At 52.3% G+C, this 288,358-nt stretch overlaps 2 protein-coding genes, 2 long non-coding RNA genes and 1 other non-coding gene across 12 annotated transcripts in view; 3 read left to right on the top strand and 2 right to left on the bottom strand.

Annotated features, from left to right (window-relative positions):
• The first annotated feature begins 30,313 nt into the window (after window positions 1-30,313).
• Window positions 30,314-30,386, top strand: Trnas-gcu. Its single transcript has one exon. It is a non-coding gene; the product is annotated as a tRNA-Ser (tRNA).
• A 37,145-nt stretch (window positions 30,387-67,531) lies between these two features.
• LOC122387608 (homeobox protein OTX2-like) lies at window positions 67,532-201,332 on the bottom strand. 7 transcript variants are annotated; one of them, XM_043377951.1, is made up of 7 exons: window positions 201,204-201,332; window positions 162,258-162,386; window positions 78,506-78,654; window positions 73,703-73,881; window positions 70,814-71,104; window positions 70,087-70,281; window positions 67,532-68,418 (listed from the first exon to the last, which is right to left on the bottom strand). In XM_043377951.1, the coding sequence occupies exons 2-7, from the start codon at window positions 162,260-162,262 to the stop codon at window positions 68,305-68,307; spliced, it is 933 nt and encodes a 310-aa protein (XP_043233886.1). In that variant the 5' UTR covers window positions 162,263-162,386; window positions 201,204-201,332; the 3' UTR covers window positions 67,532-68,304. The 7 variants fall into 7 exon arrangements, with proteins under 7 accessions (XP_043233886.1, XP_043233891.1, XP_043233887.1 ...); XM_043377956.1 differs by having other exon boundaries at window positions 73,703-73,863; window positions 201,204-201,331; XM_043377952.1 differs by lacking the exons at window positions 162,258-162,386; window positions 201,204-201,332 and adding an exon at window positions 133,451-134,487.
• Window positions 201,333-229,558: 28,226 nt separating this feature from the next.
• LOC122387607 (vascular endothelial growth factor receptor 1-like) lies at window positions 229,559-273,238 on the bottom strand. Of its 2 annotated transcripts, none has more exons than XM_043377947.1 (26): window positions 272,914-273,238; window positions 257,531-257,670; window positions 250,133-250,210; window positions 249,691-249,799; window positions 249,231-249,361; window positions 247,476-247,629; window positions 247,035-247,192; window positions 245,801-246,002; window positions 245,442-245,594; window positions 244,450-244,599; window positions 243,879-244,048; window positions 243,508-243,676; window positions 243,124-243,297; window positions 242,672-242,824; window positions 242,334-242,467; window positions 241,789-242,058; window positions 241,388-241,538; window positions 240,715-240,939; window positions 238,691-238,792; window positions 238,242-238,311; window positions 236,445-236,635; window positions 235,175-235,437; window positions 234,601-234,758; window positions 234,194-234,353; window positions 233,805-234,009; window positions 229,559-230,985 (listed from the first exon to the last, which is right to left on the bottom strand). In XM_043377947.1, the coding sequence occupies exons 1-26, from the start codon at window positions 272,975-272,977 to the stop codon at window positions 230,624-230,626; spliced, it is 4,296 nt and encodes a 1,431-aa protein (XP_043233882.1). In that variant the 5' UTR covers window positions 272,978-273,238; the 3' UTR covers window positions 229,559-230,623. The 2 variants fall into 2 exon arrangements, with proteins under 2 accessions (XP_043233882.1, XP_043233883.1); XM_043377948.1 differs by lacking the exon at window positions 272,914-273,238 and adding an exon at window positions 258,071-258,455.
• A 3,850-nt stretch (window positions 273,239-277,088) lies between these two features.
• LOC122387597 lies at window positions 277,089-277,682 on the top strand. Its single transcript, XR_006257625.1, has 2 exons — window positions 277,089-277,198; window positions 277,453-277,682. It is a non-coding gene; the product is annotated as an uncharacterized LOC122387597 (long non-coding RNA).
• An 8,811-nt stretch (window positions 277,683-286,493) lies between these two features.
• LOC122387596 overlaps window positions 286,494-288,358 on the top strand; it is an 11,237-nt gene continuing 9,372 nt past the window's right edge. The window contains exon 1 of the long non-coding RNA XR_006257624.1: window positions 286,494-286,797. This is a non-coding gene — a long non-coding RNA (uncharacterized LOC122387596). The remainder of the gene's footprint in view (window positions 286,798-288,358) is intronic.

Below are 288,358 nucleotides of genomic sequence, written 5' to 3'. Positions count from 1 at the left end.
GATGCTGCTCTCTTTGCCCTAAAGTGTTTGAGGATCTTCCGTGGTGTCGAACCGACCGACTTAGTCTGGGAAAGCATAATTTCACGAGTTTTGCTTTTACTTCCTAAGACCACGGCTTCATTTTTTAAGCTCAAACCATGGTGTCATATAAATCCACGAACAATTCTCCGTTTTTCAACGTGCATTGATTTTGCTTAAATGTTGTTAGGGGTCCTCTATTCGAAAAAGAAATCCGTCTAACTTTTTTAAGAAGCCCGGTAGGTACCTACCTTGGCGGTAAGGGGCGGGGGAGGTCCCAACTTGACTGCGCCCTTGCAAATGTCAATCAGTAGTAGGTATCAACCTATTACCCTGGCCAAACATCAAGTAGCGCCTTTCTAAATAGAGAGAGGTTAACACGTGACTATTTTTGCTAGGCCAAGACCGATTGAAGGACCCTGGTTCGAAGGAAGACCCTTGGTTCGAAGAGGTCATGACCCCCGTCCCCCGCCGGTTTCTACGCCTGTAGCGATATGTCAGTGATTGCGAAGAGACGGAAGAGACAAGACAAGAGACGGTCCCACCGACCATCCGATCGGTATCGGGTCAAATCTGGAGTTCCCGCTGCACTGAACGTAAAATGGTTGGATGGAACCTCAAATTGAAAATTATCTAAGCGCCAGCAACTTTGATTGATGACTAGAGTCTGATCAACGATGATTATAGAATCTGAGTAGCGAATTAATTGAAAATGGGCTCAAAAATAAATTTGAAAGGGGGAAATTCCCCCTTCCCTCCCTAGCCGTTCACGCACAATTTGAAAGGGGGAGCGGAATTTTCGAAGGGGGGAAATTCCCCCTTTCCCCCCTTTAAAAGTTACCCTGCCTATACCGAGAGAGCGACCCCCTCGCCGTTTCGCCCCTGACTGAGCTAGAGCCTCGCGAAAAAACGAGCGTGTGCGACGTGTTTTTCATGCTCAGACGCATCGAATAATAAACTTTTTGTTAGAGAGGTGTTGACCTCAGGGCTCAGGTCAAGGCCAGAGAGCTTCTCAGGTCACAGAGCTCGTCGCGTTGCATATCGTGCGATACCTACTGCCGATAGGGTAGGGTGGGGGCAATTCGAGCAGGTGGGGCAATCTGAGCATAGTATGAACAACACAAAATTACAGAAAATCCATAAGCGGCACTACAATAGGGGAGAACCGTCCAAAACACCCCCCTTAACCCGCGCATGACTGGGGTATTTTCCATAACGCGAGTGACTGGGGGGGTCTCTCCAGAGCCCCCCCCCCCTCCTATCTCCGAAACTACTGGGCCGATCGTGAAAATTCAAACGGCGTCTGATAGCCCTGGAAAAACTGTCGAACGAAACCTATTTTCATTGACCTCGAGGTCACCGATGACGTCACAGGTCAGGTCAAAGTAAAAATTATCGACATTTTTGCTAGTTCACAATTTAGGCTCTGACCGCCGGAACGTCGGTCCGATCAGACTCATTTTTGGTTTACGCACTCCTTGACGGATGCCTTAGATACCCTGAGGGTACCGAACTTTTACTTCGAATTTTTAAGGTCAAGGCCAGGTCATCCTAGGTCACGAGAATTGTATATCATGTATCGGTCACGTGACGCATGTTTTATGGTCCATTTTACTCGTAGATTTAGAAAATAGTGTCGTCTGTGTCATTTGAGGTCATTGTCAGCTGAATTTACCGGAGGTCAGGTCACTTTCAGGTCAGAAAAGGTCAAATTTTGAAAATGAAATTTTTCAACAAAAAAGGTGCCTATCAGATGCAGTTTGAGCTCAGGAACACGATGGTGCCATTTATATTGCTGTACGACGTCAAAAACGTACTGAAAAATGGATTTGAAAAAAAACATAAAATTGTAAAATTTTGACAATAATGCGAATAACTTGGCTATTTTTGAAGACATTGGGCTAAACCTTGCAAAGGTAGTTCATCAGTGTGTGTTCTATCACATATATTCTTGTTTTTGCGAAAAGTCGAAGACTTTTTGAAAAAATCAAGAAATATATTTTTTGTAATTGTAAATACATATTTTTCAAAATTTTCAAAACTTCGAAAATTCGAGATAGCAGTTTGATAGCTACGTGTATTTGTAGTCCACTCATGCAAAGAAAATGGATCTAGCCTTAAAACTGAGCTCTTGAGAGCGTTTGCCGTAATTCAGTATTTTGCATGAAAATCGGCCGACATGACGTCACTCTGACGTCATTTCCGGCCAAACTATGGTAGCTAGAAAGTTGAAATTTTAACACAAGGTGTCAAATTAATGCCTCTGAGGGTGCCGCAAGTTTCGTGTTGATCCGTCAAATGGTTCAGAAAATATTGCTGAAAAACGGGAGGGGGGGCTCTGTAGAGCCCCCCAGTCATGCGCGGGTTAAGGGAAACGGTGTGTCACCGCTAAACTGGTTATTTCACCATGCGTCATTAGGCATTTTGTTAAGGTTTTATATTCCGACTAGGTATTGAACAAAATAATAGGTACCTACGCAAGGCACTCGAATGTTGCATTCCGGCAAGAATAATCTTTTGCAAGACCTCTGCTCTGCAAACTTACATTATGGGTGTTGTAAGACGCCCCACTTTGGTTGTCACCTGTTAATGAGCTTCCTTTGCATAAATACTGCATTTACCTAATATTTCGCTTTCAGCCATACCTACTTTTCTACTGTTAGTAGAAACATGGGTGGAGCTTTTCGATCCCTACTGGTTGACCTGACCTGACTGCTTTAACCCTTGCCGGCACAGGCCATTTTGCGTCCTTCGACGGCACAAGGGGGGGGGGGGTTGGTACGACCCCCCTCGCGTTTGGCCCCTGATCGAGCTAGAGCTTCGCGGAAAAAAAACGAGCGTGTTGCCCGTCACGAGAGGAAGCCGATGATATCCAATTTTAAGGTCCTAGGTCATCGGGTGACCTTCCAGGTCAGGTCAGTGACCCGAAAATCGGAAAAATCGGGACCTGTTAGAAAGTCGTAAAGTGTGGCTGCTATGGGGTTTCCGGGGTGCTGATCACGAATATCGTGTTAGTTTTGATCAGAGATGATGTCTTCAAGCATTCAGGCCAGGTCGGGTCAGGTCAGGTCAGGTCAACCGGTAGGGGTCGTGACGGGTATTCGTAATAATTGTCAACCGCCTCTGACAGCTTCGTAACATGTTACGAAGGCACCAAAACTACTTCGTTAATGTTCAAATGGTTGCTAAATTCGAAATCAGCTCCAAAAACTACCCTAGAAACATGTAAAACTCGAAAAAGTGAACCGAGGTCACCAAAGGTCAATGACCTGACCTGACCTTCAGGTGACCTTGACACCCACCCTAATGCATGGGAGCAACATCAAATCACATGTTTGAACGTTTGAAACCACGAAAAGCTTGCAAACGCGCGGCTAATGCGAGCCGACATACGCCGAATCGCGATTCCGGCCAAACATGGTCTCGGAAAAGAGGTCACAGGTCAAAGGTCATTGGGGTCAGGGTCATGACATTTTCAGGGTAGGTGTAACATTGATCAATGCGAGGGTACTGAAAGTTTCGTCGCGATCGGCCGCTTTTTACGCGAGATATTCGCGAAAAACCTTAAGGGGGGTTGCATCAACCCCCCCTGTGCCGGCATCATCTGTGATCAAAACTAATAGGTACCTACGATATTCGTGATGAGCACCCCGAAAACCACATAGCAGCCACACTGTACGACTTTCTAATAGGTCCCGATTTTCCCGACTTTTGGGTCATTGACCTGACCTGGAAGGTCAACCGATGACCTAGGACCTTAACCCGCGCTCCACTGGTGTCTGCGTATAACGCGCCCTACTGGGGGGGGGGGGCTCTTTATAGCCCCCCCCCCCCTCCTAACTCCAAAACTACTGGGCCGATCGTCAAAATTCAAACGGCGTCTGATAGCCCCGACAAAACTGTCGAACGAAACCTAATTTCATTGACCTCGATGTCACCAATGACGTCACAGGTCAGGTCAAAGTAAAAATTATTAGCATTTTGGCTTTTTCACCTTTTGGGCTCTGGCCGGCGTCTTACAAGTCAGGTCAGGCTCATTTTTGGTTTACACACTCGTGAACAGATGCTTGTTTAGACACCCTGAGGGTACCGAACTTGTACTTTGATTTTCAGGTCAGGGTCAGGTCATCACAGGTCACGGAAATATTAGGTACCTATGTATATCATACGTCGGTCACGTGACACATGTTTTATGGTCCATTTAGGCCATAGATTTCGAATTTGATGTCGTTTGTGTTATTCGAAGTCATTTTGAGTTGAATTTAGCTTAGGTCAGGTCACCTTCAGGTCAAAAAAGGTCAAATTTTGAAGTTAAAATTTCTCAACAAAAAGGTGTTTATTGGATGCAGTTTGAGCTCAGGAATACGATGGTGCTATTTATATTGGTGTAGGATGTCAAATACGTACTGAAAAATTGATTTGAAAAATTTAGGTATAATTAGCCGTTTTCACGACGGAACTTTCGCAGAGGAACCTATTTGGTACCTGAAAAGTACCTACTCTTTGAGGCCTTAACATCCCTCAAACTGAAATATTTTATGTTCAAAATAATTTTAGAAGTTTAAATCCAGGCATTCTTTGCCCTCAAATCACTTATTTATTTACAAACACAGCAATTTTCGGTTCTAGTAGCCCTCCTTTCGACTATGAGGTATCAACTCAGCGTGGCAACTTGCTCCCTCTTTTACATAGCATTTAGACATTTCCCTAGCTGGCTTAGAGATATCACAAAATTGGCCAGTGACCTTTTGCAACTACACAAGTGACTGTATTCAATGCTACGAAGAGCACTTTCTCGGAATTCAGGCATAATACATCAATAAATTGCAATAAAAATGCTATTTTCGGCTCGAAAAAAGGGTACTATTTCATGCGTACAAAGACTATTTGCAAGCACCATATCTGCTGCCATATCTCCCTGCACCCCTTCGTAAACACTTTGCCATATTAGCTAAATAAAGCTATATAAATCACAATATATGCAGATATTCTTTACAAAAACAAAATATAAAGCGATATATAATATAAACAAAAGTAAGATATAAAAGGCTCTAAAGAAAAACATCTTAGGAAACAAGTATTTGGCCCACCACTAATATCGAGTACTGCTGTCTCTCGGCAGACAGCTCTGCACTCTGATTGGCGGAAATCAAGGCTAACTAGTGCTGGGCAATGAAGTTATGACCAAGTACAGCATGCTTAGGAACGATGATGACGTAGTTGGGGGTGGTAGATTTAGCGTGAAGACCCACCAAGAGATGATTTCCTGTCTTTCTTATTACTATTGGCAAAAATAGCGAAGTTGGGTTTATCAACAACAAAATTAAGGGTTCTTTTCTGAAAATATAAAAGCATTAATCAGACTTTTCTAAAAACATGAAAATATGATTTCTAAGTGGATCACTTGAGCCGCCACAAAATAGCTTGAACGCCGTGGCTCCCTAATGACGTCATTTTCTGATTAGCAAATCAGCGCCGAGCAAGGCTTACTCTGATTGGTCAGAGAAATATCGAGAGTTTTATGTTGAGGGGACCGATGTGCGCCATGGGTTAGGAATTTTTCACGGCGGTGGTAAAATCCTCTGGCTTATGCTCTGGCTTGTCTAGCAGTGCCATCTATAATAGAAGTCTTCAACTAGCAGTTTGGCACTTATGATCGCCTAGATGACGCTACCAATCGGTTTAGGTATTTGTTTGACTTGAATGAGCGCAACGTGATTAAAGGTAATTAGGTACTGACTCTCGAATCTGCTTAGAAAGTCATTTAGAGCGTGTGATACTTGCTACCAAATATCTTACGTATTGTATTGACAATTGCTGACAACTCCACATCACTCATTGTGGCTATTCTGTGTCACAAGTCAAGAGATAAAACGATCAACGGGAAATATGGTTGAGGGGTAAAAGCAGGCACACCGTCAAACAACACTCATACGTCAGAAAATGCTAACCCCGTCCACCCTCCCCACCCCTATTGCACACCACCGACTTGACTGCTCGCTTAAAGCGTGCCGGGTTCAGCTCCAATGTGCTCGCAGGCAGTTCGTTCAGGAGTGATGCGGCACGGTAGGTAAAAGACCGCTGGCCGGCGGCTGTACGCATGAGTGGAGGCCGCAGCCGCAGGTCCTGCCGGGTACCACGATCACAGCGCTGACGTGAGTCCACAAATGTCACAAACTGGGATGAGATGTCCGTGGGCTCCCCGCACACAATCGCCTTCTGAGCCACAGTCATGGTGGACACGTCACACATCAGTCGAGGGGAGATAAAACCAAGCTCCTCCCGCGCGCGAGACACATGGTCATACTTCCGCAGGCCAGTGACGACTCTGGTGGCGAAGTTAACCACGCTCATCAGTCTAGCGTCATTCTTGGAAGTGCCACAGCCATAAATCGCAATACAGTACCTCACGCGCGAGAGGACCAGGCCGTCAACCACCGTGCGCATCACATGCCGCGGGAGGAGATGCCTCAGGTGGCGGAGACCGATCAGGAGGCCAACACACTGACGGACAACAGCACTGACGTGGTCGTCCCAAGTCAGGTGACGGTCGAAAAGCACGCCAAGGTTTTTAACGGACGGGCTCTCCTGAACGGTCTCCCCACCGACCCGTACGCTGACAGGGGATAGGCCGCGGGTGTTCTGACGAGTGCCAAGGAGTAGGATTTCGGTTTTGGATGCATTTAGCTTGAGTCCATGGGCATGGAACCATGATGACAGGGCTTGGAGAGTGGTTTCCATGCGATGGATAAGGGAAGGAAGGTTGCGTTTGGAGTCGGATATCAGGATTTGGGTATCGTCAGCGTACTGGGTCACATGAGCGTCCGGCGCGTGAAGGCTGAGGTCGTTGGAGAGGATGGTGAACAGGAGAGGACCTAAGGATGAGCCTTGGAAGACTCCCATGGTGTTAGGAAGGGGAGATGAGACCACCCTGTCACCGGAGGAGGTAGCGATGGAGACGGATTGGGTATGGCCGGAGAGATAGGCGGAAAACCAGGTAGGATCAATGTTGTACTGCTGAAGTTTGGTAAGGAGCAGAGGATGGGGTATAACGTCAAAACACTTACTGAGGTCCAAAAGGCATAGGAGTGACAGCTGACTGCGGTCCATGTTGTGAAGGATGCGGTTAGTGACAGTGAGAAGGGCGGTCTCGGTGGAATGATTGGGACGGAAGCCGTGTTGGGAAGTGGAGAGGAGGTGATTGTCGGACATGTAGGCAAACAGCTGCCGCTGCACCACACGCTCGACAATCTTGGCCATGACAGGAACGATGGAAATAGGACGGTAATTGGGAATAAGGGCAGGATCGCCAGACTTGAAAATAGGATGCACCAGGGAGTGTTTCCAGGCCGCGGGGATATCGCAGGAGGTAAGGCAGGTGTTGATAATGTGGAGTAGGATGGGACCGATGACGTCAAAAGATAGGATAAGGATACGGACACATATGCCATCAGACCCGCACGCACCGGAACGCTTCATGGAGAACATCACCTCCCGCAGCTCGGCCAGAGTCACACCAGACACACGGTACCCACACGCACCTACTCGCGGCAGCCGGCACGGGACAACGGGCGGCGGCCCGAGGTCCGTCAGGCCGGCCGCCACACGAGGTCCAACGTTAACAAAAAACGAGTTCATTTCATCCGGTGTGGCAGAGGGGAGACGGGGAGAGGCACTCCGCTTTCCGGCGATGACTGGGCGGACAGCACGGTACAGAGAACTGCTCCCCCAGTCTCGCAGTCTGACCTCTATGTCCGCACGACAGTCACGCCGGACAGCAGACCTCACTCTCCGGTCAAGGTCACGAAAAGCCGGTGACCTCCCCTCGCGGCGCAGCACACCCCGCCGCTCTGACATGAGCTGTAGTGTCGCAGCGGTAACGGCCGGCGCGGTGGGGTTCCGGATCGTCATAGACCGGAAAGGAGCGTGCGCGTCAATAACAGGTAAGAAACGATCGGTAAAATAGGACCACATACAAGCGACAGAAACACTGCTAAAAATACCAGACCAGTCTACACGGTGCAAATCTTTAAGCAGGTCAGGACGACATAGACGTTTTAGCGATCGCGACCGAATACGAGCAGGTTTACTACGACACTTCGGAATAGATAAAAGTAGACGAACGTAGTTGTGGGGGCTAAAAGAACACGGATAAACTGCCACGCGCCGGACAAGGTCATCAGAGTTAGAAAACACAACGTCTAAAAGCGATCCGGAGGAGAATGTGGGCTGATCAACAAACTGATGAAGGTGAAAAGACTGAAACATATCACAGATACGGTCTTTACTGGGGTTCGGGTCGGTGTCTAAAAGATTACAGTTCAGGTCTCCCATGACAATAATGGAGCCGGAATGGTGGAGAAGCACTCGCTGGTATTGCAGCTCCAACTCGTCGGGTCGGCCCGGAGTGCGGCGGCTGTCCGGCGCGGCGGCCGGTAAGTACTCAGTTTCTGCTTGGTGTTTCCATGCCTTTTGAATCGATCAAGAAAATGTCACTGCTCAGAGGTTGAAGGTAAGCGGGAAAAGGGGTGTAACATATTTGATCTTTCTATAAATGAATGCAGAATATGAATAAATGCAATCCACTAAATATAAGCTGCAAGGAGTGCATCGAACATAACAATCAGCTTTATTTTCATCGCTTTCATGGAAACAACTCAGGGGTGGAGATCTGTCAAAATTTCAGCGGGGGTCCAGGCCGGGCAGATGGAGGCGGGCTGGATGCAGTACCATTGACTTACATAGCAGTAATTCGTTTTCAGGGGGTCCTGACCCCCCACCCCCGACCCCCCTGAGATCTCCACCTCTGAAACAACTTAGTCTTATGCTAAAATGTTGGGTAAAAACTTTGCAATATTCAACTCATATGATGCCCAAATGTACGACATACAATTCATTTGAAGCCCATGCGTCGTGTATTATCAAAACTACATAACATGAAGAGCGTCATAAACTTGGCAGGCTTTTTCTATTTGGTGGCCAGCACTCCATTGCCACATTTCTGGATTTTGTATTTGCTGCGCAGCATTTGTCGACATGGCGGAGGCCGAACACCTGAAAGTAGATCGAGCTGGCATGTGAATCTGGCAACTCCTATGTAAACGGGGCTTTTGCTCCCTCGGGTATCTAATTCCGGAATTCTTAAAAACAAGGAAAGTATATATCGAGTTCTCTTTTATACCTATTCAGTTATGTTTTAATGGTGATTAAAATATGGCAAATTTTTTAATTACATTTCATGTAAGAAAACACGCAAAACAATGAAACAAAAATAACTACGGGGGATAATTACCTTCAGGTATCTAATTCCGACCAATCAGCACCTCAGTAGGATATGACGTCATACAAGAATGGTGTTGAAGGCCGTTTGCAGTCCCGGCCGGTAGGTCACGTGACCGCCGGGGGCCTCGGGTCACGCGGCGGTCGGGAGTCGGACGCGGGGCGTGGTCGCGGGCGGACGCGCGGGGCATCATGCTTTGCTTTGCTTGCTTTGTCAACTTAATATAACTTACGATCGCATACGTGTGAAACCCAAACACTGCTCGGTGCCCTTAGAAATTGAGTTTTGGAAAGCTCAAGTCCCTATAGCTCCTCAGGTCGGCTGTCGGCAACAGTTGAAGCCTCATCTGAACCCATGTGAAAAAGCGAGGGTAAGGAACCTTGTGTTGCTTTTTCTTTTACCGTCATAATTATCTCAAACCACCACAATTTTGGGTTGCCACATTGTCTGGTTCACTACATTCGTGTAAAACTTGGGTGAACGCTGGTGGCTCAAAGAAAGGTGAAGATATTTCTTAAAGTGCATAATCCGTGAAATATCCCGGCTTTACAAATCTACACTTTTTATTTTCTCCACGATACATTTGTCAAAATTGTTAAAATTTAGGTAATCTACATTTGTTAAAATCGGGGCTTTGGTTTTGTGTAAACTAGATTATAAAGTTTACTATAGTTTTGTGTAAAACCTGGTGGCTGAAGAAAATAGTGATTTTGCTAAAATGATGTGCGGAAATTTGTTGCTTTCCAAATCAAATTACTTATACCTATATTTCATTCAAAATTAGGAGGCATTATTACTGTTTTTTCTTGTAACATGAACTGAGTTTGGGTACAGTGCTCCGGAAACGTTGTGAAACTTTAAGCTAGCTAGAGCAGTTTCCATAAAAATTGTTTATATAGTTGACATGGCTTGTTGACAACTGTTTTGCTGTTTCTAAAAAAAGTGGAAAATATTTTCCTGCATTAAGCAGACAAGGCATGTTATTCTCATAAGCTATCGAATGTGTGTGCGTGTGTTTTTTTTTTAAGCTGTCAATTGTAACTTCAGTTACTTCACTTTAGAACATATTGCCCAGAATGCGTCACTGATCATGGGCTGGTATGTCATATCATATGTAGCAAATACATAAATGAGAATGGTGTGTCATGAATTTTTGTGCATGCTTCTGGATCATCTGTAATTACATCAAAGGCTCGGCTCAAGAGTGTCCTGCCGACCAGCTTATGCCCAACCCTTTCTGTCCGCAGAACGTCTTCCGTCGCCTGCGACTCCCGCATGCCGTTTGCGCCCCGGCCGTCCGTACCGGTCTTCGCGCTGCGAGCCGCGCTGCTGGAGTTCGCGGCGGCGTCGTGGAGCTCCCATCGGGACGGCGTGTGATGCCCGCATCGAGCTTATAAGCCGTGAGCTTCGATTGGCGGCTCACGCGGTCACCAGCTGTATGTACAGCCTCGGCCCCGACGACCCCGCTAATGGCCGAGACCGGCATACCCCCGGCATGGGTCCGCTGTCCGGCGCAGCGCTGGCCGCCCGCATGTTACGTTTGGCTGTATCGCTGCCCAGAGGGTGCGCGCTCCACGCTGCGGTAGAGGTACACGTTGCGACCCGACTGAGGACCGCAACTGGATGGTGAGACGTCGGCCTATGCGCCCTGGCCGGGGCAGGCGTGACCGACGTCACAGTGGAGGAACGCCCAAACAAGACCAGCCCACCGTCGGAGCAGCATGGAAATATCATGTTCTGCCTGGACGTCGGACCCGCCTGACCTGCACACGTGCGGAGAGGGGCGCTGGAGGCTACTCTGGGCAACACCTGACAACGGCGGCAATGGAGGCGGTTGGGAACAGCTGCAGCAATGGTGATGGCGGTGATGGCGACATGATGGTTTGGGACTTCATCTCAGCGCGGCCGCCGCCCAGGCGCCGCTGCGCCCGGCTGCTCAGCCACCTACCGGATGGCGGGGTGGCCCTTACGGCCCTCACGCCCGTTCGGTCTGCGGCCACGTTCTGGGGTGGCGGTCGCGGGGTTAGCGGCGTTGGACTTCGTTCTTTATCCAGACTGCACCGTACCCATCTGAACGGATGGATCTGCCAAGAAAGATGACATCCAAGGCGGCTATGAGGCGATCACAAAGCTTCAACAAGAGCTTCTCCTTCATGGGACCGGCCGGCCGTTAAGTCGCAACACCGGCTGCCGAGTGCCAACAGCTGCGTGCGCTGGCGCCGACGCGTTGTGGGCCGCGCCGCTGACGCCCAAGCTGCGATATCAACCATCTATGAATAAGTGGCAGCGGTGGCGGCTTGTCAGTTGTTAACGTGCCTTTGGAGACGTTGTGAATAGCCCGCGTTGGAGTCGCATGGTTGGCAACACCACGCAAGCTAAAATGGGCTTCCTTGATGAACCTACTTCATTGTAGCCTTTGTAATTTTGGATGTTTTGCTGTAAGTATTATTTTCTACGCATATACTATATAGGCACTCACGTGCTTTGAATCGCGCAATGCAATTGAACCATGGTAAAGACAATGATAAATGAACTGAGAGCTGACATGCCCCATGCTTTGTGTGTGTGTGTGTGTTTTTTTTGCGAGTCGATAAAAGTGGTTTTGGATACTGGATGAGTTTTTAGGGGTGTGGTGAGGGGGTATGTAATTCCACAGACCTTTTGTCAGATTCACTAATGCAGTAGGTCTGTGCGGTATTTAGTTATCAGAGCACTCTTTGAAAGTCGTGAATAGGGCCACTGAGTACCTATAGCCGTGATATCCCCCCACAAAAACTTCTTTTAAATAACCGGGGATAGGTACATGAGCAGAGTAAATGCTATTACGAACGCCTATCACAATGCTGAGCGAATATAAAAATCCATAGATGGAGAATTGTGCCGCGTTACGGGTGCTCGGGCGCAGCCAATCCACCGTTACCCCAGCGGTGACCTTGGCCCGCGTCGTCTGTCTCGGCTCCAAAGCCAAACCGGCGTGGAATTGGGAGCGCTCGAGCACTCATGGTCCAGCGCAATTCTCCACCTAAATCCATTCCTGATACACATTTGCTTGCTCATAGTCATGTAACCCCGGTAAATTCACCCAACTTTCATATTGGTCGCTCCATAGACAGATGGCCACAGAGATCAACGTAAAAGGCCATTGTTGCATTCATTTAGTGGAGATCATTAAAGAGCCGTGATAGGCCACAAGTCGCGTGACATCAAACGTGAAACAACCAATGACGTCGGCCTGCAAAACCCAATGGAAGCGGCTAGCAGCGTGCAATAAAACAGGGCGCTGCTTTCTAAATGTCTGTCGTGCGCCATAAATGAATATATTCTTTGTAGCGTGGCAACTCAGTATCTTTTTTTAACTATTGTACTAGTATTTAATAATTTCATAATTTTATAATTGTGCTTACGCTTTATGTTGATATTAGTGATAAATCCTTAGATAAAGTAAATCGATGTGATATTTAATAGAAAAATAGCAAACTAACGCACCATTCATTCGAAAGCTGGGAAACCTACTAAAAAGAACTACTAAAATTCCTGAGGAACCAAAGGATCAAACAGGCATCAAATAGATGCCTGCTATTCCGTCGTGAAAACGGCCATTGTGAATTTTTTGCAATAATGCATATAACTTGGCCATTTTTGAAGATATTTAGCTAGAACTTGCTAGAGTATTTCATAAGCATGTGTTCTATCACACATATTCCGATTTTTTCGAAAAAAATTGTGAAAATGTAAAAATACCTATAAATATTGAATTTTAATATTTTTTTTTCTTCAAAATTTCTACATTTTGAGAATCCGAGATAGCAGTTTGATAGCGCAGTCTATTCTAAGTTCTCTCATGCAAAGAAATTGGATCTAGCTTAAAAACTGAGCTCTTGGGAGCGATTGCCGTGGTTCAATGTTTTGCGTCGAAATCGGCCGAACATGACGTCACTCTGACGTTCTTTTCCGGCCGACCTATGGTTGCTACGAACTTCATATTTTGACACAAGGTATCAAATTGATGCAGCCGAAGGTACTGAAAGCTTGGCGTCAATACGTCAAGCGATTTGGAAGTAATTGCAGAAAAACGGTAGGGGGGCTATGAATAGCCCCCCCCCCCAGTGGGGCGCGGGTTAAAATTGGGTATAATCGGTTTCATCTCGTGACGCGCAACTCGTTTTTTCCTCGAAGCTCTACCTCGATCAGGGGCCAAACGCGAAGGGGGGGGGATCGTACCCCCCCCCCCCCCTCTTGTGCCGTCGAAGGACGCAAAATGGCCTGTGCCGGCGAGGGTCAAGTTGTGTAAAGCGGACAAGATACCCAAAGTGTGTTTAAATATAAATATGCAAAAATGATCAATAACATGGCAGAAATGTAAAACTTTTATTGTAAAATAGGCCAAATATGAGAATGAGCTTTCGCTTTACAGCATCATCAGATTCATTATTTTATGACATTTAAAAATTCTAGCTACACACAAAGTCTACCACGCGCTCAATGTTAGGTGGGAATATCGCAATGCAGATACATACATTCTTGACACGGACAATTTCAAACATAAATCTTATAGCACATAAGTAGAAGTTAACAAAGGCAAGAATAGGTTAAAGAATCGAGAGACACGAAAGATATCGTTCACATCTAGATATCTAATAGGTAGAGGAGTACTGGGCCGACAAGGCTATCACAGGGCTAGCCACAGGGCTATCACAGGGCTAGCCATTCTCATATTTGGCCTATTTTACAATAAAAGTTTTACATTTCTGCCATGTTATTGATCATTTTTGCATATTTATATCTATTCATCATGGCAAAAAGCACCATCTCACATATTAAAAGTGTGTTTAAATTGTAATTTAACGTTTACGCATTTGCGACCCTTCTGGGCGCAACTATAGGGGTTTGAGGTTGCGACAGAGGCACGACATTGAGCTGACAAACTCGATGAGCCAGTACAATGGATGCCTTTTCACAACCACGTAGGTACCTACCTACAAATACAACAAACAATCATGTCGAGTGCCCTGTGCCGGTAAGTATCTAGCCACAGTTGTTAACTGGTCTACCGTCTAGTTGTGCAAGAAAATCACTATTTTTCATTCTGGACTCATGCAAAATTACCTCCGGTCAATGACATGGAAGAAAGGGCCTAATTTTATTTAAATGCATACAATGAATTCATTGATGATCGTTTTGAAATTCCCGTTTCATTCATATTCGCTCAAGAGTCAAGAGAAGAGTGTGGGGTCGCAGATCGGGAAGGGTCACTAATAGCCGTTTTCACGACGGGCTATCCGGCGAGTGCACCTAATTTGACCAAATCTGCACCTAATCTTTTTTACAGCAAATATCTTTATTTTTTAATTTATTTCAGTGTTTTAACCCTCGCCCTGGCCTGGCGGCTGGCAGGGCATTTTTCATAACACGGCCTGGCAGGGGGGGGGGGGGGTCGATGCGACCCCCCTCGCGATTGGCTCTTATGACACCTAGAAACACCAAATTTGGTAGGTAGGTGGGCCCCCTGGAGTTCTCGCCCCTGTGCAAATTTGGTTGCTCTAGGTCAATATTAAGGGTTTTTTTGGGGGGGGGGGGTATAAATGTAACAATGTCGCTAAAAACAGGTCAAAAGTTTTTCGCTAATAACTTTTGATCTAACTAAGATAGAGCAAAAAGAAAAGCACCAGGGAACTCAGCACGTCAAGGCGCGTCGAATGATATTTTATTGCTTACTTAAGTGTACTTAAAGTTTTTTTTAATTATTAAGTAAACTTTAATTAATTAATTAACTTCAAGTTAACCGAATTGCATCATATCGCATATCATTCGATTCGGCTGATCACCAGGAACACAATGACACCATTTTTTAAGCTCTAGCGTCATCATGTGACATGTACTAAGTTATTGGCAAAAACGCCATTTTACCTCAGTTGACCTCATTTGACCTGACCCATGGATAAGTACACCAAACAAAGAAGCACCAAGTGACCTGCTGTTAAGTACTGTATTTTCAAAGCACAAGAGTGATAGAACAAAGCGGATATCTCCAGTATTTTCCGAATTTAGTATTTCCCCATAGGCTTAACATTACGACGTAATGGCCTCTAACTGAACTCAGGTCAGTGACATCAAAAAACACGAACCATATGTTATACAACTCGGTGAACTTAGCACATCCTGGAAGTTTGAAGGAAATCAGTCCAAAACTGTGAGTTGGACAGGTGCAAAAAGAAAATTGAAATTTGACCATGACCTTGTTCCGGTTTTTCTGACCTGGTGCCCAAGGTCACCCGGACCTGAAATTTTCAGGTCATATGTAAAAAGGCTGCCCCATAGGTTGTGCCAAATTTGGCGGCGCTGTGCGCCGCCGTTTTTGCGCTATTTTCAAAAAACCTAAGGGGGGTCGCATCGACCCCCCCTGCCAGGGCGAGGGTTAATCGATGATGCTCTCTGATAATATGACAAATCAGGCATATTATCAATTGCCTGATTTGCAATTAGTGCAACCCTAGCTGATAGCTCTTAAGAGACACACTGAACCTGATTTGACCAAATCTCCACCTAATCTGCACCAGATGTGCACCAAATATGTACCAGATGGCTGTCGTGAAAACGGCTAGGTAATGGGAACATTTACGCTACTGTAGTAGGTATATGTAGGTACACACAGTATTCACCATACCCGTGGGCGGTGGGACTGAGAGGTCATCAACATCTCGTTGAGTTTGATTCAACCAGGAATAATTCACACAGTCGTTATTCAGTCGATGCTGTACAAATGCTGCAAAACAAGCACGCCCTTTATTCACAGCGCTATTTGATCCAGACAGTGTTGGAGAGGATGGGCAGGCAGATGTCGAGCTCCCGGCGCACCGACTCCACACACGAGGGGTGCGGCTTGAAGGAGAGCAGGCGATAGCCGAGCGCCTCCAGGCGCGTCAGCATCTTCAGGTAGCCCCTGGCCACGGCCGGGCTGAACGACGAGCGCGCCGCGTCCTCGCCGAGGACGGCGTTCTCGTCGAGCACGACGGTGAGGGCCACCTGGTCGGCGGAGACCTTGGCGCCGGGCCGCAGCAGGTCCCAGAGCACGTCGGCGTCTCTGCCGGGCACCGAGACGTCTAGCAGGTCCAGGTGGGAGCCGCCCAGCTGCTGGAGCTGGCGGCGCAGCGAGAAGCGGCGCGCCGTCGCCGCGCTCTCCGTGTACAGCGTGCGGTGGCCGCTGGCGGCGCAGCCGAACTCGGCCAGCTGCCGGGTCAGCGCCCCCGGGTCGCCGTTGAAGCGGCCGCGCTGCACGGAGAGTACGCGGCACGGCCGGCCGGTAGCCCCCAGGTAGCCGGTGCCGATACAGACGCGCCGCTGGCCGTACAGGTGCATGTCGAACCGGATGTCGGCGTCTCGGCCGCTGGCTGGCTCGCGGTAGTTGCACTCGCAGTTGCCGCCGAAGGTGAGGATGCGGGGGCAGGAGGCGGAGACGTGCGCGGCACTGAGCAGGGCGGCCAGCTGGTGCAGCGCCGCCGCGTCGGCCGCCGGGGGCCGGTCACTGGCCGCCGGGGACCGGTCACTGGCCACAGTCGCTGTCACCCTGCCGGCAGTCAGGCAATGAGCTGCGTGAGACAGATCGCATAGCACCTGAGGGTGAGATGAACATTACGAGAGACGTGTGAGATAGTTCGTTCCTATGAAAGTTCCTTGCATCTGACTTAGCTATCTCCTAGTCCCTGGCTATATTTACGTTCCCTAGCCCTCGCACCCTCCCCTCCCCCCTCCCCCACGAGCCCCTTGCGGACACAGCTATTGCTTATTTACAGCCTGCAAGGCAATGGTGGGTGAAGTAAGAGGACAGCCTTGTAATGGCAATGAAATGATAAGGTAGGTAGGTATATACACTTAACTTTTACCGTGCGGTACAAATAAGAAGAAATAATATCCATTAGCAATAAAAACTTATCGGCACACATGAAACCAAATATCATGACGGATGATACAATTTTTTGGACATTCAGTTAGGGCATTTATCCCAAGTTGGTTGGTCAAAGGTCACTTACCGATATCCGGCCGCCAGCAGAGAGACGAGGACCACGGAGATGAGCGGTGTCCCCATTGTGGGTTCAGATCAGCACACCGGCCGACTGCGACTGCTGCTGCCGGCTGCCACACCGACCGGTCACTGCACTGCACTGCACTGCTGGCTGTCACACCGACCGGTCACTGCACTGCTCTACAGACCGTCCTGGCCGGTCATTGCACTGCCCTACAGACTGTCCTGGCCGGTCACTGCACTGCTCTACAGACTGTCCTGGCCGGTCGCCGCAGACCACAACTGTAGCGTTCTGTAGTCAGGTTCGGGCACTGGGTGGCCGCGGACCGCGGACTGGTGATCGGACTGCGTGACCGCTGCATCTGAACACTGCCGAACGGAGCGGGAGGCTGCGAGGGGCTAACGGCAAAACGGCCCTCCGCGCCGGTCACTGCACTGCGGCCCGCGGCGGCACGGAGATGAGCCCGGTCAGCAGTCCGCTCAGTCCACAGGGACGCTGGTCTGACTGGTGGTGCGCCGACCCCGTCCATCGCTGTGCCGTCCTTACCTCCTCTCCTCTCCATCCTGCCAGGGCCGGGGCCGGGAAGCCGTGCTGGCCGACCGGCTGGGCCGGGGAGCCGTGCTGCATGCTGTGCCGGCCGGCCGCCCGCGCCGGTGCGGGGTTACTCCGTTTTAGTGTCGGACGCTCCGCGCCCCGGGGCAGAGGCGCGGAGATAACCGGCGAGAGACGTTGGGCCGGGCTGCAGCGGCGGTCATTGCACCCCGCTCCTGGCGTTAGATGCTCCAAAGCGGCTGATGAACAAGGTGACAAGGTCATGTTCATTGCTCGATCTCTTTAACAGGTCGTCAGTTGACGGGAATTATAGGTTGTCCCACTTATCAAATAGGTTTAGTGGTATACAGGGCCTTGGGTTAGGTGACACACCCTATCCCTGTGCTCCCATGTTCGGCATACACGAAACTCCATTACATGATAAGTGACAAGCTGCAAGCGAGACTTTACAAGTCTTTGGAAATCACTAAGAAAGTGGTGCGAACATTTTGAGGTCAGACCAAGAGGTCAAATCGCCAGAGGTCACATAGGTCGAATTTTCGGGCAGGGTCGCGTCAGGCGGGTTGTGCAAGAACAATTAACCCGGCAGGCGGTGGGCCTCCCGGCCACCTTCCGCGCGGTGGGGGGGGGGCATTTTTTTGCCCCCCCCCGTATCTCCGAAACTACTGGACGGATCCGGAAAATTCAAACGGCGTTCGATAGCCCTGTCAAATTTGTCGTAGCAACCAAATTTCATTGACCTCGAGGTCACCGATGACGTCACAGGTCACGTCAAAGATAACATGTTTCACCGTTCACGGGTCTTCTAGGGAAAGCGCTATAACACCGAGTAAAACGAATTTTGTCGAAAATCAGCGATAGGGCGTCAGTTGTCTAGTACATATGTTGCTATTAGAGGTCACTGGTCATACCAGGTCAGGTCACAGGTCAGGTCACCAAGGGTCACCACATGAACCCAACTTTACTAAGGTTGTGCGATGCATGTTTTATGGCCAATTTTTCATTTCTAACTCAATGGTGTTGGTTATAAGACCATCAGGTACGGTTTAGGTCACTTTCTGGTGGAGCTCAGGTCAAGGTCAGGTCAAAAAAGGTCAAATTTCAAAGTTGTTAGTTTTGCATAAAATGGTTATTAATTCGATGCAGCTCGTCACGGGGAGTCTAATGATGGTCATTGCTTTGCGCTACTAGGTCTAGAATTGCTAAAAATTGAGTTTGAAAATTTGACGTCATCAATTTTGAACAGTTTTTTCGCTATAACTTGGCCAAAAAAAGAGATATCGATCTCAAATTTGGTATGTAGATAGAAGGCGGTAGGGACTATCACATATATTCCGTTTTTTGAAAATCAAATTTTTTTTTGGATTTTTTGGCTGTTATATTAAAAAAATCTATTTTCTTATTTTTTGGGGTCAAAATCCAAAAGTTTTAAAAATCCGAGATAGCAGTTTTATAGTTCTCTTAATTTTACACCTTTTATGTCTGAAACATTTTTCTGTATCTCTAAAGCTGTAGGCCTGACAGCTCTTCCCGCGAACCCTTTTTTTAGTCGAAAATGGCAGAAATGACGTCACTCTGACGTCATTAGCGGCACTCTGGCACTGAGCCCTCAGGGCTGAGGGTATTGCAAAGTTGCTTTTATCTAAGACATTCACTTATGACGTCATAGGTCAGTGCCCTGACATGACCTGAGAATTCGGTTGATGTGAGAAGATCCGGCTTGAGCCTTGAACCGAAGGTCAGATACCTACGCAAAATTTTAACTCTCTGTTACCAGCTTGGTCCGAGCTATCGCAAAAAAGGCACCCGCCTCCATCGGTCGGCGAGGATTGTTATGTTGCGATGAGGACTATGTTAATGTATCTATAAATAACAGCGCTAAACCAACCAGGTGCCGTCCTACAACTAAGGGCTGCTAGCAGTGCACAGTAACAAGCCGAGTTCAATAAATTCATTGAAAGATGAATGAAGATGGCAATGCAAATTTAAAACCCATGAAGGGGTGAGCTCCACTGTTGCGGTGTAGCTTATCATGCTAAATTAACCATTAAAAGTCAAACAATCCTATACTTCCTATAACAATAGTGGCTTATGTAATTCGTTGGACACCCCAGCCTTTTAGCGGCGCGGTCAGTACCGCGACTGCAGAGCGATGGACCGGAAGCAGACGGGGGCGGCGGCAGGCGGGGGCGGCGACCGTCCACCCTGTCCGCCGGACCGACGCACGGCGCGCGCCAGCATAAACATTTGTCGTCGCGGCCACACAGCTGTAATTGCAGAGCCGCCGGCTACAGGGAACGTCCATTTGCCGCGCACTGGATTACCGTGCGGCGCGGCGGCGCGGCGGCGCGGGCGCCATCGATCCCGTCTCGGGCCGGCCGGCAGGGCCGAGTCCAGTCCGTGGTCCAACCTGTCGCAGACGACACTTATTGGTGATGTCAGTTACGAAAAATCGTGATACCGATACCAAACCAAAAATACCAACAATATCCATGCAGAAATACCAAAACCGAACCGACTTGTAAATATGAGGAAAATACCAACTTCTTACCAAATTCTCAGCCTCTTTTACATTTTTTCCTACCTACTCGTGGTTTAATAATTTTATCCCGTACAGCCGATATCTTTCGGGCGATTAAAGGTAAAAATTACATTTATATGAAAAATACGACATATTTCAGACTAGACGAAATGTCTACTAGACGTTTAATATGTACTTAACTTTATTGTCTATTATCCCATATTTACAGCCTAATTACAAATTTTATTTTGCTTTGAGAACAGTTACGTTATTTCAATTTTCAAGTATAGCATAGTGGTGGCGAATGAATTTGCAAATATAGAATTCAGCTGTATCATGATTAATGATTATGCATATGCTTTTATTTTATGCATTATTTTGGACAGGATAAGCCTATCTATCTAATTCTGCTGCCTGTTAGCAATTTCAATCTACCTAAACATTTCTCAAACAAATGGCGATCAGACTACAATGTAACCAATCTTGAAATTGATAGATACCTAACTGAAAACGGTATTGGTACCTCATGTTCAGCAGACATGTAAGAAAAGAAGAGTTTATAGTCATTGTACCTAATTTGTTCTAAATGTAATGCTTCAATATTAGATATTGAATAGCCGTTTTTACGACGGCCATCTGGTACACATTTGGTGCATATTTGGTGCAGATTAGGTGCATATTTGGTCAAATTAGGTTCAGTGTTTCTCTTAGTAGCTATGAGATAGGGTTGCGCTAATTGCTCATGTGCCTGCTTTGTCATATTATCAGATAGTATCATCGATTAAAACACTGAAATAAATTCACAATACGAAGATATTTGCTGTAACAGAAATTAGGTGCAGATTTGGTCAAATCAGGTGCATTCGCCGGATAGCCCGTCGTGAAAACGGCTAATATCACATTATGCCTTTGACCATAGCTATTTAGGTCGAAAGAGTCTTACGAGCCCACATTTTTTTTTTACATGAACGCGATTTCCGGCAGAAGTCCCAAAATACAAGGATAATCCTTTCCACAAGTCGTTAATTTGCCATCACAAATCACTTCTCGGTACCAGATGTCCTTGTGACCCGGGCGAGTCGAATTTGTAATTGTTGCGGCCCGGCACACGCCGCTGCTACTCTCTTTCAGCGGGCGGCGCGGGGTGCCTTTTCCGCCGTGCCCGGTAGCCCCAATCCTGTTGCTGGCGGCGGTATATCACGGAAACAGTGGCCGCCAGCGGCGCCAATTGGCCTCAAAGCCGGCGGTCGTCATCCGTCAGGATTGTCGCCGTCATGCGCGGCGGCCGCCGCTGCCGTCGGCGGCGGCAGCGCGCCTCGCCGCTATCGTTTTCCATGGCGGAGCGCGGCGCCGGCCGCCGCCGCGCCGCCGACGTATAAGCGGATTACGGCGTCGATTCGACGGCGTCGAATTGGGAGCCGGCGAGTGAGTTTTGTCTGCAGCGGTGCCCGGGAGATAAAGCCGCCGGCTCGCGAAATGGCGTTTCGATCTGGGCCCGCTCCGGCAGAGTGCAGCGGCGCCGGGCGGCGGGCGCTGACGCAGCTGCCCGGCTGATTGCTTTATGATGGCTCCCAGGCACTGGCCGAGCCGATAAAGTGCCCACTGTTTTCGTTTCACGTTCTGATTGAGGCCTCGGCTCAGAAAGCGTAGCAGCTCAGTGATCCTGCTCGCAAAATAAAGAGACTTCAATGTGCTTGGTTAGCATTACCACTATTAAAAAAGATTGATTGTACACAAACCACTTCAAATTAAATGTCAAAACAGTTCCATTCCTTCACCCTTGACTGGACCCTGTAGCCCCAACCACACTGGCCTACCCTGGCCGTGCCTTTGCCCGCCTTTCCTCGTGCCTGGAAGCTGTGAGCGCTCTCTGTGAGGGCGGTACAATGCGCCAGTGTCCGGGGAGCCACACCTGTCCCACCTCCCCCGCCGCCGTCTGCCGGGGGACTCGGAGGACCTTTTGACGGCTCCAGCTCCCACGGGTGAAGGCAGAGGCCGTTAGCTCGTCCGCGCCGGGGCTTCCGGTCTGCGCGGTCCGTGGGAGCGGCGCGCCCACAAAGGTCGAGACGAATTATTTATACCGCCGACCGGCCCTTTAAATCAAGCCATAACTCAAAGAATGCACGGCGTCTGGGTGTCTGCCGGCCTGTCAGCGGCGGCCGGGGGTTTCCGGCGGCCTCTTGTGGGTCTGAGCGGTGACTGGCGACAGACTGACGGCCGGTTTTATATCAGAGCGCCGGCGCCGTCTGCGCGGCTGGCCGCAGCCGGCGGGTCGTCTCCGTTCCACACCTGGCAGAGGCCGTAACGTGGTACGGGGAGAAGAGACGCACGCTCAGACTCATAGCACCGCACCGGCGCGGAGAAGAGACGTCTCCTGGGCACCTTCTTCCCATCTTACGCGCGTCGTCTGCCCGTCTTCTGCGCATCTTACTCCCGTCTTCTGTCCGTCTCCTTCCCGTCTTCCGTCCGCCTTCTGTCCGCAAAGTCCCGCAGGAAACGTCTTTCAGTCCCGTCTACATTAGGCTTTAGACGGTTTAGACGGGAGACGTCTAAGGCATCCCGCCTTAGACATTTTTCCTAACATCTATCCCAGCCACTGGGTAACGGACCGAAAACTTACCATAAAAACCTATACACCTACCTGCAGTTGCGACCAGTGCACAGTGGGCCGGGCGGCCGCCAGGAGCGCTGGAAATTATTTGCGCTCGAGTTATCGTTCAACTGACTGTGAAAACATTTCATTTACAACGTTTAGCGAGATACCACACCAATAAGATGTAAATTCAAGACTTCTAATACCATGCATGCATGCATGTTGCAATTTGCATACACTGCACTTAGTTTACTGAGGAGTTCAAAAGGCGTCATTCCTGGTAAGATTTTAACACACTTCCCGGCACTCACAGTTTCTCCATTAATGACCGACACATGAATTGGTCAAGGATACAATCTTCTCTCTCTCTCTCTCTCTCTCTCTCTCTCTCTCTCTCTCTCTCTCTCTCTCTCTCTCTCTCTCTCTCTCTCTCTGTCTCTCTGTCTCTCTGTCTCTCTGTCTCTCTGTCTCTCTGTCTCTCTGTCTCTCTGTCTCTCTGTCTCTCTGTCTCTCTGTCTCTCTGTCTCTCTGTCTCTCTGTCTCTCTGTCTCTCTGTCTCTGTCTCTCTGTCTCTCTGTCTCTCTGTCTCTCTGTCTCTCTGTCTCTCTGTCTCTCTGTCTCTCTGTCTCTCTGTCTCTCTGTCTCTCTGTCTCTCTGTCTCTCTGTCTCTCTGTCTCTCTGTCTCCCTGTCTCCCTGTCTCCCTGTCTCCCTGTCTCTCTCTCTCTCTCTCTCTCTCTCTCTCTCTCTCTCTCTCTCTCTCTCTCTCTCTCTCTCTCTCTCTATCTGAGGGTCGAGGCTTCGCATCGGAGGGTCGAGGCTTCGCATCGACCCTCCCCTGCCTGTTGTAGGATATAGAACCCCTCATATTGAAGGATATATTTCTTAAACTAGCAGGGAAAAGCATACAAAATCGACTACGGTTGGAAAGTGTAACACTAGCCCAATCTTTTTATACCGTCAAAATTAGGTGCCCGAAGTTACATTTTTATAAACGTATAATTTAATACATCTTTAATATTTCCTCTAATATTTTTGAAACCTGCTGCAAGCTTACTATATATAGGATCAAGTGAGTGATCCCAATGAATTCGGTTATGAATACGATCACAATATGCCCCTGTAGAAGGTATTGTAAAGTTCAGAGCGCTGGGCATCCCCGTTTTTGCACTGTCGCGAAAATAAGGTTTCGCATCGACCCTCCCCTGCCTGTTGTAGGATATAGAAACCCTCATATTGAAGGCTATATTTCTTAAACTAGCAGGGAAAAGCAGAAAAAATCGACTACGGTTGGAAAGTACAACACTAGCCCAATCTTACTATGCCGTCATAATTAGGTGCCCGAAATCACATGTTTGAAAGAAATGTAACTCAATGTATCCTTAGTATTTCCTCTAATATTTTTGAAAAATGCTGCAAGCTCACTTTTTATAGGATCAAGTGAGTGATCCCAATGAATTCGTTTATGAATACGATCACAACATGCCCCTGTAGAAGCTATTGTAAAGTTCAGCGCGCTGGGCAACCCCGTTTTTGCACTGTCGCGAAAATAAGGTTTCGCATCGACCCTCCCCTGCCTGTTGTAGGATATAGAACCCCTCATATTGAAGGCTATATTTCTTAAACTAGCAGGGAAAAGCAGAAGAAATCGACTACGGTTGGAAACTACAACACCAGCGCAATCTTATTATGCCGTCAGAATTAGGTGCACGAAATCACATGTTTGAAAAAAATATAATTCAATGTATCCTTAATATGTCCTCTGATATTTTTGAAACATGCTGCAAGCTTACTATATATAGGATCAAGTGAGTGATCCCAATGAATTCGGTTATGAATACGATCACAATATGCCCCTGTAGAAACTATTGTAAAGTTCAGCGCGCTGCGCATCCCCGTTTTTGCACTATCGCGAAAATAAGGCTTCGCATCGACCCTCCCCTGCCTGTTGTAGGATATAGAACCTCTCATATTGAAGGCTATATTTCTTAAACTAGCAGGGAAAAGAATACAAAATCGACTACGGTTGGAAAGTGCAACACTAGCCCAATCTTTTTATACCGTCAAAATTAGGTGCCCGAAGTTACATTTTTATAAACGTACAATTTAATACATCTTTAATATTTCCTCTAATATTTTTGAAACATGCTGCAAGCTGCAAGCTGCAAGCTTACTATATATAGGATCAAGTGAGTGATCCCAATGAATTTGGTTATGAATACGATCACAATATGCCCCTGTAGAAGCTATTGTAAAGTTCAGCGCGATGCGCATCCCCGTTTTTGCACCATCGCGAATATAAGGCTTCGCATCGACCCTCCCCTGCCTATTGTAGGATATATGAATGAAGCAATTTGCAATTTTCAGGGCTCAAACGATAGAAAATTGAATTTTCTACAAGATGGCTATCTCGGATTTTCAAAATTTTGAGTTTTAGGGGTCCAAAATGTCAAACCAAGTTTTGAGAAAAATTTGATTTTTTCAAAAATTTGAATTTTTCAAAAAAAATGAGACAAGTTGTCCTCGGGCATCAAAAGAAGAATCAGCATGCAAAATTTCAAGTCCGTAGCTCAATATTTGGTTGCTATAGAGGGCGCAAAAAGTAACAAAATATCCAATTTAATTTTTCAAACTCAAATTTTTGGTACTTATAGGGGTCGTAGAGCAAAACAAAAGACATTTTTGGAATCCTGAGATAAAACTGCATCAGATAGCATGTTTTGAATTCAAAATTTTGAATTTTGAAAATTTCGAATTTTTAACCCCTTTTTTCACTTTTCCACCATTTTGCGGGGGTCAAATCTCCAAATTCTTGCCACCATCGTGTTCTACGTCCAAAACTACCCCAAAAACATGTGTCACACGGTATTTAAATGTTATTTTGAAAATTCGACTTTGTGTGACCTTTGGTGACCTGACCTTGACCTTGACCTGTGCTCCAATTCGTTTTAGACACAATGAGACTTTTCTTACATCTTTTGGGCACATGCCAAGAAATTTTGAGCTCGCTGCTGTCGGTAGTTCGGTCTCTGGGGCCCAAAATGAAAACCCCTATTTTTTACCTTTGACCTGACCTTGACCTCAAGTTTGACCTGAGAACCAATTTTAACCCGCGCCCCACTGGGGTCTGCGTATAACACGCCCTACTGGGGGGGGGCTATTCATAGCCCCCCCACCTAACTCCGAAACTACTGGGCCGATCGTCAAAATTCAAACGGCGTCTGATAGCCCCGGAAAAACTGTCGAGCGAAACCTAATTTCATTGACCTCGAGGTCACCGATGACGTCACAGGTCAGGTCAAAGTAAAAATTATCAGCATTTTGGCTTCTTCACGTTTTGGGCTCTGGCCGCCGTCTTAAAAGTCAGATCAGGCTCATTTTTGGTTCACACACTCGTGAACAGATGCTCTAGATACCCTGAGGGTACCAAACTTGTACTTTGATTTTCAGGTCAAGGTCAGGTCATCACAGGTCACGAAAATATTATGTCATGCGTCGGTCACGTGACACATGTTTTATGGTCCATTTAGGCCAAAGATTTCGAATTTGATGTCGTCTGTGTCATTCGAGGTCATTTTGAGTCGAATTTAGCTTAGGTCAGGTCACTTTCAGGTCAAAAAAGGTCAAATTTTGAAGTTATAATTTTTCAACAGAAAAGGTATCTATTGGATGCAGTTTGAGCTCAGGAACACGATGGTGCTATTTATATTAGCGTACGTTGTCAAATACGTGGTGAAAAATTGATTTGAAAAATTAGTATTTGTGAATTTTTTGCAATAATGCGTATAACTTGGCTATTTTTGAAGATATTTAGTTAAAACTTGCTAGAGTTAGTCATAATAACGCGTTCTATCACATATATTCCGGTTTTTTTCGAAAAGTCAAAAACTTTTTGAAAAAAATGTAAAAATGTAAATTTTGAATTTTATTATGTAAAATTTTCGAAATTTTCAAAATTTCGAAAATCCGAGATAGCAGTTTGATAGCGCAGTCTATTCTGAGTCCTCTCATGCAAAGAAATTGGATCTAGCTTAAAAACTGAGCCCTTGGGAGCGATTGCCGTAGTTCAATGTTTTGCGTCGAAATCGGCCGAACATGACGTCACTCTGACGTCATTTCCGGCCGACCTATGGTAGCTACGAAGTTCAAATTTTAACACAAGGTGTCAAATTGATGCAGCCGAAGGTACTGAAAGTTTGGCGTCGATACGTCAAGCGGTTTGGAAGTTATTGCAGAAAAACTGGAGGGGGGGCTATAAATAGCCCCCCCCCCAGTGGGGCGCGGGTTAAGTATTCATCAGATGCGTCTTGTTTAGAGCTTTCGTTTGCCGCCTCGCCTGTCCCGCTGCGACTAACCGTTCTCGAGTTATGGGCTGGGGACGTCTGACGGCCCCCCCCCCCCCCAGCAAGTGGTGTTATGAAAATACCCCAGCAAATGCCGGGTTAAAACAAGTTTTAAATGCTAATCGAACACATCTTGTTGAGACCTTTCGATCGCTGCCATGCGCATCTCGCTGCGACCATTTGTTCGCAAGTTATAGGCTAAGGACGTTCACTACCCCTCTCCCAACCAGATGGTATAAAAATACCCCAGCAAATGCCAGTATAGCTCCTAAACTAGCAGCGAAAAGCAGAAAAAATCGACAACGGTTCGAAAGTACAACACTTGCCCAATCTTATTATGCCGTCAGAATTAGGTGCCAAAAATAACGTTTTTATATAAGTCTAATTGAATATAAGCTTATGTAGATGTCTGCAACATGTTGCAAACTCACTATTTAGAGTGCAATCAGATGAGTGAGCCCAATGAAATTGGTTATGAACATGATCACAATAACCGTGTGCATCATGTGCAGTCGTTTATTTTCACCAATAAGATGTTCATTCATGAGAAAAGAGCAATTCAAAATCTAGTCGAAATCGTTCAGATAGCCGCTTCATTCCCTAACCGTCAGTTAGACTGTGTTCGGAGCTGAATATTGGCCGTGACATCGGTCTCATACTTATTCACGGCACGGCATCGTATCCTATGATCAATTTCGAGTCTGTGGGTATTAATTTTTTGCACCCTGAGCACGTTTCATTTTTCGGCATTTCTAGCGCTCCTGGCGGCCGGCCGGCCTACTGCATGCAGTGTCTGTTAGTAGGCGGACCTGTCGCTAGATGGCACGGCGTGTGTGTTCAGAGAGCACGACACGGCCAACCTGCGCGGCGCGGCGGCCGCGGACACTATACCATATCGGTGCTGTGGCAGCACACCACCACGGCACAAACTAGCCATTACGGCTATCCGCCGGCAATGCAAAAGGAGGGCCAATAGACTTGTCCAGGCCACCCTTATAACCGGTACATGCCCAGCGGCTTCCTTGCCTAGCTTCCCGAGCAATGAATTCAACTGTTTTCAAGACGTAGAAGCAGCCCCATGCACGTGTGCACGTGCATTAACCTTCGCCCCAGTGGGGGGGGGGGGGGCATATGTTACCACCCTGTCGCGTTTTTTGCGTGTGAATAAAAAACCGCGGCGCGTAGCGCCGCGCCGCTTGGAGTAGCTTTTGGTACATCAATTTTGGACAATGTGTGAAATTTTTGACCCCAGGTCATGTCAGGTCAGGTCACCAGGTCAAGTTAACTGACCAAGCCTAAAAAAGTTTGCAATCATGCCCAGCCTGCAGTGTTTGTCAGAAAGGTTTTAAACTTGGTGGATTGCATGCTGTTATGGGCGACTACAATTTGTACATATATGTCGGATTTTTTATATCCGTGACCTAAGGTCAGGTCAGTGGCGTGACCTTTCCATTACAAGTCAATGGAGAAAAATGAAAATGCCTCTAGATCCGTGTGTACGCATAGGAACAGTCCAAATATTTCAGAATCACAATGATTTAGTCCACTCGTGATGACCAAGGTGTCATTTTTGCTGATAGCCTCTAGAAAGGTCATCCGGGGTCATTTGAGGTTACAAACCGTTTTTTGCCAATAACTCACGATTGGAAAGAGATAGAACGCTGCGGATGGTCTCATTGTGTTTGTCTTGTTGAGACGCATCGACTGATATGCAACATGACCCTTTCCGGTCAGGTCATGACCTTGACCTGAGGTCAAATTTTCAAGTTGACCTTTCAAGGTCAAATTATAGTTCATTCGACGCGTCTCGGCGAGGGGAACACGATTCTGGCAATAGAAATGTCGTGGCTTTTTGTAGTCGAAAGTTATTGTCGAAAAACACTTCTCGTAAAAAACAGCTATTTTTGGAGTTTTTGCCCTCTGGAGGCTAAACCGTTGACCTGAGGTTAATATTGATAATGACCTTTTCAAAAGAAGAGTTCAAAAGCTATCGATTGCTTTTCCATGCGTTTTTCTAGCTACCATAGTTCCTGAGATAGCGGCATGTTTTCTGAAAAATATAATGACAATTGGCAAATGTTGACCTTTGATGACCTCTGGTGACCCCAATATTGCTCTAAGGTAAAAAATGACCGAAATACTTTCAAACGTACGCATTGAGAGCTATCGACTGCTTTTTACTGCGTCTTTCTAGCCCTCTTAGTTTTTGAGTTAGAGGTGGGTGGTAACATATGCCCCCCCCCCCCACTAGGGCGAAGTTGGCTGAGACCGCCACTGGGGCGCGGGTTAACAGGATAGTCCTGATACTGGACAATATAAAGGCATTATTGGCCGGTGGCCTCTTACCGAAAGCCAAAGTTTCAGCGCCGCCGGTCCAGTCAATGCGGCGTTATTGTTAGCGGTAAAAAAGGAAAGGTACACCATTTAATTACATATTGTGGATAAAAGAACAAATGCAATGCAGAGTAAACTATGTCCGTGAGATGATGTTTTTCGTACTCCAGCGTAGATGGGTAGCCATACGGCTGCCACGGTTGACAGTGATGACATCAGCCATCTTTTGCAAGCTCGTTAAAGATTTGGGTTATACGGGGATTCGAACCCCGGAGCTTTGGATTAGCGCTCCAATGCTCTACCTCTGAGCTATATAGACCAAGTACTTTAACGAGCTTTCTGCCAAGTTCTATGCGGATCATTCTTAGGTGTTGTTTTTATCCGCTGGGACTGAGAGCGTGAGATGATGTTTTTCGTACTCCAGCGTAGATGGGTAGCCATACGGCTGCCACGGTTGACAGTGATGACAACCGTGGCTGGCAAAAGATGGCAAAAGATGGCTGTTGTCATCACTGTCAACCGTGGCAGCCGTATGGCTACCCATCTACGCTGGAGTACGAAAAACATCATCTCACGCTATCAGTCCCAGCGGATAAAAACAACACCTAAGAATGATCCGCATAAAAATTGGCAGAAAGCTCGTTAAAGCACTTGGTCTATATAGCTCAGGGGTAGAGCATTGGAGCGCTAATCCAAAGGTCCGGGGTTCAAATCCCCGTATAGCCTAAATCTTTAACGAGCTTGCAAAAGATGGCTGATGTCATCACTGTCAACCGTGGCAGCCGTATGGCTACCCATCTACGCTGGAGTACGAAAAACATCATCTCACGCTCTCAGTCCCAGCGGATAAAAACAACACCTAAGAGTAAACTATGTCCAAAAACGAATTACAGAGAACTTGAGATAATGTTACATGGTATGGTTATAAGATTGTAAAATACCCCTAAATCTTCATACTAAGTAAAGGTGTTTGTTTCACGATACATGAACCTTTGAAGGAATAGATAGTTAACCTTCCACAAGAAATTGTTGACAAAATGTTTAGCAGAGCAATGTTGGCCTCACTGACTTTACCAAACTTCTTAGCTGTCCAATACCTGCATTAAATGCCGGTATGCAAGGCGTCTGCTAACCCATCAGATTTGATTTTCGGGAAGATGCGGATAATTTTGAGCGAAACAAATACAGTAAATAAGCAATATACGAGTATGTACAAAATAGACAGCACTTTACCCCCGAAATTGGATAAGTTACGACACATGAAATTCCCGGTGAAGGCCGATTGAGGCAGCCGATCGCGATCCGCTTCTCTCTGGCCCGTGTTTGCCGACCAGCTCCGTTTCACCAGTGAATGGGGAGCAGAGTGGCGCCGTATTGTCCAATTGAAAAACCCTGTCAGGTCCTCGGACCTCGATCTGCCCCGGCTCGGGAGACAGCTCCGAGCCTGCCTCGCTCTGAAGGATTCTATCAGGCTTACCAGCGGTCCTCTCAAGGCCCACCTTTGTTCACTCGACCGGCGTCCACAGCGCGAGCGGGCCGGGGCGGCCCGACCTGGTACGCCCACGTGCCTCCGCAGCTCTGTGCAGGTGTGTGCCCGTCCAGGGCTCCGGACGACCCGCTGACACTTGGGGAAAATTATTATGAGCGCTAGTTTTTCACATCAATATATGTATCATTGCCACGTTACTGAAATTGTATACCGGACGGTAGAGGTCTGGGTGTTCGCAGCACCTCATTGCTTAACGCGGACTAGGACTTCTTCAAGCAGTCCATTCACATCGGATACATTTTTAATGTTTGAAAAGTTGCAACAGCTTAAGGAGAGTACGAAAGTTACAGGTTTGCTCTGAAAATCAGAAACCCTCTTTCCGACGGCTAAACATGACTGGAACCTGCAATTGCTATCTTCGAGCATTATCGAATTTTCTGACCAACTACATACTACCAAAGTACCTACAGGTTTTCGCGATGACTATATTTTTTTGATAAGATTTGCTTTACGGATGCATTAGCCTGGGTATAGAAACGTTTATTTTGATTTGTATTATTTCAGTAGATGCGCATGTTTTTATTGAACTTATAGAGTAAGATGGTGATGGATGCGGGGTGTTCGAGCCTTTTGTATGTTAGACCGTTATTGAACTCAACCCTACCCGTACCCTGCTCCTTATACTCTACCCTACCCTGCTCCTGCTCTACCCTTATCCTACTCCTACACCTCCCTACCCCTATCCTACCCCTACCCCTATCCAGTGGCGTAGCCAGAAATCAGCGAAAGGGGGGGCCATGGTGCTCGAGGGGGCGACTTTTTCCCTTGAGAGGGGCGCCATTGTGAGCTAGTGACAGGGGGTCAGTCTAAAATCTAACGTCATATATTCATGCATGCTTTACTAGGTGTTACTACGGAACCGGCACGAGTATCAGAACCAGGTTTCGCTGATTTTTCATAAAATCCAATTAATGCAATTTGCAGCCCAGTGTTTTTTATCAAAAGCCTTTATCTTTATGCATATTTAGCACGATATAGGAAACGAGCTCAGGCTACGGACATGTTATTCCCAAAATACACACCCATTCGAATTCGAAACGGTAAAACATGCGTTGATCGATAGGCACAATCTTTATTCTTTGCAAAAAAAAGCATACAGGTTCACTCACTGAACCAAAGTGACCTGTGGACTGCAGCCTCTGGTCGACCGGGGTGGCCGTGCTTAGAATCTCAGACACTCATGACTGCATGAGTGCCAGATGGGTGAGGCGTGAAACTGTCCCATATAGTGGCACGAAGGTTAAGAATGTCTTCGGCCGGCGTAGTATAGAAGACGACTTTTGATGATGTGAGTGTGCATGGTCGACTTTGAATAAGTGCCATAGAAACCTGCTGATCTCACCGAACATTCGCCTTGCGTAATCCTCAGACAAAATATCTTCATTGAGGGCCAGGTCAATTTTGCAACCTCTCTATAAGTACCTATAAGTTACCGATTACCTATAAGTTAACCCGCGCCGTGCTGGTGGCTTGTGCTTTCCGTGTCGTGCTGGGGGGGGGGGGGTGTTTTCACGTCCCCCCTCTAACTCGGCTCCTGGGCCACGTATAGTGACACGCGGTAAGGGAAAATCGAAAGAGCGTCAAAAATAATGACGGAAAGACTTCGTTTCAATTTTTAGGTCAGGTCAAAGGTCAGGTCACCAGAGGTCATCAAAGGTAAAATTTAGTCCATTTCAACAATTTTGGAAACTGCCAACGGCTAACTCGGGAACCAATAGAGCTACAGCGCCGCGGAAAAGCGCATTCGATAGCCCTTTTACAGTCTTTTCTGAATATTGCTCTCGGATTTGATCTCAGGCCAATGGTTTAGCCTCCAGAGGGCAAAAATTCCAAAAATAACAGTTTTTATGAAAAGCGTTTTTCTGCAATAACATTTGGTTCAAGACAGTGACGATATTTATTTTGCCTGCCTCGTGTTCCTTTCGTCGAGACGCGTCGAATGAACTATACGTTGACCTTTAAAGGTTATTTTAAAAATTTGACCGCAGGTCAAGGTCATGACCTGACCGGAAAGGGTCATTCTGCAGATCAGTCGATCCGTATCGTCGAGCTGACCACATCTGACGTGTTTTCACCGCTCTAGCACGTCTCTATCAAAAGTTGAAGCCAGAAAAACGTTTATGGTGATAAAATAGGTAACCGTTTATGACCTGAGATGACCTCAAGGGCACATAAAAGGACACAGGTGCATTTTTACGATTAAGTGTGTTATGTTTACCTATGAACCGATGTTTAAGAGGGTTTTAAACGACATTCGTCCAAAAGAGGCGCATTTCACTTTTCTCCCACTGACTTGAGGTCCCAAAATTGACCTGACCTTAGGTCACAGAAATAAAAAGTCCGAGATGAACATTTTATGCATATTGTTAGTCTTATCAATCTCTGAAAGTTTCAAAAGTGATCGTTCAGTCGGTGTAGCTATAGCGGGTCTTTTATTTTTTTTAAGGTAAGGTCACTTGACGTGCCCTAGTGACCTGACCTTGAACGAGCCTCATCTGAAATTTAACAAGCTGTGTGGAAAAGATGTATGAACAGGTGTACCAAAGACAACGCAGGCGCTGCGCGACGCCGTTTTTTTGAGATATTCGCGAGAAAAACCTAAGGGGGGCGTAACCCCCCCCCCCCTCCAGCACGGCGCGGATTAATGGGAGACAATTGAAATGCTCTTCTTCTGAACAAAAACAACCTCAACCATCGGGATGCAGGTAAATAGGACACATTTAATCGGTAAACGTCACTCGTGATGTGACCACTTTTATGTTACTGAGGTCATCTCAGGTCATGAAAGGTCTCCAGTAGATTTTGGACAATAACTTTTGATAGAGATATGGTAGAGCAATGAAACACCCTATATAATTATTTTCCTTCTCGAAAATATGGATCGACTAATATGCAATATGACCTTTACCGGTTAGGTTATGACCTTTACCTTAGGTCAAATTCTCAAATGCCCTTTTAATGTCAAATTCTAGTTCATTTGACTCGTCTGTCTCGAAAAATGGAACACGATGCTGGTTGAACTAATCTCGTGCAGGTCTGAGTCAAAAGGTATTACAGATAAACGTCCTCCGCGAAAACGTATATTTTGAGGCTAAAACGTTTACCTTAGGTCAAATCTGAGATAATCAATAAGACAGAGCATAAAAAGAGCTATCGAATATGCGCTTTGCTGCGGCGCTGTAGCTCAATCTCTTTCTGAATCCTGACTTATGCACCGCTTTGTCGAAAAATGTCAACATCGGCGAAATTTGATTTTCGGTTGTCGCTGGTGACCTGACCTTCGACCAGTTCGACCTAACCTTAAAATGATCTAAGTAGTTTTGTAATAGTTTTTGACGCTCTTTCGAACGCCGCCTACTCCGTGTCTCGACGTGGCCCACAAGCTGAGTTAGAAGTGGGTGTTCAAACACCCCCAGTAGGTTCAATAAAAAAACGCTTACGCTGGGGGCGGCACCGCACTGCTAGGCGCTGTCGGCATCGCAATAATGGGCGGCACAGCGCTGAGGGGCGCCACTTGCATTGAGGGCCATGGCATTGTACGGTGAAGGGGTAGCGTCGCGTTGAGGGGCGGTATCGCAACGAGGGTGGCACTTACTTAAGGCTGCCTAATAAGGAACGCTTGGCACATCCGAGCCCAGCTCGGCGCCGCCTAGCTGCTGCATCTTGAAAAGGGCCCTTGGTGTCGATGAGAAGCCCCATTGTCAAATAATTGCCTAGTGTCAGTGGTTTCGGGGGGGGGGGGGCGCTATCAATCTTGAATGGGGCGGGGCGACCGAAGTATCCATTCAGTTTCGCGTCAGTGACTACTGGAGGGCGTCAACGACCTCGGATAGGGCGAATGTGATCTTCAGAAGGGCACCGGGTGCTCTAGAGGGGTGCAATGCTTGGATGGGGTCACTGCTGCCTTCAGTAGGGCGTCGGACGCTCTGGAGGGGCGCCATTGATCTCGCATGGTCCGACTGGGATTTTCAGAGGAGCATCAGTGGTTTCAGAGGGGCGCCATTGATCAAGGATGGGCCGACTGAAGCCCCGGTTCAGGTAGGCGCCAGTGGCTCTTGAGGGGCGCCAGCGACCTCGGATTGATGGGGCGACTGTGATCTTTAGAACGGCGTTGAGGGGCGCCATTGGGCATGGATGGGGCCACTGTTGCCTTCAGCAGGGAGGCTCTGGAGGGGCTTGAGCTTGGGTGGGCCGACTGTAGTCACCAGGGGCGTTGTATCGGATGGGGCGAATGTGATTTTCAGAGGGGTGCCGGGTAGTCTAGAAGAGCGCCATTGGTTTCAGAGGGCTGCCATCGATCTTAAGATGGGGCAGCTGTAACCTTCGTTTAGATGGGCGTGATCTTCAGAAGCGCGCCGGACGCTCTAAGGGGCGTCATTGGGCTTGAATGGGGCGAATGTAGTCTCAAACGGGACGACTTCAGTCTCAAGGGGGTTGGGCGCTAGTGGCTCTTGAGGGCGCTATTGATCTCGGATAGGGCGACTGTGATCTTGAGAAGAATGCGGGTGCTTTAGAGGGGCGCCAGTGGTTTCAGGGATCGATCTTGGATGGGTCGATTGGGGCAGCTGTGAACTTCAGAGGGGCGCCGGGTGCTCTAGAGGGGCGCCATCAAGCTTTAATGGGGCGACTGTTCCGTTTAGGTGGGTGCCAGCGGCTCTTCAGGGGCGCCATCGACCCTGGGGGTTCGGAATATTCTGGTTTCCGGAGGGGCGCCCTTCAACATTTGGGGGCTCAGGTCGTATTTGGGGGTACCCTGGAGATTATTTAGGTGTCCAGGCACCCCAAAGAGATATTGAGTTCGATCCCTGCCTGCACATCACTTTTTAATTCATGTTCTCTCTGTAAAACGGCATCAGCCTAGTCGGCGCTAATTGGGGCGCCATTTGGGCGGCTGGGTGGAAAGGGGGGGCCATGGCCCCCATGGCCCCCCTGTCTACGCCACTGCCCCTATCCTACTCCTACGCCTCCCTGCCCCTATTATACCCCTACCCTACTTCTACACAGCCCCTACGCCTACCTCTATGAACCTAACATGGTTTACTAATACCAGTAAAACGCCTTTTGGGCGAAGAACGAGCGAGCGAGATAGTGAGCCCAGCATGTGCGGATGGGCGAGAGGGTACCTCCAACGGGCTTGTGCAAAGCACCCTTCTAAAGCCAGCGCCCCGTAGGGGGGGGGGGCCGAAACGGCCCCCCTGTCCTTTTCGGTCAATATCTCCTAAACGGCTGGAGATATCGCCACTTAACTTTCAGGACCCCTCCGGGCATCAATTTTACACATTGTGACCAAAATTTTTTTTAGAGGCTATGATAGGTTGGCCACAAATGACGTCAGAGTGACGTCATGTTCTGTCATTTTCGACCGAAAAAAGACCTTCGCGAGAAGACCTGTCAGGCCTACAGCTTTGAAGATACAGAAAAATGATCAAGACATAAAAGGTGTTGAATTGACAGGGCTACAAAACTGTTATCTCGAATTTTTGAAATTTTTGAGTTTTGACCCCCAAAAATCAAAAAAGCATTTTTTTGGATATATTAGCCAAAAAATCCAAAACGTTTTTTGAGTTTCGAAAAAAACGGAATATATGTGATAGTACCTACCGTCTTCTATCTACATACCAAATTTTAGATCGATACCTCGTTTTTTGGCCAAGTTATAGCGAAAAAACTGTTCAAAAATGATGACGTCAAATTTTCAAACTCAATTTTTGGCAATTCTAGACCTCGTAGAGCAAAACAAAGACTACCATTAGACTCCCCGTGACGAGCTGCATCGAATCGATACCCATTTTATGCAAAAATATCAACTTTGAAATTTGACCTAATTTGACCTGACCTTGACCTGACCTTCACCAAAACGTGACCTAGGCTGGCCCCAAAGGCTGCCTAACCCACATAATCGCATTTGTCATGTAAAATGGACCATAAAACATGTATCACACGACACTTTCATATTGTGACCCCCCGGTGACCTGACCTCGCTGTGACCTGACCTGGTATCAGTGACCTCAGATAGCAAAGTATGTGTTTGACGAACAATGTACCATCGATGGTTTTCAATAACTTACCAATTTACTCGATTTCACAACACATTTCTTGAAATGCCTGTGAACGGTGAAAATCCGACCTTCGACCTGACCTGTGACGTCATCGGTGTGACCTAGGTCAATGAACTTTGGTCACAAGGTAGTTCCCGGGTGGGGCTATCGAACGCCGTTTGAATTTTGAAAATCGGCCGGTAACTTTCCGAGATCTTAGGGGGGGGGGGGGCGAAACGCCCCCCCCCCTACGGGTGGTAGGGTCCGCCGGTAGCCCTACGGGGCGCGGGCTAACTGGTCGCTAGCGGTGTGCCAAATTTGAACGCAATCGGCCCAGCCGTTCCTGAGATCTGGAAGCGGCATTCTGCACGTGCGCACGTGCAAACGGGGTCCAAAATGACTTTTGCACGGCACCCTACTAACCGGTCCCCAACCGTGTACCAAATTTGAGCGCAATCGGCCCAGCCGTTCTCGAGATCTGGAAACGGCCCCTGCACGTGCGCACGTGCAGTAGCACCCTAACCGCAACACACAGGAATGCATTACCTGGTGGGTCCCTACCTGTATGCCAAGTTTCAGCGAAATCGCCCCAGTAATTACCGAGTTACTGAAATGGGAACAAATTTGACACCTCTTCTTTTCGTATTTTGCACGTGCAGTGGGGGTCACCCACATCGATCAAGAGTATCCGACCTTTGGTAGAAGGGATGCAGCTACCCTATAAAAATTACCGCAAGACAATCGCTCAAGCCGCTGCTGAGATATGGGCCTCTCAAAATCACTACTTTTGCAAAACTGCTTGAACACCCTTGACTTTTCACGTGGCACGTGCCACGACGGTCACTGAGATGTATCAGAAGTAGTCAATTACGGGGTAGAAGGGATGGGGCTACCCAGCAAAAAAAAACCGCAGGCCAATCGGTCCATCGGTTGCTGAGATATAAGCCTCTCAAAAGCGTTACAGGCCGGGCCGGGCCGGGCCGCTCATACTGAGATTTTTTCCGTTATATTGAAAAGACTTGCTTCGCTCGCTGCGCTCGCTCCCTCGTAATAAGGTTTTAAAATCCTTAGACGAGCGAGCGAGATAGTGAGCCCTGCTCGTGCGAAAGGGCGAAAGGTACTTCCAACGGGCTTGTGCAAAGCACTCCTCTAACCGGTTGCTAGCGGTGTGCCAAATTTGAACGCAATTGACCCAGCCGTTTCTGAGATCTGGAAGCGGCATTCTGCACGTGCGCACGTGCAAACGGGGTCCAAAGTGACTTTTGCACGGCACCCTACTAACTGGTCCCCAACCGTTTACCAAATTTGAGCGCAATCGGCCCAGCCGTTTTCGAGATCTGGAAACGCCCCCTGCACGTGCGCACGTGCATTAGCACCCAAGCCGCAACACATGGGAATGCATTGCCTGGTGGGTGCCTACCTGTATGCCAAGTTTCAGCGAAATCGCCCCAGTAATTACCGAGTTATTAAAATGGGAGCAAATTTGACAACTCTTATTGTTGTATTTTGCACGTGCACTGGGGGTGACCCACATGCATCGAGACTATCTCATTTTTCACGGGCGTAGGAACGTCATGAAAAGTGGGTGGACCACCCTGTCAAGGGGCCTCCTTTTCCAGGGGGCCTCCTATTTTCAGGGGCCTCCAACTTTTGCCTCGTCCTGCTGGCTGCTTTCAAGTATGACCTCAAAATCTAGCTTCTGAGATCGGGCAGATGTACCCAGGGGCGTAACCGCTTAAGCGAACAGTGCGGAAAGTCCGCACCATTTTTAAAACTTATTCCCCCTCCGATTTTTTTTAGAATCTATTTGCCGCAAACGGCGCATGACCCCTGACAACCCTTACACAAATGTCTTCCTCGTTTCCCAGGTGCCCCCATTAGCTTCATAGGCGCCCTCTTTGGCATATAAGCGCCCTATGTATAGTCATCAGAGACATCCCTATATGTCCCACAGTCGCCCCGTTGTCGCATACAATGTGCGCTTATCATAGGCGTCTCTCTTTTATGGACACTTGAAGGCGCCTCTCTTTGCCATGCCGGCGCTCCTGTTTCTTATGAATGCACCCCCATGGCATTGATCAATTGCATGCAGACCTCTATTGCATGTGGACGCCCATATATGTAGGCCTCAGAGGCACCCCTCTTTCGCATTGAGGCGCCCCAATGGGCTTCATAGGCGCCCCTCTATTGCGCGTAGGTGCCCTACTGTCTCAGAACCGCTCCACTTTGGCATGCAGACGCCCATCTTTCGACGGAGGAGCCGCTGTGGTTCTTAGAGACGGCATGTTGCTCCCAGACGCAGATGGGGCTCTCGGAGTCGACAGTGTGGGGGGACCTTCAGTCGCTGATGGGTGCCCGCCAGATGTGGACCCTCGGAGACGCCGGTATGGGGCCCTCAGATATGCCGGTATGTGGCCCTTAGAGACACCGGTGTGGAACCCTCAGATACTTCAGTGTGAAGCCCTTACAATTGCTGGTGTGGAGCTATGAATGCGCTGGCTTAAATCCCTCAGAGGCCGGTACATGGACATTAGAGCTCAGTGAGAGCTTGTGTGGTGCCTTCAGTGGCCTTGTGGAGCCGTTAGACTGTAGACATCAACATGGTGCTCTCAGGAGCCGGTGAGTCCTCAGAGTCACCGGTGTGGGGCCTTCAGAGCTCCGTCCGAGATACTGGTGTGGGGCCCTCAGAAGTGTCGGTGTGGGTCCTTCAGATGTACCTATAGAGCCTTGAGATGCACAGGTGTGGTGGCCCACAGAGGCGCCGGTGTGGGGCCCCCAGAGCCACCGATATAGGGCCCTAAGAGACACTAGTAGCGCCGGTGTGGGGCCCCCAGAGCCACCGATATAGGGCCCTAAGAGACACTAGTATGACCCTCAAAGGCGCCGCTGTGTGGCGCTCATAAACACTGGTGTGGAGCCATCAGAGGCGGGTGGAGCCGTTGGAGACCGGAAAGGGCCCTTGATGCCTACAAGGAGCCTTCAGAAGCCGGCGTGGCACCCTTATGGGGATAATCGTGTCTACTTAGGAGCCCTTGAGGTGCTCTCATGAGCTCTGTGGGGCCCTACCGAGCCGAAATATGGCCACGGCCAGTTGCCGCCGCATGGCTCTTCGGACTATCATTCTCGGGGGCCTCATCTGCCTAGTTTGAATAGAAGGGCCTCTCAGACAATCAGTATCATGGGCCTCCTCTGGCTAGTATAAATAGAAGGGCCTGTTAGACCATCAATCCTAGGGACCTCTTCTGGTTAGTATAAATAGAAGAGCCTCTCAGACCATTAATCTCAGGGGGCTCCTGTGGACAGTATAAATAAAAGGGCCTCTCAGACCATCAGTCTCGGGGGCCTCCCTAGAAAAGTGTAAATGGGGATAGAGGGCCCCCTCAGATTCATTAGGAGTGGACCTCTCTGACTATCAGTCTCAGGGGCCTCTTGTGGCCAGTATGAATATAAGAGCCTCTCAGACCATCGGTCTCAGGGGCCTCTTCTGACTTGTTTGGATAGAGGGCCCTCCCAGACCACCGGTTTCAGGGGCCTCCAGTGGCCAGTTATATGAACAGAAGGGCCTCACAGCCATCAGCCTCGGGGGCCTCTTCTGACTGGTGTAAATATGAGGGCCTCTCATACCATCAGTCTCAGGGGCCTCCTCTGCCTAGTGTGAATATAAGGGCTTCCCAGGCCATCCGTCTCAGGGGACTCTTCTGACTGGTGCCGGATTGAGGGACCTCCCAGACCGAAAGTTTTGGGGATCTCCTGTGGCCAGTATGAATAGAAGGGCCTCTCAGTCCATCAGTCTCATGGGCCTCTTCTGCCTGGTATGATTATAAGGGCCTCTCAGGTCATCAGTCTCAGGGGCCTCCTCTGACTACAGTGTAGATGGATAGGCCTCCCAGACCATCAGTCTCAGGGGCCTCTTCTGACTATTGAGGATAGAGGGACCTCCTCTGACTAGTGAGGGTAGGTGGCCTCGGCTAGACCGCCAGTGTCAGGGGCCTATTCTGACTAGTGTGGATGGAGGGGCCTCCCAGACCACCAGTCTCAGACCTCTGACTAGTGTGGATAGAGGGGGAGGGGCCTCCCAGACCGCCAGTGTCAGGGGCCTCCCCAGACCAGTGGGGATATTGGGGCCTCCTCAGATCCACTAGGGCCTCTCAGGCCATCAGTCTCAGGGGCTTCGACTGACAAGTATGAACAGAGGGCCTCCTTGGATCCATCACAGCCCCTTGGAGTCCGTGCGTGGGGATTCGTGGAACCAGCGGCGTATTTAGAAAATCGCGAAGGGGGGGGGGGGCCAAGGGTTTGGAGGGCGCCACCTCACCCAAGGAGGGCGCCATACGTTCGCGAGATAAAAATCCTTAACGATCGCTCAGCGGAGGGGGGTGGGGGGGGGGGTGGGAGGCCTTTTTTACTGCGCCACCAGTTTTTTTGCGTACCTTGGTATAGGTTATGCTGCATTGATTTTCCATCGTGTGTATTTTGCTTTTACTCCAGGTCACAAAAGGTCAAGTCACCCGCTCAGCTTAAGTGACTATGCTTAAAACATTTTTTTTTTAAGTTAGGTCACCCGACATGGCCTGATGACCTTGCTTTTAGCGACTATGGTTTACATTTTATAAAGGACGTGTAAGAGTAATGTACCAAAAGGTGTGCCCCTCCCGCTCACCCAGTTCCCTCCCCCAACAGGAAAAAACGGAAGCTCGTAGCGTAGTGGTATATGGGATTTTTCTACCGCATGTCTGAAGAAATGTCCTGGCGCGGGTTATTCTGACACGTGACGAAAAGGTTGGAAGTGATTGGCTATAAGTTCCTACTAAAGAAGTGTTGTTGTGCGCGCCGAAGGCGCGCGAAATTTTTGAAAACAACCTTTTCCTCCGCCTTTTAGGCACATATTTTACGTGCTCACTGTTCAAAGCTCTTCTCGCTCTTTTACCAAATTTGAAGGTGTAAAAATGCCTAAGGTTTGGTGGGGCCGGTGCCACACAAACTGTATAGGAAGCTTCGCCCATGGGTGACGATGTAGAAAAGTTTATTGGCGGTGGCATACACACCAGACCACCATATCGGATTGATACCGGAGCGCGAGGTGCGTAAACACAAGCGCACAACGAGAAGGCGGCAGCAACAGAAAGGTAGGTGAACCATAACAGGACTGTTCCTCATGAGATTGATAAGCCTCCTCGGGCTTCTCATCCAAATTACCTCGACCAGCCCTCATGGCCTTCTCACAGATGCATATTACAGTGTTGAATACCTAAATAACCAGCTTCAATCACCGAAACTGATGCCTGCTGTTGCAGCCGAACCTGTTGACAATACTTAATCGTGATCCATATAAAATAGATGTCATGATGCATGTAAAATAAGATCAATCCGTTAAGACCAAAGACGTGTTTTATGCATGGTAGAGCGTAGACAGTTTTGGTATGCTTCATTCATTATGCTGAATGCACGTTCATTTGTGGCAGTTTTCACAGGCCACAAATGAACAAAGTAGATAAATCAGGAAAGACATCAATATGTGCAAGAGAACTGCTAAGTTGGGAAACATGCCAAAGGAGTAGATAAATTATAGGAGGGCAGCGATCAACGGAGGTCGCCAATAGGTAGAAGGGCTGCCTGCGATCGACAGGAGGTCGCTAATAGGTAGGAGAGCCCCGATCAACATCCCGAGTTTCGACAGGAGGGCACCGATAGGTAGGAGGGTGGCAAGCAGCAGGAGGGCGCCAATGGGTAGAAGGGCGGCGATCAACAGGAGGGCGCCAATAGGTAGGAGGGCCCCGATCAACAATCAACAGGAGGGTGCCACCAGGTGAGAGGGCGGCAAGGAACAGGAGAGCACCAATAGATAGGAAGGTGGCGATCAACAAGAGGTCGCCAATGAGTGGAAGGGTGACGATCAAGTTCAACAGGAGGGTGGCAATGGTGAGGAGGGTGCCTTTGCCCAAGAGGATGACATTAAACAGGAGGGGACCTGTGGGGAGGGCGCCAATTTAGCAGGAAAGTGCCAGTGGGTAGGAGGGCGGCGATCAACAGGAGGGCGTCAGTGGTTAGGAGGGCGGCGATCAACACGAGGGCGCCAATAGGTAGAAGGGCCCCGATTAACATTCAACAGGAGGGACTAGGGAACCAATAGGTAAGAGGGCGCCATGCAATGGCTAGAAGGGTGGCACTCAACAAGAGGGTGCCAAAAGGGAGTAGGGCGGCCATCAAAATTTCACGAGGGCACAATTGGTGGGAGAGCGCCAATAATTATGAGGGTGCCGACCAGCAGAAGGGCACCATTGTGTAGGGCAAGGTGGCGACCTACAGGAGGGCGCCTTCGGGTGAGAGGGCGCCTGTTTACCAGAGAGCGCCAATAGGTAGGAGTACAACGATCAAATGAGGGCGCCAGTGGGTAGGAGGGCAGCGATCAATGTAGCAGGCTACATCTTTTTAGATCCCAACTTTACGTTTTACGCTTCAGGCTGGTCCGTCACGAGCCGGCTCAGCCGGGCTGTATCCACGACCGTTCACACGTCTCGCCCTCCCCATTCCCCATCCCCTCCCTCCTTCCCCCCCCCCCTCACCCATCACTGTCCGCACAGAATGGGCCGCCGTTAAACTCCAATTAAGACAAGCACCTCTGAAGACAGTCACATCATGATGAGTCATTGGCAGACATTACAAAGCAGCTGAAGCTACAAGCAAACGTCGGCACACTGTGAGACCACGCGCAGGCTTAAGGCACGTAGCACATTGGGTCTCACGTAGCCATGGTAGCACAACAAGTGCGTCACACTGCAACGGAATCTGATGATCTTAGCATATAGCCCCCGAAATTCGTAGTTCAGGACGTCTCCACCGCGGACAGAAAGCGCTGTTGTTCGAAGCAGACGTAGTTCAGGACGTCTCCACCGCAGACAGAAGGCGCTGTTCTACAGACCCCCCCAACCAAGATGACGTCAGTGGGCGGAGCAAGAGTGACGTCACAAGGGGCGTTGCCGGCAGACGAAACGGAAGGAAACAAAAGTTTGAATAAAATGAAATTGAAGAATCAAAACTAAAACTCGAAAATCACCAACCTTTCGGGGATTGGTTTATGCCAGCGACTACTAAGATGATAAAGCACTCAACAGGAAGACGATTCGACGGCCAAAAATTGCAGACACAGAGGAGCAAGGTGACTAAACAGGACAGAGGGCGCCATCTTACGGGCCCACCCACAAGAGGAAGGCAGAGGAAGATGACGGCGCAAGGGCGTGGCAGTCACCCCCTCCCCCCCAAGCTATAAAACGGTGCACCACCCAACCAGAGGCGAATCACAGTCGAGCAGCCGAGAGTCACAGTCTGCAGCCGGAGGCGGAGACGCCACCTGGAGGCCACCGTCAGTCCGGGGTCACCCGCGAGAAGCCTCTTCAGTTCGAGTGATCAGAGCCGGAGGACAACCGCCGACGCTTGTGACCACACTGAGAAACTCCAGAATGTGAGTGTTGTTGAAAAGTCTGCTCAATCCCAATCCTTGAACCCCCCCCCCCTCTGCCCAGCCTGCGGTGCCGTGACGACTGCCAAACATTTTCGGTTGCCATAAAATGCACTCTCAATTGGAATTGGAAAACTTAAATTACTTTGAACTTATTGGTCCAGACACCCTAGTTGCATATTAGGATCTGAATTTTGAGGTCATGTGAGAGTCGCCAGCAATACGTTATTGTCAGTTGGAGTTCACGATTAGGCCGAGAGCGAGATACTAAAATTTGAATAAGCATTGCATATGTCTTGGTCTTTGGTCAAACTGGTTCGTTCGATTTATTATCGGCGGTTGTCAGGTGCGATTTGAGGTTGGAATTCGTTTGTGAAATTAAGGGTTTAGATTCGTGCTGTACTCACTAAAAGTTGCCATTGCGAAATCATTGGTAATATTGTAGGAATTAATTGCGAAGTCGAAATCAATTATAGAACAGGTAAATACGGTTGAAAAGGAATGTAATGTTTTAAGGTGGCGACTGATTCATGCGATCGATCTATGAATATGGCTATGAGTTATGACTTTCGACAGATACGAATGCTTGAGCTTACGGCGGAATTTCTTCTGTTACTTAGGTGCAGAGTTGTGAGCAGTGGTTTGAGGTTGACGGTCTGACACTTTGCGACTTGAGATGGTCCTTGTACTTTGCGTCAGTGAAATTGCGAAATGTCGAGTAATAGGTAGATGTAGAATTGTTTGTGGTTAGAACTAATATGCGACTAATATAGGTACCGATCGTTGTGCTTTTGTAGAATAAATACTAGAAAGGACCACCTTTGTTGGGGAACGATTAAATGGGACAGGAATTTAATTAAAAAAAAAAACTTACGTTGAATGGAGCTGATGAGATGTCGAACAGGGAGATATTGCAGCGATATTTTACCAGATTCACACTCACTGACACATCCGGTGAATCCACCCGGCCAGAAGAGACAACACGCACGAGCACTGCACTGCGAGTGATGACGCGCCCATCGCGGCGTGGCTTTGACTGACTGTCGACGCGACGCCAGCCGGCGGCCAGTATCGTCGTCCCCGACGCGGGCGTTGAGCCGCCAGAGGGCGTAAAAAGCGGCCACAACAGGGCAGTGGGTTAGCCGTAATTTGGGCGCGGGCGGTAGGTGAAGGTCACGTATAGGAGCCTGGTTAGTTGTGGAAAGTTGCAACGGGATAAGAACGTAGACAGTTAAATATGACATGCTATATGATATCTAGGACTGCACTTCGTTTGATGCGCATTGTTTACTGCTAATAGGATGATTTAAATTAGATTCCCTATGAAAGGCTAGGGACCCTATGACAATATTCTGGCACTCTATATAGATAATTTGTTTAGGTAACTAGTAGCCCATCAGAAGCTATCGAACGAGTTTCAAGGAGGCATTTCCGTTTGAGCATTCAGTAATTCACTATGATACGGTGGATCACAACCAGACGGCAGATCGATGCGTGTTAATTGGTTCTAGATCATATGTCTGATTAAATCAAGAGCGGTTCAAGGTCTGCTAGGATTGTATACGAGAACTGATGATAAGGTTCACGCGTGCAGCAGCAATTAGGACTTGAGATTACGATTAGGTTCGGATAAATTATGCGTTTCTGTTATTCGCGTTCTTGCGAGTTAGCGCCAATAATTACTCCAACAATATTGGCACAGGGCATTTTGAGGCACAGACGGCTTGTTTGCCCGCCTCCTATGGCGTAACGTTTACCAGCATGACTGTATGAGACACAGATGCACTTCTCTAAACCCACGTCCAGACCGGAATAATAAGAGGGACACACCGTCACGTACGCAGGGCATATGCACGTTTTCCGCCAGTGGTACCGGCTACTGTTAGATTTCCCGCTTAGGTAATACTGGGTAACGAGGCAGTGAGAGGTTTCTACGGCAGGGGAAAGGGGAAGATTGGCACAGTGCAGTGGAGAGTAAGTTATGCCAAAGGCAAGAAGCCGAGGGTCAGGGGTGAGTCACCCAAAGGGCGGATAAGGCAAGCCGTAGTGTCCCGAATAAGTCCTCATACTTATTTTGTAAAGGTACCTTAATCGGTACTGGACAGCCTCAGGGGAGGTAACGATGTACTCCAGGACACGTAAGGCCTTGAAAGTAAATCCCAGGGTTTAAGGAGAGTTCCTGAGGAGAGTTCCAGGATATGAACGGTGGTCCCTGGGTCGTGAACGGAGGTGTTACACGCGGACCGGAAGAGGGCATAGGTAATCTCTCCCGGATAGAGAGATAAGTCGGATGTAAATCGCGTATATGTGTACCATAAGTCTATCGGACGTGTAGTGAATCCCATATTTAGTAGGGTGGATATTTGTGCAATTATTCTGGACGGCCCTGCGATAAGTATCTTTGTCGCCGGTTAGCGGAGCATGCAAATGGATTTCGGAAAGAGACATTTATCTCGCCGGGGAGACCATGGTTTGTAAGACGCCTAACACTATCGGAGGGAATTTCGGGGGCTACCAATTAAATTTGGGTGAATACATGAAATGCGAACGTAATGCGAGAAAGGGTGTGAGAATGATGACGCATGAATCTTAGAGTAAGGCCGATAGGAATTTGGTAGAATTCGGTTACGGCAGTCGAACAAATGATTCTCGAGGGCAACTAAAAACTAGCAACGCTAATACGAATTAAGTGGGCAATTTTCTTAATGGGGAGGCCAGCGATATAGGAATGGGTGACTGGACGAATGATCACATTCAATTTATCAATATAATTACCACCCATATGTTTGGCAGTGGTCATCGGGACTTCGAATGCCCTGTCCTTCACCTACCCAACTGTGCCGCAAACCCAGCTGATCGGACCCCTTTATCCCTAATCCGAGCAGTGAAGAAGCATCTCGTGCATCATGGTCTATACAATGAACAGAATCATCAAGCCTCTAAATTGAAAAGCATCTTCCATCAGATGTATTTGTATGCAAGGAGGATCTATATCTAAATCTCCATCTCAGGATCTAATCTCCATCTCAGGATATCTAGATCTCTCTCGGGATCTTTTCCAAGACTCTCAAGCTCCCCTGTTCTACCAGCTTTACTATCGAGGATCTCCCAGCAGCAATTTGCTCTCTCTCTCTTCTGCTACAACCAGCCGAACGACAGTGGACCGCGGTGTTTGAGGAACAGAAAAGATGAAGCTTTTTATTCTTATTCTTCCCTTTTCTTCTTTACCTTGCTACAAATGGCGCCCAACGTGGGGCTTTGATAATTCTCAAATTGTGAAGCTGGTAGACTGGCACAAGCCGCCGAACCCGAAGTTGATGAATTGAAAGTCAACCGTATGGAGAAGAGGAAGAAGTTGAAGAAAAGAGCAGGTGTTCGAAATACTGGCAGCAGTGGAAATGAGCGTGCTGCAGGGGTCGACGTGAAGAAAGAGGATGAGCTAAAGAAAGCTGTGTGAAGATGATGAAGCTTATGATGGTGGCTGATGACAGGAAAGTTGAAGAATTGGGCAGGTGTCCGAAATACTGACAGCAGTGGAAATGAACGTGCTGCAGGGGTTGACGTAAAGGAACTAATGAGAGGAAGCGGTCCTACGAATACTGAAAAGGATATAGAAGAAGTTGTTGAAGATAAGATAAGGAAATGAAGCTGTCTCATGAACGAAGGATCAGACTAATACAAAAGTCAGGCCGAAATGAAACTTGACAATTGCCCGCATCAGCATATCAATTCTTCTACGTTCTGCTGTACAACAAGTCCAAGTCAAGGTCAGCTGCTGTAGTGCAAAGGAGAGCTCGAACTTTCTAGAGTATTGATGATAAGAGGACAGCAATATCAAAAGCAGAAGAGGAAGAAGAACAGGCGGAATGCTCGTGTTGTACTGAATCAAAAACAAACACGGTCGTCTTCACAACACAGCCGAAGCGATTATCATGTTGGTGAACGAGGAGAGGGTGCCAGGATGCTGCAAGACCAACTGCCAAACGATCCATTGAGATGGGCTGCTGCAGAGATCACCCACCTGAGCTGCTGCAACGGCTGTCACCTGGTCCGCCGAAAGGTCGCTACCTGGGCTGCCACGGAGGTCACCTGTGCTGCCACGGAGGATGCATTGCCTCGCGGGCTGCCTCGGAGGTCACTCACCTGAGCGGCCGCGGAAGTCGCCTACCTGAGCTGCCACGGAGGAAGCATTGGTCCCGCGTGCTGCCTCGGGGGGTCACTCACCTGATCGGCCGTGGAAGTCGCCTACCTGAGCTGCCACGGAGGAAGCATTGGTCTCGCGTGCCGCCTCGGGGGGTCACTCACCTGATCTGCCGCGGAAGTCACTCACCTGATCTACCACGGAGTGGTCACCGGGTCTGCCACGAAGGTCATCTACCCGGGCTGCCATGGAGGCCACCCACTTGAGCTGCCGCGGAAGTCGCATACCTGAGCTGCCACGGAGGTCACCTGTGCTGCCACGGGGGATGCATTGCCATCGCGTGCTGCCTCGGGGGTCACTCACCTGAGCTGCCGCGGAAGTCGCCTACCTGAGCTACCACGGAGGCTGTCATCGGGTCTGCCACGAAGGTCACCTACCTGGGCTGCCATGGAGGTCGCCCAGCTGAGCTGCCGCGGAGCCTGCCACCCGGGCGGCCACGGAGGTCGCGGCAGGGCCTGCCATGGAGGTCGCCTACCCGGACTGCCACGGAGGTCATCAACCTGGGCTGCCACGTAGGCTGCCCACACGGGCCGCCGTGCAAGCTGCCCACCCGGGCTGCCATGGAGCCCGCCGTCCGGGCTGCTGTGGAATCTTCCCACCCTGGATGCCGTGGAGGCAGCCCCACCCAGGCTGCCATGGCAGGCTGCCACCCGGGCTGCCGTGAAGGCTGCCACCCGAACTGCTGTGGAGGCCGCCCACCTGGGCTGCTATAGAGGTCTTCACCCTCCTGAGAAGCCGCTTACCGGACGGCGACCGACGACATCGGGCTAACCAAAGTGGTTGGTGCCCGTGACCTGGATCTGGTGAACGACAAACTGAGGTGGGGACGAGGAACAACAGGTGCGTGTATGTACTGTACTAGGTATACGATGTCATTTTGTAGGTGTTGCGGAACTTAACATGATTGTGTAGAGTTAGATGAGTAAGGGAGGTGACTTTTTGTAGGAGTTGCGAGGACGCAACTAGGGTTGTTTGGACTGAAGATGTAGCAGGCTACATCTTTTTAGATCCCAACTTTACGTTTTACGCTTCAGGCTGGTCCGTCACGAGCCGGCTCAGCCGGGCTGTATCCACGACCGTTCACACGTCTCGCCCTCCCCATTCCCCATCCCCTCCCTCCTTCCCCCCCCCCTCACCCATCACTGTCCGCACAGAATGGGCCGCCGTTAAACTCCAATTAAGACAAGCACCTCTGAAGACAGTCACATCATGATGAGTCATTGGCAGACATTACAAAGCAGCTGAAGCTACAAGCAAACGTCGGCACACTGTGAGACCACGCGCAGGCTTAAGGCACGTAGCACATTGGGTCTCACGTAGCCATGGTAGCACAACAAGTGCGTCACACTGCAACGGAATCTGATGATCTTAGCATATAGCCCCCGAAATTCGTAGTTCAGGACGTCTCCACCGCGGACAGAAAGCGCTGTTGTTCGAAGCAGACGTAGTTCAGGACGTCTCCACCGCAGACAGAAGGCGCTGTTCTACAGACCCCCCCAACCAAGATGACGTCAGTGGGCGGAGCAAGAGTGACGTCACAAGGGGCGTTGCCGGCAGACGAAACGGAAGGAAACAAAAGTTTGAATAAAATGAAATTGAAGAATCAAAACTAAAACTCGAAAATCACCAACCTTTCGGGGATTGGTTTATGCCAGCGACTACTAAGATGATAAAGCACTCAACAGGAAGACGATTCGACGGCCAAAAATTGCAGACACAGAGGAGCAAGGTGACTAAACAGGACAGAGGGCGCCATCTTACGGGCCCACCCACAAGAGGAAGGCAGAGGAAGATGACGGCGCAAGGGCGTGGCAGTCACCCCCTCCCCCCCAAGCTATAAAACGGTGCACCACCCAACCAGAGGCGAATCACAGTCGAGCAGCCGAGAGTCACAGTCTGCAGCCGGAGGCGGAGACGCCACCTGGAGGCCACCGTCAGTCCGGGGTCACCCGCGAGAAGCCTCTTCAGTTCGAGTGATCAGAGCCGGAGGACAACCGCCGACGCTTGTGACCACACTGAGAAACTCCAGAATGTGAGTGTTGTTGAAAAGTCTGCTCAATCCCAATCCTTGAACCCCCCCCCCCCCTCTGCCCAGCCTGCGGTGCCGTGACGACTGCCAAACATTTTCGGTTGCCATAAAATGCACTCTCAATTGGAATTGGAAAACTTAAATTACTTTGAACTTATTGGTCCAGACACCCTAGTTGCATATTAGGATCTGAATTTTGAGGTCATGTGAGAGTCGCCAGCAATACGTTATTGTCAGTTGGAGTTCACGATTAGGCCGAGAGCGAGATACTAAAATTTGAATAAGCATTGCATATGTCTTGGTCTTTGGTCAAACTGGTTCGTTCGATTTATTATCGGCGGTTGTCAGGTGCGATTTGAGGTTGGAATTCGTTTGTGAAATTAAGGGTTTAGATTCGTGCTGTACTCACTAAAAGTTGCCATTGCGAAATCATTGGTAATATTGTAGGAATTAATTGCGAAGTCGAAATCAATTATAGAACAGGTAAATACGGTTGAAAAGGAATGTAATGTTTTAAGGTGGCGACTGATTCATGCGATCGATCTATGAATATGGCTATGAGTTATGACTTTCGACAGATACGAATGCTTGAGCTTACGGCGGAATTTCTTCTGTTACTTAGGTGCAGAGTTGTGAGCAGTGGTTTGAGGTTGACGGTCTGACACTTTGCGACTTGAGATGGTCCTTGTACTTTGCGTCAGTGAAATTGCGAAATGTCGAGTAATAGGTAGATGTAGAATTGTTTGTGGTTAGAACTAATATGCGACTAATATAGGTACCGATCGTTGTGCTTTTGTAGAATAAATACTAGAAAGGACCACCTTTGTTGGGGAACGATTAAATGGGACAGGAATTTAATTTAAAAAAAAAACTTACGTTGAATGGAGCTGATGAGATGTCGAACAGGGAGATATTGCAGCGATATTTTACCAGATTCACACTCACTGACACATCCGGTGAATCCACCCGGCCAGAAGAGACAACACGCACGAGCACTGCACTGCGAGTGATGACGCGCCCATCGCGGCGTGGCTTTGACTGACTGTCGACGCGACGCCAGCCGGCGGCCAGTATCGTCGTCCCCGACGCGGGCGTTGAGCCGCCAGAGGGCGTAAAAAGCGGCCACAACAGGGCAGTGGGTTAGCCGTAATTTGGGCGCGGGCGGTAGGTGAAGGTCACGTATAGGAGCCTGGTTAGTTGTGGAAAGTTGCAACGGGATAAGAACGTAGACAGTTAAATATGACATGCTATATGATATCTAGGACTGCACTTCGTTTGATGCGCATTGTTTACTGCTAATAGGATGATTTAAATTAGATTCCCTATGAAAGGCTAGGGACCCTATGACAATATTCTGGCACTCTATATAGATAATTTGTTTAGGTAACTAGTAGCCCATCAGAAGCTATCGAACGAGTTTCAAGGAGGCATTTCCGTTTGAGCATTCAGTAATTCACTATGATACGGTGGATCACAACCAGACGGCAGATCGATGCGTGTTAATTGGTTCTAGATCATATGTCTGATTAAATCAAGAGCGGTTCAAGGTCTGCTAGGATTGTATACGAGAACTGATGATAAGGTTCACGCGTGCAGCAGCAATTAGGACTTGAGATTACGATTAGGTTCGGATAAATTATGCGTTTCTGTTATTCGCGTTCTTGCGAGTTAGCGCCAATAATTACTCCAACAATATTGGCACAGGGCATTTTGAGGCACAGACGGCTTGTTTGCCCGCCTCCTATGGCGTAACGTTTACCAGCATGACTGTATGAGACACAGATGCACTTCTCTAAACCCACGTCCAGACCGGAATAATAAGAGGGACACACCGTCACGTACGCAGGGCATATGCACGTTTTCCGCCAGTGGTACCGGCTACTGTTAGATTTCCCGCTTAGGTAATACTGGGTAACGAGGCAGTGAGAGGTTTCTACGGCAGGGGAAAGGGGAAGATTGGCACAGTGCAGTGGAGAGTAAGTTATGCCAAAGGCAAGAAGCCGAGGGTCAGGGGTGAGTCACCCAAAGGGCGGATAAGGCAAGCCGTAGTGTCCCGAATAAGTCCTCATACTTATTTTGTAAAGGTACCTTAATCGGTACTGGACAGCCTCAGGGGAGGTAACGATGTACTCCAGGACACGTAAGGCCTTGAAAGTAAATCCCAGGGTTTAAGGAGAGTTCCTGAGGAGAGTTCCAGGATATGAACGGTGGTCCCTGGGTCGTGAACGGAGGTGTTACACGCGGACCGGAAGAGGGCATAGGTAATCTCTCCCGGATAGAGAGATAAGTCGGATGTAAATCGCGTATATGTGTACCATAAGTCTATCGGACGTGTAGTGAATCCCATATTTAGTAGGGTGGATATTTGTGCAATTATTCTGGACGGCCCTGCGATAAGTATCTTTGTCGCCGGTTAGCGGAGCATGCAAATGGATTTCGGAAAGAGACATTTATCTCGCCGGGGAGACCATGGTTTGTAAGACGCCTAACACTATCGGAGGGAATTTCGGGGGCTACCAATTAAATTTGGGTGAATACATGAAATGCGAACGTAATGCGAGAAAGGGTGTGAGAATGATGACGCATGAATCTTAGAGTAAGGCCGATAGGAATTTGGTAGAATTCGGTTACGGCAGTCGAACAAATGATTCTCGAGGGCAACTAAAAACTAGCAACGCTAATACGAATTAAGTGGGCAATTTTCTTAATGGGGAGGCCAGCGATATAGGAATGGGTGACTGGACGAATGATCACATTCAATTTATCAATATAATTACCACCCATATGTTTGGCAGTGGTCATCGGGACTTCGAATGCCCTGTCCTTCACCTACCCAACTGTGCCGCAAACCCAGCTGATCGGACCCCTTTATCCCTAATCCGAGCAGTGAAGAAGCATCTCGTGCATCATGGTCTATACAATGAACAGAATCATCAAGCCTCTAAATTGAAAAGCATCTTCCATCAGATGTATTTGTATGCAAGGAGGATCTATATCTAAATCTCCATCTCAGGATCTAATCTCCATCTCAGGATATCTAGATCTCTCTCGGGATCTTTTCCAAGACTCTCAAGCTCCCCTGTTCTACCAGCTTTACTATCGAGGATCTCCCAGCAGCAATTTGCTCTCTCTCTCTTCTGCTACAACCAGCCGAACGACAGTGGACCGCGGTGTTTGAGGAACAGAAAAGATGAAGCTTTTTATTCTTATTCTTCCCTTTTCTTCTTTACCTTGCTACATCAACAGGCTTACATAGGCGACTACCGCTACGCTTAGAAAGCTTTAGCCTACAAATGCGGTTGGAGGGCGCCCAAGGGAGCCCTCCAATCGTATTTGGAGTGCGTATTTGGAATGGCGCCCTCCGAGGGCGCCCTCCAACCGTATTTTCCCTGCAAACACATTCGCGATTGGGCGCCCTCCAGTCGCGATTGTTTTTCGATTCGATTCTATTACAATTGCATTTGCGATTGGAGGGCGCCTTCGGCGCCCTCCAATCGCAAAGGGCGCCTTCGGCGCCCAAGGGGGGGCCATGGCCCAGTGCCCCCCCCCCTGCCTACGCCCATGCGTGGAACTTATTTTTACCGAGTTTGTTTATTCTGGAAGGTGACGACGTCCTCTCAAATCGAGACGAGGGGCCTCGAGTAAAAAGTGGGTGGGCCAAAACACATGGTTGGCCCCCCCACCTCGAAAAGTGGGTGGGCACTTGCCCACCTGGCCCCCCTTGTTCCTACGCCTATGTCATTTTTGGTAGAAGGCCCTGGTGGCGCAGTCGGTTAAGGCGTCGACCCGCGGGGCGGGCGGTGCCGGGTTCGGGTTCGATTCCCGGTTCCGCCCGTACCGCGGGCGTCGTCCCCGGCTGCGTCACCAGGTGTGGGGTAGGCTCCCACTTCAGCCGTAGCATGGGGGGTGGGGAATAGGACGGCGGGAGGAGCAGGTGCTTTCTCCTATAATTGGGACAAGAGCCCGTTGGAGAGAGGTCCGACTAAAAAAAAGGATGTAGCTACCCTACAAAAATTACCGCAAGACAATCGCCCAAGCGGCTGCTGAGATATGAGCCTCTCAAAATCACTACTTTTGCAAAACAGCTTGAACACCGTTGCCTTTTCACGTGGCACGTGCCACGACGGTCACTGAGATGTACCAAAAGTAGTCAAATACGGGGTAGAAGGGATGGGGCTACCCAACAAAAAAGACCGCAGGCCAATCGGTCCAGCGGTTGCTGAGATATAAGCCTCTCAAAGGCGTTACAGGCCGGGCCGGGCCGCTCATACTGAGATTTTTCCGTTATATTGAAAAGACTTCGCTTCGCTCGCTGCGCTCGCTCGCTCGTAATTAGTAAAGTAATCTTGCCTAACCTACTCTCATAGGCGGCGGAACGAGGGGGACACCGGGGCACCGTGCCCCCTTGATTTTGCCATTTTTTACATTAGACCTATGTGCGTTGCATGGAAAGAATTGGACCAAAAGTCGACAGTGCCCCCCCCCCCTTAATTGAAGGTGTTCCGCCACTACTGCCTACACTACCTTACCCTATCTCTACCCCTACGTACCCTACCCTACCCTATACCCTACCCTACCCATGCTCTTCCCATACCTGACCAAAGTGGTGTATCAAATTTGAGCGCAATCGACCCAGCCGTTCCTGAGATATAAACTGGCCCTGCTGCACGTGAGCAGTGTGCACGTGCTGAGACTCTAGATGTTGGATTGTTTAGGATTTTTATTAAAGATTGGTCAGCCATCGGCCCTAAGCTGGGCTTGATTTGATGAAAACTGCAATCAATCAATAGAATCCTATATGTGGATATGATCATTGTTTAACTTTAGCCTTTGACCTGATCTTGACCTGTCTGTGTCTGGCTCACCCCAGCGGATTCAGTACCTGTGTTCAGTCCAGCAGACTCAGTACCTGTGTCTGGCCCAGCCCGGCGGACCCAGTACCTGCATGTCTGGCCCAGTGTACCCAGTACCTGTGTCTGGCTCACCCCAGCAGACTCAGTACCTGTGTCTGGCCCAGCCCGGCGGACCCAGTAACTGTGTCTGGCCCAGTGTACTCAGTACCTGTGTCTGGCCCAGCCCAGCGAACTCGGCATTAGTGTCGAGTTGGCCTGTTCACGGCCCAGTGCGCGGGGTCGTTTTTGCCCGGCGGCTTAACGCGATGGGCGCCTCGCCACGGCCGCGCCGCCAAATGGAAAGATGAAATCATCTCCGATTAGATGTCAGGGAGACGTCGCGGGCCCGCGAGGGCTGGAGATCTGCGGGAGATCGTCCCCGCGTCTGCGGCAACCTGAGAAGCTGGCGGTGTTCCTGTCTCCAGTGAGCAGCCCATCCAGCAGAGGTGACACGCGGCGTGCCGGCTCTGACTCAGTATCCATCCGACTAGCAGAGGTGACCGGCTCCACACTCAGTACCATCCGACTAGCAGAGGTGACCGGCTCCACACTCAGTACTCAGTACCGTCCGACTAGCAGAGGTGACCGGCTCCACACTCAGTACTCAGTACCGTCCGACTAGCAGAGGTGACCGGCTCCACACTCAGTACCATCCGACTAGCAGAGGTGACCGGCTCCACACTCAGTACCATCCGACTAGCAGAGGTGACCGGCTCCACACTCAGTACCATCCGACTAGCAGAGCTGACCGGCTCCACACTCAGTACCATCCGACTAGCAGAGGTGACCGGCTCCACACTCAGTACCATCCGACTAGCAGAGCTGACCGGCTCCACACTCAGTACCATCCGACTAGCAGAGCTGACCGGCTCCACACTCAGTACCATCCGACTAGCAGAGCTGACCGGCTCCACACTCAGTACCATCCGACTAGCAGAGCTGACCGGCTCCACACTCAGTACCATCCGACTAGCAGAGCTGACCGGCTCCACACTCAGTACCATCCGACTAGCAGAGGTGACCGGCTCCACACTCAGTACTCAGTACCATCCGACTAGCAGAGGTGACCGGCTCCACACTCAGTACTCAGTACCGTCCGACTAGCAGAGGTGACCGGCTCCACACTCAGTACTCAGTACCGTCCGACTAGCAGAGGTGACCGGCTCCACACTCAGTACTCAGTACCGTCCGACTAGCAGAGGTGACCGGCTCCACACTCAGTACTCAGTACCGTCCGACTAGCAGAGGTGACCGGCTCCACACTCAGTACTCAGTACCGTCCGACTAGCAGAGGTGACCGGCTCCACACTCAGTACTCAGTACCGTCCGACTAGCAGAGGTGACCGGCTCCACACTCAGTACTCAGTACCCACCCAGCAGAGCTGACACGGCGTGCCGTCTCCAACTCAGCGACTTCCTGCCGCCACATCCGCCGTAAACCTGCGACCGTCTCAGTCAGAGACTATGTAGAGCTTTTTTTGTGATCGTGATCACTGTTCATCCCACGACAAAATGGAGGGGCTGGGCCAATGTATGATACCGATGGATCCCAGATCTAGATTCTTGGGATCAGATCCCGGATTGATTTTTTCATCTATGCGTGTGTTCGCCTGCCGAGACCATTTGGATACAAATCCCTGCAAGTGCACGTGTCACGTGTGTGGTGTTGCGCAGCGTCGACAGGGTTGGCTCGGCGGGGAGCCCACCGTGCGTTTGTCTGGACACCGCTGCCGGTCTGCCCCGGTGACCCTGATGACCATGTTCCCGCCTCTGGTCCGGTGCGGCTCAGACGCCTCATCTCCCGCCTCTGGTCCGGTGCGGCTCAGACGCCTCATCTCCCGTCTCTGCCCGGAGACATTCCGCCAGCCTCCACAAAACCTGGCCGGGGGGAGGGGGAGGGGGGAGTTTTTCACCCGCCTTACTCGGAGAGCGCTGCGCCGGCCGCTGTCACCCTCAAAGAAACACCGACCACGGAGGGTCACGTGACTGACGCCGGGCGTTCTGTGCGCGGTCACGTGACGGCGGCCCGTCGGAGCGAGTCGCGGCCGAGGGGCGGAAAAACGCGCTCGGCATTCAGGTGGGCGCCGCCGCCGTCGAGCCGCGTAATTTGGTGGTGGCGAGCCGCACAGAAGCCGCGCCGCGCATCCCCGTCCTCAGCCGCCGGACGGGGATGGCGCTGGCAGGGGCGCTGGGCCGCACTGCTGGGCCGTACTGCTGGCAGGGGCGCTGGGCCGTGTATACCGCTGCCCGCTGGGCTGTACCGCTGGGCCGTATTGCTGGCAGGGGCGCTGGGCTGTACCGCTGCCCGCTGGCAGGGGCCGGGCACTGGCTGCACCGCTGCTCGCTGAAAGTAGAAGGACGTGATATTTTTTCCGTTTATTTTTTAATGGACCGATCGCAAAACAACTTACCCGAGTTTTCACCACTGATTTAAAAAAGCAAAAGGAGCGGGCTCTTGCTGCCGAATATAGACGAGCCACTGACCATTATCTCGCTTGTTTTTGTTTCAACATTTTCCGAGGTGAGGTCACTTAGCGTGACTTGTTGACCTGACCTTTTTAGGTATGAGATCAACTTTTCAGCAGGTTGAACAATGAATGTCGTAAATGTATTCTGTAATTTGGTAGCGATGATCGTTATCGTTTTTATAATAACACTCAGAGGGAAAACTAGTAAGTATCTATCCAATATTCAGCCCATGCTCATACGTAGGCTTTCTCTCTTTTACCGAAGATCTCATTACACTGAAAATATTGGTAACTCGACTAAAATTTCAATCTGCTAACTAGCATGCCAAGTCATTTCTGGCAACTGTGTTTATTCTTGCATGCTTCTATTCCCAGAGTTGCAGGTCGTTTGCGAGCTGCGCTCAGTGTTTCGTTCACAGTTGTTACTCGGTAGTCGCTCAGTTGTTCCGGCTGGCTTTCTCGCAGTGGTGGCGTGCGACTTATTTCGACATTCATAAACACTGCTGCACGATGCTCTATGAGGTAAAGCTGACGGTACATGTGCGGTGGAAAATGGCGAGTCGCGTGCGAAACCCTATAGTGCAAGCATTACATCACGCGAGTGACATACATTCGGTGCTGTTATCACGATTTTTATAATACCCAAAACACGATCTTCGTGAATGGTGGAGGGTTAGTGGACGTGCTGATAATTAATCCTTGATATATCGTTTATACATGGACCGATCATATTCATTCATCGAATGATCATTGATTCGTTTATCAACATTAATTTATCATTACTAATCATACGAACATTTTTGCAGCAGTCATTATGATATTACTGTACTGTAGTGATTTAATGCAGAATGCCCCATTACAGCAGGCATGTGTATTTGTGCGTGACTCATGACTCGATGAAAATTACAATAAGGAAAGTTGCTCCTAAATCACGGGATGATATTACAGGAAATATTCAATCCAAATGCATTTATATAGATACTCATTATAAAAGGCATATTGTAAGTCACACTCATCTCCCTGCGCAGGAACGATTGATGCGAGCATAATGCTGGTGTGACAAAATGCGCCCCCCTCCCCCACCCCCATTCAGGCAAAGCTGGCTGAGAAGCCCAACCGGTGTACACCGGTTGGGCTTCTACCCAACCAATTAACCCAACGTTAGGTTAATACCTAATGTATTTAAACAGGCTCTCCATGCGATTTCCTTACTGCAGAACGAGCCTGGTTTAGCCTTAAAATCTTCTAAACGGAGCAAGCAAGCGACAAACAGTAAACCACATCGGATACAAGCCGAAAAGGGCTACACTGTTTTCTAAAACCATTTTCAGGTCACGCAAAAAATGACGTCCCAGTGTCAAATTGTCAAAATTATGTCAAATCGAAGGAAAAGAGGATGATCTTTTTTAAAGGTAGTGTGCCAGCTTTCATGGACCATATGGAGGTAATGACCCGGATAAGGAGAACCGGATTTTTAGAGCTTATCCATACCTTCAAAACCCATGGAAACGTCTTAAATTCTTCAAATTTTGAGTACCCCAGTGCGAAATTCGCCCCGACGGGTTGTCGGTCGTACCCCAACCACATTTCACACCACTATGAACAATAAATGCACACCCTAAAATCGCTATTACCGATAGACTCATCCAATCAGGTTTCGATAAACCCGTTCATCATCATCTCCTGCGGTTTCGAACACGCCTGTTAGGTGGCTTCTGCTCATACTTTGTGGTGCGGTGGTGGTGCGTCGGGCCGCGCGCTCTGACTTCAGCTAAGAAAAATGCGTCAGCTGATCATTGTCATTTCTGCCGTTTCTGCCACTTTCGTGTGGTGAGATGGGGTCATAACTTAAGAGACGGCTGTTTCATATCAATTATTTTACATAAAATCATATTTCAAACCATAAATTAACGTTCGACAGCCAAATTAAAGAAACAATACCAATATAGGCTTACAGTTTAAGTTCGACATTGTGTTGTCTACGATTAGACAGCTGATAACTCATTCCCGTACGTCGTAACTCTATAATGACCACTGAACTCTATAATGTGGAATGCGCATCGGCCGCCAGATGGTGTCCAACGGTGCCGCCATGTTGCGCAGACCAGGAAGCGGCCGCCGCCTGTGTTGGGGAATAGGGAATTCGGGACCTCGATTTACGTTTGCGGTCGCTGCATCCGTTACGTTCAAGCTATGTGGCCACGGAACCCGGCATCTTACGCAGAATTGAGTGGATAATAAGATGAAATCCTAAAAACTTCTCAGATACAAGGAACTGATACGTTAAGCCCTTATAAGTCAATGGGGAAATATGAAAATTGCTATTTTGGCGCCGAGAATGATCTGAAACTATCTCAAGCATATAAAATCATGATTTCATGCACTCCTTGCAAGGTTCTATGCTTCATATTTGCATTGTTGCCCTTGCGTGACGTCATTTGTGACGTCACAAGGGTCACAGTTTTTCTTCAATAACTCCCGATCAAATTGAGCTAGCGAGTCGGAAAAGCCACCAATGGACTCAGGAAGACCTGCCGAATCGAATGATATGCGACATGACCTCTTTCGACCAACTTCGTGACCTGGCGGTGCTGACCTGACCTTGACCTGAGGTCAACACCCTAACTTGACCTGACCCGAACAAAAAGTATATCACTCGATGCGCCTGAGCTAGCTGAACACGGTGATGCCAAAATCGCGGCTCTACGGCCATTTTTGGCGAAGTTATTTACCAAAAACCGAACCCGTGCCTTAGATCACTTGACCTGACCTCAGAGGTCACCGGTTGACCCGGGACCTTTACAGTGGGTTCCTACCAGTCACTCTGCATTATCCTTTGTCGCAAACGACCAATTTGCCGCTTAATTCTAGTTTAATTAGCGGCGCATTAGCGAGGTGGGTTCAATCAACCCCCTCGGCCGGGGCAAATGTAGGTCCGGCGAGTGAATTTGAGGAATTCTGAAGATACGATCGTGTTCCCCACTCAATTCTGCGTAAGATGCCGGGTTCCGTATCTACGTAACTTGAACGTAACGGATGCGGCGGCCGCAAACGTAAATCGAGGTCCCCAATTCCCTATTCCTCAACACAGGCGGCAGCCGTTTCTTGGTCTGCGCACTATGGCCGCCACCGTTAGACACTACGGCCAATAGGGTTCAAGCGGCATTGCTCCCCTGTGATAATGACCTTTGCTTATTGTCACATGTGCGCCGCATTCACGATTGTTGCCGACGCCTGTTTGCAAGTCAGCCCACTAGAGTTGTTATACATATCGAAAAACCAATAAACTTTTAGGCGAAAAAAGCACTATTCCAGGTCCATTTTTGATTTTTTTTGCGATATTAGGTAAAAACAGAAGCTCCTTATCCTAGGAAAAATAAAATAGGAAATCATTGGAAGGTGGCACACTACCTTTAAAGTACCTTTTGAAATAACTAAGCTAGAGTAAAAACCTGCTTGGGAATAATAGGTATGCTCCCTCGATTGCTGCGCTCGCTCGTTAATTAACGTTGCAAGCAGCATTTGCTTTCTGTTCAGGATGGTTTCGGACGGGCTTTGTTTTTGCCTGCGGCGCTCATTCCCTTTGTAAACCCTTGCGATGCCCCGTCAGCCTCCTGCCGCAGCGGCGCTGTCTCTATGCGTGCGCGGCACCTCATCAAAATCTCATCATCTGGCTGGTGTGTCGATGTCGGTCTGGTTATTAGAGGCCCTGGTAATCCCGGCGCCGAGTTGGTCCGTCTCCGGGGAGAGACGGGCCCGCCCGCCGCCAACGGCCGGAAAATGGCCACTAGTTGGCTAATTGAGGGGCGCGCTTTGGTCGGCGGCGAGCCTCCCCTTAGCGCCGGCTGCCGAGGACGCCCTGGGGACCTCGCAGCCAGTCTGGCGGCGGGAAGGCGGCACATTCCTACCAAAGATCAGCGGCGGCGGCACCGCTCCACCTCGATGGAGAGAGGGGCTTTACTGGGTTGTTTCGGTGGAACGCAAATTGTTTGGACAATGAACAAAGTGGTTGTTGAACGGCGACTACCCTTTCACCGTCCATCAAAGGTCAACATTCCACGAGCTCACTTCCCTAATCTCTTCATATTGTTTAGAATATAAATATTAATTGAGAATGAAGTCGCTTAATGTCATGCAAGCTTGACGGAAAAGGCCAGTAGAATCATACGATTCTCTAAAGGTGACTAGGATGTAAAGCCAAAATTGTAACTTGTGGGTACCTAAGTATATCAAGAAATAAGAAAATTTGACTGATATTCCGCCCCGTTCGATTCATATCCAGTTTCATTTTAAAAGATGTAAAAAAGTAACTCTCGGTGTTTGAACGTGCGGCATCCCGCTCGCTTACAGCGAGACGGCTCGATCGCCGATCCCATGTTGTAGGTACCTACTCCACTTGCTACAGCCTCCATACCAATGTAAAACATAACATTGTTACACGGCTTAACGAACAATGTGATCGGTTTCGTTGGACGTCCTTGCTTTGCAAGTGCGGGGTGCAGGGCGTTTGGTACAACAAAACTCTTGCTCATGTGCTGTTCATGTATCATGTTTTTTCCCGAACTTTCAGCGAATTTGCTTGATTGGCGTTACGAGTCCTTTGATGTTTGAGCTGTGCAGACACGCTAACGTGCACCGGTACGTTCAGGCGACACACTAACGTGCAGCCGTACGTTCAGGCGCATCATAAAGGTCATGCATCCGTCTTGTCTTGCAGAATACTCGCAAACATAGCTCTAAGCAGTGGCGTATACAGGGGGGTGGGCCATGGGGGCCATGGCCCCCCCTTTCCGCCCAACCGCCCAAATGGCGCCCCAATTAGCGCCGACTAGGCTGATGCCGTTTTACAGAGAGAACATGAATTAAAAAGTGATGTGCAGGCAGGGATCGAACTCAATATCTCTTTGGGGGTGCCTGGACACCTAAATGTTCTCCAGGGCACCCCCAAATACGACCTGAGCCCCCAAATGTTGAAGGGCGCCCCTCCGGATGCCAGAATATTTCGAACCCCCGGGGTCGATGGCGCCCCTGAAGAGCCGCTGGCACCCACCTGAACGGAACAGTCGCCCCATTAAAGCTTGATGGCGCCCCTCTAGAGCACCCGGCGCCCCTCTGAAGTTCACAGCTGCCCCAATCGACCCATCCAAGATCGATGGCGCGCCCTGAAACCACTGGCGCCCCTCTAAAGCACCCGCATTCTTCTCAAGATCACAGTCGCCCTATCCGAGATCAATAGCGCCCTCAAGAGCCACTAGCGCCCCACCCCCTTGAGACTGAAGTCGTCCCGCTTGAGACTTAAGTCGCCCCATTCAAGCCCAATGACGCCCCTCCAGAGCGTCCGGCGCGCTTCTGAAGATCGCGCCCATCTAAACGAAGGTTACAGCTGCCCCATCTTAAGATCGATGGCAACCCTCTGAAACCAATAGCGCCCTTCTAGACTACCCGGCACCCCTCTGAAAATCACATTCGCCCCATCCGAGACAACGCCCCTGGAGACTACAGTCGGCCCACCCAAGCTCAAGGCGCCCCTCTATAGCGTCTGCCGTCCTGCTGAAGGCAACAGCGGCCCCATCCATGCCCAATGGTGCTCCTCAACGCCGTTCTAAAGATCACAGTCGCCCCATCAATCCGAGGTCTCTGGCGCCCCTCAAGAGCCACTGGCGCCTACCTGAACCGGGACTTCAGTCGGCCCATCCTTGATCAATGGCGCCCTTCTGAAACCACTGATGCTCCTCTGAAAATCCCAGTCGGACCATCCGAGATCAATGGCGTCCCTCCAGAGCGTCCGACGCCCTACTGAAGGCAGCAGTGACCCCATCCAAGCATTGCACCCCTCCAGAGCACCCGGTGCCCTTCTGAAGATCACATTCGCCCTATCCGAGGTCGTTGACGCACTCCAGTAGTCACTGACGCGAAACTGAATGGAGACTTCGGTCGCCCCGCCCCATTCAAGATTGATAGGCCCCCCCCCCCCGAAACCACTGACGCTAGGCAATTATTGGACAATGGGGCTTTCTCATCGACACCAAGGGCCCTTTTCAAGATGCAGCAGCCAGGCGGCCCTACTTAGATCATTTTTAAGGTTAGGTCGAACTGGTCGAAGGTCAGGTCACCAGCGACAACCGAAAATCAAATTTCGCCGATGTTGACATTTTTCGACAAAGCGGCGCATGTCAGGATTCAGAAAGAGATTGAGCTTCAGTGCCGCAGCAAAGCGCATATTCGATAGCTCTTTATGCTCTCTCTCTTATTGATTATCTCAGATTTGACCTTAGGTAAACGTTTTAGCCTCAAAATACACTTTTCGCGGAGGACGTTTATCTGTAATACCTCTTGGCTCAGACCTGCACGAGATTAGTTTATCCAGCATCGTGTTCCATTTTTCGAGACAGACGAGTCAAATGAACTAGAATTTGACATTAAAAGGGCATTTGAGAATTTGACCTAAGGTAAAGGTCATCACCTAACCGGGAAAGGTCATACTGCATATTAGTCGATCCATATTTTCGAGAAGGAAAATAATTATATAGGGTGTTTCATTGGTCTATCTTATCTCTATCAAAAGTTATTGTCCAAAATCTACTGGAGACCTTTCATGACCTGAGATGACCTCAGTAACATAAAAGTGGTCACATCACGAGTGACATTGACCGATTAAATGTGTCATATTTACCTGAATCCCGATGTTTGAGGTTGTTTTCGTTCAGAAGAAGAGCATTTCAATTGTCTCCCATTAATCTGCGCCGTGCTGGAGGGGGGTTCCGCCCCCTTAGGTTTTTTTTTCGCGAATATCTCAAAAACGGCGTCGCGCAGCGCCGCTGTTTTTGGTACACCTGTTCATACATCTTTTCTACACAGCTTGTGAAAATTTCAGATCAGGGTCGTTCAAGGTCAGGTCACCAGGGCACGTGAGGTGGCCTTACCTCAAAAAAAGTTTAAAGGCCCGCTATAGCTACAACGACTGAACGATCACTTTTGAAACTTTCAGAGATTGATAAGACTAACAATATGTATAAAATGCTCATCTCGGACTTTTTATTTCTGTGACCTAAGGTCAGGTCAATTTTGGGACCTCAAGTCAGTGGGAGAAAAGTGAAATGCGCCTCTTTTGGACGAATGTCGTTTAAAACCCTCCAAACATCGGTTCATAGGTAAACATAACACACTGAATCGTAAAAATGCACTGTTAACCTTTTGTGTGCCCTTGAGGACTGAGGTCATCTCAGGTCATAAACGGTCATCAGCAGTTTTTTTTGCTATAACTTTTGATAGAGACGTGCTAGAGCGGTGAAAACGCGTCAGATGTGGTCAGCTCGACGATACGGATCGACTGATATGCAGCATGGCCCATTCCGGTCAGGTCATGACCTTGACGTGCGGTCAAATTTTCAAAATGACCTTTCAAGGTCAACGTATATTTCATTCGACGCGTCTCGACGAGAAGAACACGTTCCGCGGCGCTGTAGCTCTATTGGATCCCGAGTTAGCCATTGGTAGTTTCCAAAATTGTAAAATGGACTAAACTTTACTTTGATGACCTCTGCAACCTGACCTTTGACCTGACCTAAAAATTGAAACGAAGTCTTCCCGTCATTATTTTTGACGCTCTTTCGATTTCCCCTTACTGCGTGTCGCTACGTGGCCCAGGAGCCGAGTTAGAGTGGGTCGCGTGAAAACGCCCCCCCCCCCCCCAGCACGACACGGAAAGCACAGGCCACCAGCACGGCGCGGGTTAACTATAATAGATAATAGAGAGGTCGCAAAATTGACCTGGCCATCTCAATGTAGATATCTGGTCTGAGGATTACGCAAGGCGAATGTTCGGTGAGATCAGCATGTTTCTATGGCGCTTATTAAAGTCGACCATGCACACTCATCATCAAAAGTCGTCTTCCTACGCCGGCCGAAGACATTCTTAACCTTTGTGCCACTATATGGGACAGTCTCACGCCTCACCCATCTGGCACTCATGCAGTCATGAGTGTCTGAGATTCTAAGCACGGCCACCCCGGTCGACCAGAGGCTGCAGTCCACAGGTCACTTTGGATCAGTGAGTGAACTTGTATGTTTTTTTTTTTTGCAAAGAATAAAGGATGTGCCTTTCGATCAACGTATATTTTACCGTTTCGAATTCGCATGGGTGTGTTTTGATATAGCATGTCCGTAGCCTGAGCTCGTTTCCTATATCGTGCTAAATATGCATAAAGATCAAGGCTTTTGATAAAAAACACCGGGCTGCAAATTGCAATAATTGGATTTTATGAAAAATCAGCGAAACCAGGGCCCAATCTTACCAAATGCTGTGAATGCGCATTCACGGCATTTGGTACCATTCAGAACTATTCCACATTCACTTATTCATTCGCTCAGACAACATTTATTATCATTCACGCCATCAAAATCATTGGCAAGATTAGCTGGATGTAAATCGAAAGGACAACTTTGATATCAATGCCGTTAACTCCGACCAGTGCTGCCAAATCCTATTCACGGCATTGGTAAGATTAGGCCCTGGTTCTTATACTCGTATTTTGCAACACCTAGTAAATCATGCATGAATATATGACGTTACATTTTAGACTGACCCCCTGTCACTAGCTCACAATGGCGCCCCTCTCAAGGGAAAAGTCGCCCCCTCGAGCACCATGGCCCCCCCCTTTCGCTGATTTCTGGCTACGCCACTGGCTCTAAGTACTGCAACTGCAAGCTGCTTGCACTCCCTAACTATTTGAAACGGAAGTTTGAGACTGTCCGTTTTCATTATCCACTCTTCAATGACGGAGCGAAGTGCGTTTTCGAATGAAAACGGAACGAGATAAGTTATTAACACTTCGGTAACTTTAAGATGCATAAGTTTTGAAATACCATAACAAACACAAATCACGTGCTTCGGAATCACACCATTGCATAGAAGATGCTGAAGGCGGTGAATGTGACGAAAGCACCGATGCCGACATATGCCTATCACTTTGTGCTTTTTATTAGATTCTTATTTCTTGGGCTTCATGAGATGAACGTAAGGTTACATATAGTGAGTATCGTGATTTAATCGACAATGCTCAAATGTGGCATTGCAAGATTACTATAATGCTATAGGCAGATATGAATGGATTTATTGGCAATTCTTAGTGTTAGCATCGCCATTCTTTCAGCAGGTCATCTGAAGGCGCATCTACCTTCCTTCATTCGCACTTCCTTCATATCCCTTCCTTCATACCAGCGGCCAATACAGACTCGGTTACATTCTGTTTTTATTCGTTTCACATACGTGCACTGCTGTCCCCAAATTGTACTTATTCAACAGTTTCCTACAATCGCTCGGCGCCACAACAAGCGTCTCCGCCGGGGCTGACCGGGCGTCGTTGGCGCCCCCGACCGACGCACTGCTATATACACACCCCAGCACACACACACGCCCATGGCTCGGCTTGACCGTCCGACCCCGCGGGCCCCGCTGCAGCTGGCGGCCCGCCCGGCGACCCCGGCGACCCGCGTCACACCAGGTCAGTCGCGCGCACACACACATACACACTCGTGTCACATCTATGAAGATCAAACGCATCGGCCGCTCGCGCGCCGCGCCTCTGGGGCTGACGAACACCAAGGGCCGGCTGTGGCCGACGGGAGGCGGGCCCCGGCGGGCCGTCCGCGCCCCCCGACCTCGCGTCTTTGGTGACGACTGCGCGCTACGCTCATCTAAGCACAGTCTAGGTAAGCTGGTGTCCTCTCTATCACAGGAAACGCTGACGGTGCGGCGCCGTCGCGGCGCGCGCGGCCGCTAACTCGCGCACGTAGAAACACAACGTGGAGCTGGCGGCGGCCAGTGGCGGCCGTCCGCTGGCACCGCTCTCGGCAGGCCGCTCGGCACTATGGCCGCGCCTCAGCAGCTGACGCGCTGGGAGGCCGGTGGCTCTCCTGGCGTTGGGGCAGGTCCGTGTCGGCCGGGGCGGCGCGGTGGCGCGCGCTGCCTCCCTCCAGCTCCGCCCGGCAGCGGACCGGTGCGCCAGGCCCCTACAACACCTGAAAGTTCTGGTAGCGGTAGTCGAACTCGGAGCCGAGGCCATGTCGCGCCGCCGGTCCGGCGCCCTGCTGCGATTGGCTCATGGTGTTCAGGTGGCTGCTCACCTGGAACAAGAACAGACAATTCGTCAGCGGTGACTCGGCTGCGACCAGTTCACTCGGCCTGCCACACTGGTGTAACATCACCTACTAATATCACAGCGGCGCATAGAGCGACCGCTACACGCGAGTCCCAGAACCTTATCGTGTCTGAAATACCATGGGAATGCGCCAAATCCTGAGCCCAGCCTACATAACTCGGTGAGCCAGCTACCTAGCACCCACATCCTCCCGGGGGCTTTGGAGCAGACAGGCTGCCGACATCCGGCGCACCTCAGCCGTCCGGCTCAGTCCCTGCCCTCCTCGGCACCTCTGTCGGACCTCAGGGGCAGCACTGGGGCTGCCACAGACGCCGGAGTCCCAATCAGGCCGTCCGGCTCAGTCCCTGCCGTGCCCGACATCTCAGCGCCCCCGTCAGGAGCCGGGGTCCTCGCAGGCGGATCCGGGTCGGCAGGTGTGGCACGGTGCGGCCACTCTGTGTCCGCCCGCCGTCAGCCGGGCAGCTGGTCCTCCGAGAAATCTCCCCTCAGAGTGGCTCAATTTCGCCGCGGAGACCGCAGCGTCGACCAGAGATCCGGGCCGGTCACGCGCAGCTCGGCGGCGTCTGCCGTCCCGCCGGTATTTCCAGCAGTGGCCGGCCACAAACACCGGCTGTCCGGCCTGGCGGCTCTCTGCGCCCGGCCGGACGTCCAGCGGGACGGTCCGACATACAGGCGGCTCACCCGGTGCGGCACGACGGACACCGATCCGTCCACTGCTGACACATCGGCCGCGTGGGACGAGGAAAACGTCGAGCCGCAGCCCGGGAAGATACCGATCTCAGAGGCCGATATAGGCCCGATAGCCAGCACGCGACGAACGGACGGACGGACGGACGGCCGCGCCAACACACCCACCGACGCGCCGTGACTGACCGGGCGGGCAGCCACATCGGCCTAGCGAGCAGTCACAGTGGCCAGTCCAACAGCCACACCGGGCGGGCAGCCACATCGGCCGAGCGAGCAGTCACAGTGGCCAGACCAACAGTCGTGACCGACCGGGCGGGCAGTCACACCGGCCGGGCGAACAGTTACACCGGCCAGCCCAATAGCCGTATCGGCTGGGCCTTAACGACCGCATCTATCGGGGCACAGCCACATCGGCCGAGCGAGCAGTCACAGTGGCACAGCCGCATCGGCCGGATAGCCATAGCGGCCAGGCGAACAGCCACAGTGGCCGGCCGAGCAGCAGCATCGGACGTATCGGAACAGAGGCCGTGTTCTTGGGCTCCCCGAGTCCCGGAGCTTCGAGTCCCCGAGTCCCGGAGCTTTCTCTTCGCCAGCTTGGGTCGGGTCTCGAGGCCCGGCACGTCTCCACTAGGAAGTCCCAGCTGAGTCCCTTGACCCATGGGCTCCCCCATCCCGCCCTGAAAGCGACTTCAAAATCCTAATCCCGGTCCATCAACGAGCCCAATCAACGAGCCTGGTCAATGTCAAAAGCTGGTCCCAGACCATCTTTCCCTGGACGGCACCCGGACCTGCCATCCTGCCCCGGGTGGGTCACACGACTTCCACACCACCGCTCATCCCTTTCGACTGGAACACATCCCTCCCGACCAGGCTGAGCCCACTATAGTCCCAGCTCGTCTGGTGCCCGCTGGCCGTCAGCACAGTGCGCCTGCAGTGGCGGCCTTACCTGCGGGTTGATCTGGCCGTGCGAGTTGAGGTGGTACTCCATGTTGCCGTAGTAGGCGCCGTACTGCGAGTAGGCGTTGGCCGCCGGCTGGCTGGGCTGGTAGGAGCGCTCCATGCCCGCCTGACCGGTCAGGTCACCCATGGGCGCCAGCGACGCCGCCGGGTTCCAGATGCTGTTGTAGCCGCCGCCGTAACTCTGCGCAGCGGGAGAGGGGGAGACACGTTAGAGCGGGCTGAAAATTTGGCAGAAAACACCGTTGGAAGTTTTCTAACTGAAATTATTGAAACGGATGCTATCCGGTTTTACATACTATGTTGGCGTTAACGGCCGATGTTTTCGGAGCGGTGGAATTTCCAGGAGCTGGTCGGGCGTCTGGCGCGGTGCCGGCCGGGCCAGGTCTGTGGCCCCTGTGACTGAGGCGACCACCCGGCGCTCGGCTGCCGTCAGCCGCACACTCTGACAGGCCGTCCGTCTGCGGTGCCGGTCTCCGACCGCAGAGCGGCGCACCTCCGCCCAAACTGCGAGCTATTTCTGACTGCGCTGGACCTCATACACCGGTCGCAAGGACGGCGGTGACCGGCCGGCCACGGCTCGGAGGCTGACCTAATAGTGCCCGTCCTACCCCCTCTCTGTCCCTCCCCGCCCCATCTCCCCGCGGGGGACTGACCTGGTGCCCGTCCGACCCCTCCCTGTCCCTCCCCGCCCCATCTCCCCACCGGAGACTGACCTGGTGCGGCACGGCGGACGCCGAGCTGATGGCCGGCGGCGCCGAGCACGAGACCGGCGGCGAGTAGGGCGAGTCGCGCGGACCCACCACCGGCGGCGACGGCGTGCCCGTCGTCACCGGCGTCACCGCCGCCGCGTGCGTCGGAGTCGACGCGGTGGGCGGCGTGCGCGTGCGCGGCTTGGCCTTGGGCTTGACGTCGGGGCCCGAGCCGCCGCCGCCGCCGCCGGCGCCGTTGCTGGTCGTCTGTTTGGCCTGCTGGCGAATCTTGGCTCGGCGATTCTTGAACCACACCTGCGGAGCGAGGAGGGGGGGGGGGGGCGGTGTCAGCAGGAAACAACAAACGATAGGCGGCTGGGTGAGACTGGAATAGTCTCCGGCCAGAGTGGTGGCTCACGACTAGCCTTTGGCCGGCACGCGCACGATGCCATGTGTACCGCCGAGCCCTGCCCACGACGGGCAGTGTGCGGCTGCCGAGTCACCCCCGCTCCCCACCACGGTCACTGTGCGCCGCCCCCCCCCCTGCCCAGACGGACCAGCGGCGGCTCCGTATGTCCCGGCACGTCGGCGGGCCGGCCGCCGCAGACCCGCCGGCTCCAGAGGCCGACCCACACTGACTCAATGTCGCCGGCCGGCCGGTGGGCCATCCACCCTACCCTGTGTGAGAGCCCAGGGACCGCTCTCCGTCCGCCGCTCCTACTGTGCGATGTGGACGAGACTTAGAGTTCGCTGGGACTGATGAAACGATAAGGCAGCAAGTGTTTTGCTTTACCTATCAATTACCTATGCTTGGCATCGATCGGCATGGTCCGTACTACGGCTGGTCTGGCACTAACGCTGTTGCCAAAAGCTTCCGTGACATATATTGGTTATAGCATTGTTTTTATCATTAAATTCATTTGAAGTACCTACCTATGGTAATTAGTGGTGTCGTTTATAACAGATGTAAAAGATGATTAACCCTCGCCCTAGCAGGGGGGGGGGGGTCGATGCGACCCCCCCTAAGGTTTTTCGAAGATAGCGTAAAAACGGCGGCTCGCAGCGCCGCCAAATTTGGCACAGCCTATGGGGCAACCTTTTTACATATTACTTGAAAATTTCAGGTCCGGGTGACCTTGGGTCAGGTCACCAGGTCAGAAAAACCGGTACAAGGTCATGGTCAAATTTCAATTTTCTTTTTGCACCTGTCCAACTCACAGTTTTCGACTGATTTCCTTCAAACTTTCAGGATGTGCTAAGTTCACCGATTTGTATAACATATAATCCGGCTTTTTTGAGGTCACTGACCTGAGGTCAGTTAGAGGTCATTACGTCGTAATGTTAAGCCTATGGGAAAATACTAAATTCGGAAAATACTGGAGATATCCGCTTTGTTCTATCACTTTTGTGCTTTGAAACCACGGTACTTAACAGCAGGTCACTTGGTGCTTCTTTGTTTGGTGTACTTATCCATGGGTCAGGTAAAATGAGGTCAACTGAGGTCAAATGACGTTTTTGCCAATAACTTGGCACATAATGACGCTAGAGCTTAAAAAAGGGTACAATTGTGTTTCTGGTGATCAGCCGAATCGAATGATATGCGATATGATGCAATTTGGTTAACTTGAACTGAATTTATTAATTTAAGTGTACTTAAAATTTAAGAAAAACTTTAAGTACAGTTAAGCAAGCTTAAAAGTATATCATTCGACGCGCCTTGACGTGCTGAGGTCACTGGTGCTTTTCTTTTTTCTCTATCTTAATTAGACCAAAAGTTATAAGCGAAAAAACTTTTGACCTGTTTTTAGCGAAATTTTTACATTTATACCCCCCAAAACCCCCCTAATATTGACCTAGAGCAACCAAATTTGCACAGGGGCGAGAACTCCAGGGGGCCCACCTACCTACCAAATTTGGTGTTTCTAGGTGCCATAGGAGCCAATCGCGAGGGGGGGGGTCGCATCGACCCCCCCCCCCCTGCCAGGCCGTGTTATGAAAAATGCCCTGCCAGGGCGAGGGTTAAACATATTATTAAAGTGTGATAAAGTCAAGTTATCTACCTAAAGCTCAATGGTGAACTTTATTATCATTGGCTATTGCGGGTGTTCATAAATCACTATATACACTCACTATGAAGGTGTTAAGATATGTGAAAAATGGGCATAACCCTCACCGTGCAATGACGCCTTAGAACAATGCAGCCTGTAGCCAAAAGACATGTCATCCTGCTGAGCGCCGCTGACAGTAATCATTGTTAATTTATTCGTGGTGTCCGATTGTCACATCGATATCGCTATCGACTGGTTAAAAACCCGTCTGCCACACCTGTCCGTCTATGTCCGATCCAGGGGGTGGCGGCGGCGGCGGCGCGTGCGTCACATCGACTGCCGGCGGCACACCTGGTCAGCGGTGACCCTCCCTCCCTCCCCCTTCCCCCGCAGCGCGGCGCGGCGCGGCGGTCAACAATGCAGCAGCGGCGTTTTTACCAAGCCGCTGCAGATGTGCCGTGCATAGGGCGGCGTCGGGCAGGAAAACACGCCGTCGCTCAGCTGTGTGTGTCACCTGACGCCCTGTCACCGAGACAGCGGCCGCAGTGACAGCGGATCGGTTACCGCCGACCGGCTGCTTCAAACACCGGTCAGCCAACACCGGGGGCTTCTGCACAAGGGCCGCAGTTCTTACAGATTCGGAACAAAAATCAGCATGCAATTCTCCAAATGTTCCATCGCTTTCCAAATTAACAAGCGCGCAAGTGTCAATCTGGGGGCATTTTTCCACTGCTCCAATCACTGAGCCATCAGTGGCCGGCGTCAGGGTCAGGAGAGCGTCCCACGCCTGTCCCACGACCACGCCTGTCCCACGCCTGTCCCATGTCAGCTGGACGTCAGTTGGACGTCAGCAGTAGGCACCCACCTGGACGCGCGACTCTGGCAGGTTGATTTTGATGGCCACCTCCTCCCTCATGAAGATGTCCGGGTAGCGCGTTTTCTGGAAGAGCGCCTCCAGAATGTCCAGCTGCTGGCGCGTGAAGGTGGTCCGCTCGCGGCGCTGCTTCCGGCCGTTACCGCCGGCGCCTGCCGAGAGGTGACACACTGTGTCAGAGAGATGACACAGTGGCACAGCGTCAGAGGGTGACACAGTGGTACAGCAGAGACACACTGTGCCAGAGAGATGACACAGTGGCACAGCGTCAGAGGGTGACACAGTGGTACAGCAGAGACACACTGTGTCAGAGAGATGACACAGTGGCACAGCGTCAGAGGGTGACACAGTGGTACAGCAGAGACCACTGTGTCAGAGAGATGACACAGTGGCACAGCGTCAGAGAGTGACACAGTGGTACAGCAGAGACACACTGTGTCAGAGAGATGACACTGTGACACAGCGTCAGAGAGTGATACAGTGGTACAGCAGAGACACACTGTGTCAGAGAGATGACACAGTGGCACAGCGTCAGAGGGTGACACAGTGGTACAGCAGAGACACACTGTGTCAGAGAGATGACACAGTGGCACAGCGTCAGACAGAGTGGCACCGTGAGGCACTGTGACACACTGTGTCAGAGACTCAGAGAGGTGCCACACAGTGTCAGAGAGGTGACACAGTGGCAGAGTGTCAGAAAGAGTAGCACCGTGACACACTGTGACACACTGTGTCAGAGAGATGACACAGTGGCACACCTGGTCGTATAGAGAATCAGCGACTGGTGATCAGGGAACATGTTTGACCAACACACGTAAAACATAACTGGCCGTGGTGTTATCTGTAACCGTTTGTCTGTCTGTCCGTTTGTTTGTCTGTCCGTTTGTCCGTCTGCAGTTGAGGCCGTCCCGGTCGGCGTGCCACGCCCAGATGTCTGACCGATCGCCAGGGGAGTGGGTGGGGTGGGGGGGGGGGGGGGGACAGCTGCGCCGTGCCCAGCGTGCACAGTGAGCCGGGCCCTGCACACTGCACAGTGCACCGTGAGCAGAGACGGAGACACCGGCCGCAGATCGCCTTCCGATAGCCGACAATAAACCGGCGAGCATTCATAGCGAGCCCAGCATTGACTGGAGGGCCGACGGGCCGAGTCGGACCGGGTCGGCCGGAAGGGCAGGGAGCTCAGGGGACACAGCGACATCTCGTCCAGGGACCGAGTCGGGCCGGGTCGGCCGGAAGGGCAGGGAGCTCAGGGGACACAGCGACATCTCGTCCAGGAGCCGAGTCGGGTCGGGTCGGCCGGAAGGGCAGGGGGAGCTGGGGAGACACAGCGACATCTCGTCCAGGGACCGAGTCGGGTCATGGGTCGGCCGGAAGGGCAGGGAGCTCAGGGGACACAGCGACATCTCGTCCAGGGACCGAGTCGGGCCGGGTCGGCCGGAAGGGCAGGGAGCTCAGGGGACACAGCGACATCTCGTCCAGGAGCCGAGTCGGGCCGGGTCGGCCGGAAGGGCAGGGAGCTCAGGGGACACAGCGACATCTCGTCCAGGGACCGAGTCGGGCCGGGTCGGTCGGAAGGGCAGGGGGAGCTGGGGACACAGCGACATCTCGTCCAGGAGCTGAGTCGGGCCGGGTCGGCCGGAAGGGCAGGGGGAGCTGGGGAGACACAGCGACATCTCGTCCAGGGACCGAGTCGGGCCACGGGTCGGCCGGAAGGGCAGGGGGAGCTGGGGAGACACAGCGACATCTCGTCCAGGAGCTGGAGGGCTGTCTGAGTCGGATCGGTCCGTCTGTCGGCATTGTTTTCTCAGAAGGAGATGGTCTGCTGGTGAGTCGGACGCTGACTGAGACTCGGTCCGTCTGCGGGTGAGTCGGACGCTGACTGAGACTCGGTCCGTCTGCTGGTGAGTCGGACGCTGACTGAGACTCGGTCTGTCTGCTGGTGAGTCGGACGCTGACTGAGCGTCCGTCGGTCGTGCTGGTGAGTCGGACGCTGACTGAGACTCGGTCCGTCTGCTGGCGAGTCGGACGCTGACTGAGACTCGGTCCGTCTCTGGTGAGTCGGACGCTGACTGAGACTCGGTCCGTCTGCTGGTGAGTCGGACGCTGACTGAGACTCGGTCCGTCTGCTGGTGAGTCGGACGCTGACTGAGACTCGGTCCGTCTGCCGGTGAGTCGGACGCTGACTGAGACTCGGTCCGTCTGCCGGTGAGTCGGACGCTGACTGAGACTCGGTCCGTCGCCGGTGAGTCGGACGCTGACTGAGACTCGGTCGGTCTGCTGGTGAGTCGGACGCTGACTGAGACTCGGTCGGTCTGCTGAGTCGGACGCTGACTGAGACTCGGTCGGTCTGCTGTGGTGAGTCGGACGCTGACTGAGACTCGGTCTGTCTGCTGGGAGTCGGACGCTGACTGAGACTCGGTCCGTCTGCTGGTGAGTCGGACGCTGACTGAGACTCGGTCCGTCTGCTGGTGAGTCGGACGCTGACTGAGACTCGGTCCGTCTGCTCGTCTGTTCGACTCTCGTGATTCACGCTGTGACTAAGAGTCAACATCGAGATAGAGTCAGACAGAAGCCTACGGCCAAACTGACCGAGACAGTGGCTCATCCCCTGTGGTCCAAAGGAACCAAACGCGTTCATCGTACAAATACAACACTGGACTGCTAGAAGAGAGTAGGCAAACTCGCCGAAAAGTGAAGATGACATGTGCCTACAAGCCTTTCTCTGTTTTCGTTTTAATCACTTAAAAAAGAGCTGACTTGTGCCTTACTGAATAACTATGTAAGCACAAACGCCGCTGAGACGGCGTTAGGGTAAGAGCAGACGGCCTTGTCGATTTGCGTGTTTTGACCCGCGCTGATGGCCTGATAGAATCGATTTCTCGCAGCTGACTTCATCGTACATATTTAAGAAGATGGTCCGGGAATGGTAAACAACATGGATAAGAAATGCCGCCAATAAACGCCAGTAATATTTTAAGCATAGCTGACACAAATTACAAAACGAATTGAAGCCTACGTCGCCGACCTTTAACTGTTCAGATGGCCGCTAGAATTTGAGCGGCCGCAGGGACCGCGAAGGGTTTCCGGTGTCGTCTGAAACCGCTGGCGGTCGACATGTGTCTGGCGGCGACAGCTCGGTGTCAGCGACCCGCCCTGCCGGCGGCGGGTGCCCGGAGGGGAGCGGAGGGAGGACCGGGCGAGCGCGGCCCGCCGGGCAGCCCGGTCACCGCCGCAGCTCGTATATACGCTTCCCCAGCGCGGAATCAATAGGAGCGCTCCGGCCCCGCACAAAGGTGCTGAGTTCCACGAGCGACTGTGACAGCGCAGACTGAAAACCGCAGCGGGGTAGGACGTGGCCTGTGACCCCCAGCTGCAACGGCTGCTGGATACAGTACCGGCACAGTGAAAAGACGCTGCAGGAAAGGTTTATAGCTTAGTTTGGCATGCTATCCACTACATACAGCCTTCAACCAGGTAGCTTGTGTCCAGAAAGGATAATGCCAAGGGGACTTTAACCTTTACAGTTTACAAGCCAGTAGCAGAAAGTCGTCGAACGCCAGAAGCACGAATTTCTCCATCGCAATACATGTAGTTCGAGACCACGACTCGTCCATTCTCCGGAGTGCCCAGGCCGTGCCCGGACCGGCGTACCTCACGCCCCACTCCAATCCCGGCTGTGGGCGGCCGCCCAGTTCCTGTCGCGTGAGTCGCTCCGCGACAGCGACGTGGAAAAACGCCCACCCAATACCGTCCAGTCGACCAGAAAACCGGCAAAACCGCCGCGTATTATCCCAGTCAGGTAAATAATGCAGCAGCACGTGTCTAACGAGCCAATTATTTGGCGCAGTCCAGGAAATCCGTCACAATGACGCCGGTGAGGAGGCCGCGGCAGCAGACGGCACAAATCCCCGCGGCCGGCCGCCGCGCCGGCGCGCGCCGCGCAATCACTGTCGCCCTCTTGGGCACCTAATTGGGTGGTACAAATGGCGGACAGCACCGGCGTCAGCAGCTGAGGCGGCACGCGGGCCGCCGCTCGCGCACTCCAGCGCTTTCAGCCGGGCCCGCCCAGTGGCGGCTCCAGATCGGACCTAATCAAATTACCAGGGGTGGCGACAAAGCATTATCCGGGCGTCATATTCCAAATTGGGTCACATGGGAGTCGCCGCAGCCGGGCAGATGCGCCGGCCGACCGGTCCCGCAGAGCGGCCGCCCGCCCCGGGGGATGATATAAGCTGATCAGAAATTAATTTCATAGATGACAACACTGCAACGACCTGCGCCGCCGAGCGGGATAAAAGGCCGCGTCGGCCGGCCGCCGGCGGGGCGGGGGAATTGATGGGACAGCGGCGACGGGCGACGGGATGCCGCGGCACGCTCAGCGGACGGGCCTGACGGGGGGGGGGGGGGCTGGTCCCCAGCAGACCGATTTCCGAGTGACAGATAGCATTTTGTCGAAAGAAGAATACCTACCAGTTACCACGCAGTGAGATGAGGGCCGTACGTGATGGTGCTTCTCTATACAAACTTGTATTGCGTTCCGATGACTTTCCGCTGCTGACCATTCGCGTCTTAGACAGTGCTCCGTACCGGGAGAGCAGGCAAATGGTAAGCTTTAGCTGGCGGCTTATGTTCGAGCGCTGTCGCTGTTGTTACTTTCAAGCGTCGTCAAGGGTCTCAGTATTGTTTGATGGAATTGGACATCTGCGCACATGTTTATAATTGACCAGAGTCGTGTGTTTGATCGGCTCATGCTGCCCGCTCTCACTGCCGGCGGGTACTGGACCTGGTACTTACCGGCGCCGTAGGGCACGCCCGGCGGGAACGCCTCGGACATCATGACCGGGTAGGAGGGCCGGCTGACGGCGTAGCCGGGCAGCATGCCGGCCGCCGCGCCGTTGACCACGCCGTGCGCCGCCGAACCGAACGGCGGAAACGCCATCGCACTGCCGGCACAGAGAGATAGAGCAGCTGTCAGACAGAGCAGACGCCATTGCAACATACGGGTGACAAGCAGATAGACAAACGGGTGACAGGCAGAGAGCTAAGAAATGATGATCACCATGCTCACAAACAGGGGAAAAAATAAACGAAGTAGGGAAAGGGATCACACATTAGATATCATAAAAGGCAAATAGTTAACAAGAAAGGGAAACAAGAATAAGACAGACAGACAGCACACAGCTAACGACAGCCCAATGACCTCAGCGCACAAACTGGACGGCACACACTCGTAACGAGCATACGAATATTAACTGTATGCAACGCCACACGTGTGTTTTGGTAGTGCATCACTCGGCGCTAACACGACAATGAACGCCCATTGGTCAGGCACATGATTATCGAGTGTGCACGCGAGTTTAGCGGCCCCGGCGAGCAGAGAACGCTCGACTGCGCCGTGGGGCGGGACACGCCCGGTCGCTGGGGCAGGACGGAGCCGCCAGCTGCAGAGATTTCTGTAGGTGGGGAGGTGACGGAAATCGGACGCAGTACTTATGGAGATGACAGACGGATTACGGATGAATGACGGACGGATTACGGATGAATGACGGACGGATGACGTGCCAAACAGCAGACTGGTAACGGCTGATGTCCCGAGCAGGAAAGCCGCCGATCGGCTACGTCTGCCCGACGGCACTGCACCGCCTTATTTCACCGATATTTACCACTGATGTGGATCCGATTTGACTACGATGTGGCTCCGATTTGCCTGCGATGAGGCGCGCTGTGACTGCGATTCGGACGCGATACGGCACCGATGGCGTGACCGGCCAGCCAGGCACCCGACTGTGATTTGCAGGTGTCATTTTTGGCCAGCGGCCGGCATGCCGGGGCGGCCCGGCCCGGCGACTAACAAGGACCGCGCGCCGACCGGCCGGCGGTGCCGCCAATTAACGGCGGAGCTGCAGCGGCAGATCGGCCGCGGATCGGCGGCGGGGCCGGCTCGGCGGCAGTCCTCTGCCCGCCACCGACCCGGAAAGGAGGCCATTCCGTCCTCTTCCTTCGGCCGGAGCCATTCAAATGGGAAGAAGGTGCAATGAGTGGGTTGCAATGTTATAAACGCTCATGGCTGCACTCGCCACTAGCGATCAAAGCTAGCCGGTTAACCGCAATACATAGGCGAAAACCTAGACAGTAGACACACACTGAATTAGAACTTCTTGATTACTGTCAATATGTTTATGCGAATAAACCATTCATTTCTTAACTAAACAATTAAACATAATACGTGTTTGCAGCTCAGGGATGTGTTAGAAGTTTTGTACCGTCCCCCAGCCAGGACAGCATATATAATAAGCACTCATCTGTGTCCGTATATAATAAACACTCATGTGTCCGGTGAGCGCAGTTCCGCGATGCCAATTGGCTTTTAAATGGAGTTTTTAAGCAGAAGCGCGATCACAGCCAGCCAGGACTGGTGGCTCTGGTAGCCTGTCGAAAGGCCCGGTTACACCGAGATAGTCGAGGTGAAAATGGCACACGGAGCGCAGAAATCGGACGGTGTCGGCTGCTGAAGTCGGCATTATCGGCTGCCCCGAGCACCGGCAGCCGTCGGCGAGGTCGGCACCCGAGTACACTGGCTCGACGACCGGCGGCGCCGGTGGCGGCCGGCGGGTCAGCCGCAGGACGCGACGGGGACACAATGGCTCGGCTCGCGGGCCCCGACTGCAGGACCGGCTACAAACACGGCCGGCGTCACGCGGCCAGCGGCGCCGCCGCTCCGGCCCACGCTCAACACGGCAGCGCCACTCATTTGTTGTGTTTTTGTCGCGGCAATAAGCGGATACACGCCACGTGCCGTCTCGGCGACACAGCCGCCGACAGCGGAAACACGACCGGCGGGCCGGGCCGGCATGTGACCGCCGCGGCGCAGCAGCATTCCACCCGTCTGCGGCCAAAGAAACGCGGCCCGCCGCTGGCTGGGTGACGTGCAGGCCCGATGTGCCGTGATAGAGGGATTCTGACACTTTTGTCGGCCGGTGTTTTTATTGCCGGCCACGATAAGATCCATTGCGATGATAATGGCGTTCATATGTCATGCAATCGGCGCTGTAATCGAGCGATGCCATCTAATCGGGGACTGTCAGTCAGTTGTCGACAGGAAACGGGCCGGGCCGCGCAGTCCGACCTCGCTCCGATCACGGCGGCAGTGTTTGTCGGCTCACGGGCCGGCCGGGAGCACCGAGCGGCCGCCGGTCGCTCCTGCACAGCCCGGCCCGGATCGACCCCGCATGGACCGCGCACCGTGCGCACAGCGCCGTGAGTGCCGTGTGCACTGCCGCCCACAGCAAACCGGTGGTTCCTGCGATCGGGGCCGATTGGGGCGCGGCCAATCACCCTGCCGCTGCTGCACAGTGCACCGCGGCCGCCTGGGAACCCACGGACGGAGCGTGCACCACGCCCGGCCGGCGAACCTACACACCTCCCGGTCCGTGCACCTACACTGTACCTACACACTACACACCTATACACACAGCTGTAACGAGTCAACACCCACGCAGTACACGGCCCGGAGCGGCCGCCAAAACGACTTACGAGAAAAGACATGCAACTATAGACAAATTGAGCTGACAGCAATTACTTCAGTGGATAGTGTTTTCCCCCATGGGGGTTTGTGGTTAGATTAGAAGAAAAACGATCAGTATTCAGTGATAGAGCACACTGTTATAGTTTTATCCATACAGGAAGGCCGAAAATAAGATTTGAAGTTGGTATATGAGTGCCCAAAACACGCTCCTTATGATACGTGTAGGTTATCATCGGAAAATGACAATATGTACTGTAGCACCGAAAGCCAGCTTCGTTCCATTTCATCTACGGTAGTTTGTAGGTACCGACTGCATCAAAGCTGACATCGACACGACGCCTCGGCTATGATTTGGATATTTGGCCACCAAACGTATCCACACAAAATCATTGTAATTGAAATTGATTTGATCAGTTCACCATTCGAGCATACCTATCCACGACTGTTGCCTTTGTTAATAACAAAGATGTTATAATGCATGTCTGACAAGGGAACGGCACCAAATGCCGGCAGCATAGAAGACAGTGAATACCGATAATTACAATGGATCACAGTACTAGTTACATCCTACTGTCGATACCTACATGTACCGTAGCAATCAAGAACACAATTACCGTGTCGTCATACTATGTCTATCATAAATTCAGCAATAGGTATGGATAATGAATGTCCCGAAACGACATGGTTGACCGGTAGCATTTATGAATGACTGTAGGCATACCACAGTTGTGGCAAAGCTGGTAAAATATAATGACTAACGGATTAATACCATTGTAAATTAGTCATTGAAACTGCAACCAAAGTGCTAAGCACGTTTTCGAACGGAACAATGCACCTTTTCAATGAAACGCTGATCAATGAGCCACCAGGTACAAATGCTTAGAGGAAAACAAATAGAAAATGACCACAGGTGACAACAGTTCGTCAGCCCATATCAATTCAAAATCCAGCGTTGTCCATTTTAAGCAGTCGGCCGGCCGGCCCGGTGCGGCCCCAGCCGCCGGGGCCGAGAAAGCCGCCGGCGGCCGGCCGACCCGCGTCGGCGGCCCGTTCCCGCTGCGCCCGAGCCGCGCTGCTCTGCCGACCCCTCTCCGCCTCTCACCTGCCGACGCCCCGGTAGCCGGTCTCCCTCTTGACGTCTGCGAACGCCAGCTCGCACGGTCCCAGCTCTGCCTGCACGCCCAGCCGGTTCGGACTCATACCGCGGCCCACTGCACAGCGTGGACGTCCGCCGCCACCAAGTCACTGCCGGAGAATGGCGGCCGCCGCCCGGCGCGCCGCCGCCGCCGCCGCCACCGCCGCCCGGGGCGGCCGCGGCGGCGGCACAGCATCGCGCCGGACCGGCCGGCCGGCGGGACGGCAGGACGGCGGGCGGCGCGGCGGGGCGGCCGCGGAAGCGATAATTGCGCCATTACTTCCAGCCAGGTGCGCATGAATAGTGGTGGATTCCTCGGCTACCTGAGGAGGCGGACCGGGAGCGGGCGGGGCGCGGACGGGCGCGCCGGCCCGGCGGGCGGTCCGCGGCGACACGGCCGCGGCCCCGCGACCTGTCACCGCCGCGCCGACAATTACTCGCCGGCTGCGCGCACAAATTGGCCGCCGATGATGGACGGCCGGCGGTGACAGGGGCACACCGCTCCAGGACGGGCCGGGAGGGCCCGGACGGGCGGACCGTCAGGTGTGCGCCGGCCGGCCGGTCGGCCCGGCCCGGGTCAGATCCCGGTCCGCCGGTCAGCCCCGCGGCCGATCGGGCGGAAAGTTTGTAATCTGGCCCATCCCGAGCAGCAAACATGGCGACAACAGCCAACAAAATGGCGTCGGACGCACTGCGCCCATTGTGGCGCGGCCGAGGCGAATTGCGCTGTAAAGGCAGCGGCGCACGCGGCCGGGCGGAACGGCAGGGCGGAGCGAGCGACCGGCCACGGCCGCGCCGGCCGCTGCACAAAGGCAGCCGGCGCCGGCAGAGGGGCAGCCAGAGGGAGGGAGCGGCGTCCCGGCCGCGCCGGCACAATGCAGTGATTTCACGCAGCGGCCGCTCAATGTGCCGCTGACGGCCGACACGACACCGTGCTAAATGATGAACTGTCAGCGCCGGCCGCGGCCGCCACCATTGTCGGCCGGCCGACCGGGACGGGAGTGAGGTGGAGCGGGGCACGACCGAGGCGCACGGCCCGACCCGGCGACCCTGCCCGGTCAGCCCGGGTCGGCCCTGGGTCAGCCCGGGTCGGCCCTGGGTCAGCTCGGGCCGGCCCCGGGTCAGCCCGGGTCAGCCCGGTCGGCCCGGGTCAGCGCCGGGTCAGCGCCGGGTCAGCGCCGGGTCAGCCGCGGCAGCCCAGAGTCGGTCAGAGCCAGTCGCGGCTCTCCACGACCCGTGAACAGTCGGTCACCGCTGAGGCCCGCGGGGTCGCCGTGGGTCGCCGCTGAGGCCCGCGGGGGGGGGGGGCACCGCCGAGGCCCGCGGGGTCGCCGGCCGGCCGCCGTCGCCGGTCGCCGGGGTATCGAGCGGAGGAGAGGAAGCGGCGGCGGCGCGGCACAGCCCGCCCCGCACCAGCTGCCCAGAGCTGCGCCCGCCGCCGAAATCGATCGAGCTGATCGGACCAGCGGCGCCGGCACCCCGGTCCCGGTCCCGGCCCGGCTGCCGGCACCCCGGTCCCGGTCCGGTCCTACTGTCAGCTGCCCCTGTCCCGTCCGGCCGCTGGGACAGCAGCTGTCCCGGGACAGGGGACAGGCGGGACGGATACCGGGACAGGCGTCAGTCGGGACAGCATCTAGAGCGGCAGCACGAGCAGCAGCGAGACAGCAGCTAGTTGAACAGAGGCTAACAGAGGCAGCAGTCGGGACAGCAGCTGAGGCGGCCTACGGCTCGGCTACAGCTGCCGAAGGGCTGCTGAGCACGATACCCAGCGGCCCGGATAGCACCATCAGCTGGCCAGGACACGGCCATCAGCTGAAGGACAATGCTCTGGGGAGGTCGGTCAGGTACTTTGTACTCTGGGGAGCTTTGAGGTCGGTCGGCCGCTCTGACCTCATGACCAAACGCGAAGGAGCGCACGGTTCTGTTCTGCTGCATTGCCCAAAGGAACTACAGAAGGTGAGAACAGGCAACCAAAACTTAAATGTTTGCCGTATGATTGATCAATTAATTATCATATGAAGGAATTACTAATTATCATATGCGCCATTGCAAAAGATAACGCAACGATTTTTGTGTTAGAAATGGCATACCTATCCATTGTCCATTGTCCAAGTAGCCAGTGCTTATCATGTCATCTACATATTATGTTCCATGTATATTGTATCTCCATCGCTTAATTAAACGACATAACATAAAGTGTTAAGTAGATTTCACAATATCTCTCTTCTAAACGGAAGACAAGTGGCAAACTAAGGATAAATTAGTCATTCATTAGCCTCGCAAACATGAATCCAACAGCCCAATCGCCTTACATTACCATGTTAACTAAGCCACCCTCAAAATGCAAATCTCTGCAGTGAAGTTTTCCTAGCCGGGCGGCGGCGGCGCAGTCTCTGTGGCGATTATGAGCGGCGCGGCGCGCGGCGCGGCTGCGTGCGTCACGTCCGCCGCACCGCGCGCCATGGCGCCTCTTGTGGCGCGCTAACGCCAGACCAAATAAACGAGCGAGCTTAGAGAGCAAACAACGGCGTTGGCGGCAAATGGACACAGTCGGACGATTCGCCGCCGGTCGACGGGGCGACGGTGACGACGGGAGGGAGCCGGCAGGGGACTGCGGGCCGGTTCAGACGGGGCCAGAGCAGAGGGTGCGGAAGGACAGAGGAACGGAGCAGCCGCAGTGTACTTTGGAATAGGTGATAACCATAAACATTTGATCAATTCCAATTTCTTTTTTACGAGAGAACGAAATTGAGAGAGAGAACGAGAGAGAGAGAGAGAGAGAGAGAGAGAGAGAGAGAGAGAGAGAGAGAGATAGATAGATAGAGAGGAGAGAAGAGAAAGAGAGAAAAGAGAAGAGAGAAAGAGACAAAAGAAAGAAAGAATGAAAGAAAGAAAGAAAGAAAGAAAGAGAGAAAGAAGGAAAAATTCACTTACAAGCTTCTCATACAATTGTTGTCGAAGGTGCAATAGGTATTTACGTGCAAACATCTGTAAGATTCAATCGAATAAAACAATTTTAGCTGCGATATGGCGCGCCGCGCCAAGTGTCAACAACAAAACGAGGCTCTTTTTTATAGTGAACTCAAAGTAATTGATTGTGCTATCCCATCCAACGGGCTGCTTAGCATTGATCGAAGGGTAAAGTTGATGACAATTTTGTGTACTGAATGTTCTATTGTTTGCCATCCCCCTAGAAAATAGCATGCGATGGTGCCAAGAATATTCGGGCACGTTCCCGGAGAAGTGCTCAGTGTGGGAGCGTGAGAAGGCGCCGGTCGCACGCTGCTCTCACCAGTCATGGAGCGGCCGTCCGGAGGGCGGGCTGCACACCCTGTCCGCGCGGTGACCCCCGCCGGCGGTCATTATCACCTCTGAGACCCCTTCCGGTCCGTGTGACCGGTCGGTACCGGCCCAACCTGTCGGCGGCGGCGGCCGGTGGTTGACGGGTCCATTGAGCGGGGTGCCGGGCCGGCCCGGGCCGTCGGGGGCGGCCGGGGGCGGACAGCGAGGCGGCGCCGGCCCGCCCCCGTCACCCCTAATCAGCCGCGCCGGGACCCAGCCGTCAGCCCCGGTGCGAGGTGCCGCGGGACGCCGGCCCTGGGCGGAGCGGGTCAGGGGGCACCTGGACAGCCGCGCGGCAGCCAGCGATAATGGGGAAATTGATGGCCATCACGGGCGGCGCCCCGGCTGACAGGGGACACGGCCCCGAGACGCCCCAGTCCGTCACTATCCGGGCCCGGCAGGCACGGACCGCGAGGGAAGGCAGCGCTGGGAACCGACACTGGGTCATGGGCCCGACAGGTCCATCCATCAGCAGCACTTCACACGGGGGTAGTAGGATCGGTGAATAGCGTGGAGTTTCCACAACCTGAATTCTGCAGTGCTCTTCACGTACTCTCCTCATTGTTGTGGCGGAAATACACACACAAAATGAAGCTTTTTCTGAACCACTGGTGAGCTCCTGACCTTCTGCCACGTGGGGAGGCCATGCAGTTTCTTGATATCAACTATGGAAGCTGAAACACTGCAGATTGTGGACCAAAAGCGGTAAAGCGAAAACAATTTCTGATTGGTGCTTTACAATCCCTCGAGTGACAACTCCTTACCAAAAACCTAGCCTTCCTCGGGTGGGAACTGTGGCCTCTCCCTGTGTGGTAAGAGCGCCGGACACCATCGCGGTCAGCTGAGCCCCCCCCCCCCCCCAGCTCCCCGGCCGGGACCACAGCCCGGCCGGCCGGCCGACCAGCCGCCTCTGCGGCACACGTGCTGCGCCGTGGCGTGCGAGAATGCGGATCCTGCCGGCCGGCGGACCGCGGAGACGGCGACCGGACGGCCATCTCGTGCTCGGCGCTCGGCGCAGCTCAGCCCGGCGTGACTCAGCGGGACCACAGACTTGGCTCAGGGAGACTCAGACCAGAGAAACTCAGCTCAGCGCAGCTCAGTCCAATAAGACTCAGCTCAGTGAGACTCTGGGACTCGGTGAGACTCAGCTCAGCGAGACTCAGCTCAGTGTGAGTTGTGACTTAGTATGGTTTAGCTCAGTGAGGATCGACTCAGTGTGAGGTGTGACTTAGTATGGTTTAGCTCAGTGAGAACAGACAGCTCAGCTCAGCAGTACCGGGCTGGATCGCCGATCGACAGCCCGACACCATCGGGGCGGAGGACGGGGTCAGGGCTCAGGTCAGCACCCACAGAGAATAATAATATCAGCTGTCGAGCCTTATCTATCCAACAACAGAAATAAGGCGGCGAGACCAACCAACAGTGGAGCAGCACAAAACTAGCCGAGACCGTCCCTGCCCCGACCGGACGGGCTGGTGAGATCACCAGACAACTCGGAATGGACACCGGGCAGTCGGCCCGCTGTTTGTGGCAATCCGTCTGCGTCTGTCCGAGCGCCAGATGAAGTGGCGTGTGAGCGGCCCGCGCGTGCAGCGGCGCGCATCCCCGGCCGTCCGCCGCCACTGATAACTCGCTAATTAGCCAGCGGCGAGGGGTGCCTTTACATCGGCGGCCGTTTGATGGTGCCGCCGCGGGGCTGAGCGGGGCGCCGGACGGCTTTGGACTGAGGAGCTGAGCTGCGGGACGCCCTGAGGAGCTGACCGGGGGCGCCGGCCGTGGGGCGCCCTGAGGAGCTGAGCGGGGGCGCCCTGAGGAGCTGAGATAGAGGCGCCCTGAGGGGCTGAGCGGGGGCGCCGGCCGGCTGCGGACTGAGGTACTGTGCTGAGCTGTGGAACGCCCTGAGGAGCTGAGATTGGGGCGCCGGCCGGCCGGCCGTGGGGCGCCCTGAGAGGCTGAGCTGTGGCAGTGGGACACTCTGTGGAACAAAGTACAGACACCGAACGTGGAGCAGCACAGTCACTGTCACCCGAAGTGAGCTGATGACTAGGGAAATGGACTGAGGACGCTCCCGGTGTTGCCGGAAATCGAAAAGCCGACCGAGCACAGCCTGTGCACGGCTGAGGCAGTGTGTGTGCTTACATTGAACACTGCTCGAACATCGACTGGACAGTGGATACTGCTCACTGCTCAGGGCCGACAGGTTCGCTGTTCAAACGAGGCCCCGGAGACGGTGGAACGCGACCGAAGCGCGGCCAAAAACACGGCCCGAGTGTCCTGGTCAATTACGGATAACTGAGGATCCTCTCAAAAAGGCGCAGTTTGACGGTTTCCTGCCACACTAATTCGCCGGGTTCTACATGAGGTGGGCCTTCCAAACACCACGAGCTCATTAGGCGATATCCCTCCTGTAACGCATAAGCCACATCCGTGAGAGAAATGAACCTCCCGTGACGGGAAATAGCGTCTGCCGCCGCCTTGCACGGCAGGGGTCAGCTGCCGCCAGCTCCCATCACATGTTTGCATTACACGGGCTGTCAGGTTCTCTGAATCCGACGGTATCGCTGCGGTTTTCTAACCGGTGCACCGCGGCTACGGTAAGGAATCATGCCCGTTCCCGGCAGCTGTCTTATTCCGCATCACTAGTGCGGAGTGGAGTCTGGCTGGGGCAGCGCCGCTGGCAGTGGACGGCAGCGCTCCCGGCAGAGGAGGGTGACCTCAGCTACACGCCCCCGCCCACCACAGCGCGCCCCCAGTGGTGGAGATAGGGGACATGGCGCCAGGGCCGGCGGTCGGCCCCTGTAACTAACAACTACCGGCAAAAACGTGTGAGATTGATTGGACAATGGACATCATTCCACCGAGGAGCTGGCCGCTTCTCGGGCGTTCAAATATGGACGCTTCAAAATGTGGAGAGTAAGCGGTGTCCACTTATCAATATATTTGCCAACCGTGGTTTTTATATCAAACGCAGAAAAAATGCTAATAACGGAAGTTAAATCTATTGGTAGACGCAAATAATAAATCGAACTATAAAATCATTTTGTGTATACTGTGCATTCAATCAACAGATGCAATAAAAGTAACGTTATTACGAGTATGACCATTTCGAAGCCAAGAAGTACCTTGGGTCAGCGCGCCATTCCACAAGCGTAATAAATAATAATGTAAGAAGTTATCTTTCCACCCTTCAGAGAATCATTCAAATGCGTAAGCTTCTCCAGAGCGGCGCATTGATGGACAGTGCGCCTGGCTGGGTGCTGAGGACGGGCTGTTATTTTCGCCGTGCCGGCCGAGGTATTTGCGCCGCTGGAGGTGGCGGCTCGTTGCACAAGCCGTCGGCCGCCGGCCGGAGAGGGAGCGGCGGGGCGCCGTCGGCCGTCCGTCGGCCGTCTGCACGCGCGGCGCGGGGCCGGTCCCGCCGCACACCGGCGGCGCAATTACACCCACTTAGGGCAGCGGCGCGCGCACTGCCCAGGCACGCACTAATTCGGCCCGATCCCGATACGCGGCCGGTCCGGAATGATGCAAGGCCTATTTGCATAGGGCGGAACCACGCCAGGCATGTGAGCAACCAACCCGGCGGTCAGGTGGCATCTGGAAGCTGCCAGTTTGGAGCCATTTAATCAGACCGTCACTCGAGTTGCCCGGTAATAGGTGTCTGACTGGCGCCGAGTGACCCAACGGGTCGGCATCCCACCACTGGCGCCGGCCCTGCCACTGGCGCTCACCGCTACACACACAAACACACGCACACACACCCAGCAAACCTTCAGGCGCACGACCAAAACACGCCGCACAATAACTGGTAACTAACAACGCGCCTGCCTCGAGTATGCATTCCGCAGATGAGCGGGCTCAGATGTCCTCAACGCTCAAATCGGCGCGCCTTCTCGGCGTTGCCTTCATACCGCAGCTTCATATGTTTGCGAAATCGTGTCGGGTCTTTTTGCGTCCGTCTGGTGGGCGGCAGGCCACGCGCGGCGCGTTTGAAGCCGACCGATTGTATCACGGCGGTGTGCACGCCGCAGCGGACGCTGTGACGGATCGGCCGTGACGGCCGGACCGGGCCGACACCGGACTGGCACCGGACCGGCACCGGACTGGACGGACCGACCGACTGACTGGCACTGGACAGACGGACGGCCGCGACCCGGGGCGGGCGGAGAGACAACGGGTGGAGAGATGTAGGCTGACAAATATGGAACGAATGCGAAAGGGTCGGACCGAATAGGCGCGCGTAAGGAACGGAGGAACAACACGAGAAGAAAGGCAGTCGTGCAGACACGGATGGGTCGAGGCGGGTTGATAGCGGATGGGCAGCGAAATGAAATCTGAGGAGCCGGAAAACCGGGAGCTCTGCCAGTGGCTGAGCGAGCTCCACAGCTACCCGGTCCGAGCCGCTCTGACAGAAAGAGATCCGTCCAGAGTCTGACACATATCAGTCACCCGTCCGACCGTCTCAATCCGACAGGACATGGCCCGTAACAAAGCTGACTTAGGAGGCTGCCAGCCGGACCGGTCCAGCAAAGCTGACTTCTGAGGCGGCCCGGCGGACAGCGGGTCTCACCAGCCGCCGCAGCCTGACACTCACCCGAGGAGCGGCCGCCGGTCTCCAGAGCCCGCCGGCCGGGTCGGCTGACCGCAGCGGGACATCGCATGGCGGCGCCCGTCCGCTGAGCCGGCTCGCGTGCCGCGCGCTCAGTGCATTACGCGAATATCCGCCCGGTTGGCTGGTGGATTACGGCAGAGCCCGGGCGGCGGCGGCCGACTTAGCGGCGGCGGCGCGGACTCTGCTGAGAGCCGAGGCTAGTAACGGTGTGCGGTCTCCGACACAGATGGACATGGACGGCAGGCCGGCCGAGCGCTCCGAAATACCCGCTCTGCGGCTCTCCGGGCAGCCGCCGTCAGGGCGGGAGCCCAGCATTACAAGGATTACAGCCAAATCGGTAATATACTCGTCCAAGCCGTATATCGCAAGCCACGAGGGCATATCATTTAAGTACACTTATCTAGGGAGAAACCATTGAGAGTGGTAGGACTTCAGGACTCCTTATCCCCTTTATGTAGCAAACTTTGACATTGTGTTCCACGGAGCCAAGTTTCGGGGATTTGCAGGGCTTATTCGGTTTTAGTGGCCCTCAGCGCGCGTTTGGCGGACAGTTGGCTCGTAAGCTGCAGCTCGGGGCTCTGACGGCTGTGGCCGGGCGCCCCGCGGTGGGAGCGGTGGCGGTGTTAGTCTTACATCACTAGCTGCAGTCTCCGCACGACACATAGTATTGCGGCACAGCCTATACGCACCGGAGACTGCAGTTACTGGAAGAACAGTAGCACCAGGACGTGCGGCGCACGGCGCGGCGCAGCGTAGGGTGAAATGCAACTGACACTACTCGGGATGGAAGACAACAATCAAACGGGTACCGATCGGATTTCTAATAGACGACCAAATATGTTCTTAAAAGAAATCCTAAAGAGCAGGTGGATGTAAGTTCTAACTTACTGACATTTTGCACACCACGGTCAGTGCCGAGTATGCCATAACTGACGATGGGATCATTTCGGAACTCCGACGAATCTCTAATCTGTACTTCAGGTATCGGCCAAGTGATTCAGTCCCTTACTGCTATACTTTCGAAGATGGTTAGACTCTTTGACTTGCTACCGTCGCGATAGAAAAGGAATCTTCACTCAAGCAGGACTTTTAAATATGTAGATTTCTACCTAACATCCAGCAACCACCTCAATAAAGCAAGTTTGTGGTATAATGATGTTTCAAGACGTCTATTTGTTTGTGAATTAAACTAACTGACCCACTGACGCGACGGGCCTAGCCGGAAATTTCCGCTAGTTACTGCAAACTAGTGACGAGGTTGTGAACATTTATACGCTTGTGCCGAGAACAAACCAGCTCCTAGAAGCGCCGAACACGGGCAGCCGTAAGAGCGCCGTATTCACCGATACAAGAACACTGTGCTCGGCACCCAGAGACCGAGAGCACAGAGTCGGATTCCAGGAGCGCGGCTAAGAAGTGAGAACACTGTGCTCGGTTCTTGGCGGCCACAAGCACGAAATGTTTACTCAGTCAGCATAATATCCAAATCCATTCGCTCATGCCAACGGGCCGAGCGCAATGACTCAGAGCCCCGAGACGGGCGATAGTGTGCAGTTCAGTCCTGCCGCTGGCGAATGGCAGCTGGACGGGAGGGCGCATCCAACAGGAAAACGAATGTACCAGCTGTCGAGAGCAGACTGAACATGAGAGAGCACAAAGGCATATAATGAAAGCCGAACCGACTCACCGATATTATAACTGATCTTTAACCGAATATAACTGGTGTCGAGCAGGAAAGAACAGGGGCCGGTTCAATCGAGGCGGCGGAACCGGGCAGGAGCGGGGCCAGTTCAATCAAGGGTGGCCGAACAGGGGAGAAAAGGGGCCAGTTCTGTTCAGAGTGGCAAAACAGGGGTGAAAAGCGAACCGATAACTATATCGAGGTGGCCGAACAGGGGAGAAAAAGGTCCCGTTCTGCCGAGGCGTCCGAACAGGGGAGAAAAGGGCATGGGTGGAGCTTTTCCAGGGAAGTCGGTGGGGCAAAAAGTCGTCAAGCCTACACTTCCGATTCTCAAGTGCAATAAAATGCTTACTAAATCTATTCCTGTCCTTACAAAATATAATAGTTATTTTGCATTATACGGACATTCCAAAGGTCATCAACACAAACAAGTTTGAATTGCAAAGCAAAAAAGTCCTACAAATATGATAAAGTTGGTGGGGCGAAACGCTCGTTGGTGGGGCAAAATGGTAAGTTGGTGGGGCAGCCGCCCCACCAACTGTATAGGAAGCTCCGCCCCTGGAAAAGGGGCCAGTTCTATCAAGGACGGCATCTGTCGCGGGCACCTGCGGTCCCACATCGTCTGAGCTCTGACCAGCAGCGGAGACAGCGCAGTCAGCGGCCACGGACCGAGAGCCGACCACAGGACAACAGGGAGCCGGCAGAACAGCACATAGAAACTGACGGCCGATCGCAGAGCAGAACTTACAATGAAGCAAGCGACAGACCGGGCGCTGACAGGCGGCGCTGGACACGGGAGCTGACATAGGCCAATTTCCAGAGAGGATATGGTACGTACCTAAACTGATGCGGCCGTGACTGATGGACAGATGCCTGGAATCTGGGCTTTGCTGGGACACCGCCGACACCGATTTAACAGTGCCGCAGCTGATTAGATGGTGACCAGATTGAGCTGTTCCGCCCAACTTAAGACTGGCAGATTGATACAGAGATCGTCAGACCATGACTGGCAGACTGGTGTAAAAATCAGCAGACTGAGACTGGATGAGTAATTCAAAATCCAACACTGACTGAAGTGCTGGTGCTCAGTCCGAGACTGACGGACTGACTGACCCAGGCACCGCTCTGGGGTGGTTAGCACATGTGGCGGGGGTCCCAGCCGACCCTCTCACCGGCGCGGAGTATCCGGGCGTCCCTCGGACGGGCGGCGGGGTCGGTCTGCAGGGACAGCCGGCGGCCGGCCCGGCACGCAGAGCGGCACAGGGCACCCGGCGGCACTCGGTCACTGGCGGCACGGCCGGCCACATACCCACTGCGGGCGGCACCCACCCACCGCAGCTCACACATACACACACACAGCGACACCTTACCTCGCCAGTGGCACAGTGGCCAGACTGGCCGCACCCGGCCCGACCACCGCGGATCACAGCTAATTGTCACCGCCGGCCGGCCGGCATTAGCCCCCAATCAGCTTAACCCGCTACAATGCTATTCGCGGCTATCAAAATCTCACCTCTGATTTTGTTTTAAGTTTGAGCACATAAAGAAGATATTTACTCACCTAAGCTTGGCTGAATGAACGCTGGGGATGAGGAACAGCTAAGCCTGTTAGAGCGCTGATAAAACCTCCTAAAACCGTCTAAGACCGTATTAACACTGTACTGCTCGCAGCCACTCAATACAGAGCCGCGCCGCAGAGGTGGAGCCAGCGCCGGCGCGAGCGGCGCCCCACCCCCGCGGCGCCGTTCCGGCCGCTGATTGGTGCGAGGACCGTGTCGGTGGCCAATGAGCGGGCGGCGCGTCGTCCGTCGGCCGGCAGCGGCGACGAACCATGGCCGAGCTCGGCCAGCCGACGCTACCGACGACCGCCGCCACCGGCGTGCGTCCCACACAGTTTCAATGGAATTCTGATGTTCTAAAATGGGATCCAAATGGTGGCGCCGACAGAAAAATGATTTAGCAGCGTCGACTGGAAAACGGACTCAATTTGACGCATCAGGGCAGTGAATAACAGCGTCACTGATCTATTAGCTGATTATACAGCCGCGATGTATATTAATTAAAGTGTATGACATATCCCCTCACAGCAATAACAATTCTACGACACTTTGATGTATGCTTCTCTAAAAGGTACTGGAGCAAAAAACTCTGAAAAATAAATTAATTATAACAACTCTAAGTCATTAAGAAACGTGCCACCAATTTTAGCATTAGCCATTTGCATGCGATAGCAATTGAGTTTTTACCCAAGTAAAAACAATCTAACTTTATCCTTATATCTCCCTAACAAACATCGTGACGAGGGGCCAACAGATCCAACAGATCAATTATCACGAAATCGTTTTGGAAACAAACAATGTAAACAAAGTGTCAATCAATCACGGCCCAGGGCGTTACAGGGTTCCAGTGAAGCTGCGGTGTCCTAATACGGAGAATGTCAAACTGCCAGTCACGGATAACAGCTAATCGGCGGCGGTGCCGTGTGGGTGTATCGGTCCCCCGTGCCCATCGGGGCCCGGTGGGGTCGGCATAACCGCCGGCCTGCCCCGGTCACCGTCCGACCTGCCCCCGCTCCGTCTGCCCCAGCGACCCACTTCTCACGGCGCTGAGACCGAGACCGTGGGTAACTGGAGGCCGCAGCTCGTGCCGCCAACCCCTTACCCCGCCCCCGCCGCCCCCCCCCCCCCACCCCGCCCCGCCCTGGCGATTTCCAATCAATCGCAGCTTATAAAAAGAACCGGAAAGTAAAACCATTTATTTGAGATGATCCGCCCGTAAGAAGATTACCGGTCCACAAGAAGCACCTAATGATTCATGAGTCGAGTGGCGCGGTGTCCGAGCCGCCTAACAAGTCTCTGCCGCCGCTAAGCCCGGAATTAGGACTTCTTTGGCGCTCGGTTCGGCCGGTCGGCGCAGCACCGGACCGATTGTGCACCGCTCTCATTGAGGGGCCGGGCCGCGACGCCGGCCGGCCGCCTTTGGTTAGTCAGCTGGTGGCGACCGGTGCGCGCTCCCAAAGTAAACACGCCGCATTTTGATGATAATTTATACTACTTTTATCATGGTAATAGTGGGCGCGCAACAGATGGGCGGCGGTGGCGGCGGCGGCTGCGCGGACCGGACAGGGGGGGGGGGGGGTGACCGCTGATGTGTTTATCCCTGCCGAGGCGTCATCGGCCGTCGATCGGCCGATACCGCCGCCCGGCCAGACGGCTCCGACGGCGGCCGTTATCAATAAATGCCCGTGTCCGAGGGCGGCGGCGGTTTGGCCAAACAGTGGGCCGCGGCCGCCGGCCGGCGCCCACCGACCATTGGCCAGCTATCGGAGCACGGATCGGCACACAGCGCGGAATCAGCGGCTTTTAACCGCGGCACTAAGACGACAGTGATTGACGTGTTGCTCAGGAAGGCCGGAACGCTCGCGGCGCCCGATCGGCTCGGCTTGTCGGAAACCAGAGTTCTTCGAAACAATTACGGAACGATCATTAGTGTCAAGGACTAATGCGGTACTTTACCTGACGAGCAGAGCAATGTGAAAATGTGGAATGTGGATGCATTAGCAACACATTTTTGCATGCAAATTCCTGTCACAAAGCTAATGAATTGACTACCTAGCTATCTAATCCGACCATAGCCATTTCTCTGGGACAAACTGTCGCATTATCCCAGTACGGATTCTACAAACGCAGCCCCGCCACGGTTCCAGGAGCCGGGCGGAGCCGAGCCGGCCGTTACCGGGGGAGCAGGCGGCCGGTCTCGGCGCCGCCGGAGAGCGGGTATTAGAACACACTGTCAGGCTCACCCCGTTAGCGAGCGGCGCGGCGGTCGGCGGTTCCCGGTAGTCAGCGCGGTATCCATCCGGCTCCGATCTGAGCGGTATCGAGTGCCGCGCAAACAGACCGGCGGCGGGCGCGCGCCGCCTAATCTACGCCGACTGCAAACAGCAGTGAGCTCAGAGCCACTTGTGGCCGCCCTCCCCTGCCCGCCGACAGACGACCGACTCTGTTTGAGTTTGGGACTAGCGGCTCGACCGGAGTCAGCTCAGGTGTGCCCGGTCGGGCGGCACTCGGTCTGTGCCCGCCGCCGCCGCCGCTGCACCGGGCGGTCAGCGGTCAGTGGTCAGCGGTCAGCGGTCAGCGGTCAGCGGTCAGCGGTCAGCGGTCAGTGGTCAGCGGTCAGCGGCCAGTGGTTAAAGCAGACAGGGACTCTGGCCCGACTGACCTGTCACCGAGCACGGAGTGACCTTACCGAGCAGACGTTACCGATCTCCCCAGACAGCTCCGGTCAAAACCGTCCCGGACAGTAAATACAAGACAATCCAGGACAGCTCGTGACAGACTAACGTGGCGTCTAGTTTGCCTGCGTCTGACCCGGCCCTAGTCTGTCTGATTTCCGGTCTGCCATGAACTCCTCCTGGCAAACCCTTAGTCCCGAGATTGTCTCGGCCCGGCCTCAATCCTGAGATTGTCTGGCCCCGCACGGCCTCAGTCCTGAGGTTGTCTGGCCCAGCGCGGCCTCAGTCCTGAGATCACCCGGCGCCGTGAGAGGCAGTCCGACGTGAGCTGAGACTCGGAGCGACTCGCCTGGACGGCCCTCCCGGGGCCAACAATGGCGCTGGCTGTCAGCCCGGCGCGCTGCCGTCGGCGGCGCTCCGAGCCGGCCCGGAATGCGGCGCCGCCGCCACCGTCTCCGTATTTTGACGGCCGCGCCGGACGGCTATTCTGGCGCGCCGGACGGCTATTCTGGCGCGGCCGATTATAAAGTGGGCCGGAGCCGGCCAATAAACGCGCCATTATAGCGCGGCTAATGCGCCGTGCGTGAGACGGTCAATGGCGCGCGGCGGCCGGCGGAAACGGTCGGTCCCGGCCTCCTGTCTCTGACAGCGGTCAGCCGAGCCCGCCGCCATTGCCGCTCCCCTGACCGGCGCGGCGCGCTGGGCCACGGGTCCCCAGGCCCGTCCCCGGTCAGTGGCGGCATGACATCACCGCCAGCAGGCACCGTCACCGGTCACCTCGGCTGGCAGCCAAAGGCACGCCGCTGTCCGCATTTTCATTGGATCAGGTGATTCGGCCCTCACCTACCCGTTATGTTCGAAAATGCTGTCCTGTCCTGTCCTTGTGCGGCATGACCTGTCACCATTAGGAATTCCTGCTGACAAATTCTGGAGACAATATGGAGGTTTCAATTATTAATAATCACGTGCTGGCAAGCCTTGATCCCCAATTTGGCAGCGCGTATGAGCGGGCTGCGATGACGGGACCGGCCGATGAGTTATAGCGGCCGCGTATCGACACGGCGGCCGCCGCGGGATTACCCTGAATACTGCATGAGGCCGACTGGCCCGGCCGAGTGGACGTCCGCCCGGCCGGCGCTGCGTGCCCCCGTGACGAGCTGCGTGCGCAGCTCACAGTGACGGGCCGTGACGGGCCCGGCGGGCGGCGGCGGCAGCAGGGCCTCCGCGGCGGCGCCGATACCATCTGCGGTCAGCCGGCGGCCGCCGACAACATGGCGGCGCCCACTGACCGGCCGGCTGGTGTTTGCCGCTGTCCGCCGCCCCTGTCGATCGCCATCTGACGAGCCGAGGCGGGGCGGGCGGTGTTTGGCCCGCCCGACCATTGTCAGAGCCGCAGCGCCGTGCCCTGTGTCTGGCCGTTTACCAACAGGGGACACGTGTTTGTCGGAGGGAGGCCGGCCGCCTGTCGGCACCAGGGCATAGCGCACGGTGCACGATTGTGCGCGGTAGGGTGGCTCCTGACAAACAATAACAGCTCCGGTCTGGAGCAGCAACTTCCTATATCTCCTTCCTTCCTACATAGACTTTCTTAAAGCCTCTCGAAGGCTCTCCAGAAACAGACTCCTGGATATAACACTTACATAAAGTCTTATGCAATTTTTACATAAAACTTTTAGGACGTTTTCAAACGGTATGCCAAAACCCTCCGCTCCGCACGTGTCCACTGCACGGTGATCGGTCAGGGTTCGCCGCTGCCGCCCGCTGCCGCTCCCCGACTTCGTTTTCGGCTCGGGCCGCGCTCCCCGGCTCCCCCGGCTCCCCGGCTCCCCGGCCCGGCGGCCGTTGCAGCTGGGCGTGCGCCGCCAGATAAGAGCGCGGATAAAGGCACCACCTAATGACGGGGGCAGTCTGATATCGGGCGCATTCAGCCGCCGCGCCGGACGGCCGGCCGCGATGCGCTTTTCAGGCGGTCGGTCGGTCGGCGCGCGCGGGACGTCTCAATGAGTGAGTGACGCGCGCGTGATTGACGCCTTTTCTCGGCGCGCCGGCGACATAAATGGCGCACCGGTGGCATCAATAGCGCGGTCTCATGCTCCTGGGCGCGCCGCGTAGATCGGAGGAGACCGGCCGGTCTTTTCAGCCGGGTCCTGGCGACGACAGCTGCTGTCACCGCCGCCACCGTCCAGCACACCACCGCCACCGCCCAGCACACCAGAGAACCGCCCAGCACACCAGAGAACCGCCCAGCACACCACCGCCACCACACCACCAGAACCGCCCAGCACACCAGGGAACCGCACAACACACCACCGCCACCGCCCAGAACACCACCGCCACCGCCCAGCACACCACCGCCACCGTCCAGAATACCACCGCCACCGCCCAGCACACCACCGCCACCGCCCAGAACAACAGAGAACCGCACAGCACACCAGAGAACTGCCCAGCACACCAGAGAACCGCCCAGAACACCGGAGAACCACCCAGCACACCAGAGAACCACCCAGCACACCATCGCCACCGCCCAGAACACCAGAGAACCGCACAGCACACCAGAGAACCGCCCAGCACACCACCGCCACCGCCCAGCACACCACCGCCACCGCCCAGAACACCAGAGAACCGCACAGCACACCAGAGAACCGCCCAGCACACCACCGCCACCGCCCAGCACACCGGAGAACCGCCCAGCACACCAGGGAACCGCCCAGCACACCAGGGAACCGCCCAGCACACCACCGCCACCGCCCAGCACACCAGAGAACCGCCCAGCACACCACCGCCACCGCCCAGAAAACTATAGAACCACAGGTAACCGCAGAGAACCGCGGAAAACCACGAGGAGCCGCGGAGAGTCGCGGAGAACCACGGAGACCTAAAAAAACCACACACTATGTTCAGAACCACACGAGTCACGACGCTCGGCGCCAGAGCACATGCCCTTTATGAGCCCATATTGTGAGGAGTCATCCATTTTCTTTGGAATCAGTGCCAACATTGCAAAATTACTACTTACCAAACTCCAATGCCTACCTGACCTCACTCTGTCATTGCATTTGACTGCAAAGCCACTGTCGCTGCGGAGTGTTAATAACCTGAACACAAAGCAAATATTTCAAAATATCTTGTTAGTTGGTATGCTCGGAAATACCAGTTCGATCGTCGACAATTTCACCGACCTAAGCGACTATGTATTGGCCACCTATCATGTAACTGTCCCGCACGAACACGAGCGAGAACCAAAAACCCGCTCAGCCCCCCGCCGCCGCCGCCGCCCCCGCTGCTCGGGTAGCTCGCCGGTGTCATTTATCCTGGCGGTAATTTGTCACAGGACACCGATTAGAGGGCGGGCGACACGCTTTTTTACGCTGCCCGTCGTGCAGGCAGCAGTGATCAATAACGGAGAGGCGCCAATCACGCACCCCGCCGCGCGGTCGGTCGGGCCGCGACCCGCCGCCGCGACCCGCCGCCGCCGGCTCTGCTGTCTCAGCAAACAGCGGCCTGACGTGGCGCCCGAGACGCGCCGGAGACATCTCTGACGGGAGGACGGCGCCGCAGTCCGTCAGCGGCCCCTCAGGTGCCGCTCTGGGCCTCTCGGGACCCGGCCGGATGTGGCCCTGGCAGCGGGGAGATCACCGAGGAAAGGAGAGAGACGCTGAACTGGCACCTAGCTCTCCTTCAAACGGTCGGCCCAGCCCAGGGCGCTGACCTCCGTGGGCAAACTGCCTTGTCGCAGTTGCATTTCTCTAACCAGTGGCCTATCTGACATTGTGTTGATCCAGTTATGACTGTTGATTCGCCCACTAGCCCTTTGAGCGATAACGTATCATTTGAAATCCATCAGCCGGCCTCCCCCGCCCTCTGACACAGGCCCGCCACAGCGGCTGTGAATCTGCTGATCGCCAACAGCGGCCCGCTCAGCCCATCATCGCATCGCCTTATAGAATCTCCATAATCCGGGCGGGCTCACGCAGTGCTTCTGTCCGGCTTCCCGCGCGCCCCGCCCCGCCGGGCGCGGCGCTGCCCGTCTGTGGTCGCTGTGTGACGCTGCCGGGACCCTCTGACCCCTCAGCGCCCGAGGTCGGGTCACCGGACCGGGCCGGCCGGGGCCGCTCCGTCCGGTCGGCCGCGTCGCTACCGACGCCGCGGTCGATGCTGCCGGCGACTAATTCATCTGGACGGCCGGCGTAAGCTGATTATCCCGGCCGGCTGCACCCGTGTTTGGCTGGCCGCGCATCCTGTCTGGGGCCGTGTCGCCAGCTGCCGGCCGCGCCGTCCGGCCGGCCTCCATCCGTCCGTCCGTCCGTCCGTCCGTCCGTCCGTCCGTTCGTCTGTCAGTCTGTCCGTCCGTACGTCCGTCCGTCCGTCTGTCCGTCCGTCTGTCAGTCCGTCCGTCCGTCTGTCCGTCTGTCCGTCTGTCCGTCAGTCCGTCAGCCTGTCGTCTCTCCGCTTGTTTGTTTGTCGTTCCGTCCGACCACTCCGAATGAAGCCTTTCGTCATTTTCCACCTCTGTTTTTTAGCTCTCCATTTCCACCTTCTAAATTCTTTTATCGTCTCCAACTCCTTCTCTCCTCTCTCTCCCCCCTTCTCTCTCTCTCCCTCCCTCCCTCTTTCCCGCATCCAGTCTCTGTCGTCTTCGTCTCTGGCCCCCTCGCCAGCCGCCGTTTCGGTCGCACGCCGCACGTGCCGGCCGACAGAGCCGACTTCCGCTCAGCGATCAGCGCCCGCCGCTCCGAGCTGCGCCCACAAACACAGCCAGAGGGCCACCGGAGGCAAACAGAGCGTGCTCGCGGGACACGCCCCCGCTGGCGCCGTCAGCCGGTCCGATCAGGCACAGCCCGGGGACGAGCCGGTCGGTGCAGAGACGTGGAGATGTACGGTGGACCCGGTGACCCCGGGGTGACCCGTGACACCCCGGGGTCATAGGTGACAGAGCCGGCCGCTCCGTCACCCTGCACTGCACTGACACTGGGCGGGCCGCACAGGGCCGGGACAGGGCGGGCGGCACTCGGCAGGCTTCCCTGATCGATCTCCCCGGCGGCGGCAGGCGGCCCGGGCCGGCGCGGCGTCCGAGCCGCGCTGGGTGCGCTGCCACCGGCGGCATTCAGCCGTACCGCCGACCATTCAGCCATTCAGCCAGACAGTTCATTGGACATTCGATAGTCCCTCTCAGTCCCACCCTATCGATTCGGTCTCATTGTGCCCGCGTGTCTCTGTTGTCTCTGTTGCTAATTTTCCTCTCCCAGGGTATGCAAATGGCGCACCGGTTGGTAGATTGTCCTGTCCATCAGTGCTCTGCGAGCCGGCTAATTTGGGGCCATCTCTCAGTGCGGCGGCGGCGGCTCAGGCCGCGCTGCGCCGCCGCTTTGTGTCGCTGCTGCGCCAGTTTTCACACGCCACCCTCTCTCCAGCCGTGCTCCGCGTGCTCTCTCCCCGTCCCGGCCGGCCCTCTGCCCGGGCGGGATGAGCGATCGTCCCCACGGGCGGGGAGGTGTCCGCCTTTTTCACCGGGCGCCGTTTTTTCAGCGAATCAATTAGTGAGATGGTTGTTCGTGACTGTACGGTCAACATTGGTATGGTTCGCAGCGGGACGCCGACACCGTCGGCTGATTAATGACGCGGCGCTACTGCGGCGAGTGCGGCGCGCGGGCGGCCAGTTCGGCGCACCCTTCCGCCGCTGCCGACCTACGGGAGGTGACAGTGACCTTCGGCTGGGCCGGCAGCGTGACAGGAGTGAATGGAGGCGACGGCGGCGCGGTTACCAACGCCGGGATGATTTACACCGGCGACGAGAGGGCGCGTCTCGCCGCTCTGGAGTCTGCCTGCAGAGAGAGGAAAAGAAAGGCTGGGAGGGAGACCGGAGGAGTCGGCCGGAGGCGAGCGGCCTTCACAGTCACGGACAATGTCGGCTTTTATATCTAACCGGATGATAAAAAATATCATGGAACTGTGATTTATGCTTTCAGTTTCCGCACCTGCTGTTTCCGCCAGTAAAGGTCCAATTTCAGCACAGTAAAACTGTGATCCGAACGGGAACGCGAGCCACGACGACTGTCATCTGCCCCAGCGCTGTGACCTCGATCAGGGACCCCTGACCCGGTGACCCGACCCCGATCATGTTCCAGCGCAGTTCCTGTGTGACGAGCGGAGCGCAGGTGACATCCCAGCGCGGATTCACGGTCCAGCGGGCCCTCCGGCGCGGTGTGCCGAGACCAGTCCCCCGGCGCCGGATATTATCTGCGTGTCTGTGCCCCAGTGTCGCCGGCGCCCCTGTTTGGGTCTGTTTGCTGTGATAGGCCCGTGATCCCGGAGCTCACCCGTCGTGCACCCTGTCCCCGCCCCCGCCCCCGCCGCCGTCGGTCGGGCCATCAAAGGGCGGCCGTCGGTCCGCGGTACCGGCCTGCTGCATTGTGCGCCCCACAGCCCTCCGTGACTGTTTGCTCAGAGCATCCCGCTCATTGTCAGCGGAAAATCCTTTATTTTGAAAGCCGCTGTTCAAAGCAATCACGATCAGATGTACTGATAACAGACATGGGACGACCCAATTAGGGAAACCAATGAGCCTGGAAGCGTGGACTCTCTGGGCATGTTTGTACGACACGATCCTCTGCACCCCCTCGCGGCCGCAGTGGTGCGGTGACCGGATCGGATCAGGCAGAAACAGATAAACGTTTAGCTGATAATCTGCAATCAGTGTGGTAGTCGGCCACCGGCAGCGACTGCCGGTATTACACGCCGGATTTCCTGCCGGCGGCGGCCGTCACCACCGCGGTGGTACGGCGGAGTCGTGTCGTGCCGCTGGGGTCTGTTGGGCCGCGCCCGCGCTCCGCGAGTTCGGCGGGCGGGGCGGGCCAGCGGACAGTGGTCAGACAGTCAGCAGTCTGAACCAGTCCCCGCGTCCCTCAGCCTCCCTCCCTCTGCTCTGCTTCGGAGTCACTCAGCCTGCCTCATTCTCTGCTCTGCCTCGGCGGGACGGCGGTGCAGCGTGCCGCCCGTCAGCCTGTCGGCCTGTCGGCGGCCGCGGCTGACGGACGTGCCCCGCCGCGGCAGACGTGCACGGCCGTCACGTCACCGTCACGTCACCGTCACGTCACCGTCACGTCACTCAGGGCCGTCGCCGTGCCGTGGCCGCCGCCGAGGGCCGTCACTCACAGACGCTGCGGCGGCGGCTGCTGCTGCAGCAGCTGCTGCTGCAGACTGCTCCACAGCCGCCGCTGCCGGTCCCGCTGAGCGCAGAGCCGGGCACTAGTGGCAATTGCATTCCGCCGGTCCGGCGGTGCTTTTCAAAAAAGCACCAGAAAATTCCAAACATTTGGGTATGGATACTGTCATACGGCCAACAGTGCTAATTCATGAAAAAGAGGAATAATTAAAACAATTGACCAACCACATATGATAAATACTTAAACGTTCCGATACCAATCACTAATAAGCATTGATTCGGTTGTGTTGGCGCAGCGGTGCTCTGGCGCCCGACCGGAAGGGGAGAGGACACACTACGAGCGGAGTCGGAAAGGAGAGGAGCCCCTGCCCGCTGTGTTTGTGTTGGTTTGGCGAGGGTGCCGGCTCACCGCCCTCGGGCGTTTGTTTGCCGGCGAGGGCCCGGCACCACTCACCGAGAGTGACGCCGCCGATACTGGGGAGCTCCCCGCACAGCAGATTGCTGGGTACACAGACACACTGGCGGCACTCACCCATCGGTAGAGTGGGGAGCTGCGCGGCACAGACCGGCGAGCTTCACACCGCAGCCCCGGGGGAGGGGGGCTTCGCGCCACAGACCGGGGGGGGGGGAGGCTTTGCGCCACAGACGGGGGGGGGGGCTGCGCGCCACAGACCGGGGGGGGGGGACTTCGCGCCATAGACCGGGGAGCTTCGCGCCACAGACCGGATGGGGAGGGGGCTTCGCGCCACAGACCGGGGAGCTGCGCGCCACAGACCGTGGGGGGGGGGGCGCCCGCCACAGACCGTGGGATGGCCGAGCGGCACTGCTCCAGCTCGGTAGAGCGGGAAGCTTTGCGCCTCAGAACTGAGACCGCCCACGGCAACGGCTTGGGATCACTGCATTGGTGGGACTTCCGACCGAATGGGGATCACTGGTGGGACTACCGACCGGATGGGGAACGCCGTGATGACCATAGCGTCGGAATCGGGAACGCCGTGATGACGCTATAGTCGGAAAGGGGGAGCGTTGTCATGTCGTTGAAGTCGGAATTGGAAACGCTGTGATATCGGTATAGTCGGAATTGGGAACGCTGTGCTCTATCCTGATGACAGTGACATTCGGGATCAGAAGCAGGGAGCGATTAAATATAAAATAACAATGCGCTAAAATATGAGCTAAGTATTTAGTTAAGCACGGCATGTGAAAAGAAATGCAACATGCACCAAACGCTATCATGATCTTTCCGCGAAATTCAAACGCTTGAAAATGGCATCAAACATCAGATCCTGAATTAATGATAGCCTCCAAGGTCCAGCACATTATAGACGAGCCTCAGCGGAAGTATCAACTGCTTTTTATGTCCAATGATGCCGTTTATTTTCTGTTCGGATCCAGACTCAGCCTTTAGATGACCAAGGTTTTCGAATTCCTCTCTCGGAATGTCTCATTTCGATCCATTCCATTCTCAGTCAGACGCCTGTCACCGCTGAAATCTGGGCACTCTGGATCGCGAGGCCATGGGCAGAGCGCGCTCCGGAGCGCGGCCACCGCCGGCCCGCCGGGGACGGGGCGGGGGCGGCGGCGGGGGCGGCGGAGCGTTGTGCGCCCGTCGGCCGGCCGCGCTCCGCCCATGTTACCTGCCAGCAAACAGCGCGCCTAATCCGCGCCCCCGACGCCGCCGACCTTGTTTTCATGTCGCTGTTTTTCTCGCGCCGCTAAGCCGGCGCGCTGAATGCGCCGAAACAGATCGAGTTTCGGCGCGCTGCGATGGCCGACGGCGCCACTGCTCGCCGCGCTGCGCCGCGCGCCAACAATGGCGCACCGGTCACAATGTGGCGCACAATAGCGCGAATTTCGCGCCAGCTTACGTCATCGGTGCGCCGGTCTGTGAGGGGGGTACGGGGGGGGGGGCGCCGCTGGCACCGACACAGGGCCTGACACTGCCCCGGCCCGCGGGCCTGTGTGTCGGCGAGATCACGTGTGGAGCCCGACTGCCAGCCGTGAACGTGACACAAAGGCCACGACGAACTGTGCAGCCCTGACAAATACGAGCCGTGGAAACTGAATGGCTCCAATAGAGTCCCACTCTATTCGAAAGCACCCTTCATCGAACTTCAATATGGTCATTGGACATGCCCTTAGTTCCAACAAATTCACACTGCACCGCGCTTCAAAGCACACCTAGCTGTATCTTATTTCCAAAAATGCGCGCCCGAAAAATGCAAAAGGGTTGAGTTATTCATAACAAATATAAAAAAACGTCTAAGCAGCAACTAATAAGAAATGAAAAAAATCGAAATCCATATAGAAAAGGTCTGTTGTTGGTTCTTGGGAACAAGTAGCGAAATTTGAACAAAATGCTGTGCTATTGCCAAAAAAATATGTATCACCCTTTTTATTCATTCTTTGACATAGAAATTCCTGTAACACCCAGTGGCGTATACAGGGGGGGGGCATGGGGGCCATGGCCCCCCCCTTTCCGCCCAGCCGCCCAAATGGCGCCCCAATTAGCGCCGACTAGGCTGATGCCGTTTTACAGAGAGAACATGAATTAAAAAGTGATGTGCAGGCAGGGATCGAACTCAATATCTCTTTGGGGGTGCCTGGACACCTAAATGTTCTCCAGGGCACCCCCAAATACGACCTGAGCCCCCAAATGTTGAAGGGCGCCCCTCCGGATGCCAGAATATTCCGAACCCCCGGGGTCGATGGCGCCCCTGAAGAGCCGCTGGCACCCACCTGAACGGAACAGTCGCCCCATTAAAGCTTGATGGCGCCCCTCTAGAGCACCCGGCGCCCCTCTGAAGTTCACAGCTGCCCCAATCGACCCATCCAAGATCGATGGCGCGCCCTGAAACCACTGGCGCCCCTCTAAAGCACCCGCATTCTTCTCAAGATCACAGTCGCCCTATCCGAGATCAATAGCGCCCTCAAGAGCCACTAGCGCCCCACCCCCCTTGAGACTGAAGTCGTCCCGCTTGAGACTTAAGTCGCCCCATTCAAGCCCAATGACGCCCCTCCAGAGCGTCCGGCGCGCTTCTGAAGATCGCGCCCATCTAAACGAAGGTTACAGCTGCCCCATCTTAACCCTCGCCCGTAAACGGCGATCTGCCACCTTCGCCCATGCAGGGGGGGGGTTGGTGCGACCCCCCCCTTGGCGTTTGAAAACGGAGCGTCGTAGAGCTTAGCGGAAAAAACCAACGGATTGCTCTCGCCGAGATCTCGCGATTGGTGGTATATTTTTTGGTCCTAGGTCAACATTTGACCTACTTTTGACCGGTCAAAGGTCAAATTTTCGGAAAAATAGACTTTTTCAAATTTTCCGCGGCGATTGCGGCAAAACGGTGGGAGATATCGACTTGAAACCTTCACTATCGTGTTCCTTGATCAATTCTCTATCGTTTGGTATGTATTTCGTTTCCCTAGCTCTAAAAATGGCGCGTTGGGAGCGCCGGAAGTCGGCAAGGTCACAGTCGGCGGCAGAAATTCGAAAAATCAAAATTTAAATTTTTGAAATCTGATTGTATTTTTGGATTTGGGATGTCCATTTGCTCCCTATAGAAGCTAATATTGCTGCATATTCCCATTGAGGTGACAAGAATTAGCAAAATAGTGGTTCGGGCGCTTTTCAAAAATAGTACCGGACGCTGTTCCTCTTGTGACGTCATAGCTCCGTGACCTGACCTGACCCGGTCAAATTTCTTATACCATATGATAGCCAATACTTGCCCCAACATGCATGGGAAGTTTCATCACGATCCATCAACCGATGTCCGTACCACCGGCAGGAAACCTCGGGCGTTGGCACTCAGTTTGTGAAAATCCGGCCGGAGGCTGTTCCCTTTGTGACGTCATAACTCCGTGACCTGACATGACCCGGTCAAATTTTTTTTATCAAAAGATGCGCAAGGCTTGCCCCATAAGGTACCCAAAATTTGGCGGCGCTGCGCGCCGCCGTTTTTCCACTATTTCCGAAAAACCTCAGGGGGGGGGTTGCACCAACCCCCCCCCTACATGGGCGAGGGTTAAGATCGATGGCAACCCTCTGAAACCAATAGCGCCCTTCTAGACTACCCGGCACCCCTCTGAAAATCACATTCGCCCCATCCGAGACAACGCCCCTGGAGACTACAGTCGGCCCACCCAAGCTCAAGGCGCCCCTCTATAGCGTCCGCCGTCCTGCTGAAGGCAACAGCGGCCCCATCCATGCCCAATGGCGCTCCTCAACGCCGTTCTAAAGATCACAGTCGCCCCATAAATCCGAGGTCGCTGGCGCCCCTCAAGAGCCACTGGCGCCTACCTGAACCGGGACTTCAGTCAGCCCATCCTTGATCAATGGCGCCCTTCTGAAACCACTGATGCTCCTCTGAAAATCCCAGTCGGACCATCCGAGATCAATGGCGTCCCTCCAGAGCGTCCGACGCCCTACTGAAGGCAGCAGTGACCCCATCCAAGCATTGCACCCCTCTAGAGCACCCGGTGCCCTTCTGAAGATCACATTCGCCCTATCCGAGGTCGTTGACGCACTCCAGTAGTCACTGACGCGAAACTGAATGGAGACTTCGGTCGCCCCGCCCCATTCAAGATTGATAGCCCCCCCCCCCCGAAACCACTGACGCTAGGCAATTATTGGACAATGGGGCTTTCTCATCGACACCAAGGGCCCTTTTCAAGATGCAGCAGCCAGGCGGCCCTACTTAGATCATTTTTAAGGTTAGGTCGAACTGGTCGAAGGTCAGGTCACCAGCGACAACCGAAAATCAAATTTCGCCGATGTTGACATTTTTCGACAAAGCGGCGCATGTCAGGATTCAGAAAGAGATTGAGCTTCAGCGCCGCAGCAAAGCGCATATTCGATAGCTCTTTTATGCTCTCTCTTATTGATTATCTCAGATTTGACCTAAGGTAAACGTTTTAGCCTCAAAATACACTTTTCGCGGAGGACGTTTATCTGTAATACCTCTTGGCTCAGACCTGCACGAGATTAGTTTATCCAGCATCGTGTTCCATTTTTCGAGACAGACGAGTCATATGAACTTGAATTTGACATTAAAAGGGCATTTGAGAATTTGACCTAAGGTAAAGGTCATCACCTAACCGGGAAAGGTCATACTGCATATAAGTCGATCCATATTTTCGAGAAGGAAAATAATTATATAGGGTGTTTCATTGGTCTATCATATCTCTATCAAAAGTTATTGTCCAAAATCTACTGGAAACCTTTCATGACCTGAGATGACCTCAGTAACATAAAAGTGGTCACATCACGAGTGACATTGACCGATTAAATGTGTCATATTTACCTGAATCCCGATGTTTGAGGTTGTTTTCGTTCAGAAGAAGAGCATTTCAATTGTCTCCCATTAATCTGCGCCGTGCTGGAGGGGGTTCCGCCGGTTTTTTTTTCGCGAATATCTCAAAAACGGCGTCGCGCAGCGCCGCTGTTTTTGGTACACCTGTTCATACATCTTTTCTACACAGCTTGTGAAAATTTCAGATCAGGGTCGTTCAAGGTCAGGTCACCAGGGCACGTGAAGTGGCCTTACCTCAAAAAAAGTTTAAAGGCCCGCTATAGCTACAACGACTGAACGATCACTTTTGAAACTTTCAGAGATTGATAAGACTAACAATATGTATAAAATGCTCATCTCGGACTTTTTATTTCTGTGGCCTAAGGTCAGGTCAATTTTGGGACCTCAAGTCAGTGGGAGAAAAGTGAAATGCGCCTCTTTTGGACGAATGTCGTTTAAAACCCTCCAAACATCGGTTCATAGGTAAACATAACACACTGAATCGTAAAAATGCACCTGTTAACCTTTTGTGTGCCCTTGAGGACTGAGGTCATCTCAGGTCATAAACGGTCACCAGCAGTTTTTTTTGCTATAACTTTTGATAGAGACGTGCTAGAGCGGTGAAAACGCGTCAGATGTGGTCAGCTCGACGATACGGATCGACTGATATGCAGCATGGCCCATTCCGGTCAGGTCATGACCTTGACGTGCGGTCAAATTTTCAAAATGACCTTTCAAGGTCAACGTATAGTTCATTCGACGCGTCTCGACGAGAAGAACACGTTCCGCGGCGCTGTAGCTCTATTGGATCCCGAGTTAGCCGTTGGTAGTTTCCAAAATTGTAAAATGGACTAAATTTTACTTTTGATGACCTCTGCAACCTGACCTTTGACCTGACCTAAAAATTGAAACGAAGTCTTCCCGTCATTATTTTTGACGCTCTTTCGATTTCCCCTTACTGCGTGTCGCTACGTGGCCCAGGAGCCGAGTTAGAGTGGGTCGCGTGAAAACGCCCCCCCCCCCCCCCAGCACGACACGGAAAGCACAGGCCACCAGCACGGCGCGGGTTAACTAATAGATAATAGAGAGGTCGCAAAATTGACCTGGCCATCTCAATGTAGATATTTATTTTATTTATTTATTTACTTCGTAGTGGCCGTCCCCTATCTATGACCGAAGTCAAAGAGGCTATTCTTGGCACTGAGTCAATAAAAGATGGCGATGAAGTGGGTAAAAGAACATCATGCCGCTATGACATAAAAAATGCTTAAAAATCACGATAAAATCACACAACACAATGCACATACAAATACATATCACCCTTCGTCCGCACCAGACATCAGTCGACGTTTCAGCTGGTTTCTAAACTCGGTGACGGTCAGATCAGTAAAGGCGGCAGGGAGAGCATTGTACAGCTCTGCGGCACGGTACGTATTTTACGGTACGATATACGGTCTGAGGATTACGCAAGGCGAATGTTCGGTGAGATCAGCATGTTTCTATGGCGCTTATTAAAGTCGACCATGCACACTCATCATCAAAAGTCGTCTTCTATACTACGCCGGCCGAAGACATTCTTAACCTTTGTGCCACTATATGGGACAGTCTCACGCCTCACCCATCTGGCACTCATGCAGTCATGAGTGTCTGAGATTCTAAGCACGGCCACCCACATTGCTCCAACAGACGGTAAATAACTTTTGAAAATACCTATCTCCAATTTTAGTGTTTTCTGAACCAAAATTTTGCGAGGAATCCGATGGTGTGGTCCCTGAAATCTGAAAAATGTCCATTTTGGAGATAGCACCTATTTTTTGAAAAGTAAATATTCGTCATGCACAAAAGTCAAATAAATTGAAAATATAATGAGTGAATATTTATACTAACACTAGAATGTATCGAACATGAATTAGTGATATATTTTAGCTGAGATGATACTATATCTGCTCATACATGTACATGAATTAGTACATTAACCCTCGTCGGCCGAGAAGGGGTGGGGCGGATGCCGCCTCATAGGGGTTTTTCGCGATAGCTCAAAACACGCTGAGGGAAAACAGCTGAAACTTGGCATACCTAATATTTTATTCAAGCTGGATCTTTTGACACCAACTGCGTTTTCAGGTCAGGTCAGGTCACTGACCTATGACGTCATAAATGAACCTCTGCACGGTCCTCAGAAGTTGCAACTTTGCAACGCCCTCAGTGCCAGAGGAACTTTCACAGGAAGATGAAACTTACAGGACGTAGTATCCTTTAGAGGTCTCACAAATTGTATATCTCAGATTTTTCCCAAATGTCACATGAGGTCAGTTCGGTCACGTGACCTCACCATAATAAGTCAATGGAGGGAAATATGAAAACTGTTATTTTGACGCCGGAAATTGTCTAAAAACTGTCCCAAGCACATGAAATCGTGGTTTCATGCACTCTTTGTAAGGTCCGATCATGAAACCACGATTTCATGTGCTTGGGATAGTTTTAGATCATTTCCGGCGCCAAAATAACAGTTTCAATATTTCCCCCATTGACTTATAATGGTGAGGTCACGTGACCGACCTGACCTCATGTGACATTTAGGTTAAATCCGAGATAAACAAGTTGTGAGACCTCAGAAGGATACTACGTCCTGTAACTTTCATCTTCCTGTGAAAGTTCCTCTGGCACTGAGGGCGTTGCAAAGTTGCAACATCTGAGGACTTCGCAGAGGTTTATTTATGACGTCATAGGTCAGTGACCTGACCTGACCTGAAAACGCAGTTGAGGTCAAAAGATCCAGTTTGAATAAAAGATTAGGTATACCAAGTTTCAGCTGTCTACCCTAAGCGAGTTTTAAGCTATCGCGAAAAGCCCTATGAGGCGGCACCCGCCCCACCCCTTCTCGGCCGACGAGGGTTAATGTACTAGTTCATGTACATGTATGCGCAGATATAGTATCATCTCAGCTGAAATATATCTCTAATTCATGTTCGACACATTCTAGTGTTGTTACAAAAATTAACTCATTATATTTTCAATTTATTTGACTATTATGCCTGACGAATATTTATTTTTCAAAAAATAGGTGCTATCTCCAAAATGGAAATTTTTCGGATCTCGGGGACCACACCATCGGATTCCTTGCAAAATTTTGGTCCAGAAAACACTAAAATTGGAGATAGGTATTTTCAAAAGTTATTTACCGTCTTTTGGGGCAATGTGCACCCCGGTCGACCAGAGGCTGCAGTCCACAGGTCACTTTGGATCAGTGAGTGAACTTGTATGTTTTTTTTTGCAAAGAATAAAGGATGTGCCTTTCGATCAACGTATATTTTACCGTTTCGAATTCGCATGGGTGTGTTTTGATATAGCATGTCCGTAGCCTGAGCTCGTTTCCTATATCGTGCTAAATATGCATAAAGATCAAGGCTTTTGATAAAAAACACCGGGCTGCAAATTGCAATAATTGGATTTTATGAAAAATCAGCGAAACCAGGGCCCAATCTTACCAAATGCTGTGAATGCGCATTCACGGCATTTGGTACCATTCAGAACTATTCCACATTCACTTATTCATTCGCTCAGACAACATTTATTATCATTCACGCCATCAAAATCATTGGACAAGATTAGCTGGATGTAAATCGAAAGGACAACTTTGATATCAATGCCGTTAACTCCGACCATTGCTGCCAAATCCTATTCACGGCATTGGTAAGATTAGGCCCTGGTTCGTATTTTGCAACACCTAGTAAATCATGCATGAATATATGACGTTACATTTTAGACTGACCCCCTGTCACTAGCTCACAATGGCGCCCCTCTCAAGGGAAAAGTCGCCCCCTCGAGCACCATGGCCCCCCCTTTCGCCGATTTCTGGCTACGCCACTGGTAACACCTATTCATCATGTCATTTTATTTGCGAACCATTCCTTCTTTTTGAAAACGCAGCACAGATTCGCATTCGCTCAAAATCGTTTTTAGCAATAGCTGGTTGCGGATGACTTCACAGGCTGTGCAGTATTTTACTGTCACCTCCATGCCATCCAGCTGTCTCCCTATGTGTCGGCGTTGGAGACGGCCACTGAGGCTGCTGACGCCCCTCGCTGCTCCTTTGGCCGCTGAACGGTGCGGGCGCAGCTGGCTGCCGCTCGTGCCGCCCCACCCTTCTGTGTGGGCACGTGCAGCCGGCCGGGGGTACTCGCCGACCCCTCCCCGCTGACCCAGTGACACGGCCAATTGACACCGGAGGCACACAGCGTGTCACCCGACACGGGGGTGTCGCGGCGCCGGCTGAATGGGCGCGGCGGGGTGACACCGGAGCCGGCCGATCGCGGCCCCATCCGCGGCCTGCTCCGCCGCGATATCTGATGGCAGAGCTGCGCCAGCAGACGCCTCTCAGCAGCGCGGGGGCCGTGCCCAGACCCGGCCTTTGATCGCCGGGTCCCTCCCAGCGCCGGGGCGTCAAACTGCCCTTATCGCACTCGTTTGTCGGCCGATAGTGCTGCTTCGTTACGGTTTTATTAATGAGCTTCGTCAGCTGCCGGGCTGGGTATGGTGTTTTCCCGGTATCAGCCGCATCTACACGGTGTTAATTATTGGCCAACGCAGGCTTGCAGCGGCCCGGTCGGCCGTCCCGCCGGGGCGTATCGGACCGGTGCCGATGTGTGCTGACTTACCTCAGCACAAACAGCGACACCCTCTGAGTACACATCGAACTTTATCCCTGAGAATATATCAGGGCAGGTCCTAAACAGTGATTTCCCAGGTCTTGCGAGTAAATAACCTATACCGTCCTATCCTGCTAACGGCCCTACTACATATCATCCATCCCGCCGGCTCTAGGCAGTCCACCAATCATCGCAGGCCAATCAACGTGCCCGCCATGCTAGCAATAGAGCAGCAACAATAGTAACAGACACAACAACAACAAAAGCCACCAGCACCACCTCTTCACTTTGCAGTCCAGCGACAGGAGCTTCCATGAGCGTCAGATCACCGTCCACAATCCCCCGACCGACCACCTGTCCAAATATCACAGCTCGCCCGCGGCTCTGCTGACACCGACACCTCAGAGCTAGCTGACCTCCGGCGGCCGCCCGCCCGCCACCAGGTGACATTCAGCCCCCTCTCCCCGCCGCAATCCTCTGCAACCCACGGCCCCGGCGCCGCCGGTGGCCCGCCGAGGCCTCCCCGGCAGCTGGGGCCGGGCCGATCCGGTATTACCAGTCGATATTAGCAGAACCGGACGGCCGTAACGAGCCTCAGTCGATTGATCCATCACCCAATTACCGGCCGGCGCCGGGCGACCACCGCAAACACGCGACCGGCTGGCACAGCACAGACACAGACACAGACCACATCAGACCCAGACACAGACACATACATGCAGACCTGCACTCCACAGACACAGACATAGACCCCAGGAGACACAGACACAGACACAGACATAGACACAGACACAGGCACAAACACAGACCCAGACACAGGCACAGGCACAGACATAGACATAGACACATACAGCCAGCAAACACTGGACACTGGACAGAAGCGGAGAGCCGACCAGCGACCGCAGACACAGGTTACAGAAGACACTAGACAGTGAACATCCCAGACAGTACACACTGCACACAGAAGCCGAAATTTAACCACACACACCAGGCGACTGTTCCCCGGACCTCTCGCACACAGCGAAACACCCACCACGGATTGTAAGCACCAAACGAGACCACGGCTGTAGTTTCACATGCAGCTGAGCGTGCGCCTGGTCTACCAACTAACTATAGGCCTACCTCCAACGACCAAACTATTGTCCCACTAGAATCAACCGGTTTTTATTGTTTCTCAGCCCAGCAATGAATATTCAATGACAAAGAGTAAACAGACTGACAGTACGCTTGAATGTCAAATCGCCGTTTTCAGATACGAACAGCTCCAAGAAACATTACTGAATCCTATTCTTTTATTTCAATGTGACCGTTTTCTTCACTAATTTCATGCTAAAATTACCATCAATCGGAAAAAAAAAACAATCAAAACATGATGTTACATATAAAAAGAGGGAAGTTTTAAGCACATCGAGTTGACAAAATGAAACATTTACACTTTTTGACGTCCAAATTAGGCGGCAGTGCACACATTAGTGCAGCAATAGTGCAGGTGATTTCGACAGTAGGTACGGCATAATCTGTCTATGGCGACTTGTCGAAATCGGCTGCTTTATTACTGAAATGTGTGCACTATGTCTATATTTGGCCGTAAAAAGGTCTATGATCGAGCGCCGTCCGGGACGGATATGGAGATCTATACCAGCTCTCTGAAGTTCTGTTGCAAGCCAGTCAATTTGCATGATTGCATCTAGACCCACAATTAATTCATGAAAGCTTGAGTGGCATTTTCTCGTCCTCTCAAATCTTTCATTCCATTTCCGATTCCCTGTAAAAGGTTGTCTTCTCCTAGAAGTGTATCGCCCTTCCAAGCAAAGTGATGTTATCCATGAGATAAGCATTACCTATAAGCGGAGCGCCGTCAGATCAGCCGATCCAACCGTTCGAGGTCCATCAGTAGATATGTACACAAGGTTAGTTCTGCCAATGGACTCAGTTTGGAGGTCGTCCACTGGTGAGTATGTCGGTCACCGGTAGACGGTCCCATTCTGCACACCTGACCGTGCGCGTCACTGGGCGCCGCGCTAAGCCGGCCGAATGTCACATTGGAGGCGCCACTCGGTGCCGGGGATGAGCCGCCGTAATCCTCCGACCGCCCCTCCCTGCCGACCACAGATGGATGCTGACTGATCAGACACGTGTGGCAGCACGTGTGCCACGTGCCACGTGCATCCCTGCGGCCGGGCCGGGCAGAGCGCGGCGCGTAAATAGCGCTGGCTCCGTCTCTGACCGGCGGCGCGGGCCGTAATGCAGCCACCCACCGGACGCTGAGTCCGATGGAGGACCTCGTAGAGGCTGTCTGCCACCAGCCGAGCCGATCGGGCCGCCCGCGCACCGAGTCGGCGCCCTGAGTTACGCTCCTAGCCGCCCTGCCGCCCTGCAGGGCCGGCGCGGCGCGGCGCGGCGGTCCGAGGAGCGGGCCGGGAGGCGCGGAGGAGAGCCGGGCGCCGCGCGTGGCCTGCAGAGCCCTCTCGGATGTCTCCTCTCGCAGCCGGCAGATGGAACCACCAGCGGCGCCGCCCGCACTCCGACCCCGGTCTATGTATGGTGGTGGGTTCCCGCCCTCTAGGAATGTGCAGTGTCCAGCGGGAACAGTGGGGGACAGGTGCCTTGGCGTTCAGTGACTGATCATTTTCACCGTGGCGGGAATGCCACTGTCAAGTGTCCGGTGCCCGATAGCCGGACCAGGACCGCCGAGACGGACCGTTTCCGGCCCAGACGGCAGGCATTTTCTCCTCCTGTGCCACTGGGAACAGATTCCGGCGGGTCTAATTGACCTGTTTGTCGTCTCCACCGAGCCATACTTGGCACCATCGCGTGCTCGTGCGCGCGTTATGTTTACTCTGGGTACGACACCCGGCACGTCGAACGACCCATCGCTAGCCGGACGATTTATTTCAGTCGATGGCGGCGGTGACAATAGATATAACGGGAGCAGGGAATTCCGGGTAGCGAGCAAACAGGAAGTTCCGGCCGGCGGCGGCCGGCGCGCTGACAACTGCCCACCACAATTGGCCATATTTTACCCCCTGCCGGGCGGGCGGGCCGGCGGGCCACCGGGCGGCCCCACAGGTGCGCTGTCACCATTATCGACGGCCGGGCAGACGGTCAGGCACGGAAAACAGCCGCGGCACCGGGCACAGCGAGCCGCGAGCAGTGTCCTCGGCCTCCGCCAGCGGCGGCAGGGTCCCGGCCTCCGCCGCCGCCGGCCCAGAGCCCATAAACACCGTGCCACCGGCGATAACGAGGCTGCTGCTCTATTGACACAAGTCACGCGCCGGCAATTGGCGCCGAGCGGCGGGTGGCCGGAGGAGGCCTGGGAACCGGCCCGGGACGATATGTCAGCACCCGAGTCGGCGAACAGTCGCTGAATGGCGCCCGCCCTTCCATGGGTGGTCCGCGCGTTAGCTCGATAAAGGCCGGTCCGGCCAGCAATAATACACGGCCTCTGAGCAGGCGCATTTGGCGTGAAATCGGCGCGCCGCAGTGTGTGTCTGCGCGCCGGGGTCGGCCGAGCGAGGTTTGTTATCACAGGGTGGTCGGCAGGGACCACCCTCCTCCGCCCTCCACAGACCCGCCGCCCTCCACAGACCCGCCGCCCTCCACAGACCCGCCGCTCTCACTGACGGACGGGATGCAGCGATCTCGAGCCGCTCTACGGCCATTATCCGCGGAGAAAAAATCCCGGACTCCATTATAGTAGGTTATATATTTCAAACGGATGGCCTCGTACTTACCGGCGATACCTACGTAAGGGCGTATTTTTAAACGAGGCTGTTAACAATGGTCCGAATTGGTGATTCCTTTCATTCACGAATGGGATAGAATTAAATAATAGAAATTGGAAAGAGCTTGGCATGTTTCAGATGACAAGCTTTATTTTCAACGTTTATTTTCAATGACAAAGTACAATGCATGCACCTAATAAGCAATTTGTCAATTGTATGGTAATAATTTGATAATATTCCAGCTGGTGGCCAAATATTAGGTCTCCCTTTTCTAGCATCATCCGAATTCTAAGGAACAAGTATGAGGGATTAGTCATATCAGGACACTGAAACGCCTGGAGGTAGACTGTGCCGCGATACACAAAACACCTGAAGGTAGACTGCGCCGTGATACACAGTACGCCTGAAGGTAGAGTGTGCCGCGATACACAGTACGCCTGAAGGTAGACTGTGCCGCGATACACAGTACGCCTGAAGGTAGACTGCGCCGCAATGCACAGTAACTACGCCTGAAAGTAGACTGTACCGCGAGACAGAGTACGCCTGAAGGTAGACTGTGCCGCGATACACAGTACGCCTGAAGGTAGACTGTGTCGCGATACACAAAACGCCTGAAGGTAGACTGTGCCACGATACACAAAACGCCTGAAGGTAGACTGTGCCGCGATACACAGTACGCCTGAAGGTAGACTGTGCCGCGATACACAGTACGCCTGAAGGTAGACTGTGCAGCGATACACAGTACGCCTGAAGGTAGACTGTGCCGCGATACACAGTACGCCTGAAGGTAGACTGTGCCGCGATACACAGTACGCCTGAAGGTAGACTGTGCCGCGATACACAGTACGCCTGAAGGTAGACTGTGCCACGATACACAGTACGCCTGAAGGTAGACTGTGCCGCGAGACAGAGTACGCCTGAAGGTACAGGTCTCGCGGGTTATAACGGTAGGTTTTGCACCTAGAAAATTTAGTGTACTTCAGGCTATATATTCGTCGTCTTATGCTTTTAACCCGCGCCCCACTGGGGGGGGGGGGGGCTATTTACAGCCCCCCTCCCGTTTTTCTGCAATAACGTCCAAACCGCTTGACGTATCGACGCCAAACTTTCAGTACCTTCGGCTGCATCAATTTGACACCTTGTGTCGAAATTTCAACTTCGTACTTACCATAGGTCGGCCGGAAATGACGTCAGAGTGACGTCATGTTCGGCCGATTTCGACGCAAAACATTGAACCACGGCAATCGCTCCCAAGAGCTCAGTTTTTAAGCTAGATCCAATTTCTTTGCATGAGAGGACTCAGAATAGACTGCGCTATCAAACTGCTATCTCGGATTTTCGAAATTTTGAAAATTTCGAAAATTTTATATAATAAAATTCAAAATTTATTTTTTTTTACATTTTTTCCATTTTTTTTACTTAAAAAAAACGGAATATATGTGATAGAACGCATTATTATGACTAGCTCTAGCCAGTTTTAGCTAAGTATCTTCAAAAATGGCCAAGTTATACGCATTATTGCAAAAAATTAACAATTATTAATTTTTCAAATCAATTTTTCAGCACGACTTTGACATCGTACGCCAATATAAATAGCACCATCGTGTTCCTGAGCTCAAACTGCATCCAATAGATACCTTTTTTGTTGAAAAATTTTAACTTCAAAATTTGACCTTTTTTGACCTGAAAGTGACCTGACCTAAGCTAAATTTGACTCAAAATGACCTCGAATGACACAGATGACATCAAATTCGAAATTTTTGGCCTAAATGGACCATAAAACATGTGTCACGTGACCGACGGATGATATAATATTTTCGTGACCTGTGATGACTTGACCTTGACCTGAAAATCAAAGTACAAGTTTGGTACCCTCAGAGTATCTAGAGAATCTGTTCACGAGTGTGTGAACCAAAAATGAGCCTGATCTGACTTGTAAGACGGCGGCCAGAGCCCAAAACGTGAAGAAGCCAAAATGCTAATAATTTTTACTTTGACCTGACCTGTGACGTCATCGGTGACCTCGAAGTCAATGAAATTAGGTTTCGCTCGACAGTTTTTCCGGGGCTATCAGACACCGTTTGAATTTTGACGATCGGCCCAGTATTTTCGGAGTTAGGAGGGGGCTATGAATAGCCCCCCCCCCCCCAGTAGGGCGTGTTATACGCAGACCCCAGTGGGGCGCGGGTTAAGTGTTGAAGATGCGATCCACTTGTTGGTTTACAAGCCGGCCATGATCGTGTAAAATGGCTTCATCGTAGATTGATTAGTTTCTGAGATATAACCGGAAATATAAAAGTGCAAAACCTACCGCTTAATCTCGCGAGAGCCGTACATAGACTGTGCCGTGAGTACGCCTGAAGGTAGACTGCGCTGCGAGCACGGCTGATGGTTAGCCAGTGACACTGGGTGTCGTTTTGCAACTCGAGCATACCGCAACAAAATGAGATATTACCTGTATGCCTAATGAAACGGTCGGGACCTGGAACAATGTTGAGTGGTAATAATCGCCTAACGTTTCAATCATATTTAGAGAACAATGGCGACAGAGATTAACTTATTAAATGGCTGATTGTTTACCACCTCGGCGAACAAAGACTGTCTAACTGCAATTATACGTCTTTAAATTTTGATAATATCCGAACGCATGTTCTTCTATCTGGCATGTGTGTTGCATGCTACGATGGTAGCAGAATTGCGTTACTTTTTAGCAATAATACGCATAGTAAATGATCACAAGTTTCTGGTACCTGCAGATAACTATTTAGTTCTGTGCACCTTACCTGATGACAAGTCTTATTATAACAGAGATGATTCATAAATCATGTCCCAGTGATTTCAATTACTAGGGAAGACTATGTCAAGGACAACTATTAACCCGCGCCCCGCTGGGCTATTCAGCCATACGCGCCCTGCTGGGGGGGGGGGGGGGGCAGATTCTGCCCCCCCTGTCTAACTTCCGAACCGATGGTCGTAGAAAGACGGGGAAAACGGCAATCGAAAGCTCTCAACAAGGCGGATCTTAAGAGCCCAAAATTTTTTGCTTAAGTAGGTCAGAGGTCAGGTCAAGGTCAGGTCAAGGGTACAAAATGCAAGTTTCTACAGTATCGGCCTTGCACCGTAGTTGCCGAAGAATGGACTGAGACTGATTGCCCAAAACGTGTTCTTAGACTACCAAGACAATATTCGTTGCATACAATGTCATTCAAAGGTCAAGGTCAAGGTCAGGTCAGGTCAGGTCAGGTCACCAAAAACAAAATATAGAAGAGGGCATGTGCGACACATGTTTTATGGTTCATTTTACTCATAGAATTCAATAGGCACACTCAATAAGTGATATGGACCACCTCTGGATGAATTTCAGGTCGAGGTCAGGTCAAGGTCAGGTCAAGTGAGGTCAAATTTTGAAGTTGGTTGTTAAGGCCCAAAAAGGTGTCTATCTGATGCAGTTTTTCACGGCAAATCGAATGGTGCTATTTTTGTTTCCGTACGAGGTCTAGAACTTCCAAAAAAATCATTTTTCAAAATTTTTTTGTGTCGTGACGTCATAAAATTTTGAATAACTCCCACATTTTTGAACCGATTCTTCTGAAAATTGGTATGTAGATGCACATTGACCACTTCTCTGACATATATTCCGGTTTTTTCGATACACTCAAAATTTTGGATTTTATAACTATTTTCCCAAAAAAATCAATTTTTTGAAAAATTTTGGGCCAAAATCCAAAATTTTCAAAAAACCGAGATAGCCATTTGATAGACAACGTGGAATCACGTATAACCTTTTTGTTACGTCTTGATTCCTTTAAAAATGAAGATGTTAGCGGCGTTTGAAATTTTGCCGTTTTTGAGGCGAAAATGGCGAACATGACGTCACTAAAACGTCAATTTCTCAAAAATTTTCCGACGGATTTCGTTCAAATTTTCAGGGAACGTGTCAAATTGATGTATGATAAGGTACTGAAAGTTTGACGTCGCTGGCGTAACGCGTTTAGAAGTTATTGGCGAAAAACGGGAGGGGGGCAGATTCTGCCCCCCCCCCCCCAGCGGGGCGCGGGTTAAGATTGCTGATGCGTTTTTACTGTGTCTGTGAAGTTTTAGTAGGCCATTAACCTCGGGCTGAAATTGATTGACTGCACCGCGTCCATCTAGTTCCAATCATTTTCTAATGATGAGCCTTGCGAAAGAAAAATGCGCTAACAGGCACCACGTCTTCGTCAAAAAGTGCGCAAGGCATTGCAACACTGGCTAAGTCACGCTTGTCACTCAAATTACCTGCAACTGGTCCCATTTGGGAGCGGGCGCGCCGCGCGCGTGCACGCCATTTACCCCGCAGTTATGCGGCTGGGGCCGGCGCCACTCTGCCGAGCAGAGTACGGCCTTGGCGGCGCGCACACGCAGCCAGCCGGCCGCTGATAATCCCGGGCGCAAACAGCGCGCCGCCGGGCCGGGCTGGCCGCAGCTCGGGACCGGCTGGCCGCAACTCGTGGTGGCTACTGCTGCTTTCAGGTCGGCTATCGCAGTTCGGAGTGGTACTGTGCCGCCTAGTGACCCCAGAAATGCGCTGAGTGGTCAGAAGCCCTTTCTGTTCCCGGACCGTTGACTGCGCAGACCCGTCAGTCCCTCCGACAGACGCGTGGAGCGGGGAGGTCGCCGCCTGCCCTGGCTGCAGCCCGCGGCCGGCGACCAAGTCAATATCGCCGCCCACGGCTGGCTTTGTGACCGCCTCCGACACGTGTTGCGGTGGAGGGGAGGTGTCACCAAGGCGGCGAGCTGCGCGCGTGACAGCCGCCAACAGCCGGCCGGTAATTAGCCAGACGCTGCGGCCGTGGTTACGGCCGTGGCGCGGTGGCGGACACCCGTCGCCGGACCTTGTCAGATGGTATCACCGCCGTGCCCGCGGCCTGTCCGACGCGACGGTGGGAGTCGTGTGTGTAACTCGGGGGCGACGGTGGAAGTGTGAGCTGAGGACAGCCCGGAGCCACTCCGGCTCTGATGGGTCACCTCAGCAACTGCCAGGGCGGCGGTTTCGCCCCGCAACGGCAGAGGGCTGGCATTCGCAGTTCGCATGTAGCCTGGCTGTACTGACGAACTCCCCGTGCGGCGCTGAATTAGAACAGTCCAATTCGCTTTTCTGACACTTTGAACAATGAAACATTATCTTATCTACGCTAAAATCTATCTTTATTTCAACACCCATATTTAATATCTTCCTGCACACAATTACCTTCAGTACCTAGCATGTAGTAAATCAATGCAAAGGAAGTACCTAAGAACTATTGAAGCACCTAAGGGATGAGTTTTCTTAGAAAGCATCACGCGACCAGCGCCAACGTCCCGGTTGTCCGTCAGACGTATCAACATAGCATCGGCAAATAAAAGGAAATATCTTCGATCTTACGCATTTAAATTGTGAAACATTTGGTGTCGCTTTTGCTGGACACCATCTTCATCCTGAGAGGCGACGCTTGGGTCCTTTACAAATTTGTACGTTTTCTTCCACACTCTGCATGAGCGGAATGTGCCGCCTGAGTTCTGTTTTCTGGGACGCTGCATGGTTCAATGTTCCCTTTAATTTCTACAGTGCCGAGTGCCACATCCACTGAGCTGAGGTCGTGTTTGTCTCCGGCGCGGGCTGACCGGTGGGACGGGGTCCGGTATCTCCGGCGGCTCTGCAGCGGACCGCGTCACCCCCTCGGCGGTACCCGTCCGTCCCTCTCTCCTCCTCTCCGGTAGCTCTCCCCGTCCGTCGGGCCGTCACCCTTCCATCAGGCCAGCCGCCCACAAACCCACTGTGCCGGAAAATGGGCCGATTGCTCTGCCGGAAAACAGGCCGACAACAGATAGATCTGTTCACCGTCTGAGCGGCTTCAAAGACCGCCGGCGAGCGGGGGCGGGGGCGGGGGAGGGGGCGGCGCGGACACGACACAGCGACAAATGGTCCACTAATTACCTGTCGACCCCTCGCCGGGGGGCGGGGACACGGCGGGGACACGGCGGGGACACGGCGGGGACACGGCCAGCCCTCGGACGCAGGCAATCACAGAGCCCCATCGAGCGCCGGCCGGGGACCAGGGCCGGATATCGCGCATCGCTTCTGCCCAACTGAGCACGCCGCGAACGGCCGGACGACCGTCCATTGTGCGCCGGCCCCGGCCAGGATTAGCGACTTTTTGAATCGGGGCCGCCCCCTGCGCTAATGCACGCCAGGTGATGGCCGCTGGGCAGCCCCTGTTCCTGTGTGACCCGCGCGGGGCGCTGATAGGCCAGTCGGCGGCCTGTCGCCGAGGGGCGGCGGGTTTCAGAGTAGTGGTGTCAATCGGTTACCAAAATTTCGGTATACCGATACCGAACCAATACCGATTCGGTATTCGGTATTATATACCAAAAGTATTTGGTATTTTGTCGGTATCATGAAAATCAACTACTGTCATAAAATATTTGAAAGCATTTTTGATAAACCTTCTGAACTCAAATTTGATTTTGCTAAATGACACTGGATGAAGAAAAATGGCAATCATGACACATTTCTCCCAAATGCATGATGTCCTAACAAATGGGCAATCACATCAACTGTAACATCAAATACATTCAGTCTACCAATGTTAAATGGCAACTTATCAGTGTTAGCAAATTCCAATACCATGAGGATAATTATCCTACAAAGAAAGCCAATGTGCAAGACATAAACATGAATTAATGTTTAACTCACTGTATGCTGGAAAACATACTTAAACTACCTTTCTCAAAATTTCCAAAGCATTTATTAGCAACAAATTTGACTTTGTTTTGAGGAGTCTGTGATTGATCTTGACCTTGTCTTCCTCTCCATTTTACTGCAATGCAATTACGTTATCCAAAACCCTGTTTAATACAGCACTAGCTTCACCATTATCATCAAATATTTAAGGCAGCATTTGTCACTTCATCGTCACCCGCATCACCCCACAAATCTTCAACTTCGCTGAACTTCAAAAAGCCTTGTAGTGAGCGATGCTGTCATGATCCTGTGGATAATTTATTTTCTTCAATTAGTGTTCTCTTTCCTGCTCTCTCAACAGATGCAGATCGCTAGCAATTTTATCATAAGCACTTATAAAATATGATTGGCTTTTGGCTTGACTCGCACACAGCAGTTTCAAAACTGAACACATCTAAAAACATTTCAATGTCGCAGCTGCGCCAGGTTGAGGAGCCGATATAGCTCAATAATTAATTGAAAATAATTGAACAACTATGTCCTTCTGGTGCTTCATGTTTCAGCAAAAGCGGCCTACAACTTTCTTGAATTAATTTTAAGATGTCAAAATTTATACAAGGAATTTTGATTTAAGTGGACTTAAGCAAAAAAGAAAAGAAAAACTTTATTTTATACAGTTTAATCATTAATGCAAATGGCCGCCGCCTGTAAGGCCGCCATTATGGAAGAGATGACACGTGACGTCTGTCAATGCTTCCGTAAAATTATGGACATTTTACTTAGAATTCATCGCGATATCATTACAGTGGTGTCTGCTATCTATCAGTGTGCCTCGTAAGTAATTATTTATCAAGTTTTGTTGTGTTACACATTTGTTTATGAAGAAAAATTGGCTGCGTCAGTATCGTCACCAATCACCATGCTACTTGGGTTTAACTGTAGGTATCATGGGCTTTGTTTACATTAATGGTGTAGCCAGCCCAAAGTGTAGCCCATCATTAACCCGGTTTACATAGGGTTTGTTGCAAGCTTATATCTCCGTCCGTGATGTTGCAAAAGATGCCATTGGTGCTTAACAACTTACAAAATGTTCCCCTCTAAATATTTGAAGACCACTGCATCGAAATTATCGCCAAATTAACGAGCTAGAGCCTCGTCAAATATGCTATGTAAACCGGGTTAAAGTCAATTGGGTCACCACTTTTGGATCATGATAACACACCTAACCCTGTCTTGACCGGACTCGAAATGAATGACTTGAATTGAAAGAAGGTTTGATGGTTCAGGCATGGACAAGATTCAGGGTTCAAATTATTTTCCTAACACCTCATGCAGTTGACTTGAATCCACATTCCAGTAAAATAACTGACCTGAATGCTTGTTAATAGTTACAAAATAAGTTATAAATGTTTTTTTGCAATGCAAATAATTAACAGATTGCCTGATTTGTTTTTGTTACCTTATTTCAAAGTATTAGGTACCTTTCAAGGGTTATCATATGTCTTGAGAAAGTTTGAAGCATTTGTTTGATAATTCCCTGATTTCGGTATCTAGTCGGTATTTCCCCCTATTTCTGAAAATCGGTTCGGTTTTGGTATACTCTCAGTGGTTTTGGTCGGTATCGGTTTGGTATTGGTTTCCAAAATTTCTGAAATTGACATCACTATTTCAGAGTCAGCAAGGCCAGTTGTCTCGGTAGTGGACGTCGCCTCGGACCGGACTTGGTCTCGCTTAGGACGCCACCGGGACATCCTCCGATCGTGGAAATTAAACATCAGCCAGAGGCAAATGTGTGACAAATGTCACTCAGCCGCCGTCTGTTTTTCGGCGCGTCCCCGGTGCCGTTTGGACAGTGCAGCGGCCGCTCCCGGGCGGCGCTGCGGGCTGTAGCTGGACGTACCGACCCGCTCTGCTGAGCTGGACACACCCGTGGCGGCCGGGGGCCGGGGGCCGGGCCGGCGGACCAGCACCCGTGTCACCGTGCGCGCCGGGTCACGAGGCCCGGTCCGGCGATCACGCCGAGCCATTGGCTCCACCGCCGGATGCAGCGCGCCGCCGCCGGCCGCGGAAGTCGGCCGGTGATTAGGCCGTGTCGAACAAGCCGCCGCGCCACCGGCGAGCCGGGGGAGGGGCCGGCGGACAGCGAACGGGTCACGGATCGGTCCGACCGCAAACACCCCGGTCACGGCGACAGCGCCGCGCTCAGCGGGGGGGGGGGGGAGGGGGTCCCTTTTACAGCGGCGTTCAGCGGGAAGGGTAAAGGCGATAATTATGCACAGTCAAAGGTGTTTTCTTGCACAAAGAGCATACCGACAACAAAAATAAAACTGAAGTTGACAATTCCAAAGCTCTCGGCGATAATGGACATTAGGCGGTAATGTGCTTTAAGTGCGTCTGGTGCGGTTATCAGCGCCATCTGTTTTACAAATATGAAAGCCATTGAACATTGAGGATTCCATTGTAAAAGATAAACAAAATATAATTTGTGAAATGTACAGCCGAAAACACAGGCAAGCACACGACACCACGAAATTAAAGACGCAAAAAGTCTGCAACTAGTTAGAAGATATGCAGAGAAACACAAAAATGCAAACAACTACCTACTATCTAACCAAACCTCACATTAGCTTCTAATTAATGCTGTAACCTGTGACCATCTACAGGGTGATTTTTTATACAGGGCAAAAAGTAAAGAGCAATGGCGGTACCAGAAAACAGATCCACTGACAGCAAATGTACATCTTTGTAAAAAGCACATTCTGACATTTCATTTGCACACACAAACTTTGAGTTTGAGCTCCGTTTAGGCTTACAGAACGTGCTCGAAGTGAGCACAGTTTTAAGGCACGCAAGCCTGGAGTAATTGGCGATTTTGGGGAAAACATTTTGTTGTGCGCCATTTTCACGGAACTTCACAACAGAATGAGTCCCAAGAAGTCTTTAAAAGGTCCTGAAAACAAAATGACAAACAATTTCCTTTCACATGGATATACTTTTTTGGCGTTTGTTATATGTTTTGGTATCTCTAGGCTTAAAAACTTTTTGCCCTGTAAAAAAATCACCCTGTAAAATTCAAATAACGGATGCAAACCACTTGCACTAAAAGCAAAAAACAGTTGATTGACATTATTTGCCTTTCATCTGGGTATCATTCGTCAATCGTCTTCATCTCCCCAAGAGAAGTCAAGAGAACAGAGTTCCAGAAAACATTCCTTTTACCATTGACACAGCGAATCGCTCACTGAATAATTCGGTAGAATGATTGAACCTTTTTCTACGTCATGTCTCCTTTTTATCGCCTCCAGCTAAACAAAGAGATGATATTAATTACAGAGGCACAACAATGTCCAAACAGTAAACGCCGCATCTGTTTGACCGCTAATGTCTTTGAATTATGCATTCGGAAGCTATCTGATCAAACGCGAGGATCGCTTGACATGTCATAAAGAATGAGCAGCTCATGTTTAGCATACAAATACCGTCGAAACGCTTGACCCTAAACATGACACCGCCAGCAGCTCGACTCGTACAGGGGATGGGGAATGTGACGACGTCACGCGACCTCGCCGGTCACCTCGTCCCGGGAAGTTCTTTGGGGCGACCCTTCACGGTTCGTCGGAAGGTCATCTCAGGCTCAAAAGAAACGGTATATATCATTCGAAAGCTGACGGTGAGCTGAATCCATAAATGTATTTTTTATCAAAATCGATCGATGGCCTTTTTTGAAAATTGCGTTTTTGTAAAAACTTTATAACTTTTTAATCAACGGGCTGTCCCGGGCATTCTTGAAAAAATAAGCATGTTTTTTCGAGTTCCAGTGAAAGCTGAACGCCAAAAGAACAATATTTAGCGAAGCAATATTTCCTAACATTAATATGCGTCTCCCACAGCCGACAATAAGGCGCAATCACACAGTTCAGTGTCACGATGGACCAAAGTCAGCCACACAGAAGCGTGAAATGACCCTTATCGACTCGCAGACCCGGCGCTCTCGGCCCGCCTGACCAGCCACGGAAAGAACGTTCGGCTCTCGTTCTACTAAACAAATGTCATATTTGTCAGTTTATCTGTCTACATCGCTATTAAAGTTATTGAGGATACCTGTGAAGAAAATTCATTGTTCTGCTTGATTTAAAACATGCTTTAATTTACATTTTTCTTATACACGTTTTGTTCCATCCAGCTGCGCTCAGTGCCCGCGCAGGGTAAGTGAGCGGGGTTTCACCGTCAGAGACTGTACTGGTGACAGCTGTTCGGCCGTGCGACCGGTCAAAGGTTACCCTGCCCCACTGGGCGCTACCCCCACTCCACCCGAGCTGAGGCCGGTACAACCTCTGACATTTCAGCGCGGCCAATTTTCCTTATATGGGCATGATACCAAGCTCAATTGAGCAAAGTAGACATGAACAAGTGCAAATTAATGCATGATGTGAAGATGACAGAGTAATGAATCTTCTGCTCATGTATCCTGAATAACTCAAGTACCGACTTGAATCGTTAAACTAACAAATATGACGTCTGTTTAGTAGAACGACAGCCAAACCTCCTTGCCGTGGCCGGTCAGGCGGGCCGAGAGCGCCGGGTCTGCGAGTCGATAAGGGTCATTTCACGCTTCTGTGTGGCTGACTTTGGTCCATCGTGACACTGAGCTGTGTGATTGCGCCTTATTGTCGGCTGTGGGAGACGCATATTAATGTTTGGAAATATTGCTTCGCTAAATATTGTTCTTTTGGCGTTCAGCTTTCACTGGAACTAAAAAATACATGTTTATGTTTTCAAGAATGTCCGGGACAGCCCGTTGAATAAAAAATTATAAAGTTTTAAAAAAATGCAATTTTCAAAAAAGGCCATCGATCGATTTTGATAAAAATTACATTTTTGGATTCAGCTCACCGTCAGCTCTCGAATGGTATATATAGTTTCTTTTGAGCCTGAGATGACCTTCCGACGAACCGTGCCTTATACGCGAAGAAATAATGGCAGACGCCGTGCCGTCTTGGTCGATGGCTGCCAAACAGGGCGACAACAGGCGCCCGCAAAACAAACCGCCCCACACGACAATGCCACAGGATGGCTGAGTTATGTTCCCAATCTTTATGTCCGTGTTATGCAAGATTTACGGCGCCGTAAATATTGGTCGTTTATTGTGCACGGTCGCTGCGGGGCGTCGCGCGCGATTTGGCGCCGACTGGTGTCCAGTGGTGGCGCCATGCGACACTGACGCGACCCCTGACCCGGGCCGGGGTCGCGGGGTCGGATCTGACCCGCCGGCTGACCTCGCCTCGCCAGACACCGGCCCCAGCGGCCCCAGCGGACCGGTGGCGCCGAGCGTGACAATGTGGCAAGGCGTGCATCACACGCGGCAGGCAGAGGCGGAGCTTCCTATACAGGTGGTGAGACAGCTGCCCCAGCAACCTGCCATTTTGCTCCACCAATAACCGTTTGCCCCATCCACTTTATCTGATTACGACTTTGTTGCCTTCCAAATAGGTATTTTTATCGCATTGAGGAGCTTCGGAATGTCTGCGTTATGTAAAATATAAACTTTGCAATAATAAGAATTGATTCAGTGTAGCATTTTATTCAACTTGACAATCGGCATTGTAGATTTGGCGACTTCTTTTCCCACCACCTTCCATGAAGAAGCTGCTCCACCCGCAGGGACAGTCCCGCAGGGACAGTCCCGCAAATCAGCTCCAATTTCAGACGCACTTCATTGAACAGGTTAGGCTTGGGCTGCTGGGGAACGTTTTGTCGTGCTCTCGTAATGCATACAGCCTTCTTAGTTGTCATTATCACATTGAAGCAACACATCATTTTGATCGAACCGCTCAATGTTTTACCGTTTTAGTAAGTTTTCTGCTCTTTATGGTATTTATTCAGCATCAGCGACCTGTCTTCCATGGAGTTCTCGCCGCATTCTCTGAATCGAAATATAATTGTTTAATACCTTATGGAAATTGATTGTCTTAGTTTAACTTCACTTTTGCTAAATGTGTATTGAAAACTATTTTTATAGTTAGATACCGCAGGGAAAGTAATGCCACGGCCCATGAGCCCCTTAAAATAAATATCCATGCCATGCCCCATTCATATCTGGTTTTTGAACATAACTAGCGTCTATCGCAGTGCATGCACAGAAATGGACATCCGATATTGGTTGACTAATGACTACACTTCAGTGGTTGTCCCTTCACTTCAGTGCCCGCAGTCGCAAGTTTTCGAATAGCATGCAGAAGTGGATACGGATGTTAATTTCTAGCACGTTTCACGGGCTGATTGTCCAAAAACACTTTGCCCAACGTTGCCAAATAAACTGTTTTGGGATAGGATGTAAAATTAAGGATATCTGCTAGGTTTGAGGATTGGTATGTTTTTATAGCGGCTGCTAGACTGTGACTGAGTGGCCATCAGGATTAATTACTGCATGCCTGCCAGGCGGGATGGTCCCTGTTATAGACCTGTGACTCTCAGAGTCCGTGACTCTGAGCTGCCGTCCGGGATCAGTCGAACCTGGCCGGTCCGGCCGCCGTCCACCCGCAGTGACACTTTACGGCCGCCCGTCACCGAGGACCACGGACCACGGACCAGCCCTCTGGGACCGCGGACTACCGCCCTGGGACCGCGGACCACCGCTCTGGGACCGCGGACCACCGCCGCTGACCGCAGACCACCGCTCTGGGACCGCGGACCACCGCCGCTGACCACGGACCACCGCCCAGGGACCGCGGACCACCGCTCTGGGACCGCGGACCACCGCCGCTGACCGGACCGGACCGGGCTGGTCAGCCGGCCATTGAGCGGCGCCCAGCCGGCCGTCCGCTCCGTCCAGCTGCCACACAAACTGTGCTCCCAGCGCGCGTTACCTCCCCCACTGAAAGCCGAGTGTCACCACACAGCCCAACTTTATGTGTCATATGTTACCCCATAAACTCGGCGCATATCTCCCACTGGTGGGCGGACGGGCTGCATAAAGGGGCGGGCTGATTTCAGACGCGGACATCCACGCTCAGTGCCGCGGCGGCCGTGTGAGCCATGGGCCGTTCAGCAGTGTTGCACACACTGCACACTGCACAGTGCACATCATCTCCCTGGAGCTTCCCACCGACCCGCCCCCATCCCCTGAGAGCTGACCACCACCTTACGGCTCTCAGCCTGCCTCAGCGCCCTCGGGCTGGTGCTGCCCTGAGGCTGGAGGCTGCGGCTGTCCTGTGTCTGTGCCTGCCCTGGGGCCGAGGATGCACCACCCTGGGGCTGAGGCTGCACCGTCCGCCCACGAGCCGTCCGTCAGTCGCCCGCGGCACGAGGCGATGTACCGCCGCTCGTTATACGACCATCAGCCGGCATTACACCGAGCTGTCGGATCAGAGCCACTGGCCGCGGGCTACAGTCCCTCCCCCCTCCCTGCACGAGCCCCGCCCGGGGCACCCAAACGGCGGGGCCGGGGCGCCGGGACAATCGGCCGAGTGCCGCCGTCAGCAGCGCCGGCCGCCGACATCATCAGAGCAATCGCCGTAATCCGGCGGCGCGCCGCTGCCCGGGCCGCCCGGCCGGCGGCGATGGCAAATTAATTAGCGGGGCGGCCGCACGGCAGGTGGGCGGGCGGGACGGACCGGCCGACACACACACAGACAGACAGACGGGCACGTGCGGCCCACAATGGGCCGCGGCGAATGACCGTGCCGCGATCAGATTGGGCCGGTAAATCGCGCGGCCCTTTCCGCCCACTCGCTATGATGATGATAAACATCTCCCGGTTAGGAGCTACATTAATTAAGCACTAAACGCTTCTGACTGCACAATTAGGCGGAGCTTCCAGCCATAATTGGTTTGTTATAAGAGAGAGAATAATGATGTATGTCTGGTCACCGACATAAATCTCCATCGTCGGGACAAAGTTTGACAGAGTGGAGATTGATCTGCTGCGGATCGGCGACCCTTGCTAAGCCCTAAGGAGTGGCTGTCAGAGCGGCGCTCGCCCCCAGAGCGGCTGCGGGCTGCGGGGCGGCATCTGGCGCGCTGCTGCGGCGGCCACCTGTGCCGCGTCGCCGCCGACGAGAGGCATTGATGTGGTGCTCGGGCCGGCCGCGGAGGGCCGCCGCTCAAAGGCACTCGGCGGTCTGGAGGGCGCTCGACGCCCCACTCCACAGACTGTTACCAAATGATGGGCGCTCAGAGCCCGCGCCGGCCGCCGGGGGACTCGAGTGGCGGCGCCGTGCAACTTATCCGGCTCGATGGCCGATCGGTGCGGCCGGGACTGGGGAGCGCCGCTGCTGAAACTGCTACCCCGCCACTCCACCCCGCGCATGAAGGAGACTACTGCGCTGCGGGCCATGATGTCGCTGAGCCTCAGCTGATCACTGCGCCTAATACGTCCAGTGAGAGAGCCTCGGGCCACCTCGGAAGACCTTCGACAGACCACCTCGGACTACCTCCGAACACCTCAGACCACCTGAGGCCACCTCAGACCACCTGAGACCACCTCAGACTAACTCGGACTACCTCCGAACACCGCGGACCACCCCGCACCACCCCGCCACCCCCTCGGCTACCCTCCCTATCCTCGCGAAGCGGCCCACAAAGCCGCGGGTTCGGCGGCGCATTTGCGCTGTCGCCGTGCGCACGACCCGGCTGGAAAAAAGGCGGTCGTCCGGGCGGGTGTCGGCGGCTGCAGAGCGCCGGCCATGTCCGGATAAGTGCACACATCCCGCCGGGCCATGCACGCTATTTACGACACCGTGTCCGGCCGGTCTCGGCGACCAGCGGCGGTGACGAAACCGCTTGCATCAGGGCCGTCTCGGAGGAGTCGGAGCTATAGCCGGCTGTCGGCCCGACACCGCCGCGGCCCAATGGACAGTATTTATCATGACGCGGTAAAGCACACGTGATAAGAGGCGCAGGAACGCCGATAAATTGGCCGCAGACGGCGTCACGCTCGCCGAGCGGTGCCACGAACTGCAGCCCCGCAAAGTGATTTGGTTACAAATATCGCAATAAATTAGTCGGAATTTTACTTACCAGCAACATCTCATTGAAATAACGAAAGAAATAATTAATATATTTTTTAAATTTTTGTCTCCAGTGTATTTGAACATAAAAGAAGGCAAATGTTGGTGTAATACTTTAGCCTAGACTTTACTGGTGCTATAATATAATTTTTTTCTAGAATTCTAGTTATCTAAACGAAGCTCAGCATTTAGGTACCTACTGTAACCCACCATTGGTCAATTAAGATTTATGGGAACCACTTGCACTTTAAAAAAGTGGATGGTGTAGCTGCGTATGATCAACAAGACAGTTATGAAATGCAATAAATTGAATACCCTGTTGCTCATGAGTTTTAACTTCTTTAAACCGTATTTTATGTTGTTAAATTGCACCGAGTAACTATGCTAACCCTCGTACTTATGCGTGCATACAAAGGTTACAAAGGTGTATAAACGTTTAAAATACTGCGTTTTAGTTTTGATTTAGCATTATTTATATCATTTGGAATAAAAGAAAGGACTTACATCATGTTTTTGAGCGAACATTTCTAGGAGATATGGAATATAATAATGTAAGGTTCATGGAGAGTACGTTAGTGCAAATCCTTGATAGGTGAACAAGTGCAAGAAGTAAGACAGTTTCGAGTTCCCGACATTCCGGTACATTCAGAGCACCGTCCAGCCCCGATCAGCACTCACCGTGACGTCGATCCCGGCTCGTCACAGCGGGGCAGGCCTCCCTCCGTCTCCGTCGCTGCCGTCTCCGGTCTCTGCCGTCTCTCCTCTGACGGTGAGTTCAGCTCAGCGCTGGCGGCCCGTGTGTCAGTGGTCCTGGTCGGACGGACGGCGCACGGCCACCATGGACCGGAGTCGGGCACGCTGCTCGCCGCAGATTATATCGGCCGGTGCATTAGTGACGCGACGGCGGCTGTCGTGGCGCGTTACACGCCCGGTCGGCGCCGCGTGCCGGTAAAACACGCCGAGACGACCAAAAACCGGCGGCCGGGTCAGCGCGGGCGGCGCCGGTGCGGTCACACTGTCCGCAGTCCGCGCGGTCTCTCAGTCCGCAGTCGGCACGGTCTCTCAGTCCGCGGTCAGCGCTGCCACACAGTCCACAACCGACGGTAGCTCTCCTCTAAGCAGCGCGCACTCCGTTCACGACCGGCGGTCACTCTGTCCTCGGCCAGTGGCCAGTCAGCGAGCGACCGTATCCGATAGACGAGCGCTCGTGTCCCCTACTCCGCAGTCGCCTCAAGTGTCGGCGTTTGGCGCGTTCCGTGCATTCACACTCAGTCTAGCAGATGTATCCGGAACTGTATGGAATAATTACCGCCTCGGGACGATCTTTCATGTGCCCTCTTTGGATTAACGAGATTCAAGGAGATCTTCAGCTAAGCCTCTTGTTTACATATCTTCCGGACGTCGCCTGGATCTGGGCAAATCTGTGGCGTTATCAACTGGATCTGGGCAGGTCTCGGCGGCTGGATCTCGGATCTCGACACGATCACGGATGCACTTAGGTGAAGTCTGCAGACGACTCGGCCGCGACTGTGCCGCACCTCTCGGAGCACCTGCCGATACTCGGCGGCGACACGAATCCCGTCCCACCTCCGGCCCGGTCTCCACCTCGCCTCGATCTCTCCTCGATTCGGCGCGGATCTCGCCGAGATAGCGGCTGGATCTGGCGCGGATCTCGGTGATCTGGGGAGCGCTCCGGTCGCCGGCCGCGCCGCAGCATCCCCTGCCGCGGTATGACACCAGAAAAGAAAGTGAAGAGCCACACGGCGGGCGGCCGCTGCGCAGAACCAGTTTGGTGCAGCCGCGACAGCGCCGCTGTCCGCCGGCGGAGGACGCGCCGTGCCGCGCGGTCACCTCGCAGCGGGGGCCGGGGGACGGGCGGGTCGGGTCACTACAGTGCGCGGGAGGATGCGCCGCGCGGATCGACTCGGCGCGGGACCGGGAAGTCGGGGGCCGAGTCACTGCAGCAGTCGCAGACATATAGAGCATAGATAGAGCATAGTTGGTTGCGGTCTGAACTGTCTTCATGATCTCATGATCAGGGCGCCACTGGGGACCACAGGCTCATGACGTCCCACCCGGCACCCCCAAAACTCCCGGCAGCGGCGCACTGATCACACAGAGACACAGAGCCTCACACAGACCACACAGAGCCTCACGGGGCGGGCGCGACCCGTGACTGGAGGGCTGTGTCGCCTGCAGGCCGTGATTGTGGCTGCCATGTCCTGTCCGGCCCCGCGTGGCTGACGGGCGCGGGACGCGGGTGGCATGCAGGGCGGGGTGGGACAGCGGCGGACGGAGACACGCCCTCCCTCCCTCCCGACTGACTGTCGGGGACTCGGGATGGATGGGGGAGTCGGCCGGCCCCCAGCGCTGCAGCCAGCGCCCTGCAGATGCAGCTAAAACAGCGCATGACACAATAGCTGCCACGAAACTAGCTGTACTGCAGCAGACTGCAGACTCTATGTTCTCTGGTTACAATTGAAGGTTGTAAGAAATTATTAACGTCGGTAGTTTCCTGTGGCAGTTCATATTACTTCGCATTTGTTCAATGGTTTACTGGTAGTCCATTGCATGTGTGCCAGCCATGCATTCATCATTGTTGACCAAAGAACGCAATGTTTGTACAACTGCATGCAACCTGAAGGAAACATTAAAACGTAATCGATCTAAGTATAATCAAAAACTGAAGAAAGCTTCGTTTTATTTTCGCTAAATTCAGCTACATACTTGTAAGTTGCCATGTGACCAAATGTGATCGGGAGCGTCATTGTCGGGATGATGGCTTTACTGCCCTGGCACCCCACTAACGACAGACAGAAACACTGCACCATTAGCTTCTGGGGCATCTTTACTGCCATCTATACACGGATCGTGAGGACCCCGCCTCCAAACCAGATAACCTGTAACCACCGTCGGCACCCGATAAGGTATACGGGACGGTGTTCCCCAGCCGGCCCACTGGCTGATGGTATCGGCTCGCCGCCGGGCGGGGAGCGCCGCCGCGCTGTTTGGGGCACAGCGCGGCCGCCGGTCCCCCCCCCCCCCCGCAGTCGGCAGATGCTGCTCCGGAGTCGGACCGGTGCCCGGCCAAAAATGCAGCCCCGTCACTCAGGCTGCGCGGACGCTGTCCTTCCCGGACGAGCCAGGTGATCACGACGGAGGTGTTTTTACGGCCGGCTGCAGCGACGTCCGCGCCTCTATGAGAAATGCGACTGGAGATAACACGAGAAAAAGGCGACGACCTGCGCCGTAACAGCGACAGTGCTCAGACGGTTGCGCGGGCCGAGCTGGGACATCAAATGGGCACCCCGCGTGATGGCAGCTGCTTGTAGCACGGCATCGGAACGGCGGATGACAGGACACTGAACATCGGCGACGGGTGTAAGGGAATGTTGTAGTGAGACTGAACTAGTCTCACTGGCGGCGAACGATTGCAGGTAACATCTCACCAAGCCCATGAACTGAGAGCGGTGGCCGGTGACTCATGGTAAGTCATCAGTTGCAGTGGCTAACAGATCGCCCTCTCGTCCCTGGGGCTATTTCTGCGTGAACCGAACTGGTAACTAGGCTCAGCACTGCACGTTATTAGCCTCTGCCATCCCGCCAACTACTGGCTAAAGTGTGCCTTCGGGCATCCTCCTCCCAAAGGCAAGTGTGTGGAGGTCGGCTTATCAGCTTGCATACATAGGCAGCACCTGTCGGCTACCACTGCGGCGCGCCATATCACCTACGGAATCAGAGCGAAACACGTGTACGGAATGGCGCTTAAAGTCCTTGGGCACATTGAGTCGCTATAAGAAAAATTGTAGGAACTTCACCGAGTAAGTAGTACAGTCGGTGACATTCATTCATAAAAATGCGAGCTTCCTCGCGCTGGTGGTTGGCCTGATTTTTTCCTTTGCCCTGATGTCTAGGATTCTGACTCATTCCGTCCGATCGATATCAATCGATAAAAAACGCGCGCCTGCCGCTGTCATCGGACCACCCGGCGACGGGCACATCTCTCTATTGAGCGGGCAGCAAGGTCGGCTCACCCGACCGGACCAGTCGGAGAAAAACTCTCCGTCTGGACCATCCCGTGTCAGCCCTGACACCCGCCGCCGCCTTTTAGATCGCGCCGCCGCCGACTGCCGGGGACGGCCGTCTCTCTCCCTGCAGCGCTGGCCGCCGGCTTTTACCACCGGTGCTCGCGGCTCCGCCAATAGGTCACTCATGTCTGGCAGCGTCGTTCGGCATCCCCTCGGCGGCCGGCGGCCACTCTGCGCGCGCCCGGACCCGCGCGCCGCAGATGGACGCACCGATAGCCGCGCGGAGAGGGGTCACCGCACGGGCCGCCGCCATTAACGCGAAAAGCTTTAGGAGCTGTTTCGCATGATCCATTAAAAGTTGTCTCCATTTGAGCTGCCTGCCTGCACTCGAGGCAATGGCTTCGCAGCTAGGTGCAGGTGTAAAAGTCTGTTGCGCCACTTTCGGCTCGAAATGGCAGGGGCCTCGGCAAGCTTCTAATTGCTACCGACCAGATACAATCTTTACGTAATGGACACATCTTCACAAAGTGCTGTATACAACCAACAGATTTCAGCCTACAAGGGAGTGGGTAATCTGAAAGATGAATCCAACTGGAATAACAAGGAAGATATGGACAGAGTTTGACGCACGGACAGATCGGTTTGATGTTACAGTCCATACGATCGGAAAGATGGAGCGATTGAAGAGTGACATACGCCCACGTTACTTGAAGCCTACTGAGGTAATGTCAGTAGATTTCCCATCACACTGACCCAACTCGACAAAGCCAGAAAATTGGGCGGACTACAGGCAGCCGTCCGAGCTGTTAGACAGACGGAAGGGGATGGGAGGGACCTCATCCCCTTTGAGGTCAGAGCATGTCGGTTCCGCCATTCAGTGCTGGGACAGCGGTGTGCGCTGATGAGCCGGTCGCTGGCTGATGAAGTTCTCCGGCTCCCAGACCGCCGGGCCGGGCCAGCGGGCCTCATATCGCCGCTACCACTACGAACCGCCGGGCCGGGCCAGCGGGCCTCATATCGCCGCTACCACTATGAACCGCCGCGCCGCGCCAGCGGGCCTCATATCGCCGCTACCACTATGAACCGCCGGGCCGGGCCAGCGGGGCTCATATCGCCGCTACCACTATGAACCGCCGCGCCGGGTCGGCCCGTGCGGCCGGCGCAGAGGGAGGGACCGGCCCGCCCCTCATTACACGAACAGGTGGCTGTAATAGAGACCGACAATTATCGCCACTGACCGCAGCCTAATTGCCCCCCCCCCCGCCCCTTTGCCGGCTGGGCGGGCGGGTACCGCTGCCAGGGCCGCAAAGATAGGAGCATATAAAGCAGACATACAGACAGAGCAGAGCAGAGACAAATCACATACGAAGAGGAAGACCGAAGTCAACCAGACCTCACAGCCACATGCAAACAGAAACGGTGACCAATGGCCATTACCTAAGCAGGGGCGCCCGGTGGATCAAGCACCTTGCGTCCAGTCTGCAGTGTCCTGGCCACCGTTTCGAGCGTGACGCGTCGGCGGCGGGCGGCCCTCCGCCACGCGCCACTAGTTATGGATCAGATAGCCGCCCGAAACTTGACCCGCGCGCCGCGACAGGTGGCATGTGGCCGGTATTCGGACCCGGTGACGCAACCGACCTGCAGCGGCGGCCGTTCTGAGAACGCCATTTGGCCTCGGTTTGCCGAGTTCTCGATGGGCGGCGTCCGTTTCTAGGAATAGGCCCCAGGTCGGCCGGAGCTGGCCCGACGCTCCATGGCGTGCTGTGTGAGGGCCGGGCGGGGCCGGGCGGGGCGGACAGGCCGGGAGAGTGGCTGGGTGGGTCGGCTGGGCGGCTCTGGTTCTCCAGTTACAGTGACAGTGTCCTCTGTCGTCCGCTGACGGTGGATTGTCGGCGCCGGCGGGACAGACGGCGGCGCAGCAGGCGCCTATCGGCCCATCAGCGCCCAGAGTGACCCAGCTCCGGGTCTTGGGACCTCACTAATCCCGTCACCTGACCTCACAGCTGACCCCAACGGTCCCTGACCTCCCAGGACTGACCTCACCGGTCCCTGACCTCCCAGGACTGACCTCACCAGTCCCTGACCTCACCGTTTCCTGGCAGCTTGGACTGACCTCACCGGTCCGTGACCTGTCATCTGACCTCACCGGTCCCTGACTTCCCAGGGATGACTGCACCGATCCCTGACCTCCCAAGATTGATCTCACCGGCTTGTGACCTCTCAGGATTGGCATATTCGGTCCCTGAGCCCCCAGTCTGGTGACTGACCTCAGCGGTCTCTGACATCCCAGTCTAGCGACTGACCTCATCGGTCCCTGGCCTCCCAGGACTGACCTCACTGGTCAATGAACTCGGCACTCGGTACACTAAAAAATCAATATCCAAGCATCTGACCTGCTGTCACATTACATGAATTTCGTCGGTCTCGTTGGTTCGTGGAGCATGGCTCGCATGTTACGCTTGAACAGATTGCTGAAGTCAGACATTATTTGAGCCACTTTGGGTACGTTCTGCAATCTCCAGAACGTACGTTTCGGGACAAAAAAAAAAACGAAGTGCCTCGTACCCTGACACCGCAATATCTCTGCGTTCTCAGAACATGAGCCACACATAGAGTCTGCCCAGCCGCCCGTGTCAGCCCTGCTCAGTAACCGCGGCGTTCTCTGGCCGGCGCGCCGTCCAGGACCCGGTCATCGCGGACCGTGACCCGACACGCCGGCCTGGTCTGTCACCAGCGGGACCCGTTAATTCTCTGACCCGTCACTGCCCTGACCCGCTACTGTTCTAACCTGCTATCTGAGGTTCTTACAATACTGCTCTGACCCGATACTGTCGGCTGGTTCTTGACCTGCCTCCGGCCTGACCTGTCACCGATCTGACCCGTCTCGGGTGTGACCGGTCACCGCCCTGACGCCCACTGCACTCGGTAGCTGTGCCGCGGGTCGGCCGCTCGCCGTCTGTGTCGTCACTCCCTTTCGAGCGACGGGCAGACGGAGGTACTGTTCAGCAGAGCTGCTGAGGGTGAGGGACAGAGGTGCTGAGCGGCAGAGCTGCTGAGCGGCAGAGGTGCTGCTCGGCAGAGGTGCTGAGGGCAGAGGTGCTTTGCGGCTGCTCTTAGCGCCGCCGGCCGCGCTGGTCTCACCCCTGACCGCCGCCGCCGCCGCCGCAGCCGGCGTGTCAGACATACCGCAGCTAAGTGTGGTCCGCTGTTCATGGCCGATTTATAAGTGTCCGAGTGTGGCCGCGACACCGCTGCGAATCCCGCCGCCGAGAGATGAATATTCAAACGACAGGGAGCAGCCGAGGCGGCGGCGCAGACGGCGGGGCAGGGGCCGGCCGTCAGGTGTAACCGGTCTCATTTTACAGGTGCCGGTACCACTGGACGGGAGCGAGGAGGCGTGCAGTGTCCTGCCGCTCTGAAACTGCAGTAGAGCGCAGCGCAGCCTGATTTGATCGTAGCCAGCTCCCGCTCTGGAGGCAACAGATGCATTGCGAGCGGGGATCCGTGCCCCGGGACTCTGGCGCAGATGGGTCATCGCCAGTTTCCCAGGGACCGATAGAGGGCTCAGGTGGTGGCACGGGGCGCTCCTCCGCCCCGAGGACAATCTGTGGCTCGGGACACCCGTCCCTCTCTCCTTCTCTCTCTCTCTCTTTCTCTCTCTCTCTCTCTCTCTCTCTCTCTCTCTCTCTCTCTCTCTCTCTCTCTCTCTCTCCCTTTCTATCTCTAGGTCTCTGATTTCTTCTTTGCATAAAAGGCAATCTACATAGCAGGCCAATTCACGCACTGAGCTTCGGAATGTTGACTGACAAACTCTCTTTTAAAGAAAAAAACTAGTGGTGCCATTTAGTGGTGGTTATTTCTATACCGTTCATGCTAATGAACATAGTGAAAAAGGCAAACTATCATAGCATTACAAGCAGGAAATATATAAGCCCTGCCGGAGCCGAGTGCCGACTTTGGTGAGCAGAGTTCCGCTCTGCCCTCTAGCTCTCAGATTATGCTGCCGCCGCTTTGGTTCGGAGTAAAGCCGTGTTCAGATGCAGCGATCCACATGAATACACCGTAATATAACCTTAGCTCCAGGATACGGTGAGACGAGCGCTGTCGGACCCATTACTGGAATACACCGACCGGTGAAATAATCCAGAGCGAAATACCGGGAAGGGCCCAATGCTGCCCAAAAATGCCGATGTTGAATGTCAGGCACAGTCCGGTCGCCGGCTCAGTATTGCTGGTAATCCATGGCAGAGAAGACCACAAATGATATGTGATTAATTCGTCTTTTAACGTTTGGAAGACTTTTGTTGACGCTAACAGTAACGCGAATATCTTAATCAAGGGTTTAACTCGAGTTAATCGTATGCTAAGCAGCGACACGATAATGTACTCATCAAAAAGGTCGTTGTACCTTAGCCACCTGTTGTTGGTGATACAATGAAATGAATAAACAGCACATCTGATAAATAACCGTTCCATAAACATGTAAATTGTGTAGAGCACTCCATTAGCCAGTAATGAGGCCTGCCGGCCGGCGGCGCACAGCTGATTGATTCGCCCCCTGTGATAATGACGCTACCCACTGCAGGTGCGGACAGAAGCGGCTATACGCGGATATTCCGCGGCGGATCCGGCCCGGCCATGGCGGCGGATTTCTGTGACAGCGACGGCGGCGGCGGCGGCTTACAGCAATTACACAGACCAGCCGCGACCTTCCTCATTAAGGCGGCAGACCGGGCCTGCCCTACATACATAGACGGCACTGTACATACGGCCGGTCTCGGGTCTGACCGGATCTGCATTACAGAGGGGGAACCGAGAGGGTCTGTCATACGGGTCTGACCGGGTCTACCGTATGTACAGGTCTGACCGGGTCTGTCCTACGGGCCTGACCGGGTCTACCGTACAGGTCTGACCGGGTCTGTCATACGGATCTGACCGGGTCTACCGCGTTAGGCGGCACGGGCGGACATCGATAGCAGCGCCTCTATCTGTCACTAGGGAAAGCTGGGCTGTAGGCGACGAAATACCGGCTGAGTTGTCACACGTTGAATAGGTTTATAGACATCCGTCTTGTGAAAAAGTTGAACTTTTGCCTTCAATATTTCTACAGGCAATTTTAGAAGTGTCTTCACATAGATTACAACACCGTTTAGATTATTGTATTCACTTCAAGCCTTCCCTATTGTTCTTGATGATGCGGGAACTATTTCTAATTAGTGTTTCTAGCTTAATAAAAGAACATATTGTGCAAACGATGAAAAAAACATAGATGGACGATTTTAAATGCAATGTTCTCTAGCAATTAATGGTAAATTCTCTACAGATCAAGGAAAAGGTGCATGCTAACTGATAATTTAAAGTTCTTGGGGCCAGTTGTTTTCTTCTTTTCTTACGACGCCCCAATGGCCGCAAATACACTTGTGATAACGCCTATCGGTACAGGTCTGACCGGGTCTGTCATACGGATCTGACCGGGTCTACCGTACAGGTCTGACCGGGTATGTCATACGGGCCTGACCGGGTCTACCGTACAGGTCTGACCGGGTCTGTCATACGGATCTGACCGAGTCTGTCATACGGGCCTGACCGGGTCTGCCGTACAGGTCTGACCGGGTCTGTCATACGGATCTGACCGGGTCTACCGTACAGGTCTGACCAGGTCTGCCGGACAGGTCTGGCCGGGTCTGTCATACGGATTTGACCGGGTATGTCATACGGGCCTGACCGGGTCTGCCGTACAGGTCTGACCGGGTCTGTCATACGGATCTGACCGGGTCTACCGTACAGGTCTGACCGGGTCTACCGTACAGGTCTGACCGGGTCTGCCGTACAGGTCTGGCCGGGTCTGCCGTACAGGTCTGGACGGGTCTGTGATACGGATCTGACCGGGTCTGTCATACGGATCTGCTCAGCCGGCCGGTTAGGAGGGCCTGTCATACGCTGATGACAACCAACAGCACAGCCGGCAAAACTGACATTTGCTACCGGGACCAGTCGGCAAAATCAGCCGATAGCTCTGCACGCGAGACCGTGAAGACGGCCGGCTTTTCGGTCATCCATCCCGGCAGCAGCCTCAGCGTTCAGCGCCGAGTCCCATTAGCGGGACACGGCGCCGGGGCCGGGTCGGTAACGCGACCCCCGCCGACCGCCGACCGGCGACCGGCGGCCGCGCTGACAGCTCCATCAGCCGCGCCGCTAGCGTCTCCGCCGTGCCGCGCTGACCGACCGTTTTTGCCGACCGCGCCAAATACGCCGCCGACGCGCCGCGGCGCCTTTTTGCCGCGGGCTATTAAATATGAAGGTGTTTGTCGGACTGATGGCAGGTGGTTTTTGTGGGTGGTATAGGCTCGCCGTACCGTGCCGTGGTACACCGGCCCGTACCGTGGTATACCGCACCGTACCGAGGTACACCGGCCCGTACCGTGGTATACCGGCCCGTACCGTGGTACACCGGCCCGTACCGTGGTATACCGCACCGTACCGAGGTACACCGGCCCGTACCACGGGTAGACCAGCCCGTACCGTGGCACACGCGGTCACGAGTACGACAGTAGAGGCCCCGTGTGTCGGTGATGCTGTAGGGATAGCCACGACCCGATCTTTCGGCACAGGAGCGGGTTGAACAGTGATAAAAGAGGCGGGTTCGGAGACTGACCTGTCAGCAGGTCCAGCGCGGGAAAGCAAAGGATTCAAACTATATCGTGCGTTATGTTGACACTGCTGTGATCCTGATTCAGCGCATTAGATGCATTGTTTTCTTCTAAGATATTTAGTCAGTTGAGGCAGACTGTATATCCGTTTATGTTATGTCTGTAGAATATTCATGGTGCGTGTCGGTCGGGACTCGGGCTGGCAATGTTCAGACTTCAGACCGACTGCCTCCGTACGTCAGCTGTGGCGGCTGCGATCCCCGCGCCGATAACATAGCCGAGCCGTGTAGGACAGCCGTGTAGGACAGCTCAGTTACCGCACCATCAGCGCCGCCATCAGCGCTCAGCTGCCTGCGGTGGCCAGGTGACGGACCCGGCGCACCGCCGTCACAAACCCGGCGCACCGCCGTCACAAACCTGGCGCAAGGCAGTGACAAACCTGGGGCACCGCAGTGACAGATTCGGCTCACCGTCGTAACAAAACTGGCGCACCGCCGCACCACAGAACAGGGGGTCACAAAACATACCTGCACACCGCACGACAGAACCGAGTAGCGACATCGAGCAAAGTTAAAAGAAATTGCGGTAGCGTTCTTCTCACTTTTTTAGAAGTGACTGAAGCCTCTTACTGCACGGTCTAACATGCGAACACATGTGTGTAATTGCCCACATACCATGGGTTAATTGCAGCGTGGAACCCTGCTGTATAGGTTGCATTGGTGGGTGTTTGAGTGATTGGGTGTTAGTGTGTGGGGCTACAAGCCGGCCAAGTCGCTCAGCAGAACACGGACACACACATTGCGAAAACAGGAAGGCCCATCCAGCATGGCACACCTTGTGACACGGTGAAACCCGCTGACACATCACTGACATGCCACTGACACGCCCAGAGACACACCCACAGAGACGCGGTGACACACCCAGAGACACACCCACAGAGCCACACCCACAGAGACGCGGTGACGCACCCACAGAGACACACCCACAGAGACACACCCACAGAGACACATCCACAGAGACGCGGTGACACGCCCAGAGACACACCCACAGAGACGCGGTGACACACCCAGAGACACACCCACAGAGCCACACCCACAGAGACGCGGTGACGCACCCACAGAGACACACCCACAGAGACACACCCACAGAGACACATCCACAGAGACGCGGTGACACGCCCAGAGACACACCCACAGAGACGCGGTGACCCACCCAGTGACGCACCTTTTGACACGCGCTGACACACCCCGAGTTACAGGGCGCCACACGCCCAGCCCAGGGAGACGGGTGTTCCATTTCAGCGGGCGGGGCGCGGCGGGCGCCGTCCGACCCGTCTCCTACGTCACTCCCCGTGACGTCATATACCGAAGGGATGGGTAGGTAGCGGCTCCCAGTTCTGCCGCACTGCCGCGGGGCTGCTCCATATACATGTACTTACATATTACACAGCCCTCGGAGAGCATCAGCCGCCGTCTGAGGTGGCCGGTCACCGCGCCACCGAATGGGGTACAGCATCCGACGGGGAAGGGGTCTGACGTTTACAGTCGGGGAGGGGGTCTGCCTCCCCCGTCAGGAGTGGACGGATGGCTTTCCCCGTGCATGAACCGCCACATGTCTCCCGCCGAGATTAACAGCTCTGAGACCCGTCTATGACTGAGACAGGTGGCAATCCTGGACTGTGATCACGGTGACTTACGAAATGTCGGGGGCACTCTGTAAGTGCATGGCTCGGCTGTGAATATCACTGACAGCTGGTGTACACAGTTTCAATAACACGCTTCTGCAGGTATGTATTCACTCTCAGGACCAACTGGAGTTCCTCACTAGAAGGAGACAAACATGTTTACCTCAGAAACACTAAAATGTTATCGAGGCACTCACAAAAGCAATCTTAAGCAAGAATGCAGGATGGGATATCCTGCAATACGTGACCGTATGACGATGCATCAAAAACGACAAGAGCGCAAATGCATCAGACGGCCAAAAACAATGAAAGGAGAGAGAGAGAGAGAGAGAGAGAGAGAGAGAGAGAGAGAGAGAGAGAGAGAGAGAGAGAGAGAGAGAGAGAGAGAGAGAGAGAGAGAGAGAGAGAAGAGAGAGAGAGATGTTGAGTGAGTGAGTGAGTAAATGACCCTGACCCTGGGAGTGAGTGAGTGAGTGAGTGAGTGAGTGAGTAAGTGAGTAAATGAGGAGTGAGTGAGTGGGTGGGTGAGTGCAGGACCCTGACGGCGGTGGTACGGCGCGTAGCTCCCTATCGGATGGTCAAGTGACATCCTGTCGGAGCTCCTAACGGTAACAGTCTGTCGGAGCTCGCACCGCGACATCCCGTCTCGGCAAGAGTTCAAGGCGAGCCGGCCGGCCGCAATCGTCAGTGCACTCCGTTTCACTCGCGGAGCACTGTCCAGTACCAATGTCATTTACGTCAGCTGACCGAATTGCAGCGCAGTCGGGAAAGCATGAACAGATGAGACCTTTCTGACCAGATGACAATCTCTCTTTATCAGTAGCCATCCATTACCGAGTTGCAGCGATGCAGTGGGATGTCCGCGTTGCTGAGTTACCCAGCTGCCTCGAGGAGGTGGGTGGGGGGTGGGTGCGTTGTTTGTTGTGCGCCGGGTCCCGTTAGCCGGCCACCGGTCGCCGCGGAGCGCTGCGCCGCGGAGCCGCGGACCGACGGCGGCACAGTGCACCGCGGGGCCGGCCGACGTGGAATGTCTCCCAGATGCCGGCGCTGCAGACGCCGCCTGTGAAAGCGGCGCCGCGCCGCACAGCGAAGGGCGCGCTCATCACGAAACTCTGCGACGGCCGCGCGTTTCGCACACGGCGCATCCCAGCGGCGCGGCGGGAATGCGGAGCGCCGCTACGCCGCCTCTGCTGACCGTTCCCACTCCGGGGCCGGGGTCGTGCATAGCAGTCGAGCCGATCGGCTGCGCAGTCTGCCGACCGGCCAGCAGCTATCAGCAGCCGGCCGCAACAATGACATTCCACGGACACAGGCAGGCAGACCGTCTCCGTGGCTCACCTACTCCGCAACGGCGTTTCCGATCTGAGTAATGCTGCATAAATGCAATGCACTTGCTATTGTGTCAGTTTTGCTTACGCGCGGTGGGAACTGTTCACAGGAGCCGACCAAGCAGCACGTTCCGACGGCCTTGGTGCTAGGTTCCTGTGAGGCGCTGCAGTTCCCACGCCACAGCTGTCCTCCGGCACAGCATCACGCTAGCTGGCAGGCGGCTGCCCAGCAGCGATCGTGCGCTGTGCGCAGTTGCAGTCACCACTCAGCTGCGCGATTTATTTGTAAGAAACGGAGTTATTACGCTTCGTAATATAAATGAGTGTATCTAATGTTGCGTTTTACCTTGGTATTTGCTCATTGCCGGATCGTTTCTCCTCAGTTTTCTGTCGTTCAGTGTTTTATTTAAAGTAACAATGGCAGTGTAGCAATGGATAGCAAGCCTGCTTACGGCACATCAAATGGAGGGCAGTCGCTTATGGAATGCATTAATCGATCAGATGAAAAGAATGCTTACACAAGGCATGTCTTGGCAGTTGACACACATAACAAATTCTCAGTTCATCCAGAGCAGAATTACCAGTCCATTTCATAATTTTCCATGCAGCATAAAATACATCTACGTTGGTCGGAAATAGCGAGGTTTGAATTTATAGCAATCGTAACTTTTCCCTTGTTCATTGCAGGCATCGCCTAGCAATCCTCCGAAGTGGGCGCAGCCGCAGTGCTGACTTGGTCGCAGGACCTCACGGGTCGCGCTCCGTTAGCAATCAGGGACCCATTGACTCGGGTCGCGCCCAGCACTTCCTGAAATATCACCGATAAACCGTGTGGGACGGCCGCCCGGTGTCCTGTGGCGCGCGTGTCGCGGCCGGCGGGGTCGTGGTCGCCGCGGCTCGGCCGCGCCCCCCGCCGAGCGCCGCGACACCAGCGCCGCGCCGTGGGCCGCGCGGCACGCGAAATACGAGCCAACCGATCATTTGTCCGGCACCGCGCCCAATGAAGATGCCAGCCGCGCACTCGCGAAATACGGCATTATAAAAATCCTTTATGTCCTCGGCTACATGACAGTGGCGGCGGCGCGAGATAAATCGCTCGCGCGCCGGCCGGTTTTCTCCGGCCGAATGGGCCGTGACGGCGACAATGGTCACTGTAAAAATGATACACCGGCCGGTGGAGCGCGCCGCCGGCCTGTATTATTTACTGCGCGGTGCACGGCGCGCCGGGCCGGCGCAATTTGCAGCCACGGCGGCGTGGCGAGTCCGGCGGGCGGCACTCGGTCTGCCGGTTCGGCCGGGCGCGTCCACCCCTCCCACCTCGGCACACCTCTTCCTACCTCTCCATTCCTCCCCATCTTTGCCAGCGGCGCTCGCTAATTGAAAAAGCAGCCGCGGCGCGACGCCGGGCTGCGTGGTGCTCGCCACCGCACCGACCGCCGTAAATAGAGCCCGGGACCGGCAGTGACGTCACCGGCACGCGAGTGACGTCACCGGCACGGCGGCGGCGAGTAACGGCCACCATCTGCATAAGCACACACATAGACAATGCCGTAATGGAGCGCTGTGATTTACGCACCGGCTTTGTAACAGAGAGATCAGCACGGTGGAGGCGGGGAGGGAGGGGGGGGGGGGGTGGCTGGATGGGACGGCTCTGCGCGGGACAGAGCGGGACGGGACGGGACGGGGCGGGACACTACAGGACGGGACGGGACGGGACGAGACGGGACGAGACGGGACGGGACGGGACGACGGTGGTTCTCGTAATGGGATGGAGGTTGAACTAGAATGAATAGGAAAAGACTGCACGGAACAAAGTTAGGTAGACGGCAAGGGACTGAATACTTAACAAACGATAAAGGCACGGGAAAGAATGCGTAAAGAATACTGCTGAAACAGACAACTGTATTCCCGAGAAGTATGAACTAATTAGTACACACAATACACGTCATCGTTAAGGCTGGCAAATTCAAGAGGCTCCATTGGTATTTTGTTGCAGCTGCGGACGCCCACAAGGCGTGTTGCGGGGACAGAATATCACAGATAACTGATTGTTTACGGAGTCGTCCGGAGGCGTAACGGCCCGTAGCTCAGCCCGGAGACGGGCCCGGAATGGCCGCCGGAGCACGACAGCCGCACTATGAAGACGTGCAGCGGACAGCGGGCTGCGGCCGCTTGCCGTTCAGCCGGCCGAATTGGAGATTAACGGCCCCACTAGCTGATTATTTGACACTTTGTTACGGCCGCAAATGAGCGCAGCCGTCGCCGGCCCGTAAAGTCGTCCAAGCACCGCCATCCGGTACCGGCGGACACGTGCACGGCATTCCGTGCCAGGGCGGCCAGATAGCGGCGATCAGCAGGCGCCGGTCGCCGCGGACGGCAGTCACAGAGACGGAGGGCCTCTGCTCCCCACAGACGGCAGTCACAGAGACGGAGGGCCTCTGCTCCCCACAGACGGCAGTCACAGAGACGGAGGGCCTCTGCTCCCCACAGACGAGTCACAGAGACGGAGGGCCTCTGCTCCCCACAGACGGCAGTCACAGAGACGGAGGGCCTCTGCTCCCCACAGACGGCAGTCACAGAGACGGAGGGTCTCTGCTCCCCACAGACGACAGTCACAGAGACGGAGGGCCTCTGCTCCCCACACTCCACAGACGGCACTCACAGAGACGGAGGGCCTCTGCTCCCCACAGACGGCAGTCACAGAGACGGAGGGCCTCTGCTCCCCACACTCCACAGACGACAGTCACAGAGACGGAGGGCCTCTGCTCCCCACACTCCACAGACGGCAGTCACAGAGACGGAGGGCCTCTGCTCCCCACAGACGGCAGTCACAGAGACGGAGGGCCTCTGCTCCCCACAGACGAGTCACAGAGACGGAGGGCCTCTGCTCCCCACAGACGGCAGTCACAGAGACGGAGGGCCTCTGCTCCCCACAGACGGCAGTCACAGAGACGGAGGGTCTCTGCTCCCCACAGACGACAGTCACAGAGACGGAGGGCCTCTGCTCCCCACACTCCACAGACGGCACTCACAGAGACGGAGGGCCTCTGCTCCCCCACAGACGGCAGTCTGGGAGTCAGGGACAGACTGCCGTCTCTCCCTGACTGGGAGCCTCTGCCCCCCAGCCACAGACCACTGATTGGCATGGAAGCTCACTACAGATGTTCGGTTGAGCTCAGCGCGGCTGAACGGGATGGAAACGGTGGGGACCGACGGAGAACACACAACGACAGCGACAGAAGGAGTGGGTCACCCGGGACCGACGGAGAACACGCAACGACAGCGACAGAAGGAGTGGGTCACCCGGGACCGACGGAGAACACGCAACGACAGCGACAGAAGGAGTGGGTCACCCTGGACCGACGGAGAACACGCAACGACAGCGACAGAAGGAGTGGGTCACCCGGGACCGACGGAGAACACACAACGACAGCGACAGAAGGAGTGGGTCACCCGGGACCGACGGAGAACACACAACGACAGCGACAGAAGGAGTGGGTCACCCGGGACCGACGGAGAGCACACAATGACAGCGACAGAAGGAGTGGGTCACCCGGGACCGACGGAGAACACGCAATGACAGCGACAGAAGGAGTTGGTCACCCGCCTCAGGGGCACATCACCAATCCGAGTCAACAGACAGAGGAACTCTGTTCCTCAATAAACTCTGCTGCAGATGAAACACAAGATTGCATGAAAATTCGGCACATGAATGAAAAAAAAAACATTTTTTATGGTTGATTTGTTTACATTGCTGTAGAGGAACACAGCTGTTCAGTCTGCCGCTCTATTTCAGAACGCCGCGCGGGCCGGCTGACCCGCGCAGACGATGACACCGCGGTACAGTCGAACAGACAGGCGCACGCACACCGCGCCCTGGGAACGCGCAGTCGTCGCATGGACCACGCCCAATTACCGTACAATTGTCATGCTTTTTCTCCGATGGGAAAATATTCCGCGTGCAGACGTAGTCGCTTTGCTTTGAGACCCCCCCCCCACAAAAAAATGACTATTCAAAATGAAACGTAACTATGTCGTCTTCAGCCGTTTTCATCATACAATCATGCATGAGAAACAGCACGAACAATGTCACGAGGTAGGTTAGATTCTAGATTGAGGAAGTCAAACGTCTCGCTTTGCGATTTGTTAAAAACAGACAACACAACACGAAGTGCTCCAATGCCGTGTGTGCTTGGCGATCCTCCGCGATAGGCCCTAGCCGGCCGGTCGGCTCCGGAGCTGGTTCTGTCCGATAGGTAGGCCCGACTGGGTCCGATAGGAAGGCCCGGCCCGACCGGCGCCCGTGGTCGTGGGAACCGACCGGTCCCGGACCATGTATGGACATCGGCATCGACTGGCACCACGCAGTTTTACCACTCCTTCGCTGCATCAGGGGGACAGGGGGGGGGGGGGGCAATGTGTGCAACGAAGTACGGTACTAACCATGTGAATTTTTGAGGTCTGCACAAATGTAGCAGGCAGGTATGAATCACCGTAAAGTGGACAAATTGGATAGTATTACATGAAACGGTTACGCAAAGCAAAGCTCGGGAACTTCGGAGTTCCACTGGCGCAGATTCGGTCACCAGGAGTCAGTCTGACTCACACCGAGCTCCTGCTCTGCGACAGGTCAGCGGGGTCAGGTCGTCCTCAGCCCGTTCTCCGCATCAAGTCAGCCCCCGGGACCAGTCCGTCCGCCGCCGTGGCGTACGGGCCCCTCGTCCGTCCGCCGCCGTGGCGTACCGGCCTCCGTCCGTCCCCCGCCGAGTCGTACCGGCCTCCGTCCGTCCCCCGCCGAGCCGTACCGGCCTCCGTCCGTCCCCCGCCGAGCCGTACCGGCCTCCGTCCGTCCCCCGCCGAGGCGTACCGGCCTCCGTCCGTCCGCCGCCGAGGCGTACCGGCCTCCGTCCGTCCCCCGCCGAGCCGTACCGGCCCCTCGTCCGTCCGCCGCCGAGCCGTACCGGCCCCTCGTCCGTCCGTGCTGTGGCGTACCGGCCCCTCGTCCGGCCGGGCCGTGGCGTACCGGTCCCTCGTCCGTCCGTGCTGTGGCGTACCGGCCCCTCGTCCGGCCGTGCTGTGGCGTACCGGCCCCTCGTCCGGCCGTGCTGTGGCGTACCGGTCCCTCGTCCGGCCGTGCTGTGGCGTACCGGCCCCTCGTCCGGCCGTGCTGTGGCGTACCGGCCCCTCGTCCGGCCGTGCTGTGGCGTACCGGTCCCTCGTCCGGCCGGGCCGTGGCGTACCGGCCCCTCGTCCGGCCGTGCCGTGGCGTACCGGCTCCTCGTGCGGCCGTCGCTCGTGCGGCCGCGACCTCCGGACCATCTCCATATAAAAGGCCGGCTGGCGTGTCCACCTCGGTCGGGTCGACACTAACCGCCGCCGCCGATTTATCTAACGGCGCGCGACGCGGCCGATCGCCGCGACACCGGCGCGCGTGAATCAGCTGATAGCATCGAGCCGCCGGCGGCGCCTGCGCGGCGACGCGGACCGACGGCCGGCCGGTGGGTGCTGCATCCGGCCGGCTGACAGACCAGCCTCCGCGCGCCGACATCAGCCCGACATCAGCGCGACAAACCGGCATCATCGGTCCGACATACCGCCCCGACAGTTCTTCCTCGCCTCCTTCTTAAGGAAGGAGAGGTCTAAAAGGGCATCCCCCGCCTAGTCTCCCTTCTCCTCCTCGGCGTTTTGGCGGCTTGTTCTGGGAGGGTCAGCGTTTTGGAAGCACTTAGTCCTCTCCAGTGAGGGGACTCCTCCTCTCCTCCTCCCCTCCCCCTCCTCCTCCTCCTCCTCCTCCTCCTCCTCCTCCTCCTCCTCCTCCTCCTCCTCCTCCTCCTCCTCCTCCTCCTCCTCCTCCTCCTCCTCCTCCTCCTCCTCCTCGTTCGTCGCCGCGCTCGTCGGTAGCACGCCGCTCCAATAACCACGGCCATAAAGGGAGCGTGTGCGCCCATGATAGGCGGGGATTAGGCGGCCGGCTGGCGATCTGTTGCCACCGCGCCGCGCCCCGGCCGAGACGGACTAATTTATGAATTGTTCCGGCGGCGGCCAATGGTCCGGCGCGGCACGCAGCCGGGATGGCCGCGCCGCGCCGCGCCGCGCCGGGCGGCTCCGGCCGGCCGCGTCGGCAATCAGCCGCCGCCGGAGCCGGGGCAGGAGCCGGGGCCGACTCGGGCCGCTAAGCGCAATGCCTTGTAGACATTTGTCGGTGTTGGAGTACGGCGCCGAGTGCGCCGGTGGCTGCGCGGCTCCTGTGTTCGAGACAGGAGGACCAGACCTAACCTCCCGCGCCGGGACAGGAGGTTAGGTCCGGGAGCGACACGGAGTGGCCCCCGACCCAGAGTCCGCCGCGCCGGTCCGTGGCCGCGCGGTATTCCCATGGTACTATACGAGCCGCTATCAGGGACCGCCCTCCGTAATCCACAGCCAGCAATGCTCACATTAAACTTAGTCGGTGCCAAACTGGCGCTCTCATGATCTTCGTGTCGCTCATCTAATTGAGTCATAATCCTTTAATTTCCAACAGTTGGTTATGTTTCAGATAACAGCGATATCGTTCAATAAGAGCCTCATAATAGATCTAGGATCGATTATTATTCATTCGGGCACAGCACTCAGCACGTCTCAATTACATGCAAACATCGAAGGCATACCGTAAAACTGAGACGTGATACGACACCCAATCTCAGCTGAATGTGCAGCGTGATCAGCAGCGGAGTGAACGTTCCATTCTGATGAACAGACACTGCATCCGAAACCCCGCCGAGTGACGCCTTTCTTCTGTATAATAGCGTGGCTATGGCAGCAATCAGGCGTGGCGGTCGGAACGTGGATGCGCCATTAGAAGCTGCAGCATTTGAATAGGTAACTACGAGTATATAGGCTGGGGTCTGGTGAGAGTTCCGTTCACGGTTCGGACGACCATTTACTCACAGCTGAAGTACCACCACCATCGTCACCACCGTCACCACCACCACCACCACCACCACCACCACCGTCACCGTCACACCGTCACACCGTCACACCGTCACACCGTCACACCGACACCACCACCACCACCACCACCACCACCACCACCACGACCACCACCGTCACCGTCACCGTCACACCGTCACACCGTCACACCGTCACACCGTCACACCACCACCACCACCACCACGACCACCACCGTCACCGTCACCTTCTCCCCCCCCCCCTCCGTCTCCGTCACACCGTCACACCGTCACCGTCACACGGCACCATCTCACCGCCACACCGTCACACCGTCACCACCACCACCACCGCCACCGTCACACCGTCACACCGTCACAGTTACCCCGTCACCCCGTCACCGTCACCGTCTCCCCCCCTCCGTCTCCGTGCCATTGCGCGGCGCCCCCGGCCAAGTTATCACCAGGACTGCAGCCGGCCGCCAGTAAAGATGTCACATTATTCGCCGATAAATCGCCGGTCCGAAATTCGCGCCGAGTTATCTGCGCGGCGGCGGTGGTGGCAGCGGGCGGCCCTCCCGCCGGCCGGGCACGACAAATCACCTACGGCACCGCTGCACTGCCCGGCCCGGTCCGGCCCTCGCACACCCCGGCACCGCGAGCCGAGTGGGACAGGGGACAGGGGAGAGGGGACAGGGGACAGGAGACAGGGGACGGACAGGGGACAGGGGACAGGGGACGGACAGGGGACAGGGGACAGGGGACACGGGGCACTGCAGGACAAGGAACGAAGGACACGGACACATGGCACGGGACAGGCGACAGGGGACACGGAAACGGGGCACGGGACAACGAACACGGGACCCGAGGCACGGACACGGGCACGGGACACAGGACACGGGGCACAGAACACGGGACACAGGACACGAGACAACGAACACGGGACACGGTACAAGGGACACGGGGCACGGGATAACGATCGAGGGATATGACGTGGCTAACTGGATATGAGATTTGCACGACAAAAGGCACAGAATGAAGAGTACATAAATACTTCAGGACACGGGACGAGCGATGCGAGATTACAGGCCCAATTGACTGGAAAAATGCTGACCCCAAACAACTTCGCTGAGACGCGTGAGTGAGAGCCATGCAACTACAAGTGCGCGGTGAAAGGCCACTTCTGGGACACGAGCCCTGACCTCGCGAATACACAGATAAATGGTGCCAAACACCCGCTAACAGCTAAACAGACGACAGCGCGACGCGCGCCGGCGTCGGGACAAACGGCTCCTGCCAGTCGGCCAGTCCGGGCGGCTGCCGACAATATGGCACCACGGACCTATCGACGGTGATTTAGACGTGCCAGCCGCTCCTGAGACGAGCTGAAGTCATTAGTATAATCTCCATCATCTAAAGCCGCTATACCGTTTACAGCTTCAGCGCTCGGCGTGTCTTCATTCCGAAATGTCGACGATGATATACGAGGCGATTATGACTGCAGACGGCTACCATGTACCCCAGTTGGCAGCGGGTGAGCCGGGCCACGTACACTGCCGTGCCGGCCGAAAATGAAGAGGCGTCGGCAAATATGCCACGTTATAAATGAGAATCGTTGTGCCAGCATATCATTCTAAGATCACCTATGGAGATATGCATAAGAGCCTCGCCCGGGCAGGATGTGATATACTCCACTCGTTACAGCTTGTTGCGTGCTGTGTACAACGCTGAATAAAATTAGTGCTAAGCACGGCAGGGTGCCAGCACATGTATTATAAATGCCACCACAGACATATATGATAGCTGAGCCCAATTGGTATATTTAGTATGCAGCATGCATGAGTGTTTTCAGAGTCACAAAACGGGGCATTTGTAATAATGGTAAACAGCCCCCTCCCCCCGACAAACTGGTTTATGTGTAAGTAAGATTCCCTATTTACGTGGAATTCAGCTTCCACCGACACGGAATTCAGCTCTCCCAAGCGGAGGTATTGGCGGCTCGCCCACTGGCTCCTGACGGCTCCCTCTGATCGACTCCTGCGAGCGGCGGTCCCCGCCACGTCCCGCGGCCTCCGCCACTCCTGTCTCCTTGGCTCCTGCGAGCGACGGTCTTCCACTCAGTCCCTGGGCCACCACTCCTTGGCTCCTGCGAGGGACAGTCTTCCATCCAGTTCCGCGCCGCCACTCCTTGGCTCCTGCGAGGGACGGTCCCCCACCCAGTCCCGTGGTTGCCACTCCTCGGCTCCTAAGAGTGGCGGTCTTCCACCCAGCCTCCCGCGGCCGCCACTCCTTGGCCTGACGGAGAGCCGTGCCGGTGCCATTCGTTAGCGGTTTGCAGATAGCGCGGCGGACGGGCCGGCGGCTGGCACGCGACAATGACGCCGGTAACTCGCCGGTCGGCGCCGGCCCCATCGAGGGACGACATCGCCGGCCGGCGGCCCCGCCCGCCTCCACGGTCCGCGCCGAGAGGGAGGTCCGCAGGGCGGCGGAGGCGGGCCGCTGAGGACACGCCGGCATCACCCGTAAAGGTTGGGTGACCGCGCCCACGGCCATTCCAGCGAGTAGGTACGCCCTCCATGGCCGTCCTTCGCACGCTGCGGACCTTAGCTCCGTCCCGTACGGCCGCTCCTCGACCAGACCTCAGTCTCCGTCCCGTTCGATCTCCCTCGTTCGGACTTAGCATCCGTACCGTTCTGTCGTCCCTCGTTCGCCGGCCGCCGGAGCTGGCCGCGCTCGCCCAGTGTGGAGCCGCCGCGCGGCCGTCTGAGCTGGCGCTCGCCTAGTGTGGGCTCTGATCTGATCAATAGCAGAGCGCTGGGCGGGCTTATCGCTGCGGTGGGCCGCCGCCGGCCGCGTCATAATCGGAGCTGCCGACGGCCGGGCCGGAGCCGCGCGGACAGCGCCGATCCGTCACCGTGTCGGCCGCGGCGACACGCGCGTCGCAGCGACCCTTATCAGCGGCTCACTGATTGCCCGTCTGTGTTGAGCGGCGGTACAATGGACCACCCAAACGGCGCCGCCTCCGTGGCTCCGTGTCATGACATCAGGACCCACCGATGTGTGGGTGCTCACTACTCAGGTGGGGCGTCCGCAACCGTCCATGGCATGACATCACACACAGGCTACCACTGCCCTGGCTCAACGAGTTCCTACTGAGTGTCACCTCTGAGTCCGCCAGTTCTTACTCTGTGAATACCTGTGCTTACTCTGTGAATGCTCACTCCGCGACAAACCGTCAGATTCGGAGCGGGATCAACCCATGTCCCCAGCGGAGCCGGCCTCCGTGGCGGCCCGTCGACCCGCGCCGTCCGGCGCGGCGGCTGAGACCGACCTGGGACGCTGACCCGCCCGGGGACGGTCGACGTGTGACGCTGACCCGTCCAGGGACGGTCGACGTGTGACGCTGACCCGCCCGGGGACGGTCGACGTGTAACGCTGACCCGTCCAGGGACGGTCGACGTGTGACGCTGACCCGTCCAAGGACGGTCGACGTGTGACGCTGACCCGTCCAGGGACGGTCGACGTGTGACGCTGACCCGTCCAGGGACGGTCGATGTGTGACGCTGACCCGCCCGGGGACGGTCGACCCGGGACGACCTGTCCGGCGGCTGACATCAGCTCATGACGCTCCCAGCGGCAGTCAGTTCTCAGCCCGTGACGCTCCCAGTAGCAGTCAGCTCTCAGCCCGTGACGCTCTCAGCGGCAGTTTGTTCCCGGTCCGTGACGCTCCCAGTACTCAGCAGCGGTCCCTGCAGTATACCCGTCCCGTGCCGCTCCCTGCCGCGGCCCCGGCCCCCGGCGCGCCGGCTATGCCCGGCACGGCCGTCCGTCGATGGTCGGCGGGCAGAATTGACGGACGAGCCGGGTGCGCCGATCCCCCGCAGTTTCACAACGGCCGCGGCGAATCATCGTTCACGCAGCGCGGAGACAGACAATGCGGCAAAAATGCCGCCAGCGTCACGAGAGCCTGTGCAGCGTTGTGCAACTCTCCGGCCGACGGCGGCTGTTCTCAGGGCGGCCCTCTGCCGGCGAGAGTCGCCGCGCCCCCGGGACATACCCGGCGCGGCCACCGGCATTGCTGGAGGTCAGGACGGCAAGGACTCGCCATTGTTGTGAGAATGCTATTCAAAACGCGACCCGCAGGCAGCCAGCCGGCAGCTGTTTTCTGAGTGCTGATGCCAGAGAGGCTTCGAAATAGTAGTTATCTTTCATTTCAGGCTCTTATATGCCTTAGCAATTATAAAAGTATTCATCTGAAAATCATTACGAAAACACATCAAATATGGTGTCGTGTTCAACAGTTATGTAACATATAGGTAGTCCTGTTAAAATTATATTGTAGAAGAAAAATTCGAAGTTTGCTCGAGGTCGAAAGGAATGACATAACAGAAATGAAGGGAAAAGTTGAAGTTAAAGTATGTTAATAGCCGTCTTCATAACGGCTATTTGGTACACATTTGGTCCACATTTGGTCCACATTTTTTGCAGATTTGGTGCAGATTTTGTCAAGGTATGTTCATCGCGTTTCTTAATAGTCATCAGTTGGGTTGCACTAGCTGCTTATTAAATCAAAACCTGATTACGGAGCGAGCGAAGCGAGCGGAGTCTTTCCTTAGATTAACGGAAATTTCTGAGTATGAGCGGCCGGCCAACCGGCCGGCCGGCCGGCCGTGCGGACGCTTTTGCGAGGCTTATATCTCAGCAACCACTTGACCGATTTACATGCGGTAATTTTTGTAGGGTAGCTTCATTCCTTCTACCAAGTATTGGACTATTCCCGATGCATGTGGGTGACCCCTTATGCACGTGCCACGTGCAAAACGAAGAGGTGTCAGTTTTGTAATTGTTGCAATATCTCGGTAACTACATGGCCGATTGCGCTCAAAGTTGGCATGTAGGTAGGCACCCACTAGGCACTGCATATCCATGCGTCAGAGTTGGGGTGCTGCTGCACGTGCGCACGTGCAGGGGTCGTTTCCAGATCTCGAGAACGGCTGGACCGATGGCGCTCAAATTTGGTACACGGTTAGGGACCAGTTAGTGGGGTGCCGTGCACAAGTCAGTTGGGACCCATTTTGCACGTGCGCACGTGCAGGGTGCCGCTTCTAGATCTCGAGAACGGCTGGGCCGATTGTGCTCAAATTTGGCACATCGCTAGAGACCGGTTAGCAAGGTGCCGTGCACCTCAGTTGGAGGTACCTCCTCGAAATTTCGCACGTTCAAGGCCCACCCTCTCGCTCGCTCCGTTAGTCGCCGCAAAAGGCGTTATACTGGTTTTTAAATTATTAAGCATTATTTTCGATTAAAACACGACTAAAACACTGAAGTAACTTCATGATGCTAGGTTATTTGTTGTAAAACAGATTTGATGCAGATTTGTCATATATTAGGTGCATTCGCCAGATAACCCGTCGTCAACACGGCTAGTATGTCAACAAGTCGATTTGACTCAACGCATTATAAACATGCATTGAGTGCTCAAATATCTCGATTCAGTGTAATTATGTAGTTGAATCGATACCACAAAGCTGACCACATGGTATAAAAGAACCATATCAGACCCGCAAGCTGTCTTACCACCGGTCGAAAATTCACACGACATGAGATCATAGCGTTTAAGTGCGCGGCCATATGTAATCGTTTACCCAGCATGGATGAGGTTCATATTAGTGCAGATTTTGTTAATTGATTGATTAATAGTTAACAATGAACTGAGATAGTGCATCAGGTTATTATTCAGGATTCACTTTTGCCCAGAGGACAAGGGCCCATCAATTCATGTGCGACTGCAGGGCTCAGCTGCCTGACATCAATGATGATCAGACTGAGATTGCACAGATCCTACATCACCAGCAAAACAGTTTCCGTGCACTGATGATTTCATCCATAGAGCTCGTCATGACACTCCCTTTGACTCAGCCATTCTATTGCTGTTGTTTTTTGTTTTTTGTCTTAGTTGGTCTCTAACCAACTACCTAGCAATCTATTTCTATTCAACTCTAAAATTGGAAAGGGCACCAACGTCGCACGTACAACAAACCTAAATAGGCACACAACCTGAGAGTGGAAAGCTGAAGAGATTTTGTAGAGCGGCGCGGTACCGCGGTGGAACAACAGGGAGGATGCTGGGGTCAGCCATCGACCCGGGACTTCGGGAAACGGCCGCGGCACCAATTTTTGAGCAGCGCCGGGCTTCGCAAAGCACAATCGAGCCTCCCCTGGTTCTTACGATCGAACGGTCAACGAGTGATCAAGAGTCAATTGTGTCCACTTCGCGCTGAGTGGAAAAATTGAGTCGAATAACCGAGGTGCAGAGTCGACTAAGAGACGGGAAGAGTCGCGTGTGTGGAGAGATCTATTCTGACCTGGAGAAGGGACCTCTATCTGACCTGGAGGTGGGACCTCTAACTATCTGACCTGGAGAGGGGATCTCTATCTGATCTGGAGAGGGAATCTCTATCTGACCTGGTGAGGGGATCTCTATCTGACTTGGAGAGGGGACCTCTATCTGACCTGGAGAAGGGGATCTTTATCTGACCTGGAGAGGGGATCTTTATATGACCTGGAGAGGGGATCTCTATCTGACTTGAAGAGGGGATCTCTATCTGACTTGGAGAGGGGATCTCTATCTGACTTGGAGAGGGGATCTCTATCTGGCCTGGAGATGGGATCTCTATCTGACCTGGAGAGGGGTCCGAGCCCGCTGAAGGACGAGAAACAGTCTTCTATGTCCCCCTCTGGACTGAAAAGGGGTCTGACTCTGAGGGCACAGCAGAGTCGACTGCGTCCCTCTCCGGACTAGGGACGCAGCAGAGTCGCCTGTGTCCCCCTGGACAATGGACTGGGGAGGGATCTGGTCGACTGTGCCCCTCTGTGGACTGGGGAGGGGTCTGGTCGACTGTGCCCCTCTGTGGACTGGGGAGGGGTCTGGTCTGGTCGACTGTTCCCTCTGTGGACTGTAGGGGGGGGGGGGTTGACTATGCCCCTCTGTGAAATGGGGAGGGGCCTGGTCGACTGTGCCCCGCTCCGTACCGAGGAAGGCGTCTGAGGGCCGCAGTCGAGTTGTATACGCCCTTCTGTGGACTGGGGACGGAGAGCAGAGTCACCTGCGTCCCTCTGTGGGACGGAGAAGGGTCGCCTGCGTCCCTCTGTGGGACGGAGCAGAGTCATCTGCGTCCCTCTGTGGGACGGAGCAGAGTCATCTGCGTCTCTCTCTGTGTACCGGGGACGGCGTCTGACGGACGCAGCAATGCCTCATCGATCCCCGGGCGCCTCGACAGCGTCCCGATGTCGGACGGTCGGGCCATTGTTCCGTCCGACGACCGGCAGACGTACGGGGTCTCACTGTACGCGGTGAGCAGCGGGCCCCCGGCCCGGCGGCCAGCGGACGGCACACGGACCGCCACACTGCCGAGCAGCGGGCATCGTGGCCACCCACCGCATAGCTCACCCCACCACTGTCACACACAACTGGCACCGGACAGCTGAATTGGACAGGCGCACTTCAGAACGGTTCAGAGAAATGCTGCAGTTGATCGGGACTGTGCTAAAACCAGCTCTGCATGCTGTGTCGTTACTCTTTTGTTTTGTGCAGGTCAGTGTTATTGGCTTTAGTATTTGCCTCAACTATCAAACCTCCATTTATCGGTTGAGCAGTAGGCATGCAGTGTGCACAATCTGCACATACGCTACCTTAAATGACGTCGAAGCCATTCCAATGTGCTACATTTAAATGCTATATTTCTCTGTCTGATTGCCATGTTTGCCTTGGCTGGTTGTCTTGATAACGTTAGTTCCAAAACAAGATTCGCTCAACGGAGAGTAAATCTGACATCGTGTCACATTTCTGGCCACTCCTCTGTCCCTATGGAGACACGGTGAAGACGCGCCGTGGCACCTAGTGAACCCCGGCTCTGGCGTGCAGACCCAAGCTCGGCCGCTGGGCGTGCGTGAGGCGGCAGTCATCCGCATTGACTGAGGGGAAGGCGGCAGTAGCCCGCCACACATACATACGCAGTCACGAACGGTATCAGAGGGAGAGGGGAACGAAAGAGAAAGAGAGAGGAATGGAAAAGAAAGAGGAAGAGTAACGACAAGAAAAGCATGCTTTCAGTCCCAACAAGAGCATCCTCGCTCCGCGCCGTACCCACCTTTAGTTGTTGAATTTACCCGCACAAGACCTTGAACTCCATAAATAGCAAACCGCGGAAAAGTGATTTTTGAGATGCGGCAGCAGTGCCGCATATGTGTGATGCGTAGGCACAAAATATGTGCAATTTGTATGTTTCGTTTTCGGCTCCTCCCCCCCCCCCCCCATCACGTGCTGTTGCGTAGCCATCCATTTGCTCCCCGGAGCGAGTTTGTTGTGATAATATCCGATCAGTATTTTCGCTCTATCTCCTCTGCAGGGAGGGACCGCAGGGCCCGGCAGTGGCCCTCCATCCCGTCACCGCCCGCCACTAAGCACCGTGAGTGCGGCCGGGTGTCCACCGCGGCGGAGCCGGCGCACTGACGGCGCCACGATCGTCGCCCGGCCCGCGCCGCCCGCCGCCGGAGCGCCAGCCATGAATAATTGATACAGCCGGCCGATGATTTCATTGGCGCCGCCTTTGTCACCACTGAGGGGTGTGAGAGCGGCCGGTCGGCCGAGATTTCGGGCGCCTCGCGCGCGCCGCGATCGCCACCGCACAATGCGGCGCGGCGGCGGCATTGAGCGGCGCGGCGCGTTTGTTTTTTCAGGGGGCGGTGTGTTTGCGTCCGAAGTCAGCCGGCGGCCGCTCGCCGGTGAATGTCACGCCGTTATTGATTTGCAGATTGATACATCAGTGCGCGCAGTCAGGGTGCCGGGCGTGCGGGGAGCGGGCCGACTTACCTCATCCAGAGGGTGACGGAGCAGGGCGAGCTGGTGTCAGTCGATGACGCTGGGGCTCGGGCGGACACACGGTGCACGCGCGATGGCGGCCACTTGCACAGCCACGAGTCACCGGCTCACAGGGAGGCACTGGAACACACGAGACACGGTTAGAGCAGTCCGCTGTTTGTGTTAGATCCACCGGAACACAGCGAGGTGTGGGACGGAGTCCGGACCGCGTATATCGCGGCCATCGTTAGCATGGAAACGCACACCAAGCTGAAAGAATGGAGATGTCACAGCTTACATAGTTCAGCCACAATATATGACGCCGTTACTTTGCTCTCATAATAAATAATTTTGCTTGCTACTCAACGATAATCATTGAGATGGCCTAATTTTCCTTCCGCATTAGAAGTATACCTACCTATCATGATAAACAAAAAAAGCAGGAAGTTGTAAAATATGTTTGACCATCATTTCCTGTTCCCCTGGCATGACTACAATAGTGTGAGCCGAGGAATGCTGACACACAATGTCATCTATTTACTCTTAAAAATTGGGAAGCGTCGTCGACGTCGCCGACACAAGCATGCACAATGTAAAGCGACCGTTTTAGAAATACCCATTAGTAGAGGCCTGTTCACAATGCCTGATCTTATTTTATCTCGATATTTTCGTTCAACTTAACAAATAGGCATAAGAACGAAAATTATTTCATAGTAACTAGTGTTGTGACGTAACTAGAAGGCAGTATCTTCGGTATAGGTGACTTATGGCTATAGTATGGCTATAGTATGGCTATAGCTTTAGCTTGTTAGCTGCGCACCTTTTTCGCTTCCCTGGTCTTTTCTTGCATTCTGAGTTCTGAATGCTCTCATTTCACTTGCTACAACATAGTTTTGGGGTAGCTGGTAGGCACTCCATCGGTGGGCTGATAGATAATGTCGTTAGCTTTTATAATAAATCCCTTAATATATGATCACAATAAAATAAAAATAGGACACATCGATCTAATTAGTAGGTAATTGCAAATAGCCCGCCTACCTGCTGGTCGTGACAGGACAGCGCATTTATCAAAACCGATTTGTGGTTTTAGTAGTGGCACATCCAGCCACTTCCTGCATTGCAATGATAGCAGTGATGGTCTGTAAATGGATCATTCCCGCCCCGATCGTATCCCATCAACCGCCAAACTGCCCCATTACCGACTCTCGACAGGCCGGGCCGGGAGTGACGCGAGCTTCAGCGGCGCTGCGGTACCCCCAGAGCCATCTATCGTCAGAGCGCTGAACTAACAACAACGTCCGACGGTCGGTGTAGCTGTCGTAGGTTACCGACGCCACGGTTGGAGGTAATTCAGAAGCAATGATAGCAGTGTTAACATAATTTGCAATTAATAAGTAAAGATAGAAATTCCTCAAATTTTAAGCCTACGTATACTTTAACCGCGTCGGTCCGGCGCTCGAGCTCTTGGCCCAGATAGGGACACAAAGTTAGCGCCATTCGAAAGAGCATAAAACAATTATGAGAAAGTAGTCCAGTCAGTTTTTAGATCAAAGGCCAGTTTTACCAACAGAAAAATAGCCGCCTGCTGGAATTATTTTGCTTAAAGACCGCTTCACATACGGATTGAAACGGTAAAGCCCATGGAAACGTAAACGCTTAGGTACATGTCCATCGCGTTTACGCTCCGTATGTGAAGCGGTCTTTAAAGGTAGTGTGCCACCTTCCAATGATTTCCCATTTTATTTTTCCTAGGATAAGAAGCTTCTGTTTTTACCTAATATCGCAAAAAAATCAAAAATGGGCCTGGAATAGTGCCTTTTTTGCCCAAAAGTTTATCGGCTTTTCGATATGTATAACAACTGTAGTGGGCTGACCTGCAAACAGGCGTCGGCAACAATCGCGAATGCGGCGCACATGTGACAATAAGCAAAGGTCATTATAGAGTTACAACGTACGGGAATGAGTTTTCAGCTGTCTAATCGTAGACAACGCAATGTCGAACTTAAACTGTAAGCCTGTATTGGTATTGTTTCTTTAATTTGGCTGTCGAACATTAATTTAGAGGAAGTCGGGGGAAGCCCGGCCACCCCGTTTCCGGCTAAATTATTCACAATAAAATGCTCAACTGTTTGTCCTTTCAGCGTGGCAGCTAAGGTAACGCCAGCAAAAAGTTAAGGCTAACAAAAATTGCATATTGTTAAAGTTATACCGCAAAAATGATATTTTAAGGGTTTTTAGCTAAAAAGTGAGATATGTTGCACTGTTAATGTTATACCATACAGCACTAATATTTATACGAATGTTATGTAAGGACCGTTTAAGTGTTTGTAGTGAGGGGTGACGAGGCAGGCTGGCTTAACCCTCGCCGGCACAGGCCATTTCGCGTCCTTCGACGGCACAAGGGGGGGGGGGTACGACCCCCCCTCGCGTTTGGCCCCTGATCGAGCTAGAGCTTCGCAGAAAAAACGAGCGTGTTGCCCGTCACGAGAGGAAGCCGATGATACCCAATTTTAAGGTCCCAGGTCATCGGGTGACCTTCCAGGTCAGGTCAATGACCCGAAAACCGGGAAAATCGGGACCTGTTAGAAAGTCGTAAAGTGTGGCTGCTATGTGGTTTTCCGGGGTGCTGATCACGAATATCGTGTTAGTTTTGATCAGAGATGATGTTTTTAAGCATTTAGTCCAGGTCGGGTCAGGTCAGGTCAGGTCAACCGGTAGGGGTTGTGACGGGTATTCGTAATACGTGTCAACCGCCTCTGACAGCTTCGTAACATGTTACGAAGGCACCAAAACTACTTCGTAAATGTTCAAATGGCTGCTAAATTCGAATTCAGCTCCAAAAACTAGCCTAGAAACATGTAAAACTCGAAAAAGTGAACCGAGGTCACCCGAGGTCACCAAAGGTCAATGACCTGACCTGACCTTCAGGTGACCTTGACACCCACCCTAATGTATGGGAGCAACATCAAATCACATGTTTGAACGTTTGAAACCACGAAAAGCTTGCAAAACGCGCGGCTAATGCGAGCCGACATACGCCAAATCGCGATTTCGGCCAAACATGGTCACGGAAAAGAGGTCACAGGTCAAAGGTCATTGGGGTCAGGGTCATGAAATTTTCAGAGAACGTGTAAAATTGATCAATGCGAGGGTACTGAAAGTTTCGTCGCGATCGGCCGCTTTTTACGCGAGTTATTCGCGAAAAACCTTAGGAGGGGGGGTTGCATCAACCCCCTGTGCCGGCGAGGGTTAAGTATGACATTTTTTCGAATATCGCTGTTCTAAAATAAAAATTAGCACATTGCGGTTACCCCGGGCGAGTGGCCAAGCTTACCCCCAACCGAGAGCAATGCCACTAAACCACTGTTTTCCATGAGATAATAGGTACTGAGCAGGATTGGTTTACACCTAGATCAAAGATAAATTTCGAAAATAAACATGTTATCATAGACAAAGCCAGTCATGTCACTTAAGGTCAACTAGGGTCAAACTACGTTTTTGCAGATAACGCGACAGACAATGAAGCTAGAGCTTCAAAAATGGTGTCGTTGTGTTCTTCTTCATCAGCCGAGTCGTATGATATGCAATATGATGCATTAAGGTAAAAAGAAAAATAAATTTTAAGGAATTTTGAAATACACATTTTTTGTCAATTTTGCATCACGATTTTCATCGACCTGTACTGTATATGTGGTAGACGCCAGCTAAAATACCAGTAGTGACATAAACTCTAAGATGTCCAGAGCTAATCAGTACCTTAATATTTCACTTTCCGTTAATGTTTGTAAGACACATAATGGTTTCATCAACTCGTTGTAAAGCGCTGGGGAGGTGGCCGGCGTTACCCCTATGCCGGGCTTACCCCAGAAAAATCAACACTTTTTTAAAACTCGATTTTCTCAACCTTATACTTATTCCACGAAACCGAATTTTTGGGAAAACACGGCCAATGAACTTAGCTAGCTAACAGGATATCAACATTTTATACAGCACTTATGGTATGTAATAAAAATGAAAAAGAGCTTACTATGCCGGGCTTCCCCTGGCTTCCCCTATGGTTTGAAATATGATTTTATGTAAAATAATTGATATGAAACAGCCGTCTCTTAAGTTATGACCCCATTTCACCACACGCAAGTGGCAGAAATGACAATGATCAGCTGACGCATTTTTCTTGGCCGAAGTCAGAGCGCGCGGCCCGAGGCATCACGCGTAGGTATTTGGAAATTCCGACCTCGACGAGCATCAGAAGCCACCTAACAGGCGTGTTCGAAACCGCAGGAGATGATGATGAACGGGTTTATCGAAACTTGATTGGATGAGCCTATCGGTAATAGCGATTTTAGTGTGTGCATTTATTGTTCATAGTGGTGTGAAATGTGGTTGGGGTACGACCGACAACCCGTCGGGGCGAATTTCGCACTGGGGTACTCAAAATTTGAAGAATTTAAGACGTTTCCATGAGTTTTGAAGGTATGGATAAGTTCTAAAAATCCGGTTCTCCTTATCCGGGTCATTAACTCCATATGGTCCAAGAAAGCTGGCACACTACCTTTAAGCAAAACATTCCGGCGGGCGGCTATTTTTCTGTTGGTAAAACTGGCCTTAGGTCACAGTTCAGGTCAACAGAGATCATCAAAGGTCAAATTTTGCTTATTTCATTTTTTTCTTTGGCAAATAGGCACATAACTCGGGGAACGATTAGAGCTCCACAGCAACGCAGAAAAGCGCATTCAATAAGTCTTTGAAAGCTCTTTCTGGGTAATTTTCTCATATTGGTCCTAAGGTCAACGATGTAGCCTCCAGAGGACAAGCTTAGAATGTACATTTTTATAAAAAAAAGTATTTTTTTGCATTAAGTATTGACTTAAAAACTTGCATATTGGCCGTGCGCGGCTATGTGCGCACGTTAAGCTTTGGCCTCTAAATTCTGCCATAGAACTGGAATTGCGCGATCGGAGGGTAGAGGGCAGTGTCACCGCAACAAGCTTCGCTTAGCGGTGGCTCTGTCCTTGTGAATCCTTCCTAGCAAAAGGTTCGGACTAAATTAAAAAAAAGGTTTTACTGGACTCGTATTCCTCTCGCTGAGCCGCGTCGAATGAACTATACGTTAACCCATTAACCCATTAACGCCAGGGTTAACCAAGTCAGAAGGTCATTTTGAAACGTTGATCTGCAGTCAATGCCATTGCCTGGGTGGAAAATGCCATGCTGCATATCAGTCGATCCATATCATTAACCCTCGCCGGCACAAGGAGGGAGGGGGTTGATGCAACCCCCCCCCCCCTAAGGTTTTTCGCAAATAACTCGCGTAAAGAGCGGCCGATCGCAACGAAACTTTCAGTACTCTCACGTTGATTAATTCTACACCTACCCTGAAAATTGCATGACCCTGACCTAAGTGACCTTTGACCTGTGACCTATTTTCCGAGACCATGTTTGGCCGGAAACGCGATTCGGCGTATGTCGGCTCGCATTAGCCGCGCGTTTGCAAGCTTTTCGTGGTTTCAAGCGTTCAAACATGTGATTTGATGTTGCTCCCATGCATTAGGGTGAATTTCAAGGTCACCTGAAGGTCAGGTCAGGTCAATGACCTTTGGTGACCTCGGTTCACTTGTTTGTGTCTTACATGTTTCTAGGCTAGTTTTTTTTTTAGCTGAATTCGAATTTAACAACCATTTGAACATTAACGACGTAGTTTTGGTGTCTTCGTACCTAACATCTTACAAAGCTGTCAGAGGCGGTTGACACGTTCTACGAATACCCGTCACGCCCGTACAGGTTGACCTGACCTGACCTGACCAAACCTGGTCTAAATGCTTAAATACATCATCTGTGCTCAAAACTAACACGATATTCGTGATCAGCACACCGAAAAGAACCCATAACAGCCACAATTTACGACTTTCTAACAGGTCCCGATTTTCCCGAGTTTTGGGTCATTGACCTGACCTGGAAGGTCAACCGATGACCTAGGACTTTAAAATTTGGTATCATCGGCTTCCTTTCGTGACGGGCAACAGCTCGTTCTTTCCGCGAAGCTCTAGCTCGATCAGGGGCCAAACGCGAAGGGGGTCGTACCACCCCCCCCCCCCTTGTGCCGTCGAAGGACGCAGAATGGCCTGTGCCGGTGAGGGTTAAGCTGTACACACCAAACGTGTTTTCACCGCTCTTATCTGTCACTATCAAGAGCTGTAAAAAAGAAACTGGTGAAGACATCTCAGGACCTGAGATGACCTCAAGAGCATAATGACATGAGGTGTCACGGGTGAGTACTCTGATTCCATGGGCCATATTTACCTGTAACCTGATGCAGTTTGAGAATGTTTATTGTGACATTGTCCCAAAGAAGCGCAACTCAATTTTCTCTTTATAGCGGAAAGATCCCAAAATTGACCTTACCTTATAGGTAACCGATATCAAAGCTCCCAGATATACAGGGTGTCCCAAAATTAATGTCACATGCCCTCCCACAACATTTATTTTGCCTTCTACGGCGCAATATCAATATAATTTCGCCGGTAGGTACTGGCTCCCAGACCATCTTAGCTACATTCTAGTCACGTGATCTTCGAATTTGTGTGACCCTGACCGGTCAAGGGGTGTACGGTGGTCATTTCCGGGGCAGTACCCAGCGCGCGCAGACCAGGTGTCCGATGGCAAAACTGCAGAGCAAATCGTCCCACAGCGGGGCAGTCGGCATGCGGGTTGCCGGCAGCATGACCCACGGCCAAGTCGCTAGGCACTGGGCATGAGTTGCCATGGGCGTAACTTCGTATGTGGTTGGTGTGGAGAGCTCCACACCAACTTGAAAGTTGGTGTGGATTTTCCACACCAACTTTAAGTGATAACACTTCTCATGCACTTTTCTTTAAGTTAAAAAAGCAATATATGATTAAAGGCCAGAAGAAATCAGTATGGGTTCTCCATAGTCCACAAAGGCGGATAATTGGGGTGGAGGTATGGGAGTGCTCGAGCACCCACTGAGCCAAAAAATGCACCCCTCACTGGCAGAAGCACCCCAAAATCTGCAAGTCTACAGAAAAAATATTTCACATTTAAAGATTCAGAAAAATATCCAAAGAGCATTTCATTTTTAATCAGCAGTAAGCAAGAACTGCATGAAGCATTTAATGGAAGCATGCACCCACTAGATATCACAGTTACACAATATGCATGATGAAAATGATTATTATTGCTCAAGCCTTTATCATTGTCCAACTGCCCTGGTTCTTATTTATAAAAGAATTATGCCTCAAGATGCTGGTTTTTTACCTGCTCTGGTGTCAACCCCAGCCTGACAAACAGCAGTATTCGACGAGATGTGGGGAATGACTTAGCAATTTTTTAGCAAACCTCACAGTCAGGAGGGCACAATTACCTTCTCCATGTGCTTTGGCTCTACGATATACTACTATGGACTCATGAACCAGAATTCTTTTTTAATAAGAATGATGTATTGTTGACCTGAAAGCTGAAGCACATGTGTATAAGTGGGCTGCGCCATAATCGTTGCAATAGCGCAGTGATACCAAATTTGTTGTTCCCGCCATATGAAAGTTTTTCCTTCATCAGGAAAAGACAATTTTCATGCATTTGGTATTTTGTATTTTTGTAAAAGCTGGCAGTGGCTTCATTTTGACTTTATTTACTTGCCTTTTTGTTATAGGTATATAACATTTTAAAAGTGAATAATTTCTATTTAGAAGATATTGGTGTCTAAACATTACAGAAACGTGCACGTTCGTCAATCTAGCAGTGGATTGATATTCGCGAAACTGCTGCTGGTAGACACAAGATAAGCATTCACGGTTTCCGAATGTGCTGCTTTTGGCATGAAATAAAAGTTAGCCTGTTTTAAGCCCAGACTAATTTTAGCCCTTCTCACTCCAAATTCGGTCCAAATTTTGATATAATATGCAAGGAAAACTTTTCACATCCACTCTCTGAGACTGAGACATGGTCTTCAGGACGGTGCAAGCATGGTCTCCATCCTGCTGAAACCACTGCTTGTTGATGGTGTCGGCACAGCTGCGCTGCGGCGAGCGGAAGAACCACTGGAGGATCCTCGGCCACCTCTCTTGGCTTATCGTCACCGAATTTCCGCTGTCGTTCTCAGGACCTCGAAGGACGGGGAGCCAAGTATGCATGCCCTGTACGCACATTACGCTGTGCGCATATTACACTTTTTCTGGCGTTTTGCCGGTTGCGACGAAACTATGAATGAGTTCACAGATGAATGAGGGCAAGATGATAGGGTCTTCTTAGGGCCGAAAACTGAGCGGCATTTACGCTTTGTTCCAATGACGGACGCTCTCTTCGAGTCGAAATTCGACCACTTCAGTTGTCTGCTTACTGTTCGGTGTAGTCATCATCAAAAAGAGGAAAGATCCTTCCTCGCCGCATGAATGTTGGGAGACGTCACCCCCTCGGCTCTTAAGCTGGGGGCAATCGCCCTCACTCCCCCCTGTTCCCGGTCTTTGAGCTGATTGGCAAGGCGATAAACGAGCTGATTGGCGCTTCCACCCGAGCTTGAGCATGATACCCAGTAAACATGCCGACGTCGGCCCGACGTCGGGCCGAGGCTCGGCCCGACGTCGGCCCAACGTCGGTTCAACCTCGGCCCGACATCGGCTGGACGTCGGATATGCCCGCATGTTCCGACGTCCAGCCGAAGTCCAGCCGACGTCGAGCCGACGTCGGGCCGAGGTCGTTTGCCGAGGTTGACGAGATCGTTTGTCGTTGGACCGACGGGGCCGACGTCGGCATGTTTATTGGGACAACGCGCCAAAAATATCAACCGGCGGCGGGATTCGAGCCCCCAGTCGCCGACGTCGGCATGTGTGCTGGGACAACACGCCAAAAGCATCAGCCGGCGATGGGATTCGAACCCAGGGTCATTTGAACGCGAGGTTAGTGCGCTAACCACTTCACCACGCATCCAGATAGCAAATATAGTTTGTTTTGTTGGGTTATGCCCTTTCGGTCTGACAAGACCATTTCAGAGCCGGAAGGATGATAGGATGGAGACATTGGTCTTCTTGGCGAGCACCCTGGGTCCAGTTCATATAGAGTTCCTGGTCCCATTGCTGTTACGTGACACTTATTGGAAAGGGCGACCCCACAATGGATTCATATAGCCACTCTTACACACCTGCACCAACGTTTCCCAAAGTGTCCCTTTGATTAGTGGCACTTTGGCAAAGTGACACTTGCCGACTGGCCTTTCTATATGAACTGGGCCCGGCCCTGGTGAGTTGCCGGGGCTGAGCCTGACCAAAGGATAGGCCGAGCAGCCCCCAAGCACTCACCGCACCCGGCTACGGGCGAGCTCGGCTTACGGGCAATCCCAAATGGGATAAAGTTTCCCGTCCAGTCCGGATCACGGGGTTGCGGCGTGGAGGAAGATTTGAGTTTCCTGAGGATATTTTGGATACAGAAGCTCTTTATGAAACATGAAACATGTATTTTATATTATTTTAACGGTCAAAACAGCGGCCGATGTCGGTCCGACGTCGCCCCGACGTCGGCTGGACCTCAGCAATTGATCTCGGTCCGACGTCGGCCCGACGTCGGCTGGACCTCGGCTGGACGTCGGTACATGCGGGCATATCCGACATCCAGCCGACGTCGTGCCGAGGTTGGACCGACGTCGGGCCGACGTCGGCATGCCGATGCCGAGTTGCCGACGTCACCCCGACGTCGGCCGACGTCGGGCCGACGTCGGCATGTTTACTGGGTAGGGTCTGTTCTAGTGGTTGCTCAAACCCCCTCCAAGCTCTTCTAGCCAGCGAAGGCTTTCAACACCATTAGCGTCGCCACGGGGGGGGGGGGCAAGCGAGGCAGTTTGCCTCCCCCAGCTTCCGACCGAGTACCCCCTGAGATCGATGCAGATCCGATGAGATTTTGGGGTCGGCAAAAAATGGGGGTAGTTTTCGAGAATGGCTGTAAACTCCACACCAACTTTGAAAACGTTTCTACACCCATGTGAGTTGCCGCACGATTTGGCGCTGGTTGACACGCGACAGAAGCGGATAGACGCCTGAGAACAAGCTAGGTCGCGGCAGGAATACTTCCGCCAGCCGGGTATAGCGCAGATCGTCATTGCGAAGTGCGGAGATAAAGACGGGTTTATCCACAAGGAAACTGACAAGGAAGATGTTGCCAACAGTCATGCAGTCTCCAAGTCGACAATCCATCGGTACCGGAGGTTGTCTCTAAAGCTGAAGCCCTCCAGCCGAGAACTTCTGCTGAACATGTCCAGGGTCATCTTTCGATGGGTCGGCGCCCCGACTCATCGAGCTAGAACGACGCAGGACTGGTCCAGATCGAACTTCCCAGCATTCTGGGAGAAGGACAAATGACCGGGAAATAGTCCTAGCCTGTCGCCGAGAGAAAATTTTAGGGCGATCGTCCGGTAAGAGGTGAACAAAATGGCACCAGCATAATCTGAAGGCACGCTGACCCGGAACGTTCGAACTGTCTGGTCCAAGATCAGTCCACAGAAGCTGGGCATGTTGATGTCTGATGTCCCGGACCGTATGCTTGCCCGTATCAGGGAGAAGGTGGGATACATATGTAAGAAAAGCGCACTTCTCATGTTTGTTATTTTCATGCAATTGACGCTGGAAGGGTGTGACATTATTTTTGGGACACACTGTACTTTTATACATACCTACTTTTACTCTTATCAATCGACGGAACTTCAAAATAAATTGAAGTTGTGCAGAAAAATGCGCTAAAACCCGCGCTGCCTTTTTGAAATGCCTGCAAAACCGCGGATTTGCAGGCAAAAAAGTCGAATTTTGAAGCTTGTTTTATTTAACAAAAAGTACTTTTAGTTTAAGTTTGAGCTCAACTATACATGCACGATGGTGATGTTTGTTTTGGTGTGTAATTACTAAAACGCACTGAAAAGTGCAGCTGAAATATTAATAATGGCAAGGAGTTGACAACGGAACAATGTAAATGCGCATAACTTTGCCATTTCTGATGGTACCTATCAGGCTACAGCTTCTTCAGTAGATTGTTCTATGAAATATTTTCAAGTAAAAGAAAAAAGGAAATAAAAAATATAACTCCCGAACAAGACGTCCTTCTGACGTCATTTCCGGCCGACCTATAGCACAGAGTTACGAAATGTTTATTTGCCCATAAGCTGTAAAATTGATGCAGCCGAAGGTAAAGAAAGTCTCGTGTTGATACGTTGACCGATTCAAAACGTATTGCAGAGAAATGAGATTGGGCTGTGTATGCACATTGCTCAGCCCGCCAGCCAAGCACGAGTTAAATGCCTGATGTGTTAGATCTATGCCGTATATTTCGCACGGTCCACTGCTGCGACCATTTCTATGCAAGAAAATCCATATAAATTTTGGGGAAGGGCATTGACGGTAAAACACAATCAGCACAACGTCCAGTTTAATGCATAGCCAACTGCCAAGTAATAAAGACGTTTTATTGCACATGCCGCCATAAGTAAGAGCAAATTTCAAATAGATACCTAACCTAAGAACAAATGAATCATTTTAGGTTCTTGCACTATTGTGCACAAGTGAAAGTTAATGGATTCCGAATCGTGCATTCCCAATCGTCCTCGACGCCCCGGAATTAGCCAATGTCCACTAACAGCTGGAACAAGATCGTCTGCTCGCGTCTGACCGCAGAGAGCAGCAGTGCCGGTGTCGGGCCGCGGCGGGGCGGCCGAATCTCGGCTATCGCCGCCGACACGGGCCGCATGAGGTCAGCATTGTTGCAGAGGACAATTTACGGCGTGCCAGCGTTATTCATGCGCTCGGAGCCGGACGCCCGGTCGCTCCACCCCTTTGACCGACACGTGACAGGCCCCGTGGACCGGGGGTGGACGGTGGACGGTGGACGGCGGACGGTGGACGGTGGACGGTGGACGGTGGACGGCGGACGGTGGACGGTGGACGGTGGACGGTGGACGGTGGACGGTGGACGGTGGACGGTGGACGGCGGACGGTGGACGGTGGACGGTGGACGGTGGACGGTGGACATGGACGGTGGACGGCGAATGGTGGCCCGCGGCAGTCATAACTGCCAAGGTTTCAGCTGCTATTGGCCCCGAATCGGTTTCTACATTCGGGGTAATTCTACATTTCTACATGTAATTCAAGTGGTGTTGTCTAAAACCTGGCTCACTTTCTTTTTGATCGCAGCCAGTAACCAACAGAAGCGAGTGGAGAAGGGAGCAGACCGCGGGTTCAGTGAAATAATAATGTCGCCAACTGCATGCGGGCATTTTCCAGGAGTGCGGCGTGGTAGCCTTTGATGTGCTCACGAGCATACAGGTGTCGATACTTTGGTTATTAGTCGCCCTTAACGCAAAATGCAATTGAGTATGGGCGGGGTCACATTGCACGCGGGTCCAAACACATAGAAATCAAGGAGCGGCCGGGCAGGGCGGGCGCGGTGACCGCACCCCTGGCCCCGGACAGGACAGGGGAGGAGAGGGGAGGGGAGGGGAGGGGCACGGCGACACCACTCCGTCCCGCCCCACCCCGCCCGCTACACATGCACCGAGCATGTCTGTACACAGGGGCTCTGCGGCCGCGGCCCGGGAGGTCCGGTCGAGGCGACACCCGACACCGGCAGACCAGACATCTGACAACGGCAGCTGACAGCTGACACCGGACAGGTGACAGAACTGACACTGGGTATAGGCGGCGGAACGGGGAGGGGGGGGGGGGGCACCGTGCCCCCCTTGATTTTGCCATTTTAACATTAGCCCTATGGGCGTTGCATGGAAAGAATGGGACCAAAAGTCGGCAGAGCCCCCTTCCCCTTAACCCTAGAACGCCTGGGGGGGTTGTATCAACCCCCCCCCCCCTGAGGTTTTTTCGAAGTGCACGCTAAACGGCTTGTCGTAGCGGGCTGAAATTTTCAATACCCTCTGGGGCAACCTTTGCGCATCTTTTGCCGAAAAAAAAATTGATCGGGTCATGTCAGGTCACGGAGTTATGACGTCATAAGAGGTACAGCCTCCGGCCGACAGTTACCAAACGTGTGCGCCGAATCCCTAGGTTTTCTGCCGGTGATACCCACATTGTTTGATGGATCATGATGAAACTTCCCATGCATGTTGGGGCAAGCATTGGCTATCGTGTGGTGCAAGAAAATTGACCGGGTCAGGTCAGGTCACGGAGTTATGACGTCATAAGAGGTACAGCGTACGCCGCCATTTCTGAGAAGTGAGTGTCTGATAAATGCGCCTCCAGCTTTTTTACGATTGCATGTGGAGTAGTGCATGTATGCTAATAGAACTTTCCAGACATGTTGGGACATCTATTGACTAACTTTTGAAATAAACAAAATGGCCGGGTCATGTCAGATTAGAGAGGTATGACGTCATGAGTGGTCCAACATCCATCAACAACAACATCAACATGGTATATGATGCAGAATTGAGTGGGGAATACGTTGTTGAAGGTTTGAAGTTAATATCTCTCACCGTTTTGCCGCAATCGTTGCGCAAAGTTGAAAAAGTTTGATTTTTTCGGAAAATTTGACCTTTGACCGGTCATAAGTAGGTCAAATGTTGACCTAGGACCAAAAAATATACCACCAATCGCGAGATCTCGTTGAGAGCAATCCGTTGGTTTTTTCCGCTAAGCTCTACGACCTTCCGTTTCGAAACGCCAGGGGGGGTCGTAACAACCCCCCCCCCCCTGGTCGTTCGTGTTATGAGAAATGGCCTGGTCGTGCGAGGGTTAATTGAAGGTGTTCCGCCGCTACTGACACCGGGCGGGGGACAGAGCTGACACCCGGCAGAGCAGACAGTTGACACCCGGCAGGGCAGACAACTGACACGGGACGGATGAGTGCTGACAGGCGCGGCGACGGTCTCCCCTCTGAGGTAGCCAGTGAGCCAGTGATCACTGACCAGTGACTAGTGACCAGTGACCACTGACCACTGACCACTGACCACTGACTGACTGCTGAATACTGACCAGTGACCACTGACCAGTCCTTCCGGGAACCGCGGGCCCAGTTCGGCTACCGCACTGGGTAGGAGGGCTACAATGCGTGACTTCTCGCTACAAATGTGTGCACTTTATTTAACCAATGTGCCTTGGCCGGGTAGGTTGTTTACGCTCACTGAATATTCAGAATACACGGCATTCAAGAATGGTTTTATAATCAATTGTGTAACATACCTATGAAGAAAATCAATAAGACATTTAACCCTCGCCCGTAAACGGTGTTTTGCCACCTTCGTCCATGCAGGGGGGGGGGTTGGTGCGACCCCCCCCCCTGGCGTTTGAAAACGGAGCATCGTAGAGCTTAGCGGAAAACACCAACAGATTGCTCTCAACGAGATCTCGCGATTGGTGGTATATTTATTGGTCCTAGGTCAACATTTCACCTACTTATGACCGGTCAAAGGTCAAATTTTCGGAAAAATCTAACTTTTTCAGATTTCCGCACCGATTGCGGCAAAACGGTAAGAGATATTGACTTGAAACCTTCACTATCGTGATCCTTGATCAATTCTCTATCGTTTGGTGTGTATTTCGATGTCATAACTCTACAAATGATGCGTTGGGAGCATCGGAAGTCTGCAAGGTCATTTGTGCATTGGGTCACGTCAGGCGTGTGACGTCACTGACCTGACCCTGACCCAAAATGAACTACAAGAAACAACCAACGATGCCTGAAATGGATAACAAATTCGAATTCAGGGCATCAAAATACCCCGAAAAGGCATACAAGTACAAGAAGTCATTACAGGTCAACCGAGGTCACTGACCTTACCTTGACCTTTAGTGACCTTCAAAATGTCAACGGACATTGTGCCAATGTCAAATCAGCCAGTTGTGATTCTAAAACAATCCATCAGTGTGTCAGGTCAGTCGGCATTTATACCAATGTGAAGCAATCTCCAATTTAGCGTAAATCTGGCCGGAGGTTGTTCCCTTTATGACGTCATAACTCCGTGACCTGACATGACCTTGACAAAAAAATACCAAAAGTTGCGCAAAGGATGTCCCAGAGGGTACTGAAAATTTGAGCAGGCTATCTGAAACGGTTCGGCGTGTAGCTAAGAAAAACCTCAGGGGGGGGGGGAGGTTGCACCAACCCCCCCCCCCTACATGGGCGAGGGTTAAGATAAAAAAACGTGAAATATGTCTTACAATCCATAACGAAAACTTCAAAGTATTCAAGAATCCCGGTCACTTGCAGTGCAGTCTCACACCCGTTTGTATGTTTGTAATTGCATACGTGCATGGCTTGCACCATTGTGTTGGCGGCTGACGACTGTCGGTGAGTGATGATCAGCCGCGCCCGATCATTGGTTGCTGTGGCGGTCGGCGCCAGGTGTGAGCCTGTCACCGAGCTGAGCAACTCCGCTGGGGCAACACACTGGTGTCAGTGGAGCCTCCGACCTACAGCGCCTCCCCACAGCACAGCACATAGTCCATCCGTCCCCCTGACAGCGTCAGTGGAGCCTCCGACCTACAGCGCCTCCCCACAGCACAGCACATAGTCCATCCGTCCCCCTGACAGCGTCAGTGGAGCCTCCGACCTACAGCGCCTCCCCACAGCACGGCCCGGGTCCACCCCGTCCCCCGACCCCGGACAGCGTCAGTAGTGTTCACTAGAGATGTCAATCGGATACCAACTTTCTGGTATACCGATACCAAACCGATACCAACTCGGTATTTGGTATTTCAATCCTAATGTCTTTGGTATTTTGTTTGGTATCATAAACCCTTGCTAACGTTTAAGAGCTGCTAAGAAATCGGTAAAAAGTTGGTATTTTCCTCATGTTCCCTAGTTGGTTTGGTTTCGGTAATTCTCCACGGTTTTGGTTGGTATTTGGCTTGGTATCGGTATTCCGATTTTCCGTAATTGACATCGCTAGTGTTCACACTACACACTACACAGCCGCCTGTCCGCAGTCCATCCCGACCCGGGACAAACCGCCTCCGACAGACAAACGGCGCTCATCGCCGGCCGACAGAGCTCGACACGCCTTATCGGCCGGCCGGCGAGTAATGGCACCGCTTTGAGACGCGAGTAGCCGCCGATGGGGCCGATTTCGGCGAACGGCTCGTACGCCCGGTCAGAGGGAGGCGGCCGGCCCGCCGCATACTGATGTCAGTGCCGAGCAGGTGTCGGCGGCGGCACCCACGCGGCCGGCGGACAGTGGCCCAGACGCGACCCCGGTCCCGCGGCCCGACCGGTCACGCCCGGCGGACGGTGGCCCGCCTGCGACCCCGGTCCCGCCTACGACCCCGGTGCCGCCTGCGACCCCAGTCCTGCGTCCCGACCGGTCACGCCCGGCCGGTCAGTCCCCGCTGCCCGGCGCTACCGGCCGCAGGTGTCGCTCATTTGTCTCGGCGCGGCACAAATTGCCGCGCTGCGAGCGGCCCGCAGCGGGTATTTGTCGGCGTGCTGTCGGGGTGCGATAAGACACACCAGGGACGTGTGAGCCGTGGGAGCGCCGGGGCTCGGCCTGGCCGGTAGTCCGCCCCCTCTGCGGTATAGTGCAGGGCCTGTTGGAGAGGTGATGCCGCAGGTGCTGCACAAGAGTCGGCGCATGAAGCAGCGAGGATGGGTCTTCTTAAAAACATAAAAGCAGCATCGGGCATCGGCATACTTACACAACAAAAGTGTAACGGTTACAACAGTCATGAGCACAGGTGTAACGAAACTTCATAGATTTGCCTCAATACCGGATGAGCATTTGTTGACGCGCCTTCACGTCGGTGGGAGCTCGGCGAAATACCTTTACCCATATGTAGGTATTAGGTAAACTCACTGATTTATTTTCTAAATCCTTGCCTCTAAATCAACAGAAAAGTACCCTTTTGATATTACCTTAGGACCTCTTCATGGCGTCTTCCTTTAGCTATAAAGAACGCCAGTCGCCAACTAAAATGTTTGCAAGCAGCAGGTATGTTCTGCTGCGCCGCTCTGTTGACGTTTCCCACTCATCTCAGTAACTCCCGCTTGGCCTCCCAGGATCGTCCCAGTTGACGGCTGTCGCGGCGCTGATGTACCGGTCGAGTCAGTCGCTATTGCACCGCGCAGTGCGCCTTTTGCTGTCCTGCGCCAAAGCGCACGAGGCGACCATTCGCGCTCATATGCATACATGCGGCCAATCCGAGGCGCATTTTATGTGACGCGGACGCCGTGGAGCGCGCGCGGGGAATGAGTGACGGCCGGCCTCAGAGGCCAGAGTCACCCGGTGTCAGAGGTGCGGGGGCTGCAGAGAAACGGATACTATTCCGCCTCCAGACGGCCGGCCTGGCACTGGCCAAGTGATTCACCAGCCTTAGAATCGCACTCACCTAGCTATCAAATGGAAGAAAGTCATCTGTAAACAGACCTGCCGCATAAGAATTCCAGTCAGCATGAAAACAGGAGCGACTATGAGGGAAAACTTTCCTTTAATAACTTGAAAGTCATGTACATACGTACCTACCATGCGATTGTTTTGGGGGTATACCGCAAATACCAGTAATAATTATGCATAGACACCGTCATTTAGACCGTCATGATATAGCGATATAGACCCGCGGAGAGTCAAGAACTCGGCATGAGCTCGGCAGCAGACAGTGAAGACCCGCACTCCACCCACACCCCGCTGACACGGTCCTCTCTGAGCCGCCCAGCCGCGGCGCTGCGGGGTCCGCGGGGCGCCGCCGGTCGCGTTTGATCACTCGCCGACAGGCCGGGCTGACTGCGGGCCGGTGCTGTCCGTCGGCCGGTCGCCTTTGAAGGGGCGGCGGTGCGTGGGACAGTGTGCACCGGCCGTGCACCTCTGACACGGGGCGCTCTGGCCGGACAGGAGCTCGGCGCGCCGGGCGCACCGGCCGCGCCCGCTGCTGCCGGCGCGCCTCCCCGAAAACAATGCCCGCTTGCACAAGGTTACAAATCTGCGCCGTCGTCGCGGCGCGGCGACCTAATGGCACCCATCCATTGGACGCCGGCCGGTGGGTGCCGACACAAGGCCGGACACGGACGGCCGGGCCGGGCCGGTCCGGCGACCGACCCCGGCGACCCCGGCACCGCGCCGGGAACTGAGGAGACGGAACCGACACCACCCGGTCACTGGGGAGCCGACACCGACACCTCAGTGACCGCACCGATACCGACACCTCAGCTGCCGGAGCCGGCAGCTACCGGGGGTGCCACAGGTAAGACAGGTGATGTTGCAGGTCCAGCCGTGCTGCAAGAGCGGCAGGTGATGCTGGGCCGCGCTGGTGAACTAAAAAGCGGAACGACCAGTTCCGAGGGACAGTAGAATGCTCACAAGCATCGCAGGGGGCTGTTTCGTATGCGCGTCTGTCGCTAATATGATCAGCCGGGCATTTTCAGCCATCCGACAAACGAAAACAACAGCCGCCGCCAGTCGCTGACGTCCAGGTGCGTACGGCCCGCGGTATGTCTCCCGCTGGACGGCTCGGGGACGTTGTTACCTGCGCCTGCTGCGTGTAGTCGTCTGGTGGACCGGGTGGAACCCTCCCGAGCTCCGCGTCCGTCCATCTGCCGCCGGACCGGGCCGGGTCAGTCTGCAGGCGCCGCGGTCTGCAGCCGTGTGCGAGGGAGCGGCCCGGGAGGTCGGGGCGCGGCTGTCCGGCGCGACGTAAAAGGCAGCTGGTGTGGACCGGCCGACAGGGACCCGGGGCGGAGCGGCCGGCCGGCCACCCTGACCGGCGGCGACACGGCGCAGACGCCCTGTCCGAGTCTGAGAGGACACGGGAAGTCACACCGCGGCCTCAGCGGACACCGGCGCCCGGCACCGCGGCCTCAGCGGACACCGGCGATCGGCACCACGGGCTCAGCGAACACCGGCGCCCGGCACGCTGCGGCCTCAGCGGACACCGGCGCCCAGCACGCACAGATGCCCCCAGCAGATTACATAGTCACTGCTCGAAGTGGCAGAGAATATCAGATTGTTGCATGCTGATTGCCTGCAGACAAGCTCTTCATGGCAGCTACGATACATGTTATTTCACATCGAGAACAAACATTTGCAGCATGAAGCAGGTAGGGAGCCCTGCCATTTCCGCGGTTTGATGTCGGCTGTGTTTGTCGGCGGCGTTTGGCCGGCAGCTGGTCGCCGGCTGTGGCTCTATCGGCCCTGGACGGCGGCCGAGTGCCGCCTGCAGACGACAGCAGCGCGCCTCCCACGCCCGGCGGCGGCTGACGCCTGTCCCGTGTCACCGGCCACCCAAGGCCAGCGCCGGCCGCCGCCACGTAACGCGCGCACCTCTCCGCCAGCCCGGCCGCCGCCGATGAATATGTATACTGACGGCCGTGAGGTGATGGATCGGGCGGAGCTCCGCGCCCTGAAAGGGTGCCGGGCGCGCGCCACGTCGGCGCACGTCGCACGCGCGTCATTAATGACGCGATTCGTATGCACGGTCTGGGAGCGGCGTACCACGTCCTCGGCGCCGGTGACAAAAGTTTATCGCGCGCCCGCCGACGGCGCGCGGTGACGTACCGTTTGACGAGCCGGGGACGGTGCCCAGCGCCGGCCGTGGTCGTAAACGCGCGACCCCGGCGCCCCGCCAACGGCCGCCGAGTCCGCGGGGTGCTGCCCGGTCTCCAGCCCGCGCCCCCATTGCCTGAGAGTGGAGGCTCGCGGAGAATTGCCGCGGCAGTTTGGCGCGCAGATCCCACCGCCGGGAGAGCTGATCGGCCGGGCCCCGGTGTGCGGCGTGGTCGTGGAGACCCGGGGTTATGTATCAGTGAGTGCTGACGCCTGACCAAGCGGCGAGCCAACGCGGCTGTGCTGAGACGAACACACACCACCTATGGGTGTGAGTGGTCACCGGCTCCGGCGGCCATTCGACAGTCGCGGGAACATATGCCTGCTCGCTGGCCGCGGCATGCCTGGATGGGTTTCCCGCCGGTGCACACTGGTCGGAAACGCTCCAGCGAGAGGCCAGCGGCCTTTCCGCAAAAGTTTTTTGCTTGTCATTCCACAACTAGTGAAGCAAACTTCATAAAACTTTGCATGCCTTCTCTGTCATATGTAATCTATCATTTGGATGTCAAGCACTAAATATATGACGTGAATCTGTTAAGTTATGACGTCATAATTGAGTATAATACAGGATCTAGCACCACTTTAAGTCAACAAGGGAAATTGGGAGCTGCTATTCGGGCACCGGGAATGGTTTCATGCACTCCTTGCAAGGTCCAGTGCTTCACTTTAGCATTGTTGACTTTGCGTGACGTCATTTATGACGTCACTAAGGCCATATAAGTTTTTCTTCAATAACTCCTGATCAGATGGAGCTAGAGAGTCGCGAAAGCCACCATTGGACTCAGGAAGACCTGCCGAATCGAATGGTATGCGATATGACCTCCTTCAACCATTTCGTGACCTGAGGGGCTCCGACCTGACCTTGACCCGAGGTTAACACCTTAAGTTGACTTCACCCGAACACCAAGTATAGCATTCAACGCGCCTGAGCTAGACAAACACGATGATGCCAAAATCGCGGCGGTGCGACCATTTTTGGCAAAGTAATTAACCTAAAACCGAGCCCGTGCCTTGTGGCACTTACCTGACCTAAGAGGTCACTGGCTGACCCTAAGACCTTAAAATCGGGTAGTACCTAATTGTTGCGTCTTATAACGGCACACAAGCTCGTTTTTTCCGCAAGGCTCTAGCTCAATTAGAGGCGAAACGGCGAGGGAGTTGTACCAACCCTCCCCGGTCAATATAGAAAACCAATCGGTCCGGCCAGGGTTAAATACTGGAATTGTGATCTAATGTAAAAAGACGGCCCAAGGTAACCCGACGTCAGTGACAGGTGTCCTATATTTGCAGCGTCTTATATTTACGAAGGTTTCAATTTCCACTTTCTTCAGCCGAGTGATGGTTGTCAATAGCAAGGCTCTCTAAATGCAAGCCGTAATCGCCACGCAATATGTGGAAGGCTTTTGATGTCAATACATACATAAATGCATGCATAAAACGCGCTTTTCACAAAATTCATAAACTCAAGCGCATCTGTTTTTAATGACCAGTCAACTACGCATGGATGCGTGCAGGCCACACAGGTCAGCGTAGGCCGGGCGCGGCGGCCGAGCCGAAACTGGGGCGGGGCGGGCGGTAGTTGGGTAGGAAGAGCGGCTCCTGCAAATTTTGCGCAAATATGCGCAGTTAGCTTTTATGTTGCCCTGGTGTAAATTTAAATCCTGCTTCATCTCACAAAAAATCAGAGTGGAACCAGATGGGACTACCTGTTGTTTCCTTACCTAAACTTTGCAGTTATATTCCAGAATCACTGTAGGAGAGCCTTCATAAAAAAGCTACAGTAAATCTTAGTTAGGGAAAAAGCATACCAAAAATTTTGCACTGACCAGTCGGCAACTTCATAACGAACATTTTGATGCATAATATGTGGGATTTCAATTTGGTGTCTATCAGCAATAAGACTCTGAATATCCGGCTCTAGAAACCTCTTGCTCCGCGTCAGTTTCCGAGTTCTGGGATACTCCATCTTCGGGGGCTGATTACAGTTGTTTTTGGTCACCCGGATTAGTTTTTTTGGCCTAAGTATAATAATTTGATCAATTTCAAATCGATCTATATAAAAAATAATCCGAAACTCCGGAATCGCCCGTGGCCTCTCGTGAGGGCGTTTCCGACCAGTGTGCGGTGGGGTGGAATGCGGTGTCGCGCGGTGCTCGCCGCAGGACCTCCATTCGCCGTTTATGCCGTTGCACCGTCCGTGCCTCGCCTGACGTCCTCTAACTCAATCGGCACGCCAACTGCATGGAAATCGGCGTTTAGCGCAGCTAGGAGCTTTTTCCAATCGTATACGAGCGAAAAATTTTGTGGTACCATGACTTCTCTGTTTGGCCCTCTAGGGGCAATGAACCAGCGCGCGGCCGCTGCGCAGCCAGGACGTCCGTCGCGGTCACGTGACTTAGGCTAGGGGGCGCGCGCCCGCGATAACGTTGTGTCCCATTTCTGCCTGGTCTGTCTGGCGACACACGCGTTGGCGCTCCGCTCTTACAACCAGCTGGCGTTACAAGGTACGCATATATCTTTCGCACACAGTTGCCGTTCGGCTTCCCGGTTTTTATATGTGCTCGATTTGGTGGTGATCAATTTAGAGCGGTGTGCTGTGCATGTGTTGTTGTGTTATACTGAGTGGTGTTTCCGGGCAATGCTCATGCGAGCTAGGGCCGGGCTGGCGTCCCCATCACGCCAGGTTTGTGTGAGACAGTGTTTTCGAGGCTGCACGTGGTTCCTGTCGGCAATCCTGGGGATGATGTGTCGCCTCTAGGCTTCGTAATGTGTGCCTTGGTCCTCCTTACCGGGTGGAGGTGCAAAGTTTTCCTTAATACGTTGCCGGCTGGCCGGTAATTTTACATTACGCCAATAGCGATGTGGTCGTGGTTCGTCTTGCCGGCAGCTTGCCGGTCATGTGCATGTGTTATATTTGGATCCAAATAATACTTCTTGTTGTAAATTGTCCTACGAACAGCATAAACGAGATATTTTTCATCACGCTGGTGATATGCCGGCATTGGTGGTTGAACTGTAGTGTTGTGCCGGTGATCCTTGTGCTGGCCGTGGTGTGGAACGGTGCCGGTTGTGGCTTTTGGAGGAAAGTTAGCATCTCTAATACCGGGCTCCGGCTGCGTTTGTGCACTGGGAGACGCGCAGCAGAGTGGTCTTTGTCTCGGCCGATCCGGCCGGCCCAGTCGCCGCGCCACGGGTGTCGTGTGTCTGGCCGCGCCGGCACGTCCTCCGCTGCTCGCCCGCCCGGCCAGGGTGTCATGTGTCAACAACTCAGTTCCGGCCGGCGTCGGCGGCGGCTTCGGCTTTGGGTTTGCACACCTCTGTTCCCGGCCGTCGGCGGCGGCTTCGGCTTTGGGTTTGAGGTTTTCCTCACCGTCGTGCCACGGATTCGCGGTTGGAGTTAGGGTCAGTGCCTCGGTGGTCTAGCGGTTTAGAGCACCCGGCTTTCACGCGTGGGTACCGAGTTCGCATCTCGGGGAGGCAGGAAATTTTGGCTGGAGTCGGTAGTTTGGGCGGAGTGGGCTCGGCAACGAAATCGGAGTCGATTTGTTCCCCGATTGGGTTAGAGCTGGAAGCGATGCATTTATATAGTTATATGGATTAAATATGCACATACATATTTTTTTTTCGAACCTGGGTCGGAGTCGTAAACACTGGATCGGCTCGGCAGCACTGACTGAGTCTGCCCAGTGGTGTGGGCCCCTGTGTCCAGTCTGTGTTGGCCTCTTGGCCTGTCGTGGCGCCGGGCCGCTGTGCCCTGGATGTGTTGGCCTCTTGGTCAGTTTTGGCGCCGGGCCGCTGTGCCCAGAATGTGTTGGCCTCTTGGTCAGTTTTGGCGCCGGGCCGCTGTGCCCAGAATGTGTTGGCTTCTTGGTCAGTTTTGGCGCCGGGTCGCTGTGCCCAGCGGTGTGGGTCCCTGTGCCCAGTATGTGTTGGTCTCTTGGCCAGTTTTGGCGCCGGGTTGATGTGTCCAGTGATATTGACCCCTGTAGTCGCTGCCGTCTCATCACTCGGTGGGGTTTGTGGGCGTGTCACCTCACCCAAAGACGCTGTTTCTCGTGAGAATATAGCCCCGAATCACTTTCGCACCGTCTTTGCTAGCGCGTAGGAGCATTGGAAAATCGGCGTTTAGCGCAGCTAGGAGCTTTTTCCAATCGTATACGAGCGAAAAATTTTGTGGTACCATGACTTCTCTGTTTGGCCCTCTAGGGGCAATGAACCAGCGCGCGGCCGCTGCGCAGCCAGGACGTCCGTCGCGGTCACGTGACTTAGGCTAGGGGGCGCGCGCCCGCGATAACGTTGTGTCCCATTTCTGCCTGGTCTGTCTGGCGACACACGCGTTGCCGTCCGCCTCCCCGCCGCCGCCATGTCATTCGCTTGTCGCGTGTTATACCTCATCGGGCTGTCACCTCACCCAAAGACGCGTTTCTCGTGAGAATATAGCCCCGAATCACTTTCGCACCGTCTTTGCTAGCGCGTAGGAGCATTGGAAAATCGTCGGTGAGCGGCGGCCGGCGGACCGGCGCTGCCACCGCGGAGAGAGCCCGGCCACCGCAGGACCTCTCCGGGTCTGTATCATGAGTCTGTACCGTAAGGGCTGCCGTGCAATTCCCACGGCCTCAGACCGTTTCTGGAACAGACCGCTCTGGCGGACCAGCCACAGGGGCGGGTCAGTCGTCCACGCCTGAGACCATTACATTCGTAAAGACGCAGACTGTTCGACCGCACTTTTGACCACAGCCGGGGACACAGTCCACCCGACTATAGACACACTCGACCGATCCGCTCGCCAGTCACAGTCCGCTCGCCCAGTCCAGACCGCTCGCCAGAGCAGTCCGCTCGCCCAGTCACAGTCCGCTCGCCCAGACCAGACTGCGGCCGGGCCTGGGTCGGGGCCGGCGGCCACACGCGGAGGTCTGATTGATGGCGCGGGTCGGCAGTGGGCGCCGCTGCCCTGTACGGGAAACTGAAGTCGGCGCCGGCCGGCGCCCTGATGGATCCTCTGGCGTGTCCAGCCGATATTTGTCACTTTAAGACCGTTACACTGAGCGCTGCCATCAGATCGCACCCGCAAAAACCCGGTCCGGCAGCGCAACGGAAGCCAATCGGAGCTGAGCTGCAGCGGCGTCATGGTCACGTATCTGGCGCGATGGCTATCGGGACATGCCTCCACCGAGCACTGCTCACTGAAACGCCGAACCCGCAATGATGGATAGACACGCAAACTGTCGCGGCGCATACCAGAACAGCACTGCAAGTGTCAAAACATGTAACCTCTTTGTCGTCACAATGATAACAGATAGTGTGAATATTTTGCGCTTCATGTACCTTTGCTTGAACAAAGTAATCTGTGCACGATCGGCGTGGTCGCAGGTGCGCAATCCCCCGATCGAACATCCCCTCGGCCCGCTTTTTGTTCGGCGGCCGGCCCGATCGCGCCGGTCCGCAGGTCGTTACGTGCCGCCGGTGTCCAGAGCCGCGGTCACAGCGGCGAGACACAGACTGCAGAGGCAGCGCTGCGCGCTAGCCCGCGACCGCCTGGGGGGGGGGGGGTCGGATCCGACCCCCCGTCCGTTTTTCTTGAATAACTCATGAACCGCTTACGCTATTAACTTGAAACTTGGCATACCTTCTCCCCCATCAATTTGACGTCTTCTGTGCAAATTTTAAGAAAAATTTACCAATTTTTTTTAGATATATCGATTTTAGTGATGTAACTACATGACGTTTTCAGTCAAAAAGTGGTAAATGTTTAAAAAATCGCCAAAAATCGAGGTTTAAAGCAAATTGCAAATTAAGGACATGAATAGACGCAGCTCAACGAGTTCTTTAAAATGGCTATCTCGGATTTTCAATAAAATGCTTTTTTCACCCCTAAAAATTCAAAAGACTAGATTTTTATAAAAACAGCTAATAAAATCCAAAATTTTGGGAATGTCCAAAAAACCGGAATATGTGTTATAGAGCTCTATTAGAACATTATATGTCCCAAATTTCAACTTTCTATCTTGATTTTTGACCCCCCAAATTGTAAAAAAATAGCTCCAACATGCATAGGGCATGGTGACGTCATAAGCATTTTCGTAAATTAGAGGCACTTCTGAACATCGCATGTGAAAACAAATGGCACCACTAGATTCCTGGGACAAAGCTCGTCTAGAAAAAGGCATTTTTATGTCAAAAATAAAAAGTTGAAAAATTGACTTTTTCTTAGCCCTCGTTTAGTTATGTATGGAATAAACGATTTTTTATGCTTTCAATGCACACTTATCACCAGCACAGTGACTTGGGGTCACATATAACCATTACCATCGGATTCGGCGTGAAAAATAAGCCATAAAACATGTGTCTCATGCCCATGTAGCAGAAAGTGAAAACCGTGACCTTTCGTGACCTGACCTGACCTTGACCCGTACTTAGTATGACCCTATACGCACATGGTACCTTCACTAGGTCTTTGAGGTCATTTTGGTGAGTTTCGAGCAGCAGCTATCGATTCCGCTGTCGGTAAGCCTAATCATGCAAACCCCAGAAATTTGACCTTTGACCTGACCTTGACCCGAAAGTTGACCTTAATCTTAAAATCTTAAGCGTGCTTTGGGAAGGTCTCGTAGAGACCTTTCGAACGCTGCCTCGCGGGGCTCAATACGACCATTGGTTCTCGAGATAACAGGGGGGGGGGGGTCGGATCCGACACCCCCCAGGCTGTCGTGGGTACGGAAATAGCCCAGGCGGTGCCGGGCTAGGTGGGCATGCACCTCATGTGTCTGCCCATTCATTGTTCTGGATAATTAGCCCGATTGTAATCGGCGATAGCGAAGCGGCGTGCGCTGCCGCTATCCCAACCGCGAGGAGGCATTCAGTGGCTGGGTTTCACTGTCTTCAGTGATGTTCCATCGGTACAGTGTAGTGGCGGCAGTATCGGATGTCTGTGGGTTATGGATGCGCTCCGGGCGGCAACTACCTAGCACAGCTCGACATTTTCCAGTGTCAGCATCGACAATCAATCATCAGTCGTAGTTTCCGGCCAAATCGGGCATATCAGCGGCCACCCGTGAGCCATCAGTTGATCTGATTAGCTGTCTGAGGCTGACTTCAAAGCGCCCTGCCCCGGGGGGCCGATTGCATTACCGCTGTTCTCGGTTCGAAGCGTTTCCGCTCGAATTACCGGCGCACCGAGAGGGCAGGCTCGCGGGCAGCGCGCGGCGGCCAGCCGACAGCTGGGGCCGGTCGGTCTCCCGACCGAACGTCCCGGGCACTGCGAGACGCCACCCGGCGACAGTACAGACTCGGCGCCGTCACTCCTGCCCGTGTGACCGGCCGTCGTCCTGTGCGCCGTGCCGTGAAGGGGATCGGCCGGTGATCGCGATCGTTGAGCGCGCGGCGCACCATATCCGATCGTCACCAGCTCCGCACGGCCTGTCGTCCGATCGTCACCAGCTCCGGACGGCCTGTCGTGCACGGGACGCAAAAACAGCGGCCGCGGAGGCGTCGCCAATTTGGCGTCCGGTGGCGCCGCCGCGGCATTCCTCGGCGGTGCGGCGCGGCCGTCCCGGGGCCGGCCCGCTGCCACCTGCGATCATCATTAATTCCGCGGCAGGACGATCGTATCGGAGCCGGGCTGTCATTTTAAATAGCGCTATCGAGAGGGAGACGCTGCCGGTCGCTGGGCCTGCAGCGGGAGCCGGTGACGAGCTATTCGCCCGCCGCCGCAGTGCAGTGGTCGGCACGGCCCGAACCTACCAAATAACCGGACAGGGGACCGTCCCACCCCGCGGCGCTGTCAGGAGGTGACGGCCTAGCAGGTGACATGACGCTGTCAGCGCAGCGACAGCCCGCCGGCTGCCTGACAGACAGACAAGCATCCCGAGTCACTGGCTAGCCAAGCGCAGCTGGTCTCGCCTCGCCAAAGGTCCGACCATATCAGCCTGAACTGAAACGCCAAAACGACTCGGCCCGGCTATTTTTGTACATAGACATGTCACTCACTACAGGGTGTCCCATAAGTTCGTTCTCACCTAAATTTTACGTTTTTAGGCTCTCTTGCTTAAAGGCACGCTGAAATTGGTTCGTTACTGGGCTTACGTGGTTGCCATGGCTGGTAGAAATATGCTCCACAGTAACTAATTTCTGTAGACAATATAGTTTTTGCTAGAGAGCCCGTTTCCTACACAGACGGCTAACGCCGCAACATAGAGGTCTCCAATACGGGTACGTCTCGGTATTTAGTCAGCACGTGATCATTCGCGACGATTGAAGGTGGTTGAGGCCTACCAGTCTGTAGACAATGTCCATCGCTAACTGGACGCACAGTCAGCAAGTGACACCGATGATTTGTCGGGAGTCAATCATTGCAAGTCTATCCTCTTTTTTGTCAGCTCTCAGGAGTGAGCCATGTGGCCAAAACTGTGTGGCGCCAAAGTGGCCATCAAAAAGGTCAAAGGGTTAGAAAGTTGGTAAGCAGACTTTTCAGGATGGATTACCAGCTGTCTAAGAGTGTTCTTTCGGGGTACATAACTCAAGGTGACTTCAGCCTTGCTTACCGGAGGGCTCAAAACAGTCAAAAACGTCTTAAAATGGCCAAACATGAGTTTCGTTATGCCTGAGGCTAAAAAAACTAAAGGGCTGAGGACATCAACCAGGTCATCTGGACTAACTAGTCCACGTTCGAGATGAAACACCCGTCCAAACCCGAAAACAACCCCATAAGGGCGAAGGAGGAGGCCTCCGTTTCGTCCCGTTATGTTCCTATGCGAAAGGCCAAGGTCACGGTATTGTGGGGTTATAGGCGTCCAGACGCTGACCAGGTTGCGAATGGTGTCCCAGAAACAGCTTTGGGAAGCATAATGCTTTTCCAAGAACATCTGGGAGGAGTTTCAACCCTCAAGCTTAACTCGAACCGCGATTATGAACACATTTATAGAGGAGAAAATGGCATCCGAGAGGTCGTAGGCCCATCTTCCGGCAAGACAGTGCATCAATGCACAGGTCAAGCAAAGCTTAAAAGCGGTGCAAGGAGACTGTGACAGGCGTTTGTGGCAAGACCACATGCCAGGCACCTCATCGGATCAAAATTTCATAAAAATTTGTTGGTTATGCTGAACATTAGGCTCGTCGAAGCGTAGCGCTGTTCCAGCCTCGAGGAGCTGACGACGCATGTCAAGTCAGTCTGGATTAACTTTAAGCCTGCTATGCAGCCAAACATGCCGGTTGGCATGCCGCAGCATGTGTTCATGTGTTTGCCTATTAAATGGGGAGCACATTGAGGGGTCACAAATATATCAAGTCGCAATGTACTCTGTTTCACATGCAAATATAATGTGAGAACGAACTTATGAGACACCCTGTACTCACTACTTAGTTCAAAATGCAAACAAAAAACGCATACACATATGATCATTGATCAATTAGGTTGTTCATTTCATGGGCAGGGTTTTCATGTTTTATGTGAGAACTGATTGTTGATCGTTCCACTATTTGATTTATTCTTATTGCGTTCTTCTCTCTTTTTGGGTGAAAGATCACCATTGGTCACCTTTTAGCCACACCGGTTAAACTACAATAGCCGACGGGTGAGAACCCTTTGGGTGCCCGCGCGACCCGTTTCGGGGGAGATTAGTCAATAGACACGCGGACCAGTAGCTGAAGACATCTGCTCTGTCTACGGCTCACCACAGGGCCCTGTGTGACGTGCTGGAGCGCCGAGCAGCGACTGACGGCTGACACGTCCGTGTGCACGCGGCACGTGTCGGTGCGCCGGTTAGCGGCACGCGGCTCGGCCGGCGCGGTCACGACACGAGACACGTCCCCGGCTGTCCCCGTGGGAGCGGCACGGCGCCTCCCCCACTGACAGACACCGTGTCAGCGCCGTCTGGCCCACTGTTCATGGCCGCAGTCAGTCACGGGACGTCCCTCCCCCTAGGTCATTCGCAGCTGCCGGTGACCTGAGCCCTCAGCAAGCTCACTTGGTTGTAGATTTTCACGCATTTGACTTGAGGGTTGTGACTATTCCTTGCTCAACATGCATGTTTTTACAATGCTTGCAAAAGATAAGGGAAGAGACGAGAGTGATTGATGATTGACTCTCTCCAATGATGATGGTTCCGCTGCAGCAACCGGCTGTCGCAGCCGGACCCGGCAGGGATATCCGTCCGCCGGACCCGACAGCCACCCGGTGCCATCTGCGCGCACCTCAACAAGAGTGGTCCAAGGCCGCGCACGCAGCCGGCCGCACAAAAACACCGCCGGCGGCCGAGACGAGACGAACGTCACTGTCACCTTCGTCCGTCCGTCCGTGCAGCGGCGCCGGCTGCCGGGACTGGACGCGGGAATAGACCGGGGGAGGGGAGGGGTCACATTAGCGTCGCCACGGGGGGGACAATCAGGGCAGCTTGCCTCGAAGCTTGCCCCAACCTCGAACCGGGCACCCCCTGAGATCGATACAGATCCGATGAGATTTTGGAGTCGATAAAAAATGGGGGTACCTTTCTGAGAATTTCTGCGAGGTCGGACCCGGTTGGACTGCAGTTCAAGCCAGAGTCGGAGTCAGAGTCGCCAAAATCTTCAAGACTCCGACTCCAGACTCGGAAATGTCAATGCTGTGTTTCATTCCAATTTCCATGTTCCTAGTTGGTTCTTTATTACATTTTATAGCCGGTTTTCTTAAGTTTTAAAGTGCTAAATCAAAATTTTCGTTCAAATCGTGTCAGGAAATCTTCGGGGCCATGGTTCGGGGCCTTTCTCAACTCAGGTCAAATGACTGTGACAGGTTCAAATACCGTTCAAGTGCGGCAGGTCTTATAAGCTTGCCTTTCACGCAGGCTCTTAAAGCTCCAATGAGCTCTAAGAAGCCTTCAGAGGGTCCAGCCCAGCCTCTAATAGTCACACTGGTGCCAATATTTTCTGAGGGCCCATATAGGGATCTTTGAAGACCTTATACATGCGTAGACCTCTGAAGGGTCACACAAATCTTTCAGGATGCCTTCCAAAATTTATGAGAACCTTAACTGGCCTCTGATAGCTCAACCGAGATTTTGAGGCGACATATTTTGCTGACCTCAAGCCGGCATCTGAGGGGTCACGACTCACGTGTGCCACTGAGGGTCCCAGGACACGTTTCTTATGTCCCTAAGTATGGTCCTTAGGGATTCGACACAGACCCCGAGGGTTCACACTGTTATCTGAGGGCTCCAGGCTTGCACCCTGGGGCCCTGGGCCTGGTCTCTTAGCACCCGCCGCCCACACTGGCTTCTGAAGGCCCCACCTTGGGATCGGAAAGCTCTAAAACCCCACATAAGTGTACACGTAAATGTTTGGGGTGACCCACGCCGATCTCCGGGATCCTAAGCAGGCTTCTGGGAGCTCACACTGACCATGAGTGGCCTAAAATGACCTGGAACTCCCAAGCCTACCTCTAAGGGGTCCCTTGCCGCTATGCCGTATGAAATTTTTGGTTCCAGTAAACGTGTTTTATTCGTGTTTGCAGCGTTTCTCTACATACGAAAAACGGGAGAGTGTGAACAAAATACTTCCCCTCACTGGAGGACAGATGAACTACTTCCGATTCACACTTCCGACATTCAGTCTACACCGAATGCCCAACCTAGCTAACCTAAATGGAGCGTTTTTAATTTTTTCTGGGTGATAATCATGAGCGACGAGCGACTGCACAGTCTGCACGTCACTTGAGTGGGTCGGCAATCGCAGCAACTGTGCAATAATTCTACTGGTTGTTTTTTGTCCAAAAATTTTCAAATTTTGATTTTTTCTGTAAAAGTACATGTTAATAGGTATAGCTAGAAGGAAAAATTTAACACCATCGCATTCCTCGCACCATTGTGCGTCGAATGATATGTAAAACGAGTGAGTATCGGCTGGAGAAAGGAAAGATTTACCACAAGAATTGATTTTGCCCCCCCCCCCCCCCACCGAAAATCTCTGGCGACGCCTATGGGAGGGGAGGTCAGAGGTCACCGGTCCACCGTCCGTCCGTCCGTGCAGCGGCGCCGGCTGCCAGGACTGGACGCCGGGGATGGGCCGGGGGAAGGGGGGGGGGGTCAGAAGTCCCCAGTCTCATACACGGCTCTCATTCGGGGGACCGAGTGAAAGCGCGGATGAGTCCATAATGGCGGATGAGTCCAGTGGCGGCAAGCGGAATAGTTTTAATCCCACGTAAATTTTCGATGGTGTTGGGGGGGGGGGTCGGATGGACCACCCTTCGGTTTGTTCGCGAATACCTCACACAAAAAGGAGCCGATCGCAACGAAACTTTCAGTACCCTCGAGGTGATCAATTTTACACCTACCCTGAAAAGTTCATGATCCTGACCCAAACGACCTTTGGCCTATAACCTATTTCTCGAGATCATGTTTGGCCGGAATCGCGATTCGGCGTAGGTAATTGTAAGCTCACAATTTACATTATCCGCGCGTTTCCAGTCTTTTTGTGATTGTAATGTTCAAACATGTGAAATGATGTTGGTCCCATGCATTATGGCATGGGCATCAAGATCACGTGAAGGTCAGTTCAAGGTCATTGACCTTTGATGACCTTGGCTCACTTCTTCGATCTTATATGTTTCTAGCCTAGGTTTTGGAACTGACTTCGAATTTAACAACCATTTGATTATTAACATTTACGAGGCAGTTTTAGTGCCTTCGTAACGTGTTACGACACTGTTAGTGATGACTGATGGTTGACACCTACAATGGATAGCCGGCAGGACGCCTACTACTTGACCTGACCTTACCTGACCCGACCTGGCCTAAATGCATGTAGACATCAACTGTGATCAAAACTAACATAATACTCGTGATCAGTACCCCGAAACACATAACAGCTTCACTTTACGAAGTTCTAGCAGACCCCGATTTTCCCGACGTTTGGGTCATTGACCTGACCTGGAAGGCCAGCCAATGACCTAAGACCTGAAAACTGGATATCATCGGCTTCCTCTCGTCACGGGCAACACGCTCGTTTCTCCGCGAAGATCTAGCTCAATCAGGGGCCGAACGGCAGGGGGTTGGGTCCAACCAGCCCTCCCTCCCTACCCCTTCACATTGGGAGCTGGAAAACATCGCACACAGGTGAGGGTTAACTACAGATTATAGTTTTGTCTCGTTTCCAAGAAATGCGTACCTATTTAGCCCGCGCACCGTTAGGCAATTTAGCCGAACGCGCCCTGCTGGGGAACTAAACTTCCGAATGGATGCTCATAAGAAGACGATAAAACGGCAATCGAAGGATCTAAACAAGTCGGATCTCTGGGGCACTTTTCTGCCAAAGTTAGTTTCAGGTTTGGTCAAGATCAGGGCAACGGTAAAAGCTGCAAGTTTCTACATTACTGGCTTTGAAGCCCATTTGGCGAAGAATGGACAGAGACTGACCACCCAAGTCCCAAAACACGTTCTCAGGCTACCAAGACAAGATGCGTTGCATACAATGTCATGCAAAGGTCAAGATCAATGTCAGGTCAGGTCACCAAAGACAGCCGTTGAATAGAAAATGTGCGACACATATATTATGGGTCATTTTACTTATAGAACTCAATGGGCATACTCAATTAGTGATATGGGTCATATTTGGATGAAATTTAGGTCGACCGGCGAGGTCAGGAAAAGGTCAGGTCCAGTGTGGTCAAATTGTTAAGTTGGTTTGTAAGAACAAAAAACGGGTTTATCTGATGCAGTTTTTCACAGTGATTTGAATAGTGATATCGTTCTTCCAGTAAAATGTTTGAAACTTCAAAAATTAAAAATGTGTGTCGTTACGTCACTAAACTATCAACCACTCCAACATTTTCGACCGTTTTGCCTTAAAATTGAAATGTGGTCTTTAGCATGTATGCATTTCTCTGACAAATATTCCTTTTTCCATGACCTCAAATATTTTAATTGTAAGACATTTTTGAATCAGTTCCTGAAAAAGACCAATTTGGCAAAAATGGAGGAATCTTCAAAAAGGAGGCAAGGCCATTTGAAAGACAATGTAGAATCGCATATCTGATTCCTTTTAGGTCTAGTTCCCTCCTTCCCCCTCCCCCCCAAAAAAAACTGAAGATGCTTGACGAAGTTGAGCTTTTCGAGAAGCAAAAATGCCTTGACAGACGCCACAAAGAAATAAAAAATCGGGCGGATTTCGTTAACATTTTCAGAGATCACTCAAATTAATGCATGATGAACTACTAAAAGTTAGGCAAAATTACTAGAACATAAAGTTATGCGCGTCTGGCTTACAGTGTTTGAAGATATTGGCGAAACACGGGAGAGGGCAGAATCTGACCCCCTATATGCACAATGAAAACACTATAGTTTTACATTTTAAAATCTATTCGCCTTGAGAGTGCCGGATGCTTTGTGACGACAAATTTATTAATATAGTTATTCAGCAAGAAAGGAATCATATTCAGAGACGAATATTAGGAACATCAGGTATTTTTCAATTGCGATAGTTTTAAAAAGCACTGCGGCTTTCTTCTTCAGCCTAGACCGATAGACACGCAAATAAAATTAATAATATAGCAATTAGAACCTAATCAATGGTTTCGAAACCGAGATTACTGTGATTTCGAGAGCTACCGTAAATAAAAGTATACGGTGTTCCGAAAATTCGCCACTGAACATTTGTGACGATATGCTTACAACTACTAACTAGGCAGAATAATGAAGCTGAATTGAAAAGACGCCCCGTCGCCGCAGGTTACTCATGAATCTAGCTTTTGTAGAGCGCTTTTGGTCCTGTCCATTGGTCAATAATTCACGATTTCCTTTTATTACGATACATGCACAATGTGTTTACACAATATATGAGAAGGAGCCATGACAGGGGTAGGACGGAGCCACGACTACTATAAGCCCGGGCGGTGAGGACAGCGGTGGGCAGGCCTGTTTGATCGATAGCCCGTCTCTGGATTACGGGGAGGGCTGCTGTCGCCTCCGGCACGCCAACGGTAGGTCAGTACATGGAAGGCTTGCAACAACGAAAAGATTTCATGTTCAAAAAACTGTAAATAATTATATAAATAACTGTAAACAACTCAGCTGACCAATATTTCTATTCAGCCACAGCCAACTTTCTACCGTGCGACTCAAAATTTGTGTCCGGGTAAGACCAGTAAAACGCCTTTTGGGGCAACAAACGGAGCGAGCGAGAGGGTGAGCCTTGCACGTGTGGAATTGCGAGGGGGTAGTGCCAAATGACTTGTGCATAGCACCCTACCCGGTATAAGGCAGTGTGCCAAATTTAGCGGCATCGGCCCAGCCGTTCTCGAGATCTGGGCCCAGTTCATATATAAAAGCCATGGTCCGCAAGTGTCACTTTTCCAAAGTGCCACTTTTCAAAGAGATACTTTTGGTAACAATGGTACCGGTGTGTAAGGGGGTTACTTATGTGAACCCAGGGTCCCCCTTCCAATAAGTGTCGCTTAGCAACAAAGGGGCTCTATATGAACTGGGCCCAGGAAGCGGCACTCTGCACGTGCGTACGTGCAAAATGTGGCACCACCACCGACAGACATGCCTACACATTGCAAGTCTCATCGTGAATCTGCGAAAAATCGATCAATGTCCACATGGGCAAGAATATACTATCGTTCCACCAATCTTACATTCTACAAACATGCAAAACAGAAGTGTGGTCACCCATCTAAGCAACTCCGTGGGGAGATCAGACAGCGTTCATCTCCCGGGAAGTCCGATCCGGTGAGGCCTGGGTTCGATCCTCCTCAGCGCTCCCTATTCGCCATCACAGATCGATAGCCGGCGGTCCGTGGCAGTATACCGCGGCCAGAGCAGTTTTGGCCTCTCAGACCAAGTCACTGAGACGTGAGAAAGAGTTGTGCTGGGCTTCTGCTCTGCCAAGGGGGACTGACCGTGCGGCTTTCAGGTGGCGGAGATGAGCAAACATAACGTAACAAGCATGTAGCATCAATATAACTATCCATGGGTATGAGCTATTTTCTTGGGGAGAGGAGGGGAGGGTCCAACACTTACAGTACTATAGTACAACTGTCCGAACAAGCTGCCCATTTAACAGCAAGGCCATTTACCTAGATTTTTCTGCTATTAAATATTCAGCTTAATAATATAACATCCGTTTAACCCGGCCGGGCCCGGGGGGGGGGGGGTAATCCCAACCACCTCAGCCCAGGGGGGGGTGCGTTTTTCGCCCCCCCCCCCAGTCTAACTCCGTAAATAAGGGAGCTACGGAAATAAAAGCGATACCAAACGAAAGGTCCTTACGAGACGATTCTAAAGCACCTAAAATTTTTGACCTCAGGTCAAAAATTTTTCAGGTTTTCAAGGTCAGGGGTCAAGGTCAGGTTTTCAGGTTTTAACCGAAATTTTTGACCTCAGGTCAAATTTTTTTTCTTCAGGTTTTCAAGGTCAGGGGTCAAGGTCAAAGGCAAAAACCGGCACATATGTAGTGATCTCAAAGTAAGCGTTCTAGAGGATGGCAGGATGAATAAAACCGGCAAAATTGGGTGTCAAACGAAAGACTAGAATCTGGTGATTCCGAAAACGTGTTCAAAATTAAAGGTCAAGGTCAAGGTCATCCTCAAAATTGACCTCAAACTTTTTACTTTTTCGTACATCTTGCGTACTAACTTCCCAAGATATTTTGAAATGTTTTGAGGCTTATCAGGTCCCTATTTGTGGTTCATCTTACGATACAAGGCTGCTCAAGGGTCAAGGTCACAGAAGAGTATCCTTGCTAGAAGCTATTTCACTGATTCAAGTTAGTAATAATTAATAGACAATTTTGCCATCGAGAGGCTCTAAATGAAGGCTAAGAGGAAAATAGATGCCAGATTCGTGATCAGCGGGTACGAATCCATCATAAACGACCTTTAATGTGTCAAGGTCAACGAAAGGTCATTCGAGGTCACACGAGATCAACATAAAACTTGACCTTTTCCAAACAAAATATATATCATTCGACGCTGCTTGACTAGGCGAATGCGATGGTACCACTGCCGTAGCTCTAGGACCATTTTTGTCGAAGTTATTTGCGAAAAACAAAAAACACATTTCCGGGTCGTTGACCTGACCTCTGACCTCAGGTCACCAAAACTATTTTTCTATTTTTATCTAGGTTAAACGCTACTCAACCGTGCTCGTAATTTGTCTTTATCTCTAAAACTCTATTTTTAGCAGCTATTTGAAGTTCGCGTCTGTGACGCCTAAGTTTGCCGTGCAGGGGTCTAGAAAAATCGACCCTGTGACGTCATCAAGGGGGCTAGGTCCAAATTTTTTACTTTAGAAGATGTCAAATTAATGGGAGAAAAGGTACTGAAAGTTTCGCTTTCATATTTCTAAGCGTTCGGGAGCTATCGCAAATATTCGCCAGGGGGGCGAAAAACGCCCCCCCCCCCCGGGCCCGCGAGGGTTAACCAGAGTTGCAAAATTTTCCCCAAAGGCTGTTACCGGCCCCACAAAAATTTCCTGGGATACCAGCATGCTACCATGACCCAAGCAAAAAGAAAAAAGGCGGCATAGGGGAGAGTGAGGTAAGATGCCCAGGGTTTTGAAATGTCATATATTAAATATTCGAAAATGGCGATCGGAAAGCAAAAACTTTGAGTTTCAACGGAAGCCGACATCATTTTACTCCAAAAAATGTCACACTTTCGTGCCTGAAATATGATAACTTTTTTGCTATTAAGCATTTTCCTGACGAAGTGAAAGGGGGTGTATTACCCCACAGGGTGGGAAAGACGCCCCCTGGCGTTGGGAAAGATGCTCCCTGCACTATAAGTGACAAAAATGGGCACGTGAATCGCCTGAAGGAATCGGTAGTCCCTTCGAGCCTGCAGTAGACACTAAACGTCATCGTAAGGGTCCTCAAAAGTAGTCGTAAGGGGCTTCAGAGGTCATCGTTAGGGCCATCATAGTCCAGCGCGGCCAAACAGGCCTCCGTCGTGGCGTTCGGAGGCCGTTGTGGGGCCCTTGTAGGTCTACATGATGCTTGAGGGCCCTCGAGCCCATCGTGGGGACCTCAGATGTCAGCGCGGCCCGTGGAGCCAGCGCGGGAGCCCTCAAAGGGTGTCGTGAGGGGCCCTGGAGCCAACAATGGGGCCCACAGAGGCCGTCGTGAGGGCTCTCAGAGTCAGATGCCGCCCAAGAAGTCGCTGTGTGGGCCGAGAGACCGGCATGGGGAGCACCCGACCGTACTGGACTCTCAATAATCCCAGATCGGCTTTTGTCTCTCATCACAGGTATGTAATAAATGATTTGACGGGTTGCTTGAAGGACAGCCTACGGATTTAGGGGGGCGTCTTTCCCCATCAGGGCAGGGGGCATCTTTCCCCAAGGTACCGAATTAACATTAAATCAGTAGGTACAATTTGTTAGCCATAAAACTACACCCTGAAACAAACTGTTTGGGACACAGTACACGCATGTTAATGTATCACAACCATAGCAAGGGGCATAAAATTATTTACCTTCTTTGATATTTACAATATTTTGACACCAAAATATTTTTTGAAAGCAGCAAATAAAAAACATGCAATCACCAGCCAGCCGTTGCCCAACTGAGCTTCGCAAATTTTTGTGCAGTTAACAAGGCAGGCTTCCGCTTTACGCTAAGAACATTAATTTCCAGGTTCGATTCTTTGTCTCGCCGCTAGAGAGGGTGGGGCGTCTTTTCCACCCTGGGCATCTTACCCCACTCTCACCTACTCAAAACCTGCATTCTTGATTCTAGCTTACCCCTACCCTTAGCGATGCAACTTCTACCACAAATATATTTTGCGGTGGTAAGATTGTTATTTCAATTTGATAGCCACTTAGTGTCCAAAGATTGAATCATACGCTGATATTCTTTTTTTTTGCAAAATCAAAAATACCAGAATGCTTCCAGCAAGACATGCTAAATACCACGAAAAAACCTGCGGTAGTGAAAAATTACAGGCATGCCGGTAGTGCGTTAGGGAAATTTAATTAACAACTCTACTTTTAACGCATTTAACAACGCATTCATCAGGTTCTGCGACATCTGGCGATAGTCATTTGAGTGAACGACATATGAGCGAAACATTTTCAGCGATTATCAATTTGGGCGATTGACTTTTTGAGCGTTTGTCTATTTGGCGATTTCGATTACAGCGTTTATCAACTAAAACGATCACCAGAATCAGCGAAGCCAGTTTGAGCGAATGCATCGCGATCAATGGGAGACCAATTGACCGAATACAGTCACAGCGAAACCGCGCTCAAGCCTCAACGAAACTTATTGGTTTGCCACTTTCCGGAAGCTTTTGCTGGGAGATCGATACATTTATCGCACTGCTTCGCCCCCAGTCCCACAATACGCCTCACCAAAACCAACCACTAATGCAACGGCAGCAAACCGAACCGGCCTCACCAAAACCAACCACTAACGCACCGGCAGCGAACCGCACCGCCACGGGCGCCACGCCCTCGGGGACCCACCTGATTTGGCTAATCCTTTGAGCTGCTAATCCTGCGCCTGATCGCTGCTGAGCTGCTGGCACGGCTCCGCTGATCTGCCGGCGGCTCGGCTCCGCAGCGCGCCGGTGCACGCAGAAGTCGTGGCGCGCGCGCCGCCACTGTTTACAGGCGGCAGAAGCGCCCGAGGCGACCGCAGCTCGGGCGCTGATTGGTCGGCGGGCCGCGGCGGGCGGCGCCCTGACGGGGGTGTCGGAGGCCGTCGGGCGACTGATCGGTGCAGCCGATGGGGACGGCGGCGACCACCGACACCGCCGCGGGTGTACCGTCTGTACCGAACTGGTGGGACAGGGGTGGAGTGACCGACACCACAGCGGCGCGGCGGGGTGAGCCGACGGCGACCGGCGACTGACCTGCTAGGGTGGCGGTCGACTGCCCGAGCGCCGCTACTGGATCGGAGCTCACCTGTTGGGACCGGAATTCCGAATTCGGCTGTCCCACACCTCGCGAGTCCCTGTGGGGGGGGGGGGGGGGGGCTGGGCACCAGGTGTCCTCTTTTCTGACGACCGTCAACTTTTCCTATCACCCGCGAAAGAGACCGGTCACGGGCATTGATGGCAACATTCCTACACTACAGGGTGTCCCGATAGCTGCTTAGTTATCTAACAGTCTTCTACGTCCAATAAAATATCTGAATGTAACGGGCACTTTCGTGGAGCGTATTTATTGCCAAAAATGTTTGTCCTTCTCCCTTTTAGCCACCGTGCAAACTTACCGCAAGATCAGGATCATGTGGCCACTGGCCCCAGGTTCTTGAGGATGGGTAGCTCATATCTTTTTCATGTCAGTTTCATCAGTTCAGTTCTAAAACCATTTCTTTCGTCCTAGCAGCTGGCAAAGTGTTATGTGCACCGGTTTCGCGTGCGTTTTGAGTTTGACTATTGGTGCCGACCGGAACTCGGATCCTCGGAATTCCGATTTTGTGCAATGTCCAATTCAGAATTCGAGTGCACAAAGTTAGCTGGCTTTGGAGAAAATCGGAAAACCACTCATCATACTGAAACCTTTCATGAAGTATTTGTGTTCGGCATCAAGTTGTTAAGCCTCGAGGTGCCGGATTACCCACGATACCCACGGCAGCCGGCTGAAGGGGAGGGGTCGGATTTTTGTTATTTTGACAACCATATAAGATACCATGGTCGTATCGAGCCCCGTGAGGCGGCGTTTGAAAGTTTTTAACGAGACCTTCCCAGTTCCCAAAGCATTCTTAAGATTTCGAGATTGAGGTCAGTTGTCGGGTCAATATCATTTCAAAGGTCAAATTCTGGAGTATCTCATTGATGAGGCTTACGAGCGGCAGAATCAGTAGCTTCCGACCAAAACTCAGCCAGAGTGACCTCAAATGCTTTGTGACGGTACCCTGTGAGCTTGCCATACTAAGCACGAGTCAAGGTCAAGGCTAGTTCACAATTGGTCACTTTGAGACGAAAATCGACAAGAGTTGCGAATTGCGATGCCCGTTTTGGGATATTTGTGCTCATTTTGACGGTATGTGGTTATCCTGCAACTACATCCTGATTATAGTTGTAGAAGCCTTAAATCGGGGTCAATGTGATGTCAGGTCAGGTCAGGTCACGAAAAGTCACCTTATGCTACGTGGGTATACGACACATGAGTTAGGGGTTATTTTTTCACGCCGGATCCAATGGTCACACTTATATCAATCCCAACCTCACTTAGCCGACGTCCAAACTTACGAAAATGCCATATTATGTTATTGTTTCATAAATATACCTACAAAACATCTTTCTTACAATTTGGTGGTCAAAGACCAAGAAAGAAAGGTAAAACTTGGCACACCCGATGCACATATGGGGTTCTCCTCTAACATATATTCCTTTTTTTCTATTGTGAAAATATTTGTTTGTGCGGCTATAAGTAAGAAGTGAGGCTTTTAATGTAGGGGTCAATAAAGCAGTTGTCGGAAAATCCGAAACAGCCATGTCAAAGTGCTAATCTTTGTGCGTCTTTTGTCGTCTTTAATTTCAATTTGACTGATAAACTCGATTTTTTGGCTAAGTTTTCAAACGATTACCTTTTTCGAAGAAAAATTATGTGTAGCTGGGTCAGTAAAATGAATATATCTCAATTTTTATCAAATTGCATGAAACTATAGCACCACACGTCAAATTGATGTAAAAATAGTTCAAGTTGATATGTCAAACGTTTCGTGAATTATTGAAGAAAAAACAGAGATGTCGGATCCGGACCCCCCCCCCCCCACCCCCCACCCCCACCCCCACCCCTCAAGGTGGTCTTGGGTTAATAGATAGCTCAGCTACGATGATTAAAAACAATTTAACATTAAAATAATACTTAAAACAAATTGACAGCGTTTACTTCTACACCTCTTTTCCTTCAGTTTGAAAAAAGCTGGATTTTAACCCTCGCCGGCTCAGGGGGGGGGGGGGCGGGTGCCGCCCCCCCCCCCATAGGGTTTTTTCGCGATAGCTCCGAACACGCTGGCGATAGAGAGCTGAACTTGGCATACCTGACCTTTGATCCAAGCCGGATCTTTTGACACCAACCGCATTTTTGGGTCAGGTCAGGTCACTGACCTATGACGTCATAAGTGAACCTCTGCACGGTCTTCAGATGTCGCAACTTCGCAACGCCCTCACTGCCAGAGGAGATGTCACAGGGAAATGAAACTTGCAGGATCTAGTATCCATTATGAGTCCAACAACTTGAATATCTCGGATTTTTCCTAAAGGTCATATGAGGTCAGGTCATTTTCGTGACCTCACCATTATAAGTCAATGGGGAAAAATGAAAACTGCTATTCTGGCTCCGGGAACGATCTCCAACTACCTCAAGCACACAGAATCGTGATTTGATGCACTCCTTGCAAGGTTAGATGCGTCACTTTTGCAATGTTGACCTTGCGTGACGTCATTTATGACGTCATCAAGGTCATATTAGTTTTTCGTCAATAACTCTTGATCAAATTGAGCTAGCGAGTCGGGAAAGCCACCAATGGACTCAGGAAGGCCTGCCGAATCGAATGATATGCGACATGACCTCTTTTGACCAACTTCGTGACCTGGGGGTGCTGACCTGACCTTGACCTGAGGTCAACACCCCAAGTTGACCTGACCCGGACAAAAAGTATATCATTCGACGCGCCTGAGCGAGGCGAACACGATGCTGCCAAAATCGGCGCTCTGCGGCCGTCTTTTGCGAAGTTATTCACCAAAAACTGAACCGTACCTTGGAGCACTTGACCTGACCTCAGAGGTCACCGGTTGACCTAGGACCTTAAAATCGGGTACCAATCTCTGCGTCTCGTAACGGCGCACACGCTCGTTTTTTCCGCGACGCGCTAGCTCCACCAGGGGTGAAACGGCGAGGGGGGGTCGTACCCGCCCCCCCCCCCCTCGGCCGGCGCGTATGTAGAAAACCAATAACGGGTGGTCAGTATGAAACTGGACAAAATTTGATTAAGCATAGCATCTTTAATTATGGACAGATTTTAATTATTTTTGGCAGGTGAATACTTCCAGTTATTCTATATTACCAGCTCAGATTTCAACTTTCTGCTATTAACTAGTACACAACATTGCGCCGGTAAATCAGCAAGCGTTCCGGGACATGTTCGCGCAAGTTTGTGAAAATAACACAAATTACAAAAATGTTACCTTAGGCGTCACATTACGCCATAGGGTGTAACCAGATCTTAAGAATATGTGATGATCGATAAATTCTGAGGACTTGCAGATGTTTTGCATGGTGGGAACGGAAAGATCACCAAGAAAAGGCTCATTCAGCACCGGAAGAAACAAACCGGCGCCGTCACCAAACAGTTAGGGCTCTCCTTGTGATCTCTGGGAATAAATTTTGGAATTTTCAAAACATATGACCAATTAATGTGTCAACAAGCAGGAATCAGGTACAAAAATAGGATAAATGTGACGGAGGCACAATTTCGTTCGCAGAAAACCCGCCTGCGCCGTCTGTCACAGGGTTCAATGCAGGGTAGCAAAAACATGGAGGTGCATATGGACGATGAATCTTATTTCACCTGCAGTGGCAGCCAAATGCCTTCCATTGCCGAATTTTACACCTCAGCTGGTGGAGACACTATTCCACATGTGGATCGCACCTTCGCTTTCGACCTGAGAGCAAGCATCCACCAGAGATGCCCGTCTGGCTTGCCATGAGTCCGAGGGGCTCACGTGTCCAGTTACTTGCCGAGCACAGGCAATGTAAAGGGCGAACTGTGCTATGAAAAGTGTTTGAATGGCGTGTTATTACCACTTCTTGAGTCTCAGAACACAAAGCGTGATGCTCTGTTAGGTTCCGACCTTGCAACAGTCACAGTACGCGCGCTAGAACACGAAACTTCTTGAGGAGGCTGGGGTGCCCGAAATAGCACGTGACATGAACCCGCCATGTACCCCTCAGATTTAGCCCATTGAGGATCTGTGAGGGCTCATCAAACAGACAGCGTATAAGGGAAGGTGGCAGGTCAGCTGAGATGCACAATTGAAGCGGAGAATCCAGCAGGCCATCCGTCAAATCGACCCGGAGGTGCCGCGAAAGACGATAGCGGGGCTGCCAGCGCGCGTGCGCTTGGAGGCTGACAGAGGTACAGTGTCGCACATCCATTAGGGCGAGCGTGATCACAACAAAACAATGGCACGGTGACACGAGTTTCGTTGCTTTCGCTTGAAAACTTTCAACACAGTAACAATTCAAACTATGTCCAGTTTCATACTGACCACCCGTTAGGTCCGGCGAGGGTTAATTTATTTATTCATTTATTTATTTATTCGATGTCATGGAACAACAGGCGAATTGACGCCCAGTAACAGTCCATAGCAGTTATACGTTCGGAGCAGTGTAAACATTGCCTTTAATCTTTCGTCTCTTACACATACAATCCCTCGATATACCAACCATATCTATCACACAGTCCATACAGCACATGCATAACACAATAAATACAGTCACGCGGTACACACCAGGACTCACATGTTTTGTATATGTCGTCTTACTTTAGCCCGAACATCCCGCATTGAGTCGTGAAACAAATCCAAATCTGTTATCTCGAACATAAATTCATTTATGATAGTGGGTGCCCTAACAAAAAGCGAACCTTTCATAGTGTCGACCCGCGCAAATGGTACATTCATGACACCACGAGCTCCTTCAATCCTCCTTGTAATTCTTGGAGCAGCATACAGCGGAAACCGTGCCAATAGTACATGTGAGTCGAGGACACCTTTGTACAGTTTTTCCACAAACATGATATCGTATTGATGGCGTCTTTTCTCTAATTCAGTTACGTTAAACATTTGGAGCAAACGAGAATAATCAATATCGGATGGTATCGCGCATCGATTTACATAAAAGTATAGCCATCTGAGAAAGTGATACTGTATCTTTTCTACTCTATCTAAGTGCGATTTTGCCGCACCACCCCATATGACACAACAATATTCTAATATCGCACGAACATTTCCATAGAAGGCGGTCAAAATTGACTTCCAGTTTACTATGCCAATTTTTGAATCAGACTGCATCGCCCTCATAAGAATGCCGTTCATTTTGTTTGCCCTAGACACAATAAAGTCAACATGATTACAAAACGTGAGTCGTCTGTCTAAAATCACCCCCAAGTCCCTAATTGTGTGCACGATTTCCAGGCGAGTGTCACCAATCATGTATTGACAAGTAAGGGGGTCACTTTTTAAGGTAATACAGAACTGCTTGCACTTGGAGGGATTCAATTTCAATTTCCAAGTTTTCGACCAATTATAAAGTCTCCTAATATCCCCTTGTAGCCGTGCAGTATCTGTCAAATCTGAAATCTCTGAGTACACCTTGATGTCATCCGCAAACATTAAGCATTTTGTTTGAACACACAATGGATAATCGTTAACGAAAAGAGCGAAAAGCAATGGCGAAATTACACTACCCTCCGGTGTACCAGAGAAAACGTCCTGCCACGAGGAGCACTTACCGTTCACAACGACTCTTTGTTTTCTATCCGACAGAAAGGATCTAAACCAGCTCAGAGCCAGCCCGTTGATACAATAGGATTTATTAAGCTTATGAATGAGAAGCTGGTGGTTAACGCTTTGGAATGCGGATTGAAAATCTGTGTATATCACGTCAGTTTGTCTGCCATTCGCAATAGAATCCCAGGCAGTGCTTAGCATACAAGCCAAATTCGTTTCGCAAGATCGCCCAGGTAAAAACCCGTGCTGGTTCTCAGAAAGAGCAGGTTTCACAAAGAGCATTTGAAGAAGATGCTCTTTAATGTTTTTCATTTTTATTGACATGTTTTTGAAATTGAAGTGCATCTTTTACAAATCGAGCTACGTCTACTTCAAACTGAAGAAAAAAGCGTAGTTTTAAGACATTTGGGACTAATTTCTTATTTGAACAGTTTTTGGACTAGCAGTCCTCGATAATACCGGACTTAAGAAAGATTTGTAGAACGTAAAACGTCATCTGAAGTTTACACCACCATTTTCCATATTCAGCTTTTGACAAATCCATTCCTTGGACAGAGTTCGGACCAAAAGGAGCCAGGACCTTGGCCCTTGGACATTGGACGGACATTGGACAGGCCTTTTCTGAAACTGGCACCACTAGTTGCATGGGCGCCGCCACCGGGGGGGACGGGGGGGACGCGTCCCCCCCACTCTCAGAATGGAAGGGGTACGTCCCCCCCAAACTCATTACGGAGCGAGCGAAGCGAGCGTAGTCTTTCGTAGGTTAACGGAAATTTCTGAGTATGCCATGGTCACGCTTTTGCTAGACTTAAATCTCAGCAACCACTTGACCGATTTACATGCGGTAATTTTTGTAAGGTAGCACTAGATTCATTCCTTCTAACGAGCATCGGACTATTCCCGATGCATGTGAGTGACCCCATATGCACGTGCCACGTGAAAAACGAAGAGGTGTCAGTTTTGTAACAATTTCAATATCTCGGCAACTACTGGGACGATTGCGCTGAAAGTTGGCATGTAGGTAGGTATACCCACTAGGCAATGCATATCCGTGTGCCACAGTTGGGGTGCTGCTGCACGTGCGCACATGCAGGGGTCGATTCCAGATCTCGAGAACGGCTGAACCGATTGTGCTGAAATCTGATACATGGTTAGGGACCGGTTAGTAGGGTGCCGTGCAAAAGTCAGTTGGGACCCATTTTGCACGTGCGCACGTGCAGGGTGCCGCTTCCAGATCTCGAGAACGGCTAGGCCGATTGCGCTCAAATTTGGCACATCGTTAGGGACCGGTTAGAAGGGTGCAGTGCACAAGTTAGTTGGAGGTATCCCCTCGCAATTTCGCACGTGCAAGGCCCACCCCACCCTCTCGCTCGCTCCGTTGGTCGCCCCAAAAGGCGTTTTACTTATTGTTATCCTACTCGAAATTTGATTAGGCCCTTCGGTCAAATGAGACCATTTCAGAGCCGCAAGTATGAAAGAATTAGTGGGAGACATTGGTCGGGGCAGCCACCCCAGTGAGCCACTTGGGATGAACCCGACCAATTGAACAGGCAGCCCAGCCCACTGGCACTCACTGCACCCGGCAAAGGACTATAGCTCCAGTGGATCCATTCCCGCATGTGATAGAGTTGCCCGTTCAGCCCGGAGCAGGGGGCTGCGGCGTGGAGGAGAAGGATTTGACTGTCCTGAGGATGGAAGAGATGGAACGGCCGGTGCCGAATCTGAGAGGGTCCAGGAGGTTTAGATACTAGGTATATGGGGTGTGGGCCCACATGCATTGGTCTGACCCCTGCCACCTCGGCCAACAAAATCTCCAGCTCTTATCCGACCTGTCATCGCGGAACTGCCGATTTTTGATATCGTGATCAACGTGTGTCGTATAACACGACTGGCCGAACACGGGCCTAATATATTTCGTCTAACCAGCCAAGAGCATGACTTTACACCAATCCGACCTCGAAGTCAAAATCCGAACATTTTCGAAGACTTCAACTCCGACTCTGGCCAAAACTGGCCAAAACAGTCAACTCCGACTGATTCCGGCTCCGACCCCACACTTCTGCAGTCACGCTACACTAAATTTCCAGCTTCTAAGAAATAAGCTATACGGTTGACAGGACCACAAAACTTTGAGGCGACTTGACTACTTGACTTGGTTTTCCTGACCTAAGGTTTTCTGGTATCAAGCTTGTTACACGGGCTGCAGAATTCGTATTTTGGAGCAGTTTTGCCTAATGTTTTTTTTTGCCAATTTTCGCGGCGCTTCGCGCCGATTCGTGCACAAACCAAAAAGAGAGATTTGTGACTATACAACGCCCCCTCCCCCACGCGGGTATGCAATATGCATTACCTATGCAACATGCATTATCAATCATATTAGTGGCATACATCAGCAATTATACCGTGATAGAACACGACTACGAGGCTTTGCCGTGTCAAACTGAATCGGACATCAGATGTGCATATAGGTAGGTACTCGGTGGGAATGCGGTCTATAGCCATTACTTTAAGGAAATACCTAAACGTGGGTGTCTATTTCCGCCAAGTCGAGGGTGCCCGAGCTCTCCAAATTCCTCGCCGGCTCGGCCGGCTTGGCTTTGGAGCCTCAACAGACCGCGCGGGTCAAGGTCACCGTTAGGGCGGCGGCGGATTTGCTGCGCCCGGGCACCCCCAACTAAGTAGAAATCGACACCTATGTACCTAAACTACTTTCCTCAAACCAGTTGTTTTGCCACAGTTTTATGAGTTTTTAAACTTAAAATGGTTAGGAAATAATGAATATTTGCAAAAGGATTTTATATTTATTTTTACATCACTATTTTCCATCTTTCGTAGAGGCTACTTACCTATATTGCAGCGGAAGCTGATTACGCGTTGACCAAGCATAGTACGTAGTTCAAACCAGCTGAATGCTGATTGGCTAGCATTTTTCCGTAAGGGAATGGATTCCTCGGTAAGAGAATGACAAAGTGTAATCTATGGGAATGACTTCAGTCTTCAAACCTAAAATCGATACCGATATATTTGGCTAGGGTGATCGTTGGGCCATAAAAGCTCCTGATTTGTTCTCGTCTCAGCTCAAGCTACCAAACTGTTACTTCAGTTCAAAACCCTATGTTAAAAGTGGCATATTTGCTTTAAACGTTGAATGCATCTGACCGAAAAAGCTACGGTAAGAATGTCTACTTTTGGGTTTTCAGTCGGTCAGTCCGTCCCCCCCAGTCAAAAATCCGTGGCGGCGCCCCTGACTAGTTGAAACATTCGACGCGTGCATATTGGCTCCCTAATGTTGCCAAAAGGTGTGTGTTAGACTGGTTTGGAACATTGTTCTCTCGGTAATGCGAATAGGTACGCCTTGTTTCTTTGGAACAGTTTTGTGCTACAAGGAGTGACCTTCACAGTTCATAGTATTTGATGAGGGGCGTCCTTTTTGGTGTTGACAGCATGTTTTACTGGCATAATGTGTGGGCGTTGTTGCTTAACCCGCGAGTTGCTGGGGGGGGGCGTTAAACGCCCCCACTTTTTCGCGGCGCTATAGCATAAAAACGGCGCGCTGCAGGCGAGCCAAATTTTGGGTGCCTGTAGGGAATTGATTGAAGCTTATTGTGACAAAGTATAAATAAATCGGTCGGAAAATTTTTGATATATCGAGGCACTGGCGGTCGCAGCCGCTAGCAAAAGGGGGGGCCAAATTCACACTCGCGGGACATAACATTTATCCGTCACCGGGGGGGGGGGGGGGTGATCGGCTAATTTTTACGTCCACGAGGCGCCGCGCAGTTGGCACTAATTATGCTTCATCCATGTCATTCTTGCGTGGAATCTTTAAGCACAATTTAAGGCAAAATCACCAGTTCCATTTCCCGTCCCACGGTGTTTCCACCGGTCGGGCCACTGCACCATGGCGACGGATAGTTGTAGCATATACTGGAAGGTCGGGCACGCGGATTTATGACCTTACCACTATAAAACAATTCGGAAAAGTACAGATACCTACCTCTTGCTTTGAACAAGCATGTGAAACCCAGAGAGCATTTTCAGACTATGACATTTACCCATATAGTTGTGTGGCGGCGGGAGAGAGTAGGTACACCGACCTCTGGAGACCAAAGGTTCCTGGCTTTCAAAATTGGCAACTGAGGGCCGCGCGCGACTCCTGCGGGCTTCGTAAAGGCTCTATTGGGGCTCACTCAACCTGCCTAGTCCTCATGCTGAAAAGACTGGCCCTGAGCCCTGAGGATTTCATCAGTCTCTGCCAGCCCCAAGACCCACAACGGCTCATGGGGTCCCGATGTCGAAATATGAGGGAATCTACGCGGGACCATCAGGACGTAAAGTGATCTCGATCAGGACCAACGTAAGGCTGTACAGGAGTCTGCGTAAGCCCTCTGATCTTCAGAAGCCCACCCATGTATGTTTTCACTTAGAGGCCAGATTAGGGCCCTCAGAGACCAGTACAGGGCCTGCAAACTGCAAAGGCCAGTAGTTTGAGACCATCAGAGACCGAGTTGGGCTCTCAGAGGCTAATGTGGGTCCTTACTCATTACAGGCCAACATGGGGCCCTCAGATGTCAGCGTGGGGCTCTAAAAGACCGGCATGAGCCGTCGTTGGACCCCAGAGGCCAGCAGAGGGCCCTCAAAGGCCAAGATGGGCTCTCCTCAGAGGCCAATGCAGGCCCTTAGAGGCCGGCATCGGGTCTTTAGCAGCCAGTGCGGGGCCCCCATTGGCACCTAAAGGTTCGTCTTAGAACACCAGAGACAGAAATAAGGCCACCAGAGACCGGTGTGAGACGCTCAGAAGCCGGTTGGGGCCCCTGAGGCCGGTTAGGGGCCCTCATAGGCCAGATGTGGGGCTTAAGAGGTCGATGTGGGCTCTTAGCGGCCAACGTGGGCGCTTGACCGCCACTGAAGTTCCCTCAGAGGTCAGTGTAGGACGCTCAAAGACAGGTATGGGAGCTATATTAATAGCTTGGAGTGGGTTTTTTGAGCCTCGTGACGATCGAATAAGGGCCAGGGCCCCATACACCTATGGAGGCCCATCGGTTGTTTGAGGGGGGGGGGGCAAATGAAACGATGGCCCCCTTTATTGGCTTTTGGGGGGCATGGCCCTAATGCCCTCCCCCCCCCACGCGACCGCCATTGTGTACACATTACACACAGGCCTCTGAGATTGCATACTACAGGGTGTTTCACAATAAACGTTACTTTTGATAAGTTTTTAAAATTACCTCAACTATTCGTATGCCCATAAATTCTATATTCATTTTGTTGCAAATTCTTTCGGGTTTTTATCCTTACAAAAACTAGGTATGATGAATCATCAACTGCATTCTTTATGTACGTGCAATGTCCCCGTCATCAAAACGGGTCAATTCGCTGTTAAGCTTCAGGGTCCTTCACAATGAATGTTGCTTTTCAAACGACGATGTTTCAGTGACATGTATTACATATGGCTCATGAGTATTACCACATGAGACAGCAGAACAGTAGGACTGATGAACATATAACTTTCAGTTCAGCACCCTTCACGGGTTCTCCACTATGCCACCCTTCCGTCTGACCTTTTCAATCAGATTTTCTGGGATCGCCGTCCGGCCAGGAGGCGGGGCTGGTCTCGTGTTTCCAGTGTTCTGGAACCTTTCTACCACCCGTTTGAACGACATTTTTGACGGAATATCCTTCCTCCTTTTAAAATAGCTACCGAAACTCCATCGCACTGCAGTCAGACTCCGCAAAGCGCCGTAATGCATGACCACCCATACCGCCTCATCATCTGTACACGGCGAATTGACCCGTTTTGACGGTGTTGGCAAAGACTAAAAACCGTAAAAAAAATGCAGCAAAATGCATATAAAATTTACGCGCTTACGAACAAGTAAGATCTTCATTTGAGCTATTCAAAAGTAGCATTTATTGTGAAACACCCTGTAGCTCATGCAAACTCTATGCAGGCCCCGGAGGTCCCACGCTAATCCTTAAGAAACCAAGCCGGCATACGGCGTCACCACCGGGCTTCTGAGGTGCACCGCACCAACCCATGAGGTCTTACTTTAGTGTCGTAGAGCCACGCTCATTTGGCAGGGCCCACCCGCCACTGCCGAAGAGGGTCTCATGCCAGCCATTGCTGGGCCTACGAGAGCTTGAAGTAAACCCACGCTGATATTCCATATAAGATCCGGCCTTACTCGTGAACCGGTGCCAGCGACGCTGACCGCCAAATTGACAGAATGCGAAGCTGAGCCCAGTCATGAGTGAAATTTACGTCCTTTGATGGCGCAAGAAAGAAAATGAAACATACAAAAAGCTTTCTAGGACTTTTGTTCGACCTGAAAGGTGGAGCCAAAAAATAGTATGGCCCCACCTTTCAGCACCAAAGGGGGGGCCATGGCCCCCGTGCCCCCCCCCCCCTGGGACCGCCTATGTATCGAGGGTTTAGTGACGTCATGATTTCTGAGTTTTCGACCAAAAATGGCATATGTTCAAAAAATCATATAAAATCAAAGAATAGACATACAGACATGCGGTAAACGCCATTAGACTGCCAATACCATGAACAATCAAATGGCTATCTTCGATTTTTTATTATCGTTCGGCATTTTCCAAAATCTTGAACTGAATCTTGGCAATTTCGCGTGATTACATACTTTACGACCATGATACATGCATTTCTTAAATTGGACTTTTTGAACCAAACACGTACACATATGATAAAATGAATGTCAACATCGTGTTCTACGCCCCAAATTACCCATAAAACAAGTGTCACAGGCTGCGAATATCAGTTTTGATTTTCGGGGATATGTGCCTACCAGGTTGACCTGACCTTGACCCTGACCTATGCTTGACTGCCCCCTACATGGATCTGACACTCTTGCAGGCCTTATATAAAGGATTGTGCACCGTTTTGACAGAGTTTATGACGAGAGGCGCCCATTGCGAAGTCCTGAAGTCCATGCTACTGAAAACCCGATTTCAGGTGTTTGATCTGACCTTGACCCGACCTGTAACCTCAAAATTCAACTTAAAAGTACTTATCTGAAGCGTCTCGTCGCGTTCTTTCGTTTGCCGCCTCGTGCGTTTCGCTGCGTCTATTTGTTCTCGAGTTATCGGCTGGGGGCGTTCAACGCCCCCCCCCCCCCAGCAAACGGCGGGTGGCGAAATACCCCAGCAACCGCCGGGTTAATACTTTTATATTTGCTCTATATTTTAGAGCACAATCCATCAGATGTGCCTTTTGGATCTTAAATGCAATTAAGCGATTCTTAGGAGCGCTACACTTTTTGCAATTGTATTGTCAAATACAGAATAATGTTCCACTTTTCACAGGCAATTATTTGCCTGGAGTGGTAGGCTGAGCCGCATCACACGGGCTGAGTTCACAAATTATAGCTTTGCCCCAATGTTCACAAGTCACAATCGACACGCTTAATTGCGTGATAAACGGCACAACTTGCGCTCCGGTCAACTGATAGCTTCTGAAGAGTGAAACATCGTTCTGTAGTTGACTATACATACTCCGCAATAGCAGGCATTCATTAGGAATGTAGAATATATAATTCATATCCTCGTAATATCTAGCAGCGCATGAAACAGAAAGCCTTTCGAGACACGACTTCTTTCAGTCGGGTAGCGCCCGCCGGCCGGCAGTGGCGGCGGGACTGGCTGTGGCGGCGGGGCTGGCTGCGGCGCCCGCCGCGCTGGCCGACCCGGTGCCGGTACAGGTGTCGCCGCTGTCCTCAGCCGCCCGCCGCCAGCCGCCTCCCAGCGCGGTGGAGCGGGCGGTAAAAATGGAGCGCAGCTCCCACCGACGGGGCGCAGCGTCGTCCCCGGCCGTCGCCGCCGACCATTCAGAGTATGCTAATGATCACCGGCTCGCAGGGCGTCCCAAGAGGCACGCGCGTTTTTACCGGGTCAACAAAGCCGGCTCACCTGTGGCGCCGCCGAAAAATGTAGAAAAATGACCAATTTTTGCGTGCGGAGGCATTTCTTTGCAGTGGTCTTGTGTACGGCTGCGCCGGAAGGCTAGCTGTCAGACAGGTGTTAGGCGCCCTGACAACGCGACCCTTTGTCTTCCGGCCGCCGGGGCGACCCACTACAGCGATCCGGCCGCTTCAGGGGCGACGCTATCATACAATTGCATTCACACTGACTCGTGATGTCGCAGTGCATATTCATGTGACTGTGGAATGTTTATATGCGTTGATTTTTATACATTCCGAAAAGTTGATGTGTCATGTTAGCGTTGCTCATATCCAGTTTTCGATACCCCTGCCTTTCGCCCCTGATAAATGAAATCATCTCGCGCCCCGTAGGGATATACCGTACAACATATATGTCATATACCGTATTGGAATTGGACAGTGATTGCCTTGAAAAAAACCTTTTTGAAAACTTCGAAAAGTTTTGAAAGAAATTTGACATAAAATAAGAAATGCAGAAAAAACGCACAAATAAGTTGCTCGAAAAAGACCTCTACCTGCAGCTTAACCCTCGCCGGACCTATTGGTTTTTTTACATGCGCGCCGGCCGAGGGGGGGGGGCGGGGACGACCCCCCCTCGCTGTTTCGCCCCTGATGGAGCTAGCGCATCGCGGAAAAAACGAGCGTGTGCGCCGTTATGAGACGCAGAGATTGATACCCGATTTTAAGGTTCTACATAGGTCAACCGGTGACCTCTGAGGTCAGGTCAAGTGCCCCAAGGTACGGCTCAGTTTTTGGTGGATAACTTCGCAAAAAAAAACAGCCGCAGAGCCGCGCTTTTGGTAGCATCGTGTTCGCCTCGCTCAGGCGCGTCGAATGGCATACTTTTTGTTTGGGTGAGGTCAACTTAGGGTGTTGACCTCAGGTCACGTCAGCGCCCCAGGTCACGAAATTGGTCGAAGTAGGTCACGTCGCATATCATTCGATTCGGCAGGTCTTCCTGAGTCCATTGCTGGCTTTCCCGACTCGCTAGCTCAATTTGATCGGGAGTTACAGTTATTGACGAGAAACTAATACCTATGACCTTGATGACGTCATAAATGACGTCAAGCAAGGTCAACATTGCAAAAGTAACGCATGTAACCTTGCAAGGAGTACATCAAATCACGATTGTGTGCTTGAGATAGTTGGAGATCGTTCCCGGCGCGAGGATAGCAGTTTTCATTTTTCCCCATTGACTTATAGGTAATGGTGAGGTCACGAAAATGACCTGACCTCATATGACCTTAAGGAAAAATCCGAGATATACAAGTTGTGAGACTCGTAATGGATAGTAGATCCTGCAAGTTTCATTTCCCTGTGAAAGCTCCTCTGCCTCTGGCAGTGAGAGCGTTGCGAAGTTGCGACATCTGACGACCGTGCAGAGGTTCACTTATGACGTCATAGGTCAGTGACCTGACGTGACTTAAAAATGTGGTTGGTGTCAAAAGATCTGGCTTGAATCAAAGGTCAGATATGCCAAGTTTCAGCTCTCTATTGCCAGCGTGTTTGGAGCTATCGCGAAAAAACCCTAGGGGAGGGGCGGCACCCGCGTCCCGCCCCCCCCCCCTCGGCCGGCGAGGGTTAACATAGTTGCAGTATTAACAGCCTCGCTACTGGATCTATCGTTACACTGTTTTACTTATAGGCTAAGGACATTTTTATGAAAATATTATTTATTGTTAACCCTCGCTGGCCGGGGGGGGGGGCGTTTTTATATTGGCGAATATTGGCGATAGCTCCCGAACGCTTATAGGGATAGGAAAGCGAAACTTCCAGTACCCTTTTCCCCACCGATTTGACATCTTCTGGACCAATTTTTTTTCGACCTAGCACCATTGATAACGTCACAGGGTCGATTTTTCTAGACCGCTGCACAACAAACTTCGGTGCAAGAGACGTAAACTTCAAACAGCTGCCAAAAATCGAGTTTTAGAGATAAAGACAAATTACGACCTACATTTTTGCAATTTACATGCTATAAGAAATATGAACCGTAGAGACCAACAACTGTAAAATCCGTTTCAAATAGCCCTACTTTACGGTACCCGGCATAAGGGCCGGTCGTTTCAATTCCCTTGCCATCGAAACTATTGAGCCTATTTTCAATTCATCCCAAAAGTCCCAGTTTTATCGATCTCATAACTACCGATAAGTTCAGAAAATATTGGGGTCTGCCGAGCAGCGCGCCCAAGGGCGTGTTGCTCGGCAGACCCCAACGGGGCGCGGGTTAAATATTTTTGTCCCCCTTATGTGCCAAATATTCAAATACTGAGCCAAAATGGTGTTAATGGATGCCATTCGTTTTAACCCTCGCCGGCCGAGAGGGGGTGGGTGGGTGACGCCCCCCCATAGGGTTTTTTTCGCGATAGCTCTGAACACGCTTGCGATAGAGAGCTGAAACTTGGCATACCTGACCTTTGATTCAAGCTGGATCTTTTGAAATCAACCGCATTTTCAGGTCAGGTCATGTCACTGACCTATGACGTCATAAGTGTACCTCTGCACGGTCTTCAGATGTCGCCATTCGCAACGCCCTTTGCGAAGTTGCCAGAGGAGCTTTCACAGGGAAATGAAACTTGCAGGATCTAGTATCCCCTATCCATTACGAATCTCACAACTTATATGTCTCGGATTTTTCCTAAAGGTCATATGAGGATATAAGACACTCACCATTATAAGTCAATGGGGAAAAATGAAAACTACTATTCTGGCGCCGGGAACGATCTCCAACTATCTTAAGCACACATAATCGTGATTTTATGAACTTCTTGCAAGGTTAGATGCGTCACTATTGCAATATTGACCTTGCTTGGGTCATATTAGTTGTTCGTCAATAACTCCCGATCAAATTAAGCTAGCGAGTGGGGAAACCCACCAATAGACTCAGGAAGAGCTGCCGATTCGAATGCTATGCGACATGACCTCTTTCGACCAACTTCATGACCTGGGGGCGCTGACCTGACCGTGACCTGAGGTCAACACCTTAAGTTGACCTGACCCAAACAAAAAGTATATCATTCGACGCGCCTGAGCGAGGCGAGCACGATGCTGCCAAAATCGCGGCTCTGCGGCCGTTTAATTACGAAATTATTCACCAAAAACTGAGCCGTACCTTGGGGCACTTGACCTGACCTCAGAGGTCACCGGTTGACCTAGGACCTTAACATCGGGTACCTACCAATCTCTGCGTCTCGTAACGGCGCACACGCTCGTTTTTTTCCGCGACGCGCTAGCTCCACCAGGGGCGAAACGGCGAGGGGGGGGGGGGTCGTACCCGCCCTCCCCCTCGGCCGGCGCGTATGTAGAAAACCAATAGGTCCGGCGAGGGTTAAACCTGCGCGCCACGGGGGGGGGGGGGGGGCAGAATCTGCCCCCCCCTTCCGTTTTTCGCCAATAACTTCTAACCACGTTACGCCAGCAACCTCAAACTTTCAGTACCTTATCATACATCAATTTAAGACTTTCCTGAAAATTTGAGCGAAATCCGTCGGATTTTTTTTTTTGAAAATGACGTTTTAGTGACGTCATGTTCGCCATTTCTGCCTAAAAAACGGCAAAATTTCAAACGCCCCTAACATCTTCATTTTTAAAGGAATCAAGACGTAACATAAAAGGTTATACGTGATTCTACTTTGTCTATCGATAGGCTATCTCGTTTCTTTTTTAAATTTTGGATTTTGGTCCAATTTTCTTCTCAAAAACTGACTTTTTTGGGAAAATAATTATAAAATCCAAAATTTAGAGTGTATCGAAAACCGAAATTTATGTCAGAGAAGTGGTCTATATGCACCTACATACCGATTTTTAGAAGAATCCGTTCATAAATGTGGGAGTTATTCAAAATTCTATGACGTCACGACCCACACAATTTTTGAAAAAATGATTTTTTGGAAGTTCTAGACCTTGTACGGAAACAAAAATAGCACCATTCGATTCGCCGTGAAAAAAACTGCATCAGATAGACGCCTTTTAAGGCCTAACAACCAACTTCAGAATTTGACCTCACTTGACCTGACCTTGACCTGACCTCGACCTAAAATTCATCCAGAGGTGGTCCATATCACTTATTGAGTGTGCCTATTGAATTCTATGAATAAAATGGCCCACAAAACATGTGTCGCACATGCCCTTTTCTATATTTTGTTTTTGGTGACCTGACCTGACCTGACCTGACCTTGACCTTTGAATGATATTGTATGCAACGAATATTGTCTTGGTAGCCTAAGAACACGTTTTGGGCAATCAGTCTCAGTCCATCCTTCGCCAACTACGCTGCAAGGCCGATACAGAAACTTGCATTTTGTACCCTTGACCTGACCTTGATCTGACCTCTGACCTACTTAAGCAAAAAAATGGGCTCTTGCCTCTTTATATCCGCCTTGTTGAGAGCTTTCGATTGACGTTTTCCCTGTCTTCCTACGACCATCGGTTCGGAAGTTAGACAGGGGGGGGGGGGGGCAGAATCTGCCCCCCCCCCCCAGCAGGGCGCGTATGGCTGAATAGCCCAGCGGGGCGCGGGTTAACATTAGCCCTATGGGCGTTGCATGGAAAGAATGGGACCAAAAGTCAACAGTGCCCCCCCCCCCCTTAACCCGCGCCCAGATGGGGTCTGCCGAGCAACGCGGTCTGATGGGGGGGGGGGGGCCATTTTGGCCCCCCCTCAGATCTCGAGAACCACGCAACATAGCGACAAGCGGTAAACGGTGTTGGATAGCCCCAACGGGGAACTACCTTGTGACCCAATTTCATTGACCTCGGTCAAACCGATGACGTCACAGGTCAGGTCAAAAGTCCAATTTTCACCGTTTACAGGCATTTCAAGAAATGCGTTGTAAAATCGAGTGAAATGCATTTCATTGAAAATCATCGATGGGGAAATGTTCTTCAAACACATGTTTTGCTATTTGAGGTCACTGATACCAGGTCAGGTCACAGAGGTCAGGTCACTGGGGGGGTCACAATATGAAAGTGTCGTGTGACACATGTTTTATGGTCCATTTTACATGACAAATGCGATTATGTGGGTCAGACAGACTTTAGGGCCAGCTTAGGTCACGTTTTGGTCAAGGTCAGGTCAAGGTCAGGTCAAGGTCAGGTCAAGGTCAGGTCAAATTAGGTCAAATTTCAAAGTTGATATTTTTGCATAAAATGGGTATCAGTTCGATGCAGCTCGTCACGGGGAGTTCAATGGTGGTCTCCGTTTTGCGCTACGAGGTCTAGAATTGCTAAAAATTGGGTTCAAAAATTTGACGTCATCAACTTTTAACAGTTTTTTTCGCTATAACTTGGCCAAAAAAAGAGGTATCGATCTAAAATTTGGTATGTATATCGAATAGCGCAGGGACTATCACATATATTCCGTTTTTTTTCGAAATTCGAAAAATTTTTGGAAATTTTTTGAGTTTTTCTAAAAAAATCAATTTTTTTATTTTTTGGGGTCAAAATCCCAAAGTTTTGAAAATCCGAGATAGCAGTTTTGTAGCGCCGTCTTTTCTCTACACAACCACATAAAGAACTTTAAAATTGCTTGTTAACTGTAGAATTGGTGAGCGTTTCAAGATGTCATGTTTTTTGCTCATTTTTACTCGAACATGACCTCAGTTTGACCTCAATAACTCCTGACCTGAGGTGACCTGTGACTTGAAATTTTGTGTGAAGGTGTCAAATTGATGCCCGGTAAGGTACCCAAAATTTGGCGGCGCTGCGCGCCGCCGTTTTCTCGCTATTTAAGAAAAACCACAGGGGGGGCCAAAATGGCCCCCCCATCAGGGCGCGGGTTAATTGAAGGTGTTCCGCCGCTACTGTACAAAACTGCTATTCCAGTTCAAAACCCCATGTTAAAAGTGAACTATTTCCTTTGACCTTCCAGGCGGTGGGGGTGGGGGGTATTTTTGCCCCCCCCCCCCTTATTTTTTCGATGCCTATATCTCCAGACCCGCTGCGCCGATCGTCACCAAACTTTCAGTAGGTATCTTCCCGGGTATAGGGTAACTGTGGGGAAAACGCACCCCTGGGTTAAACGCCTCCCCTAAAAAAATCGTATTTCTTATCGACGAATAGGTGTTTTATCCTGTCTTTCAGAACAGTCAGCTGCTTGTTTACGTAGGTCTCTATTTCCGGTTCTGCGTCTTGAGGAGCAGCGTGGGTAGGTGCTGATGCTGGTTTTGGGTGTTGTTTTTGTTGTTTTTACAGAAGATTCCTAATATTTTGATGCCCTCTTCATATCACAAAACTTGCTATTGTGAATATCACTCAAAACTGCGTTTTATTGTCATTCTGTTGAATTTATTATGCTGCGGGGTTAGTGGCGCGTTTTTTGTCAATATTTTGTTGACCGGAAATGGAGTGGATGGGGAAAGACGCCTACTCGATGCATGGGGCAAGACGCCCCCAGTTTTCTGTAAGGGGGGCGTTTTGCACGGTGGTGAGAGTGCAGGGTAGCGCCCTGTAGGTAGGGGCCGAAAAGGCCTCTCCCTGTCCTTTTTTGCTGATCTATCCTAAACGACTGCAGATATCGTCACCAAACTTTCAGGACTCCTCCGGGCATCCATTTTACACATTGCAACAAAATTTTATTCCAAAGACTATGATAGGTTGACCGCAAATGACGTCAGAATGACGTCAAGTTCTGCCATGTTCATCATGTTCTGTTGATAGATGGGGTGGGGGCGCTTTGCACATGGGTGTGGGCGTATTACCCAGGGAGTGGGGCAAAACGCCCTTTTGTAAGGGTATGCGAAAACCTTTTTGGGGGGTTAAATACCACACGCAGGTGTCTTTTCTTGGTCTCAAAGCGTAGTAAAAAGAATGAGCTACATGATGGTGCCCAAAGGTTTGAGTAATCTGTGATGGGTTGAGTGTCAGAAGGTTCCGCGCTTAAGGGGGGCGTTTTTGACCTATTCACCCTAACTTAAACACATTGTGGCCAAAACTTTTTCTAAAGGCTATAATGAGTTGGCCGCTAATGATGTCGCAGTGACGTCATTTCTGCCATTTTCGACCAAAAAAAAAAGCTTTCGCGGGAAGAGCCGTCAGGCCGATATAACTTTGATGATACAAAAAAATATTACGACATAAAATGTGTAGAATTACCATGGCTTCTATACCTACTGCTATTTCGAAATTTTACAATTTTGGGAGTTGACTCCCAAAAATAAAAAAAAATCTTGTTTTATACAATAGCCTGAAAATCCCAATTTTTTCGGTTTTAAAAAACCGAAATATTTGTAATAGCCTCTATCAACTTCTATTCATATACCAAATTTTAGATTGATATCTCTTTTTTGGCCAGATTGTATAAAAAAATGTTTAAAATTGATGATGTCAAATTTTCAAACTCGATTTCTAGCAATTTCAGACCACATAGCGCAAAACAAAGACCACCGTTAGACTCGCCGTGACGAGCTGCATCGAATCAATACCTATTTTATGCAAAAATACCAGCTTTGAAATTTGACCTTTTTTGACTTGACATTGACCTGACCTCCACCAGAAACTAGAAAGTGACCTAAACCGTACCTGATGGTCTTGTAACCAGCACCATTGAGTTGGAAATGAAAAATGATCATAAAATATGCATCGCACAACCATAGTAAAGTTGGGTTCATGTGCTGACCCTTGGTGGCCTGACTGACCTGTGACCTGACCTGGTATTAGGTATCAGTGACCTCTAATATAGCAACGTATGTACTAGGTAACTGACGCCCTATCGCTGATTTTCGACAAAATGCGTTCTACTCATATGTTATACATAGCGCATTCCCTAGAAGACCCGTGAACGGTGAAACATTTTATCTTTGACCTGACCTCAACCTGTGCCGTCATCGGTGACTGCAAGGTCAATGAAATTGGATTTTCTTCAACAAATTTGACAGGGCTATCGATAGCTGTTTGAATTTTACGGATCCGTCCAGTAGTTTCGGAGATACCGGGAGGCAAAAAATGCCCCCCCCCCCCCCACACACACACACACCGCGCGGAAGGTGGCCGGGAGGCTCACCGCCTACCGAGTTAAGCAACCCAACGGAAAGCCAGTATAGCGCAGTGCATGGAGTGTCGACCGACATGCCACGGCAGGCTATTGCTGACGTCATGGGTGGTGACGTTACTATCGGTCGCGACCTCTCTGCACGTCCGACCGCTGGAACACCCCACCGGTCAGCGGACAAGGGCTGCGCGTCACAGCCCGGCGGCGCGCGCCATTGTCCCGTACCTACACGGCGCAGGTGCCTCTGTGCTCCCCGGCCACACACCAGTCCCCACTGCCCGGTACATGAGAGAATCCCGGCCAGCCCGGCCGCCCTGCGCCCCGTGCATACCCGCGGGGGCCGTGGACGTGCCCGGTATTGTGGTTCCCTGATGGGCCGGCGCGCGGCTGGGAGCTGGGACGGCGGGGAAAACCCCACCCTCTCCCACCCCCAGCACGTGAGTCCGCCCCCCCCCCCCCCCCACCGGCCGGCGCGGCGTCCCGCACTGCGCAGGTGCACCCTCTGACCCCCGGGAGACCTATATAGCCGGCGGCTGCCGAGGTCCCGGCAGATCGGGCCCTCGCCGAGTCCCGCGCTGGCCACCGCGCCACTCCGCCCTCAGCCACCGCGCCACTCCGCCCTCAGCCACCCGCAGGTGAGCCTTTCGTCGAGTCTTGGGTTAGGCTATGCTAGGTTAGTGCCCTTTCTGTCCAGAGACTTTTTCAAAGCAGGAAGAAGGATAGATGTAGGGTGTAAGTGTGTAACGTCGGTCTGAGCGGCCACCCTGGTGCAGCGCGGCCGGGGCTGGCCCCGTCTCTACAGGTAGGCCACCCAGCCCCGCTGTATCCCCACTGCACCTGAGCCTGCTGCTGCGGAGCTGCTAGGTGCGTCCGAGACTCCGAATATTGGGACCGAGGGAACGGAGGAACTTGAGTCTCCGCTCTTCAGTCTTATAAAATACGGTAAAAAGGACTTAGCAGCACTAGCTGAATCTTAGCTCCAGAAAACGTGTGTTAAATGCAAAATGTTTCATATACGAGTATGCATTTTGGTCCACTGTATATTAGGGTTGTTCAAAAAAACCGAATTTTGGAAAACTATACGGGCTCATGGCTCGTGTGGTGAGGTATTCTTTTCTGAGTCCAACGATGCCCTTTTTCCGAAAAATCTTTACTGCTTCATGCTCCCCAAACGGCTTGAAGAGGATCTTGTTACGCCCGGCGACCGGCCGGTGTCAATAAGGGCGAGAATTCGCCGCCGTGCGCGGGCGGAAGCGCCTTATCGGCACCGCGCGCCACGACATCTACCGGGCGGCCGGCCGGACGGTGGGAGGGAACGAATGCGTGGTCTTCTTTCACATGATCGGGGTGCGCTAGACCATATCGTCGGAGCGAAAAGTTTCAGTGCAGCATCGGTGCCTCTGCTGCGGTGTTATGTGTCGATTGTTCAGAAAATAAGCCAAACAGAACTAAGAAAAGACTCAACGCTTCTGGGTAGGTATCGCGCTTGAATTATATTCGCGCTCAACGCTTGAATATAATTCACTCGAAACATCCCGTTTACAGAATACAGCTGCCTTCTTAATGTACCATAGGTATCGCTTTGTTTATTCGTCAGCTGCAAACTCGGAACAATAACACAGTCTTTGCACTGCTGTTGACAGCGTACATTGCATTTGGACGGTGCCTCGCAGCCCAAATATGCTGCTGCGCAACTGTATGCGAAAATTTATGAAGGACAGCAGGAGCTGGCAGGGTGCAAGGACAGAATAAGGATTAGGAGACCCCCACAGTCATTGGCCCAAGTTTTGGGGCATGGCTCTGACCAGTATCGGCGTCACCAATGTCATTATGCAGATTCGTTGAAGTAAAATGCTGAAGCAACAGGATTGAGGCTTGTTTTACTTAGATTAGCAGTTCGAAAGAAAAGATAACATGTCTGGGAATGACAGGGTGGCTGCCCTGACAGTGTGGGGAAGTGAGAAGTGAGTAGAGACAATAGCGGGGGTACACATATAAATCGATTGCGTCGCTCAATCCAGCAGAGGCACCGGCAGCCCGGCCGTGCCCACCGATGTCGTCCAAGACCCGAATCCAGAGCCGGCATAGAGCACGGCTCTGCCCTGACGATTTCCCGGTGTGTCATGACGGACAGACTAATGCTTGACCCCGCCTGTTTGGCGAATGACGATGGCAATGTTTACTTTTCCTATTTCTAATTAATTATGCATTTAACAGATATATCTACGCAATAAATGTATCGTGCTAATCGCAACACACCAACCTGGTTTTGCTATAGGTAAAACAGACGATTGGAGATGTCTCGTATCAATGTAGCCATTAAAAGCCGCGGAAACAGGGCAGACCCGTGCTCTCTTTGCCGGGTCTGAATACGAAGTCGAACTAGACGCTGATAGGTAATGCATGCTGTATATATTGTCGTCTTTATACAGGGAGAGGTCGTGCATTGGTCGGTCCGTCATGGCACGCCGGCGGGTCGGGGAAATGTGTCACGCCAGGGCAGAGCCGTGCTCTATGCCGGCTCTGGATTCGGGTCTTGAACGACATCGGTCGGCACGGCCGGGCTGCCGGTGCCGCTGCTGGATTGAGCGACGCAATTTATTTATGTGTGTACTCCCGCTATTGTCTCTACTCACTTCTCACTTCGCCACACTGTCAGGGCGGCCGCCCTGTCATTCCCAGGCATGTTATCTTTTCTGTCGAACTGCTAATCTAAGTAAAACAAACCTCAATCCTGTTGCTTCAGCATTTTACTTCAACGAATCTGCATAATGACATTAGTGACGCCGATGCTGGTCAGAGCCATGCCCAAAAACTTGGGCCAATGACTGTGGGGGTCTCCATATTCTGTCCTTGCACCCTGCCAGCTCCTGCTGTCCTTCATAAATTTTCACATCAGTTGCGCAGCAGCATATTTGGGCTGCGATGCACCTTCCAAATGCAATGTACGTTGTCAACAGCAGTGCAAAGAACTGTTATTGCTCCGAGTTTGCAGCTTGACTAATAAACAAAGCGATATGGTACGTTAAGTAGGCAGCTGTTTTCTGTAAACGGGATGTTTCGAGTGAATAAACCAGAAGCGTTGAGTCTTTCCTTAGCTCTGTTTGGCTTATTTTTTTAACAAACGACACAGAACACCACAGCAGAGGCACCGATGCTGCACTGAACCTTTCCGCTCCGACAATATGGGCTAGTGCACCCCGATCATGTGAAAGAAGACCACCCATTAAAGGAAATAGTTCACTTTTAACATGGGGTTTTGAGCTGGAATAGCAGTTTCGTAGCTTGAGCTGAGACTAGCACAAATCAGGAGCTTTTACGGCTCAACGATCACCCTAGACGAAGAAATTCCATTTCTCGTTCCGAAAAGAGTGCCTTGTAGAGGAATGCGTGCCTTGCACAGGAATGCAGCCACGTCATCGTCAGCCAATCAGCGTGCTGCTTACAGCCAATGCAGTATTCATAGGTTTGAGCTACGCAATATGATTGGTGAATGCGTAATAAGCTTCCGCGTCAAACATTATTTTACATAGAATATAGTTCGCCCTATATTAAAATAAAGAAAATAATTGTTTTTACAAAAAGGTTTTATTTTATTTCATGATTATTTTGAGCATAAAAAATCATAAATCAATAGCAAAATACTGATTTCAGGAAAGTGGACTGTTTCCTTTAATTCCCTCCCACCGTCCGGCCGGCCGCCCGGTAGATGTCGTGGCGCGCGGTGTCAATAAGGCGCTTCCGCCCCCGCGCGGCGGCGAATTCTCGCCCTTATTGACACCGGCCGGTCGCCGGGCGTAACAAGGTCCTCTTCAAGCCATTTGGGGAGCATGAAGCAGTTGATATTTTTCGGAAAAAAGGGCATCGTTGGACTCAGAAAAGAATACCTCACCACACGAGCCATGAGCCCGTATACTTTTCCAAAATTCGTTTTTTTTGAACAACCCTACTGTATATTGGCATTATTTTAGGCTTGCCAACTCGAATAGGTAGGTATGTACGTGTTTGTCAACACCGGTATCATCATGCGACATGCACTTTTTAGCATTTCCACCGACAGTCCGATGTAACAGTGACGTCCCTCCCGCTGACAGTCCCGTGCTACAGTAACAGTCCCATGCTACAGTGACAGTCCCGTGTTACAGTGAGTCCCTCCCACCGACAGTCCCGTGTTACAGTGGCAGTCCCGTGTTACAGTGACAGTACCGTGTTACAGTGACAGTCCCGTGTTACAGTGACAGTCCCGTGTTACAATGACAGCCCCGTGTTACAGTGACGCCCCTCCCGCCGACAGTCCCGTGCTACAGTGACAGTGCTGCCCCACCGACACGACAGTCCGGTGCTACAGTGGCAGTCCAGTGTTACAGTGACAGTACCGTCCCACCGACAGTCCCGTGTTACCTAGTGAGTCCCTCCCACCGACACCCCCGCGTTACAGCGAGTTCCCTCCCCCCGCCGACAGTCCCGTGTTACAGTGACAGTCCGTCCCACCGACAGCCCCGTGTTACAGTGAGCTCCCTCCCCCACCGACAGCCCCGTGTTACAGTGACAGTCCGTCCCGCCGACAGTCCCGTGTTACAGTGAGCTCCCTCCCCCACCGACAGTCCCGTGTTACAGTGACAGTGCCGTCCCGCCGACAGTCCCGTGTTACAGTGAGTCCCTCCCACCGACAGTCTCGTGTTACAGTGAGCTCCCTCCCCCACCGACAGTCCCGCGTTACAGTGAGTCCCTCCCACCAACAGTCCCGTGTTACAGTGAGTTCCCTCCCCCCGCCGACAGTCCCGTGTTACAGTGAGCTCCCTCCCCCACCGACAGCCCGACAGCCCCGTGTTACAGTGACAGTCCGTCCCGCCGACAGTCCCGTGTTACAGTGAGTTCCCTCCCGCCGGCAGTCCCGTGTTACCGTGAGCTCCCTCCCCCACTGACAGCCCCGTGTTACAGTGAGCTCCCTCCCCACCGACAGTCCCGTGTTACCGTGAGCTCCCTCCCCCGCCGACAGTCCCGTGTTACAGTGAGCTCCCTCCCCCACCGACAGCCCGACAGCCCCGTGTTACAGTGACAGTCCGTCCCGCCGACAGTCCCGTGTTACAGTGAGCTCCCTCCCCCACCGACAGTCCCGTGTTACAGTGGCAGTCCGTCCCGCCGACAGTCCCGTGTTACAGTGAGCTCCCTCCCCCACCGACAGCCCCGTGTTACAGTGACAGTCCGTCCCGCCGACAGTCCCGTGTTACAGTGAGCTCCCTCTCCCACCGACAGCCCCGTGTTACAGTGACAGTCCGTCCCGCCGACAGTCCCGTGTTACAGTGAGCTCCCTCCCCCACCGACAGCCCCGTGTTACAGTGACAGTCCGTCCCGCCGACAGTCCCGTGTTACAGTGAGCTCCCTCCCCCGCCGACAGCCCCCTGTTACAGTGAGCTCCCTCCTCCACCGACAGCCCCGTGTTACAGTGAGCCCCCTCCCCCGCCGACAGTCCGTGCCGCCGGCCGTCGCGGCTCCCTCGGTCGCCATGTCTCGCGGCCTGCTCCCGCTGTCGCTGCTGCTGATGGTGGCCCTCCTCGGACTGGCCGCCGTCGCCAGAGGCTGTAAGGGCGGCGGCGGCGGCAACAAGGGGCGGGCAGCCATGGACGCGGCGTCGGGCTCGCTCAACAACAAGTACGGCGTCGGTGGCGGCCTGAATCCGCCGGCGATCGGCCGCAGGGTGTGGACCTCCCGCGACGGCTCGGCCAGCGTCGGCGTGGGAGCCAGCTCGGACTTCAGAAAAGATCACGGCGTCGGAATCAGCTTCAAAAAAACATTCGGGCGCTAAAAAAAAAAAAACGCCCGATGGACTTGAGTGCATGTTAACATACATTGAATGGCTGTGTATGGACCTACCTACTTTCCCAGTATCGTTCACAGTTTAACGAATAGGTCTTTGCGAATAACAATGAGAAAACAACTATAGGTAGGTATACGACGGTCGATAACAGCTGGCTGCTTTTACTTGTAACGCGATCATCAGTCTTTGAAATAAATATACTTTTGAAAGGTAACTTTTGTTTACTCGTGCTTGTGCCCTACATGCAAAATTTGAAGAAGTTACCAGCAGGGGAAGGAATTAAAAATTTCAGGAATCACGGGCAGGAATGATTTGACGCAACCTGGGCCTCGTTTCATAAAGCGAGTCCGTAACTGACGCCGGTTTTTGGTCTTGTATTGCAAGTGCATGTGAAGCGATGACGATAGTTTGAATCGTTGAATTTATTTATCTTGCAAGCAAGAACAGAAGGGAGAAGGGGAAATAAATTTGTCCCTTCACATGCGCTTGCAATACATGCCCAAAAACCGGCGTACGTTACTGACTCGCTTTAAGTGAAACGAGGCCCTGGTGACCCAGCCTCTGACCTAACCAAGCTGCAAAAATGTGACGCAAGAGATGCACTTTTATTGGAAGCCACATATGACATGATGTACGAGCAATTGATAAAACAATCAATAAAATGGCACAATATATAAAACATTTTCAATCGCTAATCAATAAATACTCACTGGTCGGCGATGATACAATGCATCTACATAATACGCTGACACTGGTCATTGTGGAATGTGGAAATAAAATCATCAAGTGTTTACAAAGCAATAAATATTTGATGCAAATCTCATATTTGCAATGTGTTTTATCATGCACATCGAATAAATCATGCTGTCCTCACGGAAACTTGTTGAACTACCTATGTAGTTGAACAATGCTGGTGACACTGCCGACCCCATCCACTGGTGACTCTGAGAGACGCTGTGAGAGACACTTCTCGAGGCGCTCCGTCCCGCGGGCTCCGCTCCGTCCCAGTCCCGCCGGCTCCGCTCCGCCCCGCCGGCTCCGCTCCCGTCGCGTGAGACGCTCCGTCGTTCGGCGGATCCGTTCCGCGCAGCGCGAGGCGCTATGAGAGAGACACCCCTTGAGACGCTCTGTCTAGCGAGCTCCGTTCCACGGAGCGGGGGAGCTGCATCATCTAGTATCTCAACGAGTGACGGACACGCCAAATCGAACATTGACAACAACAACGTTCCCAATCTCCATAGAACGTGAATGATCACATGTCGTACACAGTAATTTGCGGCGTGTTCCTCAAAGCTAGCTTCAGACGCCGGAATTACATACCTACAATTAAAAAATATGCAACACGAAATACAGAAACAATATGACATACCTACAGAACAAAATAACGCAAAAAGGCACATGGATAGGCACATTGTAGCATGGAAAACTCATACGCAAATACCTGCAAGCGCACACATACACGCGGAGAAGCGCTGATCATTTAACACTTTCCACATCATCCAAGTATTGTCTTTATCCGAGTGATATCACCCAAAACCGTGGCGCCTGGCAGTGGACACTGTCCACCGGCAATCACAATTCACAGCAGTCGCCAGTTGCCGAGATCTCGACTGGAATGTTTGACTTCACCACCGCTCACTGCCGCGTCTGCCACCTCACACGGGACTGCCGCCCTCGTCAAAGTTCTTCGGCACCAGGTAGTGGTCCTGGTCCTCGGGCAGCCGCGGGCTGAGGTAGTGGTCCTCGTCCTCCGGTAGCCGCGGGCTGAGGTAGTGGTCCTCGTCCTCCCTAGGCGGCGCCGCCGTGGCAGAGGTCGGCCGCGAGCCCGCCTTGGCCGGCTTGTCGTAGGACGGGTTGTAGAAGTGGTTGGCGCCGCCGCTGTGCGGAAAGTCGAACGGCTTGACGACGGCCGTGGGCCGGGGGGAGAAGATGCGGCCGCCCTCGGGGCCGCCCTCCACGGTCGGCGTCATCATGAGGTAGCCGTCCGGGCCGGCCTGGGCGCCGCCGGCCGGCTCCTCTGCGCGCGCACAACAGCGCAGTGAACGTCAGACACTTCAGACTTACAGGCTCACAAGATCGCAGCGGCGTCAGCCTCACATGCTGATACCGCTATCTCAGACCCACAGGATAGCAGCAACGTCAGACTCACAGACTCACAGGATAGCAGCAGCGTCAGACTCACAGACTCACAGTATCGCAGCGGCGTCAGACTCACAGAGACAGACTCAGGGTTGCAGCAAAGTCTCACAGATAACCAGGACCACACTCACAGTACGTCAGGCTCACAGACAACCAGGACAGCACACCAGACACGCATATACACAGACATGCCTGGCGCGGGAGTCCGGGAGCCTGAGCGTTTCTGATTCAATCATCGCTGAAAGAGATAGGGTAGTGTGGGGTAATTTGAACATATTTTTACGTCTTCTCCGTTGTACCAAATTCCAGTTCAACCCTGGATGAAGAAAAAATGCTTCAGTAGCGCAAGTGTCACTTGCTTTCACCATGCAAGCCTCATTTTTGGACGAGCCGAGCATACCTTGAATAGCATAGCCTCACTTCTCCACCAAGTCACGGTGTGTTCAAATTGCCCCACCGTGGGGTAATTTGAACATGCTGCCTTTACCTGTCATAAAAACGATAGTCTTGCCAGCACCGATGTTGTTTGACCCATAAACAAATAGGCAGAACAATTCTAAACATACCTTCACTTGAAAAATCAACACAACAGCAAAAATAACAGTTGCAGAGTATCAATATCTGCACGCTGCACACCGGTCAGTTGACAGAATTCGCCCCTCTTCAATTAACAGAACGTCTATCATTTTTGTTCGATAAAAACTCTCCCAACCGTACTACATCTGTTAAAGTGGTGCCAATCGAAACCTGGACATTTGGAGTTCTGATTTTGTCCAATGTCCAATTCGGAATTGGTTGGACAAAGGTAGCAGACTGGACAACATTGGACGATGGCTTGCTACACTTCAGCGCTTTTTATAAAGTAATCGTGCATAGCATTGATTGGCGAATGGAAAGCTTGTTAAGCTCTCAATATAATGAACACTTTTCGGCTGGTAAAATTACATGATAAGCGATATAAATGACGGTTTTGAGTGTTGATAGCTGCATAATTTTTGGATATATTTGGACAAATAGTTGACTTAAACATTTTTGGACGGAAAATCAACAAAAATGCCGGACATTAGACGGATATTAGACGTAAATTTTCTAAAACTGGCATCACTTATCTGCTACTGCCTTGGGTCGAAAATATTGGCAAAAAAAAAACTGGGAGCGTTGTTGTTTCGGAGCTATCCCTGTTTTCATTCAAATTCTCACACTATGTTCAAATTACCCCACGCTAAAAGTTATTTTGCCATTTTAAAAAACAGGGTTCAAAAGCAAATTTCTTGGATTTACGGCACTGATTAGGTCATTATACAACAAAAGCCGTTGCGTATTAGGCGCTAGCAAAGCAAGATTTTGCGCTGCAATGAAGTTGCAATGACGTGTTGTTAGGCGTTTTTCCTTGCGAAATGGATTTTTTACACTGTACGTCAACATCTTCATTCCCTGAAACTTTAAACCCCGTTCATATGATAGCCCTTTTAGTTACGATAATTTCTCTCATTGGTCTTATTGTCATGGCACTTATGGATTTTCCGCAATTTTCTGTTATTCACACTATGTTCAAATTGCCCCACATGTTCAAATTACCCCACCCTACCCTACATCGGGTGTACAATCTAACATCTTTTAACAATACGTCTTTTTAGGGTAGAGAAGGGACGTGTGACAGAGTTCCTAAGCAAGCACATGCGAGAGAGAGAGAGAGAGAGAGAGAGAGAGAGAGAGAGAGAGAGAGAGAGGGGACGGAAAGAGAGAGGGAGGGAGAAATAGGAGGGACGGAGATAGACGAGCAGACACCCAGGTACCTTTGGTGGCAGTCTACCTTTAAAGGTAGACTGCCACCATTTTTTCACAAAACGGTTTTCACTAGAGCTGAGCCACCTATGTCCCAGACTGAAGTCGGTTTTCCGAAATTCGAACCCGTTTGCGAGAAATCGGAGACCAAAGTTCAGTTTGATGCCATTTTTTTAGTCCAAGAAAACTGACATCTCTACTGTTTATCGATAACTTTGTAACATGAATTTTCTAATCTTTTGGCAAATATATGTCAAAACTTTGATTGTTTCGAGATCAGAGAAGAATTTTGGAGTGTCAAAATAAAAGTTAAACTTATATATTCAGTAGTTCATTTTTTTCCAAAAAAAGTGTGGGAAATGGGGTTTAACATGGGCCAGACCCATTCCAAATGAGCCATGATTTTTAAATGTTTTACGAAGTTAAATGCAAAATAAATTAAACATGGCCAATTTCTTATGAAATCATATATTAGTAAATCATAAAATACCTTACTTTTTCAAATAAAATGTAATAATCTTATGACCTTGAAGTCTAGTGATGTGTAAACATTGTCGCTAGACATTAACCGATTGATAATTGTATGATAATCGATAATTTTTTCGCGATTCACGTGATGATACTTTGTCAGGTGAATTCTAAAATTTTGTTTTGTCCAGGGAATAAATCATAGGCCGATCTGAGAAAACTTTTTGAAGGTGGCAGTCTTCCTTTAATTCTGACTCCCCACTGCGTACCAACCTGCCCGATACCACTGTACCCGTGACCTAGCGCGGTACCACTGACACCCAGCTACCCTGACCCTGACGGAACAGCTGACCTGCCCGGCTGGCCCCCAAGTGGCTGACCCGGCTCACTGACCTCCCGGTACCCTGACTCCCAGCCAGCCCAGACTCCCCACTGAGTACTGACCCGCCCGGCTGGCCCGGTAGGCGGCTGTCTGCCGCTGCGGGTCCATGTTGACGTAGGCCGGCTTCCTCTCATCGCCTGGCGGCGCCTCCTGCTCCCTCGTCACGTTCACATAGTCGGGGCTGGCCAGTGTGTTCACGTAGTCGGTCCGCCGCGCAAAGTAGTCGCTGTTCAGGTCCCTGAACGGCTCGTTGAGCAGCATGTACTCCTGTCGAGGAAGGCAGTGTCAGCTGTGTGGAGTGGCAGTGGCCTGCGAGGTGGGTTTGAAGAAAGCCATTCGATTGGATTTTGTCTTAATTCGTCATTCATCCCGGGTGGTGGACCCATGGGTCGCTGACCCCCACCCTTCCGTCACCGGCGGGTCACTGACCTCTCGCCGCCGGGTCACTGACCTCCTTGATGCGCTCCTCCAGTGAGTGTCCGATCTTCTCTGCCAGCTCTGTGAAGCTGGGCCGGTCGCCCGGAGACTCCTTCCACGTCTCGAGCATCAGCTTGTAGGCGGCCTGGGGCGCGAACTTGGGCCGCTCCATGCGGTACCCGTCCCGCAGCCTCCTAAACAGCCGGGCGGTGGGGGGGGGGGGGGGCGTCAGTGGGCCGCGAGGGGTGGCGGGGGGGGGGGAGGGAAGCACGCTCACCGGGCACCACAGAAAGGCGCGGACGGTAAGCGGGCTGGCGTATCGCGATATTGGTATATCACTTAGTTTATGCACATTATTATTATTATGCAGGGGCTGTGATAAGACTGAAACCCGCAGGCAAAGAGTGTTTGTTTCCCTGTCACTCAGGGAGCGCCGCCTACCGGACGAAGTTGACGTCGTACTCCATGCCGGGGTAGGGCGAGGCGCCGAGCGAGAAGAACTCCCACATGACGACGCCGAACGCCCAGACGTCAGACTGGGTGGAGAAGATGGACTCCTGGATCGACTCGATCGCCATCCATTTGACGGGCAGCAGGCCCTGTGACACAGCGGGCAGGGGGCAGAGGTCAGGTGGCGGCGGTGACTCGGTTAGAGGTCACAGGTCACAGGGCAGCAGGTCCTGTGACGCAGGGGGCAGCGGGCAGAGGTCAGGTGGCGGCGCTGACCCGGTCAGAGGTCACAGGTCACAGCGTTCACCGCCGGGCCGCCCGCCGCGCCAACACTAGAGTCAGGAGTGGCCGACTGTGCCAGGCAGCGTCCGCTATTCCAGACGGTGTGCAGAAAACGTACTCTAATACAAATATCAAAATTCTGAGTCATACTCGAGTTAAACCGATAATCACGTGCAAGGCTCAGTACACACGCTAAAAGAATGATAAAACGGCATCAGCTCTTTTCGGTCCCAAACCACCACTGCACTGTGCCGACAGCCGGCCGCGCCGCCAGCGGACCCACCTTGCCTTTCTTCCGGTAGTCCCTGGTCTTGTAGATGTCCCGCGACAGTCCGAAGTCGGATATTTTGACGATGTTGTTCTCTGCGAGCAGGATGTTCCGGGCGGCCAGGTCTCCGTGCAGCAGTTTGCGCGAGGCCAGGTACTCCATGCCGCGTGCCACCTGGTAGCTCCAGCGCAGCAGGTCGCGCGTGGTGAGGGGCACACGACGGGGCCGCACACTGGCGCCCGTGTTCAGCCGAGGCACGCCCAGGCTGTCCTCACCACCTGCCGGCCGGCGCGCAGGTCAGAGGTCAGAGAGGTCACACAGGGGTGCCAGGGCTGGGTCAGACAGGTCACCACAACACAACGCGCAAAATAGTCTATCGAGCATCGCACAAAATGAACATCCCAATAAGGAGCCTCCTGCCATACTATGGATAGCACAGTGGCACCAAGTTCAGGTCGATGCTACGATGAAATGAGAAGTGAAATCTGACCATCTGTGAGCCTGTCTCGTGACGGGACGGGACAGTGGAAGGACGCCGGGACTGTGAAACCGACACCGACATTACAGGAAAGATCCGTTCTGTGGAACTACCAGGATTTCTATTGGAATCCGGGAAGGTAGAACCGACAGAGTCAGAACGACTCAGTTGTGAAACCGACACTGATACTGCCGGGGAGTTGGCACTGGCGATCTGTGACACAAGGACTGGTACTACTACAGTGTCACAGGACAGACCGGGCTTCAACTGTGACACTATGCTGTCAGTCAGGGCTGCGGTGAAGCGCTGACTCACATTTAGCGCTGGGTGAACTGACCTGTGGCGCCGGGGACACTGTGGCTGACCTGTGGCGCCGGGGACACTGTGAACTGACCTGTGGCGCCGGGCGACACTGTGAACTGACCTGTTGCGCCGGGGGACCAGCCTGTGACACTGTGACTGACCTGTGGCTCCGGGGGATACTGTGACACTGTGAACTGACCTGTGGCGCCGGGGGACCGACCTGTGACACTGTGAACTGACCTATGGCGTCGGGGACACTGTGACTGACCTGTGGCGCCGGGGGACACTGTGAACTGACCTGTGGCGCCGGGGGACACTGTGACACAGTGCTGACCTGTGGCGACGGGCGACACTGTGAACTGACCTGTGGCGCCGGGGACACTGTGACTGACCTGTGGCGCCGGGGACACTGTGACTGACCTGTGACACTGTGAACTGACCTGTGGTGCCGGGGGACACTGTGAACTGACCTGTGGCGCCGGGCGATCCACTGAGGGAACTGACCTGTGGCGCCGGGGCTGAGGCAGACCGAGTCCACGGCCGTCATGTCCGTGTTGTAGCCGGCGCTGTGGATGCTGGAGGCGGTGCTGTTGCAGCGCGGCGTCTTGTAGAGGCTGTCGCAGGACGCCAGGGTGAGCCGGTTGCCGGCCCGGCGCAGGTCGCCGCCGCCGCCGCCCGCCAGGTTAAGCGGCGTGCTGACAGATGGCGTTAGTGAGCCGACTACGCACCAAAGCTGGACACCGCACCGCGCCGGGCTCGGGTCGGGGGTCGGGGACGGGGCTTACACGGTCATGGACAGGGCATGCGGGCCGGGGACGCCACAGACCGATTGGCCGGTCGTCACAGGCGGTGCACTGACGAACTGGGACGTGAGGGGACCGCGCCGCGGCGGAGGCCGTCCTACCGCAGAACAGGGCCGGGTAACTCCTATACATTTACCACCTACTTCAGCAGGAGGTCAACGGTCTTACATTTACTTTCGGCTCTGGACCTCTGCTTATGTTAAAGACGGTGTAGGTATGTACCCAACACACTATGAAGATTTAGGGCTTGGCCTTGGGCATTACACTTAAGCTTGGAAAATGTGCGCGACGTAAAAGACAGTCTCATTTGGCATAAAACATTTAGCAATTGGCAAACGTGTTTCAGACTTCACCTCAATTTTAAGTACCTACTACGTGAAGCAGTTCTGGTGCACGGTGCATTCTCATAAAGAACGAGAAACCGGGGTTTTATTATACGAAATCCCGGAAACGTTCGCGAGGGTATGCATACCTACTTCAGAAATAATTTTTGTCAGAAATTCATCAAATATCGGCATGCAACTATCTTGCTACGAATAGCCGAATACGCCTTTTAGTTGACACTCCTTCATCTTTTTATTAGACATCGCATGGTGCATATCATGTGGATATCAAATTTGTATCTTCATTATGTAGGTAATTGATTTGTTGCACTGCTGGGTTTCCGGGTCGAACATTCAAATAAAAATGAGGAAAAGGAGCATGTGCCCCAGCAGCTAAACTGAACGGAACAAGAACCGCAAACTCATTCACATGACACAGTATAATAAGTAGGTACTTCACCCCCCCCCCCCCTTCCTCCCCCACCCCCTTGTCAGAACCGAAGCTGTCACACAAGGTAAAAATCCGTAATTCAATGAGGTACATTTCATTACATACAATTTAGTATACGGTTGTAGACATACAATTAGATACACACAAATTCAATTTAGTCGGTTAGAGACCTCTGTTTAATCAAAATGTGCAACAATATTTAGTTACCAATAAAGTAGCAACGAAGGATGAAGCATTAGAAGGTTGCGCGGAGAAAATGCTCAACATGTCTGACAACTTTTAATTTTTTCCAGCGCTGATAGGCTATCACAAGTACCTATACCTTTTGCCGCTTATTTATCATCATGGAGTAATAAATAATTCATTTTATGTTATAGCAACAAAGCCCACAGGACCTGTCGTTGACGTGCTCAGTTGCTCATGCCATGCGAAGCGTCTAAAAAGCGGCAATCTAAGTGAAGAGGTTACATGCAAAAGCTCAAATAAAAGCCAAGGCATCGCACAACATGCACAGTAGCTAATGAAGTGGTCTGACTGAGTGTTTTGATCCCAGGAAAAGTACTGAAATAATCGCTATCGAAATAAGAAGTGAATGTAAAATCCCAAACAAAAAAGTATAAAAAAAAACAAAAGAGGCCGCCAGGAAGTTTACGCACAACCGTTAACACACGAGATGCCTTCAGCCCGCGCTCGGTGACCCTTACGGCCCGGTATGGCGACTCACTTTTCACTGACGGCGCCGCCGGCCATGGCGGCCTCGTACTCCTCCTCTCCGAGACTGGCGTCGTACTCCCCTGGGGAGGTGTCAGAAGGAGCGCGTCAGTCGCGGCACCGCCTCCCACCGCAGACTGACCGTGGTGTGGTTGTATTCGGAGTGTTCGGCGTGTGCGTGTGCGATTTCTGACAGTACATTCTTTTTTATCCCCATTTAACCCTGACGGTAAGTTTTTACTCGCTATGACTTAAGAACACATAATAGCCACGGTGTATTGCTGAGTTGTCTGCTTCCGTCAATACAAATATGGGAACTGAGTCAGCCATAATACCGACCGCACACCAGTCACTGACTGGGGACTGCGTCATTGTCCCGCTACTATAATGCCCCCCTCCCCCCCCCCCCGCCACAGGACGGTTTCAGGACGGCGGCCGAGTTTCCGTTTCAGGACGGCTCACCGGTAATCGGGTCCACCTGGTCGATGAAGCAGGTCTTGTGCCGCTGCAGGTACTGGTGCAGGTTACCATGTCGGCAATACTCGACCATCACCATAAACTCGCCTGAAAATACACATATACCGTAAAGTGGGGCTATTTGAAACGGATTTTACAGTCTTTGGCCTCTCTCTTCAAAACGGTTCATATTTCTTATAGCATGTAAAGTGCAAAAATGTAGTTCTCTGTGAACTCTTTCATATAGGTGCATTTTGGTTCAGCTGGTGATAATGACTAAGGCTATTTGTTTAATTAAAGCCTGTCTCAAATAGCCCCATAGGGTGGGGCTATTTGAGACAGTTTTAGTTGGAAAGAAATTGAAGAAAATCGGTCACGCTAGAGATAATTTTTTAAACGCCATACAATTGGAAATTAAATTTTGATCATTTTGGCAAAAATTGTTTTTGCAAAGACTGTTACATGTCCTTTATATTCAATCTTTCCCTTTTTCGTAGAGCACTTCATTTCGATAGGGTATAAAATTGCATCACTTTATGCTAAGGTTATCATAATATGATGTGACCCTAAACTTTCAAAATGACAGGATCATCATCAAGGACTATTTTAAAGTCAACGACAGTAAAATTTTGAAAGTAAGTTTTTGTGTATAGCCCTGGTGACGTGAAAACAGTTATACCGAAAGCCGGTGGGGCTATTTGAGACAGGCTTGCTAGCTTATGAAGCACACCGTAATGAATGAAACAAGGCAAAGGGTTTCCCGGGTTTCCCAAAAACATTTAAGTGAATGGTCTGCATGATTGCTTGTTCCATTGTACATCTCCATGCGAAGAAACAACAAAAAAAAATGTTAAACGGTTTTGATTTTATGCCGATTTTCCTCGATCGCTGCGTGCTGCATCAATTGGCCGGTTACCCTACCACATCAAGTACTTGGATAGGCTCATCTAACAGTACGTTCATGTGTTAAGTAGCCTTCAATGGTGTTTTTTTGGTCAACCTATGTAGACATATGTTGATTGTCGACTGAGTCAGTGACTGATGAAACACATTTTAAGCACATATTCATCAGAATAACTAGTTTGGTCACCAGCTAAAGGGTCATTATGTTATAAAACGAACATGTAAATATTGCTTGCTGCTAAAAGTACCTACTATGAACCCACTGCACGTTTATGACCATGACCGATTCACCGGCGCTGCTTATGTCGAACGTTCGATGCACTCAGGTAGATGGCGGTAGGTCTTCTCGGGTGCATCGCATCACCATTATCATCAGCTATTTGGCATATCCGTTGAGGTTTGACCAGGTGGGCATCATCGGGATTCTGAGACAATGGGTTACGTAATCGGCAGTACCGCTAACAATATATAATATTTTCATGATAAATGTGGTTAGCCTATAAGTAAAACGGTAGTAACGATAGATCCAGTGGCAAAGCTATCAAAATTTCAACTCTGTTAAGCTGCAGGTAGGGGTCCTTTTCGAGCAACTTAAATTAAGTGTTTTTCTGTATTTCGTATTTTATGCCAAATTTCTTTCAGAACTTTTCGAAATTTTCAAAAAAAGTTATTCCGAGCATTCACTGTTCAATTCCACGTCAGCCTAAGCAAAAATGACGAAAAAACATCAAACGGTTTTCATTTTACAGCGATTTTACTAAACCACTACCTTACTGTCTCAAATAGCCCCACTGTCTCAAATAGCCCCACTTTACGGTACAAGGAAGGTATTGTAAATTTTACCACTTATTTTTTTCATTTAACCTGTTATACGGCGCCCATCAAGAAATGTCTGCTTAGTCCAGCGAGACTTGGCGCGAACCCACCACAAATCAGACCTTGTCATAACGCTGAACAATTGTACATACGGCAAACGACAATAACGAAGCATTAGCATCTCCCTGTTTCAAGTTGTTGGCAGTCTCTGAATGATTTCATATCTGTTGGACTGTCAAACCAGCCGTAATTATTTTATGACGGCGACAGGCCGCCCCGGACCCCGGAAAACGACCCTCTCTCGGCCCTACCGTCCACGGCGTGTTTGGTGACGGCTCCGAGCAGGTTCACCACGTTCAGGTGCTTCCCCAGCTGGATCATGATCTTCAGCTCGGCCATCATGGAGCGGATCTGGTTGGGGTCCGAGCCGGACTTTGGCATTTTGACGGCCACCGTGGTGCGCTCCTCGCCGGGCGTCAGGCCGATCGCCTCCGCCTTCACCACCCGGCCGAACGCGCCCGAGCCGATCTGGCGCCCTGCGGCGGGCCGCGGACGGGTGGGTCAGGTCGGGGAATCGTCAGAGGCCGGCCCGAGCCAATCTGACGACCTGTGCGCTGGTACTACCGGGTCAGGAGTCAGGACAGAAAACCGTCAAATGTCAAGACAGAAGACGGCAGGACATTATCAGGTAAACATAGATCAGTCCGACAGAACGGAACAAGGAACAGGACAAAACGAGAGAACAAGATCGCAAAAGATCGTACGATACGGCGCGTGTGTCGTTCTCAGAGGCAGACACTGGGCAGAGGAAGTTTCCTCAGATGAAAACACATACACCTCGACAGCATGCAGCTCATTCCAATGGGAGCAAAACGCACCTGGGAAGGAAAACAAGCCGGTAGGAAAGTTGGGCCGGTACACTCACACGGGGTGTGCCCTGATTGTGCAGCGTCCCGGGCCGAACTGCGCGGCGCTCGAACTCACCTAGGATGAGTTTCTCCTTGGGGAACTCCCACTCGGCGTCGTAGGGCAGCAGCTCGGCCTGCTCGTCGATCGGCATGTTCGGGTTGAACTGAGCCATCCGCCCGTTGGTGAAGGCCTCCAGCTCCGTCTTGGTCAGCCGCTGCTGCAGGTTCTGTCGCCCGCGGAAACACGGTCAGCCTCAGGGTCAGCGCACCGGTACCTATACAAGGTCAACGCTAGAGGTTTATACTAACTGCGGTTTATGATAACCTGTGTATATGATTAGTCTGTGTAACCGCCACGGAAGCTTCTGATAATACACATAGTCATACATACTCTGCACATAGCGAGCTCAGAAACCAGCCGTCCTTCACCCGAAACACACACACCAGCGATGCCCCGAGCAGAGATCGGCCGCTGACCTTCTGCTGTTTGGTCTTCCAGACGAGGCAGGCGGCCAGCGCGATGAGCAGCAGCAGCATGAAGCCGGTGATGCCGGCGATCAGTCCGACGTTGGCGCCGCCGCCGGGCACGTCGACGGTGGCTGACCCGGTCACGGCGCCCACCCGGTTCTGTGCCCGGCACTGGTAGGTGCCGGCGTCGTCCGAGATGGCGGCCGTGATCAGCAGCCGCTGGCCGTCCTCGCTGACGCGCACCCGGCCGGCCTCAGCCACCGGCAGACGCTCGCCGTCCTGCGGGGCGATCACGTCATGTAACAACATTCTGGGAGAGATTGACCGCTCAGCTGCTGCTTAGAAAGGATAGGCAGATCGCTCGGATATGAGGAGAGCGCGAAGAGACCCGGTCACGTTAACTCGGCTCAACAGTCCTCAGTTCTTATATCGTGTCTTCCCCTGATCCCACAACTCGCTGGTTCCGCTCTTTCTGGGGTTGCTGGTCCGCGGTATGTGGTCCCGCTGGTCCGCAGTCTGCGGTCCCGTTGGTCCCGCTGGTCCCGCGGTCTCACCTTGCTCCAGACGACTGTGGGCGGCGGCAGACCGGAGACGGTGCAGTTCAGCTCTCCCCGCGTCCCCTCCTCGAACGTCAGAGTCGCTGACTTGTCCATGTTCGAGTCGGACAGGAACCGCGGACTGGCGCTCGCTGCAGAAGATAGTCCAAAGGACAGGTCAGTAGACGACAGCAGCGGGACCACATCAGGGACAGAAATGCTTCACATGACAATATGACGGTCGGTAAGGCCGGACGGTGGAGCGTGGACTCGCCATTGACATAGAAAGACCACCTTTGACAGTCACCAACCGGTGGACCCACCTTTGACGGTCACCAGCCGATCAATACACCCACCTTTGACGGTCACCAGTCTGTCGGTGGTGTTCTTGCCGCCCGAGACGTTGGTGCCGGAGCAGACGTAGCGGCCCGACTTGTCTGCCTGGATGTCGGTGAGCACCAGGGTCTTCTGGTAGGAATACATCGTCTGGTCGACCGCTACACGGATACCTACTCACAAGAACAGAAACGGGCGCAGCGCACCAGTTACACAGCTGATAGCGGTTCATCAGCGGTTACACCAGGGTCGTGTGAAATAAGACGACTGTTGGTAAATGTCACCCCTGTCACTGCCCCAGCCCGTCCCTGTCGGTCCACTGACCATCGGTCTCTGTCCGTCCCAGTCCGCCTCCAGTCCGTTCTCTGTCCGTTCCCTGTCCACTGACCATCGGTCTCTGTCCGTCTACTGACCGTGGCTGTCACTCCACAGTCCGTCCCCTGTCTGTCTGTCCTTCCTACCGTCCACCGACCTTTTGCGTCTGTGACGGGCAGCAGCAGGCCGCCCTCCATCTCGCGCAGCCAGCTGATGGTCTCCAGGCCGTCGAAGGCGAACCGGCTGCCGGCGCAGGTGATGTTGACGTTGTCGCCGACCACCACCTGACGCTGAGAGGCGCTCGGCAGGACGCCGAACCCGCCCGCCACGTCTGCCGCACACAGCCGAGCGGGAGGTCAGGGTGCGGGCCGCGGGGGACAGCAGAGCGGTCAGGGTCGGACGGCCGCGACCGACCGTGCAGGGCCACCGGCACAGGGCGATGTGCAGCTGTGCTCAGGCGATCGGTTCTCTGGGTCCTTACTTTGATTCGAGTGGTCCTCACTCGGGTTCGGGCTGCCCTCGCTTTGGTCCGGTGGCTTACCTGAGACAAAGAATGGCGCGTCCGCATCAGCCGACGTGGGGAACTTGTTGGTGGCGTGGCACCGGTAGATGCCCGACTGTTTGGCTTTGAGTGAGAGCGTGCTCTTGATGCGCCACTTGTGCTGCGGCGAGGTGCTGTGGTTCTCCCGCTCCTCGTTGGTCTGGATGTACTGTAGGAGCACAGCGGGACGTGGTCACAACGACACAGCAGTTACAGTGACACAACAGTCGGCAACACTAGTCGTCAGCCCCGGACAGCGGCCAAAGCTATAGGGAGTCACCGAACAGCACCCCCCCCCCCCCACGGCAGCGCCCCTGTGTAGCGTCTTTGGCTCTCTCGCCACCACTCCTCATGTATGTTCACGGACGTACCCTGACGTCGTCAAAGTCCTGGACGACCTGGCACTGGTGCCGGGTGGCGCAGGCGGCAAATTCCCAGCCGACGACGGGCGCCGGCCAGCCGGTGGCCGAGCACAGTAACGACACCTCCTCGCCGACCGGGAAGAACAGCTGGTTCGAGCCGACACTGACCGACGGCGCCGCTGGGGGCAGAGAACAACAGGTTAGTGTGCGTCAGGGCAGGGCAGGATAAGGCCGACAGTGACAGCGGCAGCGCCACTTGGGACAGGGCACAGCAAGGTCAGGGTGGGAGCACGGCAGGCCAGTCAGTTGAGGGTAGTGGCAGGGCGCGTCGCAGTGGGCCAACGCAGATCAGAGTAAGGTCAGGGCCACGTGGAAGCAGGTCAGGATAGGATATGAGGACCCGCACGTCAGAGCAAGAGATGGGGACTTCATGACCTCTGTCACAAATAACACGATTGATGCTTATACACCACAATGAACTCAATAAGTCACACAACAAACATCTCAGAGACCGGAGGGATTCCTTGAGCCCGCTGCTAGTCGACCTCCAGCGCCGCCCGGCCGGTGACCGGTCACTGACCTTGCACGGTGACGTCGAACACCAGCGAGTCGGTGGCGTTTCCGTCGGGACTGGTGGCCACCACTCGGTACTCTCCCATGTCCTCCAGGGAGAGGTCGAAGATCTGCAGGATCGTGTCATCGGGCCGCACCACCACAGAGTACTTCAGAGCTGCCACAGAGCGACAGACAGACGGTCAGGCCACTGACCAACAGACACACTGACACACTGACAGACAGAGGGTCAGACCACTGACAAACAGACACACTGACAGACAGAGGGTCATCGGGCCGCACCACAACAGAGACTTCAGAGCTGCCACAGAGAGACGGTCAGACGGTCAGACCACTGACAAACAGACACACTGACACAATGACAGACAGAGGGTCAGACCACTGACAAACAGACACACTGACAGACAGAGGGTCATCGGGCCGCACCACAACAGAGACTTCAGAGCTGCCACAGAGAGACGGTCAGACGGTCAGACCACTGACAAACAGACACACTGACACAATGACAGACAGAGGGTCAGACCACTGACCAACAGACACACTGACAGACAGAGGGTCATCGGTCCGCACCAACACAGAGTACTTCAGAGCTGCCACAGAGCGACAGACAGACGGTCAGACCACTGACAAACAGACACACTGACACACTGACAGACAGAGGGTCAGACCACTGACAAACAAACACACTGACACACTGACAGACAGAGGGTCAGACACATACAGCAATGCTGCCACATAAAAGGCTGAAACGATCCAACATGTATCGTCCATATTGACGAGTATGCACCGTGCACGAGATCTAACATTCGCAGCTCAGTTGCCTTTCCCGTTCATAATCGTATTAACCCATCACCTAACTGATAACTTACTTCGTTACAGTTTACTTACAGCTACTGCGACTACCTCGTCAAAAGTTACTGCTTTCCAACGAAAATCTACCTGGGGCTCTTTTCAAGTCACGTTTTCCTCCACAGGGATTTGCAAATTGACGAGCCTTACCCTGGTTGACGATCTCCTCTCCCTCGGGGTCGTACCAGATGACCTCTGGCAGTGGGCTAGCGCTGATCGACACCACGATCTTCAACAGCTCGCCGGTCCTGGTGACGAACTTGGTGGTGTCCGTCTGCAGCTGCACGCTGGCGCCGGTCCGATCTGAAAGGACCGGGGCACAACGCGTGAGCAGCGCAGGACGGCAGCGGAGGCACATGGGCACGCAGCGGCGAGGTACCAAGGCATGTCAACGCCGGGCGATATATTGGAAGCACGACTGCAGCCCCAGTCTATAGTTACACCGCTGTGGCTGCCCACACCCCGCTGCGCCCTCCCCGCGGCGGCGCGGCCGGGCGCTCAGTGCTCACCCTGGATGGGCACGAACTCCTGGCGCGAGTTCTCGTGTCCGTTCTGGTCGCGCACGTGGCACGTGTAGTAGCCCTCGTCCTCGACCCGTGTGTCGGTGACCAGCAGGCGGCGCAGGTCGTGCGAGGCCGCGGTCGGGTCCTGGCCGCCCGGCACCACAGAGTTCTGCTCCACCTGCTGCTCCAGCTGGACGATACGGCCCGTCTGAGGGCAGGGAGGGTCACAGACGGGTCACAGGGGGTCACAGAGGGAGGGTCACAGACAGAGGGAGGGTCACAGACAGAGGGAGGGTCACAGACGGGTCACAGGCGGGTCACAGAGGGAGGGTCACAGACGGGTCACAGGGGGTCACAGACAGAGGGAGGGTCACAGACGGGTCACAGGGGGCCACAGACGGGTCACAGGGGGCCACAGACGGGTCACAGGGGTCACAGAGGGAGGGTCACAGACAGAGGGAGGGTCACAGACAGAGGGAGGGTCACAGACAGAGGGAGGGTCACAGACAGAGGAGGGTCACAGACGGGTCACAGGGGGTCACAGACACAGGGAGGGTCACAGACGGGTCACAGGCGGGGGTCATAGAGGGGAGGAGCGTGACAGGGCTCACAGATTCAGGCCGGCGCCAGGTAGATCACATAGGTGCGGTACACACACCGAGTGGTTGAAGTATCTGTCTATATGCACATACACTGTGAGTTGTTAATAGATAAGGGCAGGCTGTTATCTGTCAGCGCGCCAAGATTATCAGGTAACAATGAGTAGCAAGTTTGACAGAAGCTTTGGGTTGGATCAAGGCAAGCGCCTTGTATTGCTGGAGGACACGGCCCCACCCTTTGCTTGAGTCCAGTGCTGGGCACGGACTTCCACCAGCTTACCCTGAAACTGTCACAGTTCCATCTTAATTTCAGCTTTCAACCTTGAGTACTTTACCTCAACCTGGTACTTTCAACCTTGAGTACGGTGCCGTACTTACATGTCCCATATTACCTCGAGTCCGGTGCCGGAGTCCCGCCTCACCTTGTGTCCGGTGCCGGTGCCTGGCCCAGACTCCCGCCTCCCCTTGAGTCCGGTGCCGGAGTCCCGCCTCACCTTGTGTCCGGTGCTGGTGCCGGGTCCGGAGTCCCGCCTCACCCTGAGTCCGGTGCTGGTGCCGGGTCCGGCCGGACTCCCGCCTCACCTTAGTCCGGTGCTGGAGTCCCGCCTCACCTTGAGTCCGGTGCTGGAGTCCCGCCTCACCTTGAGCCCGGTGCTGGTGCCGGGCACGCTCCAGGTCAGCGTGTGGAAGATGCCGGCCATGTGGTGGACGCGACACTCGAGGGTGAAGTTGCCGCCCAGGTAGGCGTGCTGCGCGCCCTCAGCGTTTATCCACGGCTGCTGCACCGTGTCCGACGCGGCTGCGGCGCGCACATCGGGTTACTTATGTGCAAATACATACACACCGGGTCACACATTAGTACACACAGGGACATACTGGTCTGGTACAGCTCAAAATTATATGTCGGTAAAAAGGACTGTAGCCCACCCAGGGTGATAGCGTGTATAAGTAGGATACACGATCGCCTGAATCTACCCGAAATGGGAGGTTCAGGATAGCAGGCACCTGACACACGGCTCACAGCACATACGACCAGCCCACACAGTGGCGCCCGCCCCGCGCGTCTCTGTCGGGGCACTCACGGTTGAAGTGGACGAAGATCTGCATCTTGTCCCTGGCGCCGTCCCTGCTGGCGCGACACTCGAAGATGCCGTTATGGAACGTCAGCACGGGCGAGTAGATGACGAAGCCCTCGCGCTGCTTGTAGTTCATGTAGCGGGCCGCCAGGTCCGTGACCTGCCACCGGGTCATCGGGCCAACGGTCAGGTCATACGCATGAGGGTGTACTCATACAGGGACAACCCAAGGAATTCACAGGAAAGGTGCAGCAGTTTCCCGTTCTCTGACTTCATCAGTACGCGTTTCTACAGTAAATATTAAAGGTAGTGTGCCACCTTTGAAAGATTTCCCATTTTATTTTTCCTAGAATAAGAAGCTTCTGTTTTTACCTAATATCGCAAAGAAAATCAAAAATGGGCCTGGAATAGTGCCTTTTTCGCCTAAAAGTTTATCGGTTTTTCTATATGTATAACAACTGTAGTGGGCTGACCTGCAAACAGGCGTCGGCAACAATCGCGAATGCGGCGCACATGTGACAATAAGCAAAGGTCATTATAGAGTTACGACGTACGGGAATGAGTTATCAGCTGTCTAATCGTAGACAACACAATGTCGAGCCTTAAACTGTAAGCCTGTATTGGTATTGTTTCTTTTATTTGGCTGTCGAACATTATTTATGGTTTGAAATATGATTTTATGTAAAATAATTGATATGAAAAAGCCGTCTCTTAAGTTATGACCCCATTTCACCACACGCAAGTGGCAGAAATGACAATGATCAGCTGACGCATTTTTCTTGGCCGAAGTCAGAGCGCGCGGCCCGACGCACCACCACCGCACCACAAAGTATGAGCAGAAGCCACGCCCAGAGCCAGGGCCCCGGTAACGTGAGGTAGCCGAGTCGGGGCAGCGTGCGCTGACCCAAGCCGGGGCCGCAGCTTTGGGCGCGGTCTACCGCATCCCCGCGGGCAGCCCCGGGCTATCACATGACACCGGGAGGACGCGCGGCCCCGGCTTGGGTCAGCGCACGCTGCCCCGACTCGGCTACCTCACGTTACCGGGGCCCTGGCTTTGGGCGCGGTCTACCGCACCACCTAACAGGCGTGTTCGAAACCGCAGGAGATGATGATGAACGGGTTTATCGAAACTTGATTGGATGAGCATATCGGTAATAGCGATTTCAGTGTGTGCATTTATTGTTCATAGTGGTGTGAAATGTGGTTGGGGTACGACCGACAACCCGTCGGGGCGAATTTCGCACTGGGGTACTCAAAATTTGAAGAATTTAAGACGTTTCCATGAGTTTTGAAGGTATGGATAAGTTCTAAAAATCCGGTTCTCCTTATCTGGGCCATTAACTCCATACGGTCCAGGAAAGCTGGCACACTACCTTTAATTATTATTTGTACCCGGGCATAGACAAAGACCAAACTTTTACCGAATTTACCAAAAAAAAAAGCTCGGGATGAAGGTATTGCTTGGTCGTGCCGAACGATTTTATATGCCAGAAGGCCTGACTTCTCATAGTAACTCTAAACTTCTCAAAACTTTTTTTTTGCGCAGCCTGAATGTTCCATCCATCTCTGGGTCTCGTCGCTCTGTGACCGGACCCCGCCCTCTCTATCTCTCTCTCCCTCTCTCCCCTCTCTCTCTCTCTCCCTCCCTCTCTCTCTCTCCCTCCCTCTCTCTCTCTCCCTCCCTCTCTCTCTCTCTCTCTCTCTCTCTCTCTCTCTCTCTCTCTCTCTCTCTCTCTCTCTCTCTCTCTCTCTCTCTCTGACCTCTCTGCCGTCCTTGAAGAGGGTGACGGCCACGTCCGGGTGGGTGGGACGACACGCCAGCACGGCCTCCTGGTTCTGCGTCACCGTGATGAACTCCATGTCACTGGTCTTCACCAGCAGGTTGGCGGGGTCTGCGGACGCCCCGGTACCCCGGCGTCACACTTCACACCACCATATCATACAGCGGTAGCCAACGAATTACATTACGAGTATGTAGTGGCGTGACAACCGACTTAGTACATCCGCCGGGAATAAGAAAGCACAAAGTACAAATCCATCAATAGTAGTTACGATGATCCATAAATCCTCGAAATTATCACAATTCAGAGTGATGTTTTCCTTTAATATCATCACCTATCTCCATCAATGCGACGCAAACAGGCCCTTATAATTGTTTCCACTTTTGCATGAGACTATTCCACTTTATTCATCACATGATTGACGGCCGGCCGTCGCTCACCGTTGACGAAGAGGTACACCTGGGTGACGTTCTGACGCGCCTCCATGGACGTGGTGCCCACGAAGTGGCAGCTCTGGTAGCCCACGTCCAGAAACGTCACGTCTCGAATCTGCCGGCGCGACAGCAACCAACGTCAACGGTCGCCACAGCCAGTGTGGGGGCACTACACGGCAGCATCTATACAGCGAGGGATAGACGTCATCTTCCGATGTGACGACATTCGAAAACATTAGAAGCAGCGCATGAAGTATCTATAGAGTATAGACTTTTAAATAATATACTTTGCAACTTCATTCCAAAGTGGTTGTTAAAAGTATCTATAATTTTGACTTACCCTTAGAAAACGTAATTAAAACCGATCGTGTAATTAAAACTGATGAAGCGCTTTTGTCCACTTTCGACCGCATCCTAAAGCTGCGTGCAGGCTGGGCGGCACGCTCACCTCGATGTGGGAGACGTAGGGGAACTCGGGGTTGTCCTGCTTGGTGCCGTCCGTGATGGTTACTCGGTCAGCGATGTCCTGCAGAGAGCCCGGTGGGTGTCAGTCAGGTCACCAGAGGAGCGCCCGTCCCCGCCACCAGCCCGGAGCCGGGAGCCGGGAGCCGGGAGCCGGCGAGCCGGCGAGCGGCCGACTCACGGGGTCCATTGCGCCGCTGACTATACGAGGGTCACGCCCGGCGTACAGAGATGTTCAGAGGTTTTACCGCCCGGCAGTGGGGACGGGGAGGTGTCTGCCTGAGTATCCGGTTCGGGAATGGCCCCGGTCAGATCAGGGTTCCAGTTTTCCGAGCTCCACGGAGAGGCGGCGTGCAGAGTGATTCCAGATCGAGGGAAGGCGGCGTGGGAATAGCCGCCCTTCAACACAGCATGATTCAGGGATTTACTTATCTACCTAATTACTAGCTGTTAACCGTTATAGCTATAGGTATTTGTAAAACCGTGTAGGACGGACTGCTGACTACAGACTAAGATGAGCATTCCTAACTCCTATATCAGTTTTAGCACGCTAGGTAGGCATGTGAACCGTCGTTTTTCACATTGAAGGCTTCAGATATTGTAGTCATCTTGTATGTACAATGCTATAATACATTAGGTATACCTAACCCAGTGAAATTGTATAGGCCTATGTACTAGCTAACACATACGACTGATTCTGGAGATAAACTAAGCTGGCCGAATGCCTAATGTTTTGTTAGCTATATCATGCAGTAGGTACACGTATGTAGGTAGATCGGTAGGCATGTATACCTATTCTGTGTATCGTGATGTGGCGCTATTTAGACACACATTGCGCAACGCGCAATCAAAGGTAGGTAAACGTCGTAAAAAAAGCTGCGACACATGACAGGAAAGAGCGATAGCGATATGAATCAGAGCAGCGTTTTACGAAATGGAGTCAGATACTTCGGCGAGAATGGTAGTCATCTAATGCGTTGCAGTTCATAGCAGTAAACGCTCGCAGATTGCGGCTGTTTTCACATCTTGTGCACTGGCACGCCGGTTTCATGTCGGGGACCCACAGCCGTCTCCAGAGCGGGGGGGGGGGAGTGGGTGGCCGGGGGTGATGTCGCTCGGTTCACTGCGGGGGGGGGGGGGAGAGAGGAGCGGGTGGCCGGACGGCCGAGCGGGTGCAATAGTGATTCGGCTTGTCGCCAGACACACGGCCGGCCGCGGACATGTGGCTCCATAGGCGGCGGAACGGGGAGGGCACCGGGGCACCGTACCCCCCCTTTGATTTTGGCATTTTAACATTAGCCCTAAGCCCTATGGGCGTTGCATGGAAAGAATGGGACCAAAAGTCGGCAGTGCCCCCCCCCCCCCTGATTGAAGGTGTTCCGCCGCTACTGGTGGCTGCAACGCAAAAAAACAACAACGAGGGCCCATAAACTGCAACAAAAAATGGCATAGTGATCGCATGTTCAGCAAATTAGAACCGCATTACAAACCATTGAACGCTTGCATTATAACAGTTAACGGTCGTATTTTTTTCTTTTTACATTAACGGTACGCCCAGGTTACCTATGCACAATCTGACCATTCATGTTATTGAATCTTATCTTACCTTTTCTATAACTTTGCTTATTAATTGTAACGTGATTAGAGGGCTGCAGCTATTTCAAAATGAACGTAGAAGCACGTGAACTGTTTGGTCACCACAAGATGTGATTAATTTTTAAAGACCTTTCTTTGCGCCAGACACAGTATGAACTATGATGATCTAAAGCGTGCCATTGCCCTTAATGGCCCTGATCAGCCTGCCACTGTGTCTGCCCTTGACATTGAGGTCACGGTCTCTATCCACCACGCGGCTTAAAGCCGTTTTCAAGGGTTATCTAGCAAATGGACCGAACTGGACCAAATCTAACCAAACCTCTTTTAAAAACAGTACCTAAATATGTTCATATCATGAATTTGTTTCAATGTTTCAATCGAAAATAATATCTGAAATATCGATAAATCAGATAGATAAGCAACTAGTGCCAAGCGTGCCAGTAGTGCTGGAAACTACTGAGAATCAAATATGAGCTTGATTTGACCAAATCGCACCAAATGTGACTAAAGCATCGTGAAAATGGTTACCGGCCTATCGGAGCGATCCGTGGGTGGCTCAACGAGGACCTACCCGCCGGACCACGGTGGCCGCCGGGCGCTGCTCACCTCTATCGCTCTCACACCTCTCCCCCGAGGTCAGGATGCCCTGCCGGAGGTTATTGAGGTCAGAGCGCCCAGTCATGCTCCACCAATGCCGCCGCCTGAGGCGCGACCGGGTGCTATCACATGACGTCAGTAACTGCACTGAGCTCGGAGCCCTCGCAGCTCAGAGGCAGCGTCAACAAGTCTCAATTCCAGGCCCCTCCGGCCTCCCCCAGCCCCTCGCGCGCGGTCGGCCTGCAGGGCTATTTGTAGCCCTGTATTTGTATTTGTAGCTACAAATAGCCGCCAGAGCCCACACGGTGGAGAACGTCGGAGATGTTATTAGTCGTGTCTCAGAGCGACAGCGAGTGTTATTGCCGATATTCCATAGATGAATCTACACTGTGAACCCCGCACAAGGCCGTTATGCCTGCCATTTGTACACGGCAGTGGCGCCAGGCTATCACAGGTAATAGATCATCTGTGACTTAATCCGCAAACGATCCATTGGATCGGTGAGTTATGAGCCGTCCGTTAATGAGAGTGCCAAACTGTGTACGGTAGGCCCGTACATACGGCACCAGCTGCATTACACCAATATACCGTCAGTGAATTATGGACATTTGCATTGCCCAGTTTCCAGTATTCGTACGGCCTATGCACCCACTGCCGGTACGGATCCATGGCATGCCCTGTCGATCTCAGACTGCAAACGCACGGCCTGCGCTCCTGACGGAGGCGCGGTGCGTGCCAATATGCCAGCGTTGTATGCAGATACGTGCGATACGCCTGCGGAATCGCTCGTTCCAGTAACTGCCGTGCGCCGCTGTGGGTTCACTGGTGAACACTTTCATCCTGACCACGACCAGTACTGGGTAAAGCCACTGAACCCTCGGCCTCGGCGGAAGACCTACTTTACTCGCCCAGGACCGTGAGAACTGGACGGACAGACGATCGCACGCCAGTCGCCTATCGCGGCAGGCACTGCCCGTAAGCCGCTCGATCACAGATGTTTGGCATTCCTGCACGGTGGGATCCTGGGTAGCCATCTGTTCATCTGGCTCTCCGTCTCCATCGCCCCCAGAGCTGCTCCGCGGCGCGGGCTGGGAGCAGTCGCATAGGGTAGGGTCCCACGGCGGCGGGTCACCGTATACCCGCCCCCCCCCCCACTCCCAGGTGACGTCATCACCGCAGTGCAGGCAGCTGAGGTCACACAGCGAGCGAACCTGACACGGGCGCATACCTGCCAACACCAGTCAGCCAGCCAGCCCCTCGCCTCATATTACACATGGCAGCTCGTCGCCGTTTCGGCGGATCGCGAAAGGCACACGGCGGACTGATTACCGAGGCTAGTAAATCCCTGCGACGGCTGAACAATAAGGGTGCCGAGTTTCCCATTTTCAGCGTTTAGCAGACAGCGTATGTCCGATGCCTCATAGGTCCTCTACAGTCTCCAGTGATTCACGGCTTGCGCCTGCAGCTCGCTGCCCGGTCAGTGGTCACCAGTTGAAAACCCTCGGGATACAGCAGAGGCCGGTCGCACCAGGACACCTATAGCTGGAGTAGGGAGGAGACCCTCAGCGCCCGCCCACTTATCCGCACTACAGCCGCGCACTGTGGCGGGTTGGGTGAACTGGTGTGTGCTGTGCCATGGGTAGAACATGAAACCACATAAGCCGAGCGTGAAGCCGGAGAGTGGCGATAAATGGGTATCATCTATGCCAGCGTGTAGAGGCCAGAGGGTGCAGCGAAACTGCCACAAAACCGCGGACACACGATATACCTGGGCCTCAGCCGCGGCGGTATGACGGTGTAGGTGTTCCATGACGGAGCGAGCCAGTAATGGCACACTGCGATGCGTAGGCTACAGCCCACATGCCAAATGTATACGGCCTAACAGTCCTAATATCAGCACCGAATTAGCACAAGCGTAAAGACTTGTGCTAAATCACAGCAAAAGTGAGCCTAGCATTATTGTTCATTGGTAACTACAAATACACAGCATAATACATCATACACAATGCATACAGGCCTACATATCAACCTTACTGTGGTCATTCAAGGTGTGTTCTAAGTTCTAACGATGTGGCAGTCGTACCGCGCAGTATACACGGCTATTTATTTCACTCTTATCAAGTAAAGTTCAAATTCTTAACGGACTTGCGGCCGGATGTTATCGTCCTTTGATAAAAGAACCGTGACAAACCACACGTTTTGCTTATTTTAGCCGAACAGCCATCCATAAAAGTCGCGATTTTCGCAAAACATAAGTAAATGAAATAATAGCACATGCTTTAATAGCGTTAAACTCAAAACTGCTGAGTAGGCCGACATGCAACTGGTGTCTGGACGATAAAAATGCAACTATGTATTGCACCAGATGCATATTAATTGCAGGCATACAGCGTAAGTACAAACAGCTGTAAACAAATATAACAAAAGATGTTTTCCAAGGTCATAACTCATTAGTCATCATGCATATGCCCGCATTGTCTAAAAATCATGTTTTGAGGAGAAACACCAAATGAAGATTGTAACGTTAAAACATTGAAGTGACAGATATTAGAGCGTTGTGGGTGTAACTCTATAAGCATGCCTAAGAATCTACGAGTCCCATCGTGTTGAGGTATCGCAATGTCGACACTAAGCAGCATGTAATGTCACCATGCAGCTATCGCACTTATCTGTACACGAAGTGGAGCGCACCACCCGGCCAACTGTAGCCGGCGACAGCGTTATTAGCTCCGCAAAATACATTTGGCGTGATGTTAGCGTCGAGTTTGCCGAGACTGGACTACCGGTTACCGCATGCAGCTCCCGAATTATGTGTGCACGGCAGGCGGACAATGGACGGACAGTGGCAGGCAGGCTCCTTCGGGCGCCCAGCTTTGACGTCATTATCTACAGTCCTGGCCAGCTCGGCTTACCACGAAATCGGTCTGATGCGGCATACGAGCGAGCGCAGACCGTCCTTCCGGCTGGCTCTGAGGGAGGTCATGTCAGGTCACCGATTAGTCTACGTCCGAGCGCCGCGGATAGACGCACGGCCAGAACCAGGAACACCAGGCGTAGACACGAGAGAGAGAGAGAGGGAGAGAGAGAGAGAGAGGCGTTAGGAAAAGGAGATAAAATTTGACCAATGAAGGACTCTAATCGCACTCTGTCGTTCGTGTGTTAGTAAACACAAATGTTTTAATGGGTGCTAGGGGAGAACGGGGTCAATGGTAACATTTTTTGCATTTCATCATCTGGTGCAAACATGTTTGCAGTTATAAACCTCTTTCTTTTATTTTCAGAAACTATGATGTTTTGTCTTTAAAATGCAGTTAAAACATTTCCGAAATAACATCTTTTTCGGGTCAAAATTGTTGTCCGAAAAAGTCAGTTCAGCTGTTACAATTCACCCCAGATGCGGGATCAAAAGCAACACCACCCGGGGTAATTGTAACATGCTAACTTGCAGGCTACAGCAACACAATTTCTTTCCAAAACTTTGATTTAATAAAAGTATTGAACACTTGTTCATCTTCCCAGACTTGGTAGGTACGGTTCTTCTCAGGAAAAAGGCTTAAAACCTCGCACTTTTAGAGGGGTTGGATGGACCTCTTCTCCCTCGGTTTTTCGCAAATAAATCGCGTAAAAAGCTGCCGATTGAGACAAAATCTACAGTTCTCTTATTTCTAGCAATGTTTCATCTCCCTTGAAAATTTGACGACCTTGACCTAATGGCCACTGACCTATAACCTGTTACATTTGACCCCTGCAAAAATGTTACAATTGTCCCCGTCGCGGCTATTAGACGAAACTGGCGCAAAAAGATGTTGCATATACAGCATTTAATGCTTTCAATTTATGGACAACAACCCTGTCAACGCTTACACAAAGTCTGAAGTCGATAGCTTTTCAATGGCGGGAATGAGCTAATCAAATATATCGGCATAAAATTTACAAAATGCCCTCAAAAACGCATTACTGTGCACAGCCATCGACATACCCGGCACTTTCGCTTCAAACTCCGTTGGGAATGGCAGCATAGAATTACGCATTTTCGGTCTTAACATCAGCTCATTCTATTGGTAAGTTTATGAATTATTAACACTGTTATAATTGCCCCGTGTTACATTTGACCCCGCTCTCCCCTACTTCACAGACTTTTAACAGCATGCTCTAAATACGGCTCCCGGCCCCGGCAGCCATTACCCGATAACCTCATTCGTTATTGCGCCTTCACCAGCTAACTATTTTTACTTACTTTTCTACCGCATTAAACAAATAAAAATGCAAGGCGCAAACTAAAAATAAACTGAAGTATCACTTCCCGGTCAGCCATTCAGTAACCTTGTCGACTTCTTGCAGATCGCTTGAGGGTGTCGCAGCAAAATTAATGTGGCCTTAAACTGTCAACTCATTTAGTTATGTATAAACTATAAACTACACTATACTGTGGAGTGTGGAACATACTCCATGCCCGCTTCACATGCACGCGTCCCGTTGGCTGGACGTCCATCGGGCCAAGGCCTACCTCTCTGCGCAGGCCGCAGCTCTGCAGAACTGAGAGAAACAACGACCCAAAGGGTGCCTAAATTGGTAAGCAAGGTATAGGTACAGCGCTGTTCCCCGGATCAGCGAGGTACAGCACTACTACACGGATAGCTGAAACGCCAGGGCAGCGGTACACCGCGCCATGGATCGGATGTGTCTCGAGTGAGTTATACAATATTGCTAGGATCGGCTGTTTCAAGAGTTTTAGCCTTAAAGAGGATAAAACAGGAAAATCACATTATGCACAGCTTTGAGCTGCAATCTTCTGATTTTTGCTAAAATGTATCGGTAGGAAATCGTCCATGCATTAACACTTCCCTGGACCCTGCCTGGTGGACGACACACCGATTCACTTTTTCAGACACTCCCTGTCGGGCGGCGGACCTACATATACCCTACCAGCCGGGCCTCCTCTGGCTGTCCTATACCCTCGGGCGGCAGCCCCACCCTGTCGGGCGGCAGCCCCACCCTGTCGGGCGGCGGACCTACCCTGTCGGGCGGCAGCCCCACCCTGTCGGGCGGCGGACCTATCCCTGGTGGGCGGCGGACCTATCCCTGGTGGGCGGCGGACCTACCCTATCGGGCGGCGGACCTATATCCTATACCCTGGTGGGTGGGGGACCGGACGCGGACCTACCCTGATGGGTGACGGACGGCAACCTACCCTGGCCAGTGACGAGTAGTTCCAGGTGACGGGGTGGTTGCCCTCGCAGCGCACTCTCAGCGTGCCGCCCGGCTCGATGACGATGTCCCGGTCAGCGGGCATCAGTCGGGGCGGCTGGTAACGCACCAGCTGCAGCGAGCCTGCAACAGCACACAGAACCAGTCATAACCAGTCACCAGCTGCCTGTAACGGGACATAGAACTGCAGTTACCAGCTGCCTGTAACGGGACATAGAACCAATCACCAGCTGCCTGTAACGGGACGTAGAACCAATCACCAGCTGCCTGTAACGGGACGTAGAATAAGTCACCAGCTGCCTGTAACGGGATATTTAACCAGGCACCATCTGCCTGTAAAGGACAGCAGGGACTGCACCTGATGGAGGTGCTGTCTGCCTGACCACAGAGGTCAACGACCAGGAAACAGGAAACTGTTAGCCATGCGAGGCCCAACAGAACGTTAGAAAAAGGGTCGAGGGCCGGAAGGACAAGCAGCAGGGAGATGGGAGCAGCCTTCATGGGCTGGAACCCTGTTACCTACCTGGCAGGATAGCCACCAGCACTAGGCCGGAGAGCACGCGCACAGGCAGTCTCGACCACATGGCGGCGCCCTGACGTCTGAGACAACTCGGTCGGCAGCCGGCGCTCGGAATGGGCACCCGTGCAGCGAGCCTCACTCGGGCGGCTATCAGACCTCACCAGTCCGGCGCAGTCAACAGTCACTCGTATATACCACCTCCGCTGTGCTCACAAACAGCGTGATGAAGCAAGATCGCGCGGCGCCTCAGCGCACCCGACCACAACACTCAGCGGACCAAATCACACCGCAGCAGCGCTCCGACCCGCCGCGGCTGTGTCGGCACCACCTCGTCCGACCCGCGGGGTGTGTGACCGTGGCCGCCCTCCCGCGGCACCCCGACTGTCCCGGAGTGAGTGGCCGTGGCCGCCCTCTATCAGACCGTTTCCGGTGCGCAATATCGCCCGGAAGAACTGTCCGTGACGTCAGCGCTGGTCCGGAGGAACTGCGTGGGCCGCGCGGCCGACCCCGGCGCACATCCGACCTTGTCACGGGCGCGACACTCGGGCAGAAGTAGCGCTAACGGTGCTCTTATCGGCTTCCTGGGATGGTGGTTACATAAGTGGTGTAGCCTCGATGGCAGAGGTCTCTACCACGAGCAATATCTTAAATATTTCAATCGGTAAAGTTGGGTAGTGTAATGCTCGGTTCAGTTCACTGACAAAAAGAATAGGAAGAAACAACCTTGCCCGCTTCATAATTATGCCACAGCGGTAGGTATCTTTGACGCAGCGGAGGATACTGAAGTTACTGAGGATAGCCAGCAAATGACAGCGCCCCAGGGAGTGAGACGTTTTCTGACTGGCGGCTCTCTCTTGGCCATATCAGACGGCGCGCGGACGGAAGTGAAAGATGGCACCACAGCGACCTGTTGGACTCTGTACCGGAGAAGTGCAAACACGCCCCCCTCCGAGCCCCGATAGCGGCGCGCGCGGCGCGGCAGGACGGCCCGTCGGTGCACCGCGAGTCCCGCCCGTCCCACCGCGAGTCCCGCCGGTGCACAGCGAGTCCCGCCGGTCCCACCAGGTGCGCCGGAAACGCCGCACTGATGGGACCCGGGACGGTGACACCACCGGACGATCACACCACACGTCACTGCATGACACGCTTTATTTGGAAATACGGAGCTGCCATGCTGATTTGTCTACCCACACAGCACCGCTGTTCACTGTGCACAAACTGCACATCGGCACCACTCATCGGGTGGAGGCAGTTTGGGTATGAGTTTTCCAAGTTATTTGGCGATTAGCGAACGGGCACATACGAGAGGAGAATCTGTGGTTGTGTCTCCGAAAATCCAAGCAGGTTATCTGTATCCGCTTTTGTCTACATTCTTGTGACTGTGAGGCGAAACGACTCCAGCGCCGGCACGGCCTTTGGTATACCTACCTACCTATGGTCTTCATAAGTGAACCAGACCTTATATATCTATTTCAAATGACAATCACGGTTTATGCCTTACCTTTTTAAGCTCTTCACCTCCTTGAATTCCTTGAGATTTAAAAGGGAGCTTGAACAAATATATATCATTAAAAGCTAATGTATTGACTATTGCACAATGCACATATTATGAGGAGTTATTTAAACCGTTATATAGGAAAACAAATAAATTTATCGAAACAGAGTTGTTTTGTGGAAGGACTTATTTTGTCGAAAAGGGAATTAGGGTGCCATGTCAGGGAATGGGGCCCAGTTATCAGGCTAAGGGTATTGCAAAAGTCCAGGGGAAATAATATTTTTCTTTGCGGCTTACTACATCAAACAATTGCATGCTGATAAATGAGAGTAGGCACTCGACAATCGTATAGCCCGAAACACCAATGCATCATGAACTGCATACAGATTCATGGTATCATATGTGCAGAAAGATGCTCCTTTGTCCATAAGTGACGCGTCGCTGAGTGCAGATGACCCGTCACAGTAAGTCAGAGAATAAGTCACGCCGAGGAAATCCGTGGCCAAAATCCGGATACAAAGCGCAGCCTCATTGACCATTCATTGCGGCCCGCGTCGTGGACACTGGTCTGTTGCTCATTTCCTTCCTGTCGAGGAACTGCAGTGTCAGTCGGTCCTTATCTCGGGGCTTCGTCCCAGGAGGACTGCAGGAGCTCCGCGTGTACCGGGCCGGCCGTCCGGCGCTGCTGGTCCAGGGTCACCCCCCAGCTCCGGAGTGTCGGATCCAGAGGGACAGGTGGTCCCCCGGGACACACAGGAGGACCAGACGACATACGGTGGTCTATAGCTCGCTCCTGTGCAATGTGCATACAGCTGTAGATTACAGAAGTCGGGATAGCTACTGATGGTGATGAATGATGATGCATGCAGCATGCGGAATAGTCCGGATGGGAAGGAGCCGTCTGACCGCCCTCTGATCGCCTCTGACCGCCCTCTGATCGCCGCCCTCTGATCGCCGCCCTCTGATCGCCGTCTGACCGCCGCCCTCTGATCGCCTGACCGCGGTTCATGGCAGCCATGGCTGATTCACTCAGAGGTGTGAGCACAGAGAGACGGGCTGGAAGGGCAGAGCAGACACACAGACTGTGCTCTGCGCTCAGCACCCTGCACAGTGCACACTATCTGATAGGGCCGCACTGCTTCGCTCCGTGCAATCCGCCTGCATGAAGTTACCAGGCTTAATGAAAATGTATAGCACATGCCAAATAATATCACCACATTGTTAGTTTCACATGCCCTTGGTATTCTTAGCAGGCCAAGGCTGCCATCAGAAATCTTCGGCATCACCGATAATCTTTTCTCAGAATCTTTTATAACGAGTCTGGACGAAGCTGCCCCTTCCAGCCTGCCGGTGTTCAACTACCTAAGTCTCTTTCATCAAGCCACGACCGGCAGCGTCACGTTGGCCGGGCGCTCCATGTGATGCGAGCTCGTCAGTCCGGTAACCGGTTCTGCCGCCCCTCACCCGCGCACGCGAAGCACGGAGGCCACCGCGCTGTCGTTGGAGGCGCCTCAATGGGAGGCGGTGACTCACTGGGGCGCCGCCGCGGGCTAACGAGAGACCGCGCACGGCCGGCCGACAGCTCACACACACAGGGCACTGATTCAGACGGGGCGCCGCCGCGCGACACAATACTGTGGCTCGGCAGTCGGGATATGTCGCTACCACAGCTCGCCTGAGTCACCGAGCCATGCTGCAGCCACTTTTCTAAATCATTTGCACCTCAATAAGCTGGTGAGGTGTATCATTCCGAGTGCCGAATAGCCATGCAGAGAGACAGCCACTGCCTCAGCTACAGGGAGAAAGACGTCTCCGCCTCTGGATTTGACGGCCGTTGCCTCAGCCCTACAGAGACAGCCGCGAGACAGCCGCTGCGTACCGGCCACGGAGACAGCCGCTGCCTCAGTCTCAGGGAGCCAGCCGCTTCCTCAGTCTCAGGCCTCAGGGAGACAGCCGCTGCGTACCGGCCACGGAGACAGCCGCTGCCTCAGTCTCAGGCCTCAGGGAGACAGCCGCTGGTTAAGTCCCACTGAGACAACCGCTGCCTCCCATGGAGACAGCCGCTGTCTCAGCAACAGGGCGACAGATGTTGTCTCGGCTACAGAAAGAAAGCGTCTGCCTCAGTCTCAGGGAGACAGCCGCCTATTCAGCTACAGAGAACCAGCCGTTGTCTCAGCTGCCGTTAAAGACAGCCGCTACCTAAGTCCCATGGAGGCAGCCGCGCTGCCTCAGCTACAGGGAGACAGCCGCTGCCTCCGCTACAGGGAGACAGCCGTTGTCCCATATACAGGGAGACAGCCTTTGTCCCATTTACAGGGAGACAGCCGTTGTCCCATATACAGGGAGGCAGCCGTTGTCCAGCCACGTCCACCGACTTTGATGGCTGTATGGCAGCAGTTCCCTCCGGCCGCTCGATGACATAGCATATACGTTTTAGTTGTGGTCTGGTGTCGAGAGTGCAGGACCTGCAGGATGCCAGACTATAGGCTCACGATGGCACATCGACTCCTGCTGGGTATAGGTGTCGTACCTACATAGGTATATGACAATTTCTCGCATAGGTAGACAGTTTAACGTCAGAAATCAGAATGTGCTATCCACTAAATACGACCGCTGAGCCGGTGGGCTATTGAGCTCATTTCATCTCGGGATTGGTCATCCTCGTGTGATATTTCAGTGGCGTGGTAGTGGCACCACTGTAGTGATGTCAAGCACAGACAATTTGGACATCAATAGCAAATCAAATACCTAACAATGGGAAAATACATAGAGCTAAACCAACTTGTAAACGTGATAGGAAAACCAACTTTTTACCAGCTTCAGAGCATCTTTTACATCAGTTGAGCCTCAAAATACCAACAAAATACCAAGTGCATTTGGTTTTAAATACCAAATACCGAGTTCGTATCGTTTTGGTATCGGTATACCAAAATCACCAAAGCCCGCGACCCGACTTCGATAGGGTAACGTGCCGGACCGGTGCAGTGCCTCACCCAGAGGAAACATCACGGGCACTCTGCCCCTAACTGCGCAGAGCATTGTCGATAGCAGAAACGGAGGAACCACGTCAGGGTAAGCGGGTCGTAATCGATTGCGTAACGTAATTATTGTGGAGCGACTGCGAGAGGGAGTGGAGCAGCATCGGCCAAAATGGGGATCGGGCGTCTTTTCACTCCCATCGGACACTTCTTGGTAACCGAGGGTGACGACGTCATCCGGGCATGACGCTTTCCCTTCACCACAGCATAGCACACAAATTGGCTAAAGTGTCAGCCTAACCCAGGCCCCCAACGCCATCCTCTTTCGGCGACCAGCGGTGAGCGGAGAGCAGTTACCCCTATCGGAAGGACGGCTGTTGTTGAGACACTGCGGTTACCCAAACCAGGGTCCTCCGGTCGATCGGTAGGTACTAGTGATGTCAATTACAGAAAATCGGAATACCGATACCAAACCAAATACCAACCAAAACGGTGAGGAAATGCCGAAACCGAACCAACCTAGGAACCTTAGGCAAATACCAAATCTATACCAATTTATAAGCCTCTGCCCTCTTATATATTAGTGAGGGTTCATAATACCGACAACATACCAAATATTGGCCTGTCCCGTAGCTCAGTTGGTAGAGCATTGGACTCCCGGTAGTGAGAGCCCGGGTTCGAGACGCTCCGGCGCTCGATATTTGAGACTCCTGACGGGGATGGTCTGCGGTTGGTGGGAGCAGCCGCAGCCAGTTGAAGTCAGTTGAGTGGGACAGGCCGTGTCCGGCTTGGAAGGGCACGTTAAACTTTGGCATCTAAATTCTCCCGTTACCCGGAATTGCGCGATCGGACGGTAGGGGTCGGGGTCTACGCAACAAGCTCTGCTTAGCGTGGGCTCCGGCTCTGTCAATCCGTCCATTCAGACATTCGAACTAAATTTATAAAAAAAAAATATAGGAGGATTGAAATACCAAATACCAAGTTGGTATCGGTTTGGTATCGGTATACCAAGCTGTTGGTAGGTACCCGATTGACATCTCTAGTAGGTAGTAGGTACCCCGCGCAGACGTCGGTCGCTGCCCCTCGGACCACCGTCTGGGAACGGGTCACCAAAGGGGACCAGGAGGAGCCGTCGGCGCTAATATTTGGGACTGTGGGACGTGGGTGGCCGGGGATTGTGGCACCGAGCCCAATTTAATTAGTAAATGGAGTGGCGCCTGGTGTTGAAATTCAGTCATGAGTGGTTTTAGGTAATATTTGCATCTTACTGTGTTCAGTGATTTCGCCCGGCCGCCGGCTGAGCTTCCCGGCCGACGCGCGGCCGCTGTATTGCGGCACAGCATCACTCGCTGGAGCGGGGCTGTGCGGCGCGGACTCGTGCAGTGATTGGTCGGCTGCTGACCACGTGATTGTGAGGCGAGGTCGGGTGAGGGCGCGCCGGCGGAGGGCAGTCGGGCAATGTCTGTTGTCGCGGCTGGTGCGTTGGGACCTCGAATGTTATATGCGTTTGCTGGGGACGTCGGCAGACTCGTCTGAGAGGCTTGCTGTCGGCTTACTCGGCGACGCATATACATTCGAGGGTCTAAATCTGGGACTGAGTCTGTCCGGCTCGTTTCACATACGCTTTTTGGACCCAACCACCGATAGCACAGCGCCGTGAATATGTTAGCCTTACTAGTCTGAGCGGCCTGTTCGGTGAGCATATTCGCGGAGCTGTTCGTATCATTTGAGCGTGCCTTGCAAGGTCGCTATTTCATACGGCAACGCGCCTATTCAGGGAGGATATTCACGGGTTGGGGAGCCATGAACGAGGCTCTCATTTCATAGAGTAGGCTTATCTTGGTGCAGAATTTGTACTGGGCCGAGTCGGAGCCCTGCCCTGCAATGGTTGTTCATTTTGCTGACGATCAAAAATACATCCGCCTGGTGTATTTATACGTTCTTTAACTTGGATTCGCAACATAGTCCTCCGGGCCGGATCATTTATTCAGTGGAGGACACAGTCCCCATGGCTACCGGACATTTAATTTGCTGAGTCCACTGGGTAAATTGATGGTTTGTTTTGAACATACATACAGTCCACTTTGTACTTTGATTTAGTTCCCATTTCACTCAAGCATGGAGGAGCTACTGGCTGCTAGGTCGCGTCTCCGCACAAAGGCTACTAAAGCGTGCAACGATCTCCGAGCCTACAGGGAGGGAGATCGGAAAGCGCTAGACTCGGATCAGCTTGCCCTCAAACTCCATCATGTGGAGAAGATCCATGCTGAACTACAGGCTGTTCAGGTCCAGCTGGACAGACAGGGTCAAGCAGATGAGACAAATCATGTTCAGACTCTGGAGGATGAGGCTTTCCTCGGTTCTCGCCTTTTGACTCGCCTCGAGAAGGCAGAGGAGGCCCAGCTCAGGGCAGAGTCGATGAAGGCAGCTGGTAGCGCCGATTTGAAATCATCTCTCACCGTGGCGATTCCCACATTCGATGGTGATGTGATGAGATGGCCCGAGTTCTGGGAACCAGGGCTGCGGAGTCGATGGATTTTCGGCGACTCCGACTCCGACTCCGACTCCGGCTTTCAAAAACCAGCTCCGACTCCGACTCCGACTCCGGGCAGAATTGTCGACTCCGACCGACTCCAACTCCCGACTCCGACTCCGCAGACCTAGCAGGGCTGCGGAGTCGACAGATTTTCGGCGACTCCGACTCCGACTCCGGCTCGGGTTTCTAAAATCGACTCCGACTCCGACTCCGACTCCGGTCACAACTGTCGACTCCGACCGACTCCGACTCCGACTCCGACTCCGACTCCGCAGCCCTGCTGGGAACTGTTTTCGATTGCTGTGCACGACAACCAGTGCTATGCCAACGTGCAGAAATTCGTGGTCTTAAAGTCGCATCTTGCCGGAGCGGCATTGAGGGCCATCCAGGGCATCCCAGTCACGGGTGACGGGTATGTGCAGGCGGTGTCAGCTCTGAAAGCGCGATTTGACCTCGAGAATGTGCGACGGGAGACTCTCTTGAAGGAGCTGATGAACATGTCATCAGTCCGCTACGGTGACTTGAAGGCCATGCGATCCTTCATAGATCACCTGTCTGCGCACACGAGAGCTCTCAGCACTCTGGGTGTCTCCTCAGAGAGCCTATCCAGCCTGCTGCTGCCCATGGTGAAGGGCAATATCCCCGAAGACTGGCGTCTGGAGTGGGCCCGGCGATCGAGTCACCACTTTGATGACTTCCTGGTGTTTTTGAAGGAAGAAATTCGGGTCAGAGAGCTTGCTAGGGGCCCGAATGGTGAATGCTCTGCTGTTGACCCACCAGCAACGTTCTCGGTGACCACCAGAGACCTCGACTCTGAACACCTGGCCAGGGAATGTCTGGGCAGTCCGTGTGCTGAGCGTGGCCGCCAGCATCACTCGCTGCTGCATGATGCGGAGCTTGGAACGCAGCGTTCACCCTCAGCAGTTTCTGAGTTGAGCCCTGATGCTGAACCACTCCAGCCTCCTGAGCCTCCTGCTCCGGGTACTTGTGCAGAGGCTGAGACGCACGGTGTTGAGCTGCCCAGTCGTCACCGATACAATGTCAGCTCTACAGGAAAGAGCTTCTTGCAAACCGCTGCTGTTGTGGCAGCAGGTCCCAATGGCCGCACGCCGGCACGTGATCTTCTTGATGGAGGATGTGACTCCTCCTATGTCAGGAGCTCCCTGGCTCAGGAGCTGGAGCTACCTGAGAAGGGCTCCGACGCATTTGCCTGTATCGGGTTCCATGAGAGAACCGAGCAGCCTTGTACCAACGATCGAAATGAGGTTGATATTGAAAGTCGTTTCGAAAGCCCGTCAGTCAAACTTGACATGAAGAGCACAGACGTGCTGTGCTCATCACCCCCAACTGCTCAGCCGCCTCGGTTGCCGTCTGAGATCCAGACGGCTGATGATTTCCGGGGCGGTGAGGTTGACGTCCTTGTGGAGGCTGATAACGTGTATCAGGTCGTCCCACGGGATCAGTTGGAGGTTGCTGACGGGCCGAGAGCCGTCGAGACGATCCACGGTTGTAAAGGTGGAGACAATGGTGGTCCCCACATGAGCCAGTGCGTTCCAAGTCGGCACGATGCTGCCGACCTGGACGCGAGCCCAACTGGCATCGGTGATACCGAGCTGAACGACTCTCGCTCCAACTCACAACTAATGTGGAGTGAGAAGCTCCACGAGCCGCCCCCGATCTGGGGCTCTGATGAGAGGCCGACATATGGCCGCCGCTCCCGGCCGTCATGGTGCCGTGCGGCGCCGCCCTTGATCGTCGGCCCCCGACCCATCCCGTCGGTGCAGAGGAAGCACCCCGGCGGGATCTGGCGGTGGCATCGGTGGCGCCGTCGACGGTAGATCCACCGCAACGCGCCCTTTTACATTTGACCTTCCCAGATATGTCAAATGGAGGTTCATCCCCGAGGCTGCCCCATGGTGGGGAGGCTTTTGGGGGAGTTTCGTGGGGCTGAAAAGACTGATTAACCAGAAGGCGATGCCCTGAGGCAGCCAAAGTGAGCCCACGAGGCTAGTGTATTATTAGTTAAGTTAGGTTAAGGTTGGGTAAAAAGGGACAATTTGTGAGGGCAAATTCAGTCTGGCGGCTGAATCTGTGGCCATTTGGCAGTGGCCCTGTTGCCATGATTGCCTTGCTTAGTGACTTTGTTTCCCCTTTATTTACGGAGTGTTTGTTTCTTTCTTATTTTCAGTGTTTCCCACCGACCGTGCGTCCAGCGCTGCTGGACCACCGTGGCTGCCGCGCCGTGCTGGGACCCACCGGTGCTGCAGCTGGGCGTGCCGCGTTTTTCGGCGCGTCGGAAGGACCACCTCTCCGCCCGAGGGATGCGACCATGCGCCCGGTGCTGCTAAATCGACAAAGCTGCCGCACCGTGCCAAGATGCGCCGGTGCTGCACCTGAACGTGCCGCGTTTTCGGCGCGTCGGAGTGACTGCTCCTCCGCCCGAAGGTGCTCGAGCGACGCTGGCGCTCCAGAAAGCTCGATCGCGATGTCACGGACAGTGATATTTCGGCGCAACTAAGAGGACCACGCGTGTGAAGCGGTTCTCTCCCGAGTGATGTGTGAAAAAATGTGGTGAACCCCATTTTTTGGTGGGGAGAATGTTGAAATTCAGTCATGAGTGGTTTTAGGTAATATTTGTATCTTACTGTGTTCAGTGATTTCGCCCGGCCGCCGGCTGAGCTTCCCGGCCGACGCGCGGCCGCTGTATTGCGGCACAGCATCACTCGCTGGAGCGGGGCTGTGCGGCGCGGACTCGTGCAGTGATTGGTCGGCTGCTGACCACGTGATTGTGAGGCGAGGTCGGGTGAGGGCGCGCCGGCGGAGGGCAGTCGGGCAATGTCTGTTGTCGCGGCTGGTGCGTTGGGACCTCGAATGTTATATGCGTTTGCTGGGGACGTCGGCAGACTCGTCTGAGAGGCTTGCTGTCGGCTTACTCGGCGACGCATATACATTCGAGGGTCTAAATCTGGGACTGAGTCTGTCCGGCTCGTTTCACATACGCTTTTTGGACCCAACCACCGATAGCACAGCGCCGTGAATATGTTAGCCTTACTAGTCTGAGCGGCCTGTTCGGTGAGCATATTCGCGGAGCTGTTCGTATCATTTGAGCGTGCCTTGCAAGGTCGCTATTTCATACGGCAACGCGCCTATTCAGGGAGGATATTCACGGGTTGGGGAGCCATGAACGAGGCTCTCATTTCATAGAGTAGGCTTATCTTGGTGCAGAATTTGTACTGGGCCGAGTCGGAGCCCTGCCCTGCAATGGTTGTTCATTTTGCTGACGATCAAAAATACATCCGCCTGGTGTATTTATACGTTCTTTAACTTGGATTCGCAACACCTGGTGTTGGGCACTGGGCAGGGCGGTGAAACGGTTCACCTTTTCCATTAGTGAGATCACCCTTCCATTGCCTAGACAATGTGTTGCTCACCTTGTTAAAGGGACTATCCCACCTTTAACCCGCGCATGACTGGGGTATTATCTATAACGCGAGTGACTGGGGGGGGGGGGGGCTCTCCAGAGCCCCCCTCCTATCTCCGAAACTACTGAGCCGATCGTCAAAATTCAAACGGCGTCTGATAGCCCTGTAAAAACTGTCGAGCGAAACCTATTTTCATTGACCTCGAGGTCACCGATGACGTCACAGGTCAGGTCAAAGTAAAAATTATCGACATTTTTGCTAGTTCACAATTTAGGCTCTGACCACCGGACAGCCGGTCCGATCAGGCTCATTTTTGGTGTACGCACTCCTTGAAGGATGCCTTAGATACCCTGAGGGTACCTAACTTTTACTTCGAATTTTTAAGGTCAAGGCCAGGTCATCCTAGGTCACGAAAATTGTATATCATGTATCGGTCACGTGACGCATGTTTTATGGTCCATTTTACTCGTAGATTTCGAAAATAGTGTCGTCTGTGTCATTTGAGGTTATTGTCAGCTGAATTTACCGGAGGTCAGGTCACTTTCAGGTCAGAAAAGGTCAAATTTTGAAAATGAAAATTTTCAACAAAAAGGCGCCTATCAGATGCAGTTTGAGCTCAGGAACACGATGGTGCCATTTATATTGCTGTACGGCGTCAAAAACGTACTAAAAAATGGATTTGAAAAAACATAAAATTGTAAAATTTTGACAATAATGCGAATAACTTGGCTATTTTTGAAGATATTGGGCTAAAACTTGCAAATGTAGTTCATCAGTGTGTTTTCTATCACATATATTCCGGTTTTTGCGAAAAATCAAAAACTTTTGGAAAAAAATAAAAGATATACTTTTTGTAATTGTAAATACATATTTTTCAAAATTTTCAAAATATCGAAAATTCGAGATGGCAGTTTGATAGCTACGTGTATTTGTAATCCATTCATGCAAAGAAAATGGATCTAGCTTTAAAACTGAACTCTTGAGAGCGTTTGCCGTAATTCAGTATTTTGCATGAAAGTCGGCCGACATGACGTCACTCTGACGTCATTTCCGGTCAAACTATGGTAGCTAGAAAGTTGAAATTTTGACAAAAGGTGTCAAATTGATGCCTTCGAAGGTACTGCAAGTTTCGTGTTGATCCGTCAAACGGTTTAGAAGATATTGCTGAAAAACGGGAGGGAGCTCTGTAGAGCCCCCCCCCCAGTCATGCGCGGGTTAACATGGGGTTTGAGTTGAGATAGCCAAGTTTGCGGCGAGGTTCAGAAACCACTATCTATCTAGGTTGCAACCCCCGCGGCCTCTTGGTGTTGAAGAAATTCGTTCCCTTCATTTGAAAATGGGCCTTGCGCAAGGCCCTATCTTCAACATGGAGCGACCGTTAGTGTGACGTCACCTCGTTTAGTCATTCTGATTTAAATGGCTTTGTTCGTTGAAAAATCGCTTAAAACTTGGTCTGAACTTTGTTGTGGTGCCTACAGAGTAAAAAGAATCAGCTTTATGACAGTAATGTGGCCTGGGGAAGGAGGTAATTTTGGGCTGTGACGTCACATATTTGAAAGTTTGTGTTTGGAATATGGGAAGCCTAAGATGTTTAATGAAAAATAAATGCCAGAACCGTGTTCCTGGTCATCCAATCTATAAAGTCGGGCACAATTTAACTGGTTTTAACAACATTTTAGAAGGTGGGATAGTTCCTTTAAGAGGCCTGTGCTACGATGTGAAGAATAAAATGTCACGGCATCTTTAAGTCACTCGAATCTGAGAACAGCCTGACTTGAAATCATTAACTCTATCTAAACGTCCACTTTATTAGACGACAATTAGGCGATGTAAAACGACCGAATGTCCCTCAACTAAGTAATTCAGTCAGACTAATGCAGTGTTTACATAACCAAGCTAAGGTAACCACTGAGCAGTCGACTAGAAATCCTCTGAAGCGAAGCATAACTGCAAACATCATAATTTTGCTTCACATTCCGCTCATACCAACCGCCCCCATTCAGTCTGCTGCTGAGGGCGCCTGTGTAGCAGGTTCTATATATTTTGCAGCAAGCGTGTACTACATATATGCTGCACACTCAGCACAATATGCACTGTACTCTGTACCATACTAGCCGGTACTAGCGGGCAGGTAAATCACTGGCGCGGCCCGCCTGCTGGCGTGCCTTTCCTGACTCACTCTCGGTTTGCCACGCGCCGCTCCGGGCACGGTCCGGGCCCGCTCCGGGCAGCCATGGCGACCCCGAGTCCGTCACAGGACCCGGCAAAGGCAGCTCAGTTTCCGCCGCCGGTGTATACCGGTGCGCCGGGCTGCCCGGTCGAGCGGCGGGCTCAATGGGCCCGGCCCGCGGCACGGGCGGTACCGAGCAGCCCCGGACTGCTGGTGTCGGGCGGCTGGTCCCGGCGAGTTGCAGGCTGTTTGTCTCACTGGACACGGGCCGGGTATACCCGCCGCAGCAGTTGTGAGTGGCGGTCGGGCCGGCCGGCCGGTCAGCGTCACCGCGCTGATACGGTCCAGATAGGGACGGACCGCGCGGCGCCAGGTAGGACGGCGCCGCCGACCGACCCGTAGCTGCGACCGCGCCGCGCAGAGAGGCTCAGAGGCTGCCCCGGCGACCCGGCCCTGGCCAGGCGCCGCCGGCGGCCGCGGCGGCCTTGGTCGACCCCGACTCAGGAAGAGAGCGAGCCCTCTGCAGGGCACCATTGTTCAGTCACGAGCGTGGAGGAGGGAGGGGAGGGGGCGCTGCGCGGCCCCCCGGCGGGACCGGTCTGTCCTCCCCCCCCCCCCCCCTCTGAGCCGGTATACCGGACCGGCCGGCCGGCACGCTCGCAGCTCAGCCGGCGCCGTGTTGGTGAGGAAAAGGTCCCGCATTCCTCGGCACCTGAGACAGGCCGTACCGGGCGCGTGATCAGGGCACTGCGAGCCGCGCTGATTAATTAAACATGAGCTGGACGTGGCCGCGGCCTAGAACCGTCTGTCGGCCGGGACTGCAGTCCTCGGCGACTGTCCGTGGGCAGGTGGCTGAACCAGGACCGACGGAACAGGACCGACGCGACGGGCCAGGACCGACCGGCCGCGGCTGGGGGACCAGGACCGACGGACCAGGACCGACAGACCGCGGCTGACGGACCAGGGACGACCGACCAGGACTGACCGACCGCGGCTGACGGACCAGGACCGACCGACGCGACGGACCAGGACCGACCGACCGCGGCTGACGGGCCAGGGAGGCGGACCGGAAGCCGATCAACAGGTGGACACTGAGCACCGTTGACAGTCATACGGCGGACGGCCCGCCCCCGGACGGACGGCCCGCAGGTAGGACGGGGCGCCGACCGACCCGTAGCTGCGACCGCGGCGCGCAGAGAGGCTCAGAGGCTGCCCCGGCGACCCTGGCCAGGACGGCCCGCGGACGGCCCGCGGACGGCTCACAGCCATACGGCGGACGGCCCGCCCGCGGACGACCCGCGGACGCCCGCCCGCCGCCGAACGCCCGGGTGAAGGTACTCACCGACCTGCAATCGTCTGTCCGAGCGACCGAACCATGCAGTGACCAGACCTAAAATAGGGCGCGGCCTACACGACCGCCTGTGTTGCCGATCACTTGCGGTGAGGCCTGGAGGCGGCCTTAGGTTTATTGTGAACAGATTAGGCCATCAGCACCTCACACAACGCGTAATAGAGATGGGACGCGCCCATTAGGTAACAATGACCGTTTACGAGGATGGAAATAAAATACCATGGATACATGAGAGGTGGTCCGGTGGGGCAGACGAAGAAAGGTGGTCTCGCCCCCACCGCGTGTGCCTGAAGGCCCGGCCGTGGCACCATGGGCGGCTGAGAGGCGAAAGCGACCCGCGGGGCGCGGCGGAACTGGGCCGTGGCCAATGGGACAGGGTATAACGGACTAAGGACTGGGGGGGGGGGGCGCGGGGCGGCGGAACCGGGCCGTTTCCGTCCGAACAGGGTAATGGCCGGTAGGGAAACACCGGACAGTTTCCCACACACATTGTGTGCGGCCGCTGGGCCGTTTCAGGCTTTCAGCCAATCTCCGGTATAGGTATAAAGCACACAATAGGTCCACATGACACATGCAGTCTGGCATCCAGGATTCAACACACAAACGGGCAGAATGCCAGAAGAAACGGCTTATGCAGGCTCCAAACAACGTCTGCAGCTCCATAGACAGGTGTAACCAAAATCTGTCACACCACAACCACGTCCAGTGTCAGTTAAACAATAGTGCGACGGCTAAGCACGCCAGACGACACTGAGACGATCAATTCCCCTGCGGTAGACAGCGCCAGCCTATCACTGAGTACTGAGTACCTACCTGTCCTCCTGGGGTTTACCCCCCCCCCCCACACACACACACACATACCTACACACACACTGGGCGCGCGGCCCGTCTAACCTGGTGTCGCGCAGGCAGCCAGCAGCAGCACGGCCCCCAGCACGGTCCTCGCGTTCAGCTCCATCCTCCGGGGGACTGCTGCCACGCCCCAGGCTCTGTCACACCGCGAGCCGCCGTCCAACCGCCAACCACCTCACTTTCTCCGGTGGGAGGGCGCCACAAAACCCACCCTCCGCCTCAGACTGGGAGACTGCAGCTGGGAAAACGGTATCGCCCGCCGACCGCGCTGCTCCCATGCCCCGCGTTCGACAGGGAGTCTCACACCGTCACAGGTCCGCGGCACACCGGCGGAGGCACCGTCACCGACTGCAGCTCACCGGAGTCTGAATCAACGGCCGCCGCGCCGCCGCCGCCGCCGCCGCGCGGCCCGCGCTGACGTCACAAACGAACGCACGCGTCCGCCGGGAAAATGCGTGACGTCACCGTGCGGGTCTGTGGCGTAAAGACTGGCCGCGCGACACTCGCAAACAGTCGCTGTCGAGCCGACGCGGGGAGATAATCGGTGTTTGGACGGGGCTGGCAGTGTCAGCAAAGCTCGTCCCGAAACCGAATCCCTGCACCCAGCCGCCGATCGCGGGGCTCTGCCGGCGGCCCGCACCTCTGCTGCACGGCAGACCAAGCGGAGTGGCTCACTCATACCTGAGTTCTCGACCAATCGGGAGCGCTGCGTCGGCTGACGTCACTGCCGGCTGCTGGGGTACCTGGTCGCCACTCAAGGTCACTGATCCTGTTTTGCATGTGCACGGGTCTAATCGGCCACTGCTGGAGGATGGCCGCCGCCGACGGACCGAGTCAGTATTGGCTAGCCTCTGACAGGTTCACATTTCAGGCATTAACGGTGCCTCCCACAGCGACGGAAATTCGCAGTTTTCCTCGCGTAGCTAGAATGCTCAACAATTTTAGGATAGATAAAAGTGTTTAACCCTCGCCCGTATTGGCGCTTTGTCCGCCGCTGACCTACGGGGGGGGGGGGAGTCTGGGGTCCTGGGCCCCTGATCGAGCAAGAGCTTCGTCAAAAAATAAAAATAAAGATAAAAATAAAAACAAGCGTGCTGCCCGTGACCAGGAGAAGTCGATGATGCCCAGTTTTAAGTTCCTGGGTCATTGGTTGACCTTCCAGGTCAGGCCAAAGTGTTGAAAAGCGGGACCTGCTTGAACTTTTCAAATTCAGGCTGTGATGGTTAGTTCGGGATCCTGATTTCGAATTTCATATTAGTTTTGATCCGATGTGATGCATTCGTGGATTTGGAGTAGGTAAGGTAACTAGGTTGGGTCAGGTCAAGTCAGGTCAACCAGTAGGCGTCCCGCCGGCTATCCATAGTGCCGAAGTGTCAACCACCAAAACTACCTATTAAGCGCTCAAAAGAGTGCCAAATTCGAAATCGGCTAAAAAGACTACTCGAAAAAAATGTTATATTCCATTAGATTGTGTGCTGATAATCCCCCAGGTACCTATAATTCATCGTACGTACCAAAATCATTGGATAGATTAGGTGCAAACAGTATCTATAGCAGAGATAAAGCTTTACAAAAACACGAATAGTAAACTAGACTAAGATATAAAATATCAAAATGATACATTCTATAAATGAACTTTTTAACGGCAGAAACGGCGAATAATGGGAAGCCCACTTTGGGGAAGCCCAAAGAATGAGGGCACCAGAGCAGGGCACCGCAACTCTGGTGCCCTGCTGCAAGACAGGTGGCCCACTTTGGGGAAGCCCAAAGAATGAGGGCACCAGAGCAGGGCACCGCAACTCTGGTGCCCTGCTGCAAGACAGGTGGCTTCCCATTATTCGCCGTTTCTGCCGTTAAAAAGTTCATTTATAGAATGTGTCATTTTGATATTTTATATCTTAGTCTAGTTTACTATTCGTGTTTTTGTAAAGCTTTATCTCTGCTATAGGTAGGCTGTTTGCACCTAATCTATGCAATTTTTTACATGTCATTAAAATCATTGGAATTAATTTGATTTTAAATCAGGATCATTGCCTATGACCACATCGTTCATCAGTTACGTTCATAGTTTTTTTTTTCTTCAATTTAGTCCGCGAACCTTTTTGAATGGAAGGATTTACAAGGACAGATCCCCAGCGAAGCGAAGCTTGTTGCGTTGACCCTGCTCTCTACCATCCGATCGCGCAATGGTGGCAGGATTCGGAGTCAATTGTTTGGAGTCAGTTGTTTGGAACTCTTGCAAAGCTGTCTCTCTTTTAATTTTAAAAAAATAGGTAAATTAAACCGAAAAATATGCATTAAGGTGGCGAAGTACTAAAATCAGCAACATGATTGAATATCGTCTTATTCATGATTGAATAATCTGTTTTGTTCCGTTAGGTTATAAGTGACCTCATGTTGTACTTGGTTAAGCGACCTTATGTTTTCTTTTGTCATTTTAGTCTTGCGTTGGTTTAACCCGCGCCCCGCTGGGCTATTCAGCCATACATACGCGCCCTGCTGCACTGAGAAACACATTTTGGAACTTATACTGATAGTACTCACCTGAGTACCTTCGATGGTTTCCATTTTGCCGCTTTGAGGAATTGGTCTTTCCCGAGAACTGTGCATGGTCTCCACTTCGGTTTCAGGAGTGGATTTGGTCTTGACCGAGATAGTTTAGTACTGGAAGTTGTCTAGCTACCCGTGTAACGCAAACAGTCGGTCTGCGGTGAGATTCGAACCAGCAGTCATTCGGTCAGAAAGGATGGTAAACTTCTCACTTTTTTCCTTATAGTTCTCGCAGCTGACGTGTTTTGACGACAGATGTCAGCACAGAAGGAAACTAAAGGCGTAGGTGGCGCTGTGTTAACCCGCGCCCCGTAGGGGGGGGCCGAAACGGCCCCCCTGTCCTTTTCGGTCGATATCTCCTAAACGGCTGGAGATATCGCCACCAAACTTTCAGGACCCCTCCGGGCATCAATTTTACACATTGTGACCAAAAATTTTACCAGAGGCTATGATAGGTTGGCCACAAATGACGTCAGAGTGACGTCATGTTCTGTCATTTTCGACCGAAAAAAGACCTTCGCGAGAAGACCTGTCAGGACTACAGCTTTGAAGATACAGAAAAATGATCCAGACATAAAAGGTGTAGAATTGACAGGGCTACAAAACTGCCATCTCGAGTTTTTGAAATTTTTGAGTTTTGACCCCCAAAAATCAAAAAAGCATTTTTTTTATATATTCGCCAAAAAATCCAAAAAGTTTTTTGAGTTTCAAAAAAAACAGAATATATGTGATAGTGCCTACCGTCTTCTATCTACATGCCAAATTTCATATCGATACCTCGTTTTTTGGCCAAGTTATAGCAAAAAAACTGTTCAAAAATGATGACGTCAAATTTTCAAACTCAATTTTTGGCAATTCTAGAACTCGTAGAGCAAAACGAAGACCACCATTAGACTCCCCGTGACGAGCTGCATCGAATCGATACCCATTTTATGCAAAAATATCAACTTTGAAATTTGACCTAATTTGACCTGACCTTGACCTGACCTTCACCAAAACGTGACCTAGGCTGGCCCCAAAGGCTGCCTAACCCACATAATCGCATTTGTCATGTAAAATGGACTATAAAACATGTATCACACGACACATTCATATTGTGACCCCCGGTGACCTGACCTCGCTGTGACCTGACCTGGTATCAGTGACCTCAGATAGCAAAGTATGTGTTTGACGAACAATGTACCATCGATGGTTTTCAATAAATTACCAATTTACTCGCTTTCACAGCACATTTCTTGAATTGCCTGTGAACGGTGAAAATCTGACCTTTGACCTGACCTGTGACGTCATCGGTTTGACCTAGGTCAATGAAATTTGGTCACAAGGTAGTTCCCGGGTGGGGCTATCGAACGCCGTTTGAATTTTGAAAATCGGCCGGTAACTTTCCGAGATCTTAGGGGGGGCCGAAACGGCCCCCCCCCCCCCCCTACGGGTGGTAGGGTCCGCCGGTAGCCCTACGGGGCGCGGGTTAAGAGTAGAGCAGTTTGAAGTGCTGCGATTCCATTTTCGCTTAGGAAAATAGCAATTATTGATAAAAATAAAACATGTATTTTTCAGTAGAAGAAATAATTTTTAATGAAAAAGAGCCTTACTATATGACACGATGTTTATCGATTTTAACAGTTCAAACCAATTCAAATGGATATCCCTAAGGAACACCTCTATAATGCCTCAGTGCTTCCGGTCCTTCCTTTCTCGAAAGCACTGCGAAGGCTGCCGGCAGCGTGGTTGTTCCTTTCGCGAGTTGGTGTCTGGCGCACAGCGCGAACGTCTCATGGTGAGTTTGTTTTCTGTATTCTTTGTGTGCACTTAACAGCTTGAAAGTAACCACAGCAAAGGTAATTACTTACTCTGGGAGGTGGCAAAATCTGTGTGCCATTGCCCATTTTTGGGATATAGGACAGGTTGCGATTGCCATCTGTGTGTGTTAGCAAAATCTGCTTAAATACCAATTCGTGTGCTTTGAGGATATGGCTTAGAAATTAAGCGTTTCTGCCGTTTCTCTAATATTTGTCTTACTCTCCCTTTCAGAGCAAGAAGCCGTAGAGACGATGCTCTCAATGTTGGACACCGAAGTGAGGCAACTCATCGGGCACAACGCCAAAATGTCCCTGTTGTGTCCCGGCCCTGGGTCACGCGTGTCGCGCCTTGACAGCCGTGACCTTGAACGACCTTGACCGGCCGGGCCGGGCCGAGCGGCCGAGGGTCAGTATCGTCCGAGCGGCGCTGGTGTCAACACAGCTGAGTGCCGCGAGGTGAGGTGAGGCGTGTTCGCCGAGACGGTCCGGCCACAGTGAAATAGTGAAATAGTGGTGTAATCGATAATATGCGTGGCCAGTACGCGAGTGAGATTGACCCTGTGCGCGACACCGATTCAGAGACGCACATAAGTTAACACCGTCGTGTCGGATCGCTCGTACCGGTGATGGGAGACAACGAGCAGCTGGAGCGTCTGATGGCGCTCATGGTTCAGCAGTCAGCAGGCTGCCATGCTGGAGTAGCTCCTCCCCAGCCAGATGCAGCTACCAGCTGCGCAAACTGTCTAGAGCGGCCAACCGGCTGTCGTCGCCTCCGCCGCTCCTATGGCTAGACTTCGGTCTCACATGGACTGCCGTCGGTAGTGTTCACATGCCAGCCCATACATTTTACCTGTATTAACTTTTTAATGTCTGTGCCTGTGTAACTCATTGTACGTGCCTGTACTTAACAGTGTTTGAATTGTACATCGTTCGCACAGTCTGTGGACCGTGGGGAACACCGCTTGACATGCATTTTTGCACTTACCTGCATTCCGTGTTAAAAGTAAAGTAAAGGGACTGAGCTGTCGTGCACCGGGAGATATTATGGTCTCTTGCTAAACGACACAGTTGAAACTCAGCACGCTGGTCAGTTTTGACTGGGGCGGCAAGCGAAAGGGTTTGGGCAGCTTTTGAAACAAAATGTTCAAAATGTTCGAATGACTGCATCGCATGTTCTGTTCCAGAGTGAGTTTTTTGACATCTGACACAATAAATATACATGCCTGTTCTTTACCTTGTTTGTGCATGGAGGGAATGGGAAGGATCGAGAACGCGGATGCTGTGCCATGAAAAGCTGGCGCTCTACAGGGAGGGGAGAGGGGGGGAATGGGTCGTGAGCGCGAATGCCGTGCCAGGAAAGCCGGCGCTCTTAAGTTGTAAAGTTCTCGGAGACCATACAGGATCATATTATGAGCGGGAATTGTGTTCGTTTATGATCTCATGACCTGGTAAAGGTTCTCATGGGAGATCATCCCGCAGTATAAGAGTACCTTATCCGGGCAAAGCTCTCGTTCAAGATAGCACACCATTCTCACTCGAGAACGTTACGGGAAAAACCTGAGAACTTTACCAAACTGGAGACCAACAACTGTAAACAAAGTTCTCCCCAATTGAGGCTCTCATACAAGACCAGAACGACCCCTGCATGGTCTCCGAGAACCATGGATAGGCTTGAGTGTTTCTCAGTGTGGGGAGCGGCAGATTCTGCCCCCCCCCCCCCCCCGTCTAACTTCCGAACCGATGGTCGTAGAAAGACGGGGAAAACGGCAATCGAAAGCTCTCAACAAGGCGGATCTTAAAAGCCCAAAGTTTTTTGCTTAAGTAGGTCAGAGGTCAGGTCAAGGTCAGGTCAAGGGTACAAAATGCAAGTTTCTACAGTATCGGCCTTGCACCGTAGTTGCCGAAGAATTGACGGAGACTGATTGCCCAAAACGTGTTCTTAGGCTACCAAGACCATATTCGTTGCATGAAATATCATTCAAAGGTCAAGGTCAAGGTCAGGTCAGGTCAGGTCAGGTCACCAAAAACAAAATATAGAAAAGGGCATGTGCGACACATGTTTTATTGGTCATTTTATTCATAGAATTCAATAGGCACACTCAATAAGTGATATGGACCACATCTGGATGAATTTCAGGTCGAGGTCAGGTCAAGGTCAGGTCAAGTGAAGTCAAATTTTGAAGTTGGTTGTTAAGGCCTAAAAAGGTGTCTATCTGATGCAGTTTTTCACGGCGAATCGAATGGTGCTATTTTTGTTCCCGTACGAGGTCTAGAATTTCCAAAAAAAAATATTTTTTTTTAATTTTGTGTGTCGTAACGTCATAAAATTTTGAATAACTCCCTACATTTTTGAGCCGATTCTTCTAAAAATTGGTAGGTAGGTGCACATAGACCACTTCTCTGACATATATTCTGGTTTTTCGATACACTCAAATTTTTGGATTGTATGATTATTTTCCAAAAAAAGTCAGTTTTTTAAGAAAAAAAATTGGACCAAAATCCAAAATTTTCCAAAAACCGAGATAGCCATTTGATAGACAAAGTAAAATCACGTATAACTTTTTGTTACGTCTTGACTCCTTTAAAAATGAAGATGTTAGCGGCGTTTGAAATTTTGCCGTTTTTAGGCGAAAATGGCGAACATGACGTCACTAAAACGTCATTTTCTCAAAAATTTTCCGACGGATTTCGCTCACATTTTCAGGGAACGTGTCAAATTGATGTATGATTAGGTACTGAAAGTTTGACTTTGCTGGCATAACGCGTTTAGAAGTTATTGGCAAAAAACGGAAGGGGGGCAGATTCTGCCCCCCCCCCCCCCCCAGCGGGGCGCGGGTTAAAGAGGCCGTGCTCCTTATATGGCACGATAATGTCACTAATATTCGTTAATTGGATCAGTCAATGCGGCGCTTTGTGACGTTTAACAATTTTGTACTTTTTTGTGCATTGTATAGTCAATTTTCGAACTGAAGAAGGAACGTTTACGAAAAATATTCACTCATTGAGGCTAATTTCGGACTGTTTAAAGATAGTGAGCATACGGTTATTCTACGACGAAAAATATGTACCTTATATTTGTCTGTAAGCATCGAAGTCGAACATATTAGCACCAGAAATACCTTTTTGTTTGCTCCTACAGCAAACCCTAATATTTTTACCATAGAAAGACCCATTGGATCCTACTTGGCCGCCGTCTGACCCCAAACTCAGCGCCAGAAATTCAGCGTCATTTCTCCATAGGATAGTTCAATGCAGGTAGAGCAAAGCACGGTAAATGAACACTGGTAGCATATAAATATACCACAGGGCATTGCGATTTCTTAACTCCAGGGAGCTGCACACGAAAGCTTACACAATACACAATACACCACCAATGTTTTCAATGAAATGGGCGTTTTTAAATATATCAAAATAGCGAATCGTCGGCTGACCACAAACCCACCTGGCTTCAATGGTGGCTTGTGGTGGGCAAGGCAGCTCTGGTCCTAAAATATCTCGCTCGTAGTGTTAGGTACTGCTTAGGTCTGCAGAGACCGGAAGGGGTGGCCGTTTGACCTTCCTTGGCCGTCTTACCCCACATTCCCCCACATAGCTACCTTCCTCACTCGACACTCGGCCAGCGCACTCATGGGCTGACTTTTGTGGGTATACATAGATGTCGCGACTCGCGACCGTCCGGAGCCAGACGACGACGGCTGATCTGCAGACCAAGTCAGGACCAAGGGCTGATGGATTGGTTTGGGCTCACTGGCAGATCCAGGGGACCCCCTGGGGGATGGGCATTTGGGGTAAATAACCCGCAGCGCCCGTACTTGCTGATTTTTTTTTTAGAAAACTTAACAACTTGAAGATATTAGGAAAAGTTTGTTGCTAAAACTGCGCAGCAGCGCGTATTGCGTAGGCCATATGGAATCGTAATCCATTGAGTTTTTGTAATTTGGAGAATCTTTTTTTTTGGGGGGGGGGGGTATGCCGGCACGCAGCGTCCAAGACCGCCTTTCTGGATCGGCCAATGTTCGGGCTTGGGCTGGTTTGATCTCCGACGACCAATCGGTAGGTCCGCTGCGGCTGCGGAGCGGCGGCCGACCCCATGTCCCACTGCAGGACGGGAGCGTGCACCGCGCGGTGGGACAGGCCACCCACGGAGGTCACCAGCCAGGGACAGCGACAGTGTGATCCAAAATTAGAATGGGTTGGGTCATGGGTGGTCGTTAGGGCAGAGAAAACGGTTGTTGATACTTGATTTCGAGAGAATTCTGTTAATTACCATGCTTTGGTCGATTTGTGCTTAAAACTTCATCGTAGAATACCTTAGACAAGTCATGGCAATGTGCCTACATACCATTGTATAAACCATTTTCATGACGGGTTATCTGGCGAAAGCACCTACCACTACCCAATCTACCCAATCTGGTAATTTGACACAATCTGCACCAAACATCTTTTACAACAAAGATCCTCATATCATGAATTCATTTAAGTGTTTTGATAGAAAATAATGCCTGATAATTAAAAAAAAACAAGGTACATTAGAAGTACCATGTGTAACCCAAGCTGATAACTACTATATAAGAAAATACGACGAACCTAATTTGACCAAATCTGCACCAAACGTGAACCAAATGTGTATCAGATAGCCGTCGTGAAAACGGCTGCAATGAACCTAATTTACCAAATATGCACCAAATCTACACCACATATGAACCAAAATGTGTGCCAAAAAGCAGGGGCGTAGACAGGGGCACTGGGACATGCCCCATAGTCCCTTTGGCGCCGATACCGCCAGTAATAGGGTTAAATCTTAAACTTACCTACCTCCAGACTATTGGCGCTCGTGCCTTTATGAAGCACAGAGAGTTTCAAGCTTCTAGGAGAAAAGTTGAAGTGAGGACAGGATCATCGTATGGTTACTTTACTTATTTAACCTAACTTGGTACCGTAAGGTTTTGAGACGGGACTTACAGTTTTGTTTGCCTTTCCTTTAAAAATGGTTCATATTAGCCGTTTTCAAGACGGCCATCTGGTACACATTTGGTGCACATCTGGTACAGATTAGGTGCATATTTGGTCAAATCAGGTTCAGTGTGTCTCTTAGCAGCTATCAGCTAGAGTTGCACTAATTGCTTATATGCCTGCTCTGTCATATTATCAGAGAGCATCATCGATTAAAACACTGAAACAAATTCATAAAACGAAGATATTTGCTGTAAAAGAAATTAGCCTAATTTTTGGTCAAATCAGGTGCATTCGACGGATAGCCCGTCGTGAAAACGGCTATTTCCTATCACATGTAAATTACAAATAATGTGCTTCTCTGTGGGTTGTGACCTCTTTCAGATAGGCGCATTTCGGTGCAGCAAGCATAGGCGGCGGAACGCGGGGGGCACCGGCCCCCCCCCTTAATTTTGGCATGGTAACATTGACGCTGCTATGGACGTTGCATGGAAAGAATGGGACCAAAAGTCGGTGGTGCCCCCCCCCCCTTAATTTAGAATGTTCCGATGCCACTGGCAGCTGGTATGTAATGATGAAAGTTATGTTTTTGTTGAATCCTGTCTCAAATAGTCCCACAGGGTGTGGCTATTTGAGACAGTTTTAGTTGCAAAGAAATTGAAGAAAGTCGGTCACGCTAGGGATATTTTTTCAACGTTATGTGATTCGATTCGAAACTAATTTTTAACCTCAACCATCTCCACCATCTCCAGCGCAGTTGGAGTGTTCCACACCAGATCGACCAAAAAATCGCTAAATAACACCATACCTCTCACACTTTGATGGAATTTCGCCTCTGGGGCTATCTTGCCCGGCGATTCGTGTTGTGACATTTTCAATCTTATCCGTCCAATACTTTGAGAGATATTGCCCCAAGCAACTTAACTCTTGTCATGGCAGGGGATTTTTCATAACACGGCCTGGCAGGGGGAGGGGGGTTGATGCGACCCCCCTCGCGATTGGCTCCTATGGCACCTAGAAACACCAAATTTGGTAGATGGGCACCCTGGAGTTCTCGCCCCTGTGCAAATTTGGTTGCTCTAGGTCAGTCAATATTTAGGGAGGTTTAGGGGGTAAAAATTTGTAATGTAAAAATTTCGCTAAAAACAGGTCAAAAGTTTTTCGCTTCTAACTTTTGATCTAATTAAGATAGAGCAAAAAGAAAAGCACCAGTGAACTCAGCACGTCAAGGTGCGTCGAATGATATACTGTTTTGCTTGCTTAAGTGTACTTAAAATTTTCTTATTATTAAGTAAACTTTAATTAGGTAATTAATTAAGTTCAAGTTAACCAAATTGCATCATATCGCATATCATTCGCTTCGGCTGATCACCAGGAACACAATGACACTATTTTTAAGCTCTAGCGTCATTGTGTGCCAAGTTATTGGCAAAAATGTCATTTGACCTCAGTTGACCTCATTTGACCTGACCCTTGGATAAGTACACCAAATAAAGAAGCACCAAGCGACATGCTGTTATGTACTGTGGTTTCAAAGCACAAAAGTGATAAAACAAAGCGGATATCTCCAGTATTTTCCGAATTGAATATTTTCCCACTGAAAACTTTTTTACACCTTCCTCGGGTGTAAACACCTCAGGAGGGTGTAGCTGAAATCCTGCGTTTTTTACCCTCGTCTGAGGTGTAATATTTACACTCAAATAAAGTGTAACAAGACACTCGCCCGGGGCGTTGACTTTGCACGTTTACACTCTCCAGGCGGATGAAAAAGGCGGGTACACTCGTGATTGACCTTTTACTGTAGTGTTACACCTATAGAGCAGAGCACGCCTTCCGAGTGTATGTATCGATCCGATTTCGGGTGTTGTTGATTCCAGATCCTCTTCCCCTTTCCTCCCCCCTTTCCCCCATGCACCAGTCGCGCTCACGCTCTTTACGAAGAATACACACCAGTATAATGTCAGAATATTTTAACGTTTATTGGACGTTGATCCATGAAACAAGTACATGAAACGGCGAGTCCTCTGCAGATATGAACCGGGGCTAGGCGTTCGAGTCCAGCGCCTTCGAGCGCGCTCGAAAAAGATAGCGATGTTCGTGATGTATGCAGCTCGTTCTGCATGTTCGCCATTGTTTGGAATTTGATGATCTTCTCCCTTTCGACCCAAAGTGCGCCATCTGCGATGGTGGACGGTCCGTTCGTTGTCGCAGGGCCAAAAACGACCTGCTCCTCACGCATCTCGAGTAGAAGGTGTTCGAGTTCCTTCTCTGAAACACACATGGGAAGCGAAATTACTCATACTTGCCGCTGCCAGAAAGTTTAACCCGCGCCCGGGTGGGCCTCTCAGCCAACTTCGCCATGGGGGGGAGGGGGGCACACCAGGTTATCTAAGAAAGTATAGCTAGGACGCAGACAAAAGCAACAGATAGCTCGTTATAGATCGTTCAGAATCATTCAGGTCATTTTTTGATCAGGTCATTGCTGAGGTCACTGGAGGTCTCCAAACGTAAATATTTCACGAAGTTCTAGTATTAAACAAGGATGAAGCAAAAACCAATAATCCTAGTGCCATAAGTACCATCAAGAGAAGCAGAGCAGAGTCAGCACCACGGCGCGCCTCATTTTTCCCATCCCTGCATTACAAATTAGCTTTGGAAATCACGCACGTCCTAATTTTTCGAGAAAAAGTATAATCTCGAAAATGCTGTCATCTACTTACCCGTTCCGGAGCAGGTGGGTCTTCCTCAATGCTCAATAGTCACACCAGCTCAGCACACTAACAACCACGTTCGTTGAAGCACAATGGCGCACTGAAAGCCGCGTGGGTGCGAACTGCGAACGGCATCACGCGCATGCGCCTTTGCCGTCCGGTACATTACACTTCAGAGCAGTGTTGAGCCAAGACAAAAATGCGGCAATCGCAGATCAAGGATCCTTTGTCAATAACACAGCACACATGAAGCGCGATCAGCTACACTACAGGAAGGTGTTGTTCGTAAATGAACAAAAGCTAGGTGTTTAAGTTCAGAATTGCACTTCCATAAGGTGTTGTATGAGTGTGATTTGCACACCAACGAGGTGTAATTTCGCTTTGATCAGTTTCTAAGCGTAATTGCCGTGTTATAGACCTGCGTATAGTGCTCAGTCTGCTATTTAGGTACACCTTTAGGTGGTGTTAATACGGCGATGTGAGTGTAAAAATGCTTTCAGTGGCGCATAGGCTTAACATTACGACGTAATGACCTCTAACTGACCTCAGGTCAGTGACATAAAAAACGAACAGTGACATAAAAACGGCCATTTCAGCCGTTTTCACGACGGATAGGTATCAGACGAACGAATCTAGCCAAATATCTTTTACTACAGCTATTTTCATAATGCAATTTTATTCCAATGTTTGAGTAAAAAGTAATGACTAATAATTTGACAAATAAGGTCAATAGGGAATTAGCGCCTGCGCAACCCAAGCTAAAAACAATTAAGAATCAACTATGAACCCAATTTGACGAAATCCCATCAAATAGGTATCAGTAAATGTGTGTTAGATAACCTTCGTGAAAACGACTATCGTAAGCATATTATTCGGTTCAGCAGGGGGGTTCCCTGAGTTCACCATGGTGGATTATTCAACTCGATATATTATTCCATTCAAAGTCATTGGAAAAAAACGATGACTTCACACGACCATACAAAGTACCAGCATATACGACGCCATGCAAGGTCCCCAGTGCAAACCTAAGAATCGCTCCTTGCAGAAGTGTACATGCAGACGATGTAATCGTTGCAGACGATTACAGACGTTTGAGATGGGCTTGGATCATTTTCGGCATCAAAATAACAGCTTCAATGTTTCAATATTTCCCATTGACTTATATTAGTGAAGTCACGTGATCAGCTTGACCTTGGGCGAACATTTAGGGAAGTTGGAGGAATGGATGTTGTGAACTCTCAAGAGCCGTTGCCCGTTACCATATGCCGCGTTACTTGTTTCATCTCCTGCAAAAGGTTCCCTTACACTGGGGGCACTGCAAAGCTGCAACTTCTTGCATTATTCCGAGGTTTCTTTAAGACGGCGCGGAAGTCCCGGCCCGGCGCGGATTAATAAAGCTGTGAGGCTAGCTAAAAGGAAGCTTGACGAGGTAGGGACAATGAGTGAAACAATCGGTACTACGGTTAACGACATGTAATATTAGCCGCGTTTACATGGGGCTAGTTGCCAGATAGTGGAATTCCGATACCGAGACATTTATTCCACTAACGAGACATTTCAGGCACATTCCGCTAGTTCTGACGACCTATCCGGCCAGAAGGGGTGCGGTTATTTTTTCTCATCTTAGTTTGCTATTTTGGCGCGATTTTGACAATTTCTGGCGCATTCCACTTATTTACTTTAGCGGCCATAGGGCAATGGTTTACAAACGGGAGATGTGATGAATTGCAGCAGCAATACTTGGAATATAAAGAAGAAGTGAAGCAATTATGATACCTATTATTTTTTATAATGACAGAAGGAACGTGGAAGAAAAAACATTTTGTGCAGCATGTGAAAACAAGGAAATAGAATGAAAGAAGGACTGCTACTTTTCATGCGCCCGAAACCAGCCACCTCATCATCATAGCATGGTAATGATAGTTTAAGTTAATGTTAAAAAAGAATAGGAGGAGCTGCTGCAAAGGTGATGTCTCAAAGCCGTTAAGTCAAGTCAGGCATGCTCTTACAGACCGAACATTCAAGTTACGAGACCCCATCATACCGCTCCAGTGGCTGGTGCTTATATTGTGCAATTTCAGATACTTTGTTTTTTTGTGGCATAATATCATAGAAAGTTTTTTGCAAGTCTGGTGATGACTGATAATTCAAATCAGTGATTTAGTAAAATTAAGTTGAGTGGGTACAAGTGCTTTTTTCTGTAGAAGAAATATTTGATTTTGTTTTTGCTTTGCTTACCTGCTGTCATTATCATAATTGCCTCTATTGAGCTGGGTGTTTCACACTGTAAAAAATATTGACTAGCCCCTCGTCAAATGATTCTCAACGCTAAATGTCGGGGGTACAGACTAGTTTTGCATCCTACTTTTGACACACGCTGCGAGCCCCTGGCTTGTTTTGTGTTCGTCAGATGACAGTTACCAGGTGTCGGTTAGTTTTTACCACGTCCCAAAAATAGCTGGAGCGTTTCTGCCTTGTTTTGGAAGCAGGTCCTCGTTAATGCTGTGTGTGATAACAAAGTACCTAGTAACAATAATAACGAAAAACAATGTCAAAACGAGGGCGGCTTGTTTAGTGACGATGTTCAAAAGAAGCATCGTCTTGTTCCTACTTAACCCGCGCACCGACGGGGGTCTGCGCCAACTTCGCACCGACGGGGGGGGGCGGATGACCGCCCCCCCCCCTGAGATCTCGAGAACGAAGCAAGATAGCGACAAGCGGTAAACGGCATCGGATACGCACGGTCAAGATCTACAATTTTTACTAAGGTCATTTTCAGGTCAGGTCAAAGATGACGTCACAGGGGTCGAAAAATTCAAAATGGCGGCGCTAGATATGGAGAGAGTTTTTCTCGAATAACTTTCGAATTAGTCAAGATAGGAGCAAACTAAGGGCATCATCGTGATCCTCTCGTCAATCCGCATCGAATGATATATATGTTGACCTCGAAAGGTCAAGGTCAAAGGTTGACCTCAGGTCACGTGACCTCGAGGTCATCATGTATATCATTCGTCTTGATGCGTCTAGATGCGTCTTGACGAGCTGAACACAATGAGACCATCTACGCGGCTGTATCTTGTTCCTGTACGGAGTTATTGGCCAAAAACCTTTGGTGACCTTTGATGACGTCACATGACCTCATAGCTGCCCAACAGCAAAACAGACCTCAAGGTAGTGAAGGTTGATCGTATATGAAGTCATGTATGGTATATGGGGCCATTCCGACCCGTTTTAGTGGTAAAAATAGGGAGTTGATTTTTCCCCCATTGACTTATAATGGGGAGGTCGCGAAATTGACCTGACCTTAGGTCACCGATATCAAAATTCCGAGATATACAACTTGTAGCTACTAATGACCTTATAACATCCTGCGACTTTCAAAGGCCTCCGACATCTACTGTAGCTCTGGCACGGTGACAAAGTTGCAAAAAAGTGACTTGAGGTTGGGTCATTCAAAGTGACCTGGTGACCTGA

The sequence above is a fragment of the Amphibalanus amphitrite genome, unplaced genomic scaffold, assembly GCF_019059575.1.
Source record: "Amphibalanus amphitrite isolate SeventyFive unplaced genomic scaffold, NRLGWU_Aamphi_draft 000291F_arrow, whole genome shotgun sequence".
Lineage (NCBI taxonomy): Eukaryota > Metazoa > Arthropoda > Thecostraca > Balanomorpha > Balanidae > Amphibalanus > Amphibalanus amphitrite.
Note: the sequence above shows the minus strand (reverse complement) of the source record. Positions and strands in the feature narration are given on the sequence as shown.

Excerpts from the sequence above, each read along its gene's own strand:
- LOC122387608 (XM_043377949.1), bottom strand. The coding sequence starts at position 82,436 with ATGAGTCCGAACCGGCTGGGCGTGCAGGCAGAGCTGGGACCGTGCGAG. Across the intron at positions 78,655-82,338 it reads GGCTACCGGGGCGTCGGCAG|TGCGATGGCGTTTCCGCCGT; the intron begins GTGAGAGGCGGA and ends CTGTGCCGGCAG. Across the intron at positions 73,882-78,505 it reads GGGCGTGCCCTACGGCGCCG|TGTGTCACCTCTCGGCAGGC; the intron begins GTAAGTACCAGG and ends TCTCTGACACAG.
- LOC122387607 (XM_043377947.1), bottom strand. The coding sequence starts at position 272,977 with ATGGAGCTGAACGCGAGGACCGTGCTGGGGGCCGTGCTGCTGCTGGCT. Across the intron at positions 242,468-242,671 it reads CAGACTGGTGACCGTCAAAG|CGAGCGCCAGTCCGCGGTTC; the intron begins GTGGGTGTATTG and ends TATCTTCTGCAG. Across the intron at positions 238,312-238,690 it reads CCAGGTGGACCCGATTACCG|GGGAGTACGACGCCAGTCTC; the intron begins GTGAGCCGTCCT and ends ACACCTCCCCAG.